Here is a 288,358-nt window from a genome sequence, read left to right on the forward strand (position 1 = left end):
TCCTCCTGGCACCACTTAGATGCTCTCATGACCTGTGATGAGTTTACTCTGTAATATTACTGATTCTTCAAAATTGTGGCTCTGGTGGCAGCTTTGGAAAAAGAAAAAAGTGTTGCTAAGACTGTAAATAAACCATTTTAATGAAAAAGAGTTAGTGGAACATAATACATACACCATATCCTGGTTTTAACATAGTTTTCTGCTCTGTGCTTAGGGTGTCTTTAAATACTGACACCACAAACCAATTACTTTCTTATTTTCTGAGTTGATAGTTGCTTAATCTGACTTTGAAATTTTTTTCCTTTATCATGTCAATTGACAAGACCAAAATACCTCCCAGGTCTTATTGTCTTTACTGTCCCCTTGTCTCTCAAATATGAGAAATGTTGTATATGCCATTTATCCTCTTCCCCTCTAGCCTGACCCTGTTCATCATTGGTAAGACATTGTGTTGCTATGGTATTATAAGAATGACTCCTCCGCCATGATGTCTTAGTTCGGGTTCCTCTAGAAGAATATTGTAACATAAGGATTAAATTGCAGGTAGCTTTAACAACTCCTATCACATTCCCTGGAACAGTCACAGGGTCTAATTGCATTGTTGGCCATTCAGTGAGAACTTAGCTTTATTATCTGCTATAGTGGGAGATAGCAAGAAAGGAGTGGGACAGAAGTGAATATTAGCTCAAACAGCAATGTTTACTGTAAAAACTATGTAAAAAATGAGGGATTGGGTGGGTTTTCAAGATGGTGGAATAGAGGGTGGCTGCATTTCATGTTGTTCCAGGACTCAGGATTCAAGAAGAGGAGATATTGAGAGACTTGGGACCAACTCAAAGGTGCCGGGTGAGTCTCTCCCGTTGGGGAGGAGTCCCGGATGGGGCGGTAGTCCTGGAATGCAGGAAACTTTGTGAAGTAGAGTTGCCCAGCGAGACACCCCTCCCCCCGCTGGAGCAGTGAACTCAGACAACTGGGAGCATCGTAGAGGAGGCCACTCAGCACAACACTTGGACTCCACTGGGGCTCCGGGCGGTTGCCCAGAGGAGGAACTGTGCAGCGAGCTGTTTGGACTCAGAGAGATCGCTCCTGAACACTGGGGGGCTGCCCGGAGGAAGAGGAGGAGCGCAGCGAGTCGCTTGGACTTGGAGCGACCGCACCAGAGCTCCAGGTGGCTGCCCGGAGGAGGAGGTGTGCAGCGGGTCACTTGGACTCAGAGTGACTGCACCAGGGCTACGGGCGGCTGTCGGGAGGAGAAGGTGTGCAGTGAGTTGCTTGGACTTGTACTGACCGCATTGGAACACCAGGTGGCTGCCCAGAGGAAGAGGCGTGCGGAGGGTCGCTGGGACTCAGAACGACTGTTCAGGGCTCCAGGTGGCTGCTCAGAGAAGGGGCCGCATAGCCAGGCGATTAGGTGCAGAGCAGGGTCCCAGGACCTAGGTGGCTTCTTGGTGGAAGAGCCACATAGAGACAAGCTGAGGGGCGGAGCAAAGGTTCCAGGACTGCGGGCAGATTCTCTGAGGAGGGGCAGCCTAAGAAGACTCGTTTGCGAAGGGCAAGGCTCTGAGGCCAAGGAGGTAGGTCCGGGCCCCTGGGAACATTGCAGAGGAAGGCTGCCCAACCCAGGTGGTAGTTGTGGATTGAGGGGAACCTCTAGGAGGGGAACTGACCAGTGAGACCTCCCCACCGGGTGAGTCTTCCCTGCCGGGTGAGGTTTTCCCACAAGGACGGTAAAACCAGAGACACAGGCCCAAACAGACCTTACCTCAGCCCACAGCCTAGTTCCCCTTTGGATGACCATTGGTCAACAAGTGGAAGCACCTCTGCCCACTAGCAGGGAATATACTCCACCTGAAGGCCACCGCCCTAGAGAGGCAGCTTCCTTGTGGAGCACCGCATTATCAACTTCCTCCAAGACTTCAGGCTACTGAAGGCTAAGAGGGAATATACTAGAAATCTTCAGGGACATTATAAGTCAATAGAGGAAATCTGCAATATCTCAGCGGTCCACTGATACTTGAACAATATGAGAAAACAAGGGAAGAAAATGCCCCAAACAAATCTAGATGTTACATCAATAAAATCCAATGAGAGCATGGCAGAAGAAATGACAGAAAGGGAATTCAGAATGTACATAATTAAAATGATCAGGAAGCAAACGATGAGATGAAAGAGCAAATGCAGGCATTGAATGATGAGATGAAAGAGCAAATGCAGGCATTGAATGATAGCACCAATCGACAGTTAAAAGAGCAAATACTGGAAGAAGAGATCATTTCAACAAAGAGTTAGAGATATTGAAAAAAAAACCAAACAGAAATCCTTGAAATGAAGGAAACAATAAACCAAATTAAGAACTCCATAGAAAGCATAACCAATAGAATAGACCACCTGGAAGACGGAACCTCAGATATTGAAGACAAAATATTTAACTTTGAAAACAAAGTTGAACAAACAGATCAGATGGTAAGAAATCATGAACAGAATCTCCAAGAACTATGGGATATCATGAAAAGGCCAAATTTAAGAATTATTGGGATTGAGGAAGGCTTAGAGAAACAAACCAAAGGAATGAACAATCTATTCAATGAAATAATATCAGAAAATTTCCCAAATCTGAAGAATGAAATGGAAAATCAAGTTCAAGAGGCTTATAGGACTCCAAATACACAAAATTACAACAGACCCACACCAAGGCACATTATAATGAAAATACCTAACATACAAAATAAAGACAGAATTTTAAAGGCTGTGAGAGAAAAGAACCAAATTACATTCAGGGGGAAACCAATACGGATATCAGCAGATTTTTCAATCCAGACCTTAAAAGCTAGAAGGGCCTGGAACAACATTTTTCAAGCCCTGAAAGAAAATGGATGCCAACCAAGAATCTTTTACCCGGCAAAACTTACCTTTAAATTTGATGATGAAATAAAATCCTTCCATGATAAACAAAAGCTAAAAGAATTTAAAAAAAAAAAAAAGCCAGCATTACAGAACATTCTCAGCAAAATATTCCATGAGGAAGAGATGAAAAACAAAGAAGCAATCAGCAAAGGGAGGAATTATCCTAAAGGAATTGTCAAATAATAAAATTTAAAAAATGAGCCAAATGACCATCAATACAAATCATATCTCAATAATAACCCTGAATGTTAATGGCCTGAACTCATTAATCAAAAGACATAGACTGGCAGATTGGATTAAAAAGAAAGATCCAACAATATGTTGCCTGCAAGAGACTCACCTCATAGAAAGAGATACCCATAGACTAAAGGTGAAAGGATGGGGAAAAGCATACCATGCGCATGGACTCAGCAAAAAAGCTGGAGTATCCATCCTCATTTCAGATAATGTGGACATCAAGTCAAAGTTAGTCAGAAGGGATAAAGAAGGACATTTCATACTGCTTAAGGGAACCATAAATCAGCAAGACATAACAATCATAAACATCTATGCCCCAAAAAGTGGCTCATCCATGTATGTCAAACAAATCCTTCTCAATTCCAGGAACCAAATAGACCACAACACAATAATACTAGGTGATTTTAACACGCTTCTCTCACCACTGGACACTTCCAAACAAAAATTGAACAAAGAAACCATAGATCTCAATAACACAATCAATAATTTAGACTTAACAGACATTTATAGAATATACCATCCAACCAAAAGTGAATACACTTTCTTCTCAGCAGCACATGGATCCTTCTCTAAAATAGACCATATATTATGCCACAAAGCTAATGTTAGCAAATACAAGAAGATAGAGACACTGCCTTGTATTCTATCAGATCATAATGGATTGAAGTTAGAAATAAATGAAAGAGTAAAAAACAGAAACTACTCCAACACCTGGAGATTGAACAATATGCTATTATATGATGAATGGATAACAGAAGATATTAGGAAGGAAATTTAAAAATTCTTAGAGGTAAATGAGAACAAAGAAACATCATATCAAAATCTCTGGGACACTATGAAAGCAGTACTTAGAGGAAAATTTATTTCATGGAGTGCATTCAATAAAAGAAGTCAAAATCAACAAATAAACGACCTAACACTAAAGCTCAAAGCCCTAGAAAAAGAAGAACAGACCAACACCAAAAGTAGTAGAAGACAGGAAATAGTTAAACTCAGAGCTGAAATCAATGAAATTGAAACAAAAGAAACAATACTAAAAATTCACAAAATAAATAGTTGGTTCTTCGAAAAAATAAACAAAATTGATAAACCTTTAGCCACACTAACAAAGAGAAGATGAGAGAACCCAAATCACTAAAATTTGGAATGAACAAGGAAATATCACAACAGACACGATTGAAATACAAAACATAATTAGAAGCTGTTTTGAAAATCTATACTCCAACAAAATAGAAAATTTTGAAGACATCAACAGGTTTCTAGAGACATATGAATTGCCTAAACTGAACGAGGAGGACATACACAATTTAAATAGACCAATTTCAAGTAATGAAATAGAAGAAGTCATCAAAAGCCTACCAACAAAGAAAAGTCCGGGACCAGATGGGTTCTCAGCCGAGTTCTACAAAACCTTTAAAGAAGAGCTCATTCCAATACTTCTCAAAGTATTCCATAAAATAGAAGAGGAGGGAACCCTCCCAAACTCATTCTATGAAGCCAATATTACCCTGATACCTAAACCAGACAGAGACACATCAAGGAAAGAAAATTTTAGACCAATATCCTTAATGAACATCGACGCAAAAATTCTCAACAAAATTTTTGCAAATCGCATCCAAAAATATATTAAAAAGATAGTGCACCATGATCAAGTGGGTTTCATCCCAGGGATACAAGGTTGGTTCAACATCAGGAAATTAATAAATGTAGTTCACCATATCAATAGACTTAAAGTCATGAATCACATGAATATTTCGATAGATGCAAAAAAAGTATTTGATAAAATACCGCACCCCTTCATGCTCAAAACACTAGAAAAAAATAGGGATTGTGGGACTATTCCTTAACATTGTAAAGGCCATCTATGATAAGCCCATGGCTAATATCATTCCAAATGGTGAAAAACTGAAAGCATTCCCCCTAAAAACTGGAACAAGGCAGGGATGCTCTCTTTCACCACTTCTATTCAATATCCTCCTTGAAACTCTAGCCAGAGCAATTAGACAGACCAAAGAAATTAAAGGGATACGAATAGGAAAAGAAGAACTCAAACTATCCCTATTTGCTGATGATATGATTATATACTTAGAGGAACCAGGAAATTCCACCAGAAAACTTTTAGAACTCATAAGTGAATTCAGTAAAGTAGCAGGATAAAAGATCAATGCACATAAATCTAAAGCATTTTTATACATAAGTGATGAATCTTTGGAAAGAATAATTAGGAAAACTACCCCATTCACAATAGCCTCGAAAAAAATAAAATACTTGGGAATCAATCTCACAAAAGAGGTGAAAGACCTCTACAATGAGAACTACGGAACACTAAAGAAAGAAATTAAAGAAAACCTTAGAAGATGGAAAAATCTCCCATGTTCTTGTATAGGAAGAATTAATATCGTCAAAATGGCCATACTACCAAAAGCGCTATACAGATTCAATGCAATTCCAATTAAAATCCCAATGATGTACCTTACAGAAATAGAGCAAGCAATTATGAAATTCATCTGGAAGAATAAGAAACCCAGAATAGCTGAAGCAATCCTTAGCAGAAAGAGTGAAGCAGGGGGTATCGCAATACCAGATCTTCAACTCTACTACAAAGCAATAGTAACAAAAACGGCATGGTATTGGTACCAAAATAGAAAGGTGGATCAATGATACAGAATAGGGGACATGGACACAAACCCAAATAAATACAATTTTCTCATACTAGACAAAGGTGCCGAAAATATGCAATGGAGAAAAGATAGCCTCTTCAACAAATGGTGCTGGGAGAATTGGAAATTCATATGCAACAGAATGAAACTAAACCCATATCTCTCACCGTGCACGAAACTAAACTCAAAATGTATTAAGGACCTTGGAATCAGACCAAAGACCCTGCAGATTATAGAAGAAAAAGTAGGTTCAGATCTTCAACATGTCGGCTTAGGACCAGATTTCCTCAACAGGACTCCCATAGCACAAGAAATAAAAGCAAGAATCAATAACTGGGATAGATTCAAACTAAAAAGCTTTCTCTCAGCAAAGGAAACTATTAGCAATGTAAAGAAAGAGCCTACAGAGTGGGAGAAAATCTTTGCCAATCATATTTCAGATAGAGCAGTAATCTCCAGAATCTATAAAGAACTCAAAAAACTCTATACCAAGAATGCAAATTACCCAATTGACAAATGGGCTAAGGAAATGAACAGACACTTCACAGAAGAAGATCTACAAGCAATCAACAAACATATGAAAAAATGTTCAACATCTCTAGTAATAAGAGAAATGCAAATCAAAACCACCCTAAGGTTCCATCTCACCCCAATTAGAATGGCGATTATCAAGAATACAAGCAACAACAGGTGTTGGAGAGGATGTGGGGAGAAAGGAACACTCATACATTGCTGGTGGGGCTGCAAATTAGTGCAGCCACTCTGGAAAGCAGTATGGAGACTCCTTAGAAAACTTGGAATGGAACCACCATTTGACCCAGCTATCCCACTCCTTGGCCTATACCCAAAGGACTTAAAATCAGCATAGTACAGAGATACAGCCACATCAATGTTCATAGCTGCTCAGTTCACAATAGCCCGAGTGTGGAACCAACCTAGATGTCCTTCAATTGAAGAATGGGTAATGAAACTGTGGTATATATATACAATGGAATATTACTCAGCCATAAAGAATGATAAAATTATGGCATTTGCAGGCAAATAGATGAAATTGGAGAATATCATGCTAAGTGAGATAAGTCAATCTCAAAAAACCAAAGGACGAATGATCTTGCTGATAAGTGGATTATGACACATAATGGGGGGTGGGAGGGGTTAGTGTTAGGGTTAGAGTTAGGGTTAGGGAGGGGAGCAAGAATGGAGGAAGGAAGGACTGTATAGAGGGAAAAGAGTGGTGGGAGGGGTGGGGGGAAGGATAAAAATAACAGTAAAAGAAAAAAATATATGGATATACCACACCAAAAAAATGAGGGATTGAAATTGATCGGATTATGTTGTATGCATGCATAAATATACCACAACGAAGCCCACTATTCTGTGCAATTATTATGTAAAAAAGGATACCTTCATTTTGTGCATATGTATTTTATTTTAGCTTCTGTAAATATATTTTCAAGTACAGAAAGAATAATGGATGGAAAGGTGATTGGTGGAGGAGAATGTAGAAGTTATGAAAAGCAGAATACTCATCTATATTTAGGAGAAGATTTGGAGCTGGTGGTACGTTTTTCAATATAAACAGTTGTTCATGGGGTTGGAGAAGTTCCATATAAACCTTTCTTTCTTTGCTTAAAAGCAGTTCTACCTAAATAAGCAAAATGCAAATATTTGCACAGTAGATCACTGAGATGCTGCTAAATCATAGAGAAAAAGTAATCACAGGAATGAATGCTCAATATTCTGAGAAAATGAGAAGGTACATAGCAAGATTGCTCAATAATGATTATTTGCTTGCAGTGAGGTTTAGGATTTTGTTGATATGAGTTGCTTGGACTAAGTCAGGAAGTTCTTCATTTCCTTATTGGGAAATTATGCACTGTGAAAATTACTCACATGATTGCATCTTGTGTAGTATGAATTGGTAGTAGTTTGCAAAAAAAATTTTTTTAAATAGCACACAACAACACAATGCTAAATACAATGTTAGATTTAAAAAATCAAACTTGACTCTAAGAAGGAGAAACTTATTCCATATCTTTCTCTAAAATTTAGCAGATATTAGCACTCTCGTACAATAGCACAAATGTGTATACCCCTAATGCCCAGAGGGCTTTTTTTCTTCTTGATATACCATTTTTCACTAAAGAGAATCATGACTTCTTAGATGGTAATGGTTTCATTATTTTAAAGCAGGAAAATGTTAAGGTTTGAAGCAATAGATATGAAACATGTAGTTTTCAACAGAGAGGAAAGATGTTTCTTAGAGTGTTGGGGGAAAGGCCTGAAACGATAAAGGACCAATCTAATGAAAGACCTGCTGTTCAAGTTATTGAAAATTTGAACATTAAAACAGTGAAAATTGTTGTTAATTTGACATAACTGAATGTGTGAAAGTCCATGAATTCCTAATGATACATCAAAATGAAAAAATTATGTGTGAAAAGTTTGAAAACAATAAAGGAAGAGAATGTAACAAAACAGGATTACTTTTAAAGATATTATTTTAATAAGTAGAAAATTTTGCTCTTTCTCTGGTGCATATTAACTTGATAAGTTATAGTTATTCTGTTTCTTTCTGGGTAAGTACAGATGAGTAACACAGAGAAGAGTGAATAAAACAAAACATTCATGAAAAAGTAGAAATACACAAAAAGCACTGATCAGCATGGGTGATTACCCATAATCTGCTCTGCAGTCATCTTTGACAGTCTCTTGGACTTTGTTGGTTCTTTTGCTCTGATGAAGCCAACGGCCGTGCTGGGAACTGCTGTATGGAGAAGCCCATGAAACAAGGGACTGAAGGTAGTTTCTGGTCAACTGGCAGTAAAGAAATGAAAATCTCTATCCTGAAGCCCAGGAGGAATTGAATTTTACCCACAGCCAAATGAATAAGCTTGGGAGCTCACTTGATTGAGCCTTGTGAATGGCTCATCTCTGAATGTCATCTTGATGGTACACTCCAGAGAAGCCTTGGGTCACAGGACCCAGCTGTGCCCAGATTCTGACTCACAGAAGTGGTGAGGTAATGGATAGTTATGTTTTAAGTCACTATTTCAGAATGATTTTTTTAATGCAGCAACAGTAATAATACATCAATAATGATTGTTGAGAAAATGAAGTACAGGTCAATCTTCATCCCATATCCCAGTCAGGAATCTGTGCCAGATAATCCAGAATTTGCGACCTAAACTGGAAATGATACTTTTTCATTTTTGTCTATCAAGTTTGCTGCTAGGAAGATATATAGGCTAAACTCATTGTAACCCATATAAAAGAATAAGAACATGCAACAGGCTATGAAGGGAGTTAATAAAGAAAGAATGTAAATATGTGGATTTTAAATTCCAGAAAAATTTAACAGATTTTTACTGTAAGTATAATAATAAATTCAAATAATGTTATTTAATCCCATGTGTTTGGTATATTACTTAAAGAGTTTAAAGCATTAGAACATTGGCAGATTATGAAATAGTAGATTTGTAATTTAATTGAATTTTAGGGTAATTCAAATAAATAAGTTTGTAGTTAATGTTCAAATGTTTGGAGAAATATTGATTTCTTAATTATGAAATAAGTTGTAGCTATTTATAGGGTTGTTAATTTTTAATACTTGAAGGACTATTACATATTTATTTATTTTTTTTAAAATTATTTTTATTGTAAACAAATGGGATACATGTTGTTTCTGTTTGTACACGGAGTAACAGCATACCATTTGCATATTCATACATTTACATAGAGTAATGATGTCTGATTCATTCTGTTATTTTTTTCCTTCCCCCCCCCACCCCTCCCGCCTCTCTTTTCCCTCTATACAGTCCCTCCTTCCTCCATTCTTGCCCCCCTCCTACCCCCCATTATGTGTCATCATCAGCTTATCAGTGAGATCATTCGCCTTTTGGATTTTTGAGATTGGCTTATCTCACTTAACTTGATATTCTCCAATTTCATCCATTTGCCTGCAAATGCCATAATTTTATTATTCTTTATAGCTGAGTAATATTCCATTGTATATATATACCACAGTTTCTTTATCCATTAATCAATTGTAAGGCATCTAGGTTGGTTCCACAGTCTGGCTATTGTGAATTGAGCAGCTATGAACACTGATGTGGCTGTATCTCTGTAGTATGCTGATTTTAAGTCCTTTGGGTATAGGCCAAGGATTGAAGGACTATTACATATTTAATGATTTCATTAGGTAAATAAATTAGACATTAGGGATATTATTCTTGATATACTAAACTTTTTGCACATTAAAGAATCTATCAACTTTGGCTATTAACTATGAGGGACTTCTAAAATTTTAAATGCTTCTAAACTGTAAGTTAATGAGACCCTGTCTCAAACATAAAACATAAATAAAGCTGGGGATATAGCTCAGGGGTAAAGCACTCTGGTTTCAATCCCAGTATTAAAACAAACTAAAAGTCAAGGGTGAGTTTTTATACTGGTAGTATTCTTGAACTGGTTATTGCCCAGTTTCTACTATGGGTGACTGAACCCAATTCCTCTAGAGATCCTTTGCAGAGTGATGTAGAATGTACTTGAACTTTTCTGTCCAAAGTAGAAGCCAAAACTTTCATTTCATGATTCTTTCTTATTGGATGAAAGTTGCCTTCCAGAATTCTTGTACTCAGCTGACTTTCCTGTGTGCAAAGAACTTTAATTCAAATGAAAGAATTCAAAATAATTCATACTTTAGTGCATTTTAGGTAGATAATAGTGGTCTGGACTTATTTTGTAATCTATCCATGTCATTCTCAAACCCACCTTAACAAACAAACATTTGTTTATCTAATAGAAACTAGAAGTAGAAAATGGCAAGGGTTGTAGGAGACTGTGATATTTCAGATAATGACAGATCCAGCAACTTGTGCTCAATATGTTGGGAGTTCGTACACTGTTGGGAATTTGTACGCGTCCTGATTTTCTCCAGTCCTGAGTCTCATTCCACATAGTGTGTTTAACTAGTGTAAAATTCATGATCTCCATGTCTGTACTCCTTTCCTACACTGTGAAGAATTACATTTGATCATTGAGTTTGGAAGGAGAATCTGGGCAGGTATATTACAGTCCTCTTAAGTTTGATTTTTCTTGGCATCAGGCTGTGCAGAGAATATACACAGAGACAAACGGTTTGACTTCTCTTCCTGTAAGTTTTACAGGGACAGGACCTCCACTTAGGGATGTCTGTGGTGGTCATTTCCTGTGACTGCATGAATAAGCATGAGAAAACCCCTGTCCTGCAAGCCAGTCTAACCAGTAAAGGTGATGTGTTAGTATCTGATTCTTTAATTCCCCTGTTTTCCTCTTAATTAGTCCAAAATGAGGTTATGAAGGGAAGATGTTATTTATTATTCCAACCCCAACATTGCTCTACCTTTATATCATATGAACAGTTTAAAATTTACTGACAGACTTTCATGTTTTGAATCATTACAAATGACAATTATTATAATGTTATGTGACTTCTTTTCTTGAATGTAGCTCCTCTTTCACAAAATTCACATCTAGATTAGATTTTGCATTTTTTTTTACCACTTTGGTGTGTATTTCCATAACTTTAATACAACTGTGGTGTGCTTTTCATCATTCTTTCATGATTTTATTTCCTTACCAAATCATTCTTCATGAACAAAAATCCTCTTTATTTTATGTGTCAATAGCATTCATGGTGCCCATGGTTACTATTGTTACTATAATTTGCCACTTTTTTCAGGTAGTAGAAAGAAAGTCTGATGTTATGATTGGATCTGGAGTGTTCCCCAAAGGTTCATGTGTTGAAGGCTTGGTCCCCAGTGCAGAAATTATCAGAGGTGAACCTTTTAGGAAATGATTGGATCATCAGGGCTCTAACCTCATCAGTGGATTAATCTGTTGTTGGATTAATAATTTGAATGGACTATTGGGAGGTGGTGGGAACTATAGGAAGTGGAATCTAGTTGAAGTGAGTGGGTCCTTGCAGCTGTGCTCTTGGAGACTATATTTTGTCCTTGGCTCCTCTTTCTCCCTCCCTCTCTCTCTCTCTCTCTCTTTCTCTATCTCTATCTCCTGCGATGAGGTAGGCAGGTTTGCTTTGTCACATCCTTCAGCCATGATGTTCTGCCTCATCTCAAGACCAAAGCAATGGAGCCAGCTGACCATGTACTGAAACCTCTAAAATGGTCAAAATAAGTCCTTTCTCCCTTAAGTTCTTTTTCGCAGGATTTTTTTTTTTTTACAGCAATGGAAATCTGACCAAATCATTCAGTGTCAAGTGTGTTGATAATCTGATATATAAACATTGTGCTAGTTTTGGTTTCCTTAAAGCAGAGCCTGAGACAAAGACTTTGGGTTATATTAGTTTATTTGGTAGTAATAGAGAGAGGTGTCATGGCTAGAAATGAGGAAGTTGAGGCAAGGAGAGATAGAAAGTCTATAAATTGTGTTAGTGAGTTGGTATATACACATGAAATTCAGAGCTGTACCACCATATGCTCATCCTCTTAGGAGCTAAGTAGAATGTCCTCAGATTAATCCCCCCACCAAAGGACTAGGACACAGGAAGGCCAGGAGTTCAGGTCATTTACTACTGACTCTCCTCAACTTGAGGACAGTTGTCTTTGGGAATTTTACTTTCCCCAACTTCTGGACTGCTTTTTGTGCAAAAAGAATAAAGAAAGGTGGAGTGTTACAGCAGTGGGTGATGCCTGCTGTTTACATAGGATTTATCTATCTACAACAGCTGCAGCTGAAACCCAAGAGGAACTGAGAGGATATCTCAGGGCTTAGGGCTCAAAAAATACATGCTTCAAGTATGACCCAGAAAATATGCAAGAGAGAATAACCACTTGGTACATTCATCCCATTAATAAGTGCTTTACCTGTTGACCTATATGGCTTAATAAGTTTGTGTTTTTTCACAAAACAAATTTCTGGGTGTTCTTTCAAATTTCAGAACTGTCAGACATGTCTCTACATCTATATCTGTAATTTTTGTATTTACTTATATCCATGCCTCTATACCTTTCTTTCTCTTTACTGGCCCAGTCAAGTTTTCCTTTATATTGCACTGACTTTGAGGAGCATCCCCAGGAAGGAAGCTAAATGTGAAAGCCTAGGTTATGAAGTGGTGGAAGCTGAAGAGAACCTTCTTGGAATAGAATGAGTAATTTAAGTTTCAGAAAAAGTCATGATTTATAGATCAGATTCCATATATTCAAGTTTCTTTCTCTATATATTTTCCCTTAGGTAGCAAATAAAACTTTGTTGGCATGGTCTAGTTTATTCTCTGTCATGCTTATAGATATGTAGTAAACCACTTGGTGTTCCTATTGTACTTAGTCTTAAAGGACAATAGCACCCACAAGGTCTATCCTGGAAGTGACTTCTAAGTAAGGGAATCTTTAAGAGGAACCTCAAATCCACACTGTGTAAATATTTATTCTTTGCCTTTTGTTAAGAATGATAGTAGTTTCCTACACTCATTGAATATTCAAGGATTCATTTAACTATTGCTTCACCTTCTAGAACAATTGATTTAATTCATCCATTTTCTAAATCACATTGATTCAAGATTCTTAGGTGTGGAAATAACAAATGTAAGGTTTAATTCTTGTCCATAAATTGTTTTATTTTAGTGATATATTCAATTATTTAGTATCAGGGATTGGTTCAGAGGCAGGTCTTATTAACTATGTGGAAAAGAAAATGGTCATAATCAACTCCCAAGTTTACCATTGACACTAAGTTTTTTTTGGCTAAAGAAATGTCAATCTGATGGCAATGTCCTGTAGGAAGACCTCATGGAACTGCATTAATGCACAAAAAATTAAAATATAAGCTTTAGAAGGACAAAGATAAGATAGTGAGCCCATGCATTTAGAAGGAAAATAATCCAAACTATACCTGCAGAGTAATGGGCTTGGAACTGTTATAGTTTAGATATGAGATATACCTCAGAAGCTCATGTGAGAGATAATGCAAGGAAGTTTAGAGGATAAATGATTGAGTTATGAGAATTTTAACCTTAACAGTGCAGTAATCCACTGATATGGGGTAACTGGGTGGTAACTGTTGACAGGTAGGTGTGGCTAGAGAAGGTGGGTTGCTGACGGCATGCTCTTGGGGTTTACATTTTGTCTGTGGTGAGGGGAGCTCTCTGCTTCTTGATTGTCATGTTCTGAGTTGCTTTCCTTGGTTACTCCCTTTTGCCATGGTGTTTTTCCCAGAGCAATGAAGCTGGTTGTCTATGCACTGAGCCCTCTGAAATGGTGAGCCCCCCAAATAAACTTCCTACTCTGACTGTTCTTGTCAGGTCTTGTGGACACAGTAGTGAAAAAATTAACTACAACACTATCACAAGTCGGGGATCATTGTGGACTCTTCTCTGAGGACAGTGATGAGTACATTCAAAGCTGATGAAATTCTGACAAGTCATCAGGAAGCAAAATAGAACACACAATCCTCTTACAGAAAATCATGGTGTAAGATATGCCTGTTATTTACAGACAGATCATTATGTTCAATAATTATCTTATATGCATATTGAATGCACATGGCATATTGAATTCTACTATTATATATAATTATAATGCACAAATAAAAAATATAATGAAAATGAAAGCACTAAAGAGTAAGAAATCTGAAACAACCAAGAAAAATGGCATTATTGCCGTATGAATGAAAAAAATTCAAACTAAAAAAAAATTCAAACTCCAATATAGAATGATAAAGGTTGAGAAGTAATAGAGCTCAAGCCTTCAATATCAATGACGATTTTGTCCTGTATATGAAAACTAAGTAATTCTTTTAAAAGAGGCCAAACAAAGGAAATTTTAATTAGTGGATATGGCATAGAGTGGTGCTTGGGAGCTGCAAATAAATTCTTGCTCTGAACTCTTGTACGGCTTGACTGACACATCCGGGAATCTTTCCATGCCAAGGTGTAGAAAGATACGCCCATTTGCAGGCAGCCACTGTTGATAGGGCCAATTCCATGCCTGGCAAGGAATTTATGGGTTCCATAGCAGATGTCTGCTACCCTGGGGTGAAAGAGATACCAGTACACCTAACTTGCCTTGTGGCATCAGCTGCCTGGAGGAGGAAGAATTACAGAGCAAGTGGTAAGTCTCCAACCAGACCAATTTCCCACAGCATCTCCCTTCTTATTTACCTTGAAGAACCTCTCCTCACAATAAATCCCTTCAAGTGCGTTTCACTATAAATAAGCATTCTTGGGCTTTTCCCCTTTGTTAGGATTAGACCCATCAGGGGTCTTCCACCCATCAATGCCCCTGTTTGAAAAATATTTTTTTCCTGTGTCCTTTGTGTTTATTTCTTAATATTACTTTTCTAGCTTTTTATTTCCAGCTAACCCACACCTCTGACAAATACCTATTCCCTCCCTGCTCAGGAGGAAGAGTGGATTTATGAAGCTCATTTCTTAGAACCTAAGGAAAGTAGAATTTCCAGAAAATTTTGTGAACTCTTGTAGTATGAATTTGAATTGTTATTCAAAGGGAAAATAATGTTTGTAGATTTACTTTCAACCTTTCAGGCTCTACATCAATTGTCTTAGTCCATTTTGTATTGCAGAGACAGAATACCACAGACAAATTTGTAAAAAAAAGAAGCTTGCTTCTCACAGTTCAGGAGGCTGGAAGTCCAATATCAAGGTGCCAGCATCCAGCAAAGCCCTTGCTGTGTCATCCTATGGCAGAAGGTGGAATGAGAAGGATCAGCAAGCAAGTAAGAGGGAGCTGAACTTGCTCTTATCATAAGTCTGTTTTTGTGATAACCAAACCACTGCTGTGAATCTTCATGAGGATGGTATCTCATGACCTAATCATCTCTTTTAAGTTCTCACATCCCAACCATTTTTCATTGGAGATTGAATTTCCAAAACATGAACTTTAGGGAACACATTCAAACTATAGTATCAGTGAATAAAAATATGTATTATATATGCATTCTTATTACTTATCCTTTGGTTTTCATGAGACAGAAAAAAATAAACAACTATGAAATCAATACTTTCATCAAGTTGAGAAGTTAAAAATGGAGATGTATAATTAGTACATGAAGTTTCTCAAACATCTGTCACATCATATTGTTTAGTTACTATTGAGACAAGGCAGTGAACATCCAACAGATTTAATCTCTGTAAAACACAGAAACATTTCTCAATATTTTTCTTTCTGAAGTAAATCAATTAATTCTTGTTTAGGGGAGACTAGCTGATATCAACAAAAGCCCCATTGAAAACAACCTGGAAACTCAGAAATTTTTTTATGACTTGAGTTTATATGTTTCAAAGGACCAGACCACAATTAAATTATGTCAATACTATTCATTTTCAATAAAAAATAAAGAGTACCTGAAGCAGAATCTGTCAACTGGAGAGTGACTGGAATTTAATGTTATTAAAAACAAGCTGAAATTGTTAATTTGGTAACTGTGCATAGACACAGTCCACTTCTAAGGAAATTATACTTTGCTGGTTATAATCTATTCTCACGAGATTTTTAAGAAAAATTGAAAAAAATTATTTAAGGCAAATGATCCAAATAATAAATATTTTAGGCTGTCTTCATTCTGTGATGCCTGTTATAACTAACCCTGCCATTATAATGTGGAAACAGCCAGATAGAATATAAATAAATAGGTGTGACTGTTTGTCTTAATAAAACTTCATTTACAAGAAACAGGCACCGGTCCTGATTTGACCTAGAGGGCAGTCAACATCTAATCTAGGGGAGAACTGATAGTAACAAGATGAGACATAGTTTACATTAACTTTCCAAAGTAAAGACCTTAAATTCAATCCTATGTTTCATAGAAATCCTCTACAGTTCTAAGATAGGCCTTTATTTTTAAGATATTTTTCTCTGCCCAAGGTTACATATTAAAAGAATAATGATCTATCTTTGCAATCAGTAGACCTGGGCTTCTGTTCTGTTCTTCCGTTTGCCAACTGTGACCTTGAGTAACAGGCTTAATTTATTCTGTCTTGTTTCCCTCTTCAAAAAATTAGTCATGAGAATTGAAGAATATTGGTGAGAAGAGTTTTGTAAATATCACCTATGAATGCTAGTTATTGCTATCACTACTCTGGGTCAATTGTTGAAATGGGCTGCCTTCTCCATGAACATCCTCACAGGCTAATTAGATCAGTGCACTTTCCCTAAATGAGAAAAAAATTAATCCATGTAGGATCTGGTAGTGTAATCTATGTCACTAAAAGAATTAAATTCCTTGTTACTCATAAGGTTTTAAGAAATGCACATTTATAGAGGAAAAGGAATCCTAAAAGAGATAAAAAGAAGAAAACAAGAGAAGTGGCAGTAGCTGACATAAATGATAACAGGAATTGAAGTAGAAAAGGATGAGAAATTAAAAGAATGGAAGATGAAAGACAAATTCAAGGATGAAACCAAAATAGAGCCAAAAATGGTAGTTTAGGAGGAAAAACCAGAAGACCAAGTTAATGAAAGTAGGTCTAGTTTAAGGTACTGGGGCCTACAGACAAATCAGTAATGGGAACTTTGCAGGTCTGGGTTTGTCTGTCTCCATTACTAATGGGAACACTTTAACCTCCTATATTTTTCTTTAGTTATTACACTTGAGAACTTACCAATTGTATCTGTCCTCACTGACAGACATCTGAGGACAAGGTCGAGGGAAGCATTTCAGATAATAGCCCTTAGTTCTATTGGTTCTGCATTTCTAATCAGAGAAAGCTTCCTTGAAAAAATGATGCCCGTGTGCCCTGATTACAGAATGAGTTAAGATAATAACAGACTTGTTAATCAGGATTTGGGGTAGACTTACATTTTCACAGTCCATTTTCTCGCTCTCACTTTCTCGCTCTCTCAAGCCTGTGTTCCTGCTTATACATTCTCACAACACACATGCACACCCACGCACGCCTGTCAAACTTTCTCTACCCAGATGGATAAAACGGACTGAAGTTGGGTGCACCAATGTGTCTTTTATAATCAGTATTCATTGCCTCAGAGTCAGACAAATGAGGAGAAAATAAAAAGCATACTTTAAAAAAAATAGAGAGAAAATACATTCCTATTTTTCTTTCTGTTATGACTCATCCTATCCTACCTAGGTACCACATTCGTGTTAAGGATATTCAGTTCCACCATCTGACAAACAGAAGGTTAAAAGTAGGACTGTAGAAGGAGAAACAAACAAGGGAGTTTTATTTTCATCTCAAAAAGAAGGTATTTAAAATATGTCTTCCTACCCCCAAACATAGTTATTTTCAGTTACTGGAGTTTATGTAGACTTGGCTATGCCAGCAAAAGTATAAAACTACACTTAAGAATTATCTTCTTTGTTAATTTGCAATTTTAGTGTATTCTGAAGATTGGACCCACTGGGAAAGGAAGGAAAATTAGATCTTGGGAATAAGTAGAACTGTTGTGGTTTGAAAGGAGAAAGGAATTGATTGCTTTGAGGGGAATCATTTTGAAAATTCTATGAAATATGTTCTACAATTAAAAAAAGAAGAACATATTTTCAGAAAAAAATTAAGAACAAAATATTAATGACTTTTTAATGTATACTACTTTCTGAGTTTAGGAATGGAAAGAATGTGTCTTTGACACTTCCTAAAAACCTGGGGAGGAGAAAACTAATGTTCTGGTGGTAGCACTATCTGTTTTTGCTTTATTTTCAACACTTTAGGTATTATTGCATAATGAAAAGTAGAATTTATAAGTCATTTCTTCCAGGCCCTGAATCTCTTACCTTAATCAAAAAAATTGCTATGTATTCTTCTTTTACAGAATTATCTTTCTTTTTCTGAATTCAAACTTAATTAAGTCCCTTTTAGCCAAAGAAACAAGATTTCTAGGACTATGCCTTCAGTATGCATACTTCCATAAGGACTAAAATAGTCCATCTAAATGCCTTTATTTTTAACCCAATTGAGAGATGAACTGAGAAAGAAACTTTAAGTATTACAGGCTGCCCCCAGGACTTTCTTCTCCCCAGATCAATTATGGCTGCTACCACCAAACAGAAATAGATAGAATAGGTAGATACTCTGACCTTTTAACTTTATTTTTACAATAGGCTCTCATCAGTTATCCCAGTCCACACAGAAGCAGTGGTTTCCAAGCATGCCCAAACTATCATTTTAACCAGTGACTAGCGTCATGAAGAGTGAAGGAATGACCTGAATTGGATTGAAATTGGTTATATCTAGATTGCTTTTTAGATAATTATAGATACCTGAATTAATCAAAAACATGCACTTAAGCTGTGCAGAGCAGCTTGTCAAAGTCTGCTTGCTTAAGAATACCCTGTTTTTGCTCTTTTTTTAAATTCACTACAGAAGAAACACTCTACTATGGTAACATATGATGAAAGTGACACTGATTTGGAATGTAAATATATGCAGGGTGTTTTAAACCGACAGCATTTTGTATGTAAAAATACTTTAAAAATATATACTCTCTTTGAAATTCAATTGACAGAATAAAATAATAGCAATAATTCTACTTTAAATTTTAAAATGTTCATTGGAAAAGAATATTCACATACATAGGAAAAGAATTTTCATTCAATGATATAATTATTTTTTTTCCTTTGTAAGAAAAGAGTAAATCACTTATGTTTAAATACTTGGAACTAGTTGAAAATTGATTTTTCATTATTTATAATTATATAAAATTGCTGATATGTGATTTTTTAAAATCTACACAGAGGGTAATTTCATGTGGTTCAATTTAAAACATATGGCTTCCTCAGAGGGACAACATGTCCTGCAAAAGAATACTCTTAAAAATATCAATTCTTTATGTTTTCTATATTTGGAATAGCATATTAAGATTTTCAATTATGCACATAAATATTTTTTTCACACAATTTCCCAGTACTGCTTTCTGGAAATTAGGTAGAAACATTTGGAATTCACATGAATTAAGAATCTAGTGTAGGCTTATGTCCTCAATAGTTTTAAGGTCTTTAATAATACCAGGATAATTTAATGAGTTTTGTTATATTTGCACACCCACATATCCAGTGCCTTAATGAAAACATAAAATGTTTCCTTTATCCTATCTAATGTTCCCTTACAACAAAAGCCCCCATATTCCTAGGCAACCACTAATTTGGTTTCTGTCACTATAGATTAATTTTGCCTTTTCTAGAACTTGTAAAAATGGAATGATATAATATGTATATTTTTGTTCCTGACTTCAGCCAGCATGATATTTTGCAGTGTGTTCATGTTATTGCATCAGTAGTTTCTTTTTATTGCTATGCTCTTATATTCAAATATATAAATATATCACAATTTCTGTTTGTTCATTCACCTATTGATGGACATATAGGTTGTTACCAATTTTGAGTTATTACAAATATTTACTATGAATACTTACATACAAAGCTCCATTTCTCTTGGGAATGTACTTAGGAGTGGAATTGTTTCATCAAGTAGTAAATGTGTGTTTATAATAATTTACCAAATCATTTTTTGAAGTAGTAATCCCTTGATTTTTGTTTCATGTCCTCTGTATTAATATCACTATAACAAACTACTATACATTTAGTGATTTAAAACAATACACACTTACCATCTTAGTCCTGGAGGTCAGAAAAACAAAAGGAGTCTTCTGAGGCTAAATTCAAGGTGTTGGTAAGGTCTGGTTCCTACAGAGTTTCTGAGGGAAGAGTCTTACCTTTTTCAGTTTCTAATGGCTGCCTGTGTGCCTTGGTTCACGATTACGATTTGTTGCTTCTGTCTTACATCTCCTGTTATCTCTTTCATCTCCTACCTCCTTCTTATGAGCACCCCTATGATTACCTCCAATCCCTATGATTATATGCATAATCCAAGACAGTCTCTTGTGTTAGCCAGTTTTCTATCACCATGACAAAATACTTGAGAATAACAACTTAAAAGTAGAAAAGACTTACATTGGCCCATGAGTCCAGAGGTCTTAGTCCACAACCACTTGGCTCCATTGCTATGGGGCCATAGCAAGGCAAATGGTGGGGAACACATGGCAAAGCAAAGCTGCTCACTTCATGACGGCTGGGAAGCAGAAAGAGAAAGGAAGTGGCCAGGGTTCCAATGTCCCCTTTAAGGGCATGCCCCCAATGATCTACTTCCTCCCACTAGGCACTGACTCCTTAAGTTTCCACCACCTTCCAATAGCTCATTAAGTTATAAGTCTATCAGTGGATTGATCCATTGATGAGATCAGAGACCTTGTCATCTAATAACCTCCCAAAAGCCCCACCATTTGAACATGCTATCTTAGGGACCAAGCTGTCAGCACACAAGTTTTTGGAAATACTTTTCAGATCCAAACAATATATCTTATGTCAAGATCCTTATCTTAATCACATCTGTAGAGTCCCTTTTGATGTATAAGGTAATAGTCACAAGTTTTGGGAATTAGGACATGGGTATCTAGATTGGCTATTTTTTAGCCCACCACAGCCTCTAATCTTCCACTGAAACAATTTTAATGAGAATTTAGCTGAAATTCTGAGGTTCATGCAAGATGTTTTACATCACCTCTCCAGGTTTAGTAACTACTATTAATCAGAGGTAACTTTATGCCAGATACTGTACTAAGCACTTTCCACACATCTTTAATCCCCAGAACTCTCCTAAGAGTATATAGACTATTTCACAGGTCACAGCATGGTAGAACAATGATTTAACCCTGTTGCAGTTTTACCCAAGTTTGATGCTATTAACCAATATGCTACATTGCATTTATCTCATTAAGCATTTCTTACAATCTTTTTATCTATAACTTAGCTACCTCTCATAGAAATGTTTTTCTAAATTCAATTCAATTTCATTTATTTATTATATTCTTAGTACAAAACATTACAGTAGACTGTATAAGAAAAGGAAAAGCAACGGGGGTAAATAATCCAGATAGGAAGAATAGACAAAAAAAAAAATCATAGTAATGCATGCAATAACTACCACATAAAAGATAGAAACATTGAGGATTTGAAGGAGAGAGATCACATTTTGTTTTATTTGGGGGTGTTGGTGGAGGGGTGTTAGAAATCTATGGGAAAGTACAAGGTGTTAAACAGAGAAGAACTCACAGAGTAGATTGAACTTAGAGATAAATTCTTTTGGATTCACTGAATCTAAATCTAGAAAAATCTAGGTACATTTGAAAAAGATATAGCCTGCTCTCTATTACTGGATACATTTTATCTATAACAACAACTTGATTTATGTTCTGCATTATCCAAGTGGTATACAATATTGGTTATAAAGGTGCTCAATTTCATTCATTAGAGCTGGATGATATGTTTAAAAGTTTCTTTAAATATACTGAGATTACTGCCTTAACATAAGAAACACAAGAGAACCTGTAGGACCTAAGTTAAATTCTTGATAATTTAGATTCTAACTAATAATAATTTTGATAATTTTAATAAAGATAAATGCTTACAATTTTTGCCAGATACACTTTAACAGTAAAGATAACTGTTTACTAAATGCCATACACTGTTCTAAGGGCTTAGCTTATTTAACTACAGGAACCCTTTGAGACAGGAACATTTGTTATGCCTATCTTTCTAGATTAAAAAAAACTACAGAGAGGCTGATATAAGTAAAGTCAGGTAATTGGTAAATATCTGAATCTAAGTATTCTGAATCTTAAGACCAAGCATCTAACCATCACATATTATTAATGCTAAGAGAGACTAAAGAGACTATTACTAATCCATATCAGAAACTATACGTAATTCAAAAGTCAGTGTTTTGATTTGTTTGAGCTTTCTTGAGAGACAATAGTTTTTCCTTGAAATTTTAAAATTTGTGACATGAAGAGGATGCAGCATATGTAATTTATCCTGTAAGTTATAGAGTTGGCATAAATGCAAGATGATGTAGAATCAGGACTTTGTTTATCACTTAAAAGAGATGAAAATATGATCAGCTGTGAGAAGAAAAAAATCTGACAGGGACCAACTGAACTTTAGTGGATGCCAGAAAGAGTCTTTCCTCCATTCTTTGGCATCTAAACCTCAGTGGGAGGGCAAAAGAAAGCCTGCTTAAGTGTGTGGGGATCCCTGAGCAGATGGAGCCATGGTGGAGCTTCATGGTCTGCAGTGTTCAAACTGCAGAGAAGTCCTGAGTCCTTCATGCCTGAACTGGAGACAAACTACGACTGAGGAGGTTTCTGGGAACAGATATAAGGAAAGACACTCAAAGGCCCATGCGCCCTAGTGGCAAGGGTTAAATGTAGGCCTGAAATTCCAAAGGGGGTGTAGTAGTTTACACTACTGATTACTACAGAGACCATGACAGGATATTGCCTCTGAGTCAGGACAGGTATCAAGGGACAGATGGTATCCAAAGGTCAAGTGAGCAAAACACTCAGCATTGACCTTTGCAGACAAAGAATGATATATTTCATATATAACTGTGGCCTGACTCTGATGACAGAGACTGAGCCTCCTAGAATCTGGATTATCCTTAGGGAGAGGGGAAAAGGAAAAAAAATAACATAAGGGAGTTTTAAAACTGGAGAGAATGAGGCATATCTAAATCTGACTGAGATACCTTGAATTAGCAAGATTAAGTTTTCCATTAGAACAAACTTGAAAGCCAAGAGAAAATCATATAGAGAAAAAAAAATAACTATATTTTAGCAAAGCTGACTTTTGTTGCCTGAGGACTTCACAATCCTTAGGGTGAGAGAAGGAAAATAAAAGCACAATTACAAAGGTAATGCAGTTACCAGGCTTGCCAAAGACTATGTATTTTATACAGATATTTTTCCACAAACTTTTAGATTCTTCATTGCTGGCATCAAGAACAGAAGCCCTACGTGTTTTCATGGAACTTAATCTTAGAGATTAAATGTCCTTAAGATCCTTGAGAAGACCGAAGAGGTCATACGTGTAAAATGTTACTAGAAAGTACTATTCATATGTAAAACCATTGTTTTCATTTTATCATTGGCAAAGCCATGATTACTGGTTAACCAAGGCCTCTAAACTGCAGTTCATGCCTTTTCTACAATCTCGTATATATTGTCTTCCATTTCATTGGGGTGAATTCTTCTGTCCTGCTCTGACTGTTATAAAATGACAGTATCAGATGATGGTGGAAAAGATCATCAGTCTTCAAGTCACACGAAGCAAGGCAATATTAGGTGTCTGACTAGTTGTTAATAACAGCTTGAATATGTGAGTGTCACTGGGCTGTGAGTATTTTCTGAAGTTTATTATTTTGGCAGTTTAATGTGAGATATTTATAGGGGAGGGGTGGGAAGAGAAGATGCAGACGATCTAGCTTCCATTTCTTGTGGATTGTAATCACGTCTGTCACTCACCTGCTTGAACTGCTAAAACCCTCCAGGAGCCTGATTGTAGAAGCCTCCTGTTAAGTGGAAAATAAGTCTCTCCTGCCTCTTAGCGAATCATGGTAAACATGTCAACACATTATGGGATGCAGTAAACTTTCGAATATGTGAACATCTGATGAGAAAATCCTTCTGATTAGAACTTTTTTGTTGGTTCAATAGTCAGGACTAGTTATCCACTTTGTTTACCTTCAGGTAGCTGAGACAGTTACACATACATGCTGAGATGTGGGGTGAGCTCCCTGTGAAATATATGGAAACACGTTTAAGGCACGGACTTCTCTTCCAGACCCCAGTATTTTAAAACAGGAGGTCCTGCCTCTTGGATGGTGCCTAGATATTCTAAAATAGATACACTACATCCAATACAAAATACATTTTAGTTTTTTTTTCCTCTGGGTGTTTGCAGCACATTTGTGCAAGTTGTTAAAAACCTTGTTTAGCTGAATTTTCTTTAGCACATTCTTAGTGAGATAGTAACATTCAGTATCATTGACAAATCTATTGGACATCTCTAGTAAGAGTTTTTCTAATTATTGGATCTGTATATATTCAGGAGTTGGCAGAAACTGTAAATACTGATAATTGAAGGAATGCAATAATTTCTATGATTACCCTAATTTTTAGAAGAAATATTCCAGCTAATAATGACTATAGCTACACTCACTGAGCACATATATTCCAGACATTGTTCACAATGCTTTCCGTGCATTACCTCATTCAACTCAACGACCCTGTGCAGTAGGTAATGTTATTACCCTGATTTTAAAGAGGAGGAGATTACATAGTGCATGGTAAAGCTGTAACCTGAATGGGATCAGTGTATCTCTAAAACCAGCACTGGGCTAATTCTTTTCCACTTTCTTTAGTCTTTATTTTCTGTTTCCCTTTTTTCATCAGTTTCCCCAAATCCTTTCTTATTCCTCCTCTCTCTCTCCCTATACTATCTCTATCCCTTTCCTTCTTTATACTGGTATCCCTTGCTTTTCATCCTCCCCTTTTCCTCTCTGGTTTTCTCTTCACTTATGTCTTCTGTTCAGAATTACATTTCCCAAATATCTTCTCAATGTGGAAAATGTCTCACTAAACAAACTAAGTGTTTGTACCCAAGGTTTTGTTTTGTTGTTGCTGTTGTTATTGTTTTCCTGGTGCTGGGGATTTAATACAGGAATGCTCTACCACTGAGCTACATTCAAAGTGTCTCCTAAATTGCCCAGGTTGACCTTGAACTTGTGACCCCCTGGTCTCAACCTCCCAAATAGCTGGAATTACAGGTATGTATCAACATGCCAGACTGTATCCAAGGTTTTAATTAGAGACTTTGAAGAAGAGTACAGTTTAGAATTATGGGTTCTAACATTGAAAGAAACGAGAAAGAGATTATTTTATTGGCATTTGCATTGAGGCTTTATCCAAAGGTATTTAAGGTATTGAGTTTCCATGGGTATTCAGTGTTCTAGTTACAAATGTCTTTTTTTCTTCCCTATTTTGTTTCTTTAGGGAAACTGGGGGCAGGGAAGCAAATGATAAGACAGAATAGAGAAGTGATTCACCAACTGTCAGGAGGTTGAAAATGTGAACAAAACTGGGAGCAGGAAGTGACTCACTGACTGGCAACTTGGGGAAAATTTCCCATGAAAGAAGGAAAAAAAAAAAAAAACAAAAAAACTGTTGAAAGACAGTTGACCATTGGGAGAGTCTTTAAAGCAAGGTCTTCAAAAAACAGGGCACCTTGGAGATTTGACTTAGTCATGACACAGACAGTTCATCTGCTTCTTATTCAAACAGCTTTCTTGTTTATGCCAGATGTTTGTTAATTATTCTCTTCCCTATTTTAAAATAATAAAAAAACTTACAAGAAAAAAACATCTCCATAGCTAATATTCACCCAGAACATCTATGCATCAGGTACTTTATATACTTTCTCCTCATGATAACCCCATGAAGCAGATACAAATATTACCTGCATTTTTTATGCAAGAAAACTAAGAAGTTACATATCCTGTCAAAGAACATACAACAGAAGAACACAAGCACACAACCAAGAGGTGACCCTCAGCCTACAGAGTCCAGCAGCCCAGCCACTTCACAACAGCACCTCTCATTGTCAATATATGACTAATGCCTCAGAAAGAAGGATCTTCTACTTCCTGCTCGTGGAAAAGCTCTGAGAAAAAATGAGAGAGTTAGCATGAGTAGAAAGGAAAAGAAGGGAAAGGATAAGGACTAATGAGCAAAAGAAAAGAGTTGTACTTTAAACAATAATAATAATTGATAAAAAGGTTTCTTGAGCATTCTACAAAATCTTTGTAGACAACTGGTATATACTCTCTTATTACATCTTCATGAATACCCTGTAGGTAGCTGCTTTTGTCTCTTCATCCGGATGTAGGCATGGAAAAGTCAACATGGTGCAGCTAGTACACAGCAAAACCAGGGTTTGAACCAGGTCCAGAGATCCTCTCTTCAACCACTTTGCTGAGGAGATTGAAAAAAACTTCCTAATAATTATTCCAGGTGACACTATCCCTGTGTCAAGATATCAAATTGACCATATCTTGGATCTCCAAACTTTTACTTGCTATTTAAAAACTATCATCTAAATTATTAATATCTCTTCCCAAAATTGTTTGAAAACAAAAAAGGAAGAGAATGTAACAGAACAGGATTACTTTTAAATAAATTATTTTAATAAGTAGAGGGAAGGTTTGCTCCTTCTATTGTGCATACGAACTTCACTAGGGTAAGCCTAGGTTAGGAGGTACTATAGAGATTAGCTGTGTCAGAATTTCCCAACAGTGAGACCTTAAAATCTGTAATATTTTGACAGCCTTAATGGCTCCTGCCCTACCCTCTTCCCCTATGAACATATATTATCAATGCCTGAATGAGAACCATGAGCTAAGAGTCAGGACAATTGTTTAGCTGAAGAATAGGCAAAATGACCCAATATAACATAACAGAATTCTGAGGCACTTTTTGGAAAGAAGAGATGTTAGAAATGTAAGTTTCAAAATCCAGAGAGAAGATCTGGACTTCGGGATGTGGGCAGTAACTAATAGTAGATACGGTTATGACATCACTATGACTTCCACCTAAGTTAAATCTCCCCGACTTTACTCAGTGCGAAGAATGAAAGACCTTAGATTCCCAAAGACCCAGAAGACTAGAGGTGAAAAGTATTATGTTATGCTGAGCTGGCTATGAAAACAAGATGGGTCAGAGCCAAAGAGTCAGAATTCAAACTTGACCCTCTAGACTAAGGCCTATCCATTGAAAAAGTGGTATCCCTGACAGAGACAACAGAATTCTCAGAATCCTTGCCGAGGTTTGTGTCATATGGGGTGGTTTGAAACTGTTGACTATTCAGGATTCCAATTACAAATAACCTAAAGGTCAGATATCCTTAAGAGTCAGCAATGTTCATTCACTCATTCATCATGTGTGCTCTTAGAATGTATTAGGCACTGTGCTAGGTTCTGGGTACACAGTGAGTAGAAAGTTAAACATAACTTTGCTCTCATGGAGTTTGCTATCTGAAGGAGGAGGTAACAATTGAAGACAAATGCACGTAAGAGAGTTTAAAATTGTAGAGTAATGAAAGAAAAACAACAGGTGCTTTGAGGAGAAGAAAGTGGGATATTGTGAAAGACAAGGAGATGAACTGCTCAGGCATCTTAGAAAGAACTCACTGCTCAGGGTAAGACAGTTGGCTACATGATTAACTAGCTTTAAAGGGATGAACTCCAGTCAAAGATTGAGAAAGGCAGTAGTATAAGGATCTGGCCACTATAAAATTGCTATATAATTCAGGACCCTCTATTGGGCAATCATCACTCTAATCTCTTGATTGGGTTGGCACAGACTTGGTCAAGTCAGCTCCATGATCTGAAGACCCCCGATCAGTCCTCTAGTCCTGCCTCCTCAACTTCCCTACACAGGTGTCGTCCCCTAAAAGAAAAAACAGAAACAAAAACAAAAATTAAACATTGGACTACAGCTGAGCATGGTGACGCACACCTGTAATCCCAGCTACCTGAGAGTCTAAGGAAGGAGGATCTTGAGTTCAAAGCCAGCCTCAGCAACAGTGAAGTGCCGAGAAACTCAGTGAAACCCTGTCTCTAAATAAAAATTCAGAATTGGGCTGGGGATGTGGCTTAGTGGTTGAGGGCCCTTGAGTTCAATCCCTCATACCCAAAAAGGAAAAAAAAAAAAAAAAAAAAGCAAAAAACAAAAAACTGGACTACTAACTTTACTTCCACATCTGGTTCTCAGAGAATTCAAATGACAAAGATTTGTGGGAGTGGAGACTATTCTGAGTATGTGATGTTTAAGATTTAACCAGGTGAAGTAAGGCAGGAGAAAGCATATTCCAGAAAGAATTGCTTCGTAGCATGTTCAAAGATCTTGAGAAGAAGAGTGGGAAGAAAGCCAGCATGCCCAGAGCATAAAATATAAGGGAGGTATGTGTATATATGATTACTTTACCTGTGTAACTCTACATAATGTACACCCAGACGAACGAGAAGTTATACTCCATTTATGTATGATGTGTCAAAATGCATTCTACTGTCATGTATAACTAATGAGAGCGAATAAAAAGATATTAAAAACTAATTGTTGTCTATTAAAATAAAGCTGATGTGAACATTCATATAAAAAATAAAAATAATAAATAAACAAATATAAAAGAGAGTGGCCCAAGATGGGAGTGGGGTTGTTGGCAGTGCCATCATGTCAAGAATGTGGATTTCATTTCAAAAGGAGTAAGAAATCACAGAAGCATTTTAGGCAGGAGAGTGACATGATCAGGTTTGTGACTTATACAATCAATCTAACTGCCATGTTAAGCAATCTTTTGAAATGTAAAAATAAATAAATAAATAAATAAATAAAGAGCTGGGGATGTAGCTCAGTGCACATGGGTTCAAAAAATAAAGAGAAAAAAACGAGACTGCAGTTTCTGCAGAGACCTGCCCAGCCTCACTTCTGGGTCCAGAGGAGTTCTTGAAAAGATTAGGTATGCAGCAACTATGACCTGGGAAGCAAGCTGCAGGCAGCTGGGAGCCAGTTCTGGAAAGGATCCTCCCCAGCTGCCCCTGAACCAGAGGTCGCCAGCCAGGCTCCGTGGCACACCGGGCAGAGCCTTCTCTGTGGGTCAGGTAAGCACGCGGAGCACAGGCAGCGCCCAGCACAAGCCCCTGACACGCTCTGCAGTTAGGGAGGAGACCATCCCAGGACAAGGGGGCAACCATCAAGCCCCGGCTGGTCCACTTCACGAAGGCCTTAGGCCTTAGATTAGGTTGGTCTCAGACATTTTCCAAATTCCGAGTGTTCTGCCAACATTCTCTCCTTTCACCCACTGAGTGGGCCCGAGGGGTAGAGATGGCCTTCGTCATGGTGTGGGGAGGAAGCTAAGGAGCAACGCAGAAACTCCTGAACCTCACACCCCAGTCTGCGCTGCTCCAATTGCGAGAGAGCAGCGAGGAGAGCTGTGGCCACGTGGGGCTGCTCAGAGGACCCCGTCGGAGGGCCTCTGGACGCTGGGCTGAGCGCCCTGGGCCTGGAAGGGGAGGGGAGGTCAGAGGGCCTGCAATGGCCAGGACCGGCCGGGGGCCTTGACCCCTGTGCGCTGGAGCCGTGATGAAAGTGACGACCATCTTACACGAAGAGCACCGCCTCCCTCCCCGGCGTATCTCCAAGACCGCGGGCAAAGTGCCCTCTCAGGGTTGCACCTGTGAGCCTCTGCCTCCCCGTGCTGTGAAGTCTGAGGCTGCCCCAGGGTCTCCCTTGGCCCCGCTTCCTCCCAGCTGAGATCCCGCGTGAGGGCTGGGGCTGCGGGAACCTCTCCTCTCCGCTTCTCCCAGGCCGAGTCTGCAGGTCTATCCGCGCAGCCTCCATCCGGAGGTCCACGCAGGAAGGTCCTGGCTGCGCGCGCCCCTTCTCGGGGCCCTGTCTAGACTTCCTCGTCCACCTCTGCCCTGTCTCTTCCTCTCCCTGCTCTGGGGGAGTCGTCACCAGGCCTCCGCACAGTCGAGTCCCCCAGGCTGGCTCCATGGAGACCAGGAGCCTTCCTGCCAGGTGCTCTGGAAAGCTCAGGGAAGGCCCCGTAGCCCACCTCTCCACCTGGACAGGACTCCAGGAAGGACGGGGAGCTACTGGGAACCCACAGGCTGTCGGGAGCCTTCGCCTGAACCCTGCCTGACCTCTGGCGAAGGAAGCCCAGCCCGGCAGCAGAGTGCCCAGTGTTCCCAGAGTGGCATGCTGAGGAGCTGTGTCCCATCTGAGCGCGGCTGGGGAGCCAGGGGCACAGAGGGTGCCAGCGGGGAGGGGCTGGGGAGGAAGCCCTGCTTGCAGTGGAGCTGCTGTCCCACCTAGATCACAGTATCACTGACGATCAGGGAGGTGGCCTGAGCCCTAACACAGCAGAGAAGGGACAGGACTGGGCTGGTGATGGTCTTAACCAGGCTCGGCCCTTTCCACCCAGTACCCGGCACACGGCAGGTGCTTCCTGAACAGGGTTGACAACTAGGAACGCGGGAACCAGTCAGACAGCCTCGGTGCTTGAGCTGGGTTCTTGGGACGAGAGGGTTCTGAGGGTGCAGTTAAAACAGTGCCTTCCATGCTGGCTGGCAAGGTGACGTCGAGGAGCAGTGCCAGGTGCCAGGCGGAGGGAAGTGCAGAGCAGAGCCTGGGAGACGCGGGCAGAGTTGGCCTCCATGGGAGCCGCGGACTCCAGGGAGCAGCCTGCACAGGGTGGCCTTGCAGGGGGCTGCCCAGTGCTCTCGGGTGGGCAGGGCCTGGATGGTGAAGGACCCCTCCTGCCCGCCCGGTACCTCAGAGGCAAGCAGAGCCACCTGTCCCCTGGGTCTGGGCAGCCGCAGGAGGCCTCAGCAAGTTAGCAAGCCACCTGGGGCTCTGCCGCTCCATATTCGTGGTCATCACAAAATACCCGACTCGATGAAGAAAAGTCTTACTTAGCCCGTAGATGGGTAGAGCAGAAGTTCCAGGTCGGGAGTCCAGATCTACTCTCTCTCGGGTGAGGGTTGGGTCCCAGTGGTGGGGGTACCATGGGAGGCAGGATCACATGACAGAACAGGGACTCAGACTTCTTCTGACACTTTGCTCTTGTGGGAGCCAATCAGGGCTGGCGAGAACGCCATTGGTCCCTCTCGGGCACCATTCCGAGTGACCTGACCACCCCCGCCAGGCCTCACTTCTCAGAGGATCCACGACCAACCTCTCAACCCCCACTGGAGAACCAACCTTTCAATACATGGATCTTTGGGGACACATCAAACCCTCTCCAAATTGCAGCAGAGCCGTGCACTGTGGTCCTCAGTCTCCTGGTCTTCGCCACTGTCCCGGACTCCACATCCCCACCATCTACACTCAGGGACCGCCCAGCAGTCAAGAGGGCGCCTGGGAAGTCTCGTGGCCGTTCCAGCTCAGGCACATGTCTTAACACACATAAGCCTCTTTTTCCTCATATTAAAAAAAAAAAAAAAAAAAATAGAAAGGTAGAAATCAGGAAACTATTTAATTTTCCAGATCAGAGATAATGGTGACTTAGACCAAGATGGAGAAAAGTGAACTGATTTAATAAATGTCTAGGAAATAGGCTTTTCTGACCACCTCACCATCATTCTACAGAATATACGTCTTAATTTTGTCCAATTCAAAAAGACTGGAAAACAAATATTTCCAATGAACTATTCCTACAATACCTCCTTTTACCTATAAATTATTTGAAAATTATTGTTATTGCTGTGGTGTTTTAAAATGTTTCTTTTGGGGATTCTTTTTTTTTTTTTTCTAAAAGAATTGATGGTGTGGTCCTTGTCTATCCACTATCATTTCCCACTTCCCTCTACCTAGAACGTTATACCTCAAAAAGAATGACTCATATCCATTTTTTATTTTTCCTTCCTTCCTTAAATGTTCCCAAATAAAGATGTTATGAGGGAAGGAAGATGAATATAAAGCCACTTGAACACAAAGTGTCGATACAACTGAACATCTAATGCAAAAAAATAATCCAGACATACTTCATACACCCTACATAAAAAAAAAACTGAAAGTTAATATCAGGCCAAAATATAAAACTCAAAATTATAAACTCCTGTAAGATAGCATGGGAGAAAACATAGATGTCCTTGATGTGACAGTAGCTTAAAAAATTACAATACCAAAGGGATAACCCATGAAAAGAAAGAATTGAAAAGCTGGGTTTCCGTAAAAAAAAACAAACAAACAAAAAAAAAACCACTCTACCCTGAAAAAGACACCATTGAGAATATGAAATTAAAAACCACAGACTGGGATTTGTAAAAGGCATATCCAATAAAAGGACTATTATCCAAAATATACAAAAAACTCTTGATACTCAACAATATGAAATCAAGACAGTTTAAAAAATGGGCCAAACACCTTAACAGACGTGTCACCAAAGAAGAGATGCAGATGGCACATAAGCATAGGAACAGATGCTCCACATCATATGTCATAAGGGAAATGCAAATGAAAAGAACAATGAGATACCACTACACACCTATTAGAATGACCAAAATCTGGAACACTGACAACATCAAATGCTAGTAAGGGAGTTTAGTAATTAGAAAGATCAAAACACTATTATTTCTTGATTTCCTTTGTGGTGCTGGAGTTGATGCCTTTGGTTTTTGTCACATCCTTTCTGCCCACTTCTAATTTTAGCTGTTGCTATCAGGTAAGTTTGGGTTCATCTCATGTTAAGAGCATCCATTGCCCTATGTCTTTCTACTTTCTTCCTCAGGCCTTTCTACAAATCTCTGAGAACCTGCTTATGGGCTTCTTGGAAGTGTGGAGTGTTCACACCTCCAAGGGGAGCCTCAATCAGGAATCTCACAGATAAATTCTCCACTCCCCTGTTCTTCAGGATGTGGTGATGTGCCCTGTATACTGATAAGAACTGATGGGGAGTCCAGCTCCTATCACTACCATCAGCAACCTAGATTATGATACCTTATGATGCTTTTTCTCTTCCTCACATTTTTTTATTTCTTCTCCAGATATCATCTTCCATCTCAACCTCCTCAGTCTAAGTCCTTATCTCAGGCTCTGCTTTTGGAGAACACAAATGAAGACAAGCAGCTACCTGCTTTTTGAGCTTAAGATGAACAATTAAATTGTGTAGCAAACATTTACTAAGTATCTATAGGCCTATATTTGAGGTTCTGCTAGAAATAGAAGAATGAAGGAAACAAGAAAACAGTCTTCCCTTGTCAAGTTTACAATGTATTCAAGTCACAATGAAGTCCTTGAGGTTTTCTCCTAGTGAGGGAAGCTCACTATGTGTTAGCTTGTGAAGAGGCAAAATAGTTGGGATTAGAGAAAAGACCAGAGAGACAGAGCTAGAGCATGGGTCACTTGGTGAGGTAGAAGGGACTGCCTTGGTTCCTCATATTGAGAGCAACAGGAAGCCAGGAAGGGAGCAGGAGGGAAGAGACATAGTTACAGAATGTTAAAAATTGGTAAGTACAATTATTACTTCTTAATCAGATCAGTGTTTAAGGAGAGGGAAATGTTAGCTACCCTGATTTCATCATTGTACCCTGTATGCAAGTATTGAATTATGAAAATGTACTCTGTAAATGTGTCCAATTAAATAAATAAATAAATAAAAACAGTTGATGCTGGGAGGGGGTCAAACTCAAGCTTCACCTATGTCACTATTTTTCATAAAGATCAAGCCTAGCAGGAATTACAGTCTTTAAGATAGGCGTACCCTGTATTTCTCTTTTGCAAGCAAATAAGCCTTAATTTTCCTTTTTATCAAAACCATGTCCTTGATATTTGATTGGCATCAGGGACAATGGCCGAACTTTTGGCAACAAATTTGGTAACCCAGGTGGGACCCAAGGACAGCCCCGGCTCCAGCTTCCTTGAGCAGGCCTGACTCTCCAAGGAACCCCACTTCCATGCAGAGGATGCAAGGTGCTGGTGAACTTGCTGAGAGCCTACTGCAGGAGAGTTAGGAAACCAGTGAATGTGCCTCAGGTTGAACCAGAGGAACTGACCTTGTGAGTAAAGGGAGGTACTGAGGGACCATCCCAGAAGTTGTAGAAGCTCCTTTTACTTTGGGAACTCCTGCCTTCTCTTCCTGAATGGTATCGTTTGCTCCATCATGGTCCACTTTGAGAAAAAGGAAACTGAACTCAGGAAAGTCACGACAACTTTGGCCATTTGGTAAGTCCCCTGGTTTGCATGCCAAGACCCTTGATTCCACACACTCTGTTCCTCTTTGTGGGAATATCTGGTTCCTCTTTCTGGGGACATTTGAGGTGCCATGGTTAAGCGGGATTTGAGAACCTAGGGATATGTACTCCCTTCTGATCTGTTTTAGGTTCTCATCTGTTTTTGGTCTTGGACTTGAGAATTCCCTCTGGTTTTCTGTTTTGTTTGTTATCTGTTACTGCCCCTTTTAAGACTTGGTCAGTACTGCATTGTTTCTATAGGCATTCTCTTGGGAAAAATTTTGGCTACTCATTTTAAAGGTTCCTGTCTGTCAGTCATGGTTTTGGGGTTCCTCTCTGGTTGTTTCTGTCTCTTTTTTGTACAATCATGTAATTGGAGTTGGTCTGTCAGAGGTAAAGTGAGTTGAAGAAAGGGCCACCTCTAAGTCTAAGATAATGTTTTACTGTAATGATCTGACTTTTAAATAGTTTTCTAGATTATTATACAATCTTGCAGTTGGAGTTGATTTGTCAAAGGTAAAGTAAGTGGAAGAAATTCTCTCTCATCTGTTTTTTTTTTTTTTTTTTTTTTTTTTGGTCTGTTATTGACCCTTTAAGACATGGGCTATGCTGAATTGATCTTACTGGTAGTCTCTTGAGCAGAAAGATCTTGACTGCATGGGCCACCTATAGGGATAAACCTGTCTAAGAGAAAGAGGGTTACTGTAACACAATCTGGCCTTTAAATGGATTTTCTGGATTATTATACAATCTTGACATTGGAGTTAGTCTGTCAGGGGTAAAGCATATGAAAGAGATTCTGTATGTACAGGCATTTATGTAGTTGTATGATAAGGGTGCCGAACAGTCAGGAACTAAGTTGAAGCGTACCAAAAGGCACTGCCTCTGGTGTGCAAGGATAGCAAGACACCATAAGAAAGGGTCAAAAAGATTTAAATCTTTTAAACCCAGTGCTGGCACTCCAAGCACTGTTTCTCTGCCTGCCCCAGGCAGCCACAGATCATCTCACTGTGGTCAAGGACACTAACCTTAAATTTTGGGGAAAAAATCCCAGAAAAGCTACCTGCACTATAAAAAAAGGCCCAAAGAAAGCCTAGCCTCTGCCTTGCCTTCCAGCCCCTTTGCACATGGAGATGTAGCGGTAGGTTTCAGCACTATCGGTTTATGACCTGGGGACAGGCATAGTCTCCCCTTTAAGATCTGTTGGGAAACCCTATTTGGCCAGGGGATATTCATCCCTGGGGCAAAGCAATTCTCGCTATATAGTATCCCATCAAACTAAATGCCTGGGGAGACTGGCAGAATAAACATCTGCACCCAAAAAAGAAAAATACAGAAACTAAGGCCAACCTGTGTTTTGTAGACAGCCTCTGCAAAGGGATTTCAAGGAAATCTAAAGAAAAGGATGGAAAAGGCCTCCTCCATTGCATATCAATATACCTAGTATAAGAAAAAGGCCCAAAAGGCATCTCTGGGTACAATTGACTGTGGGGAACTCACTTAAAGTTGATGGCATTGTGATAATGATAACAGAGACGGTTCAGGTTCAAAAATATCCTGTGCTCCAACCCCTTGAATGAAACCTGAAAGAAAAAAGAGTAAGGCACAGTTTTGTTTCATTTTGTTTTTTTCATATGCTGGGTTGTCCAACCCTCTCCTGGGACAAAATTTGTTGTGTAAATAAAATACACAGATAACATTCATAGGTCTTTCAGAATATAAATTTAAGAAAGGATCTAAAACTAGAAAAATAAAAGAAAGTTATAGGTATGAAAATATATTTTAGTATGGAAAATTATAAGGTAAAAAATGTTTCTGGATAAGAAAGTATGTTTTCTGATAAAATAACATTCTTGTGCTAAAGTTCAATATGAAAGAGGACAAAACTAAAGATGTAAAGTTGTGAATGTTTAATTAAGTTGTAGAAGGTTTATGGAAAGTAAATCTCAAAAAAGTTTGTGTTTGTGATTAAACTGGTTATAATTAGCACAGTCAGTTAAAGTTATTTGAACTTTATATACTGATATGAAGCAAAGTCTGAAACATTGAATTTCTATCGAGATAATTTTCCTGTATTTGTTAGGTTTTATTATTTGGGAAAACTAAGTCTTAAAGGAATTGGAATTTGTACCTGTTTTAATGTCTTAAATGATTACTTTGTAACTGGTTAAACAAATAATGGTTATTTGGGTTATAACAATATAGTTGCCACTCTAAATAGATGCACTAGGTATACATATGTATCTAAGAACTGTATCTAAGCCTTATCTAAGTGTTATGTAAAAGTTTATAAAGTGAAATTTAAGTAAGTTTATGGGCAAGATAACCCATAAGTGCTCTCCTTTATACACTGTATCTGACATAGAATGGCTACATTGTCATTTGAAGACCTGTCTTATATTTGTTTGCTTCAACTAAGTCAATTTTTGATCATTAACACCGTTTCCTAAATATATAAGAGATTTAAGGTTATCCTTTGATTTTTTGTTAACCTATGCAGATCTGTGATTGTTGTTACCATTTACTCTGCATTCTGAATTGTACTTTAAAAGTTAAACTTAGTTGAATGTAAAGCTTAGGAGAGCACTTTACCAAGTTGGTGTTCTCCAAACTAAACTTATCTGTAGCAAAAGTCCTGGTTTTGTATAAAAATAACATATTTGGTTAGTATTTATTCATGTCATTTGATGTTTTATAGCTGGATAAAGTAACTTGTTTTCAAGTTATATATACAATTTTGTGTTACTCTTCCCATTGGAATTGGAATTTAAATGCATTTTTTTAAGATAATAAGGAAATTCTGATCTGTTTAAAGGTAACATTGTAAAACATGGAAGCTAATTTTTACACAAAAAAGAAAGTTAAAACCACTCTTAGCCTTTCTTTGATTCATGTTTCAGATGTAATGATGTATTGTGTTATTTGTGAGAAGCCCTGCCTTACCTAAGATAAGGCTCTGCCTCCCACCCTACTCCATGTTAAAATGGCTCCCAAATAGGCTAGACTTCATCTCATTTAAAGTTGTGTTCAAAGGATTGATTTTAGTTGTAAAGATTACTGTGATCTCAAACAGGGAATATAATATATAATTAAGTAAATGTTCAAGATTATTTTTCTTGGTTAATAGCTATTACACAAACTGAATATGTTTTTGCTCTGTTAATTTCATTTTTTATTTTCTTGTAAACTTTGTAAATGTTTCCTGTTAGTGTTTTTCAGAGGCACTGCTTCTTAAAAAAATTACAACCTGGGTTAATTTGATATAATAAGTTATCGCCTACAAGACACATAGTATATAATGCTGACTTCCAGTACTAATACTTACTCCAATTAAGTGAAAGGGGTATCTGTAAAATTATAGATATTGAAGTTATAACCTGTTACTCCCTTTTTAAGACTGGAAAACTGGCTTGCCGGGTGTTCAAAACCAAAAACTTTGAGATCAAAGTCAAGGAAGTAAAAGAGCTAAGGAAAAAGAAGACCACATTTTGACCCTTGCCCCCTCTATGATCAGCCAGGACCCAGAGAATAATGGGACCTCTCTCTGGGCCCTGCAAATCTGGTAAGTCACCCCATCTGCTGATCAGGGAGATTGAGAGGACCCTAGAGAACAGGAAGTCAACCAGTGCACATTCTGCAAAGGGAAGGGCCATTGGAGACAGAAATGCCCCTGATGCTTCCAAGAGAAGCCACATATAGTCAGCCAGATCCCAACCCACATATAGTCAGCCAGATCCCAACCCATCCTGGAAAGTGAGACCACTGACAGAGGAATGCTAAGAGCCAGAGGCTTCTCACATGTCCACAAGAGTGATCTCTGAGGAATTTCAGCTGACTCTTAAGAGTAGATAGGAACAAGGTCAGTTTTGACCAACTTTGGTCTTAACCATCTGGTAGGAGAATACAGCCTAAAAGCACTGTCCCACATGGACATTTAAAAGGAAGAACATTCTTTTTTAATGTAACTTAAGATGTACAATTGTCAGCCCTACCAAAAGTAAGTAAAGCTGGAGGCTATAAAGGAAATGTTCTTGTGCCTAATAATAATGATAACAAGAGTCACAAATTTGTACTGAGTCAATCTGAGTTTGATTTCAAAGACCTACAAATCTTCCTAACCTCCTACATTGATGAACTTGATCTGTTTTTCACTGATAAGATTATGAGTTACAGTCCTCATGTTTTCAGAGACTGAAATACTAACAGTCTTTGTTCTGATTATTTATAAAACAAAACAAAGCAAAACAAAATGATTAAGCCTAGTTAATAAATAGATGCTTGATAAATAATTGTCAATTTACATATAGGTTGGAGTTCAAGTCCTTGTTCTTCTGTTTTATTTCAGCATGTAATTTAGCATCTTTGTATCCATTTCTATGTCTCTAAATAAGGAAAATAACAATATTTGCCTCTTGGGATTACTATGCAGCATAAATGAGGAATTATAAGGGGAATGCACATTTTAAATTGCAAAGCAAATATGAGTTTTAGTGGTGGATCTGAAGGGATGCAGAGGGTATCAGTTAAAGTCCTGGTTAGCGCCTGCTCTTTCATATGGAGGGTTTATGACTGTATTGAATTCATCAGGTTTTGCTTCCCCTGATCCAACTATCATACAATTAATGTCAAAGTACCAAAATGGTAAAATGATTTGTCAGTTTTAACATCTGATGTGGGTCTTATAGGTTTTCTGTAGCTTGTAGTCTATAACTAATCATAAATGGTGGTGAGCTTTTTGTTCATGAGACTTAAATGAAAGTACAGGTAAAACATGAAAATGGGTCTTTTAAGAGCACTGATTTAACTATATTCTTTCCATTTATAGACAGTGGTAGGAAAACCTATGCCTCATGGACATCAGAAAGCATGTCAATATCACTGTACAGATTTTCTTTCTTTTTCTCCCTGTGTGCTTGAGAATATCAAATTAAAAAAGAAAACAGCATCCATGTGAGCCATTGTCCTCAAAACTATTAAGCAAACAAATGAGTATTTCATAGACTTAACATGACAATGAATTACACGTCCAAAACAGGTTGTGTGTGTGGTTTAGCAAAACAAAATTAAGAGTCATTCTAGGGAAGGACATTGCCACAGCTTTGGCATAATTAGGAATCATCATAATCAAATACAGGAAATTGGCACATCTGCTTTTCAGGCTGTTGATCCAACTGTGAGGCTGCCTGTGCACACTGGCAGGAGCAGTTCTGATGCAGCTCGATGTATTCTGCAAAGCTGTCTTTGCATAAATATTTACATAATTTTCTCCAAACACCACTATAAGCAGTTGTTTTTTATCACTTTTTCTCCCTTGGGTTATTATTTCTTCCCATCCATACTCCTGATGAAGGAATGATCACTTGTACTCTAAGGATTTCTCTTTCTTCAAGAGAGGTGTAGAGGAAAATCTGGAAACCTGAGAGTTATATAAAATGGCAATGAGATGGAAGCAGTATTTTTCCATTATACTATTTGGTATATTTTACAAAAAAGAAAAAAAAAAATTACACCCAACCCAGCTGAGGATAAGGCAAAGCAGACAAATAGAAGTCATAGAGAGAATCCACTCAGGGTTTGAGACAGATAAAACACAGAAAGTCAAATTATGTGAGGTAGAGCAGCATGGCCTTAAAGAAGTGGTTATGCACTGTTACTTATTAAAGATTAAAAAGCCCGCTACAGAAGCAGTGGTTGAGATGTTCTTTTACTTTTACTCATAAAATTTTTGGTGAGTTCCCTTTTCTTAAAATGATCTAAAGGATCTTTCAGTTTTGATGTTCTCTTTTACATTGTTGAAACCACAATGTGTTTTAAAATGATACATATTTTATGTTAAAAATCCAGTGTAATAAAATCTTGCATCTTCTCCATTTTCCAAGCACTGTTTTGCTTATGAATGTGCCAAGGTGTCCTATTTTTAGGATTATAGGTTTGATTAACATGTAAATCACAGTAGGTACAATATTTGATACTCTTCTAAATATTTATAAGGGTAATCTCCAATGTGGAAGGCATATTTTTTTTCCATTTTAATATGAACTATTTACTTTCTTTTGATGTTATACCCTTGGGACTTGTGCATCTGAGAGTGGTGTGGGATATATAGTCATAACCAAATAATTGGATAGTAAGTATGTTCATTTTCCTTCTAAAAGCATTAGAAAGAAGCAACTTGCCAGTGATTTGCATATAGGAAAGAGAAGGGAGTCTAAAAAGAGAACAGGCGAGAAATCTCCCTCGATCATAGCCTCCATCCTGACTTTCATTAACACACAAATTATAGAGTATTGGTAGTTTTTGGTTGTATGTTATTAGTTTTATATATATATATATATATATGAATGCTAGATTGGGCTGCCTGTGCAAGGTGCTGAAATGTTTCAGCAAACTTTACATAGTTTAACTTCATAGTATAATATCATTTTTTTCCAATGGATTCTTATGTAAACCACAGTGAATCATAATAATCTCTTCTAATAATATTTTAAAAGACCCCATTTCCTGTTTTCATTCTGCCATCCTTAGAGAATTGGCCTTTGTTTCTCATGGGCCCTGGGGGCTGCTATGGCTCCAAACATTATAGCATCCAAGGTGAAGTATGAGAATCAGGCTATTTGGTGGACCCCTCTATTGAGGACCCATTTCTGCTTTCTTGAACTTTTATTTCCCTTGGTATCTGTCTTCCCTTCTCAACCCTACTCTAGGCTTCTTCTCCCTTCAGTTTTCAGATGAGTTAATCACGACTCCATGTCAATAAATGGCTCACTGGATTCTTTTATTATGCCTGCAGAAGAGTTTGGGAAGTTAAGGACTCAAAATGATACCATGAGTCAGAATCATTTGGGAAGAAAATCATGCCTTATGTTTGATTCAGAGCCATGCTGTTCTGAAGACTCTTTCAATCATAATTTTATAACTTTGCATTTTATTTAATAGAATAAATTTTTGGTATGACCACATGTACAACCATGGATATTTCTAAAACACTTGCATTTGTGGTGTGGTGTCATGTGCATACATGAGTTTTTAGAATCATTCCTATCCATCTGTCAACTACATGATAAATGTTTTAAACTTTCTCTTTCCTTCTCAGTCTGATAATTGAGTTTTTCCTCATTTTTTTCTTTTTTTGGTCATGTCCTGGGAATAAATACCTATATTATGTCCTTATCTCCTCATGGTTGTAATCTTATTTAAAAACTGAGCAAAGATTAGAAACTTCTTTAATCATATCTATATCTCATAATCAGCTAGTAATTAAATTATTTTCTACTTGCATTTAACTAGGACAAGACTATTTTCTCCATGTCCCTTATCATATTTGTATCTTATAATTGTTATCATCCTTAGCCCTACTTAAAGTTACTCTGAAAGTATACAACATATACTTCAGTGTTTGAGGGGCAGTGTTGTGTGTTGTGAAGAACTCTTACTGGGTGCTTAATATTGTGTGTCCAGGGGTCCAGATTCTCATCTGTAAACTGAGGAAACTGGATTAGAGAATACTTAAATCATCATTTATTGAATAATTATCATGTGCCAGGTACTGTTGAAGGTGCTTGGAAGAAAAGGAAAAAGATTCTCAGTTGGTATTATTGGAAGAAGACTCAATTCATGAGCAATTATAATAAATGATAAAGTCTCTATAAGGAAATGCAGAGAGTAATATACTGGGTGCATACCAGATGCTTTTATCTTTCTCCAGAGGAAATCAGGAAAACTTTGTAGAGTAAAGTGTATTTAAGATGAGAATAGAGAACAATAAGTATTAAAAAAGTGGAGAAGAATTTAAGATAAACATTCCCTTTTGGTATAAAACTCCCTTATTGTCATTTCAACTACTTTTATGTGATATAAACAGTTGAGAGAGTAGGATTACTTCTCTTTTAGAAATGTGGAACTTTGGGCTTGATCTGTAATGATAAATCCTTAATTATTTTTTAATTTCCTGGCACCTTTTTCTTTTTCAAGAGCTTCCTCTAGGACTGTTAGCTCAGAAAAGGAATATTCGTAATTTGAGTTCCACAACTGAAGTAATAGAATTTTCAAAGTTTCTTCAGCCCAGCCCTTTTATTTTGCAAGATGCTTTTTTGATTATGAGACATTAAGCAATTCATCTATTAAGTTCTTACAGCTGGTTAGTTGTGAATTTGTGGTCGTTCAGTTATGTCAGGCTGTTTTTCATAACATGAGGAAAAATAAATATACATTTCCATTATATTATATATCCAAGAGCCTGCAGAACAAAATTATAAAATGTAGTGGAAGTGAAAATTAAATGGCATAGATTTTGTTTGTTTTGGTTTCTCTGTTTAGCGATCTTACTATTCTGATAGTTATGAATGTGTTTCTAATATTTAAAGAATGGATCTCTTCAGTTTTGCTTGCTTCAGGATACATTTTTGTGTTGCTTCCATGTGCTAGTATTTTAATTGAGAAATATATGTTACTTCAGTCCAGAACAGTTAATGTGAATCAAAATTTCTTTTTTTCCTAGAAGCCTCTAGTCTGTGGTACCATCTTTTAAATTATATACTGCTATACAATTTCTTATATCCATTTGGTTGGCTGAATATGACAATGGCTAAGAGTTCAGGATCTAGCATAATTCTTGGTTAATACTGGACTTGGTATTTTTAAGTTATGCAACCTTAGCCAAGTAATTTAACTACTTTCTCTAATCCTATTCCTTTTGTGTGGAATGGAGATAAGTTTGTAATGAGGATTTAGAGTGACACTGCATGTGGAACATTTAGCCTGAGCCCAGAAAAGTGCTTACTATATGTCAGTTGTTATTATTATGATTCATAAAAAGTTAGATTCTCAGTAAAAATAATGGTTAGAGTGGTCTCCAGAAACACTGCTTGCAGGGGTACTTGTCAAAGCAAATAAAAGCAAAATGTTTACATTTGTAGAATGGAACAAAACAGTTTTGATATTGATGTTACCACCACTGTTGCTGGAAACCAGGTTGAGTTTATGGGTCTTGGCTGCCAGATGAATGAAGTGGAGAGCCAATTTTGTATAAGTGGGCCCCACATGATTCCTGGGAGTGTCCGGAATGTGAGGAAGGCGCAATGTGTGTTACTGTTGCAAATCTCTCTTCCTGCCAGGAATGACATTATCTGGATGCTTGGCTCAGCCTGGTCATCCCACCCTATTGGCAGCAGGACAACTGTGAGACACAAACAAACAGCCTGGGCCAGGCAAAGTAAGCCCCCTGGGGATATGGGAAGGGGGAGCAGAGAGCTTGTGAAAAGACAGAGAAGAGAAAAGAAGTTTGGATAAGGAAGTGATCAAATGAAAACTTGAATATAAGCTTCCAATTAGAAAAGGTGGGCTCATATTTTTGAGCTATTCATCCAGTTTTTCCTGGCATTTTCTGTTCCCACTGTCCTTCCTCATAAATTCACCCTCTACCCCTTCCCCCTGGCAGACTAAAGCTGGTTGGCACATGCCACAAGGACAGATGACACTGAAGATCAATTTCCACCTGTCTTCCCTCCACTCCTTCCCCAAATATACACATCTTGTACCTGAAGAGGTCCTCTAATTATAAATGAATACTGAAAAAGGAGAGTCATATAGTATTGATTGAAATTGTTTTCTGACTCCAAATACTTTCAACCCCAGTAGAAATTGAGCAAAGATAAACACATAATATTAAATTCTTGAACATCTGGGTTTGAAGACAAGATTTAAATATGAAACATGTTCCAATTGCATATATTTTTACTTTATCTTGAATTTTCAGATTTTATCTGCAACAGACTGAATGTTTGTACACTCCAAAATTCATAGGTTGAAATGCCAACTCCCAGATTGATGGTATTAGGAGGTGGGACCTTTGGGGTGGTCAACTTCTGAGGGATAGTACCAGTTCCTTGTACAAAGTCCTATTTTCTCTTCTTCCCTGGGTAAAGGCAGACTCAGGAAGACACCAGATTGGCTAGTGCCTTAATTTTGGACTCTCCAACCTCCAGAACGGTAAGAAATGAGCTCCAGATGTTTTTTAAGTTCCTCGGTCTATGATATTCTATTATAATAACCAAGTGAACTAAGACAATAATTTCAGGTAGAATGTCTTAAGGAAGATTCATATTTTGTGATACTTGTGAAGAAGTACAGGGTAATTTCTTATGAGAATTTTGCTGCTATTCTTTATAATTGTTCTGCCAATATTGGTGCAACACAGCTGTATTTGAAAACGACAGTGAAAATAAACCTTAATTTTTCTTGTTGAACTGAACTAAGCCTCTCACTCAGGGAAACATCTTTGTGCTCATTCTTTCAATAAACATTTACTGAGCACCAATTACAGACCTGGCACTGGGGTACACTTATAAACAACATATGAGCCAGGGAGGGAGAGGATGGTTTGTCAGAGGTTCTATGTGAATTAATGTGATGAGACAGTAGTTCTAAAGGTGGTTTTCCCTAGAAGTTATTTAATTATAGATATAAGTGGAAATGGGATAATCTGTATTTTTTTTCAATCAACAGTCTCATTCTCTAAAGAGCTTTGACGAGGGCCAGCATATTGAGAAGACTGTGAGCAAGTGTGTTCATATCAGTTGATCTGGCTTGCTAATTCAAAGTGTAAGACCTCACCTCTCAATTACTTACTTAACATTCTGGTACATTTTGGGGACAACTGATAATTTTGGAAGCCGCCAAGCAGATGGATAAATGGTAACTGTCTTAGCAGATCTAGGAAAACTGAAACCTTAAGCTACCAATAAGCTTAATAAAACTGCTGAGCTTTGGAAATGCTTAGGAATTGAGAGAATCAAGTGCTTCTGAAGGTGAGAAAAGCAGGCCAAAAGCAGGAGGATAGTGTTATAAGGAAGAGTTCCATTCCTTCTTATCCCCCTTCTTCTCAAGCAAAAGCCTGAAGGTTATGCTTGAACCCAAAAGGTCCTGCTCTTGGAGTCTGCCTGCCTTCCTCCCTTTCTTCCTTTCTTCCTCCCTCCCTCCCTTCCTCCCTCCCTCCCTCCCTTCCTTCCTTCCTTCCTCCCTTCCTTCCTCCCTCCCTCCCTTCCTTCCTTCCTCCCTCCCTCCCTCCCTTCCTTCCTTCCTTCCTTCTTTCCTTCCCTCCTTCTTTCCTTCCTAGTGCTAAGGGTTGAAAACACAGCCTTGCACATGCGAGGTCAGTGCTCTACCACTAAGCTGCATTTCAATCCCTAACATATTAACACTTTTAAAGGCAACTCAGATCAAGAAACGGAATAAATATTTGGCTCTAAGCAAACCACACATGCACAGCACAAAAACAGAAGGGGAGGTGAGTGAGGAGCAGGTACAGCAAAACTTCTAAAGCACAGTTATATACATTCTTTAAGTCAAAGGAAACAACTTAAAAGAAAGCTTGCCATTCTAGTGAGAAAGAAGACTTACATTTACTAAATAATGTTTTGTTGTCGCACTTGAACTCTTCTGTAGAACAAGAAATCATATCAATAAATCCAAAGCATTCATAGGATATCTGCAATGTGTAATACCTTAGCTAGATACTAGGTTCGATTATAAAATTACATGATTGCTATATTTAGTAAAAGCACTTTTGCATACGTTCTTCCATATGGTTTTCATAATTGCCCTGAAAAATAGGTAGGAGAGTATTTGATATTCAGTTTTGTTAGGAGTAAGAAATGAAAAAGAGTGGCAAAAAGGACAGGAAACAAGAGTTGGGGATGTAGCTCAGTGACAGAGAGCTTGCCTAGTATATGCAAGGCCTGGATTTGATCCTTGGTACTACAAAACAAACAAAAACAAAAACAAAAAAGAAAAAGAAAAAAGAAAAGAAAACAATGAAAGTTGCCTCAGCATTGGTGTAGCTACAGAAGCAGGGCAGAGATGATAACTTGGTTATAGGTGACTATTCTCATGATCAGTATGAGAATATTTTATTAATTCTCAGTGAGAAATATAAGTGCCAAATAAACTAAAATACTGATATCTGCTGGTTTATACATTGTCTCCACTGTAAAAGAAAATTTTAAAAGTTTCCAGGGAAATTAAAATTGGTTAGTAGAATGCAATCAGAACACAGTTATGGGATGATCTTAATGGCTGGCATCATCCAATTATGGCACACGATGTCCCTCAACACATTCTAAAACTGAACTCGCCAACCAGTCATGCCCTGGTCAGCTGGGTGAGGCACCTTTGTCCCTGAGTGGTGTTGAAGCTGCACTGACAGAAGTCTGTTCTTCAGCTTCATACAGACCATCTGCTGACACTTATTCTTCAGCTATATTTCAGTACAAGTGGTTGGGTTAAAGCCTTCTCTTATATCACATTCCAGGCATGCCTTCTTGATGAGTATTACATATTTTAAATGAAAATCTGAAAACTCAATTTCTGCAGGGATTAAAAATGAGTAATGTATCCATATGGTTTTCTAATATACTTAGATGTACATTTTAAAAAACCCCAATAATTGACTAAGATGAACTTGACTACATTTTGATAAGAATGAAGCTAAAAATGATTAATCTATTGGATTAAACAAATATGGCAATTAGCAGCATAGGTGCCAATGTCAGCATATAGAATGCACAGTCTGTGGTATTCTTTATGATGTTGTGTGCACATTTAAGATGATATCAAACTCTTTTAATCACTACCCTTATGTTAGAAGCTTTGTTTGTCTTAGCTAGTGAAATGTCACTTCAACAAAACCAAAAGAATTTTAAAAAAAAAATCCACATGCTTAGAAAGCAGAAAATAGCAAAATGTGGGAAAAGAGTCATCTTTGCAAGGAAAGGTCAGCAGAAACATATGGATCCCAAGTGAAATTAAAATAAGGTTTCTGTACAGACTAGATACTGTGGCAGATAACGGTGCCACAGGCCAAACAGAAGGTTCCCAAGGCCCCAGGCTGCTTTCTTACTTCTGCTTGGCTGAAGACTTTATCCAACATTATTTTGGTGATAACACTTGTTATACATCCTCTGGATCCTCAGATGCTAAATTATTCTGTAATAGACTTCATCCAGGAAACCTAAAGGCCAGCCATATTTCATAGTTTCTTAAGTTTCAGTGATTATAAAACAGCCATCTGTACATGTCTGGAAGCATATTTTTATTTGGGTTATTATTTGATAATGTACAGACAATCCAGTCTTCAATCCACTAATGTGTCTACTTAAGAAAAAGTCCATAGGAAATTTTTATATTGTTATATTTTTAAATTCTAATTTTTTTAGTTGAAATAGGACCTCATGCATATTAAATAAGAAAAGAATGAATAGTTACATGGAGTAATAGTGAACATGTTTATTGAAAAATATGACCACATTATCTTACTGAATTTTTTTATTAAGCAAACTTCCCATGAGCTAAGGGTTAGAGATCATACAAAAAGCATTCTGTATAGGATGTTCTTTTTTTCTAAAGCATTCCATCTAAAACACATTCTTTTTTTGTGTGTGCATGTTAAGTGTTTTGAAAACTGTATTTATGTGGGTTTGTCTCTGTGTCTTCTATTCTGTAGCATTGGTCTACATGTCTGTCTTGGTGCCAGTACCATGCCATTTTTGTTTCTACAGCTTTGTGGTATAATTTAACATCTGGTATTGTGATGCCTCCTGCTTTTCTTTTTTGCTAAGGATTGCTTTGTCTATTCTGGGTCTCTTATTTTTCCAAATGAATTTCGTGACTGCCTTTTCTATTTCTATGAAGAACATCATTGAAAGTTTATAGGAATTGCATTAAATCTGTATAGTGCTTTTTGTAGTACAGTCATTTTCACAATATTAATTCTGCCTATCCAAAATCATGGGAGATCTTTCAAACTTTTAAGGGTCTTCTTCAATTTCTTTCTTTAGTGTTTTGTAGTTTTCATTGTAGAGGTCTTTTACCTCTTTTGTTAGACTTGTTTGCAAATTTTTTTGAGGCTATTGTGAACTGGGTAGTTTTCCTAATTTCTCTTTTAGTTGATTCATCACTGACGTATAGGAACTCAATTAATTTATGGGCAATAATTTTATATCCTGCTACTTTGCTGCATTCATTTATGAGGTCTAAAAGTTTTCAGGTGAAGTGTTTTGGGTCTTCAAAATATAGAATCATGTTGTCAGCAAATAGGGATAGTTCTTGAGTTCTTCTTTTCCTATTTGCATCCCTTTAATTTCTTTCTTCTGTCTAATTGCTCTGGCTAGAGTTTCAAGGATGATGTTTTAGTCAGCTTTTGCACTGCTGCAACTGGAAGACCCAACCAGAACAATTGTAGAGGAGGGAAGGTTTATTTTAGGGCTCACAGTTTCAGAGGTCTCAGTTCATAGGAGGTCAATTCCATTCCTCAGGACTTAAGGTGAGGCAGAACATTATGGTGGAAGAGTGTGGCAGAGGGAAGCAGCTCACATGATGATCAGAAAGCAGAGAGACAGATTCTGCTTGCAAGATACAAATATATACCCCAAAGCCACACACTCATTCCCACCTCCTCCAGCCACACCCTTCCACTTCAGTTATCACTCAGGTAATTCCTATCAGGGGATTAATCCATGGATTAGGTTAAGGCTATAACCCAATCATTTCTCCTCCAAACCTTCTTGCATTGTATCACACATGAGCTTTTTGGGGAGACTTCACATCCAAACCATAACATTCCACCCCTATTCACCCAAAGCTCCCACTCATCTGACAATGCAAAATATATTTAGTCCATTCCCAAGAGTTCCCATGGATTTCCATGGTTCCAAGATTGCTTAAAGTGTAAGTTCAAAGTCTTCTCTGAGGCTCAAGGTAATCTCACATTGTGAGCTCCTGTAAAATTAAAAGCAAGTCACAAGAATTCACAGATTAGGTATATAAAGGTACAGAGTAAACATTTATATGGCATGAAATGCCAAATGGAAAGAAGGGATAGGATCAAAGCAAGACCAAAATGAAGCTGTGCAAACAGGTCCTGTAGCTCCATATCTGGCATCTGGGACACACAGCATTGTGATGTTTTCTCCAAAGAGCTAATATAGCTCGGCCCCTATGGCCTTGTTGATTGCAGCCCAAGTGCCCTTTCTTTTGGCTTATCTCTGCTCAATTCCTGCAGCTTTCCTAGAATAATGTCCCATTTCTTAATCTTGGGAGTCTCCATTACAGCTCCAGCTTACTCCTCACATCTCCATGCTTTGACTTGTCAGGGGGTGCCCACAGGGACTCAGACCCTGATGCAGTTTGCCTGGCCTCCAAGGACTTCCTTTGAAATCTTGGTTCCTCAATGAACCTCTAACTCAAGCATCCTACATTCCTGCAGAAGCAGCACCACATGGTTGATGACAAGGTCTGCATCTTGAACAGTAACCAAGCCTCTAGGGACCCTGGTTATAGCAACCTCAGAGTGTCTGGGTGGCTGAACATGTTGAAAAAAACTTCCTAGGCTCCCTTGTGCAAGAAGGGTGCCCCACTTGTCTCTTCTAAAGAGAATTTTCACCTTTACTCCCTTGAACTTTAGCTGGGTAGGGTCTTGCCAACTCCTGAGATGCCCTCAAGCCATCTTTCTTATTGTCTCTGGGCAGTCTTTAGCATTTCTTTAGTGATGGTAATGTGTTTAACAACTGCAACTTCTTTAGCACTAGTTTTATTCCTGCCTTTCAAATCCATGGTTTTCAAATCTTTCTGCTCTTCTTTCTGCTCCTGATTATCACAATAAATTTGGCTAAAAGTCACCAGCAATATTCATGCCACCACCTGAATGCTATGCTGCCTAGAAATTTCTTCCCCCAGATTAAGAAGTACATTGCTTTTAAAATCAGTCTCACAGAAAATCTCAGGACACCTGCCAAATGCAGACACATTCTCAGGCCTGAACATTACAAGAATGACCTCTACTCCAAATTCCAATATAGTCCTCATTTTCTGAACCTTCTTGAACCCTGTCTTCACTGTCCACAGTCCAATTGCCATTCTGGTCTTCTGAGCTCCCGCCAGGATTGGCTTACAACACTCTAAAGCATTTCTAGCTTGCACTGCTAAGTATCTCAAAATTTCTCCCACCAATTCCTAAAAGATCAAAAAGTTTATGAACCACATGGTCAGTTTAGTCACAGAAACAACCCCAGTTCTTGGTACCAATTTCTATTGTAGTCAGCTTTTTTTTTTTTTTTTTTTTTTTTTTTTTTTTTTTTTTGTCTGCTGTGACTAAAAGGACCCAACCAGCACAATTATAGAAGAGAAAAGGTTTATTTAAGGGCTCATTGTTTCAGAGGTCTCAGTCCATATACAGCCAGCTCCATTTTGGTGGAAGAGAATGGCAGAAGGAAGCAGCTCACATGGTAATCAGGAAGCAAAGAGAGAGGTCTCCACTTGCCAGATACAAATATGTACCCCAAAGCCACGCCCCCATTCCCACCTCCTCAGCCACACTCTACCACCTCAGTTAATCCCTATCAGGGGATTAATTCACAGATTAGGTTAAGACTCTCCAATCATTTCTTCTCTGAACCTTCTTGCATTGTATCACACATGAACTTTTGGGGGACACTTCACATCCAAACCATTACAGACAATGTTGAATGGAAGAGGTGAAAGAGGGCATCCTTGTCAAGCTCCAGTTTTTAGAGGAAATGCTTCCAGTTTTTCTCCATTCAGAATGATGTTGGCTTTGGGTTTAGCATATATAGCTTTCACAATGTTGAAGTATGTTCCTGCTATCTACAGTTTTTCTAGTGTTTTGAACATGAATGGATGCTGTATTTTGTCAAGTGCTTTTTCTGCATCTATTGAGATAATAATGTGATTCTTGTTTTTAAGTCTATTAATGTGAATTACATTTATTGATTTCTGTATGTTGAAACAACCTTGCATCCTGGGATAAACTCCACTTAAGTGTGTACTATCTTTAAAAAACCAATAACCCAATCAATAAATGGGCAAAGGAACTGAATATGCCCTTCACAGAAGAAATATGACCAGTCAACAAATATATGAAAAAATGTTCAACATCTCTAGCAGCTAGAGAAATACAAATTGAAGCTACATTGAGATTTCATCTCACTCCAGTCAGAATGGCAAGAATCAAGAATACAAGCAACAATAAATGTTTGTGAAGATGTGGGGAAAAGGGCACACTCACACGTTGCTGGTGGGACTTTGAATTGGTGCAACCATATGCAAAGCAGTATGGAGATTCCTCAGAAAACTTGGAATGGAGTTACCATTTGACCCAGTTATCCCACTCTTCTGTATTTACCCAAAAGACTTTAAATCAGCATACTGTGGTGATGTGGCCACATCAATGTTTATAGCAGCTGAATGCACAATAGCTAAACTATGGAATCAGCATAGATGCTCTTCAACAGATGAAAGGATAAAGAAAACGTGGTACATATACACAATGGAATATTATTCAGCCATAAAGAGAAACAAAATTTTGGCATTTGCCAGTGTGGATGTAATTGGAAACTATCATGCTAATTGAAATAAACCAATCCCCCAAAAGCAAAGACTGAATGTCCTCTCTGATATACAGATTCTAATTCACAATAAGTTGATGGGTAGGGAAGAATAGAAGTTCTTTTGATTAGACAAAGGGGAATGAATGAAGGGGGAATGGGAATAGGAAAGATACTAGAATGAATTGGAAATTAATTTCCTATGTTCATATATGAATATATGAATAATGTAATTCTACATCCTGTACAACCAGAAGAATGGAATGTTATACTCCATGTATATATAATGTGTCAAAGTACACTCTACTGTCATGTATGACTAAAAAGAACAAATAAAAAAAAACACATTCATGTATTCTGCTTTATATTGATATATCACCTATCACTATATATCTATTAGGTGCTTTTATCGCCCACTGAATTCAAAGTAGGGAGAGAATGATTTAGGTGCCAAAGAAATAGCTTTGAAATTTAGCTATAGCCAACAATTCCTCTCCTTAACTACAAACCTTTGATCCTCTGTGGTCAAAAATATCTGACCCTAAACCACATGGGACAGATGACTGGCATTTTGCCATTAGATATTCTTTGGGATTAAGGCAAACACAAATACTGTTGATCAGTTTAGGGAAGGGTTAGAAAGGAAGGTAATAAATTAAGCACATCATGCCTATATTAATATAATATTTTTACATATTGGGGATTGAACCTAGGGGTGCTTTACCACTGAGCTACATCCTCCAGCCCTCCTACCCGCTTTTAAATTTTGAGATGGGGTCTCACTAAGTTTCTGAGAGTCTCTTAATTGCTGAGGCTGGCTTCAAACTTGGAATCCTCCTGCCTTAGCCTTCTGCTTCACTGGGATTCCAGGTGTGCACTACTACACCTGGTGTGAATGCATTTTTTTTATCAGATCGTTTTCTCTTTATGAGGAAAACTTGACCCAGTTTTTCCAACTGAGTCCCGCCTCCTAGTAGTCCATTCAACTATCAATGAACTAGCTCACATGATTAATTAATTGGATTCATTTACTAATGATGTCAGACTCTTCATGATCCAATCATTGCCTAAAACCTCACACTCACCTCTGAACCTTGCTACACTTGCTTTCAACACATGAGTTTTTTGGGGGGACATTTCAGATCTCAGTCATAAAAATATCTTAACTATTGTGAACAGTGCCACAATAAATATGGACATGTGTGTATTTCTTTTGTATGTTGACTTCATTTCTTCTAGATATGAACCCAGGAGTAGGATAGCTGGATCTTGTGGTAGTTCTATATTTAGTTTTCTGAGCAACTGTCTCACTGTTTTCCATAGTGGTTGCACTAATTTACATTCCCACCAACAGTGTATAAGGGCTTATTTTTATCCACATCCTTTCCAGCATTTGTTAGTTTTAGTTTAAAAAATATATATAAGATAGTCATTCTAACTGGAGTGATTTGGTATCTCATTGTAAGTTTGATTTGCACTTCCCTGATTGCTAATGATTTGATCGTTTTTTCATGTATTTATTAGTCATTTGTTTTTATTCTTTTGGGAAAAGTCTACTCATATCATTTTTCAATTTTTCAATTGGATATTTTTTGTTAAATCTTCTGGGTTCTTTATATATTCTGAATATTAACACTCTATCAGATGAGTAATTGAAAAATATTTTCTCCCGTCCTGTAGGTTGTCTTTTTACTCTGTTGATTGTTTCTTTTACTGTACAAAAGTTTTTTATTTTGATGTAATCCCATTTCTTATTTTTTGCTTTTGTTTCCTGTGCTTTTGGAGTCCTATCCTGAAAAGTATTGACTGTACCAATATCTTGAAATGATTGACCTACATTTTCCTCTGATACTTTCAGAGTTTCAGGATTAAGGTCTTCAATCCATGTTGAGCTGATTTCTTGCACAGGGTGAGAGATAGAGAACAAGTTTCAATTTTCTACTTGTGGATATCCAGTATTCCAAGCACCATTTTTTTAAGAGACTGTCCTTTTTCCAATGTATGTTTTTGGCACCTTCGCGGAGAATCAGTTGGGTTTCTTTCTGGGTTTTCTGTTCTGTTCCACTGTTGCATTTGTCTGTTTTTATGCCAATACCACTTGCCAGATACCATGCTGTATTTGTTACTAGGACTCTTTAGTGTGTGTTGAAATCTAATATTGTGATCCCTTTAGCTTTGCTCTTTTTATTTAGGATTGCTTTGGCTATTTGGGATTTTTTGTGCCTCCATATGAATTTTAGGATTTTTTTTTTTCCTAGTTTTGTGAAGACTGTCTTTGGTATTTTGGTGGGGATTGCATTGAATCTGTATATCACTCTGAGTTTTAACAATGTTAATTCTTTCTATCCATGAACATGGGAGGTGTAGCCACTTTTTAGTGTCTTCTCTAGTTTTCTTCTTCAGTGTTCTATAATTTTTATTGTTGAATAAAATAAAACTTCTTTGATTTTGTTTATTCCTAGGTGTGTGTGTGTGTGTGTGTGTGTGTGTGTGTGTGTGTTTGTGTTTGTATGTGATTATCATGAATGAGGTTGTTTTCTGATTTCTTTCTCAGCAAATTCATTATAGGGGTATAGAAATGCTAAGTTTGATTATTTTCTAATTGTCTTCTGTGCATCTTCTTGTCTAGTACAATTTATATTTTCACATGCTATCATGATGGCAGTTATCATTCTTCCACTTCTGGATGTAGGACTCAAAGTATCTCTTGTAAGGCTGGTTTGGCAGTCAAATTTTCTCAGATCTTCCTTATCTTAGATGGTCTTTATTTTTTCTTTACTTTGAAGGGTAACCTTGCTGCTGATTATGGTAATCTTGGTTGGCATGTGTTTTCTTTCAAGATTTTAAATGTGTCATTTCTTACACTGACCTGTAGGATTTCTGCTGAGAAATCTACCATTAGTTTAATCAGGTTACCCTTAAACATGGCTTAGAACTTGCAGATTTAAAAATTCTTTCTTTGTTTCATATTTTTAGCACATTGATTATCAAATGTAGTCCAAATCTTTTCTGGTCATATCTATTTGGGGTTCTACTATACCTGAATGTCCATGTCTCCTATACCTGAGTGTCCATGTCTTTCCCAGGAGTAGGGAAGTTTTCTGCTATTATTTTATTGAATAGATTTTCTATGCCCTTAACTTTTATTTCTTCCTCTTTAGGTATGCCCATGATGGGGGTATTTTATCTTTTAGTAATGTCCCAAATATCTTGAAAGTGTTCTTCATTTTTTCTTATTCAAAAAAATTTTTGGTCTGAACATGATATTCCAAAAGATACGTCTTCATGTTCTGATGTTCTTCATTCTTTTATTCTGCTTGATCTAGCTTGTTGTTGAGACTTCCAACTGTTTTTTTTTTTTTTTTTTTCTTGTTGGTTGTGAATTGAATCCAGGGGTACTCAACCACTGAGCCACATCTTCAGTCCTTTATACATTTTATTTTAAGACAAGGTATCTCTAAGTTGCTTAGGATCTTGCTAAGTTGCTGAGTCTGACTTTGAATTTGTGATCCTCCTGCCTCAGCCTGAGAGACTGGGTTACAAGTGTGTACCACTATTCCTGGCTCAACTGATTTTTAAAATTTGATTTATAGAGCTCTTCATTTGCGATATTTCTGATTGTTTTTCAAAGTTTCTCTGCCGAATTTTTGGTTCATATCCTGCATTGTCTTTCTAATTTCATTTAAATTTGTATTTTCTCAGACTTCATTGAGATTAAAAAATCATTCTTTTGAATACTTTATCAGACATTTCAACCACTTTGATAACTTTGGAATCTGGTACTAGAGAGTTCTGAATTTTAGGAGGTATCATATTAACTGGTTCCCCCCCCCCCCCCCCCATATTTCTTGTGTTCCTATGTTGAAATTTATGCCTGTGGTGGAATGGATATCTCTACCATTGTTATGGGAGGGCTTTCTTAATGCCTTTCTCTCAGAGATGTGTCATGGAGTATTGGTTTATTATGCAATATTGAGTTTACTTCCATATAACCTCCCTGTGCCTTGTTTGCCTGTGATTAGTGAGTTTAGGTGCAGAGCATCCTACATGGGAATAAGAGACCCACTATGTGGGTCATATAAGAGTAAGTCCCCTCTATCAGTTCAGGCAGGTGTGTAGACAACAGAGTGTGTGTGGTGCAGCCTGTGTGGTTACTCCTATAATGGGAGTGATGACTCTGTCTGGTGATGGATTTTTTCAGGCACTGTTACTTGAAAAGGTCTCTGGTACTGTCTGTACCAGTAGTGGTAGGGGACCATTTTAGTCAGCTTTTCCCCTGCTGTGACTAAAAGATCTGACCAAAAGAATTATAGAGGAGGAAAAGTTTGTTTGAGGGCTCACAGTTTCAGAGGTCTCAGTCCACATACAGCCAGTTCCATCATGGCAGAAGTGTGGCAGAGGGAAGCAGCTCACATGGTGATCAGAAAGCAGAGCAAGAGATTCTACTTGCCAGATACAAATATATATCCCAAAGCCACACAATTCCCACCTCCTCCAGCTACACCCTACCACTTCAGTTACCACTCAGTTAACCCTTATCAAGGGGTTCATTCACTGATTGGGTTAAGACTCTCACAACCCAATCATGACTCTTCTCAACCTTCTTGCATTGTCTCACATGTGAGATTTTGGGAGGCACCACATCTAAACCATAACAGGGACTGAAGTACTTGTCCTCTGACTAGACACTGGTGTGGGAGTAGGTGCTTCACAGGAGGAGGTGAGGTCAGGAACCACAGCACTGTGACACTCACACCCTGTCTTGTCAGCAATGTGATATCAGAAAAGGCACAGGGATGACTGACATTGGAGACTTGCACAGGTCCGGTGGCAGCAGGTATTGTATTTTTCTTCTCTGCTGTCACTGGGGGTGTACCTTCCCAGGAAAAGTTGTATAGCTGCATACTGAAATAAGTGATTGTGGGAGAGCACTGAAACTCAACAGGAAAACAAAAACAAAAGGAACATCCCCCCCACCCCCCCCAGAATATTAAAATCCGCAGACCTTGGATAGTAGCACAGCAAGAGAAACAAAATATCCCAACCCCTGCCCCTCCCCCACCTTAACACCTGGGGGAGAATGAGTCTTCCCTCTGTAGGAGTAAAGGTAAAGAAGAGTCTCGTCCAGCAAACTACTATCACAGAGGCTGGTAATCCTAGCTATTGGAAAGCTTCACAATCCTTCCAGACTTCCAGTCTAACTGCACAGAGGCCTGACTTTGGAAAAGGAATTCACCTTATCTCCCAGAAAATCCCCAGGGTGCTGTAGCCAGGAGCCATCTTTAAAAGGGACCTATTGTCTGAATATGAACTGCTCCAGGAGACAGAAATCTCTGCATATTCCTATCTCTGGGACCCCATAGACATTCCACTGCACCGACTCAGCAAGTAGCTGCCTCATGAAGCAAACTTGGCACAGTAGAGTGACTCCAGCACAAATCCTTGGAGAGCACTGCCCTATTTGGGAACAGGTGGTGTGGTACGGAGAGGAACAGGGTGCAGTACACTGCCCTTGAGAACAAGGGGATTCATCCAGAGACCTGTCACTCAGACATGGGAGGTGGGCAGTCACATGCTGTTTCACAAGGCTGCCAGATCCAAAGGAAGTTACAGTCAAGGTTCCTGCCACCCCTCTCCCAGCACTGCCCATGGGCACCAGTTACTAACAAGGCAGAGAAAGAACTCTGTGATTCTAGTGCTCCCTGATCACAGAGAGGGGCTCGAAGGTCTCCAATAATGATCTGATTGTCACTCTTATCTTGGGGTTAATAGTTCCTCAATGCATGCCACATAGTTCACATTCCAAGAAAGCATTTCCTGGCTTTTAGGATGTCTGATATCCTGTATGGATCTCCCAGCAACTGCAGGTCAAAGGATGACAGATGCTGCAGCATGGCCACCTGGACCTGAGCAGAGATTAGGGAACCTGAAGAAGGATCCCAAGATAGACTGAGAACATTTTTTTTTTTTTCAAAAGGGAATTTTGAGAATGACATCATTTATGTAAAAGCCCAAAACACAAACCCCCGAGAAAGAAAAGTCTGAAGAAATGTTTAATATGAAAATGCTACAAAAATTCAAGGCACAAGTAAAGGGAAAGAAAGATCTTGTTTTCTTGAGGCAAGTCCCAGGGCTGATGCACAGGAGGTGATTAATTTGCCTATAGTGCTCACAGATGTTTTAGAGACATGCATGTGTACATCTGGCATCAATAAATCAGCAAGGTGAGGAATAGAGGACAGAGAAGGAGAGGAACCATCCCCTCCCAAAATACCCAAAACTTTTTCCTAAATCTTTAGGATACAGAACATTAAATGCAGACACGATCATGGGAGCCATCTACTTCATATACTATGAACAGAATAGCTCATAATTTTTAGTAAAGGGATGAATACAAATATTTTGTAATTTCCTTCATAAATTTATTTCAGACTCACACATACAGTTTTAGTTTTTACTGTTAAATTTCTTGAGTCACAACAAGGAGATTTAAAATACTGTTTTTTTTTTTTCTTACTTCCCTATGGAGCTAGCTTTCAGTTTAAATTTCAGCATATAGTGATATATGAAGAATGTCAATGCACTTTATCTACTAAAAGTTCTCTTGTAAGAAAAATTACTAGTTAAAAGGGGTGGTGCATATCTTAAGTCTGTATCAGGGAAAGAGAAATTATGTGTTTGATCTCAGGAGTTTAGTATTGTGTCGTGATACCATTTAACTCAACTGCAGTCTAAAATTATATGTGAATTCTTGACTGTTTTGATTGTCAATCTAGGGTGGAAAACCATTTTGATAGAAGTGTCAAGGAAATGATGAACGAATGGTGAAGATATCAACTTGGTTAGCTTATTATTATTTTTTTGACGTCCACATGATTCTTCTTGTACTATATCATGATTGAACAAAAAAGGCATTAATTCAAAGACCAGAAATTCAGTGAGTTTTAAACTAATCACCTCAAGGTGTACTGGATTTATCTGCAATATCCTTTACATATTGATGATTATGCTTACTTGGTTCCCTTGGTTTGTATTCAGTATTTGTGCCACAGACGGGAAATCATTAATGAATGACTTTAAAATGCAAATTGTCAAGGTCAGAATTTCAAAAACAGAAGCTTGTTGATTGAACTTGCACTGCATTTTATTTCTCTTTAACAGTTTGTTAGATTATCAATCAAAATGTTGACTGTAATTTTTTATGAATTATAAAAGTCATTTTTCAGTCTATGTCTAATTGAGCTTAATGTGAGAGAAAAATCTTTTGGACAGAGAGGAGATGGGAATATAATCAGTGTAAACAATACAGATACATTATTCTATGGAACCAAGGTGTCCCAGAGAACTTGGTTGTAATTAGAATGTTTGTAAAATAAATTTAGCTCCCCAATGTCTCTCTTTATGAAAAGGGGGCTATACTTCTTATGAAAGACACCTTTTGAGGTCTCTTTCTAGCTCATCATCTTTAGGAAACATCCTCTTACCTCCTGGAACGCTGCCTGCCATATTGTGATGATATAGCATGTGATCATGTGTCTACTGCCATCAAGAATGCGCATCTGATTCACACTAGATCAATACTGTAAAATCTACTTCCCTGAAAATTTTCATTTGAAACCTGAGTCTAGACACATCTGTTAGTGCTTTTATGTTTTCCTCCTTAGTTTCCATGAGACACTTCATGGCTTACTAGTATGTTTCCTTGTGCCTTTTATTTGTTCACATTGGTATCTATTGCTGAAACCAAATTTAATTTTTCTTTGGGGGTAAACCTTATGGATCTAGTTGAAAAGGTTGGCTCACTATTTACTGCCAAGACCTTAGGAGACACAGTTAACAGTGAGATTTCCCATGTGCTGTTTCCTCTCAGCCTTCCCACACACAGCTCGTACAAAACTGCCCCATCTCAGGCTTTTTTCCAGACAGAGCTTACTCCAGATTACACATTTCTTTCGGAGGCATAGAAATATCCTTGCCTTACCACGCTTAAAGTTCTTCTGATTTTACTTTGAAATTTGTAGTTTCAAGACAATGTGGGCTTTCATATTTTATTGAATACAAATAAAAATAAACTACCAAATTTTATCTGTTTTAATAATAGTTTTAAAAGTTCTCAGTTCCTCCTTGTCTTTCTTCTCTAATTTGTCTTGTGATATCAACCTGACTGTCCCTGTAAAAAAATGGTTCTAGTTGAACCTTTCTGAAAGGTCTTGCTTTTCTGAAAATTTGTGATTGCCTCTATTTTGTCTAAAAAAAATGTTCATATGATTAAAGGTTTTTATAAAAGCAAAATTTGTTAAACTTTTCAATTATTATTGAAGGTCAAATAGTACATATTTTAGGCATGTGAGCCACATATTCTCTACCTCAACTATTCGATACTGCTATTTCAGCAAAAAATGTAGTCATGATACATAAGCAAATGGGTGAGGCAGTGTCCAATAAAACTTTATTGACAAAAACAGTGGTAGGCAGAGTTGACCAAAAGCCTCCTGTGAGATCTAGCCTGGCCCAAATTTTTAATTTTACTTTCTATTTCATCTCCACTAAAATTGATCCCCCCCCCCCCCTCTCTCTCTCTGTCTCTCTCTCTTTGTTTGCATAGGTACTCTACATTCACTTCTCTATGCTTCCACTCCTTTGAATGAAAGTTGGCTTAGGGTATAGGGTGATGTTTTTTGTTTTTGTTTTTTTCTCAAGCAAATTTCTATAAAAGTTACCTTTATTTCAACTTTATTGTAATTTATTGTCATATGACTTGTTAAGCTTAAGATGAGTGGTTGAAACAATTTTAGCTTAGAGTGGTGGTGCATGCTGAAAGTTCCAAGTAGTCAGGAAGCTGAGGCAAGAGGATCACTTGAGGCCAGGAGTACAAGGTCAACCTAGGCAACATAGTGAAGCCCTGTTTAAATATGTATTTTAGCTCAATAATTAGAATATCCAACTAGTGTATCTCTTTTAATAGACTTTATGAATTCCAAAAAGCACAGATCTCTGCTTTGCAGAAAGTAGGCATTAAATAATTATTTGATTAATATATTTAAAACTTTATATAAATGGAGTTCTTCAAATTCTCCTTTTATTAGATGAATAAGTGTGAACTCTGTATGAAGATCAGTGTTAAAAGCAAACTTCTGAAGTATTAATCTTTAAAAAATATCGTCAGTCACTTGTGGTCCAGTATTATTGAATTTACATTGATACTTTTGCTAGTATAGTTTGCTACATATGCAACCCATTGGCCACTTGGGGATTGACAACTTTCCTACCACTCCTTACAAAGAACTTCCCAAGAAACTGGGATAGATAATCTATGTGCCATATGTGCTGTTAAGATAAAGTTGGATATGCACTAATCAAGTGGTTTCCATGAGAAACACAAGGCCTCCAAAATATGAAAAAATCTTTTTAATTGTAGTACTTATGGTAGTCACTCCAAAGAGCAAAATTACATTTCAATTTTTTTTTTAATCTTAAAAAAGGAGTTAAATATCCAAAGCTGAAATATCTTGGAGCAGAAACACTGTGACTGTTAAAAATGTTATATAAACAAGTAAAAAAAGTTTTCTCTCTTTCATATTGCCTATAAAGTCTTTAAATTAGTGCTTATCCTGAAAGAGAGTTTTTTTTTTTTCTCTGTGCAAAATGGCGGGGTCTAAGTTATAGGGTGTCCCTCAACCATAGTAGGTTGCAGGCAAGGGAACAGGAGAGTCAACCCTGAATTCCCTTAGCTGAGTGCATTGGTAGAGAGCATCTTCATTGACGTACCAGTCCCAGGACAATCCAGGTTTTTTTTTTTGTTTCTTTTGAGGAAGGTATTGGATAAGGAAAAAAGATTAAATGCTGTTAATTTTTTTTTTTTTTTTTTTAGTACTAGGGATTGAATCCAGGAGTGCTATACTACTGGGGTACATCCCTTGTTCCTTTTTAATTTTTGAGATAGGGCCTCACTAAATTGCTGAGACTGATCTTGAACTTGCGATCCTCCTGCCTCAGCTTCCTGAATTGGTGGGATTACAGGGGCATACCACTATACCTGGCCTAACACTGTTATTTTTTAATGTCTCAAAAGTCAGCTGGTTTGAAGCTAGAAATGTGTTTATGAAAAAGACAACGTATATAGAAGCACCTTAAAAATTAAAATGGTTATCAAATTTATTTCTGTTATTATCTTCCAAGTGCAATATAGTTATCACACAAAATAAATATTACTATTATAATTCAAAATCTTCTAAGTTATTCTATATTGTAACCTCTAGAAGCAGATATAAATATGTAATTTGTTTAATCGGGAGTAGCATATTGAAAGATTATTTTTGTCCTTGATCATTTTAAGCGTTCCTTACTTGCTTTATCTTCCTTTTGAGCTGCTTCTATCTATATCTATCAGTCTCATTCTTTGAATTTTTTTTAAGTAAAATCCCTGCTTTTGTTTTTTTGTGTGTAGGTAGTTAAAAAGTCTTACTTGTCTTGCAAAATTCTCTAAGCAGTATGTTAGTTCATCTCTGTAAGGTATAAAGCCACCTTTCTCTCCCGCTATAGGAATCACCTGTCAATCTGCATTAAGCCCACCTCTCCCGTTACAGGAATTTCCGGCTTACGTTGCCATAATCTTGCTGCCTCCCACATTACATTCTAATATGTCATTGGTCCATCAGTCAGTCTGTAATAATTCTCCTCCGTGATTGGTTCCTCCCGGCCTGCAATTTTCCGATATCTGAGGAGAAACCCTGCGCCATTTTCTTCTTTTCCTTCTTCCCTTTTCCCTGAGGGGACGTGAATTGTCCGCATAAAATAAAAGTTCTTCGTGTGAGACCTGTGTCTGTGGAGCGTTTTTCTGGGAGTTATCCACGAACCAAAACTGCCCCTAACAATCTCCTCTACCTTTTCCTCCTCCTTGAATCTAACTTTGCTTTTTCTTCCTTAGAATAGTATTATATAAATGCAATGGATAAGAGAAAAATTCACAATTTGTTATCTTTTTTACTTATTGTATTTTCATCATAATTATAAATGACAGACAAAACTACTAACTTAAGTTTCATAGAGATTATAGGTTAGAATTTGTCAATGTCTTTGAAAACAGATTCTACTCCCATTACATTCAATGAAAAGAATATATTAAAGGGGATAAATAACTCACAGTCTCTTGTGGATTGCTGAAGAAAAGCTCCCCAAACTATACTCTTGCACTAGGTTGTGAGGGAGCTGCAGGCTGTGCTGAGCACCACCTGTGTTATGACCTAAATCAGCAAGAACCCTACTCCATGTCCTGTCTTTTTCCTCATGTGTTATGGTTTGGACATGTGGTGTTCTCCAAAAGCTCAATATGAAACAAAGCAAGATAGTTTAGTGGTGAAACAATTGGGCTTATATAGCACATTAGTTCACTTGAATTGACAGGGTGGTAACTGTAGACCAGTAGGGCGTGGCTGGAGGAGGTGGGGCACTGGGGGCATACCTTTGGGGTTTATATTTTTTTCCCTGGTGAGCAGAGCTTTCTCTGTTTCTTGGTGCCATGTCCTGAGCTACTTTTCTTCCCCACACCCTCCTACCATGTTGTTCTGCCTCACCTAAGAACCAGAGCAACAAATTCAGCTATCTTTGGACTGAGACCTCGGAAGCTCAGCCCTAAATGAACTTTTCCTTCTCTAAGGTTGTTCTTGTCAGATCTTTTGGTCACAATGATAAAAAAAAACTAACTAAAACATCATGTAATCTGGTTCTGAATCGAAGTCTAGTATGAATGAATTTGGGTGGACTCTGAACCATGAGAAAACTTGTCTGTACAGGAGTCTAAAAAATGTTTAATTTTTTCCCATCTTTCTCTGGTGGGCAGAGAGACATGTTAGAATGGGTATGTGTAAGTAGTGAATGAGCTCATTCCCGTGTCCACCATTGCAGTCAACAGTTTCTGTTTTCTTTTTTTCTAGTACCCACATTCTCCTCACTGATAAACAGTAAAATGACTAGAATTTGAAAACTGAGTTATGAATCAAGTCATATCAGGCTGCATTGAGGACCTATGAGAAGAATAATTGCAAGCTATGTTGAGATGTAAAGGAGAGACGAGTTAGGAAAGGTTTCATAAAGAATCTTGACCTCCTATGCTGGGGTCCCTCACTTTCATGACATTGGTCTGAAGCTTTCCTTTCTCTGCTCTAGTTCAGATACCCCACTCTGGGCTGTGTCCCTTGTCCAGAATTCCTCTTCAGATGCCTAGGCTGTTACACACTGCATTCTGCTGTGCTGTCTCTGCTCATTTCCCTCATGCTCTGACATGGAGGTAACTTGCTGTCCTCAAGTTTGCACGAGTCCACGCTTGGGCTCCAAGCACTCCAGAATGAGCTTTCCCAGACAGAAGCACTCTTCATCTTGCTCAGGATCAGAAACCTCAGTGTCTCTTTACTATCCCACTGCAAGGTAACCCTCTCAGCTGGTTTGACTCTTCATGTTGGCTCACCACCTTGCCATGTGGACATCTTCCTCACCCTTCTCAGGTTCCAATATCCCTTGCCAGGCTACCTCTCCCTGCACCATGGGGACATTTTCCTCACTGGGTTCAGCCTCTGATACCATGCTCTGGACTACTGTAGCTCCTCTCTACCCTGACAGCCATTTGGTTGACCCTGCTAAGTGGCTTTTGACCTGAATTGTTCAGTAAGGGAATAGAAAGGAAGAAAAAGAGGAGATAGCAGCTGACACCTGGAACATGGTGTTAGGGAAATTGGGGTACAAAATGAGGTAAGACTCAAAGGTATAAATTGTGCATTTGAGGGGAACAGTGATTATCATGGTTTCTGGATCATAGAGTACTTGAGAGGACTAGAATTTTAAAGGATATAGAGTAATGAGGCTGTTATTGAAGTCCTTAAATTGTTAGGAAATGATATTGCATTGGCAATAAATGCTTGGGTAAATATGTGATCAGTTTGCACTTCAGAAAATTCACATTGAAGTGTGTAGTAGGTATAGGGAAACAGAACACTTTAAACTAATTGCTTTGAGAATTGAGAAAATGACCTGAATCAGGGCTACAATAGAAGGGAGGAGAGAAGGGATGCCACTGTATGACTTTATCTTCAGGATGCCCAGCCAAGCTTGAGCTGTCTTGTGAAGGCCTGACCTTATACCTAAGAGAGGACTTTCATCAAGCTAACTTCCAGGTACCTTGGATTTTGTGGGTGCTCTGGATGTTGTGGTTGTAGACACTATAGTTGCATCACCTAGATTCTTCCTTCAGGATTGGGACACTAATTTCCCCACCCCAGAACTTCCCCACTGACAGCTCACATCTAAGTCCCTCTTCATAATTTCCCTTAAGTCAAAGGAAACTGCCTGTGCTCTTCATAAAGTTGCAGCCCACATTTGATGACTTGTCAATGAGGGGATACAAAACCCTGTTCCCCTTGCCTCACTTGATTTAGGAAAACTATGAGAGAACATCCCAGCTTCAGATGTCCTCACCTTGAGGTTGGTTGAGACCTACTTTGCAATTATATCGTAGTTCTACCTTCCCCCTGACCATTCCTGTTCCCCTGATCCTTCATAGGTATTGCTTTTGACAGTATGACCCAATATGCCTCCTGTATGTACTCTCAGTCTCAAGTTTGGTTCTGATAAACTGGATTTAAAATAAATTCGTTCTAAAGGCAGGTGTTGGTAATTATTCTCTCTGACCTCGGTTAACATCCCTTGTTGTCATGTATAGAGTTGTTAATTTAGAAAGAATTGCACCTTCCAAAAGCGTTTTATTCACTCTGAGAAACTAGTTCAGACATAGGGAAAATTTAGTTCTTTAATAACTATACCTGATAAAAATTGAAATAAGCGTTGTCACCTATAGGTTTTAAAGATTTATTTACTTCCTCTGAATCACTGTAGCTATCATGTACTGAATCACTTCCCATGTGATGTGACGATGAATCACTCCCAGTGCAGTTCTTGACTTCCAGGAGACTCATGTCTATCATCATGGAGGCCATACAAAGATATCTACTTTAAATAATATATATTATATGATTTTGTACACCTCAAGGATACATTTAAATTTTTTTTATTGTTGTTATTTTCATTTTTGTTGTTTATGGGTGGGGGAACAATAAAAATAAATTGATGATAGATTGTATTTCTTGAGAGTCTAACATTTGAGCTTAGAACATTACCTGATACATAGTAGGTATCAATAAACATCTGTTAAATAAAAATCAGTTACCAAATAATTATTAACTCTGCAAGTAGAATAAATTAACAATGATAGGGGTTTAAAACTGGTAATCATCAGGTGCCAATCTCTTGCTATTCTTGCTGCATTTGTCTGAGTTTAAAATGTTTTGGGGGACTGAGGATATAGCTCAGTTGGTGGAGTGTTTCCCTTGCATGCAGAAAGCCCTGGATTCAATCCCCAGCATCACACACACATACAATGTCTTGGAGTTTGTTAGGGTTTTTTATTTATTTATTTATTTTTTGGTAATAAAGTGATCTATTCTAACATTGACTGAGAAGTGTGATTTGACAACGAATGATTTTCAAAGATGGAGGGCATGGATTGATTGTGAAGCAAAATGCTTTAGCAAACATCCAGATAATTTGATGCAAAAATGTGTTTGTTTTATTTAGCTAAATAATTCAGTCTAAAGTTCCATTCTCTCTCTCTCTGCCCCACCCTTAAAAATTTGTGTTTCTTTTTTCATTTTTGAACTAAAACTGAGAGTTAAACAGGGTCCCAAGATGGCTATCATGGTACAAAAGTCTTTTGAAACCTCGTTAGGCTAGTCTCTGGCAGACAAGGGGCCCAGTGCCTTTCCTCTCCTCACTGATGGATGAGAAGTGGAAGTCCTGCTGCTGTTGCTGCTGCTGTCACTCCTTCATGGCTTGGAGAAACCCCTGAGCCTACTCACTATTGCTTGTGAATAGAATGACCATCAGTCCTATTTGCCAGGGACTATCCCAGAGATTGTCCCAGTTTTAGTACTAAAAGTCCCCTGTCCTTAGACACTCCACAGTCTGCAACAAATCTGGAGAGCTGGTTGCCCTAGTAAATAAGGACTTTCCCATGAACATTTATTAGATGAAAGTGATTTGGTTAATTGCTGGTCTGTGCTAGGTGAAGAAGACATATCCTGCTTTGCTACAGATCTTACATGAACAAGTGAGTGAAATGAAAAAAGCTCTAGAACTGGACTGAATTCATTACCCTGGTTAAAAAAAAAAAAAAAAAAAAAAAAGGTAATATGCTTTAGTAGCCACCATCTCAGCTGGACTTGTCATCAGGAAAGAACTCAGTGGATCAAGAACTGAAAATTCTAAGAAGTCTGAGAGGTTTGAGGGAAAAAAAAAAAAAGTTTAAAATGAAGGTATCCTTTAGTTTGGGCCTCAAAGATAGAGTCTTAGACCAATTTGTGGAGTCCAGACGATGAGGTGGCAATGAGTCAAGAAGCCAGGAGGAAAGGAAGCCAATAAATATGTGTTTAAAATACTTCATTATGAGGATAGAGTACATGGTTAGCCTCACATCTCATATTTCTTCACTGTTTAACTTGAAACCTGCTGTCACAATTTTTGGCAGACATTTTTTCACAGATTTTATTCAGTCATATATTGATATGGCATGAATTGCTAAAGGTATATAATATCTTGGATTCTGTTTAGATTGCTATTACAATTGAAAATGGAGACCACCCTGTAAGCTTCATGAAGAAGGGTCTTGTCCTCTTGCCCTGTGCACTGACTGGTTTCTATCCTCACAGAGTTGACGGACCTGGTTGCATATGAATGACAATGTAAATGAAAAGTTAAATACACATAGCAACAAACAGAAGAATTACTAAAAGGCAGAGTGTAAATAGAATGTGAATTTTTTATAATAAGGCTTTGACTCTTAAAATGAGAAGTATGAGGTGGCACCTCATTCTACTGTCTGTCACTGATATGCCAGTGGAATTTAAGTTCTGAAAACCAGTCTTGACCAAGAAAGGTGGAAGTTATAGGTGGAGGTGGCAAAAAGGACAGGGAGGGAGAGAGTGCAAGATGAATAAGAAGAGAACTTGCACACAGACTTCAGATTTCTGCAGGAGTTTGGGTAGGGTACCTAGCTTGCACTAAGATCAAATTATTTTCTAATTAATTAAGTTTACTTTAAGTGATCTATAAAAACAAAATTGTTCATAATAATGTCAATGTTTCATATATTTATGCATTGTGTAATGCTTAAATCAGTTTACACATGTCCATCTCCTTAAGCAATTATCATTTCCAAGATGAAATTCTCCATTCTGGAGCTTGGGGTGAACAACAGGTCAAAATATTTTGAGGTACAACTTTTCATTCCTGAAGAAGTCCCTCCCTTCCTCTCCCCTTCCCACCCTTTTTTGGCTGGGTGAGATGCAGTTCTTAAAAAAAAAGAAAAAGAAAAAAAAGAAAAAGAAAAAGAAACAACAATAAAAAGAAGTCCCCCTTTTTAAATACAGGCGCCTCATGTAAAAGTGCGTGTGTGTGGTGGTGGTGGTGGGGCTGAATGAGGTCTGAGCAGGCCACCACCTCCCATGGAATTGCTGACCTTTGGTCTTCAAACCTGGCACAGGGCTGTTCCAGCACAGCTGGGGGAAATAGGCCAGGCCTGCAGGATCTGTGGGTATGTTTAATTTCTAGAGGACATTTGTTTTTCTCAACTCCTCTCCCCCTTCCAAAATCTGGCAAGCGTTAGTCATGTCCAGCTCGGCATGAACCCACAAGTGTGAGTGTGTAGCTGTGCGGGCCTCAGACCCGGCCCCGCCCGCCCTCGGGCGCACACTGACACACTTAGCCCCGAGCTGGCCCAGGCGCACTCCTGGTCTTGGCCGGGCTTCTGTCAAACCTCGGGCCCCAGGGTGCGCTCCGCCTCCTCCGCTTCAGGGGACGGCCTGGCCCAGCTGCGCCGTGTCGGATCCGAGCACAGGGAAGAAAGTTTTGGTGTGCGGACGGGAGTTGGGCCGCCGGAGGAAGAAAACCAAAAGAGGAGGGTCTCCACTCCAAGTTTGTGTGGCGGTCGCCGCGATCCTGGGGCGCGTGTCCCGCAGCTCACGGCAGCGGCCAGACTTCAGTCCTCCGGGCGGAATGGGACTATCTGTCGCGGTCCGAGACCGGCGCTAGAGGCTTGGTCGGAGGCCGGGGAGGAACTTGTCTTGAGAGCTGTCGCTGTGGGCCTTCATTGTCTGCAGGAACTCTCCAGAATCGGGAGGGGGAGGACTGGATCGCGCTTCCACTGGGATTCGTCAAGAGTTCCGGCAGCAGCTGTGGCGGCAGCGGAGACTCCCTTTGTCCTCTCAGGACCTCCCTCTCTCCCTCTCTACCTCCCTCTATCAGTTGGTGGGTCCAGCTGACCCGGCGCCGTCGCCCCAGCTGCTCGCAGCACCCCCATCCCAGGGCCAGTCCCTGGTGACTCCCGGCTCCTTCGTATCTACCCAGCCGAGCAGAGGGGTCTGCAAGCAGGAGGGAGTCGCAGGCCCCTGGCCACAGGATGGTGACCGGGGGGTCTTTGGCCCGCAGCTCCGGGAGCTGGCTGTTCCCCGGGCTGTGGTTGCTGGTGCTCAGCGGTCCTGGGGGGCTGCTGCACGCGCAGGAGGAGCCGTCCTGCAGAAGAGCCTTTGATCTTTACTTCGTCTTGGACAAGTGAGTGCCGGAGGGAGGTCAGGGTCTCCTGGTGAGGGCGGCACCGGATCAGCTGCAGTTAGGGAGGCTGAGATGAACGTGTGTGTCCTGGGGAGGGGTGTTGGAAACCCGCCGATGTGTGCCCTGTTGCTATCTCCTTTCGAAGGCCAGCGCTTTTGGATCTGTGTAGGCTGGAGAGGGGATGGAGTGGTGGTGATGGGAACTCAAGGCTACTGGGCTCTCTGGGGAGGTGGTGTATATTCACTGCTTGCCAGTTTGGGGGCCGCTTGGGATATGGGAGTCCGACCACTTGCGTAGCATTCTTGTCCCAAGGACTCTCCCTGCCTTGGTCCTAACCCACTCAGCACACTTAGGCTGTCTAAAGTTTCCCTGATTTTCATCCTGATCACGGGCGCTTTCATTGGAGCAAGGAAGAGCCTTAACGTGCTCAATATGGTTTGCATTTTCTACGAAAAAAGGCTTTCGTGTTTATTGTGAAAAGCAAATAATTAGTAGGGAGAGAGCCCCCAAATGGGAGGATGTTCTTGGCTTTGGCTAGCACCAAAGTTACTGCTTAGGGTATCCTCAGGTTGCTTGAAGAGGAGAGCAGCCAGGTTTCCCGTCTTCGTGGTACTGAAGAAATGTTTGCATTTTAGTTTTGTTTTTCTGACCAGTTTAATTTCCTTTTTCAGGTCTGGGAGTGTGGCACAAAACTGGATTGAAATTTACAATTTTGTCCAGCAACTTACTGAGAGATTTGTGAGGTATTTTTCCCACTTTACTTTTCTTGGCAATGGAGAGGAAATAGATCAAAATGTAGAAGTTCCCCTTTCCGAAACCTTTCGCAGGAAAAAAAAAAAAAAAAAAAAACTTTTTTTCTGAAATGTTGATTTTTAAGTGCCTCAAGGAGGTTATTGCACACATGTTATTAGGACAGCTGTTCAGGCCTCGAGGGCTTATTTTATCTGGATCCCCCAAACTTGGCTTAGACTCTGTGGAAGCATCTTCAAATACGCTTCCAAATGTCTTTTCCTTTTTGAATTTTCATCTGTTTTGAATTTTAGTTATGCTTTCTCATAATTTATCACATTAAAAAATAAATTTTATGCTAATAGTATCCATAATATATTTTCCATTTCACACAATTTTTAGCATTGTAGAGGTCCTTATTTAAGAGAAAAAAATGTTGGAAAACTTCAAATGAACATGTGTTAATAACCCACTACCAGAAAAAGCACTTGTGTGTGTGTTTAAAGAAATGACTTGTGTTTACACAATGTGTGGGTGTGTGGCTGGTTTAAAATTTAACTGTTCTATATATGCAATAAGCTTCACTAGAAAGACTGGTTTCCTTTCCTAAAAAAAGCATTACTGCTATGAAATCCAGCTTACTCTTTTATTTAGAGGTAACCAGGAATTAGTGGCATCTCCTATTTAAAAATAACCCTGGAATAGTAGGCTTTTGAGACTTTTTTTTCCCTCTCTCTCTCTCTCTCTCTCTCTCTTTTTTAAAGAAAAAAATGCAATGAGCAAATGCAAGTTATCAAGATAATGGAAAGGACATGAATAGGAACTGTATCATTAAATATTGCTTCTTTCAGTCTTGTTAGCCCAAATGTTTTCTGTAAAACAGGCTTGGATGATCAAAACATTTTGAAAGTCATGTTGTAAGTAACTTCAAACAATCTGTAGAGGCCTAGGCAATCCTTGCTTTCAGTTATTGGCAGCAGTAAAGTTATCCCTATAAAAATGTATGCCTGTCCATGTTCAATCATCAGTCCCCTGCTTAAGAAGCCAAGTACAGCACTCTCATTTCTGGACAAGGTCTGAGGTAAAATTGCCTAGGAAAGAAAAAGAAACAAGACCCTATGTCCTTATATGTCAACATAGAACAGACAGTTGTTTACAAATTTTCTGATTTAATCCTATGGTGTTCAGAGCGTCACATAGTTTTAATCAAAAGCAATGAATTATTTCAATGTAACAGTTGCGAAAGTGAGTCTCATATACATTTGGTCTGGTTTGCAAGGTGGATTTCTATAGCATACAATTCTCTCTATAACATACAAGCTTATTTGCTCAGTTATTAAGTATATATTGTAGGAATTGAATACCAGATGACTACTGAAGAGAGTGATGTTTAAAGTATGTATGAGTCTGAGATAATTCTGATCTTCAGTTTGTAGACCTTAGTTTCATATCTTCAGTTTCAGATCTTAATAATAGTTGCATAGAATGTACTAGAAACAAGAGCCATTTGAGCTATCTGCCTAAAACCTAAAAGATGTAGCTGACTGGGACAATTACTGCTGATTGGAAATATAATATTTGAGATTACAAAACTGAAAATACCTCATTAAAAAGTGAGGTAAAAGTTTTTTGTTTTATTATAATTTCCATGAAACTCTTTATATATTCTCACTTCAGGATGAATTGTATATGAACCCTTATCATAGTTGTGGTCATTAAGTCAAACTGGCTGCTCGAGAGCCCTAAATATGATTAATGATAATCACCCCAAAGGGTCTAGCCTCCTTCAAGGGGATGAATCTAACACTAAGGGAAGAAGTGTTTTCTCTGAAAGATTTTACATCAGCCCAGAATTTATCTTTAGTTAGACTCTTTCTAAATGCAAACTCCTATGAGTCATGGAGGAGCATTTGAGCACCAACAAGCATTGACTAAATCCAAAATGACTTATGCAGTAATGTTAAGCAGATTCAGTGAAGCTACTTAGGAAGTTCCATTTAAAAAAAGCCTGGACCATCAGTGAGACCAATTTCAAATGAGATTCCTTAGTTATACATCTGTATTATATCAATATTTCTTTTAAAAATGTTTTAAATGGCTCTTTTCTTATTTTGCAGCCCTGAAATGAGATTATCTTTCATTGTGTTTTCTTCTCAAGCAACCATCATCTTGCCATTAACTGGAGACAGGTTAGTGCATTATCGTCTCACAGCAGGCTTTTTAGTAGAGATGAATCTTAAAGGCATGATTGATATTTCCAAGTAGTAATTCAGGCCCCTCAGTGGAATCAAGCAAATGCACAGACAATTCAGTTCTCTATACTAATAGAAAGGAAAGGAGGAATGAGCAATAGAAAGGAGCAGATAATCTGAAAATCAATATTATTTATGTTGGCTGTGGAATGTACAAGGAAGCCCAGATCCCTGCCTTAGTTGTATATTCATAATTTTCTACCTTTCCCCCTCACTATTACTGTGAGTTGCTCTTCATTTTTCTTGTTTGGATGTAATGTATTAGTCAACCAGGGTTTGAAGGATGGTAAGAAAGGAGAAAGATATGAATCTATTTGGATAATTTATTAGATTCAGTAGAAACCCCAGATTTTCTCTACTTTAAGGTCCACAGGACTTCTCTTTTGAGGTCCACTGACGTTGAATATATTCAGCTTTTTGAAGCAACACACACACCACACACATGATCTCAGTGCTTTTAAGAGGTGTGACTTTTCCCAAGCTAATGTCATGCATTTCTTTCACTTGATCTTATCATGGCAGACTGAAAGTATGACTATTGACATATTTAAAGAAAGGCTGCTTTCAAGGAGATCAGTTTTGCTTAGTAGTCTGTAAGTTCCATGGCTAGAAGGGAGATTTTCTTCATTTTTATTTTTACTTTGTTTAACCCAAAGTATGTAAGATCTTGCTTGATTAATTATTATTTAATGAACAAATGAATTAGCATTATTTTGAGATCAAATTTCTCCAATCTGTAGTTTTAGCAAGGGAAACTGATGTACTTTCATGTGGATTTCTGAAATGATATAGTTATTATTATTATTATTATTTTTAAATCAATTTAAACAATTGATTGTCACTTGTTTCTTGACCACCTATTTCTCTGAACAGGTCAAGAAAGTATAACATTTAAAAGGGCACAAGGGAGAGGAATTTATTTATAATTCACTGAATTGATTTAGAAAAATTTATATGTAAGCTTCTAACTTTGTTCATTAAGTTTCCTTTTTCTGGAGAGGAAATCTAGGTGGTGAGTTCAGCCTAGGACTTCAGCCTTCCAATTAATATTTTACTTCCTTACTTTCTTGTGTGCATGCAGTTCTCATCAGGGATCAGAGCATCAGTAGTTCCTTACAACCTCTGTACAGCAGTTTTCTATGCCCAGTGATATAACAGTTCTTGACTTTATAAAAATAAATTTTCTCCATTGCCCAGTTTAATTTCCAAAGAAACAGGTTTGGATCTAGCATATCAAGGAAAAAAAAGAACAGTTTTAACATTTATGGCATGCATATATATAGAAAAGCACTTAGCATAATGCCAGACACATAGAAGACTCAGTAATTGACAGCTACATGCATTGTGCCAGGTTCTCTAGGCACTTTGCATATGGGTCCTCCAGCACTTTGGAGATGAAGTGTAGTCACTGGTTGCCCAGATTGGTATTCCTTAGACATGCATGGAAGGGGTTGAAATCTTTTAGAGATTCTTTCTTTATGGGTGGTTGAATCCTGTAGAGGAGAGACTGAAATGGGCGGGAGAAGAGGCTTCTCTTTCAAGAGGCAGCATATTGTTGTACTTTAATGTTACAGTTTAAATCAGTTTTCCAATTTGGAGCCATATGGTCAAGAATAAGTTACTTAACCTCTTTTTGCCTCAATTTCCCCACCTACATAGTGATAATGACAATAATGGTGATAATAATGTCAACCTCAGAATCTTTTTGCAAGATTTGAATTGATAGTATGGAGAATGTAGGACAGAGTCTAGAACATAAGTATTCAAGAGATATAAACTTTATTATTATTATTATCTAGAACTAGGGAATATGCAGTATTTTAATGACCAGGGAAGCATTATATAAAGAAAATATTGTCCTACTTGAAAGGACTGATAATATACCATGAGTAATTTTAATAATACTACTTGTAATCTGTTTTATGTGTAGCTGGTTCCTCTTTTGTTAAATAGAAATGCTTTGGGTTTTAATGAATTTCACTATTTATGACATATTGAAATAGTTTGGGGTGACAGAAAGTATACTGAGAAACCCTGGGTAACTACTCTAGCTTTGCCACTTAATGATTTGGAGACTGGGGCAAATCATCAACTTGGTGTCAGTTTTCTGTCTATAAAATATAGACATAAAATCTGCCATATTTTCTTAGAGAGTTGTGAAGATCAAAATAAGATGATGCATAGAAAGGTACTTTGCATATCATAGAATAATTTCTAATAAAGGATATTTTTTCTTCTAAATTGTTCTTTTATTAATTTTTATTAGTTGAATCAGCAATTTTTCAAATTTCTATGGTCCTCTATGTTTGGGTATGGGGTCACTTTTTTTCCATTAAACAATTTTAAGTATGTACAAACAATTTACATGTCTTATGGTTGAGGAAATGTTTCCACAACTCTTGTGGATCTTTGTTTGAAAACCTAGAATTTGGAATCCTCCACATAAACTTTCCCAACTTCTTGAAGCATGCTCACAGATAGGTGTCTAAGTACATGATTTGAAAAGCAAAGATTAAGCAAGGTACAGTGATTTCATAATTTTGGTTCCGTTACCTGTAATTCTTCAGTACCTCAGTAAATATGAGAAGTAGCTCTTTTTGTGTTTCTCAGAGTATTGCTAAAGTTTTTCAGGAGAGACAAGGCAAGTTTGGAGGGCAGGAAGGACTTATGTAGAGCTGTGTCTTCTGTATGACTTCAGGATGGTGTTCAATAAATCAGTGCACAAATGAAATAATAAACATGGCAAGAAATTTCAGCTATATAATTATATGCTCATTATTTTAAACAATTCTTTTAAATACTTTAGTTAGAATCACTCCCTTCTTTTCTCTTACCCCCTGATTTTTATCCTTCATGTGTCTGTTAGTTCATCCATCTACCTACCTACCTATTTGCCTGTCTACTTTAAATACAGGATGAAGGAATAACATAAAGATGAATGATCTGTGTGGTCAGTAGGAACATGACCATATACATACATGGGGTTGCACTTTAGGGTCAGGTAAGAGGAAAGTGCCAAGTGTTGATTCAATATGGAAATATCCAACTTTTCCATACTATAGAATATGGAATCAGGATGGACTTTAAAGATTTCATTATTATGTGGCATAAATAGGGATAGTGAATTATGCTCAGTTCTGTTCAATATTTATCTTAATGTTTTAATAGTGATTTAGTTTAAAACATTTGTTAAGACAATTTTTGTGTGCCAGGCAGTGTGCAAAGTGCTTTCTATGCATAACCTCAGTTAATCCTGTCAATTCCATCTAATAGATAATGTTATTATCTCAATTTTACAAATGAGGAAACCGAAGCCAAGGAAAGTAATGTAGCTTGTCTAAGGACACACAGTTAACAAGCAGCAAGTAGTATATTAGACAGAATGATCTTTTAAAGTTTAAAACAGATCATGCCACTCTCATACTTAAATCAGTGTAATGGCTTAGAATAGAAAGTAAGTGCCTTCTGATGGCCTTAGAGCCCTACCTCCTCTTTGCTAAACCCTGCATCCTGCAGCCTAGCCCAGCCGTCGTCCTTTCCAGACCCTGCACGGCCAAGTTTGTTTGCACATCAGGATCTTCACTCTTTCTCTGCCCCAGATCTTCCCCCGGGTAGCTCGTTCTTGTCATAACTTGTCTCCTATGTCACCTCTTCTAAGAAGCCTTGCGTGGTCACCAAGTCTAAAGGAACCCCAACCCTCTTTCAGAGTTACCTCTTAACAACACTGTTTGGTTATTACTTTTTGAAACTTTTCTCTTAATCATTTTAATTTATTTCTATGACCATATTATAAATATGAAAGTAGGGGGACCTTATTTGTTTTGTGCATTCATATCGTCCACCTCCTAAAACAGGGCATGGCACATGGTAGAAACTCAATTTATGTGTTGAATGAATGTTTAAGTTCTTCTGACTCTAGAACCTGAGTTAATAATTGCTCTCATATATTTTCTCTCTTTATAGTTGTACTATATAATTGATGGTGACTTGGATTTCCTACTTTCCTTATGCCTATTTACATATTTCAGTGGTAAATATTTTAAACTTCCTTTTCAATATATGTACTTATATCCAAACTGAGTCATAATTGTTTGACCTGACACAATAATCAACTACTTAGGGAAAAAATAGTCCTTAGGCAAACTAGTAGGAAATTATAGAACAGTCAATTAAATTCAGACAATATACACATTTCTATTATTTGCAAGAGTTTCTTCTGTTTTCTTAAAAACGGAATTAAAGATTCATGGGAAAGTAGTCCTTTATACACAGTTGATAACTTAAAATTGGAACATCCAATTTGGAGCTAAATTTGTCAAAATCTATAAGTCTAGAGGGTTTGTATGTAGTAATTCTGCTTTTTTAGGACTAAGACCTACTGAAGTACTAGCACTGCTTTACCAGGACAGGTATATGCACAAAATTAGAAACTGGAGTAATGTTCATAATAGTGAAAAACCATATCCTTCTAAATGTTCATCAATTGATGATAATATAATAAGATTATAGTCTATACATAGAATGAGATGTATAGACTGCATTAATTTAAAAAATTGGGAAATCCATATATATTGAAAGTATATACAAGATGTAGCAAGTGAGAAAACCAAGGTTCAGGACAATGTCAGTATACTTTTAGTTTTGTAAAATAAGAACAAAATAAAATCCTTAAATATTTATATGGTGTGTGTGTGTGTGTGTGTGTGTGATAAAAATGCATGGAAAAATGCTAGAGGATAAACAATAATAATATTATTATTATTGAAAATAATACTATCTTAGGCATGTAATTGAATGTGAGGAAAACCTTCATAGTTTCAATGTTTATATGTCCATCTCGTTTAATTTTATTCAATAGCAATGTATTTGTAAAAAATGAAGCAAATACTTAAAAGAGAAATGTGGGCCAGGGATGTAGCTCAGTGGCAGAGTGTTTGCCTTGCATGTGTGAGACTCTGGCTTTCATCCCCAGTACTGCAAAGAAAAAGAAAGAAAAGAAACTTGACCGACTTCTTCTATAGCAACAGATTGCTAACTTGGAATCAGAATGGAATTCAGGGAACAGGTCATTCAACCATTACCCTGGAGGGTCCTGAAGTCTTCCTATCAGACTGAAACAAAACAAAACAAAACAAAACAGTATTGGACCTTGGGTCAAGTGACATAGGAGCTACCTAGTAGCTCTGTGACCTTGAACAAGTTAAACTCTTTATAGTGCATGGGAAAGCTTCATGAAGGGTGTGACACCTGCAAGGAACATCACAGAAGTTTGTAATTCCATTCACTTTTCTTTCTTTGCTTCTCTAAAGTGTCTGCAATTACCTGCTTTTTGATACTTATCATTTATTATTTGTCTAGTTCGCTTTTCTGTTTTCATTCTATGTTGTTTTGAGATTAGGTAGGAAGGGAACTAAGACTGAAGTGGAGTTGGAGGTAATCTGTGGACACCATCATCTCACTTTTGTGTGCTAGGATGCCAAAAGAAGGTTGAAGGAGTCGAAGGACCTTGCTCACATGGGCACAGCTCAGTAATTAGAACCAGGATTCACAACTGGGTCTGATGCTGAGTGTGAGTCCTGCACTGTGAGAGCTCAGGTCCCCTGTGCTTCCCTTCTGCAGTTTTCACATTAATCAGAATTTGTCATAATTCAAAGACATGGTCATCCTTTACATTTACTCTGTATTAGCAAGCCAGTTAGGTGGGGAGAGGAAGTAACCACAGTTAGGTTAGTTAACAACCAAAAAAAAAAAAATATATATATATATATTTATATATATATATAAATATATAAATAAATATGTGTGTGTGTATTTTCTCCTGTTTAGAAATGTCAACTTTGACCACACATTGTGCTAACCCAGAGGAGTCTGGTTATGCAGCAGTGCAGATCCTAGTGTGGATGTGTTAGTAGACACTTTCAATGAAGCCCCACATCTGCTTTATGAGTTTGTTCTAGAAAATTAAGTACACTGTTACTCATCCTGGAGGACAAACCTGGCACACAGAAGTGGTAAGATGCAGGGGTTAATTCTAATGGTTCATTAAGGTAGTGAGTGAGGAAATGGAGTAAAAATATGTGAAATGCAGTAGTCATGAACTTCAGGTGTGAGCCAAGAGTGAACAGATGCACAGCAAATTGGGAAAAACTTTTCGCAAAACTCAGGGTACTTCGTGAGCAGATTATTTTTGGATCCAGGACCACCACCTTAGATTTATTGGTCTGTATTCTAGACCCACAGAGACCTTGGCAAATGTTGGCCTTAGAGTGACCAATAAAAAATAAAAAATGAGCAAGTTTGTAATAAATGACAGTAAGAGGTAGTTAAAGCCTATTAGTTTTTAAGATGATAGAATGTATAGAAAACACAAACATGCAGACATACTCACCACTTTTAAAAGTCGAAGCTGGGCCTCTTAGTGACTGACTTTAAAAAATGAACATACATGAAAGTGAAATTGTACCAATACTAGTTCAAGGCCTAAGACTTAGTAAGTCCTGAGAGTTTTCTTGTGTTGCACTCTTAGAAACTAGGTGCCATATAAAGCTTAGACTACCCTGAGACCACATGGTAGGTGAAGCCCAACCTGGCCACATAGAGGAGAATCATGTTTCTGGTCAACAGTCCTAGCTGAGTTCTTAGGTAACAGCCAGCACCAGCACTAGCTCCAACTGGCCCAGCATGTGAGTGAGGCCATTTCAACCCTTCTATTCATTCCAACTTCTCAACAGGCAGCATGTGAAGCATCAGGACTACCCAATCTATGTATGGTATCCTGAGAAACAGTCTATTTTTTGGCTAATTTATTATGCAACATTATGAAACCAACATAGAAATTGTGACTTCAGCAGCAGCTGAAAGACCTTGAGCAGACTGATGTGAACACTTAAAGAACAGTGCATAAGTTATTATTGGTGGCAGAAGCAGAGGTGGCCTTTGTGTGTAGTGGTAGAAAGTCTGGTGAGAACATGGAAAGTTAAAAATGTATGCAATCAGCTAGTGGATGTAGCTCAGGAGCCCCCTAGGAGGACTGTTGAAGGTGCCAGGTAACTTCTTTCAGCTACCTGTGATAACATGAGAGGAGAAAAATGGGCAGAAGAAGGAACTTCCGTTTTCAAGCACGATTTAGAGAAAGTATAAAGAGTAAAAACTTCATGGATTTAAGAATAAAACTCTTTTGCATTCTGTCTCCCTCATCAAAATGTTCCCCAAATTTAGGAAATGGCCTTACTTAGATCAATAATCAGACTCAGATTGCTGCTTAGAAACTGTGGAATCAGGAAAAATCAGGTGGAGGGTGCAGCTGAAAGGTACTTTGTTAAGAGTTCAGAAAGATTTAAGATGGGGCCTTATAGATCATCTCATCTACACAAAAGGGCTTATAAGAATCCGAAAAGTCTACTTTATAGATGCTCTCAGGCAAACATCAAGGTTTCTAAGAATCTTTTGGGTATGTGTCTCACCTGACTTATAATCTAAAGTAAAAAGGAGCCTCTTTTGAAGAAATTTTGTGCTTATGGATTTTGTCTAGTAGAGAGGATCATAATTCCATACATAGGTATCACGAAATTTCTAAAGAACTTATATCAATGGATTAAAAGAGACAGAGATACTTGAAAATGAGGGTCTTCTGGTCCCTCAAACTTCTATGGACAGGAAGGAGTTAAAATGGAATCTTTTTCTTATGAAAAAGGAGGAATGAGGTGGGTAGCTATGGTGGTGCATAACTGGGGAGACTGGGATAGGAGGATTGCAAGTTCAAGGCCAGCACTAACAATATGGGGAGACTCTCAGCAACTTAGTGGAGACCCTGTCTCAAAAACAAACAACAGCAACAACAATAAAGGAAGGATGACTCAGAAAGTACAGTCAAAGCCCAGAGAGTGGACCCAGGAGCATATATGAAAAACATATATAGATACATAGTAGGATTCCCAAGAGATAGGACTGAGCTGTACTTAAAGAATGGGAACTTGGGTAGTGATGACATAGCTGACACTTCTGGTACTGTTACTAGTTCCTTTTTTTGGTTATTCAATGACTCATGAAAAAGCATCCCCAAATAAGTGACTTAGACAATAATAATTGTATTCTCTGTCACTGTTCAAGGGTTGACCAGGCTCACTGGGAGTTTTCTCTGCCCAGTGTAATTTTACTTGGTGCTGCAGTCACAGAATTGGTTTTTGGTTCAGGACTTCGGCTAGGGCTGTTTAGTGGAGCAACTGGGGGTCTCCTCCATGTGTCTTTTGCAGGTGGCTTAGGTTTTCTCACAGCTTGGTGCCTGGGTTCCCAGGAAGAATATTCCAAAAGCAAGTATTCCAAGATGAAGGAAGCATAATTTCCATTGTTCTCAAGGTTTGGAGTCCAGATGGTCAGGAACATACCTTCTACCTTATTTTAGTGCCAAGTTGTAACAGGGGTAGCCAGATTCAAGGGGAGGGGAGAGAAACATTATCTCCTGGTCAAAGAATAGGCACATATAGATTGGAAAGAATTGATAGAAGATGTATTTAGAAATTATGTACCATAGTTTATATGAAAAGAAATAATAAAATTTGCAAGATGAATCTCTTCATGAGCTAAATGTCAGTTTAGGGTAAAAATAAACCCAAATAACAAATTAGATTGGTAATTTTGGCACTAGTCTTTGGATTCTTTTGTAACCAAATAAACTATCTCAGAAAATTTTAAATGACAAGTCTTTTACTTTTATTATTTGTTATTAACTTCTTCTCACCTCTCCTTTACTTTTGCATAAAGTAATATTTGTTTCTTAATAATAGTAGCACATTCTCCTTTACTTCCATTATTTGAAGATTTCCATCATTTCTTGAGCAAGGTTAGAATAGATTGTTCCCTTCATAATTTTGACTAGTATTGTTAAATTCAAACTTTCAAGGACTTAAGAATTAATGATACATAGAAATACTTAGCTAGTACAATATGAAAATATGTTTATTTCCTAATTTAGAATATTTCACATTTGTAGTCTAAAATGTACATTTTGAGATTGTTTATATTTAACTATTCAAGAGCAATACTGAATACTTATTATGCATATGATTTGTAGTTTGTATGAATTAAAAATTTTAAAATTCTAGGTGTTTCATGAAGGACTAATAAAGGAATAGTCCTCAGATGAGGTGTGCAAACTGTGACTAACTAGGCTGACAGTTCATACTCAAATTATCTTCTATGGATAAAGACCAGGGCTATAGTGAATAGATGCAAACTATTCCTATCGATTATTAATCCCTTAGGTGCCATGAAGTACACCAAATGTTTGGATGTAATAGCTCTGTTAATTTTTTGTAATGACTCCATTATGCAAGTAATATTATTATCTCCATTTTTTTTTTTTTAACTAGGGGGAAAAGGGGGGCCAGAGAGACTACACAAGTTTCCCAAAGTCACAGGATGAGGAACTTAAGTGCCAGAACTGAGACCAAGCTCCCAGGCTTGACTTGTGTGATGTGTTTGTTGTTTAATGCAGAGTAGCATTAAACTAAGGAAGCATTGAGGGAGATGCTTTACTCTGTCCCTGACACACCATATGGCAAGAGAATGAAAACTAATATCTGTTCCAGACACCTTACATGTGTAAATTTATTTGATTTTCACAATAGCTCCATGGAGTAAGTACGGTATTGCCCTTATTTATAAATGAGGTAACTGAAGAACAAAGTTTGAATAACCTGCCCAGGCTCATATGCCTTGTAAGTGGAGGAGATGGATTTTGAAACCAAGCAGTCTGATTCTAGGCCCTGAGATCCTATCCATTGTACTGACCTGTCACCTCAAATCCAGCCTGCCACCATTTATAGGTTTTCTGGGACAGCAGCATGATAATCTAAAGGAGAAATGCAGATGAAGAGGGTGCATTCTTGTCACTACTCACTCTTTTCTCCTCTTCTCTTTTTCCTAATACCCCTTGTCTAGGCACACACAACCCTCTGAATGTTCAAAGACGCCAGATAACATTATATTATAAACATCATAGTGAACATGTAATAAATATCTATAGAATTAATGAAACAAAATTGGAGCAGGCATTGTTATTTACATTTCATAGAGACAAACTGAGCTCAGAGGAATTAAATAACTGCTTCTGGTTACACAGTCCATTACTTATAGAACCAGGATTTTAAATTCATCTCTTTACTTCAGTTCCTGAGTGTTCCTATCTCATTATATACAGTTAATAATTAATTTTCACAGTGGCCCCATGGGGAAGGTATTTTTAATCCCTGTTTTATAGATGAAGAAACAAGGTTGGTCTTAAACACGTTCTATCAAAGTGTGATCCTTTCATATACAGTTATCCCTTAGTATCTGCGAAGGCTTGGCTATAGGACTACCCACAGATACCAAAAAAATCCACGGATGCTCAAATCTCTTATTAACAGTGTAGTATTTACATATAACTTATGTGTATCCTTCCATATGCCTTCGATCACCTCTAGATTGCTTATACAATCTGAGACATTATATGCACTATGTAAATAGTTGTTACAATGTAGTGTTTGGCGAATAATAATAAGAAAAAGGTCTATACATGTTTAGCAAGGATGAATTTAAAAAGTGTTTTGGTCTGCAGTTGATTGAATCTGCTGATACCTGTGGTTATGGAGGGCTGACTGGAATTCCTTTTCAAGACCTTCCTCTCACTAAAGCTTTTCCCTTTCTCTCTTCTTTTTCCTTTCCTTTCCTTTTTTTTTTTTTTTTTTTTTTTTTTTTTTTGTACTGGGGATTGAACTCAGAGGCATTAATCACTGAGCCACATCCCTAGCCCTTTATTGCATTTTATTTAGAGACAGGGTTTCACTGAGTTGCTTAGCACCTCGCTGTTGCTGGGGCTGGCTATGAACTTGCCATTCTCCTGCCTCAGCCTCCTGAGCAGCTGGAATTACAGGTGTGGGCCACCAGGCCTGGCCTTTTTTGATTTCTACATGAAAAAACTTTGACCCTCAGTTTACTGTATGATCTTTGCTTGGAATCAGAAAGAAAGTAAACTATGAACAAAACCATTTTGACAGAGGAATGCTTAACATCAACAATAATCCTAGTAGTTCCCGCTTAGTGATTATTGTATGCCTTTGATTTTCACAGTGGCCCCATGGGGAAGGTATTTTTAATCCCTATTTTATAGATGAAGAAACAAGATTGGTCTTAAACACATTCTATCAAAGTGTGATACTCTTGAGTTATATCATACCAGAAAGAGTGTTTATAGTTTAAGAGATCATCCTGTTTACCCCAAATCCCTTGAAAGAGCAGATTGTCAAAATAGGTAAGGGAACAAATATCCCAACAACACAGGAAGGTTTTGGAATTAGGTTAGATCAGAGGTTTTTTTGGGGGGTGGGGGAGAGTTGGGGACCAGTAATTAAATACAGCAGCACTTAACTAGTGAGCCATATTCCCAGACATCTCCAATCCTTTATTATTATTATTATTATTATTTTTTTATTTTGAGGCAGGGTCTGTCTAAGTTACAGAGGCTGGTCTCCAACTTGAGATCCTCCTGCCTCAGCCTTCCAAGTTACTGGGATTACAGCATGTGGCACCACACCCAGCAGATCAGAGGTTCTTAATTCTGGCTATGCATTAGAATACTCTGAGAGCCCTCCCCCTCCTGCCCTCTCCCCCTCCTGCCCTCTCCTCCCCTCCCCTCCCCTTCCCTTCTCTCCTCAGCAGAGAAATTTAAGACATACTAACAGAACCCTCCCTCTCTGGCTCCCCAGCTCCCTCCTCCTTCTCTAGTTGATTATAGTTTGGTTCCTTGGATTCTCAACTTAAAAACAGAGTTAAACCATTTTATTTGTTTAAATTCTACCTCTTTACAAAAAGCATTTGAGGCTGCATAGAACATAATAATATACAAAGTAATAAAATATTAAAAGAAAAGATCTTGGAAAAGAAGCTGAGGCAATGCGATAACTGTAAGAACTTAGAAATTTGTGAATAAGAAATTCACTGTGGGCTTTCCAGTAGTCAGGGTAAGAAAAACGTTTACATAGTTGTAAACAGCAGAAAGGAGGAAGTGTGTAGCAATTTCTGAGGGGTGACAAAGAAACTTCTGCTGTGAGACCTCATAGGGGACGGTTGCACATCATGATACCAGCATCCTTGACAACGGTTTCACAACAAATACTGAAGTAGTTTCGATTTTACTATTCCTTGTGGTTGAAGATCTGACATTAAAGCCAAACTCAGTAAAGCTAAGATGATCTAAGATGATGTTGGATTTGAGCTTATCTTTATAACATAACCACTTCTTCCTCTCCCTTCCTCCTCCCCCTTCCTTCCTTTCCCCCATTCTCCTTCCTCCCTCCTCCTCCTTTATTTCTCTCTTTACTCTTTAGAGTTTTGTTGAACATCACAATGTGGATGGATGAGTTTTATTTTTAACCTACTACATCAATTTGCTTTTCTCTAGTTGACTAGATTAAGAGTCCTAGACCACTACAGTCTTAGTCCACCTTTCCAAAAGTCTCTAAATACCACATTTGGCAAGTTTCTCCCTCTCAGAGTCTTATGCTGATGTTATCTGGTCCTTTGAATCGTGAGCTGATCTGAACTGAATGGAGAAGGCTATTTTCACCATGCACATTCTGTTTGTGTAAACTTATATTTCAGTTGTCTCTTTCATTTCCCTTTTGGCAGCAAATATTAATGCTTGAGGACACGCTGCCACTCATTTCTGGGAAGCACCAAATATTTGGTATTTATCTGCATTTAGACAAAATCAGTTTCGAGTGTTTCCATATATATCAAACATAAATATTTAGATAAAACAAGCTCATAAATTATGTAATTTACAGTATTATCTGTGGAATTATGAATTTTTTTCTATGTTAGATTGAAATATTTATTGAGTGTGGACTTTGCAAAAGACATTATAATAAGTAATGTATGGAGAGTAGAAGAATACATCGTAAATAAATGACATGGGGTATGATCGCCCACCGCCCGCGGGGCAATCACAACGCGGACGCTTTTCTTGATCACAGGAACCAAAAGGGGTTTTATTCCACAAGTCTGAGACTTATATTGAGAACATCAGCCTATCAGAGAGTAGACTACCAGGAAAGTCAGCCTATCAAGGAACAGTCTCCAGGCAGATACCAGGATTGCCTCATGTACAACAGCCAACCAGAGTTACTTCCTAAAACTTGTATATGAGTGCAGCTATGTCTGGCAAGCTGCCAGGCGCCATCTTAGAGATCAGGCCACGGTGCGGCTCTGGGGCCCTCAGAGCCCGCCCCTGACAATGGGGATAGAACATTGTAAACTTTTATTCTAGTTGAGAAGTGAAAACATTAATTTTAATTAATGAAATTATGTAAATTATTTTAAAGTGCAATGTTTTTTTAAAAAAATTTTATTAGTTGTTGATAAACCTTTATTTATTTATTTGTATGTGGTATTAAGAATCAAATCCGGTGCTTCACACACGCTAGGCAAGTGCTCTACCATGAGCCACAACCTCAGTCCCAAAGTGCAATGCTTTTAAGAGACAATATTTTTTTCATTGTAGAAGTTGAATATAGGTATGAGTAAAAAACTTGGGACGCCTTAGAAAAGAGTGAAATGAAGCTAGAGAAAAGTTTAGAATAGGTAGAGTTTTAAACCAAGTATTAAAAGATACAGTCCACATGGTAGTAGAAATTGTATCAGGAAGAAGGAAGGTTAGGCTCATACCTTGTAAGTTGTCTTGTGTTTTCTGTAAATTTCTTGAGATGGAGAACATTTTATATCCTAATTAAAATATAATTTAAAAATATATCATTATAATAAATATAATTTATATTGTATAAATAATATATTATTTATGATTTTAAAATATAATCAATAAATTACTTTTAAAACATGTTTGAGGACTCTGGTGAAAGGTTCATTTATTTCTAGTATTTGAAGCACAAAATTATAGCATCAAAAAAAGATATGTACAGTATTTACTATTTTTATTTGTTATAATAGTGTAAAGTAGATGTAGAAGTACACATACACATATACATATAAAATGTGTCTGACTCCATTCTTTTTTTTTTCCACATTTTTTATTGATACATTATAACTGTACATAATGGTGGGATTTGTTGTTACATATTCATACATGCAAATAATGTAACAACGTGAGTTGGCAAGTATCATTCCTCAGTATTTCCCCTATCCCTTCTTTCCTCCCTCCCCCTGGTTCCTTTACTCAAAGGATCTCCCTTTGATTTTGATGAGACACCCCCAACTTCTTTTCCTTTTTCCTAACTTCCACATGAGAAAAAACACGTGACCCTTGACCTCTTGAGTTTGACTTATTTTGCTTAACATAGGTCTCAAGTTTCATTCATTTTCCTACACATGACAGACATAATTTCAGTTTTCTTTATGACCAGATAGAACTCCATTGAGTACATATACCACATTTTCTTTATCCATTCATCTATTGATGGACACCTAGACTGGTTCCATAATTTGGCTATTGTAAATTATGCTGCTATAAACATGGGTATGCATGAATTGCTGTAGTATGATGACTATAACTCTATAGGATAAATACTAAGGAGTGATAAAGCTGGGTCATATTGTGGTTCCATTCCTTGACTCCAGCTATTCTTTGATGATAAGAGAATTTTGTTTTCTGTTAATCTCCTTATGTATCATCCTCAGTAAAGTAAACACTATTCATATTATATTTAAGAGATTAAAATTGGATTTACCAATTCAATAATTTTACATTTCAAAAGGAATTTTTTTTCCTTTTTTTGCTTCTGTTGGAAAACTAAAATTCTTAGAATGGAATCTTAAGATCTCTTCTGATCTTTTAAATTTAAACTTGGAAAAGATGTTTTAAATTTAATTCGTATAGTGTTTATAGCATAATTTATCTCTTAAGATTCATGTGGTTTTTATTTATTTTTAAAGGGGTTTGAAATCTATATTTGAAAAAACTGAAAATTGGGTCATTCTTTACTCATCTACATGAAAATAGTTCTTAATAATATTGTAACTGTACCTCATTTAGACATACTCCATTGGAACAGTGAATTAGTCATGATAAAAAGGTTATTCTTTGTTTTTTCTTCTTTTTCATTCATATTGCCTCTTCCAAGAATCCATTACACTCTCATTCATTCATTCATTCATTCATCAAATATGTATTAAGGATTTACTATATTCAAGAGAATGTGCTAGTATCTGAATGTGCAAGAAGGTGCCAGAAAAGCAAATAAATCTGAGACTTTTGACTGTGAGGCTACAGTAGAAAAAAATGTTAATTTCCATATATAAGAGCTAAGTAATGTGCTTTAGGAATTTTCAGATAATAAAGATGTTTTCCATTTTCAGGGAGGTGGGGTGAGTGTTTTAGAAAAATATTTTTCACTGGTGCCAAACTACTTAAGCCTTGTATTTTTGTGGGTGAAAGTAATTATTTAATAAAACAAATATTATTGAGGATATCTGTTCTTAGCTCAAAATGCCTAAGATACTTAGATATTTTGGGGATATTTTTAGTACTTTCAACTTTTCATGCTTGGAAAATTAAAATTGTTAAGTACGTACTAAAATGACAGAAAACATGAGGTGCTATCTGTTCTCAAAAACCATGTCCATTCCTCTACTTCTTTTTGCAGAAAGCTTAGTTGCAATATTTCTGTTATTCAGGAAGTGTTTGTTGTGGTTTTTGCTCATTTTTCCTTAGTTTAATATTATAATATATTTTCTTCCCAGAGGAAAAATCAATAAAGGTTTGGAAGATTTAAAACGTGTTAGTCCAGTAGGAGAGACATACATCCATGAAGGACTAAAGCTAGTAAGTCACTTTACATTTGTAAGTATCGAAGAGACTGCTCTCTTATTCTGTAATGAAACACAATTCTCTAGCAAAGCTCAAAAAACCATTACATACTTATCTTTAAAAATTTTTTTTAAAAATTCTTTTAGTTATTCTAGAGATGAGTCTGGTAGAAAGCATTATTTACTGTGGTGATAAGAGAAGTATGGATGCATTTTGTCTGTTAAGGAATTTTCCATTTTCTTCTGTTATAATTCAGAGTAGTCAACTATAACTAAAAATCTATGTCATTTAAACCCAAGACTGACTACTCTATAATGTGAATATGTACATCTTTCAAATAAAATAGTTAAAATACCCTCCTTTAAAAGCTAGTCAGTAATATTTTTACTTTGTCAGACAAATGTAGCTTGATGGAACATGCTAGTTAAAAGTTAAAATTAAATTGTGAGTTGGATAATTATTCTTCATTTTCAGGCGAATGAACAAATTCAGAAAGCAGGAGGCTCAAAAACCTCCAGTATCATAATTGCTCTGACAGATGGTAAGTTGGACGGTCTGGTGCCATCATATGCGGAGAAAGAGGTGAGTATTGAACTGAAACTGTTCTTTACACCCACTGCTGTGCCTGGCTGTGTGTCTCTGCATGTGTAGCTTGATATTGAGTAACTCTCTGTCTCTCTCTGTCTCTGTCTCTGTGTCTCTCCCCTTTCCCCTCTCTCCTTTCCTCTCTATTTCTCTTTTTTTTTAATCCATAGGCAAAGATATCCAGGTCACTCGGGGCTAATGTTTATTGTGTTGGTGTCCTTGATTTTGAACAAGCTCAGGTGAGTTAAAACAGATCTGCAAAATTTAAATCCCATAATTCCTTAAGGATAGGGGAACAAATTCTTTTCACTAATGACTTCTTACCTTTGTTTTCTATAAATATGGTTTATGTCCTGAGTGCTTCCTTCATAATGTCAGATTTTGATAGGTTTTGTTACTGAAAACAAAACTCTAAATACATTTTTGAATATTTATTTGGTTGGGGGAATTATTTATAAGATCAATATTTCTACTAAAATGATATGAATATTCCTTCCGTTAAACGGATAAGATTATTAGTCTTAGTTACAATTATTATTTTGGTTTAAATTTTGACTCAGTGATTCAGGAATTTGGGGAGTCCGTTTGGAAATCTTTAATAATTTTTCTTAGAAACTAATTTTTTTCATGGAGTGTTTTGAGGGTTTAGGTACTAAAAATTTTCTTCTCCTCACACACTCATTTTATATTTAAATTTTTGCTTGAGTATAGCTTAGATTCCTGAGTCTCCTGCCATTAGGAGCTGTTAGAACTCAGGGCTGTTGTAAAATTGCCACTTGAGGCCATGTCAAATGGTAAGACTTACTTCAGTTATTTCATGGTGATACATTTAAAGGAACACAGATCTCATCACCTTCACTTCCTGATCTTAAGCCCAGGCCACACTGGTGAATGAATCCCACAGAGTAATTTTTCAGATGAACATAACTAAAACTTAATTTTATATGTAAGTTTATAGAGAATTGTCTGTCTCAACCTTCTCTTAATTAAGCTTTTTTTTCTAAAAAAAAGCTTTTTTTCTCTTTTTTTTCTAAAGCTTGAAAAAATTGCCGATTCCAAGGAACAAGTTTTCCCTGTCAAAGGTGGATTTCAGGCTCTTAAAGGAATCATCAATTCTGTGAGTATATCTCTGGAGGGAGATGGGCACGAAAGACTAATTTTGCATACATTTTAAATGATAAGAAATAATCTTAGTGTCTAGTGCAGGTGGCCATTATCGAGAAGAAAGAGCCTGAGAAAGAGGTTTGCTTGCTTTTCCGCTCTTATACAGTGTAATTCTAAAAATCTGGATTTGTTTGGAAGTGAGATTTGATACTAATTCTTGCATATTGGTCTCTGAGGCCCCTGGCTTGTGATCTCAACTTTAGGATTTTCATAAACTGTCTTAGACACTTCTACCATTTGAGGATTTTCATAAACTGTCTTAGACACTTCTACCATTTGAGCAAGGAGTTAACTGTCTTGATATCTAGAGTTTTTTTTTTTTTTTTTTATAGACTTTATAGGAGAAATGTAAAATGAAAATTTTGGATTGGAATGTGTGATTACTCTCTCTTCCAACTATGGCATTTCTTAGCTATCCATCAAGCATCTTGAACCAGCGACTGAGTATTTGACTGCAGTTGTTGTTCTTTCCATTTAAATGATGAATCGTCTCTCTGGAGCACATAATATTTCTGTTTGGGATTCAGTTGAGCTGCTCTGGTGGAGGTTAGGATCCGGGCTCTCCTCGACAGGGTATGGGAAGGGAGTGTGATGAAATGCATGGCGAAGCTCCTGGGCTTTCACAGCTGAGGTTTATGTTTCATTTTACTGCCTTTCGCTAGAAGCACTAGGAACAGTTGCTATTAAGTATTTATGATATTTTGGTAAACACCATCCTAAAATGGAAGTGAATAATATATATTCTCTAAGCAAAAGCTTTTCCTTGAATCTTTAGGCATTTGTAAAAGGGAAAAAAAAAATTCTAACATTTGGTTCTGGCATTTAAAATTTGTCCTCAAAGATCATGTTTTTTAGAAACACAGAGATTTATTGGTTTTTGTTTTTAGTAACATGTAGGTTTGTTTGTTTTTTTTACTATATGGAGCTTTTCAGAGGAAACAATTTGGTTCAATCTCATGTCAGTGGACAAACCAAATATAAATGCAGAATGGAACAGAGATTTAATTATTTTAGGAGTTTATTCATATATATTATATTTAGTTTGTAGGAAAAGATAGTAAATAATTTCATAGCTGGATTCAGGGTTAATGTTAACATAAGCAATATAAATATAGGAAAAGGACTAGTGCAAAAAGGGAAGATAATTTGACCCCCTCAACAAACAGGTCAGTGGGTTATATTTTTAATAGAATTTTATTGTACTTGGGGATTTGCAATTATTTTTATAATTATACTGGGAAGGAGAAAAGATTTCTCTGGGTTATTCTCTTCGAAATCTTTTTTTCTGTACATAAAAGGTTTAATTCAGAATTCTCCAGATGACTGACTAGCTTTTCCAAACCCTACTTTTATGGGTTATAACTTCAGACTTTTCCCTAAAAGAAATTAATAGTTGACTACCAAAGGAAATAAAGTTGTTGGGTTTATTATTTTTTTAAATGTCTATTTGTGCTGGGCATAGTGGTGCAAGCCTGTAATCCTAGCAGCTCCTGAGTCCAAGACAGGAGGATTCTGAGTTCAAAGTCATCCTCAGCAATTTAGCAAGGCCCTAAGCAACTTAGCAAGACCCTGTCTCAAAATAAAAATAAAAGTGCTGGGGATATTGCTCAGTGGTTAAGCACCCCCTGGGTTCAATCCCAGTACCAAAAAACAAATAAATAAATAATAAAAATAAATATGCTTATTTGTTAAGTTGCATTTTTCTATTTGTATTGAGGAAACTTTAGAATGTAATTTTTAAGTATAATACAATCCTGGATTAAAGTTCTTGAGGGACATTAGCTTGAATAAGTTGTGCTGAAAGAATTAGCAGGAAATTAGAAAGATTTGTATTATTTTAGGCACATTGCCAACCAAGTTCCAAGTTAACATAGTTAAACATTAGCTATTTTGTCCCAAAAGGAAGAATAAATTATCTGCAGGATTGCCTGCCCCTGGGGAAATGCTGGTAGTATCTGGCAAAGGTGGCAGGTGGAAAAAAGGAACGATTATAACTTTTTATAACCAATCTAGATCTCACTAATGGTTTATATTTTTATCAGTGTGATGAAAGCTTGGGATTTTTGTACACTCCAGAAATTTGGAGCAATTCAAAGACTTCATCTCTTTTCAAGGGAAGAGTTTGCTTCACCCCTAATAATATACAAAAGTAGAATTCTGCCTAAATTTGAATTATATTTTATAGTTACATAATATTATCTTATTTAAAAATACTTATTTGATCTTTAGAACAAATATAGTATATCTATCACAGGATAAAAACAAAGAGAAGAAAATATCCCTTTATTTTTTATGACTTACCAAGAATAGAGACATTGTACTGTGAAATGTATTTACATAAAATGGAAGAAATCATAAAACTTAGGTGTTTCAGATGTCACTATGAAATATTAGCTAAATTCATGGACAAAATCTTTTTCCTACTAGATGTTATTTAATTACATCTGGCCTCCTTATCTGTCAGAATGTTAACTTACTTGAAATTAATCTTTGAGAAAAATTCATAAAAGTTTTCTTTGTTTTTTGTTCTGATCCCCTAAAATCCAGTGACTTGGATGAACTTGTCCCCTTAAAGAATAAGATGTCATATATTGTTAAGATGTTGTGTGTCAAGAATCAATTTTTAATCAGCAAAGATAGAAGTTTCAGTTTTGAAGACTTTCTTCAATGCAGTTGAAAAGAATAAACACTGTAGTAGATCTGTCTTTCATAACTTAAAAATCAAGAGTCTGGAAAATGCTTTTGTTATGATATTCTTCATATTAACAACTTAATACCTTTTCTAAAATTTATTTGATTTAGAAAATCATTTAAGCATTCTATTTAAATATTTTAGAAAATGTACTGTTTTAACATTTTTAGATTTCTCTTCAGGCAAGTATGATATATGACATCCTTTGGGATACTGGTATAATTTTTAATCTTAACTAGCTCATACGAGGGTTTATAATTCATTACCATTTAAAATAGATACTGTTGAGAATATTTCTTTTATTTCTTCCTTCTTTCCTCAACTTATTTTTCACTGAATTCATTTAATAAACCCTCACCCTTCTTAAGGCATTGTGTTAGGCTTGGAAAAAGGGACACACACTTAAATAAGTCAAACTGTTTGCTTTAACAGGGTTTAAAATAATGACGATGAGATGTTTGGAATATCCCCTGCAAAATTTACTAGGTATTATGGGGATTTAGAGGAGGGAAATTTTAGTGACTCACCCCATGGACTAAAGAACAATCTTAGAATGGAATTTTGTTAAATGTCAATGTGACATATAAATTGACATAAAGAGGAGATAGGTTTGGTTACATAAAGTTATGGGAAACTTTTCATGGAATTTGAACTGGACTGTGATAATTGGGATAGATATAATTAGAAACAAGGAACATGGAACCTCAAGAAGGCTGAAGGGTATGAGGGATTCATGTTGACAGGTAGTCTGGTCTCAGATCACTGAGGCCTTCGCATCCATAAATGGGAAATTAGCATTCATTTCATGAATAATCAGGGAACTATGGAAAACTAGAACCTGGGATTTATATGATAGCGATGAGGGTTTAGGAAGAATACTCTTACAGGAATGTATGGGATGGTTTGCATCCTAAAGTCATAAATCTCTTGCAATTGTACTTATAAAGCATGGAAAAAGATAATAACCTATGTAGTACAGATAATATGAGGTTGGGAATAGGACACTCTGGGTATGAATCCTCTGCACAGTCATGTGACATAGAATAGGTCCTACAATGTAATCTTCCTGAGTTCCAAAATTCTCAGCAGTCAAATGGGAATAATGAGTTCTACTTCACTGATTATTTGACTTAAATGAAATAATGATTAAGAATAACCCAAATCAGAAGGGCTGGACTTTAAAATATTTGGTGGGAAGTTAAGAATGGCAAGAAGCCAAGATCATGTAAGCTGGGGCTTTCGGTTCTTCTGTAGGACAGTTCGCTGGGAGAGATGGCCAGCAATCTGTATGATCAAAGTCATGGTATGTATAAAAGGGCATGACAGTGGAACCCAAGAGGCCCAGTTTCAGAGACTGGGTCATAACAAGGTTTTCTAGATGGAGTAGCTACCCAGTGTTCTTAGGCTAAGGGATCAGAACCCAGTCAATCAGAGGAACAAGATTCAGTACTCCCATTACAAAGTTATGTAGAATTTTAGGACCCCACATTCAGAAAAGAGCCACAGTTCCTGGGGGAGGGGGTGTGTGCTAATCAGAATTCAGTGTGGAAACCCTGTTGTTAAAAGGGAAACAGTATTCCCTGTGAATTATAGTTCCTGAGGGTTTTTTCTAGGCACTAGGATTTCAGGTCTTTCAAAAAGAAAACTAGGTCAAGGAGCTAATTAGGGACATACTTAATAAACTCTTTGCCCATATCAAAAATATGTCAGGAACAGGGTGGGGCTGAACCTGCAGGTATAAAAATCTTTGTCTCATGCTGAACCTAGCTCTGATGCATATGGTAAATATTAGCTGGCACTTATTAGTTTTTGTTATGATTATTGCAATGACAGTGACACTGGAAATAAAACAGTAAATTTGGGAAGCATTAAAAATTAAAACCTGAGAGAGCACTGGATTATAGGATTAATGGGACACAGAGGGGAGTCAAATGTGATGGGCATTGTGTGCTTGTGAATAACTAGAATGAAAGCTGTTTTTACAGAGGGGGCAGAGATGTCACTGGGTAAAATGAAGAGGTCAGTGGGCAGAGAAGGAAGTCAAATTGAGCTTGAGAAAAAATCTCAGTGGGGGATGTTCCCTAGGTAATGGGAGATCTCGTGAAATGCCGAGGTTAGAGGTCATTGTGCCTTCTCTTGTCCCTTCTCTCTTTCCATTGCCCACAAATGCACAATTTTTCCGTTTTTCTCTTCAGATTATCTTTAAAATCTTGAAATGTTTTTTTAAAAAAGTTCTTTTGATTTCTTGGGAAGGTAATTACAGGACTTACATTTAAAATATAAAAAATATAAAAATAGAGTGAAGTTTTAGTTGAACTAGGAAAGGTCGGACGAACATGTGGATACCCCATGGGCTTTAGTTCAATGTTTCATACTGCAGTGGTATGGAAGAAAACACTAAAAATAAAACAAAACCCACAGATGGGTGAATAATATGGAAAGAGTAAAAATCAAAATGCTCTATGGAAACTCCCTCTCTAATAGCAGGACCATGGATGTTTCACTACTTGGAATTATTTTCATAATTTTTTTTTTATCAGAGTACCTCAGAAAATATTTTTTAAAAAGAGAGAGAGAGATGAATCTATTGTGAATCTGGCTTTCTAAATAACCCTGGTCCAAAAGTATTTAAAATACTAGATTCTAGGTGATCGCAGTTAATGCCAGAGTTTCTAAGTTCATAATGGGAAAGTATAACAGCATGAACAGAATGATCACATGTAGGACATTTAAATAGCATTGTATTAGATGTTTTCTAAAGGGAAAATGTGCAATGTATATTTCAAAAGGCAACTTCATTCACAGTGTTAGAAATATATGCTCCCTTTGACATTTGGAGCTAAATTGTTTTTCTTAGTGAAGTCCATTGTTATTGTGGTTTTGTTTGAAAAGCATCTAGGAAAGGTGTCTAAAATGATGTTATAATAGAACGAGAAGACACTGCAAACTCATTTTCTCTACAGGCGAATCATTTTCATACAAGAAGGTACCTAATAAATATTCTGCTAAGACCTTAGCTTAAGTGATTTTAACAGGCTCTGCTAAGAACTCTGACTGCTTAGCTAGGGAAACCTCCATTTATAAAAACCATAGTTTCATGAAAAACCTAAAGCCTGAAGAACTGTAAAGATACATTCACAGCAGCGTTCTTGGAGGCCTGGTGGATCTGTCTCTTGCTACAACAGTGTGTGGAAGGAACCGTCCTGGAAGGAACCTGACTCCCTCTCTTCCAGGTTCCAATCACTTCCAATCTCCTCTCCATTCACAACCTCTGGGACCGTCTTCTTGCCCACGTCTTGCTTTCAGGACCAGCCAATTTCCTGTTTGTTTTTTAATGTGGTTAACTCCTGATTTTGGAACAACCACGACTTCCCATATTTGTCAGGATTATTCCACTTATTCCACCGAGATGGAGGCCGTGGTCACCCGCATGGTCAGTTAGCGCCTGCCGTCCCCCTCACCTACGTCTCTGGACAACTATCTCACAGACATTGTGGCTCTGGAGGGCGTGGGCCGCTGCTTCCGCGAGTTAGCCCAGGAGGAGCGTCTGGGCGCAAGGGTCTCCTGAAGATGGGCTCCCTTCCAGGTGTGAGAAGCCTTCTCAGGATGAGTGGATGAAACCTACACACCTTGGAAGCCGGGGTGCGCCTGGGGAAGAACCTGAACCACGCCTGTTTGGGTCTTTGTGCCTCGAGTCGTTGACCACACAGATCTCATCGCTGTGACATCCTGGAGAACCACTTCCTGGATGAGGAGGTGAAGCTAGAAGATGGGCGACCACCTGAATAACTTCCACTGTGCGGCAGACCCCGCAGCCAGGCAGGAGTACATCTTCGGAAGGTACATCCTCAACAGATTTAGGAACCTGGGGCCCAGCGACCCTTGAGGTGCTCCTCTTCATCTCCTGACTTCAGGGATTTGGCCTGAGTCACTTATTCCAGCCCTGGGCAACTTTTCAACTTCCCTGGCACCCTCCCAAGCCTTGGACCAAATGAAAATAAAACTTTTTCCAAAAAAAAAAAAAAAAAAAAAGGATATTTATAGGAAAAAAAGAAACCAAAATTGATAATACTTAATTAAAATTGGAAATCAATTTCCAGGACTCTTGTTAAAAACAATCTAAAATGTGAAGATCACTCCAAATTAGATTATTCTGACTTCTCTTTATCTAAGGATCTTTAGTTCTAAATGTGAGGAGATACATCTTCATAACAATTTCCACATTAATGGTCTGAGGGTTGGGACTGTATTCACTCGATCCCTGTTTTTTCTTTTTGTTTCTCCTAATTCCTAAGATTGGGTAAGTAGCCATTGCTTAATTCATATTTATCAGTGAATGAATAAATGAAAATCATGCACATTTAAAAAAATATTTTTATATTTTTATAATAAAGTTATGGGATATTTGAGCATTAAAAATAACTTCTGATCTTTTATAAATTTGATTTCATCCTGTTATTAACATTCTACTGTATTATATATTTTTTTTATTACAAGTGATAGAAGCACAGTTACTACTGGCTTAAGGAAAAATGAAAGTAAAGAAAGAAAGGTACTGACCCCTGCAACTGGGTAGTCCAGGGAGGGAAATTGCCTGAGGGATAGTTGGATCCAGGGAATCAACCATGTTCATAGGATCTTCTCTCTTCGTAAATTTTGACTATAATTCTATTTGGTTGATTCTCTCCTATTTAGAGGTGTACTAGAGGATGGAAACTGCAAAAGGCTTCAGACTTGCATGGTCCCTAGTCAGCAAGTCCTTTGAAAAGTGAGTGCTGTTGACTCATTGCATTAGTCCCAGATAAGAACTCTAACTCAGTTGTGTCATGTACTCATTCTTGTACCAACCACGTCAACATTACTTGCACCAGTTTGAGTAATATGCCCATCCTATGACAAAGGGGTAGGAAGCAAGATAGAAAAGGAGAGGAAAGCGTCATGATTGATAGCCCCTCATGGAGTGGGGAACACCTTCTCCAACAGAAGGGGGCAGTGTACATGGAAGACCAAGGATGGAATTTTTCTGGGTAGGAAGAAAAATCAGTACCTATTTTAGTCTACACAGTTTAAATATTTTCCACTATATTCCAAAGCACCCCATTCCTTGTAGATTCCATTTATCTAAAAAATAAAAATGGTCAATTTTCTTTAAATTGTTCATTTTACTGACTTATCTTTTATAATCATGTCTTAACATTCATTGTCTAATACTTTTTGCATTTTCCTGAAAATGTTATTTAATAACATTATTCTTTTCTTTATTTGATTGAAATTATAGTTTAAAGAAATCAAATCCACTTTGAATAAATTGTTATAACTTTGTGATATTGTGAGAAAAACTAAACTGATGTCATTGAATTATGTAGACCTAATTAAATGGACAAATTTTTATTTGTGAACAATAAACTGTTGTGCCACAAGGCAACAAGCTTGTAGAAGCTCAGCAGATCTTGAAAGCAGAGTCAGTTGAATAGAAGGACAAAGAAAAAATGGAAAGGAGAGACAAAGGTTAAAATTTATGACTAAATGTACCATCAAGTATAAATCATACTGGGAAAATGTATGATTTCTCACTTAATCTCATTTTTTTCCCAAATACAATGATTTCTAATTTTTTCCAGAGGTATTTGTTGAGCACTGACTAGGTTCAAGATGCTTTTCTGAACACTGAGTTACAAAGATGCACATGGTCCCCAGAGTTTTCTGACCTTTTAAGTTTTAGGCATATTTGTTTGTAAAAACTTTTATTTGTCAAAATATTTTATTTGCCATTTTATTTCCATTTCTGAAAAGTCAGATGAAACAAATGTAGACGGAATGTTTGGCAGACCATTTCATGGTTTAGTTAACAAAACAAGAGCATGGGTAACTATGAGTAATATGAAATAATGCATACATTGCAGGAAAAAATGCTGGTACTCAATTTCTTTAGGATCTGAAACAACTAGTTCATTTATTCTTTATCTCATAATTGCAAAACACTTTTTATAGAAAGCCTACTGATTCATTAAGGTACCATTAAATAATCATTCTGATGTATTAACCAAATGAAAAAAGTATTGACAGATACACCATTTCATTTTTTAAAAAAATTTATTTTTATAGATGTATTTTGATTCATTGTACACATGGGGTACAACTTTTCATTTCTATGATTGTACACAATGTAGATTCACACCATTCATGTAATCATACATATACATAGGGTAATACTGTCTGTCTCAGTATACTATCTTTCCTTCCCCCCACACCCTCCACCTCCATTTTCTCTACACCATCCAAAGTTCCTCCATTCTTCTCTTGCACCCCTACCACCCCCCTCCCTGCCATTATGTCACATCATTCACTTATCAGAGAAAACATTAGGCCTTTGGTTTTTTGAGCTTGGCTTATTTCACTTAGCATGATATTCTCCAGTTCCATCCACTTAACAGCAAATGCCATAATTTTATTCTTCTTTATGACTAATCCATTGTGTGTGTGTGTGTGTGTGTGTGTGTATCACAGTTTCTTTATCCATTCATCAATTGAAGGGCATTTAGGTTGGTTCCACAATCTAGCTATTGTGAATTGAGCAGCTATGAACATTGATGTGACTACATTACTGTAGTATGCTGATTTTAAGTCCTGAGGAGTGGGATAGCTGGGCCAAATGGTGGGTCCATTCTAAGTTTTCTTAGGAATCTCCATACTGCTTTTCAGAGTGACTGCACCAATTTGCAACTCCACCAGCAATGTATGAGTGTGCCTTGTTCCCCACATCCATGCCAACACTTATTATTGCTTGTGTTCTTGATAATAACCATTTTAACTGGAGTTAGATGAAATCTTAGGTTGGTTTTAATTTGCATTTCTCTAATTACTAGAGATGATGAGCACTTTTTCATATATTTGTTGATCACCTATATATCTTTTTCTGTGAAGTGTCTACCCAGTCCCTTAGCCCATTTACTGATTGGGTTCTTCATATTTTTGGTGTAAAGTTTTAGCATTGTCTGTGCTGAAGTGAAAAAGGAAGACCTGCTAAAGTGATTTGTTATAAGAACAGCAATTGTGACATGCAGAGGAACTTAAATGTCATTTGACTTTGTTTAATATGGGCATATATTCACCAACAATATAATTAGAACTAGTCATGTGTTTTGTTTTGAGTTCAGAAGAGTAAAACACAATTGCTTATGTCTTAGAGTTCTTCTCCAGATTTCCTGGAGCAAAGTTTGTTTAGAAGTTTGTCGCCTATGCCTTTAATACTTGCTTACTTGCAAAGGAAGAGAGAATCCTTATTTAGAAATGGGCCTGAGTTTCATGCTGTGTTGAGCAACACATATTTTGAAGCTTCAAGTATTTTTAAAGGATGAACTCAATCAAAACACATGCTTACAGCTAACAGTTGCTTTTAGTTGAATTATTACCTCTTAGAGAAAAATATATTTGGATGGGAAGTTTGGCAGCCATAGAGAAAATATAAATCACATGTCTGAATATCAAGAGGTAAAAGAAAGATAAGAAAAAATATGAGAAACATCTTTTTCAATTGTATTAACTGCTTATTTTATGCACATGAATGGCCAATTGCTAAAGTTTGATTTTATTGGGTCCTTTAAAACCCAGTGCTGCTCAGTGATTTTTCCTTATGAAATAAACTTGGAACCCTTCAAACTTGGGATGCACTCTTGTAGTGCTTAAAGCTGCTCAATGAGTCATAAGAATGAAATGCTTACTCTTTTAGACTTTATTATTATCCTTGCTGATATTTTCTGATACACTCTGTGTCATAGAAATAAGCAGTTTCTATCTGTTAAGGACATACTTAGGATGATGGCATGTTTTCTGTAATGATCCTTTGTTGACTGTTACATACCCAATGTCAGTGTTAGGTGACTATTTAGAATCTTAATAGAGATGTAAAAATGTTGAAGAAATTTGTGTGGCATATGTGTATTTAAATATAAGGAAATCATCTGCTTTGGGGGGAAAATCCTTATTATTTAGAATTGATCTTAAGAAAAATAACATAGAGGAAACCATTCAATGGAATATAATACTATTCTCCCCCACCTTTTTTTTTTTTTTTTTTAAGTTTTAAAATTTTTGTTTTTTGTTTGTGGTGTTGGGATTGAATCCAGGGCTTCACACATGCTAGGCAAGTGCTCTACCACTGAGCGATTCCACCCCTCCCCCTCCGTAGCCTCAATTCAAGCAGTAGTGCTTCTAGACACTAAAATGCTCACCTGGCTTACAAGGCATGGCTTCGCTCCTGCGCATCTCCCTAGCCTCATCTCTTAGCAAGCTCTGTGCTCCCCATCTTCCACTTTCTTTCCTTAGTGCTTCAGTTTGTTTGCACCTTTTGCTCTCACAGGGATTCTCCTCTCATATCCACCCAGTTCACTCTACTTAAGCTTTGGAGCCCAGCAAGTCCAGTGAGGTTGGTTTGTAGTGCTAGGGATTGAACCCAGGGCCTTGCACATGGTAGGCATGTGCTGTACCTCTGAGCTATAATTCCCAGATCCCCCTTTTCTTATTTAAGTATATTATCACTTCAAAATTTTTTAGTTTGAGATTCCACATTTAATAGAATGATAAGCATGTTTATTTGATTATAGTTTTTCTTCCTGCTATAGTGTATGTGCCCTAAAGACACTGTGCATGCTAGGGCTGAACTCAGTGTAAAGTGCTTGCCTAGCATGTACAGGGCCCTGGGTTCAAAGCAGGGGTGGTGGGGTCCGTGGGTGGAGGGTTGTACCAGATATAGACCTATGCCCTTTGCTATTGCTGCCATGCACCAAACCTGGTGCTGGGCACCTGAACATGCCATAAATAACTGAGTGAGTGACATCCTGCTCAATATTGAAAGGGGTGGTTGAATAGAGAGTTGCTAGCTCAGGAGAGAGATTTCTGTGTCAGAAATAAAAATTTTGGGGGTCACTGTGAAATCAGATGAGTGAATGGCTCTCCCAAACAGTGTGTTGGCTAATGACAGATTTGTTTTTAACCCAGTAATGTGGGTTCATAGTCATGTCAGAAGGATGCTGGGGGCCGTCTTCTGCCTAGCTGTGGTCACAGGTTGTTTCCCAATCTGGGTCCTAGAGCCCAGTTGCTGAAAAGTGGAGGTAGGTTCGCCTTTGTCCCTTCTTATAATCTTATTTAATACAAGCCCCCTCCTCCTTTTTTTACACTATAAACAACTAAATTTATGTTTCTTTTCATGTTGTTTATATTATTTCTTTCTCTGTTTTTGTTTTCTATTTTGTATCTGATCCGATGCCTGTGGGTACTACTGATAAACAAATTTTGAAATCATTGGAATAAGTTTTCCTTTCATTATGTGTAACTGAAAAAGTGGTTTGATGAATTCAAGGAGTCCTTCATTAAACACTGCATTTTTCTTTACATGCTTCACTGTTCAGTGTTAAACACCTCATTTTATTTTTCTTATAGTCAAAGTATTCACACTTTTTATTGAGACAGACTTACATCTTTCTCCTCTCCCCTTCCTTCCTTCCTTCCTTCCCAGTGCTGGATGGAACATAGGATCTTGATTGAGAATGTAAGGCAAGCACTGTACCCCTGAACTCTATCCCCAGTTCCACGTTTACTCTTCAATCAAATTCAATAAAGGTTAACTGAGCAGTTGGTATTGATAACATATTGTTCTCTCTACCTTTTATATCAGACTGAGTTTTGAATATGTGCTAACACGATTCATTAAGAAAGTATTTATTTATTTATTTTTCCTGGAATGTTTTAATATAGGATCCTTCCCATTGCTATTTAAAAACCAGGAAAAAATAGGAAAATTTAAATCTGTCTTGGCTTATGCTGGTTGTAGAGAGTTGTTTTTTGTTTCGTTTTGTTTTTCTAAACTGCATACTTGATCTTCAGGTCATGAGGTCTGGCTTCTAAATATTTTTCCCAAAGTCAGCATAAACTTTAAAGATACCATAGGTCCTTAATAATATTTGGATTTTATTACCATATCTTTATTTATTCCTTGTTAAATTCTTGTCTCAAATATATCCCAGCTATAAGTGTTTATAAAATAAAACCATGTTATACTAAATGCCAGAGGAAAAGAGCCATAGCTATACCCACTGTATGCACTTTTAGGCCATAATAGTATAACTTTTGCTTCTTGAATGCCCATATTTGTTATTATAGCATGTGTTCATTATGTAAACTTGTTCAGGAACTTAAAAGACCTTTATCAAATATGGCTCCATATATATCTTAAAATCCTTAAGAAAGAAAAAATCAAGTCAACCTCCTCACAAAACTCAGACCTTCTCATGTTGCTGGATTTTTTTTTTTTTAATACTATGGATAGTTCCTTGACAGTAACATCATTTTCTCTGTTTATTAATCAGTAATTATAAAGACCTGATTGTGATCTAGTAGACAAGTAAGATAAGAAAACTCTTTGTAATTACTGGAATTCTTGGAACTGTTGGGCCTCTGACTGAGGCATGGTTCTCCAATCCCCCACAGACCTTTCCAGTTCTTGTTTCAGAGGGCTCGTCTGCCACTTGTCTTATATAGAAGTTTGGCTTATGGTGAACTCCTGCAACCTGACCACATTACAGTAGTGGTACAGTCAATCCAAATTAATTTGGAACATGCCTGGATTATCCAGGATGAAACACCATTCTGATACTTCATTTGAGTTGGGCTTCAGAGAAGGGACAGCAGTGGGATCTCCTTTGATCTCCTGCCAAACATCTGTAGTCTCATAGGCCAGCAAGTCAGAGCCATCACAGCTGGCTCCTAATGCTGCATCCGGCCTTGCTGCTAACCAAAAACTAACCCGGAGGGGAGACATAAACAGGCTTATTTTATTCTACCCGTCTCTCTTGCCAAATGGAGAAATTCCATAAAATTAGTGTTTATAATGCTCACTGAACTATTGAGAATATTCTGATTATTGAATTGCACAAATAATGCATTGAGATTTTATGCAACACTTTAGAAACAACAGAAAATATCAGCTATTTGAGGGGTGAGCATAATTATTCCATCATCTATTTTATCCTCAGTAACACAGGAAAGAGAAAATATGTGGATTTTAAGTTTCTTATTTTAATACATGACTGGCTTTTTACCACACATTTTATTTATTTTTTATTAGAGCATTATAGTTATATCTAGAAGTTGAGTTCATTTTGACAAAATCATACTTGTATGGAATTCTATTTCAATCCCTGTTCCCCCCACTTTCTCTTCCCTCTTTCCTCCCCTTATTTTCCTTCCTCTAATCCACTGATACTCCTTTTGCTCATTTATTTATTTATTTTTTATTTTTGGTACTTTCTATGTATACATAAAGGTGAAATCCCTGTGATATATTCATATATGCATATAACATGATTTTGTTAAATTCATTCTATATTTCCTTCCCTCTCCTGCCCTTCCTCCTCCCTTCCTCTCTCTATTGATCTTCTATTCCTCTTCTCTATTGATCTTCCCTATAAATTTTGATATCTGATAATCACCTTCCCCCCCACCACCTTTCCCATATTTTTCTCTAGCTTTCACATAGAAAGAAAACATTTGACCTTGATTTTCTGAGTCTGTCTTATTTCACTTAGCATGATGTTCTCCATTTCTGTTATTCTCTAAATGTTTATTGTATATACAAAACAATGTGTCTAGCACTGAAAGGGCAGTCTATCATAAATTATCCCTTGTTTATCCTTGTCTAATAGATGAGGTAAGCTGTACACTCAAATAATGTAATATAAAGTCCACAGAGATTTAAAGAAATACGAGCTTTAGAGACCAACAAGTACGTTGAGGAAATTCAATTGGATTACCTTAGAAGTTGTGATCAGTTTTATAACTCAATGTCTGAACTGCTTGCATTACCTGAGATATTTTTCTATTCAATTGTATCACTTATATAAGAACATTACATTAAAATAACTAAGTATAAATATTAAAATAATGTCAGTATATAAGTGTATGCTTATATATAAATATATATTTTATAGTTTATTGCAGGATACAACCAGTGTTAGTTGTTCTTAATCTTTGCTTAATGCAACTTGATTTCTTTAATGTCTGAATCTAGGAAAACATATATTGTTAAATAACTCTGAACCTTTCTTAAAAATGAAAATACTGTACAGGGGACAGTCTGTCTTCAGAGATGTGGACCATTAATGATCCTTGTAGATGTTTGTTCTCCAGATTTTAGGAAATCTTCATAAGAGAATTGTTTATTTGATCATGCTTTTGAGACGCTATTATAAATGATTAGATCACATTTAAGGAGGATGTCAACATATGCATGTTGTCCTAAGTAATGTGAGGTCCGATTAAGTTATTGTCATTATTGGTAGGACAGAGAAACAAATACAAACAAATTTATACAGGTCCTTTTAGAATGCATATTCCTTGTTATGGTCTGTAAAAAAAAAAAATCCCTTTGCAATTTTAAAATTTACTTTATTCTAAGGATTTAAAAAACAATTTCTATTTCCCATAAATGCAGTCTTTAAACCTCTCTCATAATTTTTCTTGGTCCTTAAAAGTATTTTTCAGTGATATTAATAGAGATTATAAACTGAGTGCTACAATCAGTGTCTTTAATAGGATTCATTTTAAATTAAATTCCTTCAGAACTGGTAGCAGACACAGTATATTTGGGAATTTTGCATTTTCCTTTGACCTTTCACCTTCATGGCTCACTGTTCTCACTTTTATCTTGGATTGGCCAAAGCTACAACAATTATGCCCATTTTTATTAGTTGGAATAGTTTTTTAGCTCAATATTTCCTTGCAAAAACTTTTCTACCCTGATTTATTCATTCTTGTTATCTGAATTATGTCAAAATATTTAAAGTTGTTAGTAATGAAGTTCTGTTACCCCAGAGGGCATATTAACCTTCAATGGTCCTCATTCTTGAATCCACAGGAGTGTTGGTTGTATTTTTCACATACAAGATCTTATTAGGTGTGTGTTTCCTTATCACTAAGTCCTCAATCACAAAGTGAAAAGTATTCACTGGGAAATAATCATAAAACATTCAAACGTTGCCCACTTCTCAGAGATGCGCCTTCAGCAATGAGAATTTCATGCTTCAATAGTTGATGTTAGGTGGTGAGAATGTGTATTTCTCTGTTTATTAAAGAAAGCACGGAAAGCATTTCCATTTCCTGCTGCAGTCCTTCCTTCCTGTTCTAGTTATGAGCAGGCGATGCTAAAACCCACTGCACATCATTTGCCTTCAACTTGCATCAAGAAAGGAATGCCACTCAAAGATCATCTGGAATTCATCTGACTTTGATAATGAAGTGCAGAGCAGTTCTAAAAATAAAGATGGGATTGTTGTGACCATTAGAAGCAGCTTATTTCATCATTGTTTTTCAGTTGTAGCCTTGTGCCTTGTATGGTGGTTTCTATTTCTACAAGTTGAGAAAGCCATTCTGTTCTGTGGTTTGGGAATGCTTTAACACAGAGCCTTACAGAGCCTGTGTTTTTGAGAACAATATCCAGCTCATACAAGGAGTCTGTGTTCTGCAAGTGTAATGTTTGATGCACATGAGAGAATTAGCACCCGTTGGAACTGAGCCAGAGAAATGGACTAGAAATTCTACTGTCAAACAAAGAAGTACTTATTTATTCACGTTATATCGAACTTCTAAATAGAAAATATGTCAGCATTTTTGGCAGGAGGTGTGATTTGCCATCTTGTTTTTTCCCAATTGGGGGAAGGGTCAGTATTGATTTTATGGTATCAGGAAATTTTTGGCAGTACCCACTTTACTTGTGCTCTTCTGGTTTTATTTTAATCAAATAAGGATCCTACAATATACAATTATAGAATATACCCTGAGGAACACTACAGAAGTTTCTCAGGAGCTTTGGCAGCTGTGTATGTAATAGTTAATTGATTTTCTTTATCGAAGTAAAGAGAGGACCTCAACGTCCTTAGTAATCTTTTAATTCACTCTGCATGTTATTATTTAGTTCTACAGTTTGGTTTTCTTTTCTTCCTCTTTAGATACTAGCTCAGTCATGTACCGAAATCCTGGAATTGAGACCTTCAAGTGTCTGTGTGGGGGGTAAGTGTTTGGAATTTAAAAATACCATGTTAAGAAATTGTATTTTTTTCCCTAGCTAAAATATATGATTTCAAAACTCCTGTTGGAAGAGAATGGCAAAATTAACTTTTTTGGCATCTTTTTTGTGTAAGAATTTTTAAATAATTCCTTGAAATATTTCTATTTTAAATTCAAATTTTTAAGATTGGAGTGTTATTTTAAATAATGAGCATATTGTGTGACAGGCTTTTAGAATCTTCTATATATTTAGTTCACGTTAAGACCTTTTCTATGGCAAATAAAATAAAATATGAATCTTTTCTTTTATCTGATTATACAAACACTCTCTGTAGACTTTGAGCTCTGTGCCTTGATGACCTGGCCAATGTACAGAGTCTGCCAACTCAGGGCACATAAGGAAGTGACTTGTGGGGCATGGCAGGAAGGAAACAGGTGGCTTTATCAGGTGGTGCTCTGAACACACTCAGGTTTTGCACCTCCCAGCCTTTTTTTGCCCAGAGAAGGTCTGATTCTCTATGACTTATTTTCTTTCTTCTTCAAATCTAACCTAGAGTTCATTTTAATCTGACTTTATTTAGAAAAGGCAAACTATTCAGACTGGTGCTGGGATTGAGGAATACATCATGTAATTTACCACAGAGCCTCCTAGTTCCCTGGTCCTGGTCATAATTAAACTCTGCAATTCTATAATCCCTAATGAATGATCATTGAGACGTTTGATGTAAATAGTGCATCCAAATGCCCCAAAGCAGTTATATCTTTCCTAAAGGTATAGATTAATAAATTCCTAAAGATAACATAGAAAAATAAATGAAAAATTAATATTGAAATAATAACTGTTCTTTATTCAACTCCTACTTTTTGCTAGATACAGTATCCTTTGGTTGTGTAATTTTACCTAATTCTCATAACAATTTGACAGTTTCATAATCCATGACTTGCAATGAAGAAACTGAGGCAGAGCCAGGTTCAGTACTTATTCTACTAGATCCTTATTTGACCACAATGCCCATACTGTTACTGAGTCACATTTCAAGTTTTATCTGTATTTTATCTATCTATTAATTTTTTGAGGCAGGGTCTCACTATATTGCCCAGTCTGGCCTCAAACTTGCCATCCTCCTGCCTCGACCTCCCAAGTAACTGGGAGTCTATATACTAGCTGATGTACCCAAATACCTGTATCTCATTGTAACTTATCAGTAAACTAACTTTGATAACACACCGAATGAAGAATGGTCTGAAAGATTTTGGTTCCATATTTAATAACTAGTATATATGTTGGATTATGATAGAAAAAGTTTGAGAGGATTGCCAATGTTAAAGTGAATTAAAGTGGAAATGAGGCCTGAAGAATCCCTGAGACAAAGACAGTTAAGACTCATAAGTGACTTTAGCTTGATTTGCAAACATAAGCAAAACTTGAGCTATTTCTTGTAAATGCATGTACTAATGAAAAATGGAAGCTAGGCTCAACCAATTAAAAGTGACCCACAAATTTATAATTATGTAAGTAGGGATTTTCCAGTGGGATAGAACAAATAAGGCACTGTATAACTGCAACCAACCAGATGTTTTCTTTGTTTTATTTCTGTGTCCATCCTATATAAACCTCCCCTTTGTGTTCTTTCAGTGAAGCTCTCAAACCACTTCTGACTTGGAATTGCACAGTTTATTAATTGTAGTTTGCTCAGATAAACTCTTTAACAACTTATTGTGCCTTGTTTGCCTTTATTTATTATCATTTTTATTTAGCTTTTAATTTTTTACAGACTGCATTTTGATTCATTGTATACAAATGGGGTACATAATTTTGTTTCTATGATTGTACACAATGCAGATTCATACCATTCGTGTAATCATACATGTACATAGGGCAATGATGTCTGTCTGTTCCACCATTTTTCATACCCCCCTCCTTCTCATTTTCTTCTACATATTCTAAAGTTCCCCCATTATTCTCTCATTCCCGACCCCCACCCCCATTATATATCATCCTCCACTTATCAGGGAAAACATTCAGCCTTTGGTTTTTTGGGCTTGGCTTATTTCACTTAGCATGATATTCTCCAATTCCATCCATTTATTTGCAAATCCATAATATTATTCTTCTTTATGGATGAATAGTATTCCATTGTGTATATATACCAGAGTTTCTTTATCCATTCGTCTGTTGAAGGGCATCTAGGTTGGTTCCACAATCTAGCTATTGTGAACTGAGCTGCCTTTTTAATTAGAGTTAATCATTGTTAAAATAGTCCAGCAGCAAACATTTAGTGCCTGTCAAGATATTTGGTCTGTCAGTTTTTCTTTTAGCATAGTCTTTCACTCTCTAACATTTATTTTTTGTTCCTACTATATAGAAAGAGTGCAAGAAGTTAAATCAACTCCTAGTCCTTGACCTAGATTATTAGTAACCTAAAATACATAACCTCTGAGGAACTATAAATTTGTAAGGAACAGAAAATGAAACCAAGATTAGTGAGATGAAGAAGCTGTTAAAGAAGAGCTCTGTATGAGAGTGAGGCAGATTAAAGAAAATAGTACATATGACTTTTCTAAGAACCAAAGAATATGAATAATTAATTAGTTTTCTCTACAGATTCAAACCTGAATACCTAAAAGTGGAGACAAATAAGGAGTCTTCTTTCTTTATGATATTTTTGTAAGGATATAATTGGGGAAATTTTGTCTGGTATCAGGGAACAAATGTTACAACTTAATTCTAATACTTTGGTCACTATTGGAAAATACTTTGTTCAAAAATACAATAATGTGTTCCTAGGTGGCAGCAAGCAATATCTTCAATAGATTTACCTAGAGGGTCAAAGAAAGAAAGCTCAGTTATAAGGATAAGGCTATATCTTCATTGTTATTAAATATCTGAAGGGTATGAAGAAATTCATCCATGCACCTTGATACTACCATTTATTTAAAGTAAAATCTTTCATTTTTCTTGTTTTGGTAAAGCAAGGATTAAAATGTGTTTTTCTTTTTTCTTTTACTTCTAGAGGAATTTCAGATTGTTCTGAATGGAAGAGGCTTCATGTTGGGCCGTCGGAACGGCAGTGTCCTCTGTACCTACACTGTGAATGAGACATATACCATGAGTAGGTCTCCAGAAGTCTCAGCATGGCTTTAACTTCTGCACAGAATGTGCACTTTGAGTGTTTCCCTCTTTTCTTCAAACTAAAGTTAGCTATGCCATAGGTTTTAATCAGAGAGGAAAGAAATGAAATCTCTATGACACTGTAGGTAATATGTTCTTTACTTAATAAATGCTGAGCCCTGTCCTAAGTAACCTTATTCAGATGATGATTAAAATAACTTACCTATAGTGAAATAGCCAGTAATGAGCAGAGATAATATCTGAACCCAGTTTTCATCACAGATAGTTGACCACATCAACTATCTGATCAAATTTCTTCTTTACCTACACATAATTTTGGACACTGCATAAAAATGTAATTATCTTGTTAACTGACTACTACTCTGTGCCTTTTAAATTTTTCTTTGGTTACTTCTTTTCTTTATCTAATTTTTCATAAATTTGTTGATTTCTTGAAGATAGATGTTTTATCTTATAGATCTTTTATATCTCCAATGCTCACCCAGCATCATTTGTCAATAATTAGCATATTAATTGGATCTCAGTTTTCCGAACATTTTGGGCCTCTAGGAAAACATTTTTCCTCATTGATGATTATATTGTCTTCCAAAAATTTATGTGGGAAGGTAGACTCTATAACTCTAAACTCTGGTAGACTGATTTTTGAAAGACTCATCTACAATTTTACTGTTAAGCTGATGGTGTTAAACTCTAATTAGTACGGTTTTGGCCACACATACACTGACTGTTCAGTAGTGTTCATTGAATTAAAGTGGTGAGGATCTCAGTATGGTAAATGCCATAATTAATTCCTCTCTTTCCTATTAATATCATGATCCTGGTAAGGCACAACAATGCCCATAACAAACTCTTCATAATAGATTCTAATAGATTCCAATAAATTGAGTAGTCATTTGTATATGAGTGATAGCTCTACCTTCTGACTGTACATTTGAGATGATTATATTATAAACTTATTTTCTGCTTAGCTACATAAGATTTAGTTTATTAAATTCTCAATCAGACAAGGTGGAGTTGAAATTGAATTTTCATCATTCACATTCTAGAAGATCCATTTGAATATGTAGCTTCTCTGAATATTTCTAGTGCAGATCATTTTCTCAAATATTATTAAAATTAAAAGAGCAATTTATGCACACAGCTTAGTAAAATATATTTACTTACTGTAAATGCAGCTATTTTGTTAAAGTGAAATAAGTTCATTTTTCATTGCACATTTATTTTTCTTTCCCCATCTTTCTGAACTCTGCTTTCGAAAAAAATGTGTTCTTAAAAACCTGATATATGAAGATTTCAGGAAAAAAGATGATTTTTTTACAGTATCTGCAATTGTGTGTGAATTGCAATTGTATTATTTTTTAGTCTAAGTAAAAATAATTCTAATTTATGATTTATCAAAACTCTATATCAATGAGACATATAATCTTTTTCCAGTTTTCAATACCTTTTCCTTCTTTCATTAGTTTTTTATGCTACTATACTTCATATTCCTCGACTAAACTCTAATTTTGAAATTCTCTTCATATTATTAAAGAAACTGTGTGAGATACAGAAAACTCTATTAATTCAATGACATTTTATCTTTTAGGTGTAAAACCAGTCAGTGTGCAGCTTAATTCTATGCTTTGTCCTGCACCTATCCTGAATAAAGCTGGAGAGTAAGTGCTTCATTAAATTTTTTAAAAAAACATTTAGCAACCAATTATTATAAAATAATGACAAGTATGCATTGGTAGTTTTATTGTATTTTTTTAATGCACAGAATGAGCATTACACAGTAACCCAAAGCTAACTACTCTTTAGTACTGCAACTATATTTCTTATTAGGTTGAAAATGCTAATGCTTATTTTATCTTGTTTCTAATAGTGACTAAAAGACTCTATAAATATTTATCTGAATGGACTTGAAAACTATTGTTAGAGTCCATAGATAATCAGAACCAATGCAATTATTTTGAATTTGAAGATATTGAATTTAACACATGGACACACATCCACCGTTACAGATGTCCAAAGTGGGATTTTGAGTGCTTATTATACTATTTAATAAATATTACAGTTAAAGAGCAATTGGAGCATAATCATTGTGGCACATCCAGGACTAAGTAATATTTGTACATTTTTATTAATTTGTGCTTTAATTTGTGTCTCATTTCTGTTAAGGTCTATATGCATGTCTTTTCAAGTACCACTTGAACGAAAAATGATAGCTGGTTTTAAGGACTATTTAGTTTGGAAAGAAGGGCTTTTATTTGAATCATCTATATACAAAAAGTTTAAGTAGTGACTTAGTATTTCTGTTTGTGAGTGCATATACTTCAGATATCTTCTGGTTCAACAACAGTGGATATAATTATTTAGGATAATGAATAGAATATAATTTTCTAGGATTAGTTTATATTGATCTTTTACTAAGAGCAGAAAATAATTATATATGGCCACAACCTAAAGTCTGGATTAATGTTCAGAGAATGATCTTGTTGTATCCCTAGCACCTTTCCTATTACCTGACACAGAGTAGAGTTACCAAGCCTTAGTTGGATGAAAGATGAATGATTCTTTTCTCAAATATTTTGGTTTACAATAAATATAAAGATCTGAAAGAGGTCATTTGATTGCTGGGGGAGGAGCCTATATCAAGTAGGAGAAAAACGGTAAGAATCCTAGTTTTGAAGGGAGGACATACCATTTAAAAGAACAGAAAACTCTCATTTTAATAATGATGAATATTCAAGAAAGGTAGCTTAATTTCTTCTCCCAAATAGTTATATATGCAATATGCTTGTTCTATCCCAGGCACTGAATTCTTTTTCTCTAGAATTTGCCTTGGGGCACAGTCTCATTTTGAATAGAGTACCATAGAGGCTGCTGATATTCCTTAATGATTTGTAGAGAGACTAAATACATGGGAGAGGTAATCTTTAAAAATCACACATAGCACAATAAATATCAGATATGAGAATTCATCATTTGTTTAGCTTTTGATATAATATTTCACCTGAGAATGTTTTGGGATGGAATCCATGTAAAAGAATTACTTTTGTCTTTTTTATGGGGAGGGGTATCAAGTGCAGGATACCACTGGGGCAAATCTTCAGATTTTATTTGTCTATGTATTGGTTATTTGAGGACATCATTTCTTGTCCTATTTAGTATATTGCAAGGTTTTTGGACCTTTTCCTTTGTCTTGAATTTTCTTCAGACACTTTCGTAGGTGATGGGCTCTTTTGAGATTGGATTAAAATCAACACAACTGAAACAGTTTAGCCTTGTAAGGTGACTGGTACTTAATATGTTTGCCTAATTAGCTTTTGGCTAAGGATTCAAACCCATTAAATAGCTAGTTAGTCTATGTTTCAAATAAACACATCTGGCCCAACAATGAATGAAGGTTTTTCCTGTGTGAGGGTGACAGATGTGGTGATGGTTCCCCCTGTTCTGTCACTTAAATAATTAACAGCACACTGGTGAAGTAACCCTAGACAGAAAGCCTCAAAGCCAGATGCATGGTCTCAGAGCTGACTTCGTGGACATGTGCCTCATCTCATTAGCCTGCTCTATCAGTTGCTTTCTCATGTTTATGTTACATCCTGAATGGCTTTTATTTTTCTTTTTTGAGAATTATTCTTTTAAAAACTTAGGGCTTGTGGATTTTGGTTACAAAGAAGGTTAACATGAAGTTGTTCACTTGGAGATGAGGACTAAGACTGTATCACAGTAGCAAAGACATACCACGGCCTGCATTCAGAAATGGATTTTGTACAGTAAACAAAAGTGAAAGATACCTGGGAATTTGCTATCCAGGAATATCATTGCTAAGCATAACTGGAATAGAGTTTTTAAGAACTTTTTTTGAGAGATTTATGCTTGCTGGATTTCTTTATTTGGTAGAGATGTTTAGGCTAAGATGAACAGATTCTTAGTATTTAAACAGGAAGAAGGTAAAGGTGGTAGTAGAGAGGTTGTTATTCTAATTCTTTCATAGGACACACTTTGCCATGTGATTAAGTAAATAGTCTTACCAAGGATAGCCTGTAGATTATTTAGGAGTTTATTTCTGCCAGTGGTGCATTTGTACCAAACCGCCTTCTTTAGGTTTGAATAGGATGACCTCTTTAAAGTTCTTTGACTCTTCCCCATGTCAGAGCCGAAGCCTCCCATTTAATGCACAGGTGTCACACTTATTTGCAATGTGGGCTTATTCCCTGACCCCCCCCCTTTTTTTTTTTGTGAGACATTAACAATAGCACAGCTGCTCTGTAATAGTTGAGATCTCAAACCTGCAATTTGGCGAGAAGAACAGAACAAATTGGGTAAATATACATAAACACATTGTGAAGAAAGAAAAACAGAACAGAATGAACCAGAGCCTTATCCTACAGCTTGTTTGATAAAGATGATTTAAGGAGGCATATGGTATAGTTAAATGTGCTTTCAAAAACATTGGCCAGAATCTTCTGGCAAATACGAAATAAATATCTAAATCAGATGAAAGTGATAGTATTAGTTCTCTTAAAAGGCAGTGTGGGAAGACACTTGACAGTGTTTTAAGTAAGAAGTGGTGGAACATCAGTGCATGTGGAAAATTCCAAGCATCTGATACCAAAGGATCACTGAGATGAACAGTGTGGCAGACTTGGGGTTAGAGCCTGACATGGTAATAGAATCTTTTCATTTTCTTCTACATTGTTAATTTTTTTCAATATGAATATAAACTACTTGGTTGAAATCAAATTGATGAATTCTATTTATCTTTCTTATTTGGCTAAATCTGTCTTTACCACAGTGTCTTTTCTTTTTTTTTTTTTTTTAAATATACTTGTTATATGTGTGTGTATATTTATCTCTGCAGTCCCTAATTCCTTTGTGTTAGCAGCAGGTGATACAACCACAACTTTATTCTTTCTTCCATTTCTTGTGAGGAATGAGACTTGATTTTTTTACAAATCATGTATACTAGGACATTAGTTATGTCTTTATTTTGAATATACACGTTAGAAACTTGGTGAAATAGGTTAACGTTGAAGACCTCTACTCCCATGATGGAACATTTATCTTATGGATCTCATAGTATATTGCTTTCTGATGAAACCTGTCAATGTGATAAGTTCACCTAATCTGCATTATATCTCCATCCTAAGATTATATACAGTTCTTGACAACAGAGGAACAACCATTAATTCTAGTACATGTAGGGGTGACCAAGAAGATATTGCCAAATATGGGAGTGTTAAATAAAATACAGCTTACAGCACTGGACAAAGATCAGATGGAGATGTGGCACATGAGCTCTCCTGAAACATTTGAAGATGTGTCATGTGAAAGATTTGATTTATTCTTTATTGCTACGAAGAATGGAGGAAGAGAGTAATAGGTGAAGGGAAGCACGTTTCAGCTCAGTGTTAAATGGAAACTATTTAGCAAGTGTTTTGGTAACTAAAAGTGTTTAAAGAGGAACAACTGTATGATGATGAAGACGATATTCCTTAGTGATTTACTGAAACCCTCTCACATATCTGCTTCTAAATTTTATATTATCAAAAAAATTTTTTTTTGTTTTTGCTTTTTGCTTACCTTCAATTTTGCACTGAAAAAAAAATGAAAAAGGGAATGCCAGCCATCTCAAGAGTGTATTTTTGGAGTAAAGCAAGGAATACACATTCAGGGAAGAAGATAGGCCATCTCCAGACAGAGAGATCACCCATAGTTTTTATTACTACTAAAACTTTTTGACATTTATGAATGAAAATCATTAAAAGTTAGGTGATTATTTCCCCATCTCTTTTGTTATTTTAGTAAAATTTGCAAAAGAATTAAAAAGGGATTATTTTCAGTGTAATAGTGAAAATATTTATAATCCAACTTTAAGTATGATTTTTCAGGACATCTTGGAATAAACATTTTTTTCTTCTGAAATCTCTGTCATCCTGACTGCAATTTTTGTTCAAGTTATATACACATATTGAGATATCTGAAAATAAATTATTTAATTCAAGAATCCTTTAACCACTTTAAAGTATACTTGGACAAAACATTAATTTACATATGTATTTATAACTAGAAGTGGAATCTTCAAACTATTTGCAAATATGAAACCTCCTTTTTCAAGTTAAAACTATTTATTATTCATAAGGCTAACTTTTTAAGAGCTCTGCAGAGTATTAAATAGTAGTACTTGATTTCAAAATATCTTAAGTCACCATAATTTTAATAACTTTTTGAGTAGTTGCCAGTTTAATTTTCAGTATGTGCAAATTGGAGTCAAATTATTTATTACTTCCAGCAAATGTCTTTCACAATTTTATTTAATTTTTTCATCCTTTTTAATGGATCATAAAATGGAAATCTTTTACTGGATATGCATAAAGTCAGAAGCAAATGAATACTTTGCAAATAGGTTACGGTGAATAGAAATGTCAACCATATTTCATGGAGGATGAAATTCCTCAGATCAAAGTAGCTCTGACATATGGCACTGAGCCATTTTGTTTTGGAGTAGTCATACATTTCTATGTATTAAATAAAAATATTGTGACTATTAGAATGTATTGAATTTTATTTACTCAATTATATATTACAAGACTATTTAATAATTCTCTTGTAGATGAATTTAGTACATAGGCAAATTTAGTACACTTGAATTTAGCTTTATCACTATTAATTGAGTACCAGTTAATATGAAAATGCACTTCAGTCATTTTGTTATGGTAAGTTGTTAAGATTTATCCATCTGCTTTGAAAAAATCTAAAGATGGAGCAAAGAATAGATTAAGATATTTTTAAGAAATATTAAACAATGTAGAACCAATTTATAGAAAGAGAAGTGGAAAGAGCTGGCAATGGCAGCCTGACCTTCCTTTACCTTCCCATATCACCTACATCATGTGCTGCTCCTCTTGTCTGGGAAAGTGTTCTCTTCCTTCACAACTTTATGTTCTCATCCTGGTTGTTTTTCTCTCAGATGTCACTTCTAATTCCTCTTTTTCTTAGAGTCTTTTAACTGTCTATTTTCATCCCAGTTGGATTCCTGACCCATAATCTCATCTTCTCAAGAACTTCTTTTTCTTCTGCATGAGCTCCAACTCTCCAGGCAAGATCTTTTCTTTACCTTCAAGTCCTGTCCAGTCGTCCACTATCCCAATATTGACTAAGTCACTTAAGACCTCCCATAGGGATCTTGAACTTGAAAGTATAAAATAAACCCATGTCCTGTTCAGACTTGCTCCTTCTCCTGCCTTCTCTATGCAAGACTTCTTATTGACTTCTAAAACATTAACTTTGAAGTCATCTTTATTCCTTCTTCCTTGCTTCCTATACCCAATAAATGTCCTTGTGTTCTCTTTATTCCAACTCTTAATGTCTCTCAGATTTTGTTTTCACATTTTGTTTTCACATTATACTCATTGCCACTATTTTAGTTCCATTCTACTTTGGTTCTTACTTGAAAAACACTCGTTTTTCTAATCTAGCATTTTTTCCTTCAGACTCATGCTTTACACTTCAAATATCAACAAGAGTGACATTGATATAACCAGTTCTGGCTATATCTCTACCAAGCTTTAAACTTCTTAAGACTAGTTCCAAATGGGTAGAGATGTCATCCTGGATGCTGACTGGTCCTCCCTCTCCTCTCCTTTCTAGCTTAAAGGCGTTGTTTTCTTACTTGCATGTTCTGTGCAACTGGCATACTGAGTGCCTTTAATTCCTTGACTATTTTATGCCTGTCTCCTTTCACCCTGTCAGGTACTTCATCAGCTTGGGTTCCTTTTTAATCTCATTTCCTAATTCTAATAATACTTCAGGGCTTGTCTTTATATGTGAACTAGCACAGAAAACCTTTGTGTCCTCATTCCAAGTCTGAGTTGATTGTGGCTCCTACATGGTCCCCTAATCCACCTGTGCTTATACCTGTTTTATTTAATATCATTCTATTGTGATAGTTTGTTTATGTTGCTTCCCTTCAGTTACATTGTAATTTGTTTTATTTATTGCAGCCCCATTACCAAGCACAGACTAGTTCATGTGATTTTTTACAAGTTGTTACTGCTATTCTGGGCAATTAAGAAATATTTGTTTAATTAAACAATAATAGAATGCGTGATTGAAGGAATTTATTGGCAAACATTCACAGACCAATTTGAAGTGTGGTTTTAGGTTTGAGGTTTAAGCATACAGCTTAACATAGCTATAATGTTATGTTTAATCAAGATAATGCTTTAGAGCAGGAAGGAAACAGCATTGAAATTTTTTTTACATGAATCTACATGACATTATTTAGTAGGCATTTTTTTTAAACAATTTAGAGCCGTCTATTCTTCTTTATTTTTATATGTCAATAGCTAGAATAGAAATTCTTCAACTAAAAAAGTGTTGATGAATACTTAATTGCCATTGTATATTCTTTTATGTTATTTATTTATTTATTTATTTTAGTTTGGATCTTAAAGTTTTTTTTGTTTAAATACCTTGATATTCTGAGTACTACATTAGATAAGTATTCAGGTGTTACAGTGATTTATAGACTGCCTGCTGTGTTCCAGGCACTGTCTTGAACTTTTAGTGCATATAATTGTATTAAATTCCCCTACCAAGAAAATCTGAAATTGATAAAATTCTTCCCATTTTATAGATTGAGGAAGCAGAGTGATGTGTGTTCAAACTCAGTGCTTCAATTTCCCCATGTGGGCTTAATCTATTCCCTTTTCAATTTTTTTTTGATACTTGGGATAAATAAAGATGAACTCTCCCCTTGCCTCCCACATATGTCTGCACTTAAATAAATACAACATTGTGTTAGTATATTGTGCTCATAATAAAGTCTCTGTAGTTGAGAGAATGGATTCCACTGTCAGAAGTATACTAAGCAGAAGTGGAAGTTATAGAGGGATAGGAATGAACAATCCTAACAGTACTGCTCAAAATTACATAAAACATGAAAGAAAACATTTCATGTGTATGTCACAGGCTTGGGACAAAGAATGCAATGATACTGGTTTTAAGTTAGAGGGTGAAGTGACTTTAGTATTCCTTGCCAGCAAAGGAGTAACACAGCTCTCAAAGGCACCATATTCATGATAGTGCCAATATCATACCAATAATTTAAAAACTGTTTTTCTAAAAAAACAACCAAATTCAAAAGAGCAGAAGTAAGTACATGTTTCATATATTTGCCACACTTCTGAAATTTTCTTTCCAGGAAAAAATATATATATTTTCTTAAATATATATTCACAAATAAATATCTTATTTTAGCAAGATATTTGTAATATGCTGTAATATGCTGTTAACCATGAAAGATTTGGGAACGCGGTAAAAAACCACAGGAGTTATACTAAGCTGATGTTGATGAGAGGAATTTAAATATGAGATCCTAAAATACATGGGAAAGATTGAGGTAGAATAGTGCGGAAGTGACTACAGAGTCAGTGAGACTCAAAATCTGGGCAAGTTACCTTTTAAGCTTCAGATTCTTTATCTAGAAGATGGAATGAATGCCGGTGTCTACCCCAGTGGGCTACTGTGAGAATTAAAGGAGAAAATGAATTCATGTCTAGCTCTTAGTAAGAAATCAATCAGAGCCTGTAATTGGTAGTGGTGGTGTTCATGGTAATGTTTTCATCATGCAACTACTACTTCCAGAAACATGAAGATTATATGTTTTCAAAGAAGTCTGCATGTCTGGAACAGTCATCAAGTAGATTTCAATATCTGTGGAGTTTTAACTCCATTTTATTTGATACCAGCCACTTTAGCCCTAACTGAGATTTGGGGACAACAGTTATTTTGGTTGACTATAAGGTTTCATCAGCATGCATTTCCACTATAAGAATAAACACATTTACTTCAAAATTATATCATGTGTTCTTATTCCATTTGGTAAGCATAGAAATTTATAAATGCTTCCCTCCTTATAGAATTGATTTGTTTCTGTTAAATTCTAAGTGTCAACAACCTCAGTCAATATCTACTGATCCCTTAAAATGTAATCCATAAGATTACCTGCAACAAGTATAGACTATTATGAATCAAATAATCTTTCCCCCAAATAAAACCATGTTTACCATGTCATAAGATTCCTGGTACATTTTAAGTAAGGGGATTAGGAAATAGGGAAGATTATTTTTGGATTCAGTTAGGCTTAGTCATTAAAACAAAACAAAACAAAGCATTTGGTTTTGCAGAAGAAGCAGTTTTCTTTGTTTAATAGGCCTCTTGGCATTCTATGTTGGAGTAGTTCAAAAACTCAGTTAATTTGACGTCAACACTCAAAATTCTCATTCTTTTCTGAATTTAGCTAAACTCCCTTTTTAAACAAAATGTTCTTAAGTGAATATGTTACAAGAAATATTTTGTAATAGGAGTATTTCCGAATCTTGAAAAAGAAATTAACTTCAACTTCGCCAGCAATATCTTTCCCTGTGGCTCTCTTATTGTATGAATTCAAACTAAATATCACACTGGGAGAAGAAACACATTAAGGACTTTCATCATTACATCAAGCCGCACTGGTATGAAAGAGAGAACTCACAGTTAGAACTGTGACTTTATTACTTGCAGCAAGGTAATTAGAATTTCTGGGCCTCCTGTACCTCATCTGTGAAGGTGTGCAAGTACCACTTACTTCAAAGGCTATTTATTGTAAGGGTTAAATGAGATAATCCCCATCAAATGCCAGCAAGGGCTAAATGACTCTTCTCATCTCTTTTCTCCGGTAATTTTATTGAAACACCTGCCAGCAACTTGAGGTTGCTTCTGTTTTATCCTGTCTATAAGTAGTACTTGGCATTGAAAGGCATAGAGAAGAAAACTAAAACTCTACTATATATTACAATAGCAAATTCTATATTACTACAACAGAATTCTACTAAATCAGAGTAATTAAGGCAAAATTTTTTTTTTTGGCTGTTAATTCTTAGAATTTAGAATGTTTTATGAGAATTAGAATTTGAAGTATTAAAAAGTATAGTAGTACATAGAAACTATACTAAGTTGTCATGTACTACTACTCTCTGCTTTAATGAATGGATAGCTTTGATTTATTGAATAATGATTATTGAATGATGATATACCTCACAATTAATTTGGAATAGAGCTGTTTTCTTACATATAAAAAAAAAAGTTGTTTTTCCCTTCAGTACCTCTCCATAGCTATTTAAAATCCATAGCTATTTAAAAAAGACCTTAATTTCCAGCTAACTCATCCCAACTAATGAATTACTAGAATATGAGTTAAAGAAATTTTAATTTTTATTTGTTTTATAATTTGAAATCATAGTTTCAAAATGAAAGTTGCATTTTAGCTCTGATTTTTTTTAGCCAGGGACCCAAATTATTCTCTTTTTTCTTCCTTGTCAGGATATTTTAGTACCCTGGGACCATCTACAACAAATGTCTAGAAACATGGCTTTTTCTCTATTTTTTCTTCACTTTTTTCCTTTTATTTTCACTTGTTCTGTTTTCATCCTTAAATGGTATATTACTTCTGATTTTATATTTCTAAACAGTGATCTTGTGAAGATGGTAGTATCTATAGAGACAGAGAAAAATAAAAAGGATCTAATAATTTTTCCCTTTTAAGACTTTTGTGAGCTTGAAATAATTTCAGCATTTCTTTGAATTAGACAATTTCTAAATGTTGCTATTTATATTACTAGCTTTAAAGGAACAATTATATCACTTATGGAATTTGCCTCTGTTTAATGTGTAAGGACTAGAATTACGGAAGTAAAAACATAGAATAATCGATCAAAAGCTGTGATCCTTACTTTTTAAGTGTACTCTGGCCAGTTTTAAATTACATAAGGAAATAAAATTTTTCAGCAATTCTCCAGTTTCTAATTTATTTTTAACTATTGTTTCATTTTTCTTTTAGGACTCTCGATGTTTCAGTGAGCTTTAATGGAGGAAAATCTATCATCTCAAGCACACTCATAGTCACAGCCACAGAATGTGTAAGTGAACAGCTAGTTGTTTTTTAAAAATAATCCTATCCAGAAATAATTTATGGAACCTCAGCATTGTCTCACACTACCATAAAGAAGGCACAGACAACTACTTTGGAGACCATGGTATTTACAAAAAATTTACTGTAATTGTTTTGTCTTTCTGTTTGACTCCCTTTTAAAGGAATTTTAAGAGAGCATACACTTGGTTTTTTAAAATTGTTTTTTGATTCACTGTACACAAATGGGGTACAACTTTCATTTCTCTGGTTGTACACAAAGCAGAGTCACACCATTTGTGTAACCATACATGTACATAGAGTAATGATGTTTGTCTCATTCTGTTTCCTTACCCCACTCCCTCCCCACCCCTTATTCCCTCTACACAATCCATCCTTCCTCCATTCTTCCCTTATCCCCTCCCTCTCTACACTTAGTTTTGATATTTATAAAGTTCAAAAGTCATTTAAAATCAAGATAATGTAAGAGAATAAAAAATAAAGCATTTTTTCTTAGAAAAGTAAAAATGGAATTGACAGTTTTTCTGTTTGAAGATTAGACTTTAGTAGCTAAGATGTTTGTCATATTTTAAAATTCTTAGTGCACTTACTGGGTGACTTCATTTTTATATCCATCTTAAATGTTGGTGGTTCTAATATTATAGCTTGATAATATCTTAGTTTGAGACTAAGATTGAGATTATGGATTCATATTACCTAAAATGCAGTATTTTAAAATGCAAACATAGTAGTTAAATTTGTACATGCATTTATAGAAAAATTTGATATTATATTGTTGAATATGAAAATAGGAAACACTAAATTGGACTGACTCGCTGGCTATTATTTTTAAGAGTATTTTTTCTGTGTAAAAAAATATAAATCAAACCAAAGGTCAAATGTTCTTTCTGATGTATGGATGCTAACCCACAGCAAAAGAGAGTGGGGAGGGGAAGAATAGAAGTTCATTGGATCAGACAAAGGGGAATGAAGGAAAGGGAGGGGGTATGGGAATAGGAAAGACAGAAGAATGAATTGGACATAACTTTTCTTTGCTCATATAGGAATACATGACCAGTGCAGCTTTACATTATGTACAACCATAAAAATGGGATCCTAATTGGAATGGGTTGTACTCCATGTGTATATAGTATGTCAGAATACACCTAAAGTCGAGTACATCTAACAACAACAAAATACATATAAATCAAAGAAAAAAATGAAAAATTTCTGCCCTCAGAATGACCAGAATCCCAAATTTAAAAGTTTCTTACATCTCATGGTTTTGTGGCCTTATATTTTTATATAGTAATCCAGGAGATACCCTTTCCCTAGGAACACAGTAAAACAATTGAATGCTATCTGTATAGAGATGGTTGTGTTTCTCATTGTAAGACAGTGTTTCTGGAAGAGAGAGCATGTAGTTGGAAACTCAGGCCACTTTGGAACTCCTTGGATGACTTTATTGACACTTCTTTTCTATTTTGAAAATAACAGATTTTTTAAAAGTTGTTTTTTTCTTCATCTGTAATGTCTTGCAATTTGTAGATTTTGTGGATGTTGCAATTTGTAGGTTTTCTGACTTCTCAGGATGTGGTTGGTTGAGGTTACAAATATTTGTTCTGTGTAGTTTCAGTGCTTAGCTTAGAAAAATGGCATTCTTTCTCTATCCTTCTGTTTTTTTGTTTTTTTTTTTTTAAATCCTTCTTATTCTGTACCTCTAGCTGTCTATTTTCACTTTTCTTCCCTGCAGGCAGGAAAAAAGGTCTATGCTTCTGCTTTATAACCCTTACTAGTTCCATGTGCAGGGATACTGAGGCCGAATGACTCATTTGGAATTTATTGGTTGATAATAAGAAAGTTTTATCCAGGTTTTGTTAGATCTCAGGAGGGTATTGTGACTTGAGTGGTTTAAAAGTAAGGTTATTTCAGAAAAAAGGACACTTGGTTGTGTCAGAGAAGGGGAGAGAGTGAAGGGGCAAGTTGTAATATTAAATAAGGGGTCAAGGTGATTTTCACTGAGAAGGTGAGATGTGAGCCAGGACTTGAGAAAGGTAAGGGAGTAAGCCTCAAAGACCATCTGATGGAAGAATGTTCCACACAGACAGACAGAGCATCTAGAACCAAGTCTGATGTTGGACAGTATCTGGCAAGTTTAAAGACGAGCTAGGTGATCAGTGTGCTGGAGTGGAGGTGGTAGGAAGAGAGTAGGAAACTCAGGATGAGGAGGAGAGACGGTGGGAGGGTGCAAAGCATGTGGGGAAATGAGTCATTATAAGGAGTTGAACTTTCTCCAGGGAAACAGGGAAGTATGATTTAAAAGGATTTGAATTAACATTTTAAAAGGATCACTCTGGCTGCTGTGTGGAAATGGCCTTTACTGGTGGGGGCAAAATGGAAACATTGAGCTCAATTCTGTGGCTGCTTTAGTAATCCAAGAACTGGGAGGAGAGATGGATGGCCCCATTGGGGTGACAGCAGTGGAGGTGGGGAGAAGTAGTTGAACTTGAATGTATTTAAAAGGTGGAGTCCTTGGAATGCCTACACAGGTTAGATGTGGGGTGTGAAAGCAAGAAAGACATTAAGAATAACACTAAGCTTTTTTTTTTGCTTGCAGTCAGAAGGATGAATTGCCATCAGATAGAGGCAGTTTCTGGAAGATGAGGGGGTTTCATTTTGGTACTGTTGAGTGACAGATATGTATAAGACAGCTAGGTGGAAATGGGAGAGAGGTCCCTGAATGTACGACGATGCTCTAGAGAGGGGTCCAGATTGGAGTTACAATCTTGGGAGTTATCGACAGTGGACGCAATGAAATAGGCAACAATATACCACATGAAGTTTATTGGGGGAAGCAAGTGACTTTTAGGAGGTTAAAGCAGGAAAAGGAAGAGTACCAGAGAAAAATTTTAGTTTTATGGAGGAAGCAAGACAAACTGGATCTTAAAGGGAAAGGATATACGTAAGGAGAGAGGGCAGGAAGCATGTTACAGAGAAAGAACAAACCGGGTGTGTTTTGAAGAATTGAGAACAGAAATATTTGGTCCGAGTGGAAATAAGTGGAGGGAAAAATTGCAAATAGGAAATTTAGACCAGATTATCAGTAACCTAAAATACCACACAGAGTTTGGACAGCATTCTACAAGCCTGTAGTACCCAAACTTTACTCTTCAGAAATGTCAATGCTGAAATTTAAAAAAAAAAAAAATTCCTTAAAGCTGGATTTACTCAATGTGAAAGAATTATTTATTCTAAAATTTTTCTTCATCCAATTTTAAAATATCCTTTGATTCAGGTTTTTTTTTAATTTATTTTTATTGTACATAAATGGGATACATACTATTTCTCTGCTTGTAAATGAAGTAAAGGCATACCATTTGTGTAGTCATACTTTTACATAGGATAATAGTGTTTGATTCATTCTGTTATTTTTTCCTTCCCCCCCAGTTCCTCAGTTCCTCTTTCCTTCATTCTTACCTCCTTCCCACCCCACACTGTGTGTCATCATCCACTGATCAGGGAGATCATTTATCCTTTGGATTTTTGAGATTGGCTTATCTCACTTAGCATGATATTCTCCAATTTCATCCATTTGCCTGCAAATACCATAATTTTATTATTCTTTATGACTGAGTAATATTCCATTGTATATATATACCACATTTTCTTTATCCATTCATTTGAAGGATATCTAGGTTGTTTCCACAATCTGGCTATTGTGAATTGAGCCGCTATGAACACTGTTGTGGCTGCATCTCTGTAGTATGCTGATTTTAAGTCCTTTGGGTATAGGCCAAGGAGTGGGATAGTTGGGTCAAATGGTGGTTCCATTCCAAGTTTTCTAAGGAATCTCCACACTGCTTTCCAGAGTGGCTGTACAAATTTGCAGCCCCACCAGCAATGTATGAGTGTACCTTTCTCCCCACATCCTCGCCAACACCTGTTGTTGCTTGTGTTCTTGATAATCACCATTCTAATTGGGGTGAGATGGAATCTTAGGGTGGTTTTGATTTGCATTTCTCTTATTACTAGAGATGTTGAACATTTTTCCATATGTCTGTTGATTGCTTGTAGATTTTCTTCTGAGAAGTGTCTGTTAATTTCCTTAGCCCATTTGTTGACTGGGTTATTTGTATTCTTGGTATAGAGTTTTTTTGAGTTCTTTATAGATTCTGGAGATTAGTGCTCTATCTGAAGTATGATTGGCAAAGATTTTCTCCCACTCTGTAGGCTCTTCTTCACATTACTAATAGTTTCCTTTGCTGAGATAAAGCTTTTTAGTTTGAATCTATCACAGTTATTGATTCTTGCTTTTATTTTTTGTGCTATGGGAGTCCTGTTGAGGAAGTCTGATCCTAAGCCAATATGTTGAATATTTGGACCTACTTTTTCCTTCTATAATCTGCAGGGTCTCTGGTCTGATTCCGAAGTCCTTAATCCATTTTGAGTTGAGTTTTGTGCACGGTGAGGGATAGGGATTTAGTTTCATTCTGCTGCATATGGATTTCCAATTTTCACATGATTATTTCAATAGATGCAGAAAAAGCATTTGATAAAATACAGCATCCCTTCTTGCTCAAAACACTAGAAAAAATAGGGATAGTAGGAACATTCCTTAACATTGTAAAGGTCATCTACGCTAAGCCCATGGCTAGTATCATTCAAAATGGTGAAAAACTGAAAGCATTCCCCCTAAAAACTGGAACAAGGCAGGGATGCCCCCTTTCACCACTGCTATTCAACATTGTCCTTGAAACTCTAGCCAGAGCAATTAGACAGACCAAAAAAATTAAAGGGATACGAATAGGAAAAGAAGAACTCAAACTATCCCTATTTGCTGATGACATGATTATATACTTAAAGGAACGAGGAAATTCCACCAGAAAACTTTTAGATCTCATAAGTGAATTCAGTAAAGTAGCAGGATATAAGATTAATGCTCATAAATCTAATGGATTTTTATACATAAGTGATGAATATTTGGAAAGAGAAATTAGGAAAACAACTCCATTCACAATAGCTTCGAAAATAAAAATACTTGGGAATCAATCTAACAAAAGAGGTGAAAGACCTCTACAATGAGAACTACAGAACACTAAGAAAGAAATTAAAGAAAACCTTAGAAAATGGAAAGATCTTCCATGTTCTTGGATAGGCAGAATTAATATTTTCAAAATGGCCATACTACCAAAAGTGCTATGCAGATTCAATGCAATTCCAATTAAAATCCCAATGACGTACCTTACAGAAATAGAGCAAGCAATTATGAAATTCATCTGGGAGAATAAGAAACCCAGAATAGCTAAAGCAATCCTTAGCAGGAAGAGTAAAGCAGGGGGTATTGCAATACCAGAACTTCAACTACACTACAAAGCAATAGTAACAAAATGGCATGGTATTGGTACCAAAATAGACAGGTAGATCAATGGTACAGAATAGAGGACATGGACACAAACCCAAATAAATAAAATTTTCTCATACTAGACAAAGGTGCCAAAAATATGCAATGGAGAAAAGATAGCCTCTTCAACAATTGATTCAGGTTTTATAACCATAGTAATTTATCAATCTCAACCTTCCTTTCTTCTTTCCTTCCCTTCTTTCTACCTCCTTTCCTCTCTTTCTTCATTCTATCCTCTCCTCCTTGTCCCCAGATTCCTCTTCCTCTCTCTCCTTGTGTATTTGGCAGAATTCTTAACTAGTAAGCCTCTTTAAGAAGCTCCATTTTAAAAAAAATTAAAGGTTTTACTGGCTTGAGAAGTCATAAAGTCTGTCTGACTTTAGTAGATAATAGTGTCTTTTAAAAAGATTTCAGACATGAATGTGATGGCAACATTCTATTTTGGGAAAATTCCATTAGTAGTGGCCTGTAAGAAAATTAGAATGGAAAGAAAACAAGGCACAGGAAAAAAAAATGCTTTTAGGAGACAACTGCTGGAATTTAGACATAAAACTTTGGGTTCTGAGTTATGGTGGTAGAAACAGTACTAGAAATAATAGTGGAAGTTGTATTAATGAAGAAATATATATTATAAAATGTCTTACTGGCTTGGAAAAGGAATGACTGATTCTAAAATATTGAATCTCATGGTATGTAAGAATGATCTACCTTTGGAAACATCTAAAAAAAAGTGATCTTGAGATGAAGAGAATTTTTATTGTGTATACGCTGGATTAGTAAGGTTGGCAATATCCAATGGGTAACTGTAGATACAACTCAATTCTCAGAGAGGCATCAGGACTGGAGATCAACATGTAGGTTTTAGTGTTTTGGGGGAAAGGAAAAGGAAGATAGATGGGAGAAATTAGAATTAATGAAATTTTGAAATAGGAGGGATATGTAGTGTCAAAGATAAATTGTACTGGACAAAAGGAAGCAGGCAAGGGAGATATTATTCCAGAAGAGGGAAGAGAAATTAAATGGAACTTTGCTGAAGCCAAGGACTGGAGAATTTTTAATAGGTCTGATGGGGGAAATTGTGGGCAACCTCTGGGCTAATTAGTTTTACTTAAAGAACAAGTAAGTTTTCTGCTACCTTCCTGACAGGAGATAGTGCCGGAATGTAGAGCAAGGTGCCTACTGGTGTTACAGACTCCTACCCTTCTGCCTCCACTGAGGTGGGCTCCATCTTCCTTGATGACTTTTCAAAGGAGTGGCTCCCAGGTCATAAGAAAGACATCCCTATACCGTCTAAAACTGGCAAGATGCCTGTTTTTTTTTTTTTTTTTTTTTTTTTTTTCGGTACTGGAAATTTATCCCAGGGGCACTTTACCACTGAGCTCCATCCCGCAGCCTTTTTTACTTTTTAATTTTGAAACAGGGTCTCACTAAGTTGCTGAGGGCTGCTCTAAGTTGCTGAATCTGACCTTGAACTTGAAATTCTCCCATCTCAGTCTCCTGAGTCACTGGCATTACAGGTGTGCACCACTGTGCCTGCCTTTCAAGAGGCTTTTTAGGAGATTCATAAGCATTTCAAACTTGCAGATACAAGTTTTCTAAAGTAAGGTTCTTTTGGAAAAGGCAGGTCCCAAGTCCACAGTCAGGAATAAATCTGATCAGATTAAAGTTTAAAAATCAATCAGGCTGAGGCGACAGGTAAGTTCATCTTGGTTGGTAGAATAAATGAAGAAATGAGAGAGAAGGAACAACTCAAGACATGGAAAAACCAGAACATGTACCAAATAGAAAAGACAAGGAAGACAGAATCTTAACTTGAAGAGAAGGCAGAAGTAGGTTTCTGGGTGAGGTAACTGAGACCAGGACTGAGAAAAGGTTTGAGGGGTCACCAGCGACCTCCCTCCCTCAACCTCACTTAAGGGTCTAATGTCTGCCTTCTGTGTGATTTTTATTTTTACAGTGATGATTTAAGGATAATAAAATATTGTAATTCACTTTATCATATTGACATTAGTTATAGAAACTTTTTTTCCATTATATTTAACCATATTTTATATTCACCTCAAATACCTGTGGTATGTGGCAGTAATATTACCATTTCATAGATGGAAAGTGAGACCTGAGCTGATGCAGTGAACCTGCTGATGTTTGCATTAAATCTCTAGTCACAATAGAAGAGATAGTGGGTAATATTATGATAAATACTGTGCAAAGTTCAGACTTTGAGGCATATTCAGATACAGTGATTGGGTGAAATGCAGTTAGCAATATTGCTTCTCACGAGGATGATGCTTTTGATTTTTGCAGGTATTCAAAAACCAAACAAAATAAAACACCCTTAGTCTAGTAATTGATTAGTTCTTGTGAAAATCCCACAAATAAAAAGACCCTTTATATGCTCCTGGAGCATCTGTGGTGCAGTCCTGTTAATGGGCAAGCAGGGCTCTGATCTCCATTTTTTTCACTCCCAACCTTGCTCATCAACTGCTCCTTGTCTTAGCTTCTTCTTACACGTGATTCTTACACAGGGCAGGTGCCTCAAAATTATTTGCTAAATGAGTGAATGAAATTTTCTGCATGTGTAGTTTAAAAGTAGGGAAACTAAGGTTTACGTTTAAGAGATTGAAGATGGGAGTCTGAGGAGAGTTTGTTTCTAAACAATCCTTTCCTGTCGTCTCTTTTCAGTCTGCCTCTTTTTTTTTTTTTTCTTGGTACCAGGGTTTGAACCCAGGGGTGCTTAACCACTAAGCCACATTCTCAGCCCTTTTTATATTTTATTTTTGAGACAAGGTCTTGTTAAGTTGCTGAGGCTGGCTTTGAACTTGTGATCCATATGCCTCAGTCTCCCAAGACACTGTGATTACAGGCATGCCACCTTGCCTGGCTCTTCTCAGTCTTTTAAATGTATCTCTGCCTTAAAAAATACAGTGAAAATGTCTTTTTTCCTTCTTGGATCTATTGCTCTTTTATGACCCTTTTGGACTAATAATATCAAGAACCTGTTCTCTGGGCACAGATTGGGTATTGGACACTGTGCTAAGCACTAGTGTACATGTGCTAAGCACTTTCTGTCTTCATTTAATACTCACAATCCAAGAGGAGGTTGTTACTAGTATGCTAATTTTACAGATGAGAAAACTGAGGAACAGAGAGCAGAGAGTCACTCCGATCCTTAGTGCACATTTACAAACACACTAGCAGGTACTCCCATTAGGTGGACCATCCCCTCCGAGGGGTGCATGGCTTCATAACCATAGCCTCTGGGCTAATTTTAGCTCTTACTGTTCCTGGGAGAAGGTTTGCTCAGAGATAGGAAGTTCTGAAAGGTTATATTTTTTTGCCCAGTTTCACAATCTAGTAAATGCTAGAACTGAAAATCGAACCCAAATCTGTTTTTTCCCCCTTGAACAAACACTTGCACAATCTGCCATTTTTTTTTTTATCAGCTTCACAATTGGTTTATCTAGCACAGGGTCAGCAAACTTTTCCTATAAAAGGTCAGATAGTAAATACTGCAGGGTGTCTGGTCTCTGTCACAACCAACTCAACTCTACCATTAGTGTACAAAAGCATTCGTAGACATTTTGCAAACAAATAGCTGTGGCTATGTTCAATAAAGCTGTGTACACCAAAATTTGAATTTCATGTGGCATATACTTCTTTTGATTTTTTTCAGCTACGTAATAATGCAAAAAAAATTCTTAGCTGGAAGAGGTCTTATAAAATAGATGAACTTGATTTAGCCCTTGAGCTAAATCAAGAATCCAGTAAATAACTTCATCACCTGTTCCATAACTCGTTGTTCTTTCCCTAACTCTAAGTTCCTAGTAACAAAATTGTAGACACCAATTTCCCCTCTTCTATGCCTGTTTTATTCTAATGGGGTTACTATGACTAAATTATTTTCTAGATTGATCACGCATAACTTATGTAATTTTGAAACTTCTAGTGAGTCCTCATTTCTGTCATTACTTTGCAAATACAGTGGTGGCCCCAATTTGTTTTTATACTTCTGTAATTCTCTTAGGAGAATTTCAGTTTTTGATTGTATATTAATGAAAAAAAAAGAAAGAAAAAAGGAAATCCGATGCAGATAAAGTTAAAAAAACAATGTGTTTGGGTAACTAGAAAATTGGTTTCTTCTGTCCTAACATCAAGTTTGAGGTTCTGCTTTGTCCCTGTAGAATACTTAGAGGATTTTGACTGGCATCTAGGTGCTGAGTCTCAGGCTGCATTCTGCAGCTAACTTTTGTACCCAAGTCTTCATAGACATCTGAAAATGCTACTTGTTCAGAACTCCTTTTTGGAAGAATTAACACAACAAATGATCCATTGGAGGTTCATCTAATAAATGACTTTTAATTTAACAATGGCCAGTTCTCTCTGTAATAACCACAGCTTTTCAGCGGTTTATTTTTGACTTCTTTTCTTCAACCGCCTCTGGTGTCACCCAGTTCCCTCTAACTCCATGCTCCAGACAGAGTGGTCTTCCTCTAATCTTACAAGAGCCACTAATTCTGCCCGCATTCCTCCCTGTCCCTTCACATGTCCTCAAGAGATCCTCTCAGAGTCTTACACTAGGTTAGTTTCCATTTTTACAGGTTCTCACACTGCTCACACTTTTGTTTGAAGTTTCTTTCTCTCCAGTGGGCTTCATGAGTATTTTCCCTGGTACCTGTTTAGCTTGCTGGTATGTAGTGAAGGCTCATCAAATATTTTTGAATGAATGAAAAATATTTTTAACTTCCTGTCACATATATTTGTTCCATTTAGTTTAAGGAAATGACATTCTTGCACTGACTGTTTATTAGGATTTATTTTTTGAACTGTGTTCTATCAAAAGAAACACATGCTATGTAAAAGTGAGAAGTTTCTAGTTTCTTCCCATGACACAGATCTGGATGTAATTTTATCTAGCTCCTTAGTCTGGCTTCATCTGGCTTCTTAGTCTACAGTTTGTAGTATGGTAGCTGAACACAGGCCTAAAGTTGACGTGCTTGGCCTTTCCTTAATTTGTTTATGAAATTTTGTGAACAATGAAATTATTTCCCTTTGATGTCTAACATATTCTTTGCTCTGATAATGCCTCTGGCAATCAAAACAAAGGAAATGGGAAAGCCCAAATTGTATCCAGTTAACTAAGCTAATGTCTGGGATGGGTGCAATCAGAAGGCATATCTCAAGACATATATGACAAGGTTAGATATCATTAAATTATGGGCTTCCTCTTGCTTTATTTTCCATCATATTCAACTTAAATATAATAAAGATCAGTTCTGTAGGTCTTGAATGTGCATATTTTAATTTTAAATTTTTTGAGATAAGGCTATAGTATCAGCAAAGGTGATAATATTGTCATAATATGTATTTGCATCTGGAGGCACATAGTGTTTTGTCAATCCTACTAATAAAGGCATTTTATTTTGAGGGAAAATCAAGAATTTTAAGTATCTCTCAGGGTCATCCCAGCTATTTAATATTTCAACTAGTGGCACAATTTTCTATCTCGTTCATGACACCTGTATAGAAAAAATGAGCTAACCACTAAATTTTAGCGGATTCATTGCCTCTAGTTGCGGGTCCTTATTTATGAAAACAAAAGTGCAAATTCTAAGAAAGGGGAAACCAGATGTTCACAACTTTTTTGAAAGTCATGCAGCACAGCCAAATAGCTGTTTCTATGAGTGCTGTGCCTGGGTCCTCAGGCGGGAAAGGGCTAGTGGGGAATGCTTCCTTCCTTCTGCACATGAACAATCAGGGATTGAAGTCATCTTCATAAGACCTGGTATTTGAAGATGAGGTCTAGAATTTACAAATTTATCCCATAGTATATCACAGTTTTCCCTTGTTTCTAGGGCATTCGTTTCCTGTTATATTCCTGTTTGCCTAGATTTTAAATTTTAATACAATTAAGCCTGTGGAGAATCACTTGATTTGTTGATGAATATTTAGAATTCTGTTGAAGAATGCACTGTGGATATTTTCCTAAGTAACCAGATATATATTCTGGATTGTTTTCTTTGGTCTTAAGACCAGAACACTTAGATATTTCCCTGAAATTTTTATAAAAATATTTCTCTTTTTCTCTCCTTTTCTTTTTGTTCACCCCCAGATCCTTTTTCCTAAAACAAAACAAAACAAAACAAAACAACAAAACCAACAAAAAAACCCTGAAAGCCAAAACCAAACTAAAGCAAAACAGTATTACTGGCAATTCCACAGAGTAGTAAAGAGACACTGTTCTTCCCTTGTAAACTGTCTCTATCTTGAAAGTTGCACTCATAAAGTAAAAGCATTTACACTCTTTTTGGCATCTATGCAGTTTGGAATCTTATTTCTTTGGGGTTCCTTCCCTCAGTTAATAGTCATTAAATGCCAGGCCTGGAGTATACAATAGCACGTTGATTAGATATAGCCTGTGATTTTCTAGCATACAATGAATCTTGGCAGAAAAAAGAAATGAAAAAATAGTCATAAATCTTAATAATTATATCATAAAAAGTGCTGAAGATTAAAATATTGATAAATATGAACTGTACAATTAGAAGGGGCACTTTCTATCCAGAGGGTTGAAGGAAGACCTCCCAAAGAAGTAACATTCCCTGGACACTGTAGGATGAATAGGTAGTTGTTAGCATGAAAGAATTAGATGCAGAGTCTAAAGCAGGTGCCTTGAGGTCAGAGGAACTTGGCAGTCAGGAAGTGAAAGAATACTAGTGTGGTTCTTATGCAGACAGGACTTGAACCGTGATCAGAGATTATCTGATCTGCGTTGATATGTATCAACCATTTGCCCGCAAGAGCTGCTGCTGTTCACTTGAAATCTATTTGGTGATTTTTAAATATGCATGTTGTCTTATCATTTTAAATATGCAAAGTAAATGATGTTACACCATTATACAGTCTGGAAAATTCTACTTATGAGTAATCATGCTTGAACCAAAATCATCCTTACCTTGACACGAAAGATAGGGACCATTTGTCTAACCCCAAATAGTGATTTTTCCTACATTCCTTTAAGACATTTTAAAACAGTCTGAAGCAGTTTGGGAGATTTTATATTTATTATATCCTATCCCAATATAACCTAACATGTATTAAATAAAAGATAAAGGAACTTCTAGAATTTAAAGGGATATAACTGAAATCTGGTTTGACATTATTATGTTTCCTGTATTATTTTCTAGTATTTCCTTAAAAAAATATGCATGTGGGATTTGACCTAGCTTTGCTGACTTTGTCTTTGCTGACCTAAGCTTTGTTTTTGTCTTTCATCTACTTTAGTCTAATGGGATTGCAGCCATCATTGCTATTTTGGTGTTACTGTTCCTCTTGGGCATCGGTTTGATGTGGTGGTTTTGGCCCCTTTGCTGCAAAGTGGTGAGTAAGAAGGATTTGCAATTCTACTCTTTTTTATTTATTTTTTATTCAGCAAGATGTAAAGTCAGGCTTGAAATATGAATGAATGCCTCATTGTCCAACAACAGCAGTTTCAATTAGTTACTTGAATTTTAATCATTTTACTGCTATAACAGATTCGGGAAAGCATGCACGACAACATCTATTATAAAACATCATCTAAAAAGTGTCTCAAAATCAGGTTCATAGAAAAAAGCTTTGAGAAATGTAGGAAAGTAGTTGGGATAAAAGGTGTTTCCACTCAAGTACAAGAAAAATTTAAGTTAATGGAATGATGTGTTTTCTGTTGAATTGATGGAGAGCAGTTGATAATGTCAGAGTTTTTTTTTTTTTTTTTTAAGTGTTTATGAATCTTTTGTTTCGTTTTTGAAGGATATACTATTTCAGGATTTTTTTGTTTTCCCACAGAAAAACATATTAGAAATAAGTCAAGTGCAGATGTTGAAGTATCTGTTAAACAGTCACTTTTGGAGTAACGACAGGTGGTTTCAATGTGTGTTATTTTTCACGTTTACATAAATGCTAGGAAGGACTATGGGTTTGTCTTTGCTCTCCATTGCTGATGTAACAAATTGCTACATGCTTGGTGACTTAAAACTACTCAGATTCATTATCCAACAGTGTGTAATCACAGCTTTGGCGTGGGCCTCACTAGGCCTGACTGGGCTGAAAGGTCTCAGCAGGGCTGCCTTCCTTTGTGTACCTCTAGGGTAGAGCCTATTTACAGCCTGTTTTCCAACTTCAAGAGGCCATCCACATTTCTTGCCTTCTGGACTATTTTCTCCATCTTCAAAACCAACACTATTTAGCTCCTTGATGATTCTTCTGTACTTACATTTCCCTCTGACTCTGAACCAGCTGGCAAAGACCCTCCATGTTTAAGGAAACAGATGATTAGGTTGGACACACTTGGATAATCCAGGATCATTTCCCATCTCATTGTTCTTTTTTTTTTTCTTTTAATTTATATTTTTTCACATTACTTGAACATAAGGTCAAAATGAGTAATACATTCTTAAGGCTTTTGAGTGCTCTATCAGACACTACCCATGTACAATGAATGTAAATATTGAATGAACTAGTAAAATATTTGTGTTTCCCCAAATCTTCTTAATCACACTTGCAAAATCCCTTTTACCATGTAAGGTAATTTATTCACAGTACCATGGAATTCAGTTTTGAAATCTCTGTGGAAGCATTATACTGCCTATCACAGGGTAGTATGTTAAGTAATACATTTCAGCACATTTCAAGCAATTCAATTTAGACTATTCAGGTTCCAAAGAAAAGATCATGCCAAGGAAGACTACTTTCAAAGCATACTTACTACTTATTTAGAGAGTGTTCCTTGTAGTATAAGCACATGATATAGAACTTGATCGTCTGTAGATCATGGTGGTGTTTTACATGATGTTTCTAATCTGCCCTCCCTACCCCGCCCACCTTTGCTGACTGATTTCAGCTCCCTTGCAATTTCAGACAGTGCTTTGTGTCTCCCCTGCATTTATTATTAATTGTACTTCAGTCTGCTTTCATGAGGCAACTTTATAATTCTTTATCTCAGAGCAGTGGGCCCATGGAGGAGGCATAGAATTAACTCAGACAACACTAGAGACAAGAAGCATCCTGTCTCTTTGCTGAACTAATCAGTTTCCTGCCATGGCAATTTATGCATAGACAGTTTCCTGTTATAATCTTGATTATCCTAGATATGGCTATTTTAGGGGGGCTAGCATTCTTGAATCTCAAATTAAAAAGCAAAAAGGTGCCCTAATGTGATTTGTGCTCCTTGGTTTTTTAATTTAAACTTTACGGTGGTGGTTTCCTCCCTTCATTACTTTGCAATTTCATTTACTTTTGACCACAGGGCTCAGAAGTATGACACTTTTTTTTTTTTTTTTTAAGTACATGCAAAAACTGAAATGCCTTTTTTGGGAGGAACTTAGATGTTCTCGAATACAGATTTTGACCATCATTTTGGATATTATGGAGGGCATTCAATCATCAGATCATGGAAAGATTATATTCCTTCTAACCCTGAGGTCTTACAGATTATAAATCTTGGAATTGTCTTTATGCAATGCATAGAAAGGTCCCTTTAATTGTGTAAGCAAGGCTTCCTATTATCAGAAACATCATGAATGAATGCTTATTAATTTTGGAACTTATTTGAGAGAGCAATCTTTATTTTGTACTTAGGAATGTAGATTTAAAAAGTAGCCAGTCCTGAGTATGAACTTATATTTATACCTAGGTGCAAATGAATCATAGCAAATGTTGTCTAAAGTAGGTTTAAAAGCAAGGATAAAGTACAGGCAAAGTTCTACATTCAGCCCTTGCCAAATATGTATTAATCATCTGTTAGTGCCAGTTACTGTGCTAGGAATTGGGATACAAAAATGTATGTGAGTCAAGTGCAATGGCACCTGCCTGTAATCCCAGCCATTTGAGAGACTGAGGCAGGAAAATAGAAAGTTTGAGACCAACCTGGACGACTTAGGGAGAACCTATCTCAAAATAAAAAATAAAAAGGCTGGGGCTGTAGCTCAGAGTCAGAATTCTCTTGGGTTCCATCCCAAGTACCACACATGCATACACAAATGTTTGTGATATGATATGGAAATTCACATTTCACATAGAAACACAGAAATGTGGGCAAGTAAGTTTAAGGGTCACAAGTGCCCAATAGCAAGATGTGTAAAGAGCAGTAAGAACACAAAAGAAGTGTTTTAGAAAAACAGGTCAGAGCAAATTGAGTTTTGAGTGCTGAATAAGACAGTGGAAGTTGATGAGGGACTTTTTTATGAAGCACGTGTGAATTTATGAGTTATTCTGGCATGCTTCAAAACGTGCTGGGCGGAGATCTTGTGTGAAAGGTAGTTTTGGTTTTGAGGAAACCCAGTGAGGGAGGGCTTCCTGTGTCTTGTTAGGAAGTATGAACTTATCCCAGAGATGATGAGAAACCACAAGGGAGATCTGATCAGTACAATCATCTGAAAGGAGCTCTGCCCACAGCAGTGCTGAGCTCTGGTCCTGGTGGAGATTAAGACTGCACAACTGAATTCTCTCAAAAACAGAAGTGGAAAACCAGAGACAAATGGTGCACCTTAGATATGGCCAAAGGCTGCTTTCTTCCTCTCTCTTTTCCTTCCTGCCTCCCTCCCTCCTTCCCTTCCTCTTTTTCCTCCGTCCCCTCTTGTTATCTTCTGCTGGGGATCTAACCCAGGCATTTGCTCATATTAGCCAAGCACTCTACCATTAAGCCACATCCACAGTCCAAAGTAAAATATCTCTAACAATGTGCAGATAGTTGGAATCTTAAGCTGGAAGGGAAGTGGACTGGAGAAGAATGAAGAGGATTTGAGAAAAGAAGGGGGAAGTGGGATCATAGTTTTGTGAAAAAAGATCTTGAGTATTTCAAAAGGTGTAGTACAATTGCAGGGTATTAATTTTGTTCCTTTTAGAGAATATATTTGTGCAATGCTGAAATCAGAATGTGGCCATTTAAATAATCCTTAGCAGTATTCAATTTTTATGGATCAATTTGACGTCTATCATTATCAGAAAAATAACATTTTTTAATATTTTTAATAATAGATGGACATAATATCTTTATTTTATTTGTTTATTTCTTGTGTGTGTGGTACTGAGGATTGAATTCAGTACTTCACACATGCTAGGCAAGCGCTCTACGACTGAGCCACAACCCCAGTCCCGGAAAAATAACTTTTTAATGGAAAATGAAATGCATTTACTTCAGTTTGTTGTTATACAGATTTCTTTTTATTTGAATATATTTAAGTATTAGCAGCAAATATGTGAATCTAATTTTTCAACTGAGGGAATTCAACTGAAATGTGACTAACCAACTGAAAGAGTTTGTTCTTGGGCACGTTTAGAAATTATCAGCTCCCCACCTCTGTGGGTATCATGTGCCCAGGAATTCTTATCAAGATGGAGAGCCCAAAGAAATCCTGAACAGAGGCCTCGTGTCTGTCACATGTTCTTCATTCCATTATTTTATATTTTATCAAATACTGAGATATGAAAGTTTAAGTCATATTTTATAAAATGGTTGAAGCTTTCATTGTTTAGGGATTAAAATTTCACAGGTTTTGGGGTTGGGGTTGTGGCTCAGTGGTAGAGCACTTGACTAGTATGTGTGGTGAGGCACTGGGTTTGATTCTCAGCACTGCATATAAATAAATGAATAAAATAAAGGTCTGTCAACATCTAAAAAATATTTTTAAAAGTTTCACAGGTTTTAATCAATGGCTCAGTGGTGACAATGTTATTGTCTTTTAGACAGTGATTCTCAGGGTCTTGACTTATTTGCTTTTCTTTCTGCCTCAATAACCGAGAGGCTTTTGAGCAGTGGTGGGCAGTTTTCCAGTAATAGTGGTCCTCCCTGAGAGGAAGGGGTGAGTAGAGTGAGACATCTCCAGAGATTATTGCAGTTTGGAAAAGGTCCCTGAGGTAAGATGAATGAAGAAACCCAAATCTTAATCCCTGAAACTTGTGAATGTCACCTGATATGGCCAAAGGGTAACTAAATTGTTTTGAGATGTAGAGATTCTCCAGGATGACTACGGGGCCCTAAATACAATTACAAGTGTAGGAGGGATAGAGAGCAGAAGGAGGCAACAGAGGGGAGAAGGCAGTGTGTCCGGGGGAGGCAGCCTTGGGAGTGACACAGCCACCAGCCAGGGAATGCCAGTGTGAGCAGAAGCTGGGAGAGACAGAGGCAGGTAATTCACCCTGGGAGTCTGTAGAAGGACCAGCTCTGCCAATACCTCATTTCAGTCCTGTAAGACTCAGTTGAGATTCCTGACTTCCAGAACTGGAAGAAAATAAATTTCTGTTGTTTAAAGCCACAAGTTTGTGATAATTTGTTATAGCAGCAATAAGAAGTTAATCTTTTGAATGTTTCTGCTATTCTCTAGTGTTGGGAAATCATTACTTAGGGTTATAAGTTTTGGAAATTAAAATTAGATTAACCCTTTTTGATTTTGAGGGGATAATTGTCAAATAAGTATGCATAATGCTTTGTATACTGAAAAGAATTTACTCACATTTCAAAGTGACAAGGAATTTTTGAATGAAACATCTTTACGATTTTCAGAGTGTCCGAGGCATATGTGACATTTGGCATAAAGACTTTTGACAACTGAGATCTGTGGACAGATTTCTCAGGGTGATATTACTTGTAAGAAGGAGCCAGTACAATTTCATTCAAATTTAGGTATTGAACCATTGAATCTCTTGAAAGCTAGAGATTGGCATTTTTACCCTGCAGAGAAAAATGAAGCACTCTCTAACATTTAACTAAATACTGTATCTATTGAGTCACAACATGTACCTGGTTAGTTGAAGACTTTGAGACCTAAAAACAAGAAACAATTGAAAGTCAGAAACATTCCTTCTAGAATATTTGTAACAAAATTCTAGCAAAATTGCCTAGTGTAAGATAGCACAGTTTTGGTGCTACTTAAGTAAAAGTATAATTAAATAATAACATTATATTTGCATAAAACTATATCCTCTTTAGATTAATAATTCCATGAAGGCAGAAGATTGTATGTTTTAATCATCATTGTAAGCCTGTGTTTATGTTACATGTTGCTTAGTAAATACTTGTCGTTGAACACATCTTGAACTGTATCAATTCTTAAAATTGAGAAAGTTAATATCTCTTTACCTGAAAGTCAGGTTCACAATAGGGTACCTTGTTGCTCATTATAATAAAAATTCTGTTCATTATAGAGAAATATTGTGCTTAAAGGAATTTATGATACAAAATTATTCTTTGTATTATCTTCACTAATTTTGTTCAAATTTGTTACTTATACATACAGTAGGAAACAAGGTCCGTGGAATCCTATATAGTAAAGACTAAGATACATCTGCATAAGAATTTCTTAATTATAAAACTCTGAAGTAGAAACAATTTAACTTTTGTTTAGTTGCTGCTACCAATCCCCCATAGCAATTTCTAACCTATGAACTTATGAACTTGTACGGAAAAAAAATACATCTTTATTTTTACTTTTAACTGAATCTTATCATTTCCTTCATTCACAAATGTTGTCCCCTGCCCACAAAAGTATTATCAATTCTGAGGACTGTGTTGGCCATAGTAATCACAGATATATACCCTGTATCACATTTATAGTTCAGATATTTGTGAAATGTTTTACATGCATCACTACTTCAAAATTAGGATTGTGATGACCTCATTATTTAATTAATAAATAGGCATATATATTTCTATAGAACAGTTTTTACTCCATAATTGGAGTCCTTTAAATCCTGTAGATTTGATGTAATTTAATTATTATGCAAAGGAGTCCATAAAAATGACTGCCAAAGAGGTAAAGGAAAAGCTCTTTGTTGTACAATATCTGGTCACCCAAATGCTTTTAATATGAGACTTTTTAAAAAATATTTTATATCCTTTAATTCATTTCTATGAGTATTTTTCATGATGAGACAGAGAGAATTATTTAAGATGTTGTGGATAGTGTCCCCTCTGTGCTTGATTTTTATGCAAAAATAGAAATTGAAACCAATGATCTTTGGAAAACTTCATCTAGTAATATTTTTAATGATAGAACCCTTATGAACACTTGAATTTTCAACCATTACCATTAGTGAATTATAGATTGTGTTAAATTTATAAACTGTTCCATGAGCAGCAATCTTCTCATTTTTGCATGATGTTCTCTCTCACTGCCTATTGAAGAGCCTACCTCTTGCTCATCAAGTATGCTCACACCCATCCTCTGCGGTTGCTTTTCCTAACCAAAGACATTGGTGGCATCCTTCTTTTTTCCTTAGATTAAAACAGAGACAGGGAGGTGGGTCAGAACAAAACTTACCTTGTACTGAATTATAAGTGAGATATCAGAATATAGAGATGTTTTCTCTTTTTTTCTTTTTGAGGATATGTTGAGTTCATGGCAGATTTGTTTTACTAATCAGGATAACAGAAATGACAGTTGTATAGTTGCATCATTTGGGAAAACCAGAATTACAGATGTAAGGCTAATGAGGTGGTAAACAAAGGCTTTCTGGAGTGTTGTCAATGAGTGTATTATACAACTGCAAATAAATACTTGAATATGCTGGAAATGATAAATGTTTACTTAGCTCTAGTAACCTTGGCCAAAGTTATCCACACTCCAGGGAAAACTGCAAACTTATTTTTTTTCCATAGTGTATTTAGGACATTACAGAAAATCTCATGAATCTTAAATTTAGAAAACAATTTAAAAAGTTATCTTTTTAAAGCTTAATTTGCTTATATGTAAGTTGAGCTTTCATGATGAGGATATATCTGACTAGAGCTCTATAGAATCATTTTCTTAGCCAGCAACAGCTGTGCTGTTCTTTCTAAATAGTAATAATGCTTCTACATTGCACTTGTTTTTTATTGTTGAGGAGGGCTCATGGTGCCTTTATTGAGTTACTTTCAGAGGAGCCTGATTTTTTTTTTTTTTGAAATGCACAATAAAACAGAAGTAATTTAAATTTTAATATGCCTTCCTTGCACCATTAATTAAAATGATTTATGTTTGGTTGCCTCCTTGAAATACAGTGTGACGTTAGGACGTATTGCTTCCATGGTAATGTTTTCCAACAGAGCATCATTTATGAAACAGGGTATCAAATTCTTCTGGGTCTTAGTTTATTTGCTTTGACAGCAACACCTTTACTTAACTCCTGGCAGAATATACTCTCACACTGTTCTTCCCAGGTCTCATTTGGCATTTTAGATTGTATTTATTGCCTAGATTTCTGGCCACTTATTTACTTCTTCAAAGTAAGATTCTTTGAATATTGATCATTTGCCAAGGAGGATGAGATAACCTGGACAGTTATTTTGGTCTGGATGTTGAAAACATCTAACTTTGTGGAATTATAAAAGGACTTCCCAAATACTAATAAAAGAGGAATTTTTTTTATGGACTTCAGAAGAAAGGCTTGCCCTCCGATCATATCCACAAGAAAAGGGAGTGTGAGAGGAAGATTCACATTTATTTTAAACGAATTCCTGTAAACACTAAGACTTTTCTTTATTGTCTGTGGGTTTTGGGGCACTTAAATGACATTGCCGCTGAATTGGGCATTTCTTTTTGTCACTGGCACGAATTAGTTCTGAAATACTACTTGGTCTACAGTCATTGTACAGTATCTGCTTTCTTTCCTTTTTTTTATTTAAAGCAGTTTAATGTTGACAGTTCTTTTCACTCTTTTCTGAATATTGGAACATATGATTGCATCAAGCTGGCTGCAGGCTCCAGGGCTGACATTTTCTAGTGCAGAGAATGCCCACATCACTCGAACATTTGAAAAGTGTTAATGAGCAGATCAAAAGGACTGTTGCCTGAAGCAGCTAACTTTTTTTTTCTTTTTAAGAAATCGGCTCTCCTCCAAACTGAAATCTTCATTCTAGCAGCTAAGTAGATGAGATGTAATCCTCCCTGATGATGATAATAACAAATGAAAAAAATTGGAGAAGAATCAAACTCTGCATATGGTTCATAAAGTGGTGAAAGTGTTTTCCAGAATTTTCAATACAGAGCTGAAGGATGCTAAGTGGAAAAAATCCTGGCAACTAGGCAATATTATGCCTTTTAAAATCTGCAAATTCTCATAAAATATGGTGCATATGAATACATCCTTTTCTGAAATGAATGTGTTCTTGCACTATTTAATATAAGAAAGGGATTCTCATGACTGTTATTTTAAATGTATTTGGACAACAGTTAGTTTTCCTTTTCTCCCAAAGGAGTTTTACTGTACGGTGTCAGTTGGGCATAGATTTTTGCCATTTTTGGCTTTTGGGCCAAATGACTTCAGATGGTTTTCACCCTCTTTGTTACATGAGGCTGTGTGGTAGAGTGGAAAGAGAACATCAAGAGAAAACCATTTTATTTTCTATTCCAACATTTATAGGTGAATGATATTGTGAATGTTAGTTTACATAATATGTTTTTGTAAAATGGTGATAAATTTATGCAATTATCACAAACATTAAATATAATTAAATATATTAAATATGATTCTGATACACTATCATCTGTGTGTCATCTATTCTTCTATCCTAATAAGTAAAACTGCTCCAAACAGCTTAGGCCTTTTCTTCTGCATACTTTGAATTTGCAGTCCAAATCTTATTTTAAAAGGATGTCACATGGCAGAAGTTGAACTGAGTTTGAAGGTAGATGGACCTGGATCCTGGATTGGAGTCCTAATTATCTGTTTTCCTCTCATATGTACTTGCAGAAAATTATTATTGAAATTAGAGTCTTCCTTTCTTTATATTTAAAATGGGGATAAGCACAGGATTATTACAAAAATAGGAGAAATATAGAGTGTGTGCCATATGGTAATCACAACAAAGAATGGTTATCTTTAATAGTCAGAATAGTACACAGTTGAGCCTTAGTACTGGTTCAGTTCCTGCAGGTTCTTTTATTTATTGTGATTGTGGTTGTATCTTTTAATTTATTAGATTGAAATTTCATTTAGGTAGAGGATTGAATGGGCTTTAGTTCCATTATTAATAATGTAGAAAATATACTTTCCTCAACTTCAAAATCACTTTAAATTTATAATTTCATGCATTTAGTCATATATCACATTAATCACATGTTATTGGAAAACACAACCCTAAGTTTCTTTTCTGGAATAAGATGAGTACAATGCACATGAACATATGGCCATACTTAGTTACGGAAAGGCATAGACTCAAGAGACCTGATGGAAACATTGTGATATGTATTTTTATTTTATTAGAATTTTCTTGAAAAGGACCTATAATTAATCATGTTTATTTCCCAGGTGAATAAACTTGGGATGATCTTATGTCTTCCCAGTTGCCATTGAGTTCATGAATTCTCTGATTTCCCTGTTTGAGAGAAAAAAATTGATGCTTCATTTTCTTTTCTTTTTTTGTAGTTGTATATGGACATAATACCTTTATTTTATTTGTTTCATTTGTATGCAGGGCTAAGGATTGAACCCAGTTCCTCACATGTGCTAGGCAAGTGCTCTGCCACTGAGCTACCACTCCAGTCCTTGATGCTTCATTTTCGTTAGAACTAGCAATATTTTAGTTTCAGGGAAATCTATCTATTATTTATGTACATATTCCTTCAATATTTTACATATAAATTTGGAGATTGACTATGGTTCTTTGTGAGCTTTCTTAGTTATTTTGGCTTCATTTTGAATCATATTTTTAGTATCTGCTTTCCAAAAAGCACATTAGGCACTCCAGGTATTTATAAAGGAGAAGAAATGAGTATTGCCCTTAAGAAATCTACAGTTTAGAAGACGGGGATATAGCTCAGTGGAAGAGCTCTTGCCTAGCATGCATGGGTCCTTGGGGCTAGGGAGAGGGGGGAGGAAAGGAAGACATCTGTGCTAGGAATAATGTAAAAATCGCATAATAAGCTTTAAAATCCAAACTGATAAAATATGAATGGCTCAATTGTGCATTAATATATATGTTGAGAAGGTTAAGTATTCTAGATAAAGTAATAGAAAGTTGTTGGACTGGTCTGTGAAGGCTGAATGAGACCATATTAAGTCTCCGTGTTAAGAAATAGTCATTATATTTGAGGGCAGCAGAGAGATGGATCATGGTTAGAGTAAAGGTGTATGTAGAGAAATGCTTGTAGACGGGATGTTAGGGCTGAACTGGAGCAACTGGTAAATGCTGAGACATTAGAACAATGGGAACAGAAATGCTGGATCATGTACATCTATAGAAAAAGGGGCTTCGAGTTTCATTTATTAAATAAGGAATTTCCAGTAAAGTGAAAGGCTGCAAAGATGCCTCACATGATCCTGTTGTAAATTTGACAGAAGCAAAGTGGTCATATAAAGGTTTTAAATTGAAACTTAATTTTCCCATATCAGTACTAAACTTGAAGCTATATAGGATAATGACAAAAAAAGAGGAAAAGTTATGGAGGGAATTTTCAGTAATTATTTGGAGGGTATAATATAGATCAGGGTTGGGGATATCATTTGTATCCCCAGAAATTTATATATCTGTGCAAGATGTATAGGTAATAACCATAGCATATTTGAAATCCTCACAATGAAATAAGAATGAGTTTGGATATATTATTCTTGGTCTTAGTGGAATGGAAGAATGTACGTTGATCTTTCTCTAGTGAGATAAATCTGGAGAGCACTTTATGATGATTTGCAAAACTAAGGGAAAGCATGATCTGGAAGTTTTGTTCTATGCAAATTCAGTAATTCATGGATTTGAATTGTGGGGGTAAGAACTATGAATCCATTTTGGTGTGAGAAATGATTGTTAGAAGAATATTGACCTGGCTACATAGGTTAAAATGAGGGTTGGGTTAGTGATAAAGGAACAAGCTAGATGTTTAATTTAACTCTATGTACAGCACGTAGTCATTGATGCTCTCAGAAGCCTCTGGTGATTATAAACTGTCAATCAATTTAATCAATTGTCAATTAAGATACTTAGAAGAGGGAGGCGAGGAATGATGAGGTACATCTGTTTTGTTTGAGCACCATTCATTTATTTATCATGACTTACCCATATTTAAAGAATGCCATTATCAATTCTGGAAACCACAGTTAAGATATTAACTAAATTAATGTAAATTTAAGAAACTGAAAAAGATGACCTAATAACTCCAAACCATTTCATGAGAAATTGTTGATGTATTTAGCTTCCAAAATGGACAAACTCAATAGAATTAGGTAGTTATCCTAGTCTTCAAAAATATGAATTTGTCTTCTCTGGAAGAAAAATTATGTGTGTGTGTGTGTGTGTGTGTTGTATGTGTCTGTGTGTGTCCGTGTTTCCAGACTCTAGATCTAGGGCTTAAGAGTGGAAAATGCAGAGAGAAGCTTTGGCTTCATTTGGGGGAAAAACTTTCAAATGATGAGTTCTTGCCAATGGAATGAATTGCTTTTTGAGGTAGTGAATTTCTCTTCATTGCAGTCATCCAAACATATTTGGACTACGATTGGTGGGAATTTTTTAGAATACTGAAGTTTCGGTTGTGTGTGTATTGGAGTAGTTGAAAACTGTACTCAATACTTTTCAGGTCCAGAAAATCTTGAGGTCATGATTTTTGGTAGTGACAGTGGAAAAGGAATAAAAAGAATCCTTTTTTCTTTCCTTGTCCTTCGGCTCTCTGCAGTCCATCTCTTTCCTTTCTTTTTCTCTTTTATTTCTCCCTCCTTTTTTCTCCCTTTCTACTTCCCTCATTTCTCTTCCTAATTTTTCTTTTCTTTTTTTTTTCCTTCTTACTTTCTTAAAGGTCTAATTTGTGCCAGGCATTCTACTGAATTATTGGGAATGCAGTGAGAAACAAGGCAGAAATATAACTGGTTCTTATGATATAAAGCTGCTCACAAGCCCATTACGCTGTAGTCGTTTTCCCTCCTCCCAACTTAGAAACTAGCTTGTCAGTCTGTGAACATCCTAGCTAGCTATTGGTTCATTAGTCAGTTTGCAAGTGTCCTTCTCCATTATTGGTCCCATTAGCCTGGGAATTCAACTGCTTAAGTATAGCTTCCCAGCCATTCTCTCTCTCTCTCCTCCTCGCTTTCATACTCTCTCCTCCATTTCTCTCTCTCTCTTGTGTGTGCACTCTTTCTCTCTCTCTTTTCCTCTCATTTTCTCTCTTACCCTGCAGGGAGACACTCTGCTTGTTTAATAAACTCTCTTAAGTGAGTTCCCGTGTCAGGGGTGGTTTCTGGGTTCTTACAGTTCTTATGGAACTCAGAGTTTTTTGAAGCTAAATAACATGAATGCTGATAAATGTTGGGGAAGAGAAAAGAGTTATTTGTGCATATCAAGGAAATCTTTACATTGGGAAGATAAGGAATTCGTGGGTGGAGAGGAGAAGGAGAGAGAGAAAGGGAATTTCACAGAATCTCTTGGACATAGAATTGACTTGGTGGAGTCCTTCAAAAATGAGAAAGAGATTATGCCAACATATTGAGACTGTGACTAGAAAGAATGAAAGACAAAGGAAGGTGGGGAAGGAGGTTTGACTTTTAAATGAAGTTGAGTGAGTTGGTTTGGATCTTGCTGACTGTGAAATGCTGACAGATCTGGTTTTCATTGCATGCTTTGGAAATGCAAGTTTGTAATGATATGGAGGTACTTATTCTTTTAACAAAGGGAAAATATTTATAGCTTGATGACCTTAAATTTATTTTGACTACAGTATTATTTTAAATCTTAACCCTCTACAGGCATTTATTTCTGGGATAACTAAAAAAAAAAAATCACAGTTTTTATCTTTCAATATTATTAAAAAGAACTAAAATTTTATATTTATTGATAGAACAAAACAATTAAATGAAAGGGTTTAAAAATGGAATTTCTTGAAGGATTCAAAAATAAACTTGGTCAAATTAAATTACTGTCCTGTTATATTTATGTAGTTGTTACTCTCTGGGTATTTCTCCTGAGGTTTAGATTTAATCTAAAATTTGAATAATGAAAAATTATATATGCTGAAAATTATGGACCAATTTTCTAAATATTATCAATAAAATAAAAGTTTTAAAACCCTTTCATTATGGAAAATTTCAAGCATTTACAATGAGATAGATTAATACAATGAATCTCCTGTCCCTGTCACTCAGCCTCAAGATTATTATCAATTTTATTGCATCCACACCCCCATCCACTTCCCCATCCCAAACTATTTAAAAAATAGAATCATACAATTTCTCTGGAAATATTTATGTATACCTTTAAAAGATAAGCTGTATTTAAAAAAAATAGTCATGATAAATAGTAATATGTTAAGTAATACCTCATTTTCAAAGTCACAGTAGTTTTAAGTCCTTAATGATGTAGTTGAAATATTTGACATTAGATGAAGATAAAAACTTAACAGTTTTAGTTTTTCTTCTTAGAATAGAGACTGTGATATTGTTCTGAATTATCAGAAGCCACTGGCACCTGATTAAGATTTTCCATCACAATGAGGTGAAAGTCCAGATATACCAGGACCAGTGAAGTTTATTTTAAATTAGGTCAAGGATCCATTCCTCTCACATGAAGAATTAACCTAATTCAGATAAGATTCGATGAGTAATGATTTATAGAAATTTTAGCCTTGGCTAAATTGTCAACTTGTAAAAACAGCTTCTAGCAACAACTTAATAGTGTCACAATTTTGTGGATAAAACTGACTCAGTGTAGTAGTCAGGGGTCTCTAAGAGGAATAGAATACACAGGAAATATGATTATAAGAAGGGGATTTATTAGATTGGCTTACACCACCAGAAGCTGGATAGTCCACAATGACCATCTGCAGGCTGGAGAGCTGGAAGAACCAGTAGCTTCATAGTCCAAGAGGCAGAAACCCCAGAACAAGAAGGATCAACAGTGCTACTCTAAGGCCAAAGCTTCTGGAAACTACCTGGAGAACCAGGTAGAGTTCACTTTGGAAGAGTGAAGAAGCAAGAGTCTGATATCTTCAGATGATCAAAGCAGCAATCAAGAACCTGTTCAAGAAGAGTCGAGCTCACATCTGCATCTACTTTCTTGTTCTCCCAACTTTTATTCCATCCAAGTCATCATCCTATTGGGTGGTGCTGCCCACGTTTAGGGAAGTTATCCAGTTCACTATCCCACATTCCAATCATTCCTAGACATGTCCTCATGGACACACCCAGAAGCTTCTTAATCATCAGCATCTCTTAATCCAATCAAGTTGACAATTCAAATTAACCATTACACTCAGTAAGGAGATGATTACTCAGAATCTCATGCAATTGCAGTCAGGTGTCAGTTAAGCTGGTGCCATCTGAAAGCTCAGTGTGACTGTGTCCAAGATCAACTCCTCTCTCATATATCTGGCTCATTATTTGGGGTGGCTGAAACAGCTGGGGGCCATTCAGTGTCTCTTTGTCACCAACTGACCTTTCTTTAAGATTTTGGTGTTCTTCTTTACAGCTTGATGGTCTCAGGGTAGCCTTCTGACAGCAGAGTTCCCCAAGTGGGTTTTCTAGTGGTGCGAGGAATGGTTGAAAATCTTTTGACATAGCTTCAGTCATCATGTGACCACTTCCATCTCATTCTGTTGGTCAAAAGCTAGTTACAGGCAAGCCCAGATTCAAAGGGAGGGACATAAATATTAGGAGGCATGGTTCTTTGGAGACATCTTTGGAGTTACAGTATTTTATGAATCTAATTATTTTTATACATTCTTACTTTTTCATGCCTGTGTCATAACACTTTTACTTTTTTTTTTTTTTTTGGACAGGTTATCAAGGATCCTCCTCCACCACCACCACCTGCACCAAAAGAGGTAAATGAATGCCTAGGAAATGGATATGTGTGGTCTTTTTTCATATAAATACCATCCCCAAATTTGATCAATTCCATTTATTGTTAAAAAAATATCTGATGTCTATGTATTGACTTTTTACTTTATGAACATCAATTCTTATTCTTCACCTCATGATTTCCTTTATGTGCTGGAGGAATGGGGTCCTCATACATAGTAGACTTAGACTGGCCATCAGGATCAGTAGTATGTAGAGGTTTAATATACTTTTTATAGCAATATATTAATAGTCCTGATGTCACTTATTTTATTTATAAAAAGTTGCAAGATTCAAGATGGCAGTTTAAGGATCTACCTTCAAAGTGATTATTGCTTTCATAGTACTTTGTTAGCCAAAATCATTTTAGCAACATAAATTAAAGGAATGTGCTGGCTGCATTTGCAAAGTTTCTCTACTATCTTTCCACTACAAATTTTACAGAGCTCAAACATACATATACATTGGTGCTTGAAGTGATTATTGAAATTCTGTCCTAATTTTAATGTTTTATCTTTTTAAGTATGAATTGAAGAATAGATTTGCAATAAACGAGTGATGCTCACAGTTAAAGAACAACTTCTGATAACCTAAGAATGATGTGGGGAGGTACCTAAAATGTGAGGAAGGATGGGAGTCTTTATACCCTATGGAACCCTATAGAACTCTACTTGAATTTTATGTCTGTAAATGTAAATATGCTCACATGTTTTGTATATAATTTTTAGATATTTTTGCATAATTATGGCATTATTTTAAAAATGTTTAAATGTGAGTCACTTCTGACTAAACAATATTTTCTAAAATTAATCTTTTTTTAAAAAATGTATCTCCATAGGAAGAAGAAGAACCTCTGCCCACCAAGAAATGGCCAACTGTGGATGCTTCCTATTACGGTGGTCGAGGGGTTGGAGGAATTAAAAGAATGGAGGTTAGTATATTTTTAAAAAGAAAAGTTGATAATCTGAAATATGTTTTTCTAAAACTATTAAGCCATGGAAATTTGTGCTTTTCACAATTCAGAATATCACCCATTTTTAGTTAACACTGGGTCTTTTCTGGATATATTTTTCCCCTATGAAATCACCCTAGCAATTTCAAATCCATTCAAGAACTAGTTTCACTAGTCAAAGACTTGCATTGATAAGATCTCTGAATTCTAAAGGGCAAAAAATTCTAGGGTTTTCCTTACTGTTTTGGAAAAAATTGCTGCATGGAATATCAACTTTGAAGAATAAAGTAACTTAAAGTTGCAACAATGCTCTTCTTTGAAAAGGTCCAGTAGTTGCATACTATTTGTGGAGAAAATGTTAAAATATTCACTAGCATGAATATGACTTTATCACAAATATAGAAAACTTACAGTAGCATTTAACTATTGCTTAGGAACCATCCTAATTTATATTACATACCACTTAGAAGATGCATTGAACTTTCAGAATGGCTCAAAGTGTGGATTAAAGTTGAACTTCAATATTGCATCTTAATAATAAAATGAGGTTTTCTTATGATCATGAGTTTTTTTTTTTTTTTTTTTTTTTTTTTGGCAGTGCTGGGGATTGAACCCAGGGCCAGTACTCTACCAACTGAGCTATATCCCCAGCCCATGAAATATTTTTAACAATGATAGATTAGTTAATAAGAAGCAATCATTGCCAGTGCTGAGTCATAACAAGTGTAGACAAGTTAGCATGCCATCCCAAGGAACATTTCTTATAGAATTGAGGAATTTTCTTATAGACACATTGACTTTAATATTAAACACTGATCCTTGTATTTCCTGCTTATTAATCATACTCCAATTTTACATGATAAGAAGGTGTTTTTATGTGTTTTGCTTCTATTGTTCATGTCTCCTATTATCATATCTGCTTTATCCCATTACTACCACAAAAACTGTAAGCTAATTCAGAAACCCTCAAGTGCTGCAATTACCTCTTTACATACATTTCAATAAAATTTAGATTCCCAAAGGAAATGTTCCCTTTTCAGAATTATCAAAGTGTTTATTCAAGTCAACTGACAGTGATTCTCAATTTCTCAGTCATATTAGGTCTTAAAACAATGATGATTTCCCTAGGAACTTCCCACTCATTGCTGAAATATCCTTTGAGACAGGTACCTGGTTGCCAATAATAAATTTAATCCATATGAAATCTAAATATGTAGCATACTACATCAGAATCAGGAATATATTATTAAGTAGGCCTTAATTAAGTAATGGTCTTGCTGAGGATATTAGAAATATTAGATTTTTATTAGTCCAATATTCCAGTGTTCCAAAGAATGAGATCCTTCTTAAAGACAAGAACAGAAAAGAATATTCGTAAGTCCCTGAATGGAACCTTAGTGAAAAGGAACAATATATTCTGTTAGTCAGCTTTTTATTAATATAACAAATAGCCAGGATAATTTAACTTAAAAAGAGGAAGGTTTATTTTGGCTCACAGTTTCAGTCAGTGGTCTGTCAGTCCTGTTACTTTTAAGTCACTGTTGAAGCAGAACATCAGGGCAGGGACTGTATGGTAGAGAAAGCTGCCAAGTAGTAAAAAGAGAGAAGAAGAGATGAATGTCCCACCCTTGGAGGGCACACCCCTGCTGATCTAAGGCCTCCCACCAGACCCCACCACTCAAAGGTTTCCTCAACCTTCCAACAGCACCAAATTGAGAATGAATCCTTTAACACATAGATCTTTGGGAGACATTTCACATCCAAACTAGAGCAATTAATTTATGCTCAAGAAATGAATTTAGCTATCAAGCTATTTTTTTTCATATTAAATATCTTAGATATCTTAATTCTGCTATTATTCTTTCGTATTTTTAAACTATCTCAATGTGATCAAACTAAAACATCAATACTTACACGAACACATATGTATATAGATTCTTAATTAGGAGTTCTAGGAAACCTCTACAAAGTATTTCCTAGTTTTAGACTTTGAAACTGAGTGAGATTTATTTGTGGTGGTGTTCCTGGTGATGGTGATGGTGAGGCAGCAGCTCCTTTGTGAACTAAAGCTGATGAATTTATTTATCTCCTTAGACCTCATCAAGTATATGTGATAAGTATAGTCCTTTGATAGTGATACCCTAGAAATGCCATATTGGTTCTGAATGCTAGTTCAACTAGCTTCAGATGTGTGTCTGAGAACAGTTCCACTAACACTTGACCTTTATCAAGGTCATTATCAACTATGAAGCCTTTATAATTATCAACTATGAAGGGTAGGCTAGGGAATGTATATGTTAAAATCTATTATTTCTCAGTGAATCTGTATTTTATCTATTTACATTTCTACTCTGAATTACTTCCCCAAGTTATACATTCTTATGTTGCTTAACTATACATTTCCTTTGAGTTTTTACTTTTCTTTTGTTTATTCTTCAAAATTGAGACTTTATAACTGTGAGGAATGTATCCTGGTTTTAGAGTTTTTAATTGAATTTATCCATGTCTAAAGATTTTATAAGTCTTAGTTTATCTAGGTGAAGACACTGTGATTTGAAAGAGAAGGTCATTTCTCTGGAAAGAAAGCCAAGTATTCAACTCTCAAAGTTTAATGGAGTTTAAAACAATTTTAACAACCTCATAAAGAACATTCTAGTACCATTGATGACACTGAAAAATACAGATACATTTTAATGACTGAACAAGGTCCACTTGAAATTGAAAGCCCATTCTAAAATTGTAGTTAAAAAACAGGTAAAAACATCTAAGTAAGCCTTACCAAAAAAACTGTGAATAGTTCTTCCTATGAACAGTAATCATCTGTATCCCTACCCCCTAATTCAGGTCTTTAAAATGCTTTAAAAGACCTTAATTTTTTTTTTTTTCCTTTATAGGAATCAATTAGCTATGGTATATCATACTGTGCTCTGGATAGGTCTTGGTATTTCTTTTTAGAACTTGACTTGATTTATTTTCATTGTCTTTGGCAGTGTCCTTGGTTTTTGCAGGTCTTCCCCCACTCCCTTTTGGACAAAGTCCTTCTGCAGGGGCCATATCTTATTCATATGCCTAATTTGATTCAGGTTCATCTCTAAATTTCTGTTCAGTGAAAAATAAAGTAAACAATAATTTGATCTGGTGGTTTTTCAAAGTTGAGAGATTTCAGATAAGGACATTCCCTATAATTTGTGGAATTCCCTGGTGTCCTTGAAATATTCTCTTCAAAGCAGATATTTTTTTCAATTTGTCTTCCTCAATGAAAAATATGCTTGTCACATAACCATACTGAGATGAGCTTATGCTCATCTAAAAACTGAAAGCTATTTTACCAAGTAAAACTTTACAGAAGTCATCTCACACATTACTTTGAAAAGCTAAATGTTTAAATCAATTTTTTTGCCTTCATTAAATGATGAAAAATTTGAAGAAACATCTCCGTATATAAAATACATTCATAAAATTCAGACTGATTTGAAACTTAAACCATTTCAGATTGCCTATGTTTAAATCCCTGGCCTGCCATTTACTAACTGTATGGTTTGGGGCACATCTCAACCTCATCTGTAAGGAAATAGTATCTGTCTCATTGCATTTTTGTGTTAATCAAACGCAGATGGATGCATAGCAGTAACTCAGTAAATGCTATCATTGTTATCAGTTTAACATACCTAATCATAAAACAGAAACACACACTGTTGTGCATTTCATGTAAACCACAGATTGAGTCCTTATTTGAAACTTTGGAGAAAAGTTATTTTAAATTTAATTGACTTTAGACTTTCAAGAGATTCTTTTTGTCTAGGACCTTAATAGTAAATATAACAGGGAGTGTCAAAAAACCTATTAAGTTTAGGAAGAGGAGCCACTAGGAGTTGATGTACCTACTCATCTTTTTACTCCGAGATAGCGAACCGGAGGACCACAGGCTACAGAAGAGCTTGTTCCTGTAGGACACTTTCTCTCTGATAGCAGTGTCCCCTTTGTTTTAAAGGTGCGCTGGGGTGATAAAGGATCTACCGAGGAAGGTGCAAGGTTAGAGAAAGCCAAAAATGCTGTGGTGAAGATTCCTGAAGAAGAGGAACCCATCAGGCCTAGGCCACCTAGGCCCAAACCTACTTACCAGCCTCCACAGACAAAGTGGTACGCGCCAATTAAGGTACGTGACCTAATTTTGTGTAATTTCGCTTAAATCTCTTGGAGAAAATGTAGCTTTTACAGTCCCCTAACCTTTTTAGAAGGACTGAGGTGGATCAAATAGCAGCTATTCATTTTGCGCTTTAAGGACTGAGCATTTCTCAACATAAGAACCTCCAAGATTTTGTTTAATTTGTGGAAAAAAAAAAACATGATAGTTGAGAATAAAACTCTACCTCCTTCATTTTACTTTTTCATTCAGTCAGTATTTAGAGATTTAGTAACAAATCCCATTTCCTTTAGGGTCCTCTTGATGCACTCTGGGCTTTGTTGCGGCGGCAGTATGACCGGGTTTCCTTGATGCGACCTCAGGAAGGAGATGAGGTTTGTATAGGGAAATGTGCTGGGAAACAGTTGACTACTGCATCAGTATAAAAAAGTAGTGGAATATTCACCAGAAATAATGTTTAAGCCCCTCTTCCACATAAGGAAGGTGTTAGCATTGCCTAGAACAGATCTCCATTACATAGCTTCCTTACCAGATTATGGTTAGAATCCATCTTCAAGTTACAGTTTCACACCAGTCCCTTTTCAAGTAATTCACAAAAATTATGGTCATTTGTACACATACTTTTGCCTTGAAGACTTCATGTTCTGAGTTTTTACCTAGTGGGAACAACAGACTGGGAATGAATAGTCAAAGACTTGTCTTTAGCATGTAGTAGCAATGAGACCTACAGAAAATATCTTAACCACAATTGCTTTAGGTTATCAGTATGTTCTTTGTAAGTGAAAATGTCCCTAAAGCATGGAAGAAATCTGTACCTGTGATATATAGATAGAAAGATTCACAGGTATGTACATGTGTGTATTTTTTCCATGTCAAGGAAGCCTATTTAAGGCTTTTTCTTTTTTTATTTTAGAAATTTGGCTAGAATTACCCTAGTTTTAGAATTTCTTTAACAATGTATACTATTCCCTATTGCATGAATGTAAGAAAAATTCTCCCAAACCTTTTCATATGTAACAATGGGTGTGTTAGGTTGGGAAACATAATACTCTTCATAATTTGAGCATGGTTCTATTGTTTGTCAGCATCATCTTTATTATATTTGACAAACTTCAGAGGACTTGAGCTTCACTCAGCCTGATATGCTTTTCTTTGGAATAAGGAAATAATTGAGGAATTTAGTATTTATCTTACAATGCCAAGACAAGTTATATTTAGCGTTACATGTTTTCAGCATAGTGTTTCAAATAGAAAATGTCTCCAGATCTTCAAATTTTACTTCTAATAAATGGGGATAATTTCAAAAATACCTGAGTTCAACGGATTAGGAAATTCAATTTGAGACAAATAACATTATATTTAATGTTTATAGTATTTATATTTAAGTATAGTGGGTATACATAAATGTATAGTAGAAGAGATTAACTGTCCCTGGAAAGATCAGATAAAACTTCTTTAGAAATACAGGTCTTCTTTCTTAGAAAATAGGTAGTTTTAAACAGGTAGAGATTGGTCACTGAGGCAGCTAAGTACATAGGGAGTGGTGACTTACTAGATAGTCTGAGGGTTGGAGGTTAAAATCAGAAAGATTGGTTGAGAATAGAAGAAGGTTTTGAATTTGAATAAATTGGCATATTTGTTTTTTAAAATCATGCATTATAATCATTCATTCATTCATTCATTCAACAAGTATTTACCTAGTACCTAACATGTACCAATTACTTTGTTAGACACAAGACAAATTTAATATTTTTCTTAGAGAATATTCTATATGTTGCCCCAGCAGATTGCTATTTATTTTTCCATTTCCTTTATTTTTAAGATTTCTTATTTTTTTTTTAGCATTTTGTTTATGCTTTTGTCTATGATGATTTCAAAACCTTTTATTCTAAGTCTTGAGGTCAAATTATTTTAAAATTCAAAAATTTCAGATTTTAGGAATCTGATATAGTCTGTATATCATATATAGAACAATATTTCATAATCACATTATTTAGGCATTTTGCTGTAATATATTAATTATATTAATTATTACAAGTGGAAAAATAAAGACTAAAGTTTTTCTCAGATTTGGCTTTCAAATGTATTTTGGTGAGAAACGTAGGACAAAACTCTAAGTTTTCAAAGATTTTGAACTTCAGAATTTTAGTTAAAAAATAGAAAATCTCAATTATGTGAGATGAAATAAAATTTTACTACCCATATGCTATTTATGTTTTTTGGTTATTTTTTACTTGTATGTGGGATAATAACCTTAGTAAACATTAATTGTTGGTTCAATTAATGAACTCATTTTCTTCATCAAATATGTATTATGATTCTAAGTGTGCTGGTGCAGTTTGACTTAACATTTTATCATCATACTTCTTCTTTTTAGCTTTACTGGTTCCAGCATTTTGTCACTTGCAAATTTTTATCACTTTTGTGACAAAACTGTTAAACTGCAGTGTGGCACTCTAATAAAAGTCTTTCCCCCCAGATGGGGCATAACAGTTTATTGACATTATGGTAAAGCTAAGAACCCATCCAACAGTACAACCTCAATTTATTGCATTATTTACAAGACATTTAACATGTATGTTTAAATTCATTGCTGACTTTAAGGTATATTTATCTATTTCCTCATATAACCAAATTGACAACACAACATTTTGTGTTCAATAACATCTGATGAGCTTGGCATCATTTGTTCTTTTGCTCCTATGTTTCTTGCTAGTGCTCCTTTATAATATTTATTTATTTTTTTAGTCTGAGGTTTTACATCAAATGTATAGGTATGAGCACATAATCTTGCCCTTTTAGACAACTTTGGAAATCTTTGCCCTCCCCTTTTTAAAATTTTCCATATTCCCACTTTCTATGTTTCACAAAAATTATTAAGACAATCTGAATTTACGTCAACTCCATATCATCAACGTGGTCTTTATTTGATAGGTAATTCCAAATCACCCATCCCCCCACACACATACTATAATCTATATTTTCCCAAAGATTAAACCATAGAATAACACAGTATGAATCATTTCAGTGCTTCTGTCCATTATTAGAAAAACTATTTTACGTATGTTTACATTATGTGTTAGGAAGTCATTATAATGTTTTCTTCTCATGCACTCTGGAATGGTTTCCTCCTTCTGTCTTTTCCTTCTTTTCATCTTTTTTCCCCTCTGTTTCTTCGTAAATAAGTTCATATCCACAATCTTTTCATTTTCACCTTTGCTAATTTATTCTATCAGTTCATAATATTCTTAAACATTACACTAATTTTCACTTGACTTCTTTGAATGAATGAAGCCTTTAATTGTCTTGTTCTTATGGTGATGAGCACAGCAAATACCTTCATTGACAAAGTCCACCAAGTGACTTGCAATACTTGTTTCAAAGAGAATCTGCACCAGTCAGGACACTTAATCATGGTAAATATTTCAGTGGATTTCATTTAAAAGTCTCTACAGAAACTAACTGCAACATATTATTTTTATCCCAGAAAGTTATATTTAATTATTTGTTTAAATAAAATCATATTTGTATGGTGCAGTGACATAATCTCTACCTGAGACTCTAACATGCCACTCCATTTTTTTTGTTTCCTTTTTTTTTTTTTTTCCTCCCTGTGGTCCTAGGAATTGAACCCAGGGCCTTCAACATGGTAACCAAGTGCTCTACTACTGTTCTACACTCCAGTCCAATTTTTATTTTTATTTTATATTAAAAACCCATAATATTGCTTAAATTCCAGTTCTTTAGAGATGCTTTCATTTGAGGAACTTAATTTACTTAGGAAGAAAATGATACCTCAGAGCTAGGAAGAGTACTAGGGATTTAGAATATATTTGGCACAGCTAATTTTGATTCATGACACTAAAATGTGATAATTCACTTTACTAATGCTTTATCTCTACATGAAAAGAAAATAATGACTCACTGTTGCCTTCTAATTATTCTGCTTAAACCCCCCAAAAGGCCTTTATAAAACCTTATAGTTTTTACTAATTTAGTTTATATAGACTTGATTTATTTCATAGGATTACATGGAGAAAAGTAAAATTAGGGTACTAAGATGTCCAACTATTAGTATCCTTACTTCTTTGACTGTTCTTTAACCATATATCCATCTATCTTTATATTTGCTTGAAGAAAGGGAAAATTGAGCTCGAAATTGTGTGTGTGTATGTGTATGTTTAAGTATGCCAAGGCATAATCACTAAATGAGAAAAATTAGGCTTGGAGTTCTTTTGTTAGCTTTAGATATCCATACTTATCCTGCTATTTGCAAACTGACCTACCTTTCAATACTTGATGAAATCAAGTTAGATGTTGAACTCAGACTTATTGATGAAAGACTTCTTATATATAAGATGTTTCTTGTCCTTTTCTTAACTTTGTACCAACAGATTTCCCAGTAAATTATCCTATTAATTATTAGAAAATTTGTAAATAATATTGTGTCATCTTAGATTACATACATTGATTTCCTTCAAAAAGGTTTGTCTTTGCATCAAGTAATTCATTGTAACAAATGTGATTAGCTATTAAGGCCAGTTCTTTTTAAAAGAAACTTTATTATCAACATAAATTGGTGAATATATTTTGCAAATAATTTTGTTTTCTGCTTCTTGTGCTCATAAAGGATTTAGTGTATGTATATATGTATAATATTTACCTTGGATTATGCTTCTTATGAGGTATTTGTGCAGGTTGAGGAGTTGTGCTCATAAAGGATTTAGTGTATATATATGTATAATATTTACCTTGGATTATGCTTCTTATGAGGTATTTGTGCAGGTTGAGGAGTTGTGCAGGTGGCTGATTATAAAGCAATTTGTACACTGTAAGAATAAAAAAAAACTTGTGGAAACTTTCTAGTTAGAAATGATTGCAGCTTGTTTTACATTGTCGAGAAATAAATGATAATATCTCACGTCTTAATGTTAAAGGAATAATCACATTCTTTTTTTAAAAAACAAAAACAAGGAAAGACAAACTTTATGCTGCTTGAGAGACAATAAAACAGAATTGTTTTCAGGTTGTGGCTAATGGTCCCAAATAATACAACCTCTACTTAGTCAATAGTATGTTTTCTACTTTGGAAAACAATCTTGTCCCTTATTTATAAATTGTTTACTGCAGATTCTGCCTTTTGAGAGTTTCGTTTAATAAACAAATCAGTGTACATAGAGAATTAAACCTGGAGTCATGCACATTTTCGAGGCAAGTCCCGTCACGGTAAATTTCAAGCCAAATGCTCTCCTTTTATGACTCAGAGGCCGCACCGGGCTCTTTTGCGGAAGAATTCACTGCTGAATTGAAGTCCTTGATCAAGTAATTGAAGTTCAGGCATAAAGTATCAAAGCGGCGCGAGAAATCTCTCGCCTAGTGCCTGCTCCCGCTACCTTTTTGCGCGCCAGCTCCCGCCGAGGTGCGGGGTCCGCGGGCTCACTCGGAGCAGGCGCAGGCTTTGATTGTGCGGCAACTCCTCGGAGTCATGAATGTTTCAGCGCATGGCGCGCGAGGTTAGGGCCACGCGTCCAGGTGTAAACTAGCAGGTTGTCGCCGACATCTGTTTGCAGCAGCGGCAGCGGCCTCCCCAGCCCGCAGCGAGCGGCCGGATTGTCAGCGGAGGTAGTTGAGAGCGGCAGGACCGTTTTGGTCTCACACTCGCTGCCTGGAGGCCTGAAACACCAAAGGTAGGAGTGGGGGTGGACACAGCTGCGCTCCCAAACTTGCCTTAGGCACAAATGAGAGATCTAATGCAGTTTGACTCCGTTGCGGTGGGGAGACAGGACAGAAAGCCACTTCAGAGACAACTTAACGCTGCAACATCTGCCGCCAAGTTTCCAGGGAATGACAGGGGACAGCAGGTACAGATCGAAGTCTCCACATAAACAACCTCCATTAAGCCATGGACTCTTTTGAAGGGCCTCCATCAAACATGCTGGAGTCCACAGCAGGAGTTTGTTTGGTTTTCAAAGCAGTGTTTGTGTGTGTGTGTGTGTGTGTGTGTGTGTGTGTTTTCGATAACAAGGTAATTTATAAATGATGCATTACCATGCATTCTCCTTTTTTTATTTGAAAAGAGAATGTTAGAGAAGCAGAAAGGCAAAGAAAGAAGAAAGCACAGCACTAGTTTTGGAGTTGTTCCACAAACCAATTAAATCTCCAAGGAACTTCTTGGCTGTAATGGAGGTTACAGTTAACCTTCAGAAGTCAGTTCCTCATTCACCAGGAAGTCTACATAAATATGTACACTGCAAAAGAAGAACCAGTACTCCCGATGAAATAATCTACTATTTGTTTTTAACAGGATTATAGGGTTTCTTATTTCAGTGGAGACGGAATTGAATATTAGATGTTTTTCCAGGAGGATGGATTTTTTTTTTAGTAAAACAAAAATCTAGAAAATTATATTCATTTTATTTTCTATTTATAAAGACTTCATATCTATAGTTGATATAAAAAATAAAATTATAAGTCCCAGTAAGCAAGCATTTTTCTTTTGGGGGGGGGGTTCCAGCTGTACTCCCTGCCCTATTAAGCCAGAAAAAAAAAAGAAATAAAAAAACAAAAAAAACTAATTTTCTTTGAGAATGTTGCAAAAACTCTTAATTTGCATACATATGTATGACAATACAGTTGGTTAAAATACTAGCGTAGCAAGTAAAATCTGCAGAGTAGGATAAGATAATAAAGATTCTGTAGTAATGTACATTATTATCATTCATAAAAATTAGGCTCCCTCATCTGATGAAATAGCTGCATGACCACTGTGAGATAAAGGAGAGCTGCTGACTCAAAGGTATCCTTTAGAGCAGGAGAGTAGCCAGGGAGCAATGGCCTGGGGATAGATGCTAGTGTGAAGCAAAGTTTTCATCAGTCAGTGTGAAATAAGCAACATAAGTACACAGTGAGTTTTCAATTATGCTACCTGTATTATGTTGTGAGGACTATTGTTAATTATGCAGATGAGTTTTTCATTCTTTGAAATGATTGATAAGCCAGGCCAGTCGCAGTCCTGTAATCTTAGAGATTTGGGAGACTGAGGCAGGAGGATGGAAAGTTGGAGGTCAGTGTCAGCAACTTATTGAGGCCATAAACCATTTAGTGAGACTGTCTCAAAATAAAATCAATTTTTTTTTTTTTTTAAAGGGGCCAGGGATGTGGTAAAGAGACCCTGGATTTCCCAGTGCCAAAAAAAAAAAAAAAAAAAAGAAAGAAAGAAAGAAAGAAACAAAGAATCAAAGAGAAAAAAAACTGATGGCATCCACTTTTTAAAAAGTGTCCATTCTGACAACCCAATCTTAGTCTTCCAATTTTTAAAACTGTACAGCAAACCAAAACAAATCTGAGACCATAAGTAACACCTGTTCATTTAAAAGGCACGAGAGAAGCCTGAAACCTGAAAGGCAAATGATTTAGACTCTTATCTCTGGTTTATATCCCAAGATTTATGTTCATGCCTCTGTCAGTCAATTCTGTTTCTGAATTCTCTTGCTCAAAACACTCTGGCTTCACCTGTATTAATGTCAGCTTTTTAAGTGATTCCAGTCTTCCCAGGGATCACTTGGAACTCCTTTATGCTTACAAATCACCCATTGCTCAGCACTGCTCAACTGTTTCATTGTCAAATTGAGTAAACCACTTGGTAGCAGAGATTTTTTTTATCATGCTTTCATGTTCCACACAGCATTTGCAAAGTGTTAACCACTTGTGGGTCTTTCTGAGCAAATTAAAACCTTCATTCAAGTGATTTGATGTTAGAAATGTTTTTAATGCCTGAAATTGTCCCATTAATGATTGCATTCTTTTTAAAAATATTTTTTGAAATATTTTTTGTTGATAGTCTGGGTATTCAATAGCATTATTCCCAAAGTAACTTTTTTAAATGACTACATTCTTACACTTAACCTTTAGATTCAATCTATATTTTTGTGTCATATAGCTGAATTTTCTAACTGATTTTAGGGACTCTAAGAAAACCCATTATATTAGCCTGAGTCAGTTCAGTTATATACAAAATGCACTTGGTACTTTCATACCCTGCCTCTTTTTATACTAAAATGAAAGAGTAGAGCAAAATATGATCTTCTGAAGCTGATTATTTATCTTCTATTTCTGTGAAATCTGAAATATATTATGATCCTTGAGGCCAATTTTGATGTGACTGTACTAGCAAATAATAAAGCTAGACTTTTCTACCCCTTATATTACCACTAGTATCTTTTATTTTGATTATCTTTTGCGTTTACAATTCTTAAAATATCATTATATCCTGTTTAAATTAATACAAGTAATTAACTTTGGTTTATACATATTTGAAATATAAAATTTATACTGGAATAACCCCGACATGAACATATCATTTTTACTACAATCCTACTGACTGATTTAGGAGTGTGTGTATATGTAAACATGTATGTGTGTATGTGTGTGTGTGTGTGTGTGTGTGTGTAATATTTAATATAAATATAAGTAACACAGAACGTATTTTCTTATAGAACATATTTACTTAATGCATATGTCATCAGCTAATGCCTGATTCAGAGAAAAATGGGAAAATCATGAAATAGAGTGCACTTTTGATACCATTTCTTAGCTTAAATAATTTGTTAATTATGTATAAGCTGGAAAAAATGTAAATTCAGTCTGGTTCCCTGAAATGAAATGAAGAATATGCAAAATTTAATTCTTTAAATGAACAAATATAGATTTATATATTTACATACTATATATTTACTACTATATTATAGTTACATACTACATATATATATATGTATACACACACACACACACACACACACACACACGTATGAATGCTACTGGAGATTAAACCCAGGGACACTACCCTCAGCTACATCCACAATCCTATTTGTTTATTTAATTATTTTACCTTAAGACAGTGTCTTGCTACATTACCAGACTGGCCTGGAACTTGTGATCCTCCTGTCTCAGCCTCCTGGTATTACAGGAGTGTGCCATCACGCCAGGACAGATTAATATCTTCTAAGAATCTATAAATAGAACTTGGAGACAACTGGCTTTCCCCCCTGTCCAGACATTATTTACTATTTAGTAGCATCACATAGTATTTTACATATTAACTTACAAGTTTAGTAGAAATATATCCTGATTAAAATTGATCAGCAACATTTTAATAATCAAGAGACAAAAATTCTATTAGGGTAAGTACCTCTTTCTAAATTAAGGGAGTGAGTTTTGAAATGTAACAGTTTTTTAAACACCAGTGTGCTTTGGCACACTGAAAGAATACTTTAAAAATTCCAAGAAAAAGCATTAGTTGTCTGGGACTAAACACATTGTTTGCTTAGGCTCAATGTACAACTTTGATGTAAAGCATCTTGAAGATCCAATTGAAATGCCACTGGGAGCAGAAAATACAATTTTTAACATTTTTTCCTGTTTTTGTGTACTTTATATATTGTCTTAACATTTTTATTAGAAAGAATAAAACATATTTAAATCAATCACTTTATAATTTCTAATAATTAAAAAAATTACTCTGTAAATATGTTAAATATTCAGTTTTTAATTTGGAGCTCAGTGGACCCAGCCCAAGAAGAAAAAATAAGAATTTTTTTTTTTGGTGAACAGTTTATTGAACAGAATGTATTATAATGGTGCTTTTGTTTGCCAGACACCCTTTTATAAGTTTAGTGTAAGAAAAATTTCATAACTCAGGTATATTGGCTTGAGTGGAAAGTTTTTATTATCCTCTTATTCTTAAAAATATATTTATATTAACACATTATAAAATATATACATATAAGGAAAAGGGCATTTTTTTATTCTGCTAAATATTTTTCATATTTGTATTTATAAATAAAACATCAGGATTTTTATACATACTTAAAGTCCATAAGTAATTTCCTTTAAAGTTGCTTTACATATTGTTATTTATAGTTCTACTATTTAGATTTTGAATCAAATTGCAATCTCTAATATTTGACAGTTTTGAAACTGATATAATTTTGAGGTATAAAATAAAAATAATGTATTCAAACTTTGCAAATAGCAAACAAAATTTATTTATACATATGCAGATACACAGTCACAAACACACCAGTGGACCTTCATTAGTTTAACATTTTATTTTTTTCTGATTTTGGGTTAAAAAATTAACATTTTTTTTAATTTCAAAGGATTATAAGAAATTTCCTGTTTTTTTCTCTTTATGCTTTTTAACACATAATAAAATTTAGATAGTTTTTGCAAACTTTTTCTCATTTCAAAATAATTTTATTCTCTGATATACCTCATGTCTCCTCAAAGAACTCTTTTTGCTTGAAAATTTGTGAAAGATGGTTCTCAGAATTTTTTAGATTCCCATGATGTTTCTTAGTAAGCTGGTTAGTGTACTAAAAATTGTGTGTATATTTACATATATTTGTGTATATATACTTACTCCCCCACACACACATACACATTCACATATGTATTCCTCATATATGTAGATATATGAAACATATACATATTTCATAATGCAATACATATTTCATAATCTGGTCCAGTACTAAGATATTTTGTTTTGAGTCAAAATTAGAAAAATTCATACAATTTTTTAAATCAAGCACTATTTCCTTCTTAAGAAAATTTTCTACTAGAGCAATTTGGTGGGACTATTGATTTAACAACTAATTAGGTATTCAATGTCTTTTAATCACAAACTCTAAGGCCTACCCTAGTGAAGATTAGACACACAAACACATACCCCTCAATCTAGTTGATTAACAGAGTTAGTAAGTCTGTAGAACGTATTTTAGTAAAAGAGTTTGATACCATATTTATGTATGTAGATGCAGATAAAATTTGTAGAATAAAGAGAGACTGCTCTCCAGGAATCTTTCTCTTTCATTTTTTTCCCCTTCTCCTATCTCCTAATATTGATCAATTCCTACGGTTAACCCTTGATCTGTGTCTCCCATGTGTAACTTTTCTCTGACAAGCACAGAGACTTTCCCTGCCTTGTTATCATCATTAGTCCCATCATGCATTAGACAGCCTGATCCTCCTTTCTGATTTCCACTTGCATGTCTCTGAGAGTTTATATGAGTTTTCCACTTGGATGCCCTGTAGTCACTACATTACCTGTATTTAACTGGACCTAACCATATTTCTCATGGATAGCTTTCAAACTAGTTATGGAACACTTCTCTCAGTCATTTATTCTGTCCTTTGCCTGATGTATCTAAGCTGAGGCCACCATTGGACAGAAGCACACCATTGTGGTTCCTCCAACTCTGAGAGCAGGGTCAAGATTTTAATTCTTGGCTGGGGAGATAACTCAGTCAGTAGAGTGCTTGCCTTGCAAGCACAAGGTCATGGGTTCTATCCCCAGCACCAAAAAAAAAAAAAAAAAAAAAAATTTTAATTCTTTCTAATCCTGAGTACAGTGCCCTATGCCACCAAATAACATCATCACCCTCTAATATGCAGTGAACATTGATTCAAGCAATAGAATTATGTTTATTAATGTCCCTTTCAGTTTTATTATAATTAAGAATAAAAATGAGCTATTGTTGATTATATGCATTATATTCTGGTGATTTGTAAGAGGTGTATCTTTTGATTTGTAGAATTTAAAAGTTTCTCTTATTACTTAGTACTTTACCTTCATGACTCTTTTCTGAAACTAAGCTACTGAGAAAACTAAGGCAGAGCAATTCTAAAATTTGACAAGTTTGAATTATTTCCTATTAAGATAGGGCAGAGAATGCTGATACATAAAAATGTTATCTATATGGAGCTAAAATGTGTCATTTTTGGATGGCAATTAATTTTTAAGTTATAATTAAATCTATTAAGCATTCTTCTGAGTTATAAAAGCATGACAATCATTTTCCTTTAGGCTGAATTCTGAATAGGTAAGACATAATTTTTATTAATTCTCTTTGTTAGGATATGTTCATTATTATTTTGGCTTGAAGTTGCATTTTTTTCTGAAACAGATTTGATCTTTGTTTCATATTTGATCCAAGGAAAGTAAGTTTTCAATGACTAGAATTATTGTGAGAACTATTTGTCCCAGGTAAATCATATATAATCATATATATATGTAAATCATATATGTATACATAGATATGTATTCTTTTTAGTTATACATAACAGTAGAATGTATTTTGGCAGATTATATACATACATAGAGTATAACTTATTCTATTTAGGATCCCACTCTTATGGTTGTACATGATGTGGAGTTACCCTGGTTGTGTTTTCAAATATAAGGCTAGGAAAGTTATACAGATGAATTCTACTGTCTTTCCTATTCCCTTCACCCTCTTTTAATGTCAGTCAGTCTCTTGATTAATCATGTCCTGTGCTGGCCAAGTGTGGCTTATGTTAGTTCTGAGTGTCTCACTCACTTTTCTGGTTTACAGAAATGCTGGCTCTTCTCCACAGTAAGAAGGCTGATAGTTTAATTCAGAGTCTACTCTCCAGAAGAGGCGTGATGGCTTTAACTGTCCCCTTGGTTTATATTTATGAACTAGTCCTATACTCTTAACTAGATTTGTTCCTTTTATAATGACTGCTTACAGTAGGGCAGCTGTCTGAGCTGTTGCATGTAAAATTTGCTAAGGTCTCTGTCTGTTATTAATCTCAGATGCAAAAAGCAGCCGATTACAGTATCAAAGTTTTAAGCCTGCAGTTTTCACAACCTGAAATGAGCATGAAAGGGTCAACAGAATGGGAGATTGAAGAGATGGGAGCAGGTGTTATATTGGGGAAAAGGGGTGATTTCTGTAATTAATCTTAATTAATTGCCAAGAGTTTTAAAATTTGAGTTATTGTCAATACTGAAGTTAAGCCCTTAATACTGTTTTCATGCTTTGACTTTGTATGGCCTTTTAGGAGATAAGAATTTTTAAGAGCGAGAGAAGTGTGTGTGTGTGTGTGTGTGTGCGTGTGTGTTTCTCTTATATAAATATTTTCATTTACATCTTTCAAACCTTTCCCTGAGTTAATATTCAAGCCTTCGCCTTTTGACAGTTACTGTAGGGCAGTTAGGAGTGATAGACAAGTAACAATAAATCCAAATAAAATCCCTAGGTAGACCAACAGCAGTAAATCTGAATAATATTACTTTCATGTTTACCAGCATACAAAATACTTCACTGAAGAGGAAATGTCAGATTGGACATTAGGGGTGAAATAAAAGGAGGAGAATCAGTTGGTTGAAAAAGGAAAAAAGAAGTAAAAAGGGATAGAGAGAGATGAAGAGTGGGAAGGATATTATTTCTCTGAAAAATTTGTAAGCAATAGGAAAACCAAGTGCTTAAATAATAATCTACAAATTATGTGTTCTTCAGGTTGCATATGCACTATTGCACTGCTGATCACTTGGAAGTAAACAAATTAAGGAGTCTTTTCTTAAAATCTTCCCTCCCACTGCCTGCAGTTGTTCCACTCATGTTTATCATTAATAGTCTTCTAGTAAGTCCATGGTAGTATACTGATACTTTTTAGTGTGAAATTGTCACTAATTATTTTAAATATGAGTACTTTGACTAACAAAAATGGCTTGTAATTCTTCAAGGGGAAATCTTTAAAAAAACAGGTAAGACTCAAAACTTCAGAACTATGTTTTTGGAATTATATTTCATGTCTTCCATATATTTGAACAAAATAACTGCACAAGAATTCTGCAATGAAAATATACAAAACACTAAATTTTTTTAGTTTTTATACATGTGTCTTACCTCTCATGATAGAGAACTAAATCTCAGCAGCAAGGTACAGGCAATGGCTTGGATATAATTGTCTGCAAATTAAAAATCACAAATTTGACTTTGAGATACATGCTTCTTTGTTGCAGCAGTGTGTTCTTCATTTTATGATTTGTTTTAAAGGTAAAGAGAAAAACATAAAAACAATATAGTATTTATTTTATTTGTCCACCTATTCATTTTTGCACATGGTAACTATATTGAAGATACAAAAGTCTGCAGTTGTCATGAGTTGAGATTTTAATTTATGAGCTGTGGAGAGCCAGTGAATTTTTTTCCAAAAGAAATAGAATTAGGCTCTTGGAAAGTTGTCAAATAAATTTGTAACAGGAGTGACGATGATGTTTAAGATAGTTTAAGCATATATCAAAGTTTCTATTCTTTTAAGAATAATTTAGGTTCATTAACTGCAGCAAAGTCAGGGATTCATGGCTTCAGGTACCTTTCTTGATTTGTCAAGAATCTTGTTTCTTGCTTCTAAGGAATATTTAAGAAGATCATGGAGGCTCAAAATTCCAGTGTTTCTGATGCTTGTATGTGTGAATGGTGTGTGTGTGTGTGTGTGTGTGTGTGTGTGTGTAGGAACCTTTATGTGTAGTGGAAGGTGGCAGGACACTGTAGTTGTTGAGGGAATTCATAATGTTAGGAAAGGGAGAGTTTTTTCATGGGGAAGATTCAGAACTCAAGTTCAGCTGATAGTCATTGAACACCAGCTGTATGGTGAATATGTTCAATGACAGTGTCTCGTTTTTGTCTTAACAGTCTAAGAGTTATGTGTCATATCGTTCCCCTTTTACAGATGAAGACTATGAGTCCCAGAGATGCTTAGTGAATTCCTCAAGTTGGCATGCTGAAAAGTGGCAGAGCCTTGATTCAAACTCAGGTTTTTAGATTTGTAGTGCAGTGAGTGTTGCCCTATTCCAAGTGTCATTTCACAGCACGCTTTATTCTTGTGTGTAATTGATGGAATTAAGGCAGTTATACTGGTGGGGGAAGTGCTTTTAAGCTTTCCCTTTTGAACTTACAGCTTGGTTATTTTGTTAGGTATTTAAAATCCATGCATATTATTCCATAATATGCATATTTAATTTTGCATGCATCTGCACATAAAATTTGATATTTAGAAGTGGTAGTAAACTCCACAGAATGTTCTTAGACTGCACAGAACAAGGAATTTTTGTACCAAAACAGACCTTAGAACTTGTGTAATTCAACCCCTTCCTACTGCAACTTCGACCCACCATTGCAATTCTGTCCCCCTGAAGGAAAGAATACTCAGAGACACAAGAGAAATGAAATTGCTTCTATATTCAGGAATTGAAGGTTGTTTTCTAGGCTGAGGCAAGAGGTTGTGAATTGGGAGGTAGATTATAGAAAGATGGCAGAATTAAAGCAATTTTTAGAGCCTTTGGTGTCATATTGGAAAGGACGCTGAATTGGGAGTTGGGGGATTTGGGATCTCTATACTGTCATTGATTAGCTTCAACCTAGCACAAATTTCCTAGTCCCTCTGGCCCTGAGTTTTCTCACTTGTGTATAGAAACATAAATGATCACAAAGGTGCCTTTAATGCTGGCAGTCTTCTTCTTCTTCTTCTTCTTCTTTTTTTTTTTTGATATCAAATTCCAATGAAGATAGTTCTATAAAGATGGAACCCTGCCCAACACTCAGAAGGGCGTCCCTCAACCTGTGCATCACCTCTCAGGGAGCAGTGTTCATAGTTTTGATGAGTGAAGGAAAGCATACTGTTAAAAAAAATCTAGTTTATTATTTCTAAGTATATTTAAATTAAGTCACACATTTGGTAATTAGAGATTTCTTAACACCTTCCATTTTATATATATATATATGTATATATATATACATATATATATATATATGATATATATGTGCATTTTACAAGTTACTATATGAAAAAATGGCATATATTCCTCACAGAATTCTGGAGCATGTTTCAATGATTATAACAATACACTGTTGTTAGATCCATAATGGACATTTTGCTACTGTTATGCTTTAAGATAAAATGAAAAAGTATAGAGGGTACAGATTTCAGAAATCAGAATATTTAAATTTTGTGGTAGAGTTCTTTTTTTTATAAACCTCTATTTTTTGATGATTTTCTTCTTTCAAAAATAAGATATTAACATGTAACATCAGATTGTCTTCATTACCACTTTGATATTTTAGATTATGCTGCCTTGTGCCATAACTGCAAAATCATTTAAACACAAGCTTTCCTTTTACTGAATACCATTATAAGCAGAGGAGTACTAATGTGTTCCTGTCATTAAATATATAGAGATACATGGACCTATTCTCCCATTGGGTCACACTGAAATTGATTTTCTAACTTGGGCTAACAATAGTGGACAAATGTTAAATGAAAATCAATCATTTTGATTTAAATCAGCTAAATGCACTCCTCTTATTAAGTGGTCTTTTCTCCTACAGCTAACTAGATGGCAAATAACATTCATCTAGCTTCTGACCTCCAGCCTCTGAATGCTTTTAACAAACCTCTGAGGAGTATGGTTTGATCATAGTTTTGTACTTATATTAGACTTCCCTTACTCTTGATCAATTAAATGAAAATATATTTAGGATATTGTTTATAAATAGAAAAAAAATCCAAATTAATGTAATTTTAACCCTCAAATTCTTAGGTCTTTAACATTTCAAACATGTCAGAAATACTTCTTTAGAATGTGATTAATAGTAAAAAATTTTTTGGAGAACATAGAAGGATTTACTAAGACAGAAACTCAGAAGACTTTAGCTGTATTTTGAAAGCAGGAAAAACATTTTTTTTAATATCAAAAAAGATTTAAATGTAACTTAAATGTACCTTAGATAATCATATGAATGTTGAGGTGGTGCAGTATCCTAAACTGTGAAGACTGAGAACTGAAGGCAAAGCTTGAAGATTTCTTATCAAACAGGTTGTTTAAGCATATAATTCTAAGGAAGTCAGCATATATTACTATCATTATTAATCTCATCATCAGTGGAAAAAACTAAGCATAATGTATAGCACAGCAGCTCTGTGTTGGGCTCTGCTCTGGGGACCTTATGAATGTTCTCTAATTCTCAAAACAACTCCCTACAAAATATTTTTATCCCCATTGTACAGATGAGGAAACAGGCTTAGGAGGGTCATGTAAGTAGTCATGCAGAGAAGTAGATAGTAAGTAGCCTTGGCTATTGAAAAATGGAGTTTACCATGTAAATTCTGCTTCAACTTATATTTCAAAATTTATTATTCGATTAATACAGAAAATCACAGCTGTTCAAAATTCAGTGTTTTAGTTGCAATTAATGTGGGCTCATGCATTGAATTGAGAAAATTATGGCACTGAACCTAAATGGAAAAGGCCAACATAAAAGTGGCAAATACTAGTGAACCATTTAAATAACATAGCAATGCCTACGACTATATAACTATTTAAATAACAACATTCTCTAGTGACTATATAAATACAAAATATCTGAAATGTAAATATTAACTATTTTAATCAATCATATCATTGCCGTTCCTCAGGTCAGAAAATCATTTGTAGATTTTTGGGGGACACCTACAGCATTGTTTAGTACCCAAGGCTTAGGAACAATTGCAAAACTTATTTACTTTTCTTAAGGAGAGGGATTTAATATACTTAATGGTAAAAAACAAATAAATAGTTTACTCTTAAAATTAAACTATTCAAATTGGTGTTGGTCCTAATCTAGAAAACCAAACCAAACCAAAAGGAAGAGTCCCATCTAAAGGCTAAGTTTGTAACACAATCTCAAATTACATTTTCCAAATATCAAAACTCTCAGATTCACTATAGAAAAGCCATAATTTTCAATTTAGGATACTGTTGGCACAGTCATATAATTTATTGCCTATAATTCCCCTTTAAAATCTAGTTTTCAGAATATTTCATCATCATTTTAGGCTTCAGTTAAATTTATATTGAATTTACTGTTTATTTCCCAGATCATTCTCTCTGAGAGCGTGAGGTCTCATTTTGATCTATGGAGCAACTGATTCCACTTGTCAAATTTATCCCTTGATCTATCTGAAAATAACGTGCCCAACATCATCCTACAAAAATACAACCCTGCAATGTTTTTTAAAGTATTTCTTCAGCTATGTTAGTGAAAAATTGAGGCAAACAGGCTGCCAGCCATCTTTCTAAGACAGATCCCTGGAATGTACATTGCGGGAACTGAAGGTTGGCCCCCTCTTGTCTGCTGCTATCAACCCTGCGTCCTGTGGTGCAGACCTCAGTCCTTGCATTCCTCACATTTCACATGGGGAGGCCAGTGGTTCCTTATGATGCGAGAGTCTTAGAAATGGTTATTTTGAAAGACTTTCATGTCATGGCATACTAACATCATTGTTGCCATTGTTACTATTTTACTAAGAAAATACCTCTTTACCAAATTATAAGAAATAGTGGACCTCCCTATTTCCAGGATATTATTCTGTATGTTTCCTCTTGTATGAGAACATAGTATTGGTGTTATTAAGAGTAATAATAAACAATTTGAATAATTGAAGACATAAGAAAAATATTCATATAAACTATATTTTAAAACTTAGGTTATTTATAATAGATAATATTTTCTAATCATTTGTAAATGCTGCTTTGTGTCTGAAGTCTTTTCCCAGAAATAAGTAAAACTTTGGGTTAATAGTATTAATGAACCTGCAGCATAAGATCTTATATGATCTATAAGATTACAGGTTACTATTAGGATTTCAAAACTATGAATGCTAGAATTTTTCTTTTTGCATCTTGGACGGCATAGCATTCAAACACATTTCTGAGTTGTCATTTTTAAATTTTTGGTAAAAATATTTTTCAGTAAAGTTAGACGAATGAACTATAAGTTGCCAATTGACTCTTACTTAAGAGAATTTTTTAAAATTTAATGATAACTAGATAATCTTACTTGGTAGGTTATTTGGTTTTGGGATAAAGTAAAGCCACAAAAATTATAATCCAAAGACGAGCATGCAAAACTGAATTAGTAAATAAAAACAAAAAATAGAGTCAATTACACATTCAAGATGGATTGTAATTTCTAATTCATTTCTTCACTACTTTATAGTCTGGAAATGTGTAGTAGTACTGGTTGATAAGCACTATATTTTGAGGAAATAAAATATTTTTGCTTTATATTACTTCTTAGTAATACATACAGAATGGATTATAGGTCATAATAATATATACTATATGGTGAATTATGATATAAAATATTTATGTGTCAGTATACATATATACTTGAAAGACAATTCCATATCAAATAATTGGTGGTTTTAAAAAATGTGCTGGAATTAGAACATGAGAAGCATAAAAATAAAATTAACCATTTTCTTCTTGAGCACCCACTGTTGGGCAATCTTTGTGATCCCCAACTATTTAGCACACAATCATTAAAAAATTTATAATGTACTCAAAGAATTTCACACAAAGAAGATAAAATGATGAACTATTAAAATATCAGTTCAAGGCAGTAACAGCAGAGATTTCAGGAAAGTGTTGCCTAATTAATTTCCAAATGAATGATCTAGACATTAGTTGCCATTTGAGTTATTAAGGAAGAGTACCCAGACCAAGAGTTGAGGTGAGAGTTTTCAGGGGAAGAGAACTGAGTTAATCTTGAATGATTTGCATAGATAGAGAAGGCAAGAAAGTTCACTTCTGTTCCAGGAAGTGATTCATTTACTTAAGCAACTTCTGAGCTATGTGTGGTAAAGAAAAAAGGGGATAAATTTAAGTACTATTTAAGTTCTGGAGGGGCTAATGTACCAGTATGTTACACTAATCAATGAATGTTGAACAAATATTTACTGCAGTGATTCTCAAGCTTAAATTTGAATATAAAACTCAGGCAAAAAAAGGTTATTAAAATTTTTTTTGTTCTTCTAATTTTGTATTAAGACTTCATGGAAACAGGTTTTTTGTTTGGTTTGGTTTTGCTTTGCCTTTAAGTATTAACTTGGTGGCAGGTGGTATGCCTTTGGAAAGATCAAAGGAAAGAGTAGAAGAAATCTGGGCTGGTGCAGGCACCACCCAGTTGTGGGAGGTTTAAGCCTCAAAAAAGTTCACTTCTGTTCCACAACAGCACAGAAAATTCATATATAATCTATAACAGAGCAGGCGAAGTTCACATATAATCCAAAGCAGAGGAAGCACAACTTAATTGAGGTTGCAGTTGAGCTTGAAAGAAAAATTTGGAAGTGCTTGGTAGGAAGTTAGAAACACTGGAGATAGCAGAAAAGTCAGGCCTCAAATGCAGATAAAAGAGGCTCCTTAGATCATTGAAACTTGGAATTGTTTTAGAGATTAAAGATTATTTCTGCTTTTTTTAAAAAAGATTTTAACCTTTATTTTATTTACTTATTTATGTGGTGCTGAGGATTGAACCCACTGCCTCACCTGTGCTAGGCAAGAGCTGTACCTTGGAACTGCAGCCCCAGTCTCTCTGCTTTTCTTTAATATCAGATATTTTCTCTCTTGTAGGTCAAAAGCAGCATCTGTCTTAACATTTGTTATATGTAGAAATAGCTTCTCAAACTTTTCTTGGCATAATGTTCTTATTTCCCAATTCTTTGCCATATTTGATAACATGAAACATTAAAAAAAAAAAACTAAACTATTCAGTAACTCACAATGGCAGTGGGGAAAGAATAGAAGGGAGGGTAAAGAAGGAATAGCTTTAGTATGGAAAATTTTAAAACTATTAACTTGCTATAACAATTTTCAGCAGCTTTAGTCTTTGAAGAGACATAGATATACAGTTAGTAGAAACATGGCCTCCTTTTCCTTCTAAAACTGTAGGGGTTTTTATAATTTGATGAGGTCGTTACTGACAGATGAGGATCTACAGCATCTTATGAGCAATTGCATCTGAAAAATATATGTTAAAAAGTGATATTTGAAGTTTTTGGAGAAATAGTGTAAATATAACTATTGAAATCATAAATATACTGGGAAAAGAATAAACAGAGATATAATAAAGGAATTTTGAGCTATATTTCTGTAACTGTTTCCAGGATTGAAAACTCACAGTCTTAGGATGACAGTTAAAAAAGAAAGTGAATGGATATTGAACAAAGTAATGAAATAGAAATTTTAAGAATGGAAGTTTTATAGACTTAAGTGAAACATGAATATTCAAAGAGGATAGCACTGACATGATAGTTGTTTTTATCCCTTCTTAATTATAAAATTTTGAGTATAATCACTGTGCATCTTATTTTTAAAAATATTTGATGATAATTTATAAATGACTATAATTTTAGCAAAACTTCGTAGGAGTGACACATGTTTACTAAGAAAAAGCAATTTTAATCTAGTTTTGACCACTTTGTTCAGGAGAGAACTCAGCTTAGAAGAGAATTTAAACTTACTGCATATCATCTACGTGCCAGCTATGTTACATTCCTTTTCTTAATTCTAATAAAAAGGAGCTTCTCTATTATGCACATGGAAGGTTTACAAGTGTTAAAGTATTGAAGTTTAAACTCTATATTTCTTGACATCAAATCTTTCATTTACAATGGAGTTAGTAATTTATAAAGGTAAATTCTACCAAGAAACAAATTCTGGGAGTGTCAAAGACAGTGAAATTTTGTGTGCATGTTTCTGTACATGACACCATTTATACTTTTCTGCACACAGTATCATTTATACTCTTTCAGCATGCTGTGTTGGTCTTCTTTCCCAGACCCCTGTAAGGACTATAAACAGTTGGACCCCACCCGAAGTGGGAACAGAGGCTGCAGCTGAATCCAGCTCTTGTCATCACTGATGACCTGAGTTACACTCTTTATCCTGGTCATCCTTATAAAGAATACATATGGCATTAGAATACTGCCTGTCACACTATTTAATAGACAGATCGTTGTCTTTCTAGACACATAAATATTATGTTTAATATGTACCAAACCCACATTACCTCCTGGCTTCTCTTGTTTGTAGATACTTGTATCCTTTGTCTTCCTGTTTTTCTCAGAATGTTCAAGTCCATTTTTTTTTTAGCGAAATTGATGAATTTTCATTCTGTTATTAATATTGAAAGGATTATTCTTATTTTTTAAATAATAACTGTTTATTAAGGAGTAATATTTTCTGGATATAAAGCACGACCAGTGAATTTAGAGTTTGTTTTCATCCTACAAAGAAAAATACTGGAGTGTTAAAGGAGAAATCAGAGAAAGTAATGATAATACTGACTCCAGGAACAGATAAAGTCCAAAGGGTAGAAATCATGTACCACTGAGTATTATAACGTTAGTCCATTAAAAACTGTTTTAATTCAAAGATCTGGGTTACTTTCAGAGACTTTTTCTTTTCTCCTTTCCTCTCTTTGCTTTCTTTCTTTCTCTCTATTTTTTCATTTACTTTGAACAAAGAGTGGAAGATTCACTAAATTACTGAAATGGAAATGGAAGAAACCTTTCTGCTTTCAGTCATGAATTAAATTCATCATAATGTATATTTATTGAATGGGTTTAGAAATTCTTTTGTCCCAGAGATTGAAGATTTAAACTTTTTTTTAGACTTGTATAATCTTTGTTTTCCTTAAGACCCTATTCATAGGCATCTGTTATGGTTTATTTTACTTAGGGGAGTTAATCTAAAATGTGCTTCTGAATTTCTGTGTATCTTAATTTGACACTTTAAGAAAACAAAATAAGTCATGCCTGAAATTTGGCATAACACATGGTTTGTATGTATTATGTGACATTCTCCAGTTTTATTGTCAAAAGTCCAGGTTTAAATATATTTTTTAAAAAATTTATTAATTGATTTGTCTTGAGCAAAGTTATATAACCTCTCTGAGCCTTTTTTGTTTTCAGCAGAATTTTTTCAATTGAGGCTTTTTATCTGAACCACAAAACAGAAAAAATAAATTTGAGAAATTGTTTTCTTAATTTTCCCAAGGATTACACTTAACTAGCATAACAGTTGGCTAAAACATTATCATATGTAATAGACATCTTTGAACATTAGGTCTTAATGTGTTCATGGAACTCTGGTTAAGGAAGGCTAATGGAGATAAAACAAATGTCTCACCTTATATCTTTTTGCCACTAGTTCTCTCATCGATTGAGAAAATGATTTGTTTTGCAAGAAAGAGATGAGTATAGTCAACTAGTAATTTTTTTTTATCTTTAGTCCCCAGATTTTTCTTCAATGCAAAGGTGATTATTCTTAGAGCTAGAATTAATTTCTCAGATATGTACCTTCTGAATAAAGTAAACTTTTATAACAATAATGGATAGAAAGGACAGAAATATGTTACCACTTGGATTTATTCAAATCTCTATTTGTGAAATTAAGATTATGAATACATCATGTTTGGAAAGAAATCTGTTTTTAGAGTTTTGTAATATTTACTGACAATGTACTTAAAAGCAGATACTAATTATTGTGCATGCCCTACACTTCTTCCATAAATTGTATCATCACTCAAGAATGACCTTGTTAGGTGAGGGGGAAGGCAAGAGAGAGACGTATAGTGCCTCTTGAGAGCAAGTGGAGTGATGCGTATCAAGAGAAGACACTAAAGATTTATTGTCTGTGGCAAAGGAAACACAGATCTCTCCTTATGCAGTAAGTGTTTTTGACATCATTGCAGTAAAGGTTGACTGGAAACTATAGGTTAGAAAATATTCTGGGGGAGCAAAATAATACACATTCTCATTTTGTTGTTCATATTGAGTTGTCTTGCTGTTTAGTCTTTATGGCACTTAAAACATGAATGATGGCCATGCTGAACCAATCCTTGTAGTAAATAGGACCTTGCTTCAAAATCATCACATTAACCTAATTGCACTAATATGCAAGGGCAGATTCAGTTATAAGAGGAGGTAGTAACATACAGAGCAGTATAATAACTTTTGTCCTCCAGTTCTTAACTTTGTAAAAACTTTTTTCTTTGTTTTCATGAGTTAGTTTAAAAGAGGATAATGGAGATAATTCATTTAGCTTGAAATTTGAAGGAGGGAGGAAGAATTTGGAATATTATCTACATGGGTATATTAAATTTTAGTAAGAGATTACACATCGTGTCCCTTTTATTTTGTAAGGAATCTGATCCTAAATTTTTAAGATTATACTGTTAGCCTATGGAATATAAACTGTGTGGTATAGTTCTTTCTCTATCTTTTCCTAGCAATAACTATCCTAAACAACTAAATGTCTTCAATTAATAAATCAAGAACAGAACAGAGAGGGATTTGTAGTTTACTACCTTTTTTTTTTTTTTTTGGTAGTGTGGAGGGGAAAATGGAATTTCATCTGATGGTTTAACAGGAAAAGAATAGATAGATTTGAGATATCAATAATAATTTCCCATGATGGTTTCGATGTTCTATTAAGATATTAAGGATCGAGTTTTTTTTATTCGTTCTAATTAGTTATACATGACAACAGAATGCATTTTGACACATTGTGCCCAAATGGAACACAACTTCTTATTCCTCTGACTGTGCATGGTGCAGAGTCACACTGTGCAATCACACATGTATATTGGGTAATAATGTCCATCTCATTCCACCATCCTTCCCACTCCCATGCCCATCCACTTCACCTACTCCCCTCTGCCCAATCCAAAGTTCATTCATTCTTCCCTAGGCAACCCCCAACCACCATTATGGTTCAGCATCTGCTTATCAGAGAAAACATTCAACCTTTGGTTTTTTGGGACTGGTTTATTTCTCTTAGCATGATATTCTCCAGCTCCAAGGGATCAAGTTTCGTTATTCCCATATCAACACGATATAACTCTAGTGACTCCTATGATATACTACCAGGTTCCCCTTCAAGATGTAGATACTCATTTATCTCCACTGCCAAAAGGGTTGGCCACTAACAATTTGCAGTTCCCTCTCTGAGAAATTCCCCCAGTGTGAGATCATACCCTTCACCTGGGGCTGCCCATATTCAATGACTGGTTGCAAAGACAGCCCCCTGATGAATAATGAACAACTTGAAAGGCCATTCCAGCTTCAACTCTCCCACCGGATTGGCTAAGACCTCTGTTAAGACTTGCAACACAGTACAGATTCTCCCTCTGCTTGTCCTACTTCCCTTCACAGAATTGGAGGTGAAGCTCTTCCCAACAAACTTCTCACACACAAATCTTTGTCTTAAAGTCTGCTTGCAGAGGTACATGACCTAACTTAGTAACCTACCTTACTATCTGGGTTCCATTCCTGATTTTACTGTTTACTCAGTGTCCAGAGGCAAATTCTTAATCCAAAATTTATTTTTGCCTTTTAAAATATTTAAAATGAGGAATTCTATGTTATGTCCCTTACTAATGTCTGTTTCACTCTACTATCCTTCCTACCCCAAACCCCTTCCTCTCCCTTCACTCTCCTTTACCTAATCTAAAGCAGCTCTATTCTTCCTTAGTGCCCCACCCCCATGGTGAATTAGCATCCCCATATCAGAGAAAACATTTGGCCTTTGGTTTTGGGAGTTTAGCTTATTTTACTTAGCATGATATTCACCAACTCCATCCATTTACCAGAAAATGCCATAATTTCATTCTTCCTTAAAGCTGAATAGTATTCCATCAAATATAGATACCCGATTTTCTTTATCCATTTATCTGTTGAAGGATACCTAAGTCGGTTCCATAGTTTAGCTATTGTGAGTTGAGCTGCTGTAAACATCGATGTGGCTGCATCACTGTAGTATACTGATTTTAAGTCCTTTGGGTATAAACCAAGGAGTGGAATAGCTGGATCAAATGGTGGTTCCATTCCAAGTTTTCTGAGGAATCTCTGTACTGTTTAACACAGTGGTTGCATCATTTTGCATTCCTACCAACAATGTATGAGTATACCTTTTTCCCTACATCCTTGCCAACATTTATTGTTTCTTGTATTCTTGATAATTGCCATTCTGATTGGAGTGAGATGAAATCTCAGAGTAATTTTAATTTGCATTTCTCTAATTGCTAGAGATGTTGAACATTTTTTCATATATTTGTTGATCGATTGTAAATCTTCTGTGAAGTGTCTTCCTTAGACCACTTATTGATTGGGTTTGGTGTTTTCTTTGGTATTAAGTTTTTTGAATTCTTTATATATCTTAGAGATTAATGCTTTATCTGAGGTGCATGTGGTAAAGATTTTCTCCCAATCTGTAGGCTCTCTCTTCACGTTAATGATTGTTTCTTTTGCTGAGAAGAAGCTTTTTAGTTTGAGTCCATTCCATTTATTGATTCTTGATTTAACTTCTTGCACTTTAAGGGTCTTGTTAAGGAAGTCAGATCCAAGGACGACATGGTGAAGAGTTGGGCCTACTTTTTCTTCTGGTAGTTGTGGGGTCTCTCTTCTAGAGTATGCCAGCTGTGATGGACATGCTTAAAGTATTGAAAAGATTAACAGACTTTTGAAATTAAAATCGCCACCATAAAGTATGTGATACCAAAACCACAAATGTATGTGTATCAACCATATTGGCAGTGGCTTAGGTCAATGACTGACTTCTGTATGGTAGTCATAATGTGGGCCATGTTTTAAATTGTCAAGACTGAAAAACAATCTTTTATTTGTCACAAAACTAGAAATAGGCACTTAAGTCCAGGAACTCATGTTCACATCCTCTCCCCACCCACAAGCAGTGCAGTACATCATTCTTTTGGTACGGTGCCAGAGTATAATACTGTAAAATTCCGAACATTTTTCTCCTACTGCAGCAGTTTAAAATGGTCTTGTGATTTAATGGTTTTTAATGAGTATAGCAGTAGTAATTATTCCTATATATAATGCAATATATTAGCCACCATGGATAACAAAGTAGCAATACTCAAGGTAATGCTACTTTTTCAGTATTATTTAAATTTTTCTATAGGGACTGAATTGGTTATAGAGAGGTTGGCATGAAAATGCAGAAGCATTTTGAATACATTTACTGGACTTGAATACTAGACCCTGTCCCCTTCCTGCTAGATTGCCACTATTCCATGGTCCACAAAGGTATCATCTAGAGGATAATATTTTGTAATTTCTATAAGCAGCCCAACCAGGGATATTAGGTTTCCAAAGCCTCTGGTAGGTTCTAATTAGCCTGATGCAAACTAAGAAATGAATGACACTTTGCCTGCAGAGTTAGCAAAAGAAGTGACTTGTTTATTTCAGTGTCCTCCTCTCCTTTTGACCAACTCTCTCTACATAGTGGATAATAGTGCTTATAATATACCTCATAAGGACTTTTACAAAGAGGTGAAATATCAAATTACTGGAAATGAGTAATGGGTAATCATTTATTATTAAAAACTAGATAAATAGTAAGCAAATAGCAAAGTATTTCTTATTTTTACTTTAAATCAATATATTTAGCACTATTAAAGGATTTAAAATGCACTAGCACAGTGCTGAGTACTTAATTGATGCTCAATATACACTTAATCACTCAAGTTATCACTTAATAACAGAGCATTTTGTGATTTGTTTTCAGTTTGGATAATGAAACAATTCGGTTGTGTGAGAATGGCATAATCAAGGCAGTATTTCTATCAGGGTCCATACAAGTTGCAAATTAGAACTGAAAAAAATGGCCCAAGTGAGTGGCAGAAGAAGTTGCCTCCAGATAGTTTTCTGTGGATATACTACAGTGAGACTTTAAATGAAGATGTGCCCAAATGCAGTTAATTAGAAACCAGCCACACTAGCCTCAATGTTTATGGGTATTGCAAACAGTCTTCCAGAGAAATTCTCCTGCCCAATTTTGTGCTGTTTTAGATCATTATATGGGATTGTTTTTTAAGGATCTTACTTGAGCCAAATCTGAATCTTTGGAGGTTTCCTCTTACTAGTAATTGCTTCATTAAGAATGTGAAATGGGCACCTTGTTTTCTTAATGCCACTGTTGAGGCTGTGGTAATTGAGTTCTAGCCTTCATAACTGAATTAAATGCTTAATTAAGTTTATCTTTCTTAAAAACTTTTTTAAAACTAGGATTGATTCATTTATCAATTAAGACTAAAGTAGAGGGGCTGGGGAGATAGCTCAGTTGGTAGAGTGCTTGCCTTGCAAGCACAAGGCCCTGGGTTCGATCCCCAGCACCGCAAAAAATAAAAAAAATAAAGTTAGGTAGAAAATTATTAATACATTTTCCTTCTTTGTAACAAATATTAAAATGAAAAATGTATTCAAACAATGGAACAAATGGATAATCAAATTATTCACTGCTTGTTGACTTTGTGCCAGGTATGCAAAAGAGAAAGAAAAAAGAAAAAAGGAAAATATGAGGATAGTTCTTACATATGCATACTAGTTGGTAGGAATGAGTTCAAGTGCAAAAAGGTCTTTATAAGTCATAGTATACTAAATAACCATTGCTTAAAGTGAATTAGTTTAACATCGTACCAGAGTTTAAAATTAATTGCTTTCTGATTATGTTACGTTAGTTTTTTCTTCTTCCTTATCTTTTCAGTTTAATTTCTTTTCCTGAATTCTGTTGAAATATTTCACTGATTCCCTTATCAACAATGATATCTGAACTTTAATGAGAAAATAAATTAGCCTCAAAGGAAAAGAAAATTTTCTAGAATTAGAAAAATGGAACTTTTATGTTTAGATGTGAAAGCAAAGAGAAAACTTGTATGGGAAGTATTCTAAGCTGAGTTCTAAAGTAGTGCAACTAATTTTAGTGCTGAGTTAAGCCAGAGAATGGTCAGAGTTTTTAAAGAGTAGCCAAATTCTGATAACAGGTCTAAAAATAAGACAGTTAAATATCATTGTGTCATTAAAAATTTATCTGAATAGAGATTGATTAAAAATCAACCGAAAAAAATGCCATGAGTCTAAATAATGGTATCATTTGTGGTACTTATTGAACACTGATGGTTGACACATTTGAACTGCTTTAAAAAGCAGCATTGTAATGATGTGCATTTACTCTTTGCATTTAGAACTATGGATAATATCTCAGACTTAGATTATGTGGCCTTTAATCAGACTGTAACTTGTCAAATCCTAATTCATTCTATTTTCTTGAAACTTCCAACCAGGATCATAGTTTTGGTGCTTTTATTTTGGAACAGGCATTCACAGGTTGAGAAAGATTCTAGTGGGAGCTAAGTCTTCTCCTGAGAGCACATTAGTTCAAGGGTTACTCCTTACAGTGGCTATGCAACATCTGCACTGCAACTGACTTGCACTACATTTTATTGGAGTGAGTATGAAAAATCAAATGTTCCTTCTGAAAATAAGTGACCAACTTACACATGAATGGGCACAGCCTAATCATCACTAAGTCACATTTTAGATTCCCAAATCCTTTGATGTAGTATAAAAATGTTTTAAAATTTCTTCACTTTATAGTGTTTGTAGCCCAAATAAATAAAACTTCCTTCCCACTTTATCTTGTGTACCTTATCCATGTGATTAAAATATCAGTGTACTTATACTTTGGTTTTTACTTTCCTTCCTCATATTAATGTTCTGACCAAGCCTTCACCCTAGCTCCTTCTCCTTCTCCTTTTACCCAGTTTTAGGTTCCTTTTTTCCAGTCCAGGTGGCCTTTAAGTTTTTTTTAGGTTCAGAACTTCTCCCTAGTCAGCCCCTACTCTTTGACACTACTTCATTTTCATATTTGTGATTCATGATATCCCACTACAGGCTATGTATAATTTCAGGAACACTCTATGGTTGATCACATTATGTCCTGCATAAATGTGGAAGCAGAGGGAGTAATGTGGGGAGTGGGGCTGACTGTGGAGGGAGCTACTGAAATCCAGCTGCCTTTTCTGGTCAGGCTGTGGCAGCCTAGACGAAAGGATATGTTTTTCTAATTGCCAGAATGGTATTTTTATTTATATCTATTTATTTTTTATTTTTGTAAAGGGAGCATATAATTTTCAAATTGTATATATTAGTAAGTAGAGGGTATGTACTTTAGCTTTAGGGGAATGTTACAAACCTATCTAAAATTTCTTAGCAGTAGCCGGCTCTCTTCAGTAGTGTTCTTAAAGAATGCCCAAGGTCACCTCTCTAAAAGTAGACAAGATCTGTCTACATAGACTGATGTGTATCCTTCATAAAAGAAATGCTAGGTAGACATGTTTCTTTGGTTTAAAATTTGACAAATTGAGTTTTGGGGAATTTGTGTTTTATTCTAATATCTATTTTTAACATTTTACTTAAAACAAGTCTATAGGTTGAATTGTTTGTTAGATCAGTTACATTGGAAGGAAATAGTAGTCATGACACATGGCATTTATTTAGTGTTTATCATGGGCCAGGCATTGAGTTTTAAGTGCATTTGCAAAATTCAAGCATTCACCCTGTGAGGCAGGTGCTGTAATATTACAGATTTAAAATGAGGAAAATTAAAGTGAAAAATGATACATTCCTTCTAGTCAAATGCCTCTTTAATGAGAGATTTGGTTTTTATAGAGAAAGAACCTACATTCTTGACCAATGCTGTCATCTTACTTAAGCATTGAAAGTCTCTCACTGACACTCTCTTCACAGAAACTCTGTTCTGTTGCTTTTTCCATGCACCTTTTTTTAATATACTGCAATTCAAATCTGAGAAAAAAACCTCAAAGTTGTTAATGGGTAATTACTTCCATTGATTTGATTCAATGGTAAGATTACAATTGAAAAAAGTAACTTTAATTTTGTGTGTGTGTGTGTGGAATGAGATAGGATAAAATAAATAACTAAAGGTAAATATTTTTCTAACTTTTTCTTATTATGAAACAAATATGTACTTATTAAAGAAAAATTACAAAAGCTTCAGAAGGTCAAAGAAGAAAAATGTATCTTCTAACATCACACAAGCAAAGATTATTAAAGAAGTGTTATCTCCCCAATTTTTATTTGATTCAGTTTTGAAAATACAGTTGAAATTACACATTTTTACTAATTTATGTCCTGCTTTTAAATTATCTGTTTTTATATATTATTGCATTTATTAAACACTCAAGTGACATTTTACCAAGTAGGTTTAAAAGTAGTTTGGATTTAACGATCCTTTGTTTGGATATTTAATGGTTTTCCACCATCGACACCTAATACTGAATGCAGCAATGCGTGCAGTATTTCCTCTATATCTGAGGTTTCATTTCCATTTTTCAGTTACCTGTGGCCAGCCACAGTCCAAAAATATTAAATGAAGAGCTTCAGCAATTAACTATTGATAAGTTTCAAATTTTATGTGTGTCTGAGTAGCATGATGATATTAAGCACTGCCCTGCTCAGTGCTATTCTGGATACGAATCCTCCTCTTCAGCATATCCACGCTGTATATGCTACCTGCCTGTGAGTTACGTGGTGGGCTTCTCAGGTATCAAATCAACTGCCCCTTTGCTTGTGTTCAAATTTGTCCCTGTTTTATTTCATAATGGTCCTAAAGCACTAGAGCAGTGATGCTGGAAACCCAGATATACCAAAAAGATGCCATAGAGTGCTTCTTTTAAGTGGAAAAAAAAAATTATATGCTGGGGTTTCTAGGATCAAGAAGATGATTCTTTTGTCCCTGAATTTGTGAAGAAGGAAAAAAGTGTTCATTCTAGTTTTGCTTTTGCACTTCTAAACTGCAAAATTTATAGCCATGGTCTGTAACTAGTGCTTAGATCAGATGGAAAATGCATTAAATTTATGCATAGATGATTAGGAAAAAACACAGTGTAAAAAGGTTTGGTACTACTCACAGTCTTAGGCATCCACTGGGGGTCTTGGAACATTTTCTCTGCAGAGGAGGAAGGACTACTGTACATATTCCAAGTTGGATATTTTTGAGGAGAAAGTAAATAGGTTTATGATAAAGAATTATCATAATTTCCGGAGAAAATGCATCATTCCTTAAATCATTAAGAGTTGTTGAGAACTGTTTAAATAACTGCAAAGGGAGTCCTTTCTGCACTGCTGTTGTTACCCTCCTGGAACATCTCCTTCACTAAGCGTCTGGCTCTCTTAAGACTATAGCATGTGATAGATTTATAATGCTTCTCTCTTTGTGGTGTTACTCTTCAGGAAACAAACTTGACTGTAGGATAGGCACAGGAAAGACTACTAAACAAATTTAGTTTTATTCTTTTTTTCTAATATTTAACATTTAACAAAATATAAATGTTAAAAGACTTAGTTGCTTTACTCTGTATGATGGATGTTTGGTGGGCATTCCATATTTATAGTATAGCGATATGATTTGGTATAAAAGAGAAAATATTAGTTATTCTTAAGATAGCATTTATTTGTAGTTTATAGTAAATTCAAATGTGTATCAGAATAGTGTTAAGTGAGCATAGGCTATACATGAGTGCCTTAGTTTTCTTTAATATTCTTTCACTTGACAATTTATTTCCAGACACTGAGAGAAATTAGTGAATAAGACAGAGATCAAGTCTCTGTTTTGTGGAGTTTATCTCTGGCTCAGGAGACAAATAGTAAGCAAATATTCAAAATAACTGTGGAATGTGAAGTCCTAGGAAGAAAGATATGAATGAGAAGAACTGGAGCAGGGATATTTTGTTGGATTGATGGATGATATAAAGAAAAAAAAAAGGTAAAGAAGTAGAGAATGGCTGGGAAGAGTTTACAGATATTCAGATATACATGAATACTTGCAAGTACTCAGTTTCACAAATTACATTATCCTCAAGAAATACTATTTTGAAGGAGATGTCATTTACCTAAATACCATCTAAATTAATGCATTTGTGGGAAATAAATTAAATATGCTCATTTACTTGAGAATTTCTATTGTTGATCTGGGAGCAAACAGTGAGCTCTTTCAGTTGCAGCTTTAACCTTGCCAATCACAGACTTCCTGTAAGTGCACTGCAGTTATTTGGAACCTTTTCTGGGTTGGCATTGGCATTCTTTTGCTAGATTACATTTATGCATTAGTGCCATCTGTGCCTGCTGCACCTTCTGTGAGTTAGCCCTGGCCAAATGACTGGCATTTATCTGGAATGGAATGGGGGAAGAGAGAGAGAGAGAGAGAGAGAGAGAGAGAGAGAGAGAGAGAGAGAGAGAGAGAGAGAGAGAGAGAGAGATCCTAGAGCATTTCACTCACTGTTGGCACAAGTGGAATTTAGGAAAGGAGACACACTGGTAAGCATAAAAGATTTGCAGCTGGTGTCCCTGACTTCAACCCTTACAAAGCTATCTCTATTCATTTGTTCTCTCTTACAAATAAAATATAATAGCTATTTATTTTTAGCCTGTGAAAATGCAAACGAAGTTAAAACCAAGCATTTAAATAAGGAAATACAACAAAGCACATTTGCGAGACTTTCAAGTTGAGGAAAATTATGTACAATTTGAATATGTGTATATTTCTCATATGACAGTGGATATACATAATGTGTGGTTTAGTTGGTTAGATTTGGTAGATCACTTGAAGGGAGGTCTATTTTGATCAGTGTGTTGAAATGTAAACTTAATCTTACAATTTTATTTAGGAAAATTATGGCTCTAAATTCAACATAGATTCAGGATACTGAATTATTTTGAAGACTCTTTCTGAGATTATATTATTTAAACCATGTGGTATTGCTAAATAGATCAGCAACTCCCCAACCTTCAACCATCTAATTCCACTGTAAGTGGAATAAATAATTCTCTGATCAATGAAAATAGTTGTTGAAAAGTTTCAGTCCATTTATACTATATATTTTTTAATCTGATACCTATTCTTAGTGTGCTTGATTATCTGGTTTCCATACTATTAGTAAATTAGAAGTAATGAAATAAAATTGGGGCAGAGGGGCTCCTAAAGATGGATACAACATAATAGTGAGGAAAAGAAGGAGAAAATGAGAAAATAGATAATATGACTCAGACAGGCATCACAATATGGAGTTATTTAGTGCAAGGAGAAACAGCTTCATACTCCCCAATATGCCCCGAGGACACTGCTGGACTGCATCCTGGTATAATAATCAATATTCATAATTACAAAGCTTTGTCTTCAATATGAGAACATATGCAGGCAACTCATTTTCGGAAGATGGAAATGTGAACACGTTCTTGAAAAGAGTTTTCTGCAACATGGAAAATACATAATGTTTTAGGTTTTAGTGTAGTTAATCCATAGCTATCCTTGTATGCTAACTTGTGTTGAACTGATTCTGGAGATCAGAGTTCACTTTCTGTAGTCTCAAATAGGCAAGGTCACCATCACATAAGTTCCCCTTATATATTTATATTCATGTTCTTAATAGTCCTCATATTTAATTTATAATGGATTTAGTTCCTCTATTTCTACTGGAGTTTAAGTTTCATAAATACAGGCATTTTGTTCTGTGTTCTCATCAAGTTATATTTCATTATCTATGTATAGCTTTATAATATATATACAAACATCCATGGTATTGAATTTTATTGGTGCTATTGGTTATAATACTAGGTCATGAAGGTTTAGTCCTATGGTCCCAATCCTGGTCCTGCCATTTATTTGCTGTGGAAATTTAGGTTAACAACTTACCCTCTCTGAGCATCCACTTCTTCATCTATAAATTGATATAATAATACATGCCATAAGACCATTGTGAAAACTAAGTAATCCCAGCACTTATAAAGCCCTTAAAAAACCATTTGATATATTATAAGCAATAACTTATATGATGGTTAGTCATTATTATTATTATTATTATTATTATTATTGGTGGTGGTGTTGGAAAACTATGGATTATATTAATGTGTAATATAGTTGGCTATAGTTCAAGTTGTATTTTTAAAAAACGACTGCAACTGGCTTTTTCTGCTTTGCTATTTTATATGTAGTTAGATGTGCATTAGTTTGAAAAGGTCTTCAGTAGCACAGAGGTATTGTTCTGTTAGCATAGAGAAATGCGGTAGTATTGCTCTCTAGGCCCTGGGGCCTTTCTCTGATGGAGAAATTAGTGGTTGTAGCAACATTATGAACAGCTAACCACATCTTTGTTCTTTCACTAACAACATTTGGAATCTTCACATTTTTTGTCTCTGGTGGCCAAGTCTGTGAGCCCAGTAGTGGTCATCTATATTCACCAGATGGTAGGCAGTAGGGAAGAAGACCCCCATGAAGGCCAACTTAAATGACTGAGGGAACAGAGCCAGTAAAAATCCAGCACCTCCTTTGCCTCCCACTCTCAACTATTAGGATAAATGTTCCATTCTGGTATACGTATTTTCCAGCTATGATGTGCAGTTAGGATTTTGCTTGACTTTGTTACGCATTCTGTGGGGATTAGGATAGTAATATTTTGAAAATATAATTTTCAGTTAACTTTTGATATGACATGTTTTCTTGGTTAAAAGTTTTGCAGAAATATATTAAGCAATATGTTTTACATGTGAACATTAGTTTTGTTACATTAAAATGAATTGCTGCATGATGAATAAAATAGTCATGATAAATATATTAATAAACATGGGTTAGTAATTGGTAATAAAAGGTTATCATGTCTTTTAAAATTAATTAAATATTTATTTCAACACAAATCTTTCAAAATATTCCTGACCTTAGTTAATTATTACTGGTATATGGGGATTATTTTGTATTTGTGTATCTTAAATTTTCCTCATCATTGAATTCTGTAAATTATAATATTTCAGTTTTTCAGTTGCTTTTAAAATCCTATAAATAATGACAACACTTTTAATGGGGTAAATATATATATTTATATAAATATTAAGTATATATTTTATATATATATTTATGTATATATAAAACATAAGATTTGCCATTTTAACCATTTTTAAGTGCACAATCCTATAGCATTGAATGCATTCACATTGTTGGACAACTATTATCACTCACTATCCATCTCCAGACCTTTATCATCATCTCAAATGGAGACTTCATGCCCGTTAAACAATACTCCCCTCACTTTTCCTCCCTCAATGCCTGGTAACCATTATTTTGTTTTCTATAAATGTGACTCTTTTAGGTTCCACATGTAGGTGGAATTGTATAATATTTGCCCTTTTGTGCCTGGTTATTACACCTCACATGATGTTTTCAGAGTATTTCCATGTTGTCATGTGTACCAGAATTTCATTCCTTTTTAAAGGCTGAATAATTGTCCATTGTGTTCATGTATCCCTTTTTGTTTAGCCATGTATCCACAGATAGGTATTTGGATTGTTTCTGCCTTTGGCTATTGTAAGCAATGTTGTGGTGAGCACGGTGGTACAAATGTCAGTTGGAATCCTTGTTTTCCCTTCTTTTGGGTGAATTGTTGGTAATTCTGTATTTAATTTTTTGAGGACCCACCACTTCATATTACATTTCCACCAGCAATACACAAAGGTTTCAGTTTCTCTGCATACCCCACAACACTTGTTCTTTTGTTTTTCTTTCTTTTCTTGAAATAATAGCCATCCTGATGAGTGTGAAATGGGAGAACAATTTTTTTAAACTTCTACTTTTCTATTTACTGTTCTTCCCCATTTTAAACAGGTAATATGCACTTCTTTATAAATTTATTTTTATCATGAATTTAAGATATACAGGATGATACCTTGTCTACATATGCACAGTGAAATAATTGCTATAGTCAAATAAACATATTCATCATCCCCCACAGGTACCTTTCAGTGTGTGTGTGTGTGTATGTGTGTGTGTGTGTGTGTGTGTGTGATGACAGCAGCTAAAATGTATTCTCTTAGCTAATTTTCCCCATACAATAAATATTATTAACTGTAGCCCTCATGCTGCCCATCACATCTTGAGACTTATTCTTCCAACAAATTTGTACCTTTTCAATTTACTTCTCCATATTTCCTTCTCTTCCCTGACCCTGGCAACCACCCACTACTCTTGTTTCTATTTATTTGACTTTTTTTTTTTTTTTTTTTTTTTGCGGTGCTGGGGATTGAACCCAGGGCCTTAGGCGTGCAAGGCAAGCACTCTACCAACTGAGCTATCTCCCCAGCCCTATTTATTTGACTTTTAAAAGAAGATTCTGCATCTAGGTGAGATCTACAGTATTATTTAATTTCTGCCTTATTTCACTTAGTATATTTCTTCCACATTCAACCATGTTGTTGTAAATGGCAGAATCTTCTTGTGAAAGGCTGAATAGTATTCCTTCCTACGTATACCATATTTTCTCCATTCATTCATCCATTGATAGATGCTTAGGTTGTTTCCTTGTCTTGGATATTGCAAATATTGCTGCAATGTACATGGGAGTGCTTTCCAGCTCAGGCATTCTGCTTGACATAAAAATAAAAGAAAAGACTTCTGTGATAAGATATGGTAACCTCACAACAGATTTCCTATACAAGAAACGTAGTTGGACTTCTTAGTTCATTTAAAAATATCTACAGACTTGTTATGTTCAGCTGTCTCCACATTTGATGAAATTGATTTATTTTTACAATAAAATAGATACTTTAACATGCAAGTCTTTACAGATCTTTATAAATTTTCATTTTCCTTTCTAGGCTTAAAATCAAATCTCTTCACTTGCCTCAATATGGCAATCTCCCCTCTTCTCCCTACCATGTAAGCTAACATAACCTTCTGCAATGGATGTTGCCATTGGGTTTGTAAATTGGTAGTTAGAACTTGAACCTTCTGACATTAAGTTAGGCACATTTTCTATCCCATTGATAACATGGTCTAATAAATTTATAAAAATAGAAATGGTTGGGATTTTGTATTTAGGTAAATTGAAAATCTTCATTAACCAAATTTCCTCAAAAACATATACAAGAACATATGAACCACATATGGATTATTGATTCTTGAAGATATTGGATACAGATTCTCATTAAAAAATATTATTTGATTTATTGAGCACAGATTAATCACTATTAATTTAGCAGAACCTTAGTAATATTGAGAATTAGCTATAGTTTTTATTTTTAGTATCAATTTTAATATATAATTCTCCCAAGGCAAAGAGCATAGGACATTGAAATAATTGTTTAAGGACATGCTGATTGATAGTATTTCCCAAGTTCGTTTTTTTCATTTTTTATTTGTTCTAATTATTTATACATGACAGGAGAATGCATTTTGACACATCATACATAAATGGAGTGTAACTTCTCATTCTTCTGGTTGTACATGATGTAGAATCACATTGGTCATGTAGTCATATGTGCACATAGGATAATAATGTCCAGTTCATTCTATTGTTCTTCCTACTCTCATACCCCCTCCTTTCCCTTCAGTCCCCTCTGCCTAGTCCATTTCTAAAGGTAAAATTTTTCTCATAAAAGTGAAAATCAAAAAAGAAAAAAAAATGCTTTAAAAATTCTTTGGAGAACAGCTGAATTATGTTAAATTTTGTGAGAGTCTCAAAGTTTTCTTACTCATGGACACCACCTCTCTGATCATTTAAGTGCATAGAGGAAAGTGGATACACTGATAGTACTTTGTGTTATGCTAATGAATTTATTCACTGATTCATTTCTAAAGGTGTCTTTTAATATCACTCAATCAGAAGTGACTCTAGTCACACATAATGAAGGATTCAATATAATCCTTTAAGTCTGGGAATGGATTTTGGAGTACTTAAAAAATGAAATATCAACTGTAGAAATTTTAAGTCTTATAAGTTGGTATGATTATAGTGAAAAGATTATGTTCCCATTAGTTTTTAGTCTTGTCAACCCGCATAATTTGAAATTACTATAAAGTAATGCATTTATAGGGTGTTATCTTTTTAACCAATATTTGTGCCTGGAATTCAGATTTGCTTTTTCTTATTTCCATATGTTCTATTTTAAACATATGTTAAGTTGTATATTTAAAACTAGTCATACCAAAAAAACCCACATAAAATATGTTTTCTTCATTATCAAAGTCTTCAGTGCCATCGTCATTGGGTGGGAGTGGGGCGGGGAGAGTAGAGTGAATGTTAGTTAAGTCTGTAAAACAGACTTTTAATAGCACCAAATAGAATGAACAGCTGGCTCTCTTTTTGCAAGGTACATTGATGTTGTCAGAAGAGACTAAATAAAAATGCTGATACAATTGTCCATGTTTGGGGTTTGCCAACATAAGAATGTTTTATTCATTCAGGCTTCTCCAAGTTCCAAAGATTGATGTTGACTTTGATGGAAAAATACAATGATATAATTTAGAATGACTGATCTTTCACATTTAAATCTCAAAAAAAAAAAAAATGTGCTGTTGCAGTTGGATTTTTCTCAGGGATACCATCGAAACAAAACGTTACGTTGTCATCTCTCATAGCCATTCTATCTGTGATGCTAGGGTGTTAGGTTAAGTGTGACAATTCAGCACAGCTTTTATCATGGCACTGCACTGATGCATGACTACTGGGACTTTTTGTTTGATTATTTCAGTCACCAACAAGATATTTTCAAGTGTCAAGTTTTTAAAATTGAATTTCCATTGTTTCACTTAAAAAGTGTACCAGAGGTTGAATTCAAAGAAAGCAGACTTTATGAATAGATTTTTTTTTCAGTTGCAGTTTTCTATTCTTTCATGTTCCTAACCTTAAAGAATGTCTGCCTTCTATTCCTGCTGGAGAATAACTAATTTTTCTGATAGTTTCTCACCAAAGGAAGAACAATTTTGTTGACACATTGTAGATTAAGCACTTTTTTCAATTAATTTTAAATAAGATATAGAAATAGAAATTCATTCATCAAGTCGTTTCATTATTTTAAAGAAAGTTTCATTCTTTTTAGAGATCCCAAAACTTTACTTTTTGAGGAAGAGTCCAGCCCTTGAACAAAATTTCACATTTGTTAGTTAATGCCATCCATTTTGAGAGCATTTAAAAATTAATTCTTTTGGGAAATCTGCATGAACTGTGTGTTATGTTTACACTTTCATATTTAAGGATGCTAACAATAAATATAGAATGACTCCTCCTTGATGCATTACTTGGTCTCTGGAATTTCAACATATGTATGGAGAGATAGGGAATACTGGGCTACTTATGTGAAGAAAAATCACATTTTTTCAAATATTGATTTCTTTGACAGGGAGTAACAGAGGCATAGAGGGAAATAAATGCCTGCAAAATCAGTTAACTGGGCATCAATTTAACATTTTCACTACTTCATTATATGTGCCCATGTGGTTGGGCTGCTCATAAAACCACTTCCTGCTTGTCAAAACATGTGCTGTATTTAGATTTAAGAATCACAATGGACCTAGAATATCTACTTTCATTTCTGCCTGCTCTGTTTGTTGGTGACTTCCAGCATAAAGCAGACCCCACTTTCTACCATCTGCTGTCTGTTTAGGATTGACATCAAGTTCAGCTTCTCTCTGATGCCCACTTGTTTCCCAGTTTAGAACACGTCCATCTTGCAGCTCTGCTACTTCCCTACTCTGCCAGGCCTTGGGCCACAGACAGGAAGCAGGACCCACAGGCCTGCTTGAATATTCATGTGACAAAGTAAGCCAGGAAGACATTTGCCTATGGAATGGTGGCCACTATTCCTTAATTACAAGTCAGTTACCAAATACCTGAGTGTAGTTTCAAAGTTTTGTGCTGATAATTTTGAATAAGCCAACCATTGCAATTTATTTCACAGCTTGCTCACTATTGTTATTAGATAGAAACCTCCAGTATTCATACAAATCATAATATCTGATATATATTCCAGATACATATCTGCTGCATAGTTCAAATTTGATATTTCAATCATCATTCATTCCCACAAGGATGTTAGCACTTATACTGCAAGGTGAGCACTGTCTCAGGCATTTGTAAAATGGTAATCAAGGAAAGCCACCATTGAGTTTTACAGCCCAGGAAGTAGATGGGCTTTAAACAAATAATCAGACTTGCTTATTAAAAAAAAATTAGAAGAGTCATGATGCTGAACTAACTTTGCTATCACAGAATGTCAAATTATATCATTTGTATTTGGATAAAATAGTAAGATAATCATATTAGTTTTGCTTTAGGAAATCATTTTTATGTAGTATATCAGAATTTCTCTAAGCTAAGTTTATCTCCATATCTATATAACTGTATGCCTGCAAGACTATATATCTATCTACCTACCTCCTATCTATCATCTATTTTGCACTAGACCCAATAGTTGGATTTGTACATAAATATAAATTCCTTTCTCTGGTTCTGCAATTTGTGTTGAATAATTACACAGAAACATAATAACATGAACAATAGGGGTTAAGAAATCAAAGCCATCACTTTTTATTATTTGGCTCTGAAATGTGTCTGTCTGCAGCACTTTCGAGTTCTATGAATCAACCATCATACTGTTCTTTGTACATAAAGATGACTTAATACAGGTTAGTTTTTAATCAATTAGTAATTTGAAGGAGTATCACCACTAAATCTCTACGTATACAAAAATATCCGTTTGCTTGTATGTGTAAAAATGTTTTTGATTTGAAGTATACCTTTTCATGTTGTTGGAATTGATCATATCTCTAGAAATGGTTTAATATTTCCATAACTATTTTAAAACTCACTCTTGTAAGTTGATGTAAGTTATGTAGAATAGGAATGCCTGCATTGACTGAAGGACAGGGTTAATGTACATTTTGTTTCTTCTCAAGTTGTGAGACAAGAAATCCTCATTAAATGTCATTGAGTAGTCATCAGTCAGCAAAATGACATCTGGGTCACAGTGGCATCTATCCTTGCAATATAAACACCAGTAGTCATGTGTTCAGACTCACACCCACGCATCACAGAAGGATGGTCTTCATGCTGTGATAGGCCTAAATTTAGTATACCTAAGTGATGTGAGGCATTACTTGACGGTTTGCTCTTCAGGACATAAATTTAGCAACAAGTGTAGTTATTTGGCTGTTGCCCTAGCAGTGTAGAATATAGGAGTAAAATGTGAAGAGTCTTATTTCATATCACTTATGTCACAAAAAAAGTCATTTTATATCATACATGTAACTATAAGTCTGCAATAAGTATTGAAAATTAAATCCTAACTTTGGGTATTTGAATGTGTATAATTAAATATGAAAAATTACTTCAGTTATTATTTAAAAATGGTTTTCCCAAGTGTGAAAAAATACCTGAAGACTAAATTTGTTGTCCCAAAATTGAATGTATACTTACACCTTCTTTCTAATAAGACTTATGCCTGGAAGTGCGGGCTAAAAACTTGCTGTGATGAAAGAAAACAGACTCACAGAAATTAATTTGCCAATTTAAAGGTAGGAATGTTTTTCATAAAAATTGTTTATTTCTAGTATTTCAGAAATTAATATATAATTGTCCTTCACAGTGAAACTTGAAAGACTTTACATTTCTACAAAATATTCTAGTTGATTTTATCCATAAAGTATCAATTTAAAAACTAACACAACTTTTTAATATTTGCCTTTTTTAGGGAAGATACCAATAAATAATCATTAATTATCTCATTAGCAGGGAATTCAGCTGTTTGACAACTGATTCAAAAAGCTAAGACTACTTTTAAGTAGAAACAGTTGATGAAAATCTGTGTTACATTAAGTACAGACTGAATCTATCAATGTATTTCACTTAACTTTTTTAGTGGAACAACATGCATTGTTTAAGGGATCCAAAAGTGAGGATTCCATTATTAGACATATAACTTAGGGCTAAATCATTGCTTTGCTCAGGCCCTATATATTAGGAAAATTTCTCAGCAAGTAAGTGTCAGTGTTAATGATGTGTAAGCATTCAGGATTTCTCTTTCAAAGTGTCCAAGGCAGTTTGGTAATTCAAATGAATTTGCTCAGTACCTAATTTTCTAGGAAAAAAAAAAGTATTGCATGTAAAATTTTTGCTTTGTGATGTTAACAACTGAGGTTAAAATTTTAAGTCAAGAAATTCACTAGCAAAATTATTTTCATGCCAGCATTCTTCCATACTGAGCAAATTAATGTATTGTATTAATTTATTGTATTTTAAACAGTGGTGATGTAATGTTTCTTTCATTTGGATTTTTTCTAACACTTAAATGCATAATTTAAATATTGGTTGAGTTTTCAATCAGCCATTATTTGACATAATGGTCGGAGTTTGGGTTGTTCAGTCTAAAATGGACCATCGAATGGTTTTGTTTATTTTTTGTGCATGTGAATCTTAAAAAATTGAAATGTAAGCTACTTAACATCTTAGCTCAATACACTGTAAAAGAAAAGAGATACAGGTATTTACTTTGTATAATTAATGACTGTGCTTTTTAAAAAGAAGATTTATGGTAGTTACTGCCACAAGACTCTGTATGATAAGGTCCCTGCTTCTTTGTATGGTAGTGTCTCTCCTCTCTGACCTCATCTTCCAACTCCTTCATCACTCTTCTGTTCCCAGCTTACTGTCTGTACTCTTTTCCTACAGATAGGGCAACGATGTTTTCACCCCAGGGCCTTTGCACTTGCCAGCTTTCCTACTTCCAAAGATAGTCAGTTTCATTGACAGTTCTGAATTTCAGCTCCAATGTCAACTCTGTAGTTATAAAATTATAATTCCTCTTGAGTGGATCCCCTATAGGCAATTATGTACACTGATTTTTACCCTTTCTCTGATTCAGATTCAATTTTTATTTTGGTGTGGGTTATTCATTCAGTTTTTATTTTGGTAGTGTGTACCTCACAATGCATCACATAAGTTGTTCAATATTGTTGGTGCCAATATAGAACAGATGAGGCAGATGATAAAAGCCTGATCCATCATATTGATTGCTACATATTTTTGACGTGACCTCATTATTCTTTGGTAAATTTCTTTCATTTTGGTATAGTGTGCCCCAGATTCATCTTTTACATTTTCTGCTTCAAAACTGGAATCAACCATTCCACTCCAAGGATCCCTAGATAACATTAGTAGATAAATGTGTTTGGAGAATACATTGGGGATACTAGATGTGCTAATTGTTACTGGGTTGTCATTGCTTTTAAGCCTTTTCATCAGGCAGAGCTAGGAAATACAGGTTTGGAAAAATAATAACATTCATGGTATCTTTTTAATTCCACTTGAAGTTAAAAGATTTTAGTGAATATCTTTGAATTTATACTTGTATCTCTTTTATTTATCACAAAAAATTTGAGTCTTAATATTAATGACTTATTTTCTCTAACTTATATGTGTAACTTTAAATTAATAATAAAACATTAATTATATTAACACTGATGAATGAAATGACACATTTCTTTACTGCTCTATTTATCTTTGAATCGCATTTTATTGTTTCTAGATAGATAAAATACTATGTTAAGTCACTTGAAATGTTCTTTTCTAAGTATGTTTTTTAATCCAAGTAATTAAGTTTGTTTCCAGTTTTTAAATCTACTGGAATTGATTTCTATTTGCCAAATCCATTTTTTTGTTCTTTCTTTTCTGTGCTCTCAAGTACAGTATTTTTTGTTACCCATTCTGTTGTCTATTACCTTTTTAAGCAGTATCTCTATGCTGCTTTTTAGTGGTGGCTCTAGAGATGACAATGTTTCAACTTTTCACAATCTACTATTAAATAATATTATAGTAGTTCAAGAACAATATGTAAACATCATGGTATAATTTCCATTTTTTCTCTTCCTGCTTTGTGTTCTTGTCATATATTTTATTTCTACATATTATGAATTTAGTAATTTTTTTGTTTGAAATGAAGGTATGATAAAGACATTTTATTTCTTTTATATATTTATATGTAATGTTTATTTTAGTCACATATTTACTGTCCTGTTTTCTTTTCATTAATTCCCATAATCTGGGGCTTCCAGTTAGTGTCGGTTTGTTCAGTCTCTATGACTTCTAGCACATGTTGTTGAAGTTTTATTGAAAATCAATCATCTCAGCTTTTGTTTGTCTGAAAATGTCTGCATTTTGTCTCCATGTTTTTAATATATCTTTTCTGGATTTGTAAATCTTAGTTAACTTTGGATTTTTTTTTTTTTTTTCATTTAACATTTTACAAAGTTCCATTGTCTGGTTCCTCCATCGTTTCTGATAAAAAGTCAGCTGTTATCTTATTGTTGTTCTCTGTATTTGGGGGGTTGTGGGGATGAGGAACAGGCAGAAATGTATGCTTTTATAATATCTTTTGGTTTCTAGAAGTTTTATCATCTATTTCCTTGTTTTCTATGGATTTACCCTGCTTGGAGTTCAGTTCACTGAGATTCTTTGATCTGTAAATTTATGTCTTCCAACTTTTCTGCTAAGTTCATAACCATTATTTTTCAAGTATTTATTCTTTTCTTTCCTTTCCTTATGAGACACTCATTATTCATATCACAAGCTATTAGATATTGTCCCACAAGTCTCAGGGTTTTTTTAAAATTTTTATTTTTAATTTGAAAAATTTCTGAAACTGCAAGTTCAGTAAGTCTTTATTCTACTATGCCCACTTTACTTTTATATCCCGTTCATTCTTCATTTCTGGTTTTGAATTTTTTTCTTTGTAGCTTTTCCTTTTCCTTTTTACTTGTTTTCTTATTTGGTTTCCATATTTTCACTGAAATTTCCAATGTCTTTATGCATTTTACCCATCTTTCTCACTTGGGTTTTAAATATTGTTATCATAGCTATTTTAAAATCTTTGTCTATTAACTACAACAAGTAGGCCATCTTTATTGATTGTCTTTTCTGTTGATTATGATAAATATTTTCTTACTTATTTGTGTGTACCTTAATTTATGATTTTAGGCTGGACATTGTGAATTTAAAAATAAAATAGACTAACCTATATTATATTTACTTCCAGAAAAGCATATTCCACTTTCTTTGTCATGTTGATAATCTGTAGTTGAGCTGGATCTGGGTTTTGTTGAGTTCTTAGTTTTAATGGACTACTGGCTTCAATAATATTGAGGGCAGGATCAAAAATTGTTGTTGTTGGCACAAATTTTTTTCTCCTTGCTTTTCAACTCATTTGTAAGATTTTTTTAATTTAGGGGAGGTCTCTTTGCTCTATAACTACCACAGTCATCCTACCCCCACAAATAAACTTACAGTAACTTGGAGATCTTGTTTCCATATTAATCACCTGCCCACAACAGACTGGCCAATGTCTTGAACTCTGGGAAGATCACGTGAACTTCAGAGGGTTCCTTCTCAGTTCTTCTGGTACTTGTGGCAGCACTTGGTTCCCACAGGATTCTTTTTTCTCAGTCCTCTTTCTATGTCTAAAACCTTCAGTGGGCTGCTTCTTTTCCATTTAGGTAGATTCCCATCTGCTTTGGAGGGGGAAACAATTTTCTCTCCTCCAGCCTCAAAATTACATGAAATTGTATCTCAGCTCCTAGTTTTCTGCTGAGTACTCCTTTTCTCTCAAGGAAAGCCTTACACCATGGTGGGATCTCTCTCATCAGCTTTCCTGCTAAATCCTGCTTTTGGTAGGCTTCTACCTTGTGCTTAGTGAAATAGTTGTGGGCATTCAGTTTAATTGGTAGCTTCCTCCCCACACAAAAGTAAAATATTTACATATTTGCATTTGGTAGCATATAACAAGACATATTGAAGTTACCTCACTTATAGCTTTTTTCATTCTGCTTTTTGCCCTCTCTCTCCACTTGTTGGTAACCAGTTTTGTTTTCAAGGTGATTATTATGTTTTTTTTTTTTTAATTTTTAAAAATATAAGCAATATTGGGCCAAGGATATAGCTCAGCGGTAGAGTGCTTGCCTAGCATGCACGAGGCTCTTAGGTTTGATCTCCAGTACTACAAAAAAATGAAAACTAAAAATATAGATATATATAATATTGCGTATATATATAATCAATATTAACCCAGTATATTTTTTGTAATATGAGAGATAGTATAATGTGTATACTATGTGCACCTTGATAAATTATATGATTTTCCCCTAGTAAATATTGATCATCCCTCTACAAAGGTGTATGGAGATCTTTCTCATTCTTTCTAATATTCTCATATTAGTTATAGTGTTCCCTTATCTATCTGGATCTTAATTTATTCATTTTTTCCCTTACTGATGGACATTTCTGTTCCTTCTAAACTTGTTAATACTAGTAATGCTATGATGTATGTAAATTATTTTGCTTTTCTATTGCTTCAAAGTTGTATTTCTAAGTAATTTTTTTACTACTGTTTTAAGACCTAAGAGATATTTGAATTCTAATTAGATTGGAAAGAGGTAAATCATTTCTGTAGTACCTAGGATTTGTTTAATGAAATAAATGTGAAGTAACCAATAAGAATTATTTTGATTTTATTTCATTTATCTGTATCCCATCTATCCTTTGGGTATCAACTTCTCAGTTTGACTTAAGATGAAACTCAAAAAAAGGTCTTGCCAACAGTGATTTCCAGAGAACTTTCAAAATTATATCTTTATCTGCATCTAAAAATAGACATCTTGCCTGCAGTTAATAACTTAGAAGGATTAATTTCAAATATTATTATGAGCTATGGATTTGATATTTAATTCATTACCAACTATATGCTTGAATTTCAATTAATATTGGAGTCATAGATATTTGCAAAATAATTATTAACAATATGTGTAGAGTCACTAAAAGTTTGCAAGTGCCATGACAAAATGAAGAGACAATAAATAAACAATAGGCAAATTTTTTAGGCAAACTCAGCAGTTCCCTTCTTGACATTTACTGAATATACCTCAGGTACATGATCTGTTCTGTGAAATGGGATAGTTATGGGTTGATCTTACATTGGAAATAATTTATGAATTCATATTTTAACTCAAAATCTTGTCATTTGGCTTAAAGCAAAGGCTATCACAGACTTTATAAATAAATAAAAAGGAAGAGAAGGAATAGTATGTGTCTTCTTGTAAGCTTTGCATAGAGGTTGGTTCAGCAAATCTTCACTTGAAAATTCTATTGTGTTCTCAAGTCTCTTTTTATAATAGTGATTTCTTCAGGATCTCTGTGGCTAGGTCTATATGTATCCTTGCTTTGTGTACAATTTAAAATCTGAAACACTGTTTACTGTTGCACAGAGTATGAAGGTTTAGTAACCTCTTCTTAGAAGTGGAGATATAAATAAATCAGCTATCTGTGTTTGAAAAGTCTAAACTAAAGTGCAGTTGTTTGCTTCAGCTTGTCAATGGATATTTACGAGGTGAGCATAATCCTATAACGGTTATAGCAGTGAAATACATCCTGTGCAGATAGCTAGTAAAGGAGCTCACAGGCATTAATGCCAGTGGAATTTTAATGCTCCAAGAGATGGGAAACATGGCATTTGCTCTGGTTAGTGCTGTTCTTACTGACCACAGTAAAAATGAGGCAATGAAATCAGTTTTTAAATACTACAGCATAGTCCAGGTCTGTATACTTAACCAACAGCAAAGATATGTTTCCACTGTTGTCTTGTTTTAATCTCTTGGTTTAATTAACTGCAGAGTAATAACATATAACTAGTAAGATATTAGTTATTGCCTGAAAAATCATTTAAGTGAAGTTAAAGCTGACAGATTCTGATTGTGAGTTTCACCATATTATGATCAGTATTTTATGTGTGATCTGTACCTAGTACATTCTGTTTTTTCTCATGAGAAGGGAAAGTTTGTAATAGAGTAAAACTTCCACACATACCTCTGCTCTATGAGATGAATTGTGAATGTAAATACATTTCCAGTTTGTAAAGAATCATACTGTGCTTACTTTTTCCTAGAAAGTAAACAAAATGAAGTTACATTTTATGTATTTAGACTCAGAGGATTTATGCTTTAGAAGAACTATGGGGATTACATGAAGAATAGTATAGTTTTAACACATATTTTCAACTTTAAGTTCATATTATCTATGTTAGCTTAATTCAGATTAAGTTCAAACGAATCACGAATCAATGTTCAACATTGGGGAGTACCTGTTTGTGTCTGTCTTAGTCAGCTTTTTCACTGCTGTGACTAAAAGGACCCAACCAGAACAACTGTAAAGGAGGAGAGGCTTATTTGAGGGCTCATGAACCAGCTCCATTCCTCAGGACTCAAGATGAGGCACAACATCATGGCAGAAGAGCTTGGCAAAAGGAAGCACCTCACTTCATTAGGAAGCAGAGAGAGACTCCACTCTCCAGATACAAAATATATACCCATTAGCCATGCCCCAATTCCCACCTCCTCCAGCCACACCCTAACACTTCAATTGATTCCATTAGGAATTAATTCACCGATTGTGGTAAGACTCTTACAACCCAATCATTTCTCCTCTGAACCTTCTTGCCTTGCCTCACATGTGAGCTTTCTGGGGAACATCCCTCAAAACCACAATAGTGTCCTACCAGAGTATGAAAAGGCAACATAGAAAAGAAGTACATAGGGTCTTTTTTTTTTTTTTTTTTAATACAGCAAAAGTTGAGGCAGTATTTTTGTTAGAGGTTGTAGATGTTAAGATTATTTTGGATTATTTTTATGGTTGAGAAATTTGAGAATTAAGAAAGCAATTCATATTAGTTTATATTTTCCTGTAACTAGTCTACTTCTCAAAAAGTACTGAGAGAAAAAAAATACAATAAAACCTCATAAGAATAAAAATAGATAGCAATCATGGGTTAAAGTCAGTATAGCCATACTAGAAAATGTTCTATAAGGATAGCAAATATTAAAAATATCTTGTAAAGGTGAGTTTTATGAAAGCCAAAACACAAAATGAGAAAGATTGAGCTATATAGTTGCCTTTATATAACAAAAAGGAGGCATATGAGTTCATTAGTAGTAATGATCTGGAGAGAAATAATTCTAAAATCATCATTAATAAGTCCCTGAAGTATGAATATTCTATGTCATTAATTGAATGGAGAAATATATGCCCTAGATACTAGATATTTGGTTAGAAAGTTTGCTGTGGTATGAAAATTGAAGGTCTTTCCTTATATCCATATTTAAAAGTAATGAACTCCAGTAGGCACAAGGCACGCATGTGTGCTGACCTGTCCTTACACACATATACACATAGTTTTAAAAATCAGAGATGCAATGATGACCCTGCCACATGTTTGAACAGCCATTTTGTTGAAACTCCTAAAATTTTGTACCACAAAAATTGAAATGTCAATTATATATTACAGAATTTTTAATGCCAACTATAGATTATATATTTATATAGAAATGCTGTGTGGATTATTTTTATTAATAAATCTGCTGTTGGCATATGCATGCACTCTTGAGAAAACTGCATTCAGATGGGTTCACCAGGATATTAACTGTTAAGTTCAACCCAGAGACAGATAAATGGATCCACCCCAGGGACACTGAGTGCTGAAAAGTTTTGATGTAGTTAACAGTTGGTGACAATCCTAAGGGTGAGCAGTCAATAGGTCTTGGACTGACTTTTAAAGAAATATAAATGTTTGAAAAATAATTCATTTTTGCTCATTGAACTTATTCTTTGAAAATTAAATTGATGTTATTTTTTCATATTAATAATATAGAGAATTATAGTTAGGATTTATAATATGCTATATGTTATATTATTCCCTAAACACTTATGTCACCTCAATTCAGAGACATTAGGGGAAAGTAAGTAATAAAATTGGCAATTATAATAATAATGTTGCCTCCAGAGTTATTTAGAAGACAGATAATTTCATGGATGTTTGCCTTTTAGCAAAAGCTAATAGAAACTCCTAGCTTCATTTTGCCTTTATACTTTTCTGTGTCTTCATAAATTTCTGAAATTTCAAAACTTATGGAGCAGTCATGTTTGAAAACAAAATGGACAAAAAATCAGGGTTATATGTTTCAAGCTTTCTTCTTCAACAGTATTTGTTTTTTTTTTTTTAATTTTGCCATACTTTGGATACTTAAACATATTTAAAGGAGAAGACATAAAAGCTCTAAAATCTGAAGTGGTTTGAGAACAAATGTTATAAGAAATAGACAAATCTTAGTAGGAAGAGATTTGGTTCTAACCTGGAAAATGCTCTGGCTTTTAGCCATTTGTAGGAACCTGAACATGGTTCATGGAGTGCCATGGATCAGCAGCGTCATACCCAGGAGAGCAAAGGAAGGGGATCCTTCATCACTGTTTGGAAATTTGCTTTCAGACAATTCTTGGATTATTTATTGCTATGTATGGAACAATGTCTCCACAACCTTCATTGAAATGTTAAGAAATTGGACTGGCAAATTCTCTTTGGAAAAACATAGTCCAGATAAATAGTCATTGTTTGTAAAGAACGCATAATGGTGGTGTGCAACTGTGAGAATGGGCAACAACCATGGTCATGATCAAAAACAAGTCCATTGCAAAGGTCTTCATTACGTAGAATCACAAAGATGGTATCTCCTCCTGTTCTCATGATTCTTTAATCTCTGTCTCATGTATTAAAATATGCTCCTCATGTATACATTTTAGGAGCATCAAGTTACACAAGAGAACATTTTATTCTAATTCATTATAGAAGCATATAGGGTGATAGCTTTGATATTATGATCACTACACTAGTGGTGTTGTACTTCAGATATCTATAACAAAGTTACAGTTCTGTAATGTTTTTCCATACAAATTTTATCATATCATCAGGTTGGTGAAGTTACTGTGGAAAAAGATTAATGAACCATCATGCTTTGACCCAAAGAAAAGAATGTATGACTTTGTGTCTCATGTGAACATTGTTCTTTCCTTGGGTAATCATTTATTATATCATGGTATGAAGACCTAGGTGTTCTTATACTTCTTAATAATTGCATCAGTATTTCAATAAGGATTTCTTTCTTTCTTCAGGGCCGGTGCATAAACTTCTCCCGAGTTCCATTTCAGTAAAGGAAAGCAAGACAACCAAGAAGGTACAAAGATGGCACATTTTCACATTCATCCAGATGAAAAAAGTCAAGTGCATTTCAGAAACCCTTGGAAGAGCAGCTTATTTCCTCTGTCAGGAGATGCTTTCTCTGCCTTCTGCTTTTTTTTTGCACCAAATGTTTTCAAACACTTGTTTGACTGTCTACAAGGAAGGTGATGAAACTCAGTAGTAACTCATGATTCATGACATTGAAATAAAGAAGAATGTTAATCTGCACACTGTGGTTTATAAAGGAAAGCTTATTTGAATGTATAGAAGAGGCAAAAGCAAAAATAGCAACCATGTACCGATGATATCAAAACAGACCACAAAACAAGTAGCCATGATGGGTCTTCTATGGAGATAGGACTTTTTAACATACAAACATGGCACTTGTGTTTTTTTGTATGACAAAATCTTTAGCTATTGGCAGAGTATGAAATTTCCAACCAGGCTAAGCAAATATTGGAGTTCATTGCCTTATAGCTCTGTCAGATCACAAAATCCTTCCAAGTCCCCTATCACAGTGTGCCTTACGGGAAGTTTCTGACTAGAAAATCTTGTCATTTTAACACTGAAAAGTGCACACGCATGACAAAAGATAGACAAGATGCCTCAAGGTATTGGTAGCAAGCAAGATTTTGCCCTTTAGTTTTTGAAGACACCTTTCTTTCATTATGCACTTGGGACAAGAAAATTAATAGAGCGTTATTCCACCGGAAGACAGCCTCTAACCAAAGATCAGGAGTGGCGTTTAAAGGACTCATGATTTGAGACTTTGTCCCTGAGACTGGTAGATTTCCCCCTTTTCCTGTGTTTAGGATTTAGTAGTGCATAAAGCATTAATGTCTGTAAACATACCTAGGAGTTTGTTTTGCTTTTAATTTAAAGGAAGCAGTAACCACAAAGCTTCTGCTCAGGGTTTTTTCTTCCTTCAAGTCTCCAAGGGCTCTTCAGCGTCACAAGCCAGCAACTCTCTTTGCATGAAAATTTCAAAGTTTAATTAATATAATTAAAGGCAACAGCAAGCAGCAGCCTGTGAAGATTTTGCTCATCTTTTTTATGCCTTTTGACATTGAATGACCTATTACTGTATGCGCATTACTTGGATTTTGAGGAGCACTCTACCTTGGTTATGATTCAGTAGAGGAAAAAGACCTCCTTTCTTCAGTTTATAAATTAAATTTTCAGGAGGATTGCCATCAAAGAGCATTGACAATGTATGTATTATAATTTTTTAGAAAAACCACCATCGTGTCACGTCGACGATGCCAGATTATGTTAGCGTGAGCAGAAACACTGTGGGGGAGGAAGAAGGCAGCAGCTGAAGAAAACAGCTCAAATGATCTAGTCACTTTCGATACTGTACTTCAGATGCGAAATGGATATTCGACTCGAAACCTGACAAAGCGCGCCGGCTTTGATGTGAACTGGTATAGACAATGACCAGTGGCCGGGTCAGTGGGATGTCTCTCTGCGAGCACAAAGGCTTATCAAATGACACTAAAAATAAGTTCAACAACCATCACATTGGAAGGGAGAAGGCGAACATTTCATGTTTGGCGGGCATATGAGTGCACAAGATGGAAAGAACGATTTGGAGCATCCTGGTATAATTACCCCCATTGTGCTTTTAATGGAGATTTCAAAGGATGGGGAATGATTCTCTTGGTTGGTGTCCAGGTTTTTGGCACAACTCCAAGAAACCTTATGCACACACACAAATATATGTATATGTCTATGTACACACACACACTAACACACAGACACATGTATTCTTTAGCTTGAATCTTTTGCTCAAGTTTATTTATGTCACTGGCTGGCTGGATCCAAAGTCATGTGTCCACATATTCATAAATAAAATTTTTACCTGTGCTTCTGTTATTGATTTCTTTAAACCCACATAAAGCTCATGCCTTCTTTGGTTGAATATAAAATTGTCCTAGTTTCAGGAGTGGAATTGTATTCAGTTCCAACATGTCCAATATGTTTAGAGATGATACTCTTGGCAGAGTCCATGAGTGCCAGTGCAACATGGAAACCTGACACAGGGCTTCAAATCCTTTCTGCATGAGTTCTTGTACACACCTGCTGTATGTTTGTATCTGGAGCAGGACCTATTGTTACTTTCTTAAATAGGCCTTTCATTTCTGGTCAGTGCAAAGGCATTAATGCTATTTTAAGAGCATCAAGTAGAAGCTAAGATTATAGATTTTCTAATAATTATTTTAAATTTCACTAGTAATTTCTCTAGTATACACGTATTTTGCACAGGAGCAATATAAAATAAACCTCTGCCTTTAAATGGCAAAATAGCTTTCTGGAGATTTGTAAGGCAAGTACTATGGAGAACTCTCCATGGAGAGGGAGGGGCATTGGTGTATATGTAGACTGAAAAAAAATATATCATTCATAAAGTTCCAATACAGACGGAATTTCATCGCCTTTAAAAAATGAACCAGATCTGTTATGCTTTTCTCAGATTATTTTAACCAGCAAATGAGAAGAATTTCTTTGCAAGAGTAGTTTTCTTACCAAAGGACTCCATCAAAAATCTCTGCACTTCTCAATAGGTTAGAATAAAACCTCTTCTATAAGTTTTATGACACTTCATATATAGAGAGAAATAGCTCCTGTGTAATTTTCTGGACATGATGTCAGTCAAGATGTCCTTTCTTGTACAAATGAATAAGTCTTATCCATCATCCATTTGTGTTGCATAAGGTTGCAAAAACAATTAAGTGGGAAATGACTCCTAACTTATGTGTCTACTCTGCCTGGAAAGAAAGTTTTGAAGGCATCTATATATATTTCATAACAATGTCTGTTCTTTATGGATTTGATCCATAAATATTTATCTATCTGAAAACTTTGATACTTGGAATGTTTTCCTTAAAGCATTTGGTGCTCCAAGAAAAAACATTTGGTGCTAAGAGTTGCAGCACTGATGCCTTTCCCCAAGTTAATTCTATTTTAAAAATTTGTATTTCCTTCCCAATGAGATGCAGAGTAAAATTTGAGACTCTCCATTGACTAGGGAGCAGCATCTGTCATCTATGGTTAATTACTATTTTGACAAAAATATATAAGATTTAAACCCTCTATATTTCAGATTGTTAAGGAAAGAGCTGATTTGCTTATAGTTCCATTGAACTTTATTCTAACCATTTAAATAATAAATGACCCACTACTGGTTTCTATAATAAATTCTTACTGGATATAAGATCTGGGAGTCTCTGTGAACTTCATTTTGTTATCTGAGTATCACTAATCATTGTTTACTGCTCAGAGGTGGATTCGTTTTCTTACTTTAAGATTGAAACAAAATCTACATTATGGCTAACAAGGTTGTTCAAAACATTTCTGATTGGTTAACTTACCTATATTATATTTTAAGTTTAAGAAGAATAGTATAGCCAGCATGGTGGCCCATACCTGTAATCCCAGTGGCTTGGGAGGCTGAGGATCAGGAGTTCAAAGCCAACCTCAGCAACTTAGCAAGGCACTAACCAACTTAACAAGACTCTGTCTCCAAATAAAAATATTAAGAAGGGGTGGGGATGTGGCTCAGTAGTTAAGTGCCCTTGGTTTCAATCCCCAGTACCAATAAAGAAAGAAAGAAGGAATAGTATAGTTATGTTGCAAATATACATACTACAACTATAGTCTTAACTTTCTCCTCCATGTGTATGTTGTATTTTGGTTACATCATATTCTTCAGGGGAGTTTATTAGAGTTTTAGTACTACTGAAATTTTTGGTGTGTGTGTGTGTGTGTGTGTGTGTGTGTGTGTGTCTATAGATATATATATATAGTATATGTTACATATCTGTTTTAATATGAAAGGACATATGATTGAGAAAGATAACTCTGGTACAACTATTATATAAAGAACAGGCAGAGGAGACTAGATAACATTGAAGAGTCAGTGAAGCCATATACTGTAGTCTTGGAGTTAGATTAATACTTAGTAAATTTAGTGAATTTTTATGGCATATTTATGAACACACTTTATTCAATCAGGTATGGAAAAGATTTAAAAAAAAGAAAAACTATAAGGTTACAGGCCTTATACTATTTTTTAAATGATTTTGTTGTGTTCTTCCAAAGAAAATACTGATCAGAAAGTACACAGTATAACATGTTAATTTGTGTAAAAATATGCTTACTCACATTGTTTGGGACTGAGGTCTTTGACCATAGACCTCTCTATCTTGCTGACTCTGAGCAGATCAACTTCTCCATCACAGGCTGGAGGGACTGAAAGTACTTAAAATTCCTTCCAACTCTGACAACATTTCTATTAATATGGTCGTATCAGAGCTTTTAGTATTTATGCATCTCATATTTTTAATGGCTGCTTTATTTGTAAAACATGGTAATAAATTAACTTTGTAAACTACTATTTAACTACACAAAAGATATTAAACCATATCATTTGATGATTAGTTATAACTTCTTTTGATTTCTTATAAGCAAAAATTTTCAAGGGGTGACTAGCCATATAACTTATATTTGATTAAAAAATCCCTCAAAAGATGAGTAAAATATTGGTAAATACATCCATATATTTCATGCTGATGTTTCAGTCTCATAAGGGTCTCAAATGCATACATAAAGAGACAGAAACTCTTATGAGACATTTATGCCACCAGTTTAAATGACTGGAATACTTTGTACACCGTAGAAATATTGGGAAACAAAAATTCCACTTAATAAACAATATGCTTGTGTTGCCTATAGAAGGTATTCAGTGGAAAATATTTTAAGGGTAAATTGACAGTTCAGAATCTGTAGCCCATTAGACTTGCTAACCTTTCACAAAACTACCATGGCCTTAATGTATAAGGATACCGTGAAAGTAAGAATTCAAAGTTTAAAAAAAGTGGATCTCAAACATTGTCTCCTAATTACTATAAATTATTTGTATCTTAGATAAATTATATTTGCAAGGTTATAAATGTTAATGGCAAGTCAAAGGAAGTTGTGAAAGTTATTAAAATGTGTAAGTAGATTTGATTTGACTAGAAACATTGAACAATAAATAATTTCTAGAGTGTAAACTCTTAAAAAGCTATACATTGCCTCTGTGAACTAAAAGCCAACATAATTTAAACAGTTTAGATGCAAAACAAAGGAACAAGGTGCTTTCAAAGCCATAGATGATAGAGTAAGAAAATTGTTTCATCATATGCTAAATTAGAAGCAAATCTAAACCTCTTGGCATGCTTATGTACTCTACCATCTGATTTGTATAAGTAATTGGAGAAAGAAAAACTCATAATATAAAACAAAATTGACTAGTTCTAGCAGATGACACCTGTAAATAGAATTTTACCAGTTGAAATTTTGATGTGAAATGAAACTATTATCATGATCACACTAAAGTTTTCTTTTGAGTTCTTTTTTTAACATCTTCTAATTCTAAAAGTTTCTGTTAATTAAACAGAGCAATGACAGACCCTCATCTTCTTTAAATACTTTGTTTGTGTGAGGCTGTCACACAGAAAGAAAAATTATATTTTAAACAATATGTTCAAGTGTAAAAATCTTCAACAAATTCTAAATGTTTTTTTAAAATGGGGGAAAATTTCAAGACATAATTAACATCTTGGATTCTTCATACGGAGCTATTCAAAAAGTTTGAAAGGATTTAATTAATTTTTAAAAAGGAAATGTGATAACTAAATTGTGATCTGTAATATTCAGTGTATTATTCTTGTTCTGAGGGATATTGATATGATTAAAATATTGTAGCACAATGCTAAAAAGAGAATATTATAACAGCAATAAGGTATTATACCTCTCACTTCCCAAAAAGAACTGAGATAATGTATTTATAAGGTTAAATCAATGATTTTAAAACTTCAAATTCAAAATGAAGATGAGTGCCAATTCATAAGTGATTTAAAAATTATGCATTAAGCTGGTAGAATTAAGAATAGTATATTCCTTAAATTACTAAGCAGTGGGTATTGCTTTCTTTTAAAAAGTATTTACCTCAACTCTTCAAAAATCAGTCCAATAAATCTCAACCCAAGGTTATTACTGCATATTTTATAATTTCTAACTTTTAAAAATATTTTCAATGTCATTTAAATAGAGAAGGGAGCGATTGTATTAGTTTCCAATTGCTGCTATTAACAAAGTTCCACAAACTTAGTGGGGAAAACGCTGATTTATTCTCTTATATTTCTGGGTCCAGAAGTTCAAAATCAGTTCCAATGAGCTAAAGACAAACCTGTAGCTGGGTTCATTCCTTCTAGAACTCTGAGAAAAGATTTCATTTTTTCTTCTTTCTCACCTGTATTTCTTGGCTTGTGGCTTCTTCATCTATCTTCAAATTGTATCACTCCAACTTCTGCTTCAGTCATCCCATCACTTGTTATCTCTACAATCTGTTGCCTCCTTTTTTTTTATAAGCACTATAGTGACTATATTGCACCCACCTATATAATCCTGGATTACTTCCTTCTGTCAAAATCCTTAACATGATGACGTCTGCAGAGATCCTTTTGTTATACGAAGTGACAACAGACTCTGGGGATGAGAACATGGGCATCTGAGAGGACCATTAGTCAATCCATCACAAAGCTTGGAATAAATTTCCTTTAATGAAATATTTTCCTTATATCTGACACCCCAATGATGAGTTCAACTTTCTACTTAAGATCCTTACCTGCCCAAATTCTGTAGATCTTGTCATTCCAGTGTTGATATCTTTTCTTTTCTTTTCTTTTTTTTTTTTTTTTTTTTTTTTTTTTTAGGTTAGGAGCAATTCCACTTGTCTCCATTCCACTGCTTTATATTTTACTTGAGATTTCTCAAAAGGAAAAATGCCAGGGGAAAAATTCTTGGAAGATTTCTGGCAGATGAAAAACTTTACCTAAAATTGAAAAGCAAAGGTAGTTTTGTTCCCTTTGTAGCATTTACTTTGTTTGTCTGTTAGTCCCTGTGATACTTCCTGCTGTCATTCTGAAAATCTTTTAGGAAGGTATTGAAATATCATCAGAGACTAAGGACAAAAATAAGTTAATAGTCTAAGACTATCATCAGCAATTGACATGGATCTTAAACAAAACTTGTCTTCACCTGTTAACTATTTTCTTCCAGAATTAAAAATGTTTTTGAAAGAAGAGTGATTTTAAATTCTAATAAAACTAACATCTATATCAAACACTGTTCAAGCAGTGACTGTGAACAAAACATCAATAAAGTGGCAAACACTAAAATGATAAAAGTCAAAGGGATCAGGTAAATTTTTCTGAAATATAGATATATGTTCTATGTACACTGAGTTACTAGCAATAGATTATTCAATCCAATACCCACAATAGGTGTAGTTTTTACTCTCTCATATTATTCATATATTGTACAGCCTTCCTGCACCCACTCTCTTCTGAGAATTACATTTATATGTTAAAATGCTAAATTTCATATTCTAATATGAACTTTTATATATTTTGTGATCCTCATGCTGTACCTGATAACTCATATGAATCTATTTTCCCTCTCTAATAAGTTCTTAACATGTTTTTAAAAAGTCAGTTAAATCACATGATAGCATTACATCTATATATTATTTTACAACTTCCCAAAGTCCTACATAATTCATTATTATCTAGCAAATATATACTACACACATACTACATATACTGTACTAATTTGGTCAACGCCTAGGTAAATTTAATGTTAATCATTCTAAGGGTATGAGTGGAAGGTGGAAGGGGCTTCCGGTGATATTCTGTAAGAAAGTCTTATAGCCTGAATCCTGAGTGGCCCATTTAAAATAAAACCTGATCACATAAAATGAGATTTAATGCTAAGTGAGGCCTGTTTTATATGAGCAACCCTAGATAAACTCTGCACCACCGAGAGTATCTCATTTTGTTGCCACACAATTTTCAGTGTATATTAACAGTCTTCCTGAGGAATCAAAATGCTTTTAAATCATTCTATTTGTTGCAAAACATTACTTTGGCCTAACTCACAGATAAGTTAAGCCACATAAAAATTTAATATCCTCTAAGGATAAACAAAACAAAACAAAACAAAATGCCATGAAAATGATGAGGTTAAGAAAATTGACCTGATTCCAAGGAAAAAGAAAAGTTTCTCTGGGAGAGTGTTTTTAGGACTAGCTAAAGGACGTTAGGAAGATGAATCAGTTTAACATAATTTCAAGGCAGTAAATGTTGAACAAGAAAGGAGAGAAAACCCAATATTGAAAGGACATTTAATTCAGAGTTTTAGTTTTAATTATCAAGGATTAAATGGTACAATGGAAATGGAATGTATAATGGAAAACTAAACAACTGGATTTATATTTTGCTCTTGTAATAATAACCTGTTCCTGATATTTATTCTATTCTGACACCATCATTTCCCTCAGTTTTACTAACTGACGCACACAGAACAAGTGAAGAACAATGATGCCTCAGTAAAGCCAGGCACTGCAACCTTTCAGCCATCTACAGCACTCCGATTATTTAACAGCCCCTAGAGGCTGGCAGGGATGATGTATGGAGGTAGTCCTTGGAAGGTGGGAGTTCAGTTGAGCTTCTTATCCCAAAGTGAAAAGACCCCTCCAAGTGAAAAAAGGATGAAAGTTCAGGGAGTTTGGTTCCACTGAAAAGAGAGAACAGTCAAAAACTGCTCAAGAAGGTCAAAGCCATGCAGCAAATGTACTGGGCAACAGTGGAAGAAAGTCAGAGAGCTAAGAGACTGCCCTGAATCTGAGCGCTCATGAGCGCCATTAGTGAATATGGGCAGAAGCCCATATCTTGTGCCAGTTTGTGCACTGACCATGGAATACTGCAATGGAAGAGACAAACAGGTTTCAGAAATCTGAGCAAGTAAGGACAGTAAACAAGAAGATGCAAGTGTTACAAGCCTATAAAGGGGACATTTAAAGTGTGACAAGAGTATGTAATGGGAAGAGGCTAACCTAATCTAAGTCATTAGAGAAGACAGCAAAATGTTGATTGAAACTGAGAGAATTAGCGAATGTTTTCCTCCTTCCTCTCTTATATTTTCTCTTCCTCCTTCAACCCTACCCACTTTGCAGCATATCAGCAGAATATGGGCTCTCAAAGTTAATTTGCTAGTGAGTTAAAAATAATTATTTAGACTTCCAGTTCCTCCAAGACTGAATAGTCCCATTCCACCAACTTCTTCCTTCTTACATGTAAAAGCCCTGGACATAGCAGAAACAAAACAAAACAACAAAACAAAAATGAAAAACAGGAAGTGTCTGAAAGGTGGAAAAAAGTTGCAGACTGCTTAAGGTCCTCAGATTGAGGAAGAACATGGAGGTGAGTCCTCTTGAGTTTTCTTATTGTGCTAATACCTGATATCCTCCTTGAGACAGAGCCTATTGGATATGTAAAGACAACTAGGTGGATTTTATCACATAGTATCCTCCTTGAGACGTTAATTAAACAGAGATTGGCAGAGTGGAAGAATAAAAAAAAAAGATTCCCCAACAACATGCTATCTATTAGAAACCTCAAATAGAATGACATAGATTATAAGTCAAAGGATGGAAAAAGATATACAACGTGAATATAAATGTTTTTAAAAGAGTGGATACATTAATATCAGATAAAGTGTGTTCAGAGCAAAAATACATTTTAGATGCAAATGAAGACATTATATAACAAGAAAAGTATCAGTCTTCCAAAAAGTCATAAAGCCATAAACATGCACATGTCACAAACAAACAAAAATCCTTAGGACCTTAAAATATATGAAGCATAAGCTTAGAGCTGATAGAAGAAAAACAGAAATGAATCCTCAATTATAGCCAGGAACTCAAGTAACCCTTTTTCATCAATTGGTAGAATCACAAGAGAGAAAATCATAAAGGATATAGAAGAATTGAATAGCACAATTAACCAAAAGGATATAACTGACACATAGGGAGCAACAACTACCAAACAAAAATAAAATGTACATTTTTTTCACATTCCCATGGAACATTCAATGGGCTAAATCATATCCTAGACCATTAAACAAGCCTCAACAAATTCATAAGTATTGAAATCATACAAAGTATGTCCTTTGATCAAATCAGAAATAGCTAACAAAAATACAACAGGATATTCTTTTTTGTTTGTTTCTGTTTTACTTTTTTGTACTGGGAATTGAACTCAGGTAGAAATAACTATTAAAAATACAACAGGATTTTTTTTTTTTATACGAGGGATTGAACTCAGGAACACTTGCACTTGGCCACTGAGTCACATCCCCAGCTCTCTTTTGTATTTTATTTAGAGACAGGGTCTCACTGAGTTGCTTAGCTCTTCACTCTTGCTGAGGCTGGGTTTGAACTCACAGTCCTCCTGCCTCAGCCTCCTGAGCCACTAGGATTACATGCATGCACCATAGTGCCTGGCAGGATGTTCTTTTAACACTTGGCAAGTACAGATTATAAGTAAATGATGGGTCAAATAAGAATCTCAAGTAGAAACCAAAATTCATAGAAATAAATGAAAATGAAAATAGAATATATTAAAATATGTGAGGTGATACAGTTAAAGCAATGCTAAGAGGAAAATTAATCATCTCGAATTAGTGATCTAAATTAACCTTCAGAAACTAGAGAATGAGGAGTAAAATAAAGTCAGAACCAAGCAGAAAAAAGTAATAAAGATAACAGAAATCAATGGACTTGAAAACAAAATAATAAATAAAATCAATTTTAAAAGCTAGTTTTCAAAAAAATCAGTGAAACTGGTAAACCTCTAGCAAGACATACAAACAAACAAAAAAGAAGAAAGAAAGAAAAAGAAAAGAAAGAGAAAAAGAAAGAAGGGAATAATCAATGTCAGAAGAAAAAAAAATATCCAGGGAATGTCACTATAGGTCTTGCAGTCATTGAGAAGACAATAAGGAAACATAATGAACTATTCTACCTACTATAAAATGAAAAGTGAACCAATTATTCAAAAACCAGAAACTATCAAAACTCGATTAAGGCGAAACAGAAAGAAACTGGCTTCAATTTTAAAAGCTTCCACTCAGAGAAATCCAGACCAAAGTCATTTCAATGGAGAATTCCAGCAAACATTAAAAAAGAAAATTAATTTCAATATATCTCCCAGGGAAAAAAATAAAAAGATGGAGCCCCCTTCTCAATTCATTCATTTTATGAGGCTAGGATTACTCTGCTATCAAACCAAACAAATGAAAAGTACAAATATTAAAATAAGTGATAAACTATAATCTCCCATAAACTTAGATATAAATCCCCAAGAAAATAAGGCCAATGATACCCAGCAATGTATAAAAAGAATTATCCATCATGCAAAGTCATATTGATTTCAGATGTGAAAGGGTGGCTCAATATTTTAAAAAATATGTGACATTCACCCTATCAATAAGACAAAGAAGAAAAATAATATGCTCATGTTAGTTGATGCAAATGAGACACTTGGCAAAATCTAGTATCTATTACTGATAAAATAACTTCAGCAACTTAGGAATAAAGGGTAACTTTCCCCACTTGATAAAGTGTTGGAAGCCATGTATAAATTATGGGTTTGTTTAAGCCAATGTAAGATAGGGAGGCTACTTTTTTCGGAACTCCTGGGTGAAATTCCCTGATTCTAGAAAGCCCAGATCATGCTGGCGCCCTGCCTTAGCCCACAGCCCTAGTTTGGAATGCAGCCACCAGGAGACGGGTGGGCGGGCATAACCTGCCAAGCCCCAAACAACTTGTTTTTCCTGTGTTTTATCCTGTTTTCCTCAAGAAGCCTGCCACACTGAAACCTTCTGATGTATTTCCCCTTAAATAAAGGATTGGGGTCTTTTTCCCTTGTTCAATTCCTGTTCCTATCAGGGCTGGAAGACCCACAAGGCACCACCCTTTTAAAATCTAATTTCTGTCCATTGTCTTTAATTCCCTACTGATTATTTTCAGACTTTTTATTTTCTCTGCCAGTTCACATCTCCAAGCAGGGGTCTGCTCTACTGGGGTGCTGGTAACCCTGGCATTTTAAAGGAACACCACCCAAAACCTATAGCTGACATTGTACTTTTTGATACAAAACAGATGTCTCCCTAAAATCAGAGACAGGGCGGGGAGTCTAATCTCATATGCCTTATTCAACATTACTTTGTCCTGGAAATTTCAGATCAGCAATGATGCAAGAAAAAGAAATCAAAGGCATACAAATGAGAAAGGCAGGAATAAAGTTTCTCAATCCACAGAAGATAAATTACTAGTTAGAAAAGCTTAAGGAGTCTATAAAACTACAACTGATAAGTGAAATTAACTAGTTCACAAAATATAAGATGAATTAAAAATTGCATGTGTATATATTAACTTTAAAAATGTGGAAAGTGGAATTAAAATTACTACATTATTTATGATCATTCCAATTAAAATGATATACTGAGGTATAAAACTCACCACCAAATAGGCACATATTCTGTACACTAAAAATGATATAATACTTTGAAAGAAATCAAAGATTTAAGTAAATAGACGCATCATGTTACTGGATTGGAAGACTGATTGACATAGTGAAGATGTCAGTTTTCCCCAAACTTACCTATAGGTTTAATGCAATTTTAATCACAATCCTGACATTTTATAGACATAGAAAAGCCTTTTCTAAAAGTACATGCAAAGACACAGGTTGTAGAATACCTGAAACAATACTGAAAAAGAAGAATAAAGTGAGGGCTGTCATCCTATTTCATACGAAGTCCTACTACCAGCAATAATCAAGATGAAGTGGTTTTGGCAGAAAGAAAGATGAATAAAGAATCCAATACTAAGAACACAAACAATAATAGGTGTTGGCGTGGATGTGGGGAAAAAGGCACACTTGTACATTGCTGGTAGAGTTGCAAATTGGTGCATCCACTCTGAAAAGCAGTATGGAGAATCCTCAGAAAGCTTAGAATGGACCCACCATTTGAGCAAGTTATCCCACTCCTCGCTTTAGACCCAAAGGACTTTAAATCAGCATACTACAATAACACAGTTACATCAATGTTTACAGCAGCTCAATTCACAATAGCTAGATTGTGGAACCAACCTAGATGCCCTTCAACAGATGAATGGATAAAGAAACTGTTTTATAAATACACAATGGAATATTATTCAGCCATAAGGAAAAATAAAATTATGGCATTTGCAGGTAAATGGATGGAATTGGAGAATATCATGCTAAGTGAGATAAGCCAATCCCCAAAAAACAAAGGCCAAATGTTTTCCCTGATAAATGATGATATGTAATGGGGGTTGAGGTGGGTGAGGGGTAAGAGAAGAAAGGAGGAACTTTGGATTATGAGAGGGAAATGAGAGAGGGAAGGGGCCAGGGGTATGAAAGATGTGGAAAGAGACAGATATTATTACCCTGTGTGCATGAATGGTATGAATCTACATTGTGCACAACCATAGAAATGAGTAATTGAACCCCATTTGTTTACAATGAATCAAAATGCAGTCTGTAAAAATAAAAAGTAACAAAATGATGAATTTTTTAAAATGATGAGAGAATCCAGGAACTGAACACTTCACAGAAAAAGAACTACCACCAATCAACAAATATATGAAAAATGTCCAGCATCTCTAGCAATTAGAAATGCAAATCAAAACTACTCTAAGATTTCATCTCACTCCAGTCAGAATGGCAGTTATCAAGAATACAAGCAACAATAAGTGTTGGCGAGAATATTGGGGAAAAGGTACACTCATACATTCCTGGTGGGAATGCAAAATTGTGCAACCACTGTGTTAAACAGTATGGAGATTCCTCAGAAAACTTGGAATGGTACCATCATTCGACTCAGCTATCCCACTCCTTGGTTTATACCCAAAGGATTTAAAATCAGCATACTATGGTGACACAGTCACATCAATGTTTATAGCAGCTCAACTCACAATAGGTAAACTATGGAACCAACCTAGGTGTTCTTCAACAGATAAATGGATAATGGGGTATCTATATCTGATGGAATACTACTCATCTTTAAAGAAGAATGAAATTATGGAACTTGCTGGTAAATGGATAAAGTTGGAAAATATCATGCTAAGTGAAATAAGACAATCCTAAAAATCCAAAGGCCACATGTTTTCTCTGATGTGCAGATGCTAATTCACCATAAGCAGGGGCAACTAGGGAAGAATAGAGTTACTTTATATTAGGTAGAGGGGAGTAAAGGGAGGAGGAGGATAGGGATAGGAAGGATTATAAAGTGAAACAGACATTATTACCTCATGTACATAAATGACTGCATGACTGACATAATCCCATGTGTACAAACAAGAAAAATGAGAAATTATACTCCATGTATGTATGATTTATCAAAATGCATAATGCATTCTACTGTCATGTATAACTAATTAGAACAAATAAAAATAATAATAAAAAAGATATAGAAAAACTGAATTACTCATATATTGTGTGGTACAAACATAGCATAGTTAAAGTCTACTCTGGAAAACATTTTGCAGTCTCATAAAAAGAAGTATGTATTACCCTTACTTCCCCAAATTGCATCATTGAGCTTTTATCTTAGAGAAATCAAAATGAATATTAGCAGCTTGATTTGTGACTACCAAAATCTGAAAGCAACCTAGTTACCTTTCATCTGATGAATAATTAAACAGACTGTGGTATATCCATTGCTTGAAATATTTCTCAGAAATTTGAAATGATGGGACGCTCACATTAACTTGGATGAATAACCAGGGAATTATATTGGTTATAGGTCAGTTCCAAAATGTAATACTCTATGACAAAATTGTGGAAATGAAGGAGTGTCCAAGAGTCAGGGAACAGGTGAAGGGGAAAAGGTGGGGGTGGCTAGAAAAATGGCAAAAATAATTATCCCTGAGGCAATGAAAAATTTCAGTATTTTGACTGTATCAGTGTCAATGTTCTAATTATGATATTGTGCTAAAAAACAATATGGCTTTGCAAGATGTTGCATTACGTAAACTGGTATAAGATTCATAGGATCTCTCTGTATTAATTTCCTACTTGTGAATCTTCAATTATATCAAAATAAAACTTTAAAGAAACTAAAATTGTTTTTCTTACATTAAATAACATCATTTCATGAAGTTTTAAGGGTGTATTACTTAAAAAGATTAAATTTTAGCTAAGCATAGCTATATTTTCAGTACCCTGGAGGCTGAAGCAGGAGGATAACAAGTTTGAGGCCAGTCTGGGCCATTTAGAGAGAACCTATCTCAAGATAAAAAATAAAAAGGACACAAATATAGATCAATTGCAAAGTACCCCTGGGTTTAATCCCTATTATCAAAATCAGAACCAAAACAACAACAAAAAAGAAAGATAAACGTCATTAAATGACATTTATTTTCAATTTTATGCCTTCTTATCACTTTTAAAAATTTGGTTTTAAAATGTACTACACAATAGTTTTGACATTTTGCAAGTGTGGGAGTGCACACGTGTATGCATGAGCAAAGTTCTGCAAATTACAATACATATGCAAATTTGTGTAATCACTGTCAGTTAAAATACTGAAGCCCGGGCACAGTAGCACATGTCTGTAATCCCAGTGGCTCAGGAGGCTGAGACAGGAGGATCTTAAGTTCAAAGCCAGCCTCAACAAAAGCAAGGTGCTAAGCAACTCAGTGAGAACCTGTCTCTAAATAAAATACAAAATAGGGCTGGGGATGTGACTCAATGGTTGAGTACCCCTGAGTTCAATCCCTGGTCCTCCCCTCAAAAATATACAGAACAGTTCCACCACCCTGAAAAGACTCCCTCAAAATATGTCCTTGTAATCATACCATCCACTACAAGCATGTACTAGCTTCCTGTCATCACGGTATTATCTTTTTTGAGAATAAAATAATGGAATCGTACAGTATATAATGTTTTGAGAATGAATTCTTTCACTCATTTATGTTGTAGCATATATAAATAGCTCATTTTTTAATTACTGAGTAGTATCCATTGTATTAATATGCCAGAATTTATTTTATCTATTCCCTCATGGATGGGCATTTGGGTTGTTTTTGGTTTTTAGCAATTATGAAAAGAGCTGCTACGCATATCTGTATTCAAGTCTTTGGAAGTTTATCTTGTATGAACATACGCATCTCACTTGGGTAAATATTAGGAACGTGTTAGAGATAGGTGTATGTTTAACTTTTAACAGGTTGTCATACTTCAAAGGAATGGTAGCACTTTACATTTCCAACATTTTTGTTCATTTCTGAACTTTAGCCTTTCAATGGCTCCAGTTTGTCCATAGTTTAAGTTCTAAAGGTTTAGCATGACAGGTGTGTCAGTCAAGTTCTTAGAGGAAAGAATAGAAATGAATGGACTGAATTTGGAAGAAGTCTCTATGAGTCTGGTTTTCTGACTTGGGAGCTGAGGTTTGTAGCAAAGATACAGGAAAGGACAAGAGGGTACAGATATGAAGAAAACCATGGTGTTGGGTGTAAAGTACCAGGATGAGGAAGCAGGCATATATGTAAGGAAGAATTGGAGCCAGATCTACAACTAAACATTCTATAAGACCAATTTGGTGCAGACACTGTTGCAGCCAAACCTGTAGTCTGCGCTTCCCCTGAGATTTATGACAAGGTGCAATTCCTGAACATGGGTGGAGTACAGACATTCACAACCAAAAGCATGACAAAGTTTTTGCTGAGGCATAAGATATATATATATTATATATTAGATATATATTGATATATATATATAATATATATTATATATATTAGATATATATATTATATATAAAAATATATATATATATTTTTTTGTGATCTAGAACTTAGCACTCTGCAAGTCTGGTCACCTACTATCTAAATCCAAATCACTCAACTAAACATGTTTGGAATCACTGCAGTTTTCAAGTGGCTTGACTACTTTTTTATAATTTTTACAAATTGGCCCACTTAGGTTTTCCTTTTTTTTTTTTTTTTTTTTCTGGCTATAGCACAAGGGCTAAGCTTTCTTCTGCAAAAGAGTATAATTAGCAAATGTTGTGTGCTAAACCTTCTTTTGAACTATTTTAGTTTGTTCATTTGATTCCACATTTAAAGTCCTCAAGGCCACAGTTATAATGAGATTCACATTTTGGAGGCAACATTGGTGGAGCAGTAATGCATTTCATGCTGTTGTTCCATAATTTGCCTAATCAGATAAAATGAGATTAAACATTACATTGGAAAGGTCCAACCTCCTCATTCATACAAAGTTATATTTAGCTAATCACATAGGAAATTACTTATTTCCTAGGGCTTTGTTTGCATTTTTGGCTCGTTAGAAGTCAGAATTTAATCAGTGTACTCTATTTCTCTACTAGTATCTAGTGAGACCACTTTCCCAACTGAGTGAAGTTAGTATGATGTATGGGCTTAATTAATTAATTGGCTTGTTAATTAATTAAATTAATTGACATTTATCAATTACTAGGTATGTACCAGCCACTTTATTGACCATTTATTCATAGCATTGAAAAAGACAGAAACATGATCCCTGCCTTTATGGAATTTCTCTGATTTCTTGCTATCACCTAAGACCATTCCCAGTTACTAGAGGCCACTACATTCATTGGTCTGTGGCTCCTCTCTTTTGTCTTCAAAGTCAGCATAGGCAAGTTAGATCTTTTTTACCTTGCATATCTTTCACAAATTTGGCTTTCTCAACTTAAGTCACTGATGAATGGGTGGAGAAAGAAAATGTGGTGTAAACATACAATGGAATATTATTCAACCTTAAAAAGAGGAAAATTCTGCTATTTGCAACCTCAGATGAATTTAGAGATGAATTTAGGTGAAATAAACCAGTCAGAGGAGGCAGCATGCAGATCAGTCTTTGTGATCCAATCTGAAATAGACTCATAGAGACAGAAAATAGAATGGTGGTTGCCAGGAGCTGGAGGTAGGGGATATGGAATTTAAAAAAAATATGTGTAAAGTTTCTGTTATGCAAGATTAATAAATTCTTGAGATCTGCTATAGGGCACAGTGCTGTACTAGTATGCACTTTAAAATATGTACAGAGAATAGATTTCATGTTAAGTATTTTTTATCACATAAGAACATATACAAAAGAGCACAAGAAACTGGGTGTGGTGGTGCACGCCTGTAATCCCAGTGAGTCCAGAGGCTGAGGCAGGAGGATCACAAGTTCGAAGCCAGACTCAGCAACTTAGAAAGACCATTGCAAAATAAAAAATAAAATGAACTGGGGATGTGACTTAGTCACTAAGTGTCCTGGGTTCAATTCCTGGTACCAAAAAAAAAAAAAAAAAAAAAAAAGTATTTAGGGTGGCTTTGGGTGGGTTTAGTACCCTGTACCATGGTTGTGGGTGATGTTATCATAGGTGTATGCATACATCCAAATGCATCAGAATGTACACATTAAATATGTTAATCATACCTAAATATAAATTTTTTAAAAAAGGAAAATTTAATGGCTTATATTGAGTGAAAGAGAACAAAATTATGATTCCTCTTATACTCTAGAACAGGCAAAACTAAACTATGATAACAAAAATCAGGAAATGGTTGGAGAATGTGGGGTTGTGCAGGGAGTTGAATTTACTGGAAAAGAGAAAAAAGACTGTGGCAGTGACAAAAATGGTTTCTCTATAATCTGGAAGGAAGAATGAACTGAGACCACAGCCTAAGCATTATCTACAAACTTGTGAAACACACAGATTCTGGGGAATCACTCTAACAGAAATAGAAATTCTGGAGTCTTGGTTCTGAAGGCTGTATTTTAACAAACTTTCTCAGAGATCTTTGTATGTGCTAATTCTTGAGCATCGGTACCTTGTTTGGGGTGGTATTTATACAAGTATAAAAATTATCAATGAAATGAAGTATTTAGAAAATGAGTTATTCCATGTTATATTATTACACTTTAATTGGAAAAAAAGATAAATACATACAAAGACTCACTCTCCACACACACAAAAAATCAATGGTTTACAATTTGGGATGAAAATAGCATAAAAATAAAATTCACCAAACAACATAAAATAACACAAAACGTGAAAAATAAAAAGTACAGTTTTATAAGAAAAGCACAGGATTAGTATGTGATGTGTGATTAATATATAAAAGGGAAAAGTTGTCAGTTTTTAGTTAATGAATTGGCAGAACTATCTATAATATTTAATGCACTTTAGAGACCATGAGCTATCAATGATAAGAAGTTTCTTCAATATCCTGCAAACATCTGTACTCCATTATAGAAAAAATATAAACTCTAAGGAGTTCATTACATATAATATATATTTCTATCAGTCCCCAAATGCCTATTTACAGCAAAAATTATAACAGGTCTCAAAGGAATGTGTTGTGGCATTTAAAAAGCCATTTAAAAGTGTTGTCTAAGTAAGAGCTAGTATATCATTCTAGGAGGAAATCTAAAAATCTTTTGTGTCCTCATGGACTATTTAAAATTTTAAATGTTTGATAACTTTCTATCCATTTCTCTGTATAATACCACTGTGAATTTTTCCCTCAATGCTAAATCCAATCCATAGGGGAAAATACTTTGAAATGAGAAAAACAAATCAATGAAAAGAACTGATCTTCACAAAATTCTTTATCCTAAATATAAACTTGCATTAAGTAATGAGATTTCAGCATAATTAGAGGGTAGTTCTCTCTTTATAAAGTAAATACTGGGAGAAACAAGTTCAATTTGTGAAGAAAAGTTTCTTGATAGATAAAGGTAAGGTATGGAACAGTTTTTGGCATTAACTAACTGTAGGCAATGACTTAGAAACATTCACTGTCCAAAGTTCCTTTGGATGAGTTTACTTTGGATGGTGTAGAGGAAACTGGGTGGGGGTAGGGGATGGAAAGATAGTAGAATGTAACAGACAGTATTACCCTTTGTATATATATATATGATTACATGAATGGTGTGAATCTACATTGTGTACAACCATAGAAATGAAAAGTTGTACCCCACTTGTGTACAATGTATCAAAATGCAGTCTGTAAAAATAAAAAAAATTAATAAAAAAAGCAAAAATTCACTAGAAGTTACCATTGTCATCAGTACATTAATGGCAATTTTCCATAGATTGCTATGTATATGGTTTTAAGTATCAGGAGAGAAGTTGACCAAAACCACAGGGATGGATGATATCACATGAAGAAAATTTGGGGATTGGAGACAAAAAAGGGTCAAAGACAGAAACTGAAGGAAGACTCACATTAGGAACAAACAGATGGAATGAAATCCAAAATGATTCTAAAACTTTGAGTCAAAGTGTGTGCAGAGAACCAAGAGAAAGCAATGCACATAAGTCCAAGAACCAGAATGTTTCAAAAAGGAAGAAGGGGATATGATATATGTACTGACCTCAAGCTGTAAGTTATTCATGGGGAGGAAGCTACTGGGGAAGTTTGGGAATTGTTTAGGTATCTTTTTAAGTCTTATTTGCTTTTCAATAAATGTTCAAGCAAATACGGCAAAATGTCTCTATTTGTTTAATCTGCATGGTAGGTATTGAGTATCTTATTTGTTATATGTATTTGTATGCTTGAAATACTTATATATTTATGCAATGGAAATACTTACAATATTAACATAATCCAAAGAACTGATCAGCTTTGCCAAATCCTGCAGAAGGCCAAGTAGGATAAGGGCTGAAAAATGTCCACAGGATTTAATAATAATGTGTTCTCTAGGGACCTTGATGGAAACCATTTCAGTGAAATAGTGGCAGTTAGAAGCCAAATTCCAATGAACTAAAAAATTAAATGGAAGGCTGGCTGGAAAGGTCAGAAGTAGGACTGTGTAGGATCAAGATGAGTTATGTTTTTGTTACTTCTTCATTTTAAAACAAGGTGACAAATTTATTTGTAATCTAAGTTGGGAGGCGGGAAGCTAGTAGAGGGGGTAGTCAGGCAATTCCAGAATGAGACCCCAAAAAGAAGCAGGACAAGACTCAGAGAGCAGACAGATGCCTTGATATGAAAAACACATGGGTCTTCCATGTGTGTGTGTGGGGTATGGGTCTTCCGTGTGTGTGTGCGCACGCATGCAGGCACGTGCGTGTGTCTATTGGGGGAAAACCTAAAAGCATGAAAAAGTCGCTCACTGTGGCAGCGGGAAAATAAAGAGATCTCCTTAAAGAAAGAGGTCATTGGAAGTCTAGTAGAGTAGAGGAAGGAGAAGGGCAGGGGAGAACAGAAGGGGAAAGGGGGATCATACACTGAAATTGATTTCCATGCATGTCTGAGTTTGTCAGAATGAACCCCAACTGCTATGGATAACCATAAAGATCTAATAAAATAGAAACAAAAAAAAAGGAAGAATGAGGTTATTTTCTGAGATAGAGAGGGTTGAGAATGAGTAAGAAGCTTCATGAGTGATAAAAAGTTGTATGTCTGTTTCAGGAATTAGAAACTGAACTGCCACAAATATAGCTCTTCTCACTGGCTGAGGAAGTCACAGGCTGACTTCTCAGAAGCAGATGGTAAGATGGACCTTAATGTCTATTAGGGATCACTACCCAAGAAAGACTGGAAATCATCTAACCGTTTCTTATAGGCCACTGGATGAATAAATTGTGAATCATTCATGTAGTTAGGAATAAATGTACCAATTTGGATGAATCCTAAGAATGTAACATTGAGTGAAAGAAGGACCTGCCAAAAGTTATCTGCTATCGGATAAAATTGATGAAAAAAAATTTTTTAAAAATAGCATATTTTACATTACAGGTAGAGAGAGAGAAAAAAAAGTTCAAAAGCATCCATAGAAATAACACCCAGGAACTTGGTTTTCTCTGGTGGGTGTGTAATAGAAAGGGATAGTAGGTTTTCAAAGCAAATTTGTCAAACTAGCTTGACACATGGTAAGTACTATAGGTGTTGATTAATAATAAAACATGTTCACATAGTTCTATTCTTATTGGTGTAGATGCAGGTGTTTGTTATTTTCTTGTTTTGAAAACATTTACACTTAAATATTTTTTAAAAAGTCCATCAGAGACACTTTTCTAATTATATGAAGTCAATAATAATAATTTCCAATATAATAATATTATTTTAATTTCAGCTGTCTGAGAGCAAAGTCCTATGACTTGGGACCAAGTGAAATAGTCAAGTCAGTCACAGACTATTGGGCTGAGAAAAAACACCCTCACAGGCACACACACATACACACACATACATGCACACACAGTAACACTTGGAGTAACATAAACACCAATAACCTCCTTTAAAAGCTAAGACCAAATGCCTTTGCCTTCTCTTTATCTCATGAATTCTTCAAGGGCAAGGACTATGTCATTTGGGGCTCTGCTGGAGGTCTCTGGCACATTGCGAGCACTCAATAAACAATAATTAGTTCAGTCCTTTAGTAAATAATCATCCATGTACTCAATGAATAATAATTATTGATAATGAAAGGATTATAAAGTGTGGCAAAACTTGAAAAAAGTTAAAATGAGATATATTTGTACCTAATTAAATTTTTGTGGAAGACATATTTAGAACTTTAGCTTTATGAATTTGATACTTCTTTTTCACTCCTTAGATTTTAGGACTTTGCTCTTTTAGTTCATATTACCAACAATATCTTAGTTATAGTCACATATATTTGTATAAACTTTCATTATTTTTGTGTGTACATGTATGTACATATATATTTATATATGTGTGCATATATATATTCATATATGTATACACTTATATTTTTCTTCTAGATCTATATATTGCTGACCTTGGGCAAATCTGTGAGTCATTACATTTATGTTAATTCACCATCATGGATGTGTGTGAAGAATCAAAGAATCAAAGAATCTCTTCTACTTTGTGTGGTAGCCTATTTGTGTCCTAAAACTGCTCTACTCTACATCCTCAATTATGATGATATTTATTCCTTGTTAAAGGTGTAGATTCTGGATCCAAACCCCTGGGTATTTCAAAATCCCAAGTCTACTATTTCCTACTAGTATCAGTTTACACAAATTGCTTAACACACATTCTTTCTTTCTCTCTGTTTTCCTCAAAATGGAGATAGCAGTAATAGGTATCATCTGTGTACTTAACATAGAGGGGTGTTGGAAAGATCATTTAAATTTATATACATAGCTCTTCTGCCCATGTCTGACATACAGTAACATCATTGGTGTTAGCTGACATCATTACTATCATATTACTATTTAGCTAATCCTATAAGTAATTTGTAATGAGGTATCACTAGCTCAATGAATTACTCTCTTACTTTAATAAGAAGTTTCTCTCAGCAAAGGAAACTATCAGAAATGTGAAGAGAGAGCCTACAGAGTGGGAGAATATTTTTGCCACTCATACTTCAGGTAGAGCGCTAATTTCCAGAATCTATAAAGAACTCAAAAAACTCTACACGAAGAATACAAATAATCCAATCAACAAATGGGCTAAGGAAATGAACAGACACTTCACAGAAGAAGATGTACAAGTAATCACCAGATATATGAAAAAATGTTCAACATCCCTAGTAATAAGGGAAATGCAAATCAAAACTACCCTAAGATTTCATCTCACCCCAATTAGAATGGCGATTATGAAGAAAACAAGCAACAATAGGTGTTGGCGAGGATGTGGTGAAAAAGGAACACTCATACATTGCTGGTGGGGTTGCAAATTAGTGCAGCCACTCTGGAAAGCAGTATGGTGAATCCTTCAGAACGCTTGGAATGGAACCACCATTTGACCCAGCTATCCCACTCCTTGGCCTATACCCAAAGGACTTAAAATCAGCATACTACAGAGATACAGCCACATCAATGTTCATTGCTGCTCAATTCACCATAGCCAGATTGTAGAACCAACCTAGATGCCCTTCAGTTGATGAATGGATAAAGAAACTGTGGCATATTTATACAATGGAATATTACTCCGCAATGAAGAATGATAAAATTATGTCATTTGTAGGCAAATGGTCGAAATTGGAGAATATCATGCTAAGTGAGATAAGCCAATCTCAAAAAACTAAAGGACGAATGATCTCGCTGATAAGCGGATGAGGACATATAATGGGGGGTGGGAGGGGTTAGCATTAGGTTTAGGGTTAGGTTTAGAGTTAGGCTAAGGAGAGCGGTAAGAATGAAGGAAAGAAGGACTGTATAGAGGGAAAAGAGGGGTGGGAGGGGTGGGGGGGAAGGGAAAAAAATAAACATCATTACCCTATGTAAACGTAAAAAAAAATAATAATAATAAAAATAAAATAAAATAAAATAAAATATGCAAAAAAAAAAAAAAAAAAAAAAAAAAAAGAATCTTCCATACCTTCCTAGTACAGATTCCATACGTGCTTGGAAACACAGTTAAACAGGAATCTCTTTGATGTTACTCAAATTGTAACATATTTACATACTCTTGTTTCTCATTTCAGATGGCAAGTGAAAAATAAATCCTCAGTCATATGTTTTCAAATATCTAGTTTTTCCATCTAACGTAAAACAATGCAAAGTGGTGATTTTGCATTTTTTTTTAACTTTACTTTTAAGTTGTACAAAGTCTTTAAAAATTAAACCTACTCTTACAAGTCCACTCGGTAAACAAAACTGTGCATTGAAAGAGAATGTGAAATGTTGTGAGCCAATCTATGCTGATACGACCACAGTCATCTGCTAAATTTCCACTTTGCTTTTCACATGGAAGTCTTTATGACTTATTTACTTCTTTCTTTTCCATAACTGCAGCTGAAACTAAATACTGTTCATTTCATTTAGGATCCAGTATGTGTTGCTCAGAAAATCTAATGAGTGCCTGCCCTTTCTGAATTGGCTCCACAGAATAACTAAAAAGACTGAACAGAACATTCAAAGGACCATGTAATTCTGACAACATTTTTATTGATGAGAACAATTTTGCTAAAGCGTGAAAGCTTTTTAAAAGAAGATAACATAAGAAATAGATGTAATAGGAGGAATGAGCCCTTTGGATGACAGTGGGTGATAATCAGCACTTGATGACTTGCTTATGAGTTATTTTGCTGTTTTAGCCTAATGGCGTGGAAGGTCCTTTAAATTGTCTAGATGGATATATATTATATGCAGATAATAGCATACATGGTTGTTTCCATTTGACTTTAAAATAAACTTCAAAGTCAGAGAACTTTCTGAATCATGTCCTATTGTTGGATATGTATGTTTGAAAGCCATAGTTTTCATATGCACACCATTTACCCAATAAGTTAAAAGAATTATCTTACTCAAAATGTAAAAACACAAAATAAATACCTTAATTCAGCCAGAAATATTGTTGAGGAGTCTCTAATTGAATGACAAGTCAACTCTGTCACTTTAAAACTCACCTTCGTTTCTAATGCAGGAGTCATCACTGAAGATTGAAGACAGTCCTCAATGTGGGCTATTTCTCATGCTTCACCTGATCATTAAATGCCAAGATAGTTTTTTATTCAATTATACATCTGCCAATGGAAATAGTGAGCAAAGACAACATCAAGGCCATGTTTTCATTTCCATCATTGTTCCCTCATGAATTACATTGTTGTGAGTCTCCTACAACAATTTATATTGACCTAGGCTTCATAAATCTGGTACAGCAGACTGAGTTGCTGAGCTATATGTTGTGATCATGTCTTTCTACTAACAACATTAATCACTTGCTCAAGAGGAAGTAGTGGATCAAGAGTGTTCTAGCTGGCATTCGTGTGAGAAAGGACGTCTTCACAGTGGCTGATACACTCTCCCTCAGAGAATTTTTAGACTCATTCCTCACTATAGTTTTTCAAAATTCAACCTATATTTTACTTTTTAACAGGCAATGTCAAAATGAGTCGAAAGACATACAGAGAATTTTATATGCTAAGAAAAATAGCATATCTATAAGCCACAATTTCTAAAGCTTGAGATGAAATGTATTAAATACATTTGCATGTGAAAAAATTTAATTGTTCCCTGTCTAGATTCACTCGGAGTTGGAGATGTATTTGAACTAAAATGAGTTTTATTTTTGTGCTGTGAATGAACTGTTTCTAACTCATTTTTAAGTGAATAATTTTCTCCTTAAGGAAATAATAAAGTTAACTGGAAATCAGCCAATGCATCTGTCTCTAAAATGTTCCAAGGCAAAAATATTAACAAGTCAGGCAGGTTATGCATCTGACCACCAACATTTTATTTGGAAAAAAGGAGGTTATGACTAATACATAGGAAATTATGTTATTTGACACTATATTACATTAGAGAACAAAACAAAACAAAAAATTAGGCAAGTAAGCATAAGATAAAATAAATGAGATTGTTTTACGTATCATCTACTATAATTACATTTCTTCCCACTCTTTTAGACCATAAACCAAAACGTTTCTAAATATTTCTTAAAAAGAGTTACTAAAAATAAATGTTCTTTTCCATTCTGACTTTTCATTTTATGCTCAGTTACAATTGCAGGTAACTCTTATGAGAAAGTAACCTTGGCTCCTGTGCAAAGTAATCTGTAATCATGTGCATGTGGTGGATTATTAAAAAAAAAATAAGGTACACTAAGTTTTAATTCTTTATTAATGGCAAGTATTGTGGCATATTATTGGGGAGAGACAAAGGGAAGAATTCTCAGAATTTCTTTTTTATTCTTAGTGATGATAAATACATGTTATAGATTCAAAAATGTTTTCATCCTTTCTATCATTTTGTTTCTACCCCCCCACCCCCATCTGAGGATCCGGGGATTTGAACCGTGGCCCTTGTGCATGCTAGGACAGTGCTCTCCAAAATGAGCAATTTCTTCAGCTCCCCTTTCTATCATTTGTGATAATTTTAGAAAACTTTTTAAATAAGAGTTTAATTATATAGAATTTATCAGGTTGGTTTCTCTCACATTTCTGGAAGTTTTAATTGCTATTGATAATATTGACTTGCCTGTCAAGAATACAAAGAATAAATGTTGGCAAGGATAGGGGGAAAAAGGTACATTGGAACATTGTTGATGGAACTGCAAATTAATACAACCACTCTGGAAAGCAGTACGGAGATTCTTCAAAACACTAAGAATGGAGCCATCATTTGACCTCGCTAACCCACTCCTCTGTGCAGGAGTTAATGACAAGAAATGAAAGAAACTGCTTCAAGCAATAGCATGGCAATGCCACAATACCAAAAACTGGAGCCAATCAATTTTTAAAAAGCTAATCCAGCTAGAAAGCACAGATAAAACTTTTAAACTATTTGACTCACATTCCTCCTGGACCTTCTTACCATACCACCCACAGGCTAAAAAGTTTCAAAGTTTTACCTCCAGTGTGGTCTCTCTTCCCACTCCAGGTTAGAGTTCCTGAACATCCAACTGCCCCTGAACCTCCATTTGCATGGCTCACAGTCCCTTTGTGCTGGTGTTGACAACTGAATCTAGCACATTTTACCCAAGCCAGAAAACTAGAAAAATTCTCCAAACTCTCCATCTAATCAGTAACCAAGTCCCATCACTTTACTGTTTGAATGTCTCTTGACTTGGTTTCTCTCTTTTCTCTCCCACAATGACTACTGGCATTCAGACTACCATCGCCTCTCATCCAAATATACCTTCCAGCTGGACTCCTGCTTTTCTTCTTTCTCCCCAATTCGCATTTCAGTAAGGGAAGATGGGGGGGAGGAACTAAGCACAATCTGTGTTAGACTCATCCTTAATAAACATCTTTAAATGTTTTCTGACTCAGCAGTTTTGAAAGTGAATTACAATTGCTCTCATAAACTAATTCTTGTTTTCCTTTCTAGAACCATCTCTCTAAGTTGGCTGCCTTAAATTCAGAGCCCCAAACTAAACTGAAATGCTCTGCTTCAATACCCTTGCTTGAATATTATTCTTTCACCCTTTGCCTGGCAAATCCCTGCTCATCTTTTCAGTATCATGCCTCGGATCGCCTCCTAAGTGTAGCCTTCATTGGTCTCCAAGTCTTGACTCTACTCCCTTCTTTATGCTTCCAAATGTCTGTTTCTATCGTCAGCCGACCTGCCACGCAACATTGAGATTCCTGGATACCTGTCGGTGTAAGGGTTGGAATTGTATCTTTTTAGCCATTGAAACCAAAGCCTATATTTTCCAGATGTCCTCAAGTTCTTTCATCTCTTCACTTTGTCTCCATTTAGCTAGACCACCCATAGCTACATTTACCTGCCCTCACCTCCTTCCTTTCTCCACTACTTTCCCTTGAAATCACCCACATTTGCCTAAAACCTGCTTGTTCTTCAAAGCCCAGCTCCTTTGGTGCCCCACTTATAAATGCTTTCTGATTCCCAAGTACTGAACTCCTCAGAGTCTCTGTTACAATTTTGAGGCATTTTCCTGGGCTTTGTGAAATGCCATGTTGCTTAACACTTCTCTTCCTTATAGTACAGAGGCAGCGAGTGCTCCATAGGTCTGTGTACCAGCTGCCTTCAAGCTGGGCGAATCTGAGGTTTCTAATGTCCATGAATCCCCAGCTTTAGATATTCACAAGCCAGGCACAGTACTCCTCTTCCTGTCATGCCTTCTCTCTCTCCTCTCTGAAATCATCTGTTCTTCCCCTGATTCACCATGTTAAGGAGACATTTCAACATTTCCTTCTCCAGGAAGCCTTCTTAAATTCACCTTTTGGACTTTGATTCCTCCATCACTCCTCTTTTCCTGTTTTTTCTTAATATTTTATTTATTTTTTAGAATATTACTTTGCAGATGCTAGCATGCCATTTGGATTGTTTTCAGGTAATTGCAAGATATTTATTTTGTTTCCTAAAGCAACTTACAAGTTTTAGAAAGGTGTTGTCTCATAGGATTGTCTGTTATGATGAAAATATTCTTTATCTGTGCTAAAATACTCACTAGACATATGTAACTATTGATTACCGGGAAAGCAGCTAGAGGGATTGAGGAATGAAAATTTTACTTTAAATGTAAACTGCTATATGTGTTCTGAGCTTGTTATATTAGTGCAGTTCTCAATGCCAGAGACTGTATATATTAAATTATTACTCCTGAATAACATGTCTGATACCTAACAGGAAACAATGCTTTATAATTTTTTTATAATTAATTCGCAAATTCTATGATATACAGAACTCTACTCACATTTCAGAATCACTCTTTGATGTAGACTGGGTAAATATTCTCATACACATTTTTAAAATATAATAACTAGGATGCTAAATGACTTATTTAATGTCACGTGGAACCCATTGGCAGATTAGTACATGCCTCTCCCATTTTTTAGTTATTCTAATTCTTATGGAATTATCCTTTTTTAATGTTATAGTGACACAATAAATCATTGAACCATATTATTCAATTAAGAATCTTATGTCACAAAATCTTAATTAACTGATCATTTAATTAACTGATCATTCAAATGTTTGTTGAGTCCTAGTAATGAGCCAGGCATGTGAGGCACTGGTAATCAACTGCTGAATGTAGAGCTGTGTGCATGTGTTTAACAGACAGTAATCAATAAATATATAAATAAAAAAGGAAAGGGTGACAGATGGTGAAAGATGGTATGAAGAATATAAACTGGAAAAAAAAAGAAGAAGAATATAAGCCGGATAGCGAGGTAGAGAGTAACTGGGAGGTCCCTGTTAGGTGAATTAAGAGATGTGATGTGTGAATTGAGATCTCAAGGATAAGACAGAAGGAATGAGAAGAACTCCAGAATTCTGGGCAGAGGGAACAGCACATTCTAAGTCTGGGAGGGATTTGGGGAGCTCGAGGGTCGGATGGGAGACTGTGTGGTTGCGCAGCATATGAAATGGGGTAAGGAGCTAAGTCTGCTCAGGCTGCCAGAACAACATACCACAGACCGGGTGGCTTCAACAACAGAAATTTCTTTTCTCACAGTTCTGGAGGCTGGAATTCCAAGACTGGGTGCCAGCATGGTCAGGTTCTGATGACAGTTCTCTTCTGGGTTGCAGATTGCAAGTTTCTGTCTGTGTCCTCACATGACCTTTCCCTTGGTGAGTGTGTGTAGAGAGAGGAAAAGATAAAAGAGAGATTTCCCTCTCTTGTGCTATGGATAAGGTCACCAGTTCTGTTGGATCTGGGTCCCATTCACCTTATGACCTCATGAACCTTACTTTTCTCCTAAACGTTCTATCTCTAAATATAGACTCTTTATGGACTGAAATTTCAGTGTATGAATTAGGAGCATAATTCCATTCATAGTAGGGGATATATTATAAAATAAGGTTAGGAAGAAGAGTGGGCTATTGCCAGGCAGAAACTGGAAAAGCATTTTGGCTTTATTTAAAGTAAAGAGGAAGAACATATAAAAATAGGGAAATCTTAAGTATTAACTCAGGGTTTTTTTTTCAGCTTCTATCATAGTTAGATTGTATTCATTCAGTGTTCATTTATTAAGCTCTTGTATAATCTTATGCCCTAAGAACACAAAGACAAATCCATCATAAAAATGCCCACTATGGAGCTCTCAATTCAGGTAGCATACTGACTCAAATAAGCTCATAGGAAAGGCTGATAATTTCAACAAAAATCTTGGGAATAACTTTGACTCTTACCTCAGAGCATATATGAAAAGTGAACTGGAAATAAATCATAGTTTTCAATGTAAAATTATGAAAGTTATAGAAATAAACATAGGAGAATATCTTTATGACCTGAGGGTAAATAAAAAGTTCATAGACCATTAAGCATGGGAATTTCAACATTAATTTTTAATTAAATATGATTAAATGTAATGTAAATATAATTCAATATGCCTTAAGATTATGATATTACATAGTACAATTATAATACATACAATGTAATACAATAGTTGAAAATTAACCATCATAAAAAATAATAAAACCTTTTTCTTTTTTTTAGAAAAAAGACACAGTTAAGCCAGGCATTGGTGGTGCCCGCCTCTAATCCCAGTGGCTAGGGAGGCTAAGGCAAGAGGATAGTGAGTTTGAAGCCAGCCTCAGCAACTTAGTGAGGTCCTAAGCAACTCAGAGAAGCTGTCTCTAAATAAAATATAAAAAGGGCTGGGGATGTGGCTCAGTGGTTGAGTGTCCCCGGGTTCAATCCCCGGTATAAATAAATAAATAAATAAATAAAAGACAGTCAAAAATAAAAAATCAAAATCAGAAAATGAAAAAGTAAGCTATAAACTGGGAGAAGATATTCACAATGTCTGACAAAGGATTTGTATCCTGCATGTATGAAAAATATCACTGAAAAATAAAAAGATAATCAAGTCATAAAAAGACCATATAGACACTTCACAAAAAAGATATATGAGTGGTAAATAAGCACATGAAAAGTTACTCAATATCATTAATTAACAGGGAAATGCAATTTTATTCATTAATTAGTTTTTAATTTTTATTTTTGGAGTACCAGGGATTAAGCCCAGAAATGATTAACTACTGAGTCATATCCCTATTTCTTTTATTTATTTTTTTAAATTTTGAGACAGAGTCTTGCTCAGTTGCTTAGGACCTAGCTAAGTTACTGAGGCTGGCTTTGAATTTGTAATCCTCCTGCTGCAACCTCCAGAGCCACTGGTATTACAGGTGTGCACCACTGTGCATGGCAGGGAAAGGCAACTTTAAAACCACTAGATATAACACTAGGCTCTCACTAGAATTGTAAAAAAAAAAAAAAAAAAATTGGCTCATGTAAAGTATCTAAAAGAGTTGAATTCATAGAATCAGAGAATGGAATGGCAATTATCAGGGGCTGGGGGAGTGAGAAATGGGGAGGGGTTAATGAATGGGTATAAAGTTTCAGTTAGGCAAAATAAAGTTGTACATATCTATAATAAGTTGTACATATCTATAAATTGTTTCTTTAGCCAATGATACTATATTGCACACTTAGAAACTTAATAGGATAACTCTCAAGATAAATATTCTAAATACAATAATAATTTAAAAAAGAACTGTAAAAAACCAAATGGTTTGGAAAAAATTAACTCTCACATTTCTAGTGAAATTGTAAATGGCATAGAAGCTTTGAAAAACAGTTTAGTAGATTCTAATAAAGATAAAAAATACCAAAACCTAGCAATTCCACTCCTAATATTTACCCAAGATATGTGTAAACATGTGTCCACTAAAAACTTGTTCTGGTTGCCCATAATAATGTTATTCCTAGTAGTCTAAATAAGTGGAAGCAACTAAATGTCTCTCAACACAGAAGAAGAGCTACCAAGTTGGGCTGCGTTCATATGATAGCAAAAAAATTGTAATAAAACTAATGATACATTCAATATTATGGATGATGTAATGAAAATACTATTCTGAGAAGAAGAAAACAGGTAGAAAAGATATTGAATGTGATCGAATTTATAGACATCCACAAAAGAGCAAAACCTAAAAATTCTAGGGAGGGGGACAGAAATGTATCTTAGTGGTAGAGTACATACTTAGCATGTGCAAGACCTGGGGTTTGAAAGCCAACCCAAAACCAAACCAAAAGAAACAAATAAACAAAAACAATAAAGTTCCAGGAAGTGAAGAGGACTGGGAGGATCGATTGGCTAGGGAACTAACTTCCAGGGGTAAAGGAAATCTGTGTCTTGGTTTAGACTGAGTGAATTATTATGTAATTGTGTCAGTTCATCCAATTCTACACAGAAGCTCTGAACATTTATTATATGTAAAATATGTACAATGAAAAAGTAAATTTACCAGTAAAATATGAGTCCAGAGAGGAAAATGCAAAAAGGGGAGTAATGATGCATCAGAGTCTGGCTGAACATAAAGAGGTCAGGAGTGAGGTCTGGGATTTAATCTGACTCATGTGGGAATCCCGATTGAGCAAGATACAGAGGGCGGGACTCTACCAGGAGCATACAACTAGGTCAACAGCTGCATACTTCCTCCTTTACTGACTACCTTTGTAGTCCAAACAGATGACCAACAAGTACCAGGAGATTCTGACATTAAGAGCCGTGTAGCTTAAATTCTGTGATGAGGCATCAGGACTTCTCTAAGTTAAATGCATCCACTGAAGTTTGATGTCCGCTAGAAGGGTGGAGAATCTTCCATTTGGAGCTCATTTCTGCTGTTTTTCTGTTGCAGCATAGAAGTGCTAACCTCTAGGCCACAGGGCAGGCCTCATCTGTTCAGCCTCATCATGAAAGGAAGGGTGGCTCAGCTGTAGTCTCTCTGGGAAGGGTGGGGATGCAATTATTTTTTTGCTTTTACTTGTTAGTTTTAAGTACATGCAGAAGGCCAGTGGTTACATACTAGCTCCAATTTCAAAATCAAATAAAAATAAGTCCAAGAGACCAGATGTGAAGGTTTTCAATACTTTTCTTGGAGAGATATAGGAAAATAAAGATTAACCCTGTACAGACCTGGATAAATATTAGAGTAGGTATTTTCTTCTTGATACCCCTTTAAGGCCCTTCCTCCTCTCCCTGAGTCCCCGACAAGCTTTCTCTCACTCTACCATTTCCTGGAGGATTTAGACTTGCTGCTTTTCTGCAATCAAGGTTCAATTTACTGAGTCCAAATGCTACCACATCACTTCTATGAAATTGTTGTATTTATACAATAATCTATAATGTTTGTACTACTATTATTTCTTTCTATTTACAAATGAGGAAACAAAGGCATAGAGGAGGTAGATGGCTTGTTTTAAACTCTGCAACTTCTTAAGAGTATTGCTAGAGTTTGACCTGAAATGTCCCCCGAAGTTCCATGTGTTGAAGTCTTGGTCCACAATTTGTCACTTTTGGGATTGGTGGGATATTTATTTATTTATTAATTTAATTTTTTTTTTTTTTGCAGTACTGGCGATTGAACCCCTCACAAGCACTCTACCAACTGAGCCATATCCCCAGCTCAATTGGTGGGATCTTTAAGAAGTTGAACCTACCAGGAGATCTTTGAGTTATTCAAGAAATGTACTTGAAGGTGATTGTGGGACTCCTGCCCCTTTCTCCCTCTTGTGCTGTCTGACTGTGAAATGAGTGTGTGTGCTCTTCAGCTCTGGCTGTGATACGCTGCCTCGCCGCAGTCCCAGAAGCAGCTAAGCCTACTGAATTAACCTCCCAAACTGTGAGCCAAAATAAACCCTTTCTGTTTATAAGTTGATTTTCTTGGGTATTTGTTATAGTGACAGAAAGCTGATTAACACGAGTGTCAAGAGTTGAACTAAAAAAGTTCTAATAGAGATAGGATGCTTAATCATCAAGATAAATGAATGGTCATTTCCTTTTGTTCTTTGTTTGTTTTTCTTCTCCTCAAGCATCAAATAAGCCTTTAGGTACAGTATCAAATTTAATTCTTATAGTGACTTCAAGAGGCAAGACTTAAAATCTTTATTTTAAAGATTAAAACACTCAGGTTCAAGATGCTGATTCTTCCCAGGATTGTGCAGCTGGAAATTGGTAATGATGCCTGAATCTCAACCCTGATCTATCTATCTCCCCAGCTATGAGTCTCTCATTTCACATAGTATTTATTTCAGGTCAATTTATGTTAACATAAATTGGTAGTTCCCAAATTGTGAAATGTCAGCCATCTGAGGAAATTATTTGGGAAGACAACAGTTTAGGGTGAAGCCTGCTCTAGTGATACAACATAGTGGCCACCTGTACCTTCATGTAAGGCCTGTGCTGTGCTCATGGGGTCTAAGCAATAGTGATGTGGAGCTACTGCTACCTTGGTGTTCTCCTATGTACACTGCCCAGGAACCACACTCCCTACTTGATATACAGTGATTGCTGTCTAAACTTAGCATTTTACATTTGATTCCCTGGCCAATTTGTAACATTCCTACTCAATGCATTTGGAATTTCTTTAAATTTGGTCCTTCCTTTCTTTGGACCTGGATAATCGAAAAAGAAGAAGGAGAAGGAGGAGAGGAGGAAGGGGGGAGGAGGAGGAGGAGGAGAGGAAGAAGAGGAAGAAGGAGAAGGAGGAAAGGAAGAAGAAGGAGGAGGAGAAGAAGAGGAGGAAGAAGAGGAGGAGGAAATAATGTGTTTACTATAATAAGAATAGTCTTCAGAAATTGCTTTGGGGAAGGTATTTTCAATATATCTTTGGAATCCATTCCAGTTTATAATTTACCTAACTAGGTTTTACTTAAGACAATTTTAGAATAATTTGCTTTCTTTGGGCAAATATACATAAAAGAAATTTAGAAGAGAGTTGGAGGTTAAGAGAAGCAGACAGTTGTGGATGTAATTGAAGGAGTATGAAATTCACGATTATTGTGTATATGTTTTTCAAAATCTTGAGACCTCCTTAGTCCTCTTATAATCAATATAATATTGAAAATATCTTGGTCTCGCTTTCCTTATCTTTAAAATCAAGATATTGAAACTATTTGCTTCTAAAATCTTTTCCTGAAAATCATCTTATCTTTTTATACTATAATATGCTATAGCTACATATTTTGAGTATTTAAAATGTATAGATGTATAACCAGGACAGACTCATTATCTTATTTATTCATGTTTCTTTTTTTTTTTTCATATACCACAAATAATTATTAAGAACCTGCTAAGCTCCAGGCATTGCCTTGGTTTAGGGGATAAATAAGACATGGTCCCTGCCCTCAATGGGATAAATATGTGGAATTGAATAAAGCTATAAAGAAGGCTAATAAAATTCTCACAGGTGACAAACTTCCTGGAGGTGACAGGTCACATTCCCTGCATTGCAGCAGACACTGAAGGCCTGTTTTTCCTCTGAAGTTTCCAGGCCTACATCTCCTTTCCAGCAGTCCCCTTACCTTTTGTATGACTTCCTCAGAACCAAGATGATTTATTTTTATTTTTTTGGTACATAAATGAATAATACAGGAGACAACCAGTAGCCAGTTTATATTCCCTGCTGTCCTTCCAGAGCTTTATAGCCCAAAATAAAGGTGCTGCGGAGGTGGAGAACCCAATTTCCATTCTAAGTTTCACACAGTGGGTTTCAGTCAATTAAAATTGCGGTTCCTAAGATACAGTTGCTTATGGAGGCAAGTAGCACCCACAGTTTTTGGAAACAATGAACTTGGTCTAGAGCAACTTGCTTCCCTTCATACCTGAGGATACCTCAGGGATTCTGCTCAGTTGCCAAGAGGTGTCATGGAGCCAATTCCATCTCCCTTCCCAGGCACCAACCTCTTCCTGCTACCTGGGTTTGGACTCCTCTAAGCAATACAACAGACATCTTGGGAGGGGAGCAACATGTTTCTGGTTCTTTTTCTCCTCTCTAATACATTGGAACTAGGCCATCTGGCTGCCTTTTGGGTAAATCCATTTTATAACAAGATTTTTTTTTTTTTTTTTTTTGGTGATTCAGTAATTAAACCCCTTTGGATAGGGTTCAAGATGGACTTGCCTTATGCTGAATTTTGCTTTATAGCAAACTGTTAGTCACAGGTGCCAGTGAATTTATAAATGAGAATGAGAAATCTCTTATAGATTTTAGATTTTATAAGGATTTTAGAATGTTAGTCTTCTCTCAGTTTCCTTTTATCTTAGGTCCAATCTTCTCCGGAAAGTTAATAGTCAGTTTGAGAATTTTGCTATGTTTGGGCACGAACATTAAAATGTGTTTTGCTGTGGCATTATCTTCGGAATATTTTCTGAAAGTAATTCATTTCTTTTGAGCAATTTACCTTGCCATTCTTTAACTCAAAGACATATAAATCAATACAAAAATATTCTTCAAAGTCAAATGATCAGTCATGTTTTTCATGATATCATATGGGAAAGATTTTAGTTTCCAGGCTAATTCAATTTTTTTCAAATTTTATTTTCACCATGAATCATGGAAAGTTAATAGTCAGTTTGAGAATTCTCTTCTGGTCACTGATTCATATGAAAATCTTTTTGTAAAACATCATCAATTTGGAATTTCTTGTAAAAAGCAGTTTTAAGATTTTATGTTTTAGAGCATGTAAGGTTCACAGCAAAATTAAGAAGAAAAGTACAGAGATTTTTCCATTTACCTCCTGCGCAAATACAGAAATGGCCTCCCCCACTGGCAATATCCCCTGCAAGAGTGGTAGGTTTGTTACAACTGATGAAATTTTTTTGACACATCATAATCCTCCAAAGTCCAAGAGCTCACTCCAGGTTTTGTGCATCCTATGGGTTTCCATAAGTGTGCAATGATATGTGTCCATCATTATAGTATTGTCTAGAATATTTTTCATGACCTTGAAAATCCTCCATGCTCTGCCTTTTCATTCCCCCCACAACTACTTTTTTTTTTAACAGTTTCCATAGTTTCATCTTTTCCTCATTGTCATATAGTTGGAATTACATAACATGTAACCTTCAGATTGCCTTATTTCACTTAGTAACATGCATTTAAGTTTTCTTTTTTCTTTCTTTTTTTTTTTTTTCATGGCATCGTGACTTTTTTTTTTTTTTTTAGCACTGAACAGAATTTCATTGTTTGGATATACCACAGTTTCATTTATCCATTTACCAACTGAAGAACATCTTGGTTGTTTCCAAGCTTTGGCAATTATGAGTAAAGCTGCTATAGACATCTGTATCCAGGTTTTTGCATAGACATAAATTTTCAGTTCCTTTGGGTAAATACCAAGGAGCATGGTTGCTGGATCATATGGTAAGGGTATATTTAATTTGTAAGAAACCATCAAACTGTCTTCCAAAAGGGATACATCAGTTTGCATTCCCACCAGAAATGAAAGAGAGCTCTGTTTTTCCACATCCTCACTATCATTTGTTGCCAGTGTTCTGGATTTTATCCATTCTACTAGGTGTACAGTGCTATCTCATTGTTTTAAAATTTGCACTTCTTTTAATTTTCATATTTTAAATTCACCGATGCTTATTTGCCATCATGTTTGGTGAGGTACCTATTAAAGTCTTTGGCACATTTTCTTTTAATAAAGTTATGTATTTTCTTGTTGAGTTTTAAGTGTTCTTAAAGTGTTCTTAAGTGTTTGGGACCATATTTTCTCCTCAGATGTATCTTTTGCAAGTATTTTCTGCCAGTCTGTGGTTTGTCTTCTCATTCTCTTGACATTGTCATTTGCAGAGCAATTTTAAGCTTAAATGAAGTCCAGATTATCAATTATTTCTTTCCTAGATTTTGCCTTTGGTATTTTGTTTAAAAAGTCATTGCCATACCTAAGGTGATCTAGGTTTTCTCCTATGATTTTTCTAGGAGTTTTATAGTTTTGTGTTGTACATTTAGGACCATTATTTTGTTTAAGTTAATTTCTGTGAGAACAAAAGGTCTTTATTTAAATTCACCTTTGTGCACAAGGATGTAGAATTGTTCCAGCACCATTTGTTGAAAACCCTCTTTGCTCCGTTGTATTACCTTTGTTCTTTGTCAAAGATCAGTTGACGATATTTATGTGAGTGTATCTCTGTCCTCCCTATTCTTTTGCATTGTTCTGTTTGTCTACTCAGTCATGATTACTATAGCATTATCATAAATCTTGATGTTGAGTAGTGTTAGTGCTTCAACTTTGTTCTTCCTGACTGCATGGATCTTTTGCCTCTCTGTATAAACTTTAGAATCAGTTTGCTGATATCCACAAAATACCTTGCTAGGATCTTGAATAAAACTGCAATGAATCTTTAGAACAAATTGAGAGACTCTTCTTTTCTTTTCTTCTTTCTCTCTCCCTTGTCCCACTTCTGACTGGGAGTCTCATCTCTGAGCATGCATATGTGTTTTTATATCCACAGTGTAGTTGCAATGTCATTCATATCAGCACACTGGGGGCTTATTTGACAACCCCAGGACAGTTAATTGGGTAATGATTCTCTCTTACATAAACTGAACATTGTTTGAATCTTTGGACTAGAGGAGTCTGAATTCTCTCTTCAGACAAAAGAATAGCTTGCTTTGAAAGGTACAGGCTTTTCAGTTTTCCTTATTTGCGCCTCGATTTTTTTTTTTTTTTTCTTTTTTGAACCTCCACAAATGGTTGCTGTGTCTAGTCTCTTGAAGTGGAAATGGAATGGCTCCTGAATTCCTGGGAATTCACCAGATGGTACCAGACTTCAGAAAACAAATGGTGACCTTGACCTTGTTGTGGCAGCTGTGTTGACTGACATAAACCACACCTTCATAATCCAACAGCTGATGTTTGTAATTAGAGACCAATGTGCTATATGGCTTAGGATTTTACTCTGCAAAGACAGAGAGGTAACAGTGGATTTGAAGCATAAGACCCTATGTTGGAATTACATTAGGGTTCACATTTGGGAAAAGGTTTTGTTCTGCTTTTATTGAGTTTCTTAAAACCTGCTTATATAATTGTAATTCATTTTGAAGTATCCAGATATCCTGAAAACAAATGGTCACATTCCAGCATCTTGGATACACTTTAAAAAATGGTTTATTTCATTTCACACAGTCTTAAATTGGACTTGGTAGTTTATAATATATTGTCTCCAAATTGTATCATTGTATAAGGCTATGAGAAGCAGATGGTAAAGGTAGAAGTTGTAGAAGAGGGCAAATATCAGCAGAACTCTTGGTGGAGAGAGTTTGGAAACCCTTATTATGTGAGAGTAAGAGAAAGCTTTCTGCTACTTATCAACAGAAATTGAATAAAATGAGAAATATTTTTCTTTTTCCCACATATTATATTGGGGTACATCATAGTTGTACATAATGATGGGATTTTTTGTTATATATTCATACATGCACACAATATAACGATATAATTTGGTTCTATTACTTTCCTTCCATCTAAAATTTACCAAGGGTAACTGAGTAAAGTTTTCCATACATGTATTTGTTAGTTCAGACTACTGTAACAAAGCACGATAGACTGGGAGCCTTAAATAGAAATGTGTTTCTCACAGTTCTGGAGGCTGGAGATCTGAGATTAGGGCATCAGCATGGTTTGCTCTGATGAGGTTTCCCTTCCTAACTTAAAGATGGCTGTTTTTTTCACTGTGTTGGGAAAGAGAGGGAGAGGGAAAGACATAGAAAGAGCCAGCAAGAGTACAAATGCTCTGGTCTAGCTTCTCTTCTTGAGAATGCTAATCTCATTATTCACCTTGATAACCTTATCGACATCAAATTGCCTCCCAAAGATCCACATGCAAATACCCTTGTTTGGGGATTAGAGTTTGAACACATGAATTTGGGGGTTCATAGGCATTCAGTTTATAACAATAAGTGAGAGCTTCTCTCACTTTCCAACTTGAATATGTCATGTTTCAATGTGTTCTTTTGTTGTTGTTATCATAAGGTAATAATCACAGGGCACTCATGTATTCAGGGTTGTATCAAATCACCTTATTGATGCTTAATTAAAGCTTTTCTAAGTAACCAGCCATTGCATACTTAAAATTGAGATGACATGTCTAAAGCAGGGAGATTTCTTTTCCCCAACTTAATCATAGATTCTTATTGAATTTCCCTTTTAATGTTTTTCTTGTAAACAAAATTTAAAGTATTTTCTTTCACAAATGAAATGGAAAAAAAAGATAATATCGCTCATTCTTTGAGTGTAAAAGAACAGTATATTTTAATGCCTAGAGTCTATAGTATCTAACTTAAAAGTATTCAAAAACACAAGTGTTAGGAGAGAAACGGAGGCATATTTCTTCCAAGCAGGAAGGCAGTGATACAAGAAAAGAAATCTTGTGGCTGGTATGCACTTCGGAAGGCTTCATATATTACTGCAGAAACACACCCTTAATATGTCCATTGCAGACAGCAGGGTGGATATAACAATCAAATGATAAAATAACAAAGAAACAAACAAAGTTACAGATATTAAATGGTGAAGCATAAAATGGAAACCCTGAACCATGGACCAACTCTCAGCCAAGCAGTTGTAGCATTTCTGTAAGATTTTTAAATCTCTGCACTGAACTCAATTCTTTCTAAGAAAAATAAACATTATTCCTTTTAAAAAATATTTTTTTTCAGGTAGAATTTGCTTGTTATGTTAAAAATTATTTCTGATTGGATGATGATGATCCACTAAGTTATTTACTTAACTAACTTTAACTGAGTGTCTATTCTGTGCCAGGCCCCAAGCTTCGCTGTGGCCCCAGTTCACAGTCTAGCAGTGGGAATGGAGAGGAACTTTACAGTCACTGGACAAGATGATGAGTTCTGTGATGAAAAGAAGTAAAAGATGCTGTGAAAGAAGATCCTCCTAATCCAGCCTGAAGGACTTCTAGAGTGAGTGGCTTGAGGTCAAGTGAATCAATTTGGAAGAGGATGTGGTAAGAGAGTCCTTCTAGGGAGGGGAAGAAGCACATAAAAAGTATGAGAGACTTGACTCAGACCAGTGATTTTTCATATGGATGCAAGGATTGGACAGGCTGACTTAGATAACAGCACTATGAAGGTCTATGTCTGAAGTCATCATGAAGCCATGGCAGGATATATAAAGATCAAACTTGCGGCAATGTGGCAGATAGGTTAAGGGGAACTGGAAGTGGAGGTAGAAAGACCAGTTAGAAGTCTATTACAGAAAATAAAATACAAATTAATAAGGTCCTAAAGCAAGGTAGTCAGACTTGACATAGGCAAGTGTCAAAAGATTTAAGAAATATTTAAAAAACAGAATCAGTTGAAATTGATGACAAATTTGACATGGGATGGAGAGAAAGGAAAAGTGAAGCGTCAAAGATGATATTGATTTCTCTAATTTCAACAAAGTTTGTGGATGCTACCATTCCCTTGGAAGGGTAGCCTGGGAAGAAAAACTAATGTGTCCAGTTTGAGATGGAATTCCTTTACAGTGTCCTTCAAGGCATTCAAGTTGAAGTTCCCACAGTTGGCTTCAAAAGAGACCCAGAAAACAGGAGGGAGATGTGGACTAGAGATGTATGGTTCAGAATTACTGCCTAATAATAGTAGGTGGACTTCACTAGCATGGATGTAATTCAAGAGGACTGGCCAGAGTAGCAATGCTGGACTATATCTTAGAAGCAGTCAGAGAAACTGGAGATTAAAAAGAAGCTAAGGAGAATTACTGGTGAAGGCTGAGGGTGGCCTCCTAGAGTCAAGAGAATTCAAAGTTTACAGAGGCAATTGCTGAAGCCCAGTAAAGCAAATTAAGGATTGGAAAGTGAAAGAGTTGATTATCATTTAAAATAGAATAGATTTGAGAATGAAGAGGGTTGCTTTTAATAATCAAGATAGAACAAATACAAAGTGTTTCGGGCAAACAGGGAGGAATATGGTCATCCTACATTTGGAAAAATTATTTCAGTGACCTGGTAGGATGGTGGGGCTGTAGACAGCAAGAGTTAGGGTATGAAGTTAATGATATGAAATGAACATCCTTGCATATGGACAATTTTTGGAATTACTATGTTTTTGGAGTGGAAGTTAGGGATGGACAGTTAAGGGAGAACACTTTGACAGAGATTGAAGAGACCATGTATGTTAAAGTGAAATGTCAGCAGAGAGGGAGAGGTGAGACAATTTACCATGAGAGAATCAACGACTGAATGACTTCTAGATGGGAGTGGCAGGGGGTGACAGGATTCAATTCAGAAAGGACAGATTAGTTTTTCCAGAGAAACAGGGGAATAATAAGTACAAAGGAAATATAGCAAGTGTGTGGGTGGATGAATGTGACATTGGACACATTTTCACCTGATCATATCTATTTTCCCTGAAAAACATGAAAGGAGGCATTTTGCTGGGAGTAAAGGATGAGATTATGGGAAAGGGAGCTTGTGAAAAGCAGTTAAGATAAGAATGGTTAATCTGGTGAGTGGGAGAAAAGCTGATTAAGAACACACAACAGAATTTTCAGGAAATATTAAGGGCCAACAGGACTCCATTAACTGGTGATGTGACACATATCTATACAGCTTTATGTTTTATTCCCATCCCATCCATTTTAGGTGGCAGGGATTGTGGTATTGGCAGATTGAGGTTATGGTAGGCAGATGCAACAGCAGGAGGCTAAAGAATTGAGAAAGAATCAAAGGAGTGATTCCGTGCTGGATTATTGTTCACTTGAGAAATGGGGATGAGAGGAGGCTGGCTGGTGGGTTAAGAAAGGAAGAGTTGATACATTTCAAGTCACACTGAGGTTAGGAAACAAAGTTATTAATGGTACAAAAGAGAAATTTAGAAGTACAGAAAACCATGTTCAGAGAGTGGTCACAGGATTTTAAGATTTCAGAGTTGTATGAAATCTGGGTTTGACCTCTATTAGCAAACCCATTTAGCTTACCTAAATCTGATACTTAATTTCTTCTCCAGGTTCGCTGTGAGATCTTGTGTCTTCATGGCCTTTTGGCTTTCTTAGATCAATGCTTGAACTTTTAATTCCTTTTTTGAAATTTCAGCCCTGGAAACACCTTTGTTGGAGATAAGTAGTTCACACCTTCTCTAAACCGCACTCTAATATCCTTAGCATGTACATGACTCACAGGGAAGTCCAGAAATCACTCTCTAGACTTTTCACACTGATTCTGGCCTAGCCTAAAGTTTCCTTATGCTGAGATCTTTTTGCTTTCTTGCTTCAAACGTCCAGACTGCAAAGAAGCTCTTGCCTACTGAAACAACTTTCTATGTAAACAGAGGAGGTAAACTGAATCCTTGCACTGTTTTAAACCACCTTGATATTTCTAGTTCTCTTATCCCCCCACTGGTCCCCACCCCCTGCCCAACTATCAGTGAACTTTTGAGCTTTCTTGAGAATTTGCTCCGATGCAAAGAACTTACAATTGATTCTCAGTTGTGGAATTTCCTAAATATATTCAACATTAATATTTTAAATTGAGGTTTCAGACATTTTTTTCTAATAGCCATGACCATGAGCCTCTCATGTCTGCTCCTCTGTGTCAGTTTGTGCCACTGGATATAGTAGGTCTCTTAAAAGCCCAGGTGGTACAAGGGTCTAGACATGTTGAAAGGATTATGTTGCTATGGTGGTTCTGCAGATGGTTAGTTGGTCAATGGTTGATTTACCTGAGACTTTATAAAAATTACTTCGTTGAGAGTAAAATAAAATGAGACTCCCTCCCCAACTGTTTTTCCTCCCCTGAAAGCTACAGTAAGGATAATTTAATATGTACTTTGAGATTAACTCTGAAGAGAAAATGGGAGAAAAGATCCTGATAGGGGAAGTTGCTGGAATCTTCTGGAATCTAACTAGTGTTGCTTGCAAGGTCAAAGACTAGAGGTCAATGATGTTAAACTTAGCCCGTCTCTTAAACGGCAGGTACTGAGCATTTGGAGAAATTTAATCCCTTTACACAAACATTGAATTATGTGGTCACAAATTTCTTTGGTAGTAACCCGCTTTAATTCCATGAGAACAGCTTGGTAGAGTAGGAATACAATGTCCAGAAAACCTGAAAAATTGTTGGTGCTAGGTTGTGGCTCTGAAGATCACTATGACATTAAGCAGAGTAAGATAACAATTAACCTGTTTCTTTCTGCTACTTGACTTGTTACTCAAGGGTCTCACAGTCATAAAAGTTAAGTCATCTGTAAGAGAATTAGAGTTTTAATCAGGTTTAATGACTATATCTCTAGCTTCTATAGTTGTTTGGACATGGATGCTGACTGGCATTAAAGATCTTTAAATTTTTTCCCTACTGGTTATAGGACAAACTCACACACATACATACACATATACATATTCTTAAATTGATGAGTAGATGAATATTTAGGTAGGTAACTCTTAGATTCCTGTGTATGAGTAAACACACGGGAGAAATTTGAAGTACTAAAGTAGTCTCAAAGCACAGAATCTTATGGACATTAGCTGTTCAAAGACATCTGAAAAATGAAGAAAAAGATGAATGAATATTCATATTCCAATAAGCATCTGAGACACAATATTACCTGAAAATCTCTTATGAGTTTTGCATTTTCCTACATATTTATATTAGTCTTAGTGGGATGAAAAATAATGCAAGATTTTCTTCCCCAAGTTGTTTTGTTTTGTTTTGTTTTGTTTTTGGTGGTGCCGGGGATTGAACCCAGGGCAAGGCAAGCACTCTTCCAACTGAGCTATATCCCTAGCCCCCACTCCCCAAGTTTTGAGTCAGATGGATTTTCTCGAAGATGTATGTTTTTATCCTATAATTTTGGGTACCGCCTAGCACACTAGTATGTTGCCCTAATTCAGTGGGTTGCAACTGGCTTAACAGTAGGATGCTAGGGCGACTTTTAAAGGATGTTAGGTCCTGGGTCTCACTGAAGAGCAATTGTACCCGAGTCTCTGGAGGCAGATTCTTAGAAGCAGTGCTTCTCATACTCTCCCCAGATGACTTTAGTGCTCCCGCAGAATGAACTCCACTGCTGTGCCTGGATGCTCACTTCAGTTTGAGAAACAGGGATGAGGTCATTCCAGACACTATCAGTGTACTTGTCTTCACATCATGTCTTTCTTTGAAAGGTCCAGATTACTTCCCTGGGATCTGCAAACATCTGTGTGTACAATGGTAACCTAACTGTAGGGAAGTGAAAACTTGATCCTTCCTGAAACACGTGCTGAGTGTGCAGCCACATGGGATCTGGAAGTTGGGCATGTGAGCTGATTCTAAAGCTGAGAAGCAGAACTAGTTAACACCATGGGCAATTTTTTTAAAAAAATATTTCCATGGTAACTTCCTATATCTAAAGAAAATTATAATTTGAAAAACAATGCAAATTGTTGATTTTGGGAAATATTTAATCACTACAATTTTTTATCAGGTTGACTTTCTAAAACCCACCAAGTCTTTTACAATATTTTCAGTATTTGCTGAAGGATGACATCCCCCCTGCCTTAATCATGTGCCAGATTACTCGTAAACCTGGACCATATGCCACTGCAATTTGCTGATGGGCCCAAGCTGTTTTGGTAGATAAAAAATCCAAGGGGATTAGAATGGCTCAATCCTCACTGTGAACAGAGCAACGGCAGCAGGGCAGTTATGTGCTCCCCTCTCTCTCCTTGTTCACACAGCACCTCTGTTCTGTTAATTGAGGTCAACGAGAACCCCAAACCTGAACATCACATCAGTGCTCACAAAAATATATTTCTCTCTCTATAAGTTCTTCTTTAGACACTTAAACAAGAAACTAACTTTCATAGACACACAATTCACACAAGGGATGGAATAGAGAGTTGTGTGTTAAAGTAGGAAGTGTTTCCCGCATTTTGGCTTCAGGATGGTGCTGGTGGAAGGGGGGACGCTTTTAAATTGTGAGTGACACAAAGATTCTTTCTCCCTTACTTGGCTCCTGTTTCTCGCTCAGCCTGGTTTGGGTGTTATTCTGTTATCAGTTTTTAAATGACTACAAGATTTGTTTATATTAAAATGAGTTCTCTGTGATTCTTTACATGAAATCAGAGTCAGAGAGTTAATTTATTAAAATTCAAAATAATCTTTGAGAAAATATAAGTTTCTGGAAGATACTTTTCCATGCACCTACTTTTCATTTCTAATGCAAGTAAAAACGTTCCCACCTGAGATTGTCATTGAGATTTCTTTCTTTTGTCTTAAGATCTTTTTCTTGATGGTATCCACTATTTTAAATGTCCAACACGGTTTATTTGAAGACAAAGCAATAAAACATATTTCTTTAATGCAATCTAGTTATTCATACTACTATGAATGCTTTATACAAGTATAAAACAATGGAGAAAATGCTCATTATCCAGAATTTTATGTTATTGTTAAATAATTTGCATTTTGCAGAGTCACATGTGGATCTAGAGTTGGAACCATTGTAGAAGTTCATGAAACTGCATTTAAAATAATCTTTGTGTTGTTCTTCTGTCCAAATCAAGAATTCTTTCTAAATTTTCCTAACTTTAACTAAAACTGGTAGTGATGATAAATGCTAAAGAATCACTCTTGTATTGAATTTGAGTCTTCCTCCCTGTAACTTTATTCAAGACTAGGCAGAATAATTTTAATTTTTTTCCCCATGACAACCCATGAAATGACTTGTTTGAGAGACAATTCCCTACCCTCAGGAATTTGACAGCCACGATGGTTGGCCTTATAAGTACATTTGCCTTCCTGAGGGACCCCACTCCTGAAACACAGGGAACGAAGTTCTCACTTAAAGGCCAAACAGCATTATTACTACATTACAAGCAGTTAATACCCATATGATATGTGTCCAGAATTAATCACACAGAGAGGACAGTTGTTATGTCAGTCACTAATGACAGAGTGCATCTTCCCAGTATGCAGAAAGAGATTATGCTCTCCTGTGAATCCTCCTTATCCTCTTTGTTGTTGAACATAAAGTATGGCTCATTGGGAAGACCTGACATTGTATTGTAAAAGAAAGACCCATTCCTTTCACATCCCTGGTTGGGGAAAGGTCTTTCCTAATCATCCTTGACTTATATTGTCTCTTAGTCAAGCTTCTTTTAGTTGAAAGTGACACAAACATGATTCCAACTGGCATAGAAACAAAGGGATTATTCTTCCTTTTTGCATAAGTAGGACTCCAGGATAAGATCAACAAGATTTAAGCAATGTAACCAAAATTTCCTCATCTTGGTCCTTGTCTGTTGGTTTCATGCACTGCTGCTCCAGATAGGCTTTCTCAATGTGGCAAGTGATACAGTTACTAACAACTTTCAGTTCATATCATCCCAATTCAGTGACCCTACAGGAATGAAATAATTCCTGTAAGTATCTGCATGAAAAATTAGAGAAGTATAGGGGCCACGTATACATTTGATGAGAATTGAATAGACACATACCCAGATTCCCAAAACTGAATTCTTATCCCTTTTCTTCATTCCCTTTTTTCCTTTTTTGTCCCTATCTAGATGCCTCGGAGGCTGCCTTGGCTTCCTGCCTGTTTCTGCAGTTCTTAAGAAATAGGGATTTAGCTTTTCCTTGTCTTTTCTTTCCAATATGATTCTTACCTAAAATGAGTAACGAGTCTTAACCTTTCTGCAACTTAATTCTTTAACTACAAAGTGAACTAGTAAAACCTGTACCATGAAGCTGTTGTGAGGATTAAATGGGTACTGTTAAATAGTATCGTGTAACAAATCTGGGTTCTGTCCTTTCTTTATGTTTGTATTAGAGAAAAACTCTGAAGAAGGTAAGCACACTGATATGGAGGTCATGGTGACATGGTTCAATGTGCACATAATTAATGTGAATGCTGTGAACTTTGGATTTAAACTTTCCCAGTGATTTCTGGAATTTTGCAAGTTGGATAAACATATTTTTGAAATAATGTTTCTACTGCTGAACTCCATCCCTGAAATGCTTCCTAAAAAAGTGAGTACTTTCATGAAAATAATTATTCTTATTCAGAGATTTATCTCATCATTAAACCCATGAAAGATCTCCATCATATGGAAGAATGTAGGGTAGACTTGTTTACAGTACCTAAAAAACAAAATATCAGAATTTATGTTGCATGCTCTGAATTACCAGAAATGAATTTTAGATACCAAATTAAATATTCCAAAGGCCCTTTTTGTCAAGTCTAAGTTTAGCAATGCCAAACTGTGTAAAGAGATATTTATTCAGTTTTGATAATTAAATAAACGACCACTTAAAATTTTTTAAATGTTAAAACATCTTAAGCAATTTTTATAAACATAGTAAAAGATGTGGGAAGTGTGAAATGAAGAATGTTTTCACTCATTAGAGATGACCTTATATAGTTTCACTACTTCTGAGTTACCAGGACATCTGTAATTTGTGAAAATGATTTTCATATCTTTTTCCCAAATATTATGTATTTTCTCTTTATTTTTGAAAACATGTACATATGCAAATGCACATATTGAGAAATAATTTTTTGGTATTTAGTTTGTTGTACTAAGTTGTTGAAATAGGAGTTTAAAAAATCATTTGCTAAGATATCCCAACAAAGGCATAATTAAACATACTACCAAAATTATTTATGACCTTGTTCCTTCACAGGAAAAGTCACCTTTCCAGAGGCATAACAAACTGGCGCATTGGGGTATGCAGAAACATCAATAATGTCAAATACTTTTTTTTACTTGTGTACTGAAAGTACAGCAAAGTAAGCATAATAAATGTTTTAAAAAGGAAATAATGAATAAAAGATCAATGGGCTGAGTAAAAGGGTTAAGCAGACAGAAAAATGAAAATCTGTTTCAAATCTATTTCCACACAGTCGCTTCTAAGAGGTACATAAGAGACCGTACATTAAAAAGATAGGTTGTGAAAACCAAGCTGGCTTTTTGGTATGATTAAGCTGATTGGCATCTGAGCTGGGTAGGCCCTAAGTCACATCTTCTTGGGTCACCTTCTCACTCTAGCAATTGTGGGAACCAGAGGCATGCAGTTGCACACCACTGAGAAGACTAGTTCAGTGCACAGTAATACCCTTGTCTTACGTGCAGCGGTGGAGATGACGAAATATATGCTGATGCTAAGTCTTTGGGAAAGCAAACAAAGAAAAAGGGGGAAAAGCACCAGTATGGAGAAGTGGGGAGTTGCAGTCTTTCAAAAAGTTGTTAATGACCTCTCAGGGAAGACAGGTGCTCTTTAATATACCATGGGATTATATCCAGATAAACTTACTCTAAGGTGAAAATGTCATAAGTGGAAGATGCACTTAAAAGTACACCTGACCTACACATGGTAGCATGGAAACATGGTACTCTGTAGAATATGGGTATTCATTGTGGTGATTATGTGACTGAAGGCTACTTCTCACTGCCACCACCAGCATCAGAACAGAGTATTTAACCACATATCAGGAACCTGAAGAGAGATCAAAATCAAAGTGTTTCTATAGCATGTCTATCACTTTTGCACCATTGTAAAGTTGAAAAATCATAAGTTGAACTTGGTAATTTGGGGGATGTCTGGGTAGTGCGGCAACAAAGGGAGTGGGAGAGGGATCCTCTCTGAGGGGATGGTCTTCCAGTGCAGAAGCTCTGAGGCAGAAGCATGGCAGGAATGCTCACAGGCCTCAGGGAAGCCAGTGTTGCAGGAGGCGAGCTAGCCAGAGACAAAAATGGGGAACTGAGTAAGGGAGACGATGGTGCCAGGATGCAGTCCTTTCTTTTCTTTTTTTTTTTTTTTAAGGAAGAATGCCCAGTTTTAATGACTAAAGAATATGAATTCTGAAATACTTTAAAAAATATATAGTACTAGTTCTTTCAATTGCATGCTATGTTTTAAACTGAGTAACAAAGTAGTGTTTACCTGATATTTTAAAGGGACATAGAATGTTTTATGAAATAGCATGACAGAATGGGTTCCACACCACAGTTTCCATAGGCTTCTCTCATATGCTAAATATTAAACAGCATTATCACCTTGACATTTTCCACTAGTCTTAAATGTAGTAAATTAAAGCAAATTATTATATAAAGGAATATTAGCATTTTTAAGTTAACAATTTGTAGGAGAGAAAATAAGATGTAAGACAAAAAGCAGAGATAGGAAATTTCAGATGTGAAAAAGATGTCATAGATCAGGAGGTCAAGAATATATATTTTGTAAAGAGCCAGTTAGAATATATTGGATGCAGTCCTTTCTGAAGATCATGGCTTAGACTCTAATGAGAAAGAAACTGGATGGAAAGTCTTGCAAAGAGTGACGTGATGTAGCTGATGTAGTGAGATGGGACTGGAGAGTGTATGGACCAGTTAAGAAGCTCCTGAAATAATTCAGTCTAGAGATAAGTGGCTTTATAAAAAGTGGAAGCAATAAATGCAGGAAGATGAACCAAGACTCTAGATGTACTTGGAAGGCAGAACCAATAGGATTTGCTGATAGGTAAGAAGTGAAATAACAGAGAGAAGTGAAGGATAAACTCAAAGTTTTAATTGAACAGGAAAGAAGTTGTTGCTATTAACTGAGACTGGGAACACTTGGACAGTTGATGGGTTTGGAGATATACTGAGTTTGAGATAATTATGAGGCACCAAAATAGAAATACATATTGGGCAGTAGCCTAAGTGCATGCATCTGGAATTCAGGAAATTTTCTGGAATGAGTTGTAAGTTTGGGAGTCATCACTGTATAAATGATATTTAAAGTCACAAAATTGATACTCAAAGAAATAGCGTATAAGGAGATAAGTGTCTGAGGTCTGCGCTTTGGGTCATTCTATTGTGTGGAGCAAAAGAGAAACTTGAAAAGGAGTCAGAGTGGAAGGGAACACTGAAAGAGGAGAAAACTGGGAGGATGTGAGATCTTGGCAGCCAGAAGTAAAAGAACTTCTGTGTCAGACATTGATCAGGAGGAAGTGAGGTCAGCTTTGAGAAATTAGCCATCATATTTTGCAATGTGGACGTCATTGGTGATTCAGAAGAAAAGTTTCAGGAGGAAGAGTCAGAAGGAGTTCAAGGGCAAGGGAAACAAAATTAAAACAAATGAATAAAAATCATGTAAAGGGAAGATCAGAGTGGAGAAGAAGTTGGAGAGGTTCTGTGACATCAAGAACTCTTCTGTTAATGTGGCAGAAATGATTGTAGGCAGGCAAGCTATTAGAAACTATTCAATGAGGAATGTCATGGGAATTTTAATTGGAATTGCATTGAATCTGTATAGCGCCTTTGGTGGAATGGCCGTTTTGACAATATTAATTCTGCCTATCCAAGAACATGGGAGAACTTTCCATCTTCTAAGGTTTTCTTCAATTTCTTTCTTTAGTGTTCTGTAATTTTCATTGTAGAGATCTTTCACCTCTTTTGTTAGATTGATTCCCAAGTATTTAATTTATTTTAAGGCTATTGTGAATGGAGTGGTTTTCCTAATTTCTCTTTCAGGGGATTCATCACTTATGAATAGAAATGCATTAGATTAATGCATATTGATTTTTATATCCTGAATTCATTTCTTTGTTCCAAAAGTTTTCTAGTGGAGTTTTTGGATCCTCTAAATATAGAATCATGTCATCAGCAAATAGAGAAAGCAATCAAGAACTTTATCTGGAAGAATAAGAGACCTCAAATAGCCAAAACAATCCTGAGCAGGAAAAGTGAAGCAGGAGGTATCACAATACCAGACCTTAAACTATACTACAGAGCAATGATAACAAAAACAGCATGGTATTGCCACCAAAATAGACAGGTAGATCAATGGTACAGAATAGAAGACACAGAGACGAACCCACATAAATACAGTCACTTCATACTAGACAAAGGAGTCAAAAATATACAATGGAGAAAAGATATCCTGTTCAACAAATGGTGCTGGGAAAATTGGAAATACATATGCAGTAAAATGAAATTAAACCTCTATCTCTCACCCTGCACAAAACTCAACTCAAAATGGATCAAGGACTTAGGAATTAGACCAGAGACCCTGTACCAAAATAGAAGACAGAATAGGTATGAATCTTCGTGATGTTGGTTTAGGATCAGACTTCCTTAACAAGACTCCCAAAGCACAAGATATTAAAGCAAGAATCTATAAATGGGATGGACTCAAACTAAAAGGCTTTTACTCAGCAAAGGACATAATCAATAATTGAAAAGAGAGCCTACAGAATGGAAAAAAAACTTTTCCACACACATTTAGATAGAGCACTTATCTCCAAAATTTAAAAAGAACTAGCAAAACTTTACACCAAAAATACAAAGAACCCAATCAATAAATAGGCCAAGGAACTGGACAGACACTTTACAGAAGAAGACACATAGGCAATTAATAAATACATGAAAAAGTGTTCAACATCTCTAGTAATTAGAGAAATGCAAATTAAAACAACTCTAAGATTTCATCTTACTCCAATTAGAATGGCTATTATCAAGAACACAAACAATAATAGGTATGGGCATGGATGTGGGGAAAAAGGAACACTCATACATTGCTGGTGGAGTTGCAAATTGGTGCAGCCACTCTGGAAAGCAGTGTGGAGAATCCTCAGAAAACTTGGAACTGGACCCACCTTTTGACCCAGTTATCCCACTTCTCTGTTTATACCCAAAGGACTTAAAATCAGCATACTACAGTAACACAACTACATCAATGTTTATAGCAGTGCAATTCACAATAACTAGATTGTGGAACCAATCTAGATGCCCTTCAACAGAGGAATGGATAAAGAAACTGTGGTATATATACACGATGGAATATTATTCATCCATAAAAAGATTAATATTATGGCATTTGCAGGTAAATGAATGGAGTTAGAGAATATCAGGCTAAGCGAAATAAGCCAATCCCAAAAAATCAAAGGCCGAATGTTTTCCCTGATAAGTGGATGATGATATGCAATGGGGATGGAGGGCGGTGAGGAGTGAGAGAAGAATGGAGAAACTTTAGGTTATGTAGAAGGAAATGAGAGGGAGGGGTATGAAAAATTGTGAAAGGAGACAGACATCATTACCCTACGTACATGTATGATTTACATGAATGGTATGAATCTACATCCTGCACAACCATAGAAACAATATGATGTACCCCATTTGTGTACAATGAATCAAAATGCAGTCTGTAAAAAATAAAGAAAGAATAATATAAAAATAAAGAAAAAAGAATGCATACAACCAACAGGAAAAAAAAAAAAAGAAAGAAACCATTCAGTAGAAAGGGAAAATTGATGATGTAAGAAAAGAGGAAGAATTGTTGACCCCCGGCCTTGAATAGGCAAGAGATCATGTGACTCAGAGTATAAGGTACTAAAGGATAATGTTATTTTTTTAGGTGTAAATTGCTTATCTAATTTTTTGTCTATCTCATTTATTTGTTAATTTTTTACAGATTGCATTTTGATTCATTGAACACAAATGGGGTACATCATTTCGTCTACATGGTTGTACACGATGTAGATTCATACGATTCGTGCAATCATACATGTACATAGGGCAATGATGTCTGTCTCATTCCACTATCTTTCATACCCCCCCCCCATTTCCTTCTACACAATCCAAAGTTCCTCCATTCTTCTCTCACTCCCCACACCCCCATCCCCATTATATATCATTCTCCACTTATCAGGGAAAACATTTAGCCTTTGGTTTTTTGGGATTGACTTATTTCACTTAGCATGATATTCTCCAATTCCATCCATTTATTTGCAAATGCCATAATATCATTCTTCTTTATGGCTGTGTAATATTCCATTGTGCATATATACCACAATTTCTTTATCCATTTGTTCTTGATAATATATGAAACTATTGCTGTATTATCTTTCAATAAAGTGGATCTTAGCATCACACATATACTTTAGAAGAATTAATATCTAAATTAAATTGTATTGGAGTAGAGCAGAACTATAAATAAAATAGAAGGCCTCTGCATTTGTCCAAAATAAGATAGTACTAGGTGGAAATAGAGTAGTACCAGTGGCAATGGAGAAAGGGTCTCTGAAGATACTGTAGAGATAAAAGTCTTGACAACCAGTTGAATGTGGGCATCAGGGATGGGGTCAGATGAAAATATCCAACATTATTTTGACACTTTGCTCATGAATCCATGGTTAGGAATTTTGGAAGGGCTCAGTTGGAAGTGGTGTGGGATCGCTCATGCAGGTGCAGTCAGGTGAGGGCTGGGGCTGCAATCCCCTTAAGACATATTGGGCTGGACATAAAAGATGGTTCCCTGCTTGCTGCTGACTGGGATCTGAACTGGGGTTGCTGACTGTAGTATGTGTCTCTCAGATAGTTGGAGTTCCCCATGGCAGAAGGCTTCCCCAGAGAAAACCTCCTGAGGTGACAAGGGGGGAGCTTCCTAGTGTTCTAGCTTCCCGGCCCCATAAGTCACACAGTCTCACTTCCATCACTCTATCCGTGAAGCCACTTGCAAACCTTCCAGATTCAAGGGTGGAGACATAGGCCATTCTAACCTGGGACTTTTCAGAGAACTTTTGTCCATTTTAAAAGAAATGCCACTCTCACATTAAAACATATTATGTCTGTACATCTCGTTGTCTTTTCCCATTAGTGACTTTTAATTAATAATTGTGCCCAATAAATACTTAGAGTTTAAAATCTTTAAAACATGACTCACCAAATTACTGGCTGTAGGGCTTTTGAAAAGTTACAGAGTATCTATGCTTCAGTTTTTTTTCCTATGGAAAATGGATATACAGTAGTGCCTACCCCCTAGAGCTGTTGTGAAGATAGTCTTCATTAAGCGCATGGTTCTTCTTGTAGTAAGCATTCAGTATACATGAGTTGTTACTTATTTATTTTTATGAGCACAGTCAATAGGTTCAATCACAGGGACTATGTAGGAATGTTATCGCCATAATTAATTTAGTTCTAAGTATGAGTAGGATTCTACACAGGCTGAAGCATGTTCCCAACGTTCAACATAATCCTTCAGGGAGGTGTTTGTACAACCGATTTACAAATGAGGAAACTGAACCTCAAAAACATTATACAGGTCCCTTTATATCACACAGCGGGGACTGCAAAATTATCAAGGACTCCATTAATGGTTTTGGAAAAGTTCTTCCTGTGATGGTCAGCAAACTCCAGCCTCCTGCCCATTTTTGTAAATAAATCTGTGGTAATACCACCATATTGATTTACGTATTATTTATGACTAGTTTCTCATGGCAGTGTAGAATAATTGCAATAGAATCCATATGTCCTACAAAGTCTAAAATATCTATTCTCTGGCCCTTTATGAGAAAAGTTTGCTAACTTCTGCTCTAAAACATTTTTTTAAAGGTGTCCTAAGTGGGATGTTATGGCCTTGTTGTATAGCTGAACCATATAATATGTAATGAAAACCTACAACATAGAGTGCTATCTATAAAAAGATCAAATGTTCAGTGACATTAGAGGGCAATTCCTACCCCTTGTTTCCTACCTCCAGAGATGTTTCCTAAGACAAGACAAAACACATGAACTGCATCCAGATTTAAACATTAATTTTGGGATGTTTGCCAGACCAGATGGTTAGCAAAGCTAAATGCCATTGATTTATTTCTTACCCTTTACGAAGCAACATTAGAGACGATGGACCTTATCAGAACAAATGAGAATAAATAGCAGAATGCAGATCAGAAGAGAATTAAAAACAAATGCTATTGAACTTTATTAGGATATAATTAATTTTGTATATGGAAAAAGCACTAATTATTAGCAAGTCGTGAACTGTACCAACCAAACTTTATGAAGTGGCAGCTGGACAAGGATGGACATTTCCATTTCATGGATGTCACTTTTTCTTACATAGAGTTGTGACCATAATTTCTAGTACCTTGACAATGTTCTCTTGCGAATGCAATTGATCATCCATAAAATATCTTTTGAGTATTTAGTAAATGTAGAACATCTGATCTCTGCAAACAAAGTTGCCATACAGTAATGATTTCTGTCCTGGAGATGCAACAATTCTTCTCTATTCTTTTGGATCACAGACCCTATAGAGAATACGATCAAACCTGAAAATACTATTTTCAGAAAAAAAAATTGTTCAAAGGCAAAGGAAATATTACATATAATTTTAAAAGACTTTTTATTTCCAGTATGTTATTCATAGACTATACAGGTCTTAACCCTAGTTTTAGAATCTTTGTGGAATACCATGGGTACAAGTGAAAGAGTGAGCTGGTGTGTGTGTGTGTACTTGAGTGTGTATGTGTGTGTGCATGCAGGCCTGTATGTATATGTAGGGGAGAAAGGTAAGGCATCACAAAGAAGTTGTGTCTTAGCTTCTTCAGGAGATTAAGGTGAAAAAATATTTTCTAGGTGAGAAGAATAGCTTATTCAGAAGTAATGAGAAGTGATTTTGCAGGGGAATTCAGGAAGGCAAGGCAGCTTGATACCAAGGATACATTAGAGTGGAAGAAAGAACCTAGGATGGGAGGCTGGAAAAAGATTCAAAACTGATCTCAGGAGCTTCTGTGTGTTAAGCCAGAGTGGACTATTCATTTTTCAGAAGGGATCATTCAGTCCTACAGGGGACACACAGCGGGGATAGCAGTCACCACAGAACTCTTAAGGACATGTGCTTATTTTTTCACTCCTTGAATGCTTTTATTTTTGCTTTTTTTTTTTAAAAAAGATTAAGTATATCCACTAAACAAAGATCTTTATACATAAAAAGATATCTATGCATAAAGATCTTTTTATATCATAGAATTTAATTAATTTTGTAGCAATCCTTTTTGGTCATTCAGAAAACTGAAACTTAGGAAGTAATTAATTTAATCAAGCCCACACAGCTGAAAGTAGCAGAGCTAAGAGCTAAACATCATATATGTATATGTATATATGAACACAATACCTTTATTTTATTTATTTTTATGTGGCACTGAGGATCGAACACAGTGCTTCACACATGCTAGGCAAGTGCTCTACCACTGATCCATAACCCTTGCCCCTAAATGTCATTTTTTTCTGTCCCCACAGCCTATACATTTTCCCCTGGGCATAAGTTACTGAACCAAATATTTCTTTTCTGAGAATAACTGATTATTTCTTGCTAATGTAGAATATCCCCTTAGAGTAAGTCTGATTATTAATTAAAATTATACTATTTATTTATTTACTTATTTATTTGTTTATTGGTATTGGAGATTGAACACAGGAGTATTTTAAAACTGACCCACTTCCCCCGCCCATCTTTTTATTTTTTATTTTGAGGCAGGCTCTTGCTAAGTTGCTTAGGAGCTTGCTAAGGTGCTGAGGCTGGTTTTGAACTTGTGATCCTTCTGCCTCTGTCTCTTTAGCCTCTGGGATAACAAGCATGCTTCACTATGCCTGGCAAAATTATACTTTTTTAAAGGGTGTGAATTTTGGAGGAAATTAGACTTACTGTGTGTGTGTGTGTGTGTGTGTGTGTGTGTGTGCTCCTCGCTTCAGACTTACCTATCCTTACTTTGGTTTTATTTTGGTAAAGGGAAAATTGGAGGAAGATTGGGTTGACCTGAGCAAACTGGACTGACTGGGAAAGGGTTAGAAAGGCTAAGACCTGTATTATAAAGTGCTGGGAATTCTTCCACAGCACAATTCTAAGCCATAAACAAAATGTGCATCAAAGGTGAGTAGTGCATTAAGAATTTTAAAAAATTATTTTCAGACTTCTCTAGACAAAAATATATTATTACACAGCTACAATGAAGGCAGTGGTGGCTGAGAAGTGGCAGAAACTAGAAATATTTGCAAATTCAGTCCTCTCCAGTGTCACATGTGCCTTGACATTCTCTCTTAGTTTTGCTTTTTGGCATAATAGATTGCTTCAAAAGGGTCTTTCAAAAATTCAATCCTAATTAACAATCCATTCCTATTCTATTGAGATCTATATGTCAGTTAAAAACTACAGATTCTGTGGTCATAGAACAAGAAAGAAGAGGCAATACATGTGTGAATTTTGTTGGTGTAAGATTTGAGAACACTGTCATGAAGGAGAGCAGGCTGAGGCACTGTACATAATGTGACACTTTAGCATCAGGTGGGTGCCATTTAAGGATATTCATTATCTGATTGGAAAAGAAAAGGCAATGCCCACTGAAGAAATCAAAAGGGAGGCTTCCATAACTGAATCTGGCTTAGTTCATAATTATACTCAGGGCCTGCTCTGTTCATAACACAAGATCCATCACTGGGTGAAATAATTTACAGTGAAGCTCATGGAATCACGTTAACAAGAAAGGGAAAAAATGCCAAAGGCAACTCCCAACGTTCCACAAGTGATGGGAAGGACATCTGGAACAGAGCATGTCGAGATCTGTTTACTGTGTGTCCTCCTCTGTGGAGGACAACCTCTCATCCTGCTAGTCCAGAGCCAGGCCAGTAACAGCTCTGTTTACAGGGAGGTTGCTGTGACCTCTTGGGCCTGCTTTCCCCTCAGCTGGATCCTAAACATGGTCCCATTGCACAGTCTTGCATCATCTCCTCGGAACACAGCCAGGTGGAGAGGGAACAGCTGGGAAGGGACATTGGTAAAAATCCCCTAGGACTACAGAGCTTCTAGAAATCTCCTTTTTCAGCTTGAGGAACCTGAAGGCACTTTTACCAAACACAATGGCAGTGTGAGGAGAGAGGGAAAAAAAATGCAAGTTTGAGTGGCATGACCATATTGCAAGGTAAAAGACAATTGTAGCAAGACTAAAGGTTTTGTATGTTTTTTAACATTTAGTGAGATGATGATAGGCATGTTTACTAAAGCCCAGAACAAGTTCTCTTGATAAAACAATAGGATATAAAGTCCAGCAGAAAACAAATGATACCCCATTGTATTCTAATAATCAAAATACACAGTTTAAGGGTCCTTTCAATTGTCCAGGGTCACTGCTTACATTCTAGTTCATTTTTTTGTTAAAAAGATCTCAGTTTCTAAAATGACTCTTTAGAGTTATTGACAGATCCGTACTATGAACTGAAATTATTTTAAAAGAATATTTGTTGTTATTTTTTAGTCTTATTCCCCTAAATTGAAAGACACAGTACTACTACTACATTTCTCAGAGAAATATAAAATTCTTCCCTCTATTTTGGTTTTTTGAATAAATTTCATTACTGGTCTAAGATTTACAAACTGGATATCATAGTGGAAGTTTTTAATCTCTCTGTTCCTGAGTAATTACAGTTACAAAGTGGAGGTAATATCAGAACCTACCTGATACAGTTGTTTGACAATTAATAGAATAATATATGTAAGGTGCTTAGCAAGATGCTTGTGATATAGGAAGCAGTGCTAGTTATAATAATCTTCGTTCCCATTATCATTCATTTAAGTTCAGGTCTCTTCTAATAATTCAAGAATATACCAATTTTAAAATAAGTTTTATGTTTAAAGATAGCATATAAATTCTGATTAGCTACATAGTTATCACTAGTGTGTCATTTGAAAATGTACAGAAATTTTCAGCTCTTCAAATTTGCTTGGTAAGGGCTTCTTATATACATGAGAAGTTTAAAAAAAATTATCTCAACATGTCCAGGTTTAATTTTCAGTCATGTCAATGTTTGAATTGTGACAAATTTGAGAATCTCAATGATTTAAAAATTTGTTGATAGTCATATTTGCAACATATATTTTATCTAATCTCTAAATCTTGTATGCCAACATAAAACCTGTGAGCTTTTATAATTTGTTTATTCAAAGAACACCTGTGCAAAGCAGAGGAAGCTGGAAACAATATTAGTGAACCTAAAGCTCATCTTGTTTGCTGTTTAAGGGCACCAAATTCTCGAGCTTTATTGAAAAAACACTCAGAGTTGAGTGGAAAGTGTGTTGAAATCAGAAGAGAAGATGTGCGTCAGTGTCTATCTGCCGTAGCTGGCCTTGTTTAAAGGCCAGCCAGCCATTGTCTTTGGATCTTCATGTGCACATCCCAATGACATCAATGGGAGTGTTAGGGTAAAAGCTTTCCAGACTTGGATACATCATGTTCTGGATTCTTTAGATCTAATATGATAGTTTCCAGGCTTAGAACCAGCAGGAATGAGAATTAAATGCCCCCATTAGTTTTCTAAAAGCTTCAAGTATCATTTAATTGGGCCAAGTTCTAATCTAACAAACAAGGAAAGTCTTCCAGTTCCCTAGGTAGAAATAAAATGCCTTGAAATAAGTTAACACTTTCATGTTCTAGAAGTTCTTCTATTCTGGCTCACTGTGACCTTAGATTCCCTAATAGTAATTAATTTTAAACATCTGAAGGCAGATTCTAAGCCAACTGTATAGACAGTTTATTCATGAAGTAATACTGGAAAGCAAGAAGTGGTGAAGGTTTGAACAGGAAATAGGAAAAGCCAATGTTAGGAGTTTTGCTGGATTGACCATACCAGTAGTGCCCAATTTGTTGGTTTCCTCTGAAGAGACTTAATGTATGTATTTAAGAATTGGCCAACCGCATGGCAAAGGGAGTGAGCATCTATCCTTTAACTTCTGCTTCCCATTGGTCAAGAAAAATCTCACTAATATTTACTTCATTGCACTTCTATATGATGCATAGATTCTTATAGACTCTCACACACGTGCATCAAAACAAAACAACAACAAAAAGCCAAGGCAGGCTGAAATTGAGAAATACTTAGCTTAGGCCTGAGTCAAGTGCTGTGAGGTTGCAGTTCTAGAGTAGGCTATGGAGAACATTGGAGATAGAATCCAAGAGGTACCAGCCCTTTTGCCTGAAGTTTATCCCTTTAACCTTTGAGTTTCTCTCATTCTCTCCAATCCACTACAGAATCCGTTTCAAGATAGTGATCAAACTTGCATAAAAGAGGCTCAGTTGAATGAATACAGTCCTACTGTAGTTAGTCCTAAAGCTTATAAGCAATATTTTCTCTCTTCTACCATCCATTTTGAATTTCTCTTACTATTTGGTTAGTAGCTGGTCCAGTTGGTGAGGTGACCCCAAAAATGTATCCTTAGGGGTTCTGAATCCCTAATAGCTTTGCCATTTTTGGGCTGTGGTTGCTGCAGTTGCTGATTCTGCTGTCAATAAGCAGAGAAAACACTAAAAGGCACCTTAGTATATCTTTTTACCAAATATATATTCTTGTATGACCCTAAAGTATAACAGCAATTCCAGCTCCCTATGCTAATTAGTGTCAATTGTTGTCCCCAGTATAGTTAACTCTTTGCTTGATGATCCTCTAGTATGATAAGAAATTTGACTAGACAGTAGTGGTAGCTCCAACTATAGTAGAATCCTTACAGTGTACCCCGATGGAAACATAAGTGATAGTCATAGATTCTCCAAGCATACATTCTGAAAGATGATCACTAGGAGTGCTGGTGAGAAGCACAAACCTTACATCTACCTTTTGTTCCCAGACTGGGTGTTCTATATGTTGGGGATGAGAACTAAAAATTAGCTATTTGTTCAGATGATAAACCATGTTCTAGAGAACTGTCTTAACCATACAGGATGCTATCCCAGAACTGGTGCCTTTGCAAAGCCTTCTAACAGGCAGTTCTACTCTCTCATCAGGCTCACTGTTGCTGGGTAATGAGTGATATAATAAATCCAGTGGATTCAGAGGGCATATACTCATTCTTATAGTTCCTTTGGTGTTAAATTGGTCTGTTAGAATGAGGAATTGTTGTGTGTAATACCACCTCTATGATTCAGACATTAGATAACTGAGAGTAGTTCCAGAAGAGGTTAGATATGAATGGAAAACCAAGGTTGATACTAGGTGGAAGAGATCCAATGTAATGAAATTGAAATCGATGATTGGATAGTCTCAGGGATGATGCCACACTACTGCCAGTACTATGACATTTAAATTTAGTTCATTCTTGGTGAGAAAAAGCCCATGCTCTTTGATTCATTTATGGTTTCTCTCCTTGACACGATGACTACTTTGTTCATAATGCATTGTGCTGAGTAAATAAGAATACCAACACCCAGAGAATAACAGCAACTGGTTGAATGCTTCCTCTTCTGATGGATGCCTTTCCATGGGTACCAATATCAGACATTAATATTTGCATGCTTTTTTACCCATTTCCATTTCCATCCAGTTGCAATACCTTTGATAATTTTTTATTGTTCCTTCAAGTAGAGGGTCAATGTCTGAGTTGGGAAAAGAGGGCTGAGCCTTTATACCCCTTCAAATGCCAGCATTTGAGTGAGTCATCTTTGACACTGTGCTTTCAGGTGACTATAGCTCCACATCTGAGAGCAATCATAGCAGAGACCCTTAGAGCGGATGATACAGCCATGCCTCTTCCAAATTTCTAACCTAATAAATGAGGATCAAAGTAAAATGTTTACTCTGGTAATTTGGGGTTAATTAGTCAGATAGCAGTGACAATTTGAACCAATTATTGTGTGCCAAGTCCTCTGCTCCACACATTTCAGTCAACTCCTTTACTCTTGACAGCACTGCAAAGTGTTATTTTCATTTTGAAAAAAGTGAAGAAAGTGAGCTTTAAAAAGGTTAACCCTCTCCCAGTATGACGTAGTTGAGAAGGAAAGAGTTGAAATTTAAACCCAAGACTGCCTAATTGGAACCTAAGAGATGAGATTAAAAGAAACAATTTGTAGAGTAATACCCACTCTTCAAATAGAAAAAAATGTGGTCAACACATATGATATCAATTGATTTAGAAATACCCATATTATGTTCCCCTTGGGAGAGGGCAGGGGAACTTCACTAGCCAAGAGGTATTTTTTGTATAGGTCTATTATTCTCAACTTCCCTATTTTCCAGTTGCAAATGGTTCTTCTAGAACTTCTTTTTCAATATACCCTATCTTTAAGTGGGTAAAAATAGGACTTTTCAAAGTGTCAATCAGCGTTAGGCTTCAAATTCATGGAACAAACACAATCTGATTCATGTAGGATTTGCATCTCATCTATTTCAATAACTGTGATTATACTTAGAATAAAAACCATATTATATTATAGTTTAGGAGAATTTCTACCAAGAAAGGAAGAAATGAAACAGTTGTTGTGTTGTTGAAAACTTTACAAACAAGTTCTATGTAGTAAAATAGGTAAAGGAAGAAGGGTTATAAGTTTTGAAATTGATAGAATTAGGATATTCATACAAAAACTTCAGAAGTTATGGTAGAAGACTGCTTCAATAAAAAAAAAAAGAAATACCCATATTAAATAAAATAGTTAAAGCACTTCCTAGAGTTCAGCATTTGCAGCCTGGAGATGAAAAATTTGGCTGAGAGGGCCCTAGTGAAAAACAAATTTAACTATTACCATATGAATGTTGTTGCCTGAATAGCGCTGATGCCAAATTGCTGAGTAAAAGGTATTGGAAATAATCTGTAACAACTTTTGTAAAGATGTTTTGGCATGAAAATGAAGAGCAGTTTCATTTTGAAACATTGAAAAGCTTGAGTGAAAACATAATTAGTATCTGTAAAAAGTGAGTAATTATGTTGCTTTCCTTTAAATGACCTTTGATGAAATTCTGGTTGTTAATAGGCTATTATCCATTTAACCTAACATAAAAAAAGAGGAATCAATTTTTTGTCTTTGTATACCCTTTAAAGGTCTACTGTCAAAACAGAAATACCAAGTTTAAACTACTGTATCATACGCCAAGACTGATGGAGGACTATGATTATGTCTGTTCACACATGATTAAAGTATTTTTATTTGTTCTGATTGTGTATGTGTTTTGTAACTTATTTATACCAACTAAAAAAACATTTTCCATTTTTTTATTCTGCTTGATTTATACAGTTTTTTGCATATAAACTCTAAATACTGGCATAGAAACTTCATCCCTGATTACCCCGTCACTCCCTGATTGCTCTCATATCTTCTCCAGAGGTAATTTGCTTCATTCCTCTGTCATATTTGGTATCCACTAAATGGGTTGAATACATAGGGTACTTTATTCGGATTTGATTTTTTGATCCCTGGTTCTCAGATACTAGTGTGTGTAAGAATCCTCTGGAGAACTCACAGTAGAAACTGGAGCACGCTGCCAGGGAGGTTAGGGAGGCGACCTTTTTCTCCAAGCTTCTCTGGCATATGGGCTGAGCATCACGTGGGCAAACACTGTCCTAGGTGTTATTCCAGTAACTTTTTGAGTCACTCCTAGATTATTGGATATTATTTACTTTAAATTGCTAAATGTATACACTCCATCCTTGTAAAGGTATGTAATTTCTTAAAAGTTAAAAAAAATCTATATTTCAAAAAATATTATTCAAAATAAATTAAACACTATGGTACATACAGAAATGATTATTAGAAGTATTTGGAATTACTGGTTAGAGTGCTATGTTAGCAGGAGTTAAAGATATGTATATATATGTACATACATATATGTATATATATTTATATATATAAAACAACCTTAGCACAAAATATTGATTTTATAATATTGATCATACTTACATATGATTACATATTTGTTATATAAAATACATTCTATGTCATATGCTATAATTACACAGACATTTATAAATATACATTAAATAAAATAATGTTTAACTTCTCAAAACAGATTAATAAAAAGTTGCATAAAAATTTACAAATATTAAAATCAGCCAAGGTTTAAGCAGTTATATAGTGTTCACATAGTGGTTTTATCATTTCTGTGTTCGCATTATCTTGAAATATCAAGGGTCAAAACAAAACCTATGAGAGTGCCTATTGACTTAATTGCTCATAGACTTGATTTATCTTTGCCTATATACTGTTATGGGTTTGGTTATCAACACATAGTGAGACCACCAGAAACTAAAGTAGGAAAAAGTTTATTTTGGGAAAGAGAAAAAAAAGAAAAAGAAAACAGACTGACATGTCAGGACCACTACTCCAAGTGGGGCACTAGTAGTAGTGAGTGACTTCAGCAAGCGCGTTTTTAAAGTGAAAGCCATAAAAAAATCCTGGCAGGCTTACAATAGGGGCCTTTTTCCTTTTTTTTCCAAGGAGTGCAAGCAGCCAGCTCCCGCTTATCTATTTCAGGCTGCACCTGGTGGGTTAGCGGAGCAAGGTAGGTATGGGGAGCCAGACTGCCCATATCTGAAACCCGCAGCTTCTGAAGGGATGGGTTCCTTCACAGAAATGGTCACAATGTCCTTAACTCATAGCCACATTATTTTATCTCCGATATTGTCCTTGTATTTACCACAGTCAGCACAACTCAATGATTTTATTTGCACCCATTTTGGTTTGGTCAATCTTAACTAGATATATTTGTTTTATATCAGAGGGTCTCTACCTTTTTCTTTTTATAAGTGGGTCTCTACTCTTTCACAATATTCTTATGTTTCAGACTATTACCTTCAGTTTTTTTCATACGATTTCCCCTTATAATCTACAAAATAGTCATATATTATCTCAAAATGATCATCATCTGAAATTAAAAGTGGAAAGGACAAAGACATTCAATTTTCACTCCCAATAGAATTCATATTTGTATTGATTTAGTAATTAACCTATTAACTATTCCCTATTATCAGACACATGCTCAGTACTCAAAATGTAAAATACCACAGAGCATTTGATCTCTATGATACCTTCTGTAATAGACCTCAAAATCTCAAGTAAATGATTTCAGTATTTTTCTGAAGTAATCATTTCTCTCTTTTATTCCCTTTTTTTACTAAATTACTATTATTATATACTAAAAGGAAAATCTCTGAAGATCCTTTTAAGAACTCTATTCAAACTCTTTAATCAATGATTTTTGATGTGTAATAACAACAAATTACTTATTATAAAATAAGGATAATACACAATACAGAGTTTGTCAAAGCATTAACAAATTTTCAAAGATAAGATAATATTAAGTTCTGCATCTACTACGACAATGTGAGAGTCTCCGTGGACCTTCTTCCCAGCAAAACTAGTAAAAAATATTTTATAACAGCTATTTAGTCTTTGGAAATGAACCTGATGGCATATAGCAATAAAGTAATATTTATTCAAGAAAATCTACTAAAACTTTGTGATACCATTGACAGTTTGTGGTGTGTGGACCAAGACCCGTCCCTCTTCAGCTCTCACATTTTAGCAAGATGAAAATTGCACTCCACCCTTGAGCAGCCAAGAACAAAAGGCCTCCATTCCATTCTAGCTCCAAGTCAGAGGGTGATTTTACCAAGATGGGAAGAACATTAGCATTTCTCATCTTGCTCCCAGCTACTTTCTCTGAGGTTTTAAGTTGTAGGTAAGTATAGCTCAGAAGTAGGAGCTCCTTCCTTCTATCTAGCCTCACTCACAGGACCAAGTCTCTACCTTCTTAGGTGTAGCATCACAGAGTACTGGGGCTGATAAAGTGGAGGTTCTAGGCTAAGAGAGGCAAAATGAGATGCTTCCAAAGCAGTTGATTTGTTCATTAGAAAAGAAATATACCATTGTCCTATCCGAGCTCCAGAGCCATAACACATAGATTTTTGTTCAATGGGAGAGTCAGGCTATGAAATAGAGAGCTCTGAACTTCTCACCAAAGGAACTGACCTTATTTGCAGCAGAATATGTAGAATTTTAAGTATAGCATTATGGGAAGAGGTAGTTGGGAGTCTTTTACCCTAGAGATTATGGATTACTAGGTGCATCGGTAATATAGGATAAACTATTTATTGGCTAATTTTAAGACAGAACAAGGAAAATAAACAACTGGATGGATCCCTTTTTGGGCAAGAACAAATTTCAGTGACCTCAGGAACTCTCCCTTCAAAGATGCCCACATTTGATTGGATCAGTCTGCTAAGTAGTTCAGACCCTAAGACATTATTGAAGACAATGCAACAATCATCTGGCAATTATTAGTTTAACAACTGGGTGTGACTTGGGAGAGAGGATAAGAGAAATTTGCGAAATTACTGTCATCTCAGTTTGATTGTGGGCTCTCCAAGGCTGTGTCCCCTGAAGAACCATATCGAAGCTTTCCTAAAGGAATGGGCAGGGGTGTGGTTTACTAAAATAAACCAGTCAGTTACTAAAAAAGTAAAGAGGAATAGCAATAACAAGGCCTGGGAGTGGGGTCAGTATCCAGATTTGCTATAATATACTATGTACAATGTGATTTCTAACAAAAATTAAGGAGACATGGAAATAATAGGAGCATATGGTCCCAAGAAAACAGACACTAGAAACTGCTTTTCCCAAACAACCACATGTCGATTCAACTTGAAGATAAATCATATGAGATTACACAATCTGAAGAAAAGAAAAGCACTAAAAAATGAAGAAATAATAGCTGAAAAGTTTCCAAATTTATTGGAACATATTAACCTATCTATTTAGGAAGCTCAAAAAACTCCAAGTAGTTTGTAAATGCAAAGAGATTCTAGGAAATCTGTCTTTCAAAATTGAAAACAGGAAAAGACATTTAAAGGTCAAGAGTAACATAATTTGATATTAACAGACTCACCTTTCAAGAAATACTAGGAGGAGTTCAAGATGGCGTACTAGAGGGCGGCTGCATTTCATGTTGCTCCAGGACTCAAGATTCAAAAGAGGAGATAGTGACTTGGGACCAACTCAAAGCCGCCAGGTGAGTTTCTCCCATAGGGGAGGCATCCCGGATGGGGCAGTAGCCCCTGAAGCAGAGAACTTTGTGAAGTAGAGTGACTCGGCGGGACGCCCCTCCCCCACCAGAGCGGTAAAAACGGACAGCGAAGCGGAGCGAAAAATGGCGGATTGAAGTTTCCAGGACTGCGGGCAGCTTCTCTAACCTAAGGAGGCTCGTCTGCGAAGGGTGAGGCTCCCAAGTCCAGGAGGGAGGTCCGGGCCCCTGGGAACGTTGCCTGAGAAGGCTGCCCTGCCCAGGCAGCAAGACACACTTCCCCCCGCTGGAACAGTGAACTCGGAAAGTGGGGAACCTTGCAGAGGAGGCCGAGCGGCACACCGCTTGGTTTTTTGGTTTTTTGGAGCAATCTGCCAGGGCTCCGGGGGCTGCCAGAGAAAGAGTTGGGTGGCGAGCTATTTGGATTCAGCAACCGCCTGAACAACGGGGAGGGGGCTCTCCTGAGGAGGTGGAGGTGCGCAGTGAACGACTTGGTCTCCAAGCGCCCACACAGAGCACCAGGTGGCTGCCTGGAGGAAGAGACGAGTGACGGGTCACTGGGGCTTGGAGCATATGTACGAGGCATATGTACAAGTGACTGCTCAGAGGAGGGGTCGCATAGCCAGGCCAATTAGGTGCAAAGCATGGTCCGAGCTGGGGATCTAACTACCTTTTCTTGAAAGAGCTACACAGAGACCAGCTGAGGGGTGGAGCGAAGGTTCCAGGACTGCAGGCAGCTTCTCTGAGGAGGGGCCACCTAAGGAGACTCGTCTGCGAAGGGCAGGGCTCCCAAGCCCAGGAGGTAGGTCCAGGCCCCTGGAAACGTTGCCTGGGAAGGCTGCCCTGCCCAGGTGGTAGTTGTGGACTGAGGGGAACCTCTAGGAGGGGAACGGACTAGCGAGATCTCCCCACCGGGTGGGTCTTCCCCGCCAAGTGAGGTTTTCCCACAAAGACGGTAAAACCAGAGACACAGGCCCAAACAGGCCTTGCCTCAGCCCGCAGTCTAGTTCCCCTTTGGATGACCACTGGTCAACAAGTAGAGGCACCTCTGCCCTCTAGCAGGGAATATACCCCACCTGAAGACCACCACCCCTAGAGAGGCAGCTACCTAGGGGAACACCGAGGTATCAACTTCCTCTAAGACTTCAGGCTACTGAAGGATAAGAGGGGATACACTAGCAATCTTCAGGGACATTATAAGTCAATAGAAGAAATCTGCAACATCTCTGCAGTCCACTGACACCTGAACGACATGAGAAAACAAGGGAAGAAAATGCCTCAAACAAATCTGGATGTTATATCAATAAAATCCAATGACAGCATGGCAGAAGAAATGTCAGAAAGGGAGATCAGAATGTACATAATCAACATGATAAGGGAAGCAAACGATGAAATGAAAGAGCAAATGCAGGCATTGAATGAACGCACCAATAGAAAGTTAAAAGAGCAAATACAGGAAGCAAAAGATCATTTCAATAAAGAGTTAGAGATATTGAAAAAAAAACCAAACAGAAATCCTTGAAATGAAGGAAACAATAAACCAAATTAAGAACTCCATAGAAAGCACAACCAATAGAATAGAATACCTGGAAGACAGAACCTCAGATATTGAAGACAAAATATTTAACCTCGAAAACAAAGTTGAACAAACAGAGAAGATGGTAAGAAATCATGAACAGAATCTCCAAGAACTATGGGATATCAAAAAAGGCCAAATTTGAGAATTATTGGGATTGAGGAAGGCTTAGAGAAACAAACCAAAGGAATGAACAACCTATTCAATGAGATAATTTCAGAAAATTTCCCAAATCTAAAGAACGAAATGGAAAATCAAGTTCAAGAGGCTTATAGAACTCCAAATACACAAAATTACAACAGACCCACACCAAGGCACATTATAATGAAAATACCTAACATACAAAATAAAGACAGAATCTTAAAGGCTGTGAGAGAAAAGAACCAAATTACATTCAGGGGGAAACCAATATGGATATCAGCAGATTTTTCAATCCAGACCCTAAAAGCTAGAAGGGCCTGGAACAACATTTTTCAAGCCCTAAAAGAAAATGGATGCCAACCAAGAATCTTATACCCAGCAAAACTTACCTTCAAATTTGACGACGAAATAAAATCATTCCATGATAAACAAAAGCTAAAAGAATACACAAAAAGAAAGCCAGCATTACAGAACATTCTCAGCAAAATATTCCATGAAGAAGATATGAAAAACAAAGAAGCAAATCAGCAAAGGGAGGAGATATCCTAAAGGAACTGTCAAATAAAGAGGAACCAATTCGTGTCAAAAATAAGCAAATAAATGAATAAAATGAGTCAAATGATGGGGAATACAAACCATATCTCAATAATAACCCTGAATGTTAATGGCCTGAATTCATCAATCAAAAGACATAGACTGGCAGATTGGATAAAAAAGAAAGATCCAACAATATGTTGCCTGCAAGAGACTCATCTCTTAGAAAGAGATACCCAAAGACTAAAGGTGAAAGGATGGGAAAAAACTTACCATGCACATGGACCCAGCAAAAAAGCTGGGGTATCCATCCTCATTTCAGATAAAGTGGACTTTAAGCCAAAGTTAATCAGAAGGGATAAAGAAAGACATTTCATAATGCTTAAGGGAACCATAAATCAGCAAGATATAACAATCATAAATATCTATACCCCAAACAGTGGCTCACCCATGTATGTCAAACAAATCCTTCTCAATCTCAGAAACCAAATAGACCACAATACAATAATACTAGGTGATTTTAACATGCCTCTCTCACCACTGGACAGATCGTCCAAACAAAAATTGAACAAAGAAACCATAGATCTCAATAACACAATCAATAATTTAGACTTAACAGACATTTATAGAATATACCATCCAACGAAGAGTGAATACACTTTCTTCTCAGCAGCACATGGATCCTTCTCTAAAATAGACCATATATTATGCCACAAAGCTAATGTTAGCAAATACAAGAAGATAGAGACACTTCCTTGTATTTTATCAGACCATAATGGATTGAAACTAGAAATAAATGAAAGAGTAAAAAACAGAAATTACTCCAACACCTGGAGATTAAACAATATGTTATTATATGAGGTATGGATAACAGAAGATATTAGGAAGGAAATTAAAAAATTCCTAGAGGTAAACAAGAACAAAGAAACATCGTATCAAAATCTCTGGGACACCATGAAAGCAGTACTTAGAGGAAGATTTATTTCATGGAGCGCATTTAATAAAAGAAGTAAAACTCAAAAAATAAACGACCTAACACTACACCTCAAAGCCCTAGAAAAAGAAGAACAGACCAACACCAAAAGTAGTAGAAGACAGGAAATAGTTAAACTGAGAGCTGAAATCAATGAAATTGAAACAAAAGAAACAATACAAAAAATTGACAAAATAAATAGTTGGTTCTTCGAAAAAGTAAACAAAATTGATAAACCTTTAGCCACACTAACAAAGAGAAGACGAGAGAAAACCCAAATTACCAAAATTCGGAATGAACAAGGAAATATCACAACAGACACGATTGAAATACAGAACATAATTAGAAGCTATTTTGAAAATCTATATTCCAACAAAATAGAAGATTTCGAAGATATCAACAAGTTTCTAGAGACCTATGAATTGCCTAAACTAAACGAGGAGGACATACACAATTTAAATAGACCAATTTCAAGTAATGAAATAGAAGAAGTCATCAAAAGCCTACCAACAAAGAAAAGTCCAGGACCTGATGGTTTCTCAGCCGAGTTCTACAAAACCTTTAAAGAAGAGCTCATTCCAATACTTTTCAAAGTATTCCATGAAATAGAAGAGGAGGGAACCCTCCCAAACTCATTCTACGAAGCCAATATCACCCTGATACCTAAACCAGACAGAGACACATCGAGGATAGAACATTTCAGACCAATATCCTTAATGATCATCGACGCAAAAATTCTCAACAAAATTTTAGGAAATCGAATACAAAAATGTATTAAAAAGATAGTGCATCATGATCAAGTGGATTTCATCCCAGGGATGCAAGGTTGGTTCAACATCAGGAAATCAATAAATGTAATTCACCACATCAACAGACTTAAAGTCAAGAATCACATGATTATTTCAATAGATGCAGAAAAAGCATTTGATAAAATACAGCACCCCTTCATGCTCAAAACACTAGAAAAAATAGGGATAGTGGGAACATTCCTTAACATTGTAAAGGCCATCTATGCTAAGCCCATGGCTAATATTATTCTTAGTGGTGAAAAACTGAAAGCATTCCCCCTAAAATCTGGAACAAGGCAGGGATGCCCTCTCTCACCACTCCTATTCAATATCGTCCTTGAAACTCTAGCCAGAGCAATTAGACAGACCAAAGAAATTAAAGGGATACGAATTGGAAAAGAAGAACTCAAACTATCCCTATTTGCTGATGATATGATTATATACTTAGAGGAACCAGGAAATTCCACCAGAAAACTCTTAGAACTCATAAGTGAATTCAGTAAAGTAGCAGGATACAAGATCAATGCACATAAATCTAAGGCATTTTTATACATAAGTGATGAATCTTCAGAAAGAGAAGTTAGGAAAACTACTCCATTCACAATAGCCTCGAAAAAAATAAAATACTTGGGAATCAATCTCACAAAAGAGGTGAAAGACCTCTACAATGAGAACTACAGAACACTAAAGAAAGAAATTAAAGAACACCTTAGAAGATGGAAAGATCTCCCATGTTCCTGGATAGGCAGAATTAATATTGTCAAAATGGCCATACTACCAAAAGTGCTATACAGATTCAATGCAATTCCAATTAAAATCCCAACGATGTACCTTAAAGAAGTAGAACAAGCAATCATGAAATTCATCTGGAAGAATAAGAAACCCAGAATTGCTAAAGCAATCCTTCGCAGGAAAAATGAAGCAGGGGGTATTGCAATACCTGAACTTCAACTGTACTACAAAGCAATAGTAACAAAAACGGCATGGTATTGGTACCAAAATAGACAGGTAGATCAATGGTACAGAATAGAGGACACAGACACAAACCCAAATAAATATAATTTCCTCATACTAGACAAGGGGGCCAAAAATATGCAATGGAAAAAAGATAGCCTCTTCAAGTAATGGTGCTGGGAAAATTGGAAATCCATATGCAACAAAATGAAAATAAACCCATATCTCTCACCGTGCACAAAACTAAACTCAAAATGGATCAAGGACCTCGGAATCAGACCAGAGACCCTGCATCTTATAGAAGAAAAAGTAGGTCCAGATCTTCAACATGTCGGCTTAGGACCAGACTTTCTCAACAGGACTCCCATAGCACAAGAAATAAAAGCAAGAATCAACAACTGGGATAGATTCAAACTAAAAAGCTTTCTCTCAGCAAAGGAAACGATCAGCAATGTGAAGAAAGAGCCTACAGAGTGGGAGAAAATCTTTGCCAATCATACTTCAGATAGAGCACTAATCTCCAGAATCTATAAAGAACTCAAAAAACTCAACACCAAGACTACAAATAATCCAATCGACAAATGGTCTAAGGAAATGAACAGACACTTCACAGAAGACCTACAAACAATCAACAAACATATGGAAAAATGTTCAACATCTCTAGTAATAAAAGAAATGCAAACCAAAACCACCCTAAGATTCCATCTCACCCCAATCAGAATGGCGATTATCAAGAACACAAGCAACAACAGGTGTTGGCGAGGATGTGGGGAAAAAGGTACACTCATACATTGCTGGTGGGGTTGCAAATTAGTGGCCTATACCCAAAGGACTTAAAATCAGCATACTACAGAGATACAGCCACATCAATGTTCATTGCTGCTCAATTCACCATAGCCAGATTGTGGAACCAACCTAGATGCCCTTCAGTTGATGAATGGATAAAGAAACTGTGGCATATATATACAATGGAATATTACTAAGCCATAAAGAATGATAAATTTATGGCATTTGCAAGCAAATGGGTGAAATTGGAGAATATCATGCTAAGTGAGATAAGCCAATCTCAAAAAACCAAAGGAAGAATGATGTCCCTGATAAGTGGATGATGATACATAATGGGGTGTGGGAGGGGTTAGTTTTAGGGTTAGAGTGAGGATTAGGGAGGGGGGCAAGAATGGGGGAAGGAAGGACTGTATAGAGGGAAAAGAGGGATGGGAGGGGTGGGGGGAAGGGGAAAAAATAACAGAATGAATCAACCAACATCACCCTATGTAAACGTATGATTACACAAATGGTATGCTTTTACTCTATGTACAAACAGAGAAAGAACATGTATCCCATTTGTTCACAATGAAAAAAAAAAAAAAAGAAATACTAGGATGTTTCAAGATGGCGAACTAGGGGGCGGCTGCATTTCACGTTGCTCCAGGACGCAAGATTCAAAAGAGGAGATAGTGAGAGACTTGGGACCAACTCAAAGCCGCTGGGTGAGTCTCTCCCATTGGGGAGGCATCCCGGATGGGGCGGTAGCCCCGGAATACAGGGAACTTTGTGAAGTAGAGTTGCTCGGCGAGATGCCCCTCCCCCCACTGGAGCGGTAAACACAGACAACTGGGATCATCATAGAGGAGGCGGCTCAGCACAGCGCTTGGACTCGGAGCAACCACTGGGGCTCCGGGCGGCTGCCTGAGGAGGAGCTGCATGGCGAGCTGTGTGGACGCAGAATGACCGCTTCTGAACACCGGGAGGTTGCCCAGAGGAAGAGGAGGAGCGCGGTGGGTCGCTTGGTCTAGGAGTGACTGCATCAGAGCCACAGGCAGTTGCCAGAGGAGGAGGCGAGTGGTGAGTTGATTGGACTAAAAGCGACTGCTCCTGAACACCGGTGGCCTGCCTGAAGGAGGAGCGTGGTGGGTCACTTGGTCTCGGAGCCACCGCTCCTGAACACCCGGGGGGCTACCCCGAGGAGGAGGAGGAGGAACAGGGCGGGTCACTTGGACTTGGAGTGACTGCCTAGGGCTACGGGCGGTTGGCGGGAGGAGGAGACGCGAAGTGAGTTGCTTGGGCTCCTAGTGACTGCGTCGGAAACCTGGCCGCTGTCTGGAGGAGGAGGTGTGTGGCGGGTCTCTGGGTATCGGAGCTATTGTACAGGGCTCCAGGTGGCGGCTCAGAGGAGGGGCCGCATAGCCAGGCGATTAGGTGCAGAGCAGGGTCCCAGGAGCTAGGTGGCTTCTTGCTGGAAGAGCCGCACAGAGACACGCCTAGGGGCGGAGCAAAGTTTCCAGGACTGCGGGCAGATTCTCTGGGAGAGGCAGCCTAAGGAGACTCGCCTGCAAAGGGTGAGGCTCCCAGGCCCAGGAGGTAGGTCCGGGCCCCTGGGAACGTTGCAGAGGAAGACAGCCCAGTCCAGGCGGTAGTTGTAGATTGAGGGGAACCTCTAGGAGGGGAACTGATCAGCAAGACGTCCCAACCAAGTGAGTCTTCCCTGACGGGTGAGGTTTTCCCACAGGGACGGTAAAACCAGAGACACAGGCACAAACAGGCCTTGCCTCAGCCTGCAGTCTACTTCCCCTTTGGATGACCATTGGTCAACAAGTGGAGGCATCTCTGCCCACTAGCAGGGAATATACGCCACCTGAGGGTCACCACCCCTAGAGAGGCAGCTTCTTCGTGGAGCTCCACATTATCAACTTCCTCCAAGACTTCAGGCTACTGAAGGATAAGAGGGGATATACTAGCAATCTTCAGGGACATTATAAGTCGATAGAGGAAATCTGCAATATCTTAATGACCCACTGATTCCTGAACAATATGAGAAAAAAAGGGAAGAAAATGTCCCAAACAAATCTAGATGTTACATCAATAAAATCCAACGACAGCATGGCAGAAGAAATGACAGAAAGGGAGTTCAGAATGTACATAATTAAAATGATTAGGGAAGCAAACGATGAGATGAAAGAGCAAATGCAGGCATTGAATGATGAGATGAAAGAGCAAATGCAGGCATTGAATGATGAGATGAAAGAGCAAATGCAGGCATTGAATGATAGCACCAATCGACAGTTAAAAGAGCAAATACAGGAAGCAAAAGATCATTTCAATAAAGAGTTAGAGATATTGAAAAAAAAACAAACAGAAATCTTTGAAATGAAGGAAACAATAAACCAAATTAAGAACTCCATAGAAAGCATAACCAATAGAATAGAACACCTGGAAGACAGAACCTCAGATATTGAAGACAAAATATTTAACCTCGAAAACAAAGTTGAACAAACAGAGAAGATGGTAAGAAATCATGAACAGAATCTCCAAGAACTATGGGATATCATGAAAAGGTCAAATTTGAGAATTATTGGGATTGAGGAAGGCTTAGAGAAACAAACCAAAGGAATGAATAATCTATTCAATGAGATAATTTCAGAAAATTTCCCAAATCTGAAGAATGAAATGGAAAATCAAGACCAAGAGGCTTATAGGACTCCAAATACACAAAATTACAACGGACCCACACCAAGGCACATTATAATGAAAATACCTAACATACAAAATAAAGACAGAATCTTAAAGGCTGTGAGAGAAAAGAACCAAATTACATTCAGGGGGAAACCAATATGGATATCAGCAGATTTTTCAATCCAGACCCTAAAAGCTAGAAGGGCCTGGAACAACATTTTTCAAGGTCTGAAAGAAAATGGATGCCAACCAAGAATCTTATACCCAGCAAAACTTACCTTCAAATTTGACGATGAAATAAAATCTTTCCATGATAAACAAAAGCTAAAAGAATTTACAAAAAGAAAGCCAGCATTACAGAACATTCTCAGCAAAATATTTCATGAGGAAGAGATAAAAAACAAAGAAGCATATCAGCAAAGGGAGGAATTACCCTAAAGGAACTCTCAAATAAAGGAGGAACCAAGATGTGTCAAAAAATAAATAAATAAATAAATAAAATTTTAAATATGAACCAAATGACTGGGAATACAAATCATATCTCAATAATAACCCTGAATGTTAATGGCCTGAATTCATCAATCAAAAGACATAGACTGGCAGATTGGATTAAAAAGAAAAATCCAACAATATGTTGCCTGCAAGAGACTTACCTCATAGAAAGAGATACCCATAGACTAACGGTGAAAGGATGGGGTAAAACATACCATGCACATGGACTCAGCAAAAAAGCTGGAGTATCCATCCTCATTTCAGATAATGTGGACTTCAAGCCAATGTTAGTCAGAAGGGATAAAGAAAGACATTTCATACTGCTTAAGGGAAGCATAAATCAGCAAGATATAACAATCATAAACATCTATGCCCCAAACAGTGGCTCACCCATGTATGTTAAACAAATCCTTCTCAATTTTAGAAACCAAATAGACCATAACACAATAATACTAGGTGATTTTAACACGCCTCTCTCACCACTGGACAGATCTTCCAAACAAAAATTGAACAAAGAAACCATAGATCTCAATAACACAATCAATAATTTAGACTTAACAGACAGTTATAGAATATACCATCCAACGAAGAGTGAATACACTTTCTTCTCAGCAGCACATGGATCCTTCTCTAAAATAGACCATATATTATGCCACAAAGCTAATGTCAGCAAATACAAGAAGATAGAGACACTACCTTGTATTCTATCAGATGATAAAGGATTGAAGTTAGAAATAAATGAAAGAGTAAAAAACAGAAATTACTCCAACACCTGGAGATTAAACAATATGCTATTATATGATGAATGGATAACAGAAGATATTAGGAAGGAAATTAAAAAATTCTTAGAGGTAAATGAGAACAAAGAAACATCATATCAAAATCTCTGGGACACTATGAAAGCAGTACTTAGAGGAAGATTTATTTCATGGAGCCCATTTAATAAAAGAAGTAAAACTCAAAAAATAAATGACCTAACACTACAGCTCAAAGCCCTAGAAAAAGAAGAACAGACCAACACCAAAAGTAGTAGAAGACAGGAAATAGTTAAACTGAGAGCTGAAATCAATAAAATTGAAACAAAAGAAACAATACAAAAAATTGACAAAATAAATAGTTGGTTCTTCGAAAAAATAAACAAAATTGATAAACCTTTAGCCATACTAACAAAGAGAAGATGAGAGAAAACCCAAATCACTAAAATTCGGAATGAACAAGGAAATATCACAACAGACACGACTGAAATACAAAACATAATTAGAAGCTATTTTGAAAACCTATACTCCAACAAAATAGAAAATTTCGAAGACATCAACAGGTTTCTAGAGACATGAATTCCCTAAACTGAACGAGGAGGACATACACAATTTAAATAGACCAATTTCAAGTAATGAAAAAGAAGAAGTCATCAAAAGCCTACCAACAAAGAAAAGTCCAGGACCAGATGGGTTCTCAGTCGAGTTCTACAAAACCTTTAAAGAAGAGCTCATTCCAATACTTTTCAAAGTATTCCATGAAATAGAAGAGGAGGGAACCCTCCCAAACTCATTCTATGAAGCCAATATTACCCTGATACCTAAACCAGACAGAGACACATTGAGGAAAGAACATTTCAGACCAATATCCTTAATGAACATCGACGCAAAAATTCTCAACAAAATTTTAGCAAATCGCATACAAAAAGATATTAAAAAGATAGTGCACCATGATCAAGTGGGTTCATCCCAGGGATGCAAGGTTGGTTCAACATCAGGAAATCAATAAATGTAATTCACCATATCAATAGACTTAAAGTCAAGAATCACATGATTATTTCAATAGATGCAGAAAAAGCATTTGATAAAATACAGTACCCCTTCATGCTCAAAACACTAGAAAAAATAGGGATAGTGGGAACATTCCTTAACATTGTAAAGGCCATCTATGCTAAGCCCATGGCTAATATCATTCTGAATGGTGAAAAACTGAAAACATTCCCTCTAAAAACTGGAACAAGGCAGGGATGCCCTCTTTCACCACTTCTATTCAATATCGTCCTTGAAACTCTAGCCAGAGCAATTAGACAGACCAAAGAAATTAAAGGGAAACGAATAGGAAAAGAAGAACTCAAACTATCCCTATTTGCTGATGATATGATTGTATACTTAGAGGAACCAGGAAATTCCACCAGAAAACTTTTAGATCTCATAAGTGAATTCAGTAAAGTAGCGGGATATAAGATCAATGCACATAAATCTAAGGCATTTTTATACATAAGCGATGAATCTTCAGAAAGAGAAATCAGGAAAACTACCCCATTCACAATAGCTTCGAAAAAAATAAAATACTTGTGAATCAATCTCACAGAAGAGGTGAAAGACCTCTACAATGAGAACTACAGAACACTAAAGAAAGAAATTAAAGAACACCTTAGAAGATGGAAAGATCTCCCATTTCCTGGATAGGCAGAATTAATATTGTCAAAATGGCCATACTACCAAAAGTGCTATACAGATTCAATGCAATTCCAATTAAAATCCCAATGATGTACCTTACAGAAATAGAGCAAGCAATTATGAAATTCATCTGGAAGAATAAAAATCCCAGAATAGCTAAAGCAATCCTTGGCAGAAAGCGTGAAGCAGGGGGTATCGCAATACCAGATCTTCAACTCTACTACAAAGCAATAGTACCAAAAAAGGCATGGTATTGGTACCAAAATAGAAAGGTGGATCAATGGTACAGAATAGAGGACACAGACACAAACCCAAATAAATACAATTTTCTCATACTAGACAAGGGGGCCAAAAATATGCAATGGAGAAAAGATAGTCTCTTCAACAAATGGTGCTGGGAGAATTGGAAATCCATATGCAACAGAATGAAACTAAACCCATATCTCTCACCATGCACAAAACTAAACTCAAAATGGATTAAGGATCTCGGAATCAGACCAGAGACTTTGCATCTTATAGAAGAAAAAGTAGGTCCAGAGCTTCAACATGTCGGCTTAGGACCAGACTTCCTCAACAGGACTCCCATAGCACAAGAAATAAAAGCAAGAATTAATAACTGGGATAGATTCAAACTAAAAAGCTTTCTCTCAGCAAAGGAAACTATCAGCAATGCGAAGAAAGAGCCTACAGAGTGGGAGAAAATCTTTGCCACTCATACTTCAGATAGAGCGCTAATCTCCAGAATCTATGAAGAACTCAAAAAACTCTATACCAAGAATGCAAATAATCCAATTGACAAATGGGCTAAGGAAATGAATAGACACTTCACAGAAGAAGATGTACAAGCAATCAACAAACATATGGAAAAATGTTCAACATCTCTAGTAATAAGAGAAATGCAAACCAAAACCACCCTAAGATTCCATCTCACCCCAATTAGAATGGCGATTATCAAGAATACAAGCAACAACAGGTGTTGGCGAGGATGTAGGGAGAAAGGTACACTCATACATTGCTGGTGGGGCTGCAAATTAGTGCAGCCACTAAGGAAAGCAGTGTGGAGACTCCTTAGAAAACTTGGAATGGAACCACCATTTGACCCAGCCATCCCACTCCTTGGCCTATACCCAAAGGACTTAAAATCAGCATATTAGAGAGATACAGCCACATCAATGTTCATAGCTGCTCAGTTCACAATAACCAGATTGTGGAACCAACCTAGATGTCCTTCAATTTTTGAATGGATAAAGAAAAAGTGGTATATATATACAATGGAATATTACTCAGCCATAAAGAATGATAAAATTATGGCATTTGCAGGCAAATGGATGAAACTGGAGAATATCATGCTAAGTGAGATAAGCCAATCTCAAAAAACCAATGGACAAATGATATCGCTAATAAGTGGATGATGACACATAATGGGGGGTGGGAGGGGTTAGTGTTAGGGTTAGAGTTAGGGTTAGGGAGGGGGGCAAAAATGGAGGAAGGAAGGACTGTATAGAGGGAAAAGAGAGGTGGGAGTGGTGGGGGGGAAGGGGAAAATAATAAGAGAATGAATCAAACAACATTACCCTATGTAAATTTATGATTACACAAATTGTATGCCTTTACGCCATGTACAAACAGAGAAACAATGTGTATCCCATTTGTTTACAATAATAAAAAAAAGAAGAAATACTAAAATAAGGTTTTTAGACTAAATGCATGTGACCCTATTGTTTTGAATACACGCAGCCCACCTATAAGGATAATTATGTAACTATAGTACTATAAATGTATACTTCTTTTAACTAATTTAAAAAGCAATTGTGTAAGGTAAAGCAATGCATACATAATGAATATAGGAATGTGATATATTTGCCAATAATGGTAAAGGAGGTGGGACGTGAACATAGTTCAACTGGGCTAAGGAAATAATTCCAGATGGTAAGTCAAGTCCACAGAAAGGAATGAGTAGATTTAGAAATGCTTAGAAATTTAATATAATAAGAACTGTAAATATACATATGCTTTTCTTTATTTTTTGGCTTCTTTAAAATGTGTAAAATTATATGAAGTAAGAATTATAATGACAAAATGTTGGGTATTAGCATTCATAGAATGTAATATGTATAACAATATTAAAAATAAATGGGAAAAGGGAATAGGGCTTAACTTCTCACTGAAATCAAGTTTGTGTAAATCTGAAATTGATTCTAATGAATTGTGGTAAACGTTAGTACAAATACTAAAAGTAGTAAAAATATAGTAAAAAAATAATGTGCTATGTTAAAATATTCACTTAATATAAAGAACACAGTGAAGGAGGTGCAGAGAAGCAGAAAATACATGAAACAGAAAACAAATAAATGAAAGATAAAATTCCAACAATAACAATAATAACACTAACTGTAAATGAATTCGACTTTTTTTTTTTTTAATTTGGTACTGGGGATTAAGCTCAGGGGCTCTAAATCACTAAGCCACAACCCAACCCTATTTTGTATTTTATTTAGAGACAGGGTCTCACTGAGTTGCTTAGCGCCTTGCCATTGCTGAGGCTGGCTCAGCTATCCTCCTGTCTCAGCCTCCCGAGTCCCTAGGATTACAGGCATTTGCCACTGAACCCTGCTGAATTAAACATTCTTACCAAAAGGCAGAAATTTTTGGAATGGTTGAAATATTAGAACCAACTGTATGTGTCTACAGAGGTACACTTTAGATTGAAAGAGATGGATACATTGAAAGTGAAAGAGTGGAAAAGCATAACATACAAAGAGCAACTCCAATAAAGGCACAGTGACTACAGTAGTATCAGACAAAATAGATTTTTAAACAAAAAGAAATATTATTAGTTATAAAGAGGGAGATTTCATTATAAGAAAAGTGTCAATTCCTCAAGAGAGTATAGTAATTATAAGCTCATATGCACTAGACAACAAAG

The 288,358-nt window shown here is 35.8% G+C and overlaps 1 protein-coding gene across 1 annotated transcript; it reads left to right on the forward strand.

Moving 5' to 3' along the window:
- Positions 1-68,546: 68,546 nt before the first annotated feature.
- Antxr2 (ANTXR cell adhesion molecule 2) lies at positions 68,547-208,304 on the forward strand. Its single transcript, XM_047566694.1, has 18 exons — positions 68,547-69,443; positions 70,115-70,186; positions 72,290-72,361; positions 88,157-88,238; positions 88,698-88,805; positions 88,979-89,047; positions 89,845-89,925; positions 106,665-106,725; positions 109,737-109,835; positions 111,444-111,513; positions 121,728-121,806; positions 134,479-134,574; positions 149,904-149,948; positions 150,803-150,895; positions 154,908-155,072; positions 155,354-155,434; positions 206,372-206,433; positions 207,671-208,304. The coding sequence occupies exons 1-17, from the start codon at positions 69,292-69,294 to the stop codon at positions 206,408-206,410; spliced, it is 1,464 nt and encodes a 487-aa protein (XP_047422650.1). The 5' UTR covers positions 68,547-69,291; the 3' UTR covers positions 206,411-206,433; positions 207,671-208,304.
- Positions 208,305-288,358: the final 80,054 nt, after the last annotated feature.

This window comes from Sciurus carolinensis, chromosome 10, assembly GCF_902686445.1.
Source record: "Sciurus carolinensis chromosome 10, mSciCar1.2, whole genome shotgun sequence".
Taxonomy (NCBI): Eukaryota; Metazoa; Chordata; class Mammalia; order Rodentia; family Sciuridae; genus Sciurus; species Sciurus carolinensis.

Bases quoted from the DNA above. Each gene is read 5' to 3' on its own strand.
- Antxr2 (XM_047566694.1), top strand. From the start codon at position 69,292: ATGGTGACCGGGGGGTCTTTGGCCCGCAGCTCCGGGAGCTGGCTGTTC. The intron at 88,806-88,978 runs GTGAGTATTGAA...TTTAATCCATAG, and splicing joins CATCATATGCGGAGAAAGAG to GCAAAGATATCCAGGTCACT. The intron at 155,073-155,353 runs GTACGTGACCTA...CATTTCCTTTAG, and splicing joins AGTGGTACGCGCCAATTAAG to GGTCCTCTTGATGCACTCTG.